General features: G+C 45.9%; 3 protein-coding genes across 12 annotated transcripts; 2 read left to right on the top strand and 1 right to left on the bottom strand.

Moving 5' to 3' along the window:
* Positions 1-79,201: 79,201 nt before the first annotated feature.
* rh50 (Rh50-like protein) lies at positions 79,202-81,434 on the bottom strand. The gene has a single exon (XM_086005425.1). It carries the CDS (start codon positions 81,308-81,310, stop codon positions 79,880-79,882), a length of 1,431 nt encoding a protein of 476 aa, XP_085861551.1. The 5' UTR covers positions 81,311-81,434; the 3' UTR covers positions 79,202-79,879.
* A 28,883-nt stretch (positions 81,435-110,317) lies between these two features.
* Positions 110,318-153,519, top strand: arfgap1 (ADP-ribosylation factor GTPase activating protein 1). 9 transcript variants are annotated; one of them, XM_086005417.1, is made up of 14 exons: positions 110,319-110,499; positions 118,396-118,460; positions 120,337-120,446; positions 123,858-124,026; positions 126,333-126,433; positions 140,196-140,282; positions 140,395-140,506; positions 143,147-143,203; positions 143,614-143,646; positions 144,019-144,048; positions 145,723-145,779; positions 149,295-149,354; positions 150,426-150,502; positions 151,702-153,519. In XM_086005417.1, the coding sequence occupies exons 2-14, from the start codon at positions 118,401-118,403 to the stop codon at positions 152,000-152,002; spliced, it is 1,254 nt and encodes a 417-aa protein (XP_085861543.1). In that variant the 5' UTR covers positions 110,319-110,499; positions 118,396-118,400; the 3' UTR covers positions 152,003-153,519. The 9 variants fall into 9 exon arrangements, with proteins under 9 accessions (XP_085861547.1, XP_085861543.1, XP_085861545.1 ...); XM_086005415.1 differs by having other exon boundaries at positions 110,321-110,499; positions 150,420-150,502; XM_086005421.1 differs by lacking the exon at positions 140,196-140,282 and having other exon boundaries at positions 110,318-110,499; positions 150,420-150,502.
* An 18,664-nt stretch (positions 153,520-172,183) lies between these two features.
* On the top strand, positions 172,184-261,348 carry LOC147108695 (DEP domain-containing mTOR-interacting protein-like). 2 transcript variants are annotated; one of them, XM_086005413.1, is made up of 10 exons: positions 172,201-173,339; positions 191,230-191,408; positions 208,382-208,505; positions 211,202-211,380; positions 212,937-213,119; positions 214,570-214,710; positions 218,322-218,392; positions 227,343-227,447; positions 250,721-250,851; positions 259,473-261,348. In XM_086005413.1, the coding sequence occupies exons 1-9, from the start codon at positions 173,254-173,256 to the stop codon at positions 250,844-250,846; spliced, it is 1,194 nt and encodes a 397-aa protein (XP_085861539.1). In that variant the 5' UTR covers positions 172,201-173,253; the 3' UTR covers positions 250,847-250,851; positions 259,473-261,348. The 2 variants fall into 2 exon arrangements, with proteins under 2 accessions (XP_085861540.1, XP_085861539.1); XM_086005414.1 differs by lacking the exons at positions 250,721-250,851; positions 259,473-261,348 and adding an exon at positions 231,851-232,021 and having other exon boundaries at positions 172,184-173,339.
* Positions 261,349-288,358: the final 27,010 nt, after the last annotated feature.

The raw sequence follows: 288,358 nt of genomic DNA, 5'->3' as shown, positions 1-288,358 counted from the left end.
TCCTCAGGTATAAATTGTCAGGTTTTCCATTATTGACCGCCTTATTTGGAGAACAATGCATACAGTGGGGTATCATGTAACAGAGGCAACCAGGTTAGGGTGAGAATGTAGTTGGTGGATATGTTTTGATATTATGGAATAATGATTTTCAATAAAACTTTATGGAGATGATGCCACACTTCAAAGCTCCACATGGGGAGCCGAACTTGCAGGGAGCACAGGTGGGAGATAGCTCTACAACACTGTAGCCCCAGTTCACCAGCCCATGCGCCCTGCAAGCATAGCTTGCTTCTGGGAATGCAGGATTGCAGAACTACCCCTTCCATTGTTTTACAATTGTTCTCAGTTACAACTGTAAGAATAAGCCATTTGCTGTAAATTTTGCTGTAACTTGACCAAACATAAAAGTTGACCAAATTTAATATACCAGCACGCTTTGAGAAGCTGAGAGGTTCCTCTGGTAACTTGTATGAAAACTGTTCACAGATAAAGAAGAGCTTGGACAGGAACAGAGATTTTCTGCTACGGTTGTAAGATGTGAAAGGCTGCCAGCTGCCTTTTATCAGATAAGGAAAACAGACTGAGGCCTAGAAATTCAGTTGGTTGCGCCAGCCGGTAACGCCATAAGAGGGGTATATTTCCAGCGCTAGGCACTTAGCGCCCGGGCGCAGACCGATCTGCGCCAACGCCCAAATTCAGTTGACATTTAGCGCCGGCGCAAAGTGTTTGCGCCCGCTCAGCTGCGCGCGCAGCTTATGACGTCATTTCGTCGTGCAACGCTGTTTGTGCGCCCCAAACCGGAAATTCAGTGGCGCCCGCCCAATGTGGGCGTGGCACTGCTAAGAACTGTGAAGTGGAACGCAACAGAGGCCCTGCGGGCCTCGGGGAGCGCTAATTAAAGGGCGCTTACACTGACCTATAAAGCCCAGCCATTTTGCTGCAATGACTTTACTGCTTTGGATTTCTGGACAGAGACTAAGGGACAGAGCTTACTGATTTGGGACAACATAGGAGAGGTATTTTTGGCTTCTGGCCAGTGCTTTGACATTTGATTCATTTGATTTCACTGTTTTCAACTTTATTATGGGGGCTGTATGGGGGTCCAACCCTCAGTTGCAGCATTATGTGCGAAGGGCTCGCAGACGCTGTGAGAGAGGGCCAGCCATGCCTAGACGCAGAGGGGCCATCAGGCGTCGGCAACGTAGGCCTTACCCACTCAGGCAATACCGGCAGCAGGTGTCCTATCTCACCATGACTGCGGCGCATTGTGTTAAGAGGCTGCGCTTCAGAAGGGAGGTGGTTGCAGAGATCTGCCAGCTGCTTCACAGAGATCTGCGTCCACAGCTGATGTGCAGGACGTCTCTCTCGGTGGAAGTGAAGGTCACGGTGGCTCTGAACTTTTATGCAAGCGGCTCCTTCCAAGCCGCTGCTGGGGACATAGCGAACATCTCCCAGTTCGCCGCGCATCGCTGCATCCGGCAGGTCACCGATGCACTTTTCACGAGGAGACACCAATTCATCTCCTTCCCCATGACCCGACAGAGGCAGGAGCAGCGTGCAGTCAGATTTGCCAGGATCGCGCGCTTCCCCATGGTGCAGGGCGCCATTGACTGCACGCATGTGGCTATGCGGGCACCTATCCACAATGCCGAGGATTACCGCAACCGGAAGGGCTACCACTCCCTAAATGTACAGCTGGTGTGTGACCACAGGCAGCGCATCCTAGCTGTCAATGCCCGCTTCCCAGGAAGCAGCCACGATGCATTTATCCTGCGCCAGACTACTGTGGCTGACATGTTCGAGGCACAGCCTCCACCAAGGGGATGGCTTATCGGGGACAGGGGCTACCCTTTGTGTACATGGCTCATGACCCCGCTCCGCGCGCCCAGGACCCCAGCGGAGGAGGCATACAACGAAAGCCATCAAGCCACAAGGAACATCATAGAGCAAACGATAGGCGTCCTCAAGCAACGGTTCCGCTGCCTGGATCGTTCCGGCGGATCTCTACAGTATTCGCCGGATAGAGTCTCCCAGTTCGTCGTCGTGTGCTGCATGCTGCACAACCTGGCTATCCGCAGGACTCAGGCACTGCCACCTGACATTGCACCACCACCTCAGGAGGACGAGCAGGAGGACCATGAGGAGGAGGAGGAGGAGGAGGAGTACCAGCCCAGGAGGGAGCCACAAGGTCCAAGGGCCGTCCGCCGGGGGCTTATTGATCGACACTTCTAGGCCCCCTGTCAGGGAATGGGCTGTGGCAATGAACGCACCTGAAGGCAGCCGCACCGCAAGCCCTCAGCCGGTTAACGCAACAACCACTTGAAACCTGAGACGTGGACATGCTGAATAAATAAAAAGCTTTATTTCACAAACTCAGGGCCCTTCCCACATGAAACAGAAAAACAGACAAGACCCCCAAAAAACAGTCAAAAACATCTGTCACTCCCAAAACCTGGGGAGGACTAACAAAACTTGCCCATCCAAATGGCCTTCATCATCGGCCTTACAAAAATAAGCCCCCCCCTCCACAACACAAACACCCCCATAAAAACAAAAAATGCCTTGATCCTCGGCCTTACCAAAATAATACCCCCCCAGAACACAAGCCCCCCAATATAAAAAAAACCGCTGTCACCACACTCTAATGGGTGTGCCGAGAGGGCGAGTCCTTAGACAGGCTTCTCTGGCCCCTGCCCGACCTGCTGCTCCGCCTCAACCTGGGCCCTGCGCGTGTGGCAAGGCTGGGGGAAGGCTCATGAAGGCCACAATGCGTGTCGGCAGATGCCCTTGGGGGTCGGCCTAGACGAGGCCCGGCCCGGGAGGGGCCGGCTGCTGACTGCTGCAGCTGTGGCTGGCCAGCATCAGTCTCAGCAGCAGCTCGTCGCACCTTGGCTGGGGGAGTGGCAGTGTCGGCTGCACCAATGGGGGCAAGCTGGCTGATGGCAGGCGCGCGCTGCTCGCCAGAGACACTGGCACTCGGTCGGGCTGGCAGTGCAGCAAGCGCAGCAATCTGGTGGAGGCCAGACCGCTGTGCTGCAGCAGGGCGGCGGGTGCCCTGGCGATGCTGCCGCACCACAGCGAGTGTGGCAGAAGTGAGTGCCCGAACTGCCCTGGTATGTGCCCACGTCAGCTCTGCCAGTGTCTGGACGGCATCACTCATCTCGCGAGTCGCGTCCTGGGCTGCCGCGAGTTGCTGGACACCCCTGTCGTGCGCTGCCGCGAGTTGTTCGACCCCCCTGGCCTGTGATTCCCCGAAAGCGACCACACTATGAGCCAGGGACTCAATGGCCTGAGGCATCTGTTGCACAACCCCCATGAACTCCTGGTGGCGCCGCTCAGACGCCGCCGACATCTCATCGAGGAGGCGCACCTCCTGGGCGAGGACCGTCTCCGGACTGGAGGGCGGACTCTCCCTCTGGGGAGAAGGCCGCCGAGCTGGCCGACCCTTCCCGCGTGCCTCGAGCCCACTGGACCCAGGATCTGCCCTCCCCTGCAACACCTCCCCCCTCTGGGGAGAAGGCCGGCGTGCTGCCGGACCCTTCCCGCGTGCCTTGAGCCCACTGGGCCCAGGATCTGCCCTCCCCTGCAACACTTCCCCCTGGCTCTCCTGCAGGCCAGACATCTCCCCTCCATTGCCATCCCCTGGCGCGGATGAGGGTTCCCCCGATGTGCCGCCTTCCTCCTGGTCCTCGTCGTCCTCCTCCTCCAAGGGCCTGGCACTCTGAGCTTCAGGGACCACCTCCTCCTCACCAGCTGAAAGCAGGAAGGCACAAGAGTAGCTTTAGAGTGAGGACAGGGCGTCAGCGAGGGAGGCCTGAGTGGTGGCATTATGCGCATTTGTCGGTCAGTGCGAAAGGATGTAGATCTGAAGCGCAAGGGCAATGACAGAGGTCCAACCGGTCATGTCCTTACCAGTGGGTCCCAGTACAGGGTCCGCATCTCCGATCGCAACAGGGCCAGTCACCCGGGCACGCATGAGTCGAGCCACGCTCTCCTCCAGCTCACTGAGCGGCTGGTACTGGGGACGGCCTCCCCCGGTGGCAGACTGGCTCCTCAAATTCCACGCCAGCTTGGCCTGCAAGAGAAAGGACGGCCTCTAAGTACAGTGTGGTGCCCTGTTGCTGTGTGCACTGCCTCCCATGGTCGAATAGCTTGGCCAGTGTGGTGCCCTGTTGCTGTGTGCACTGCCTCCCATGGTCGAATAGCTTGGCCAGTGTGGTGCCCTGTTGCTGTGTGCACTGCCTCCCATGGTCGAATAGCTTGGCCAGTGTGGTGCCCTGTTGCTGTGTGCACTGCCTCCCATGGTCGAATAGCTTGGCCAGTGTGGTAAGTGCAGAAAGTGCTATTGATGATCATGCCAGTGCCATTGCTGCAGGAGGAGGGCTGCCCATTAGTCCTTTGAGGTCCCTTTGCCCATAATGTGAGGTGCACATGCAAGGATGAGGAGGACACTGGAAAGGGTACTCACCTTCACCATCCGAGTGAGGTCGTTGTACTTCTTGCGGCATTGGTCCGCACTCCTGGGGACATCGCAGGTGGATGACACCCTGCGGGCGATTTTCCTCCAGGCTTTCCTGTACTGGCTCCTGGGAGCCTTCTTGCCACTGTCCGGGCACAAGATCTCTCTTTTGTTTTCGACACCATTAATCAGCACCCTCAGAGCATGCTCTGAGAAGCGCTGCGCTCGTTCACGGGCCCTCTCCATGGCTCCAGGCGCTATTTTGGCCCACCAGCAGTGTTGAGGCCTAGCTGCAGGGCTCCAGTATGCAGGGCGTGGCAGCAGTCAAAGTCGACCCTTCCCCCTTTAAGAGCTGGCCGGCGTCAGGGTGTCTGCTGTCAATCAAAACATGACCGCACCTGCGCTGCGCCCGGCCTCGGCGTTATCAGGCCGCATCGCCGGCTTTGCGCCTGAAGAGAGCATTGCAACGCCAGTTTCAGCGCTCGGCCAAACTCTTGGCCAACTCTACTGAATTTCGGCGATGTGGCCTACACTTTCCGGCGGGCGCTAACTTTAGCGAACGCCCGACTTTAGCGCCCCAAAAGTGTCCAGACTGAATTTCTAGGCCTGAGGGTTTTGTGGGAACAGACTATTGAACTGTGGAAACATCTTCAGACTTTGGAATGTAACTGGCCTTGAAGGCCCACGGATGCTTAATGGACTAGTGATAAGGGGGTCTGAGAAATAACTGCTGACCGTTACTAACATAATTTGGGACACATATGCAGTGGGAGGGATGCCAAATTTTAGGGTATAAGAGGTGCTGTTTCAAGAATCTCAGGTCTGTAGCCGGGCGAACTGGCCAGTTGCCAGAAATCATGGGCTGGATTTTCTCAATGAAGGCGCGTTGGGGGTTGCTGGTTGTCGGGTTTCAGTCCCGCTCCCAACGACGTCTGACCAACCCACGCTATTTTTCCTTGATTGATCTTGTTAAACCCGCCAATTAAGGGAAAGCCGATGACAGAGGACGTCAGCGTATGACAGTTCATCTGTTGAAAATTTTTGACAGATGAATTGTCAGCGTTTGACAGCTTTCTGTCATCTCTGCCGTTGAGATGAGGCATCTCCGGATCCCCAACGGTTGAAGCCTGCAGGAAGAAGCAATGGTAAGTAAACTTTTTCTAACACTTTACACTCACCTCTCATACTTACCTCTCCACACTTGCACCCATCACTCACCTCCACAGCGGACTTTTCGATCCCTCTCAGCCCCGCAGACCCACTGCTCGCCTCACTGACCCTGGCGAGCTTCGCAGCCAACGGGAAGCCTGCACTTGCAGGGGTAAAATGGGGTAAGCCTCAAAACTGCCTGTTAACTACCTGTTAACAGGCAGTTAATTGGCTGTAATCCCCTTCCTGCCTCGAGGAAATGGGTCCCTGCGCGAGTCGGGGACCCACCTCCCGGGAAGATGGCACGGAGGCGGGTTGGGAGAGGGTTTGGTCCCCTCTCCCAGTTTCTGCCATTTTCCCGGCAGTCCCACCTCCATACCTGCCTCCCCGGGGCTGGCAAAATTCCCCCCAAGACGTTTAGTCACTGCCGGATTGATCACTCGCTGGTGTTAGTACATATGTGGTGTTTTACTTGAGCCTAAAGTAAAGGGACAGCTCTGTGTATGCTGAGGTATAATTGGGAATTATTATACATTACATAACTGTCGGACGCTTACTTGTAATCTCTTGCTGATTTTTAAGTAAAAGAAGTTTCACAGATTCATTGGGCTCGGTTTTGTCAATGGGGAGCTTTTGGAGGTGGGACTCCCACTTTTTGGGTTGTAGTCCCACCTCCATCGACTTGTGGCCAACCCACGCTATTTTCCCTTGATTGACCTTGTTAAGCCCGCCCAGTGGGCTCAGCAGGCCAATTAAGGGACACCTGGCTACTGGTGACGTCGGCGATTGACATTTCATCTGTCAAGAGCTTTTGACAGATGAAAAATCAGTGTTTGACAGCTCTGTGAAGCTGTCAAACACGGACAATCTGTCTTCTAACTTGAGTCCTTCTACTCAGACTCAGTTAGAGAGCTCTCCAGACCACAAAGCAGAGGCTCCAGCTTTTGACAGTTCAGCGGCCATTCTGCTTTCTGTGCCAGTGAGCTGAGGGACTCCCGAGACCTGAAGGAAGGAAGCCTGCAGGAGAAAGTAAAGGTAAGTAAAACTTATTAAAACACTTTACACTTACCTCACACACTTACCTCTGCACACATGCACCCATCACTCACCTGCACAACAGACATCTCGACCCCTCCAACCCCTGCAGACCAACGGTCCGCCTCGCTAACTTGGCGTGGTTCGGAGCCATCGGACAGCCCACACTTCAGGGCTAAAAATAGGGATTAGGCAAAAAACTGCCGGTTAACTACCTGTTAACAAGCAGTTAATTGGCACTAATCCCCATCCCGCCTCGAGGAGGCGGCTCCCAGCACAGGTCGGGTACCTGCCTCCTGGGACATTGGCACGGAGGCGGGTTGGGGGCGGGATGGGTTCCTGCCCCCCGATTCTGCAATTTTCCTGCCTCCAAACCCGCCTCCTCGGGGCTTGGAAAATCGAGCCCATTGGGTTTTCTGTTGTCTGTTCGACGGGTCTGAACTGTGGAAACTGTTGGACGGGGTGAGTCATGGTTTCCGCATGTTTTACACAGCACAAAAGATACAGAGATTAGAAATGGGATGGGCAACTGTCTCCATTAAAATAACAGAGAGAGGAATGTCATACTAAGGTGTTAGTGTTTCCATCCACTAATACTACTAATGTTAATTTCTAGGATAATATTCTCAGTCACATTACTGCTGCTGCTTTCACTAATTCACAAGTCACATTGGGACTGACTTTTCACCTGTTGGTAACTTTGTTGACATTCTAATGACACCTGGAAATGGAAGTGCTACACAAAATAATTGTCTGGGATGGTTGGAGATTCCTGTTGTCAGACATGGATTTCTGACTTCAAAAAAGGCTTGCGAGGCTGTTGTGAAAACAGCAATTAAAGGGGTAATTTTAACCCCCAAAAACAGGTGGGTTTGGGTCGGGTGGGAAGTAAAAATGTTAAAAATTTCAAACATGACCCCAACCTGCCTCGAACCTGCCTATATCCGGTTTTAACGGAGGCGGGGCGAGGGGTAGCGACCAATCCGCTCTCAGGAGGCAGGTCAGTCATTAAAGTCTTTCAAGGAGGCTGTGTGGTACTATTTTAACAAGATTTCTATTTTTAACTACTGTCAGCGGAGTTTCTCTGGCCTCGGGAACCCAGCAGGTAAAAGGAGGCACAGGAACCCCTCATGCCTGCTCCACCATTCAATGAGATCATGGCTGATCTGCGACTTAACTTCAGATACCCGCCTTTGGCCCATATCCCTTAATACCTTTGGTTAACAAAAAGCTACCAATCTCAGATTTTAAATTAACAATTGATCTAGCATCAATTGCCATTTGTGGAAGAGAATTCTAAACTTCTACCACCCTTTGGGGGAGAAATTTGATTATGCCCCATTTGGGGACGGTAACCGAATTAGCGCCAGCCATTTTGCGCCCGGCGTGAGAGTACCGCCCTGGCCGCTAAATTGGTCTTACCACCCCGGCAAGGAAGCAGAGCGCTGTCTCAGGCGCTCCACTTCCTCTCGGGGTGGTGTCTGAGGCGCAAAGTACGGTAGCACCAGAGCGCTACGTGGCCGCTCCGAGTAGCGCTGATGCGTTTCATCACCCCTCCCCATCTGTTAAAGGGGAGGGCCGCTGCATACTCTGCAGGCCGTTTGATGGCCTCCACTAGCCCACCAGAGCGGCCTGGTACCGTGGCTGCAGCCCAGCACCGAGACGCAGTGTCGGGCTGCGCGATGGCGGCCATGGCCCACGCCAAGGGCTGCTACGAGGGGCCGAACTCCAGGTTGGCCAAAACAATGACATGGCGGTGCAGGGCGCAGCCGGGCTTCCCCTTTAATTATTGCCTCGGGAGCGGAGGTCGACCTGGTTTGCAACCCGCTGACATTGCCTGCAGCAGCTTCGCGGGATGCAGCCAAATTTCTGCCACAGGGCGGTAAGGAGCTGCGGCAGGGCGCTAAGGGGTCGCGTCGCTCACCGATGATGTCATCGCCGATGGCGCAGTGCCGTGCTACCGGCTACTGCCGCCTCTAACCTCTCGCTGAATTTTGCTCCCGGGGGCGCTAACGAGAGGCGCAAACCAACCCAATTTTTCCCCCTTTGTGTGTAGAAGTGTTTCCTAATTTCACTCCTGAAAGGTCTGGCTCTAATTTTTAGACTATGCCTCCTAGTCCTAGAATCTCCAACCAGCAGAAATAATTTCTCTCTATCTACCCTATCTGTTCCCCTTAATGTCTTGAAAACTTAGATCAGATCACCCCTTAACCGTCTAAATTCTAGGGAATACAACCCTAGTTTGTGTAATCTCTCCTCGTAACTTAACCCTTGAAGTCCAGGTATCATCCAGGTAAACCTACGTGGCACTCCCTCCAAGGCCAATATATCCTTCCTAAGATGTGGTGCCCAGAACTGCTCACAGTACTCCAGGTGTGGTCTAACCAGGGTTTTGTATGGCTGTAGCATAGCTTCTACCCCCTTGTATTCTAGTCATCTAGATATAAAGGCCAGCATTCCATTAGCCTTTTTGATTATTTTCTGTACCTGTTGATGACATTTTAATGATCTATGTACCCGGACCCTCAAGTCTCTTTGGACCGCCACTGTTTTTAGCCTTTCACTATTTAGAAAGTGCCCTGTCTATCCTTTTTAGGTTCAAAGTGGATGACCGCACATTTGCCTACATTGAAATTCATTTGCCACAGTTTTGCCCATTCACTTAATCTGTCGATATCCCTTTGTATTTTTATGCTTCCATCTATACTGCCTACAATTCCACCTATCTTTGTGTCATCAGCAAATTTGGATATATGACTTTCTATGCCATCATTTAAGTCATTAATAAACACTGTGAATAGTTGAGGCCCCAACACAGATCCCTGTGGGACACCACTAATCACCTCCTGCTAATTTGAGTACCTGCCCATTATCCCACCTGACTGTCTCCTGCCCCTCAAAAAAACACTTAGGCCCCGATATTTACTGGGGTGTGGATTAGGAGCGGGGCGGAGGGGGGAGGAGTTATGGGAATGCTGTGGAGTTTTGAAGTGAGAAGGGCTGGATCCATAAGGTAATTCCCTTTACAGCACTGCGTGTGGGCCAGGAGGAGCAGGAGTGCTTCCTCCAGGCCCAAAAAGCTAACCTGTAAATCTGGTAGACAGATTTTTGAAAAACAGGGGAATCGAGGGTTATGGGGAGCATGGAGTTGAGGCCAAGGTCAGGTCAGCCATGATCTTATTGGATGGCGGAGCAGGCTCAAGGGGCCAAATGGCCGACTCCTGCTCCTATTTCTTATGTTATTATGTTCTCCACCCCCCCTCCTCGCCCCATCCATGATCTACCCCCGCTATCATCGACCCCCCTCATCTCTTCCCACCCCCATGATTTGTCAGATTCCCCGACCCTCCACCGCGATCACCGACACTCCCCAACTACGCTCTACCAACCTCCCCCACCATGATCTCCCCCCACCACTAAAACTCCTCCTTGGCTGTGGCCTTGTGCTGCAGCGTTCCGCGTCCGTCAGGCAGCCAAGCTTGTCAATCAGGCTGGCTGTCAGCCGGGGAACCTATGAAAAAAATTCAAACACGCCCTGGAGTTAAAATTGCACGACATTCCCATAACTCCTCCCCCCCCCCCCCCCGCCCCGCTCTGAATCCACACCCCTGTAAATAGCGGGGCCTAAGTGTTTTTTAAAATATGGCCATGACGCACATTTCAAATGCCTAGAGGGCATTGAGAGTCGTTAAGAGGCTCAAGATGTTGCCATACAGGGTTCAATCTCTGGTGTATTTAGTACCTGAGATATCAAAAAACCTCTTGCTGAATCAGCTGATTAGCTCCTTTGCTTGTGTGGTGGATGATGCGCTATCAATTACTCATAAAAGACTGAGGCCTAGAAATTGAGGTTGCGCTGCGCCGGGGCTTAACGCCGGAAATTTAGCGCCGGTGCTAAGTCGCGCTGTGCGCGCCAAAAATTCAGTAGCGCCGCGCCCAAACGGCTGCCGGCGCTACTGAAGGCTGTTTGCGCCTGAAAACTGGCGCTACGCGCCGCATTGCGGCGCTATTCCGGTGCTGCGGCGCCCGATGCGGTGCGGCAGGCTCGGGAAGTGCAGGCCTCCTCCTTCAGTTAAGGAGGAGCTGCCTGCACCCGGCCGCGGCCCGCGCAAATCTCTGCAAAAATTAGCCCGGCACCTCGGACAAGTGCCGGGCTTACATCTGTTCCGGGGGGGGGGTGGGGGAAGAAGTCCGGGGAGGGAGCTGCGGGCAGGCGGCCGGCGGGAAAGCAGCCGGCCGCCGCGCCTCCTTAAAGCGCCGGCGCAGACTCCGGCAACACTCGTTTGCCGGAGTCTTAGTTGCGGCTGCCACTGGCGAGGCGGCCGCAACTGAATTTCGGCTTGGGGCCGGGTTACCACGGCAACCGGGACGCTGCGCACACCGATGACGTCATCGGTGCCGGCGCAGCGCTACCGGTCTACCGCGGCGGAAGGGCCCCAGGCAATTTCGGCGCCGGCGCCAATTGCAGCGCTAGGCCCTCTAGCGCCGCAAAATCGGCGCTAAGGGCACTCAATTTCTAGGCCTGAGAGTTAGACGAGTAACCAAAGGCTTTTATTAACAACAGAATGGAGGTCTGCCTCGCGTGGTCGACCGGTCCATGATACTAAGGGCTGGGGAGCAGTCACCTTTATACTAGGACCTGTGGGAGGAGTCAGCCGAGGCATGTCCAGGCATGTACACAGTGGAATACAAACAGGACAAACAGGAATACAAACAGTGGTTTACCACATTCACCCCTTGTTTAAAATTGAGTCCGGCGGGGTGAAGTGTATTAAAAGTTAGTGTATTGGAGTCTCTCCGGAGGTCTTGTCTGCCGCTGTGATCTGCGTGGCGACGGCAGGGGTAGTGAAGTTTCCGGCGTCGAGTCCAGCGTAGGCTGTGGCACAGGCGTGTCGTCCTCGTAGATGTCGAGCGGGTCGCGGGGCCCAGGCCTGCCGTCTGCTGGGGCTGGATATCGGATCGTGGGGGGGGGTGGTAGTGGGTAGTGGGTTACTGCGGCCCCCGAGGGTGCAAGGTCTCTTATGGAGACTGTGTCCTCCCGCCCGTCCGGGTATGCGATGTAAGCATACTGGGGGTTGGCGTGGAGGAGGTCGACCCTCTCGACCAGGGGGTCCGTTTTATGGGTCCTCACGTGTCTTCTCAGTAGGACCGGCCCTGGGGACGTCAGCCATGGCGGTAGCGATGTCCCCGATGTGGACTTCCTTGGGAAGACAAACATTTTCTCATGAGGGGTGGCGTTAGTGGCAGTGCAGAGCAGTGACCGAATAGAGTGGAGCGCATCGGGGAGCACATCCTGCCAGCGGGAGGTTGGAAGGCCCCTAGACTTTAAGGCTAGCAGGACGGCCTTCCAAACTGTCGCATTTTCTCTTTCCACCTGTCTGTTCCCCCGGGGGTTGTAACTGGTGGTCCTGCTTGTGGCAATACCCCTAGTTAGCAGGTACTGACGGAGTTCGTCGCTCATAAACGATGAGCCCCGGTCGCTATGGATATAGCTGGGGAAGCCGAACAGGGTGAAGAGGTTGTTCAGACATTTAATGACCGTGGCACTGGTCATGTCCGGGCAGGGGAAGGCGAACGGGAAACGGGAGTACTCATCAATAATATTGAGGAAGTACACATTGCGGTCGGAGGAGGGGAGAGGCCCTTTAAAATCGACGCTCAGGCGCTCGAAGGGGCGAGTGGCTTTTATCAGGTGGGCCCTGTCTGGTCTATAAAAGTGCGGTTTGCACTCAGCGCAGACTTGGCAGTTCCTGGTCATGGTCCTGACCTCCTCAATAGAGTAAGGCAGGTTGCGGGCCTTGATGAAGTGGAAGAACCTGGTGACCCCCGGGTGGCAGAGGTCATTGTGGAGGGCCCGCAGTCTATCGATCTGCGCGCTGGCGCAGGTGCCACGCGATAGCGCATCCGGGGGTTCATTTAGCTTCCCGGGCCGGTACAAGATCTCGTAGTTGTAGGTGGAAAGTTCGATTCTCCACCTCAAGATCTTGTCATTTTTGATTTTGCCCCTCTGCTTGTTGTTAAACATAAAAGCAACTGAACGCTGGTCAGTGAGCAGGGTAAATCGTTTTCCGGCCAGGTAGTGCCTCCAATGACGCACAGCCTCCACAATAGCCTGGGCCTCCTTCTCAACAGCGGAGTGTCTGGTCTCCGGGCCTTGGAGGGTTCGTGAAAAGAAGGCCACAGGTCTCCCCGCCTGATTGAGGGTAGCGGCCAGGGCAAAGTCAGACGCGTCGCTTTCCACCTGGAAGGGGATGGATTCGTCCACTGCGTGCATGGTGGCTTTGGCAATGTCCTCCTTGATACGGTGGAAGGCTAAGCGGGCCTCTGCCGTCAAGGGAAAAGAGGTGGACTTGATCAGCGGACGGGCCTTGTCCGCATAGTAGGGGACCCACTGGGCGTAATAGGAGAAAAACCCTAGGCACCTCTTCAGGGCCTTGAGGCAGTGGGGCAGTGGAAGTTCCATAAGGGGACGCATCCGGTCGGGGTCGGGGCCGATGACTCCGTGTTCCACAACACAGCCAAGGATGGCGAGGCGGTTTGTGCGGAATATGCACTTCTCCTTGTTATATGTCAGGTTTAGGAGTTGGGCGGTGCGGAGGAATTTTTCGAGGTTTGCGTCATGGTCCTGCAAGTCACGGCCGCAGATGGTCACATTGTCCAGATATGGGAAAGTGGCCTGCAACGCATTTTGATCTACCATCCGGTCCATCTCCCTTTGGAAGACGGAGACCCCGTTGATGACGCCAAAGGGAACCCTAAGGAAGTGATAGAGGCGGCCGTTTGCCTCAAAGGCAGTGTACTGGCGGTCCTCAGGGCGGATGGGGAGCTGGTGGTACGCTGATTTCAGGTCAATGGTCGAGAAGACGCGGTACTGCGCGATCTGGTTGACCATATCAGCTATACGGGGGAGTGGGTAGGCGTCCAGCAGGGTGTAGCGATTTATTGTCTGGCTGTAGTCGATGACCAGGCGCTGCTTCTCGCCGGTCTTAACGACCACAACCTGGGCTCGCCAGGGGCTGGTGCTGCCCTCAATAATCCCTTCTTTCAGGAGCCGCTCCACTTCGGTTTTAATGAAAACCCTGTCCCCGGCACTGTATCGCCTGCTCTTTGTGGCGATGGGCTTACAGTCGGGGGTGAGGTTAGCAAACAGTTGGGGGGGGGTGACTCTGAGTGTGGAGAGGTTGCACCTGGTGCGCGGCGGGCAGTTTGGAAGCTGCTGGCTGCGGACTGTGAGTGGGGGTAGGGGTCCACCGTACGCCATCGTAACACTTTTAAGGTGGCACTGAAAATCTAACCCCAGCAGGACGGCAGCGCAGAGGTCAGGCAGGACCAGAAGTTTAAAATGATCGTACACGGTCCCGTCTACTACGAGTGTCACCACGCAGTAGCCGCCGATGTCCGCCGACTGGGACTCGGAGGCCATAGAAATCCGCTGTTGCGCAGGCAGGACTGGGAGAGAGCAACGCCGCACTGTGTCGGGGTGGATGAAGCTCTCCGTGCTCCCAGAGTCAAAAAGGCAGATTGTATCGTGACCATTTACCTTAATGTCCATTGTGGAACTGGCCAGTTGGTGCGGTCTCGCTTGGTCCAGTGTAACGGATGCCAGCGTAGGGGTCGGTGTGTCGCTGCGGGTATCAGATGAGGCGGTGTCGGGGGCCTGCTGCGTCCCGGCTGTCGTCCAAGATGGCGGCGTCCATGATCCCCATGTGGCTGGAGGCGTCCAAAATGGCTGCTGTACCGGTGATTCGCACATGGCCGGGGAGGTCCAAGATGGCGGCCCGCATGGCCCACACGCGGCGCTGCTGGGGTTCGGGGTGGCTTTGGCCCTGCAGACGCTAGCGTAGTGTCCCTTCTTCCCGCAGCCCGAGCAGATCGCGTTTTTCGCCGGGCAGCGCGCTCTGGGGTGTTTTGCCTGGCCACAGAAGTAGCATTTCTGGCCTTGGGGCACTGCTGTCTGGCCTTGGGACACTGCTGCGGTAGTTGGGCCGTTGTTGGGGTGTGGCTGGGGTGGCACGGCGCTATGAGGCGGTCCTACCGTGTCCCAGGCTGTCATTCCCCGCGGCGTCCACGGTGCAGAGGAGTAGGCATCCATGCCCTGGTAGGCTGCATCCAACGATAGTGCGAGTTCAGAGGCCTTGTTGAGGTCGAGGTTACTCTGCTCCAACAGTCGCTGTCGGGTGTAATTGGATCTGTGGCCCGCTACAAAAGCGTCCCGGATAAGTTCCTCTGTGTACACGGCGGCCTTTACATCCTTACAACCACAGGCCCGGCCAAGCACAGACAGTGCCTGAAGGTATTCCACGGTCGATTCCCCAGGTTGTTGTTTACGACTCCCCAGGAGGTGCCTGGCGTACACTTCGTTCACTGGGCGCGTGTACTGGTCCTTGAGGAGCTTGATAGCGTCCGCGTACGAGGTCGCGTCTTGGATGACCGAGTACACTCGGTGGTTCACTTTGGAGGTCAGGACATCCAGTTTGTCCTCGTCCGATTTGATTGCTTCGGAGGCGGTCAGGAATTTTTCGAAACACTTAAGCCAGTGAGTAAACTTGGTGGATGAGTCCGCCTCCCGATGATCTAAGTCCAGGCATGCTGGTGTGAGGATCTTCTCCATTATAAAAATGTTGTTAATAAAATTGATGCGCTATCAATTACTCATAAAAGACTGAGAGTTAGAAGAGTAACCAAAGGCTTTTATTAACAACAGAATGGAGGTCTGCCTCGCGTGGTCGACCGGTCCATGATACTAAGGGCTGGGGAGCAGTCACCTTTATACTAGGACCTGTGGGAGGAGTCAGCCGAGGCATGTCCAGGCATGTACACAGTGGAATACAAACAGGACAAACAGGAATACAAACAGTGGTTTACCACAGTGGAATGTATCGTTCAATTTAGTTCCCATTAGAATGGGTGACAGAGTGGTAGAGGCAACGCCGTTGACCTCATCACCATTTGGCAAGGCAGGGGGAAAAATCAAACCCATTTCCAGTCCTGATCACCATCTTGGGATGCCACCTAGAAAATAAGAGGGTGTGAATGTTTGCTGAGGACCGGCTCAGGCTCAGCAGTGATCATCCTACAGCTGAATATGTTGCTGTCACTCACTGTCCAGGCTGGTAAATGAAGAATTTTAATTAGTATGAGGTACTGGAGTGCTGGCATCGCCTTTGGAACTATAGGAATCCTATTGTAAGGTTCTGCTCCCAGCATGCAGCTAAATGCGATTCTGGTTTACAGAATCAACTCTATAAAGTTCCAGCACTATCTGTGGCCGGTGTTCCATCTAGGGGGGCTGCAAAAATTCCCCAACACATATTTCAGCATGAATAATTCTGCGCCTTCGAAAAGAAAGACTTGCATTTATAAAGCACCTTTCATGACCTCTGGACGTCCCAAAGCACTTTACAGCCAATGAAGTACTTTTTTTTTGAAGAGTAGTAGTCCCTGTTGCAATATAGGAAACGCGGCAGCCAATTTGCACACAGCAAGCTTCCACAAACAGCAGTGTGATATTGACCAGATAATCTGTTTTTAGGTGTTGATTGAGGGATAAATATTGGCCAGGACCCCAGGGAGAACGCCCCAGCTCTTTTTCAAAATAATGCCATGGGATCTTTTACATCCACCTAAGAGGGCAGATTCATCTGAAAGATTTCACTGTGACAGTGCAGCCCTCCCTCAGTACTGGAGTATCAGCCTAGATTTTGTGCTCAGCTCTCTGGAGTGACATTTAAAACCACAAATTTCTGATTCATAGAGAGGAAAGTGCTACCAGCTGAACCATAGCTGACGAGCACCTCCTCTTCAGGTGAGGAGAATAAAAAAGCAGAGGTCAGTGGAAGGGAAAAAAAGAATGATGCTTCTGTGGTAGTGAAATAGGCCTTTATTGGCTGCTCTTTAAGAGATAGCTGTGAACTTTCTGATTAGCACATCTGGATTAGCAGACAATATATTTATTGTAAGGATCAAGAGGGGAATTTCCTGCTTGTTAAGGTGCTAAACTATGATTATTATGGCTTTGCTTGATTGGATAGGTCAAATTTCCCAACAGTTGGTATCACCATCCTGCTGATCGGAAAATGCAGGGTTCCTGCATCTTTATTTAATGCTCACGTTGCACAAATAAATACTTCATTAAAATCCCCAGTGCGTGTCACATAACAAACTGTCCCCCATGGTCATATGTACTGATATGGTTCTTCTACATTCGTAACATAGTTCTGGGGTTATTGCTTTCAGTTCCGCCCTTTCAACACAGAGCAGGGCCAAACAGATTAATCCAGTGTTTCTCTTGAAAAATAATCTTTTAACAGCTTTTCGACAGAGGACTGTAGTGAGGAAAAATACATCAACAACAACAACAACTTGCATTTATATAGTGCATTTGACGTAATTAAAAACATCCCAAGGCACTTCACAGGAGCGTTATCAGACAAAATTTGACACCGAGTCCCACAAAGAGATATTAGGACCAAAAGCTTGGTCAAAGAGGCAGGTTATAAGAAACGACTTAAGCGAGAGAGAGGTAAGAGAAACGGAAAGGTTTAGGGAGGCTAATTCCAGAGCTTAGGGCCTAGGCAGCTGAAGGCACGGCCAATAATGGTGGAGCAATAAAAATCGGCGATGCACAAGAGGCCAGAATTGGAGGAGCGCAGGGATCTTGGAGGGTTGTAAGGTTGGAGGAGGTTATAGCAATAGGGAGAGGCAAGGCCGTGGAGGGATTTGAACACAAGAATGAGAATTTTAAAATTGAGGCATTGCTGGACCGGGAGCCAATGTAGGTCAGCGGGCACAGTCTTTGCATTAGCATTCTAATTCAAAGAAACAGTTTTGGAACCAAAAATATTCATTTTATAATTGTTCTAAAAGATCAAAAAGAGGCTATTTGGCTCATCTAGCAACCCCCATCATAACAGCCTCTTGACTCACACCAGACTATTAACAGTCGTGATCCTATTAATCACTCTTTGTTTGCTCCCTTATGCCAAACTTGAACTTTTTACTAGCTTGCACCTAACCATCTTTGTCTTCCACCTGCGATTTAACTTGATATTGTGCTGAGGATTTAACTTTTCTATTCCAATAGGTTTCATATGCTCTATAATGTCCCTTCTCATTCACCTTTAAAGGTTGAAGAGACCAAATTTTTCTAACCTTTCAGAATATCAGATAAATAAAAGTTCTTACACTTGAAACCCATCATTTAAAATCTTGTTCCACTCTTTAAGACCCAACACTTTGTAAAAACCATACTTAAATATTGTGTAGTTCGAGAAAGTGTTCATCTATGTCTTGCATAAAAGGCTCCCTCATGCCAAACTTGAACTTTTTACTATATTAGGAAAAAGAGGAGCAATGTTGGCCCCTTAAAAACTGATACCGGTGATATTACCAATGATAATAAGGAAATGGCGGAATGTTGAATAATTACTTTGCGTCAGTATTTACAGTAGAAGAAGAGGATAGCATGCCGGAAATCCCAAGGAAACTAATATTGAATCGGGGACAGGGACTCAACACAATTAACGTAAGTAAAATAACAGTAATAAAGAAAATAATGGCACTAAAGAGTGACAAATCCCCAGGACCAGACGGTTTCCATCCCAGGGTTTTAAAGGAAGTAGGTGAGCACTTTGCAGATGCCCTAACTATAATTTTCCAAAGTTCTCTCAGTTCAGGAGCCATTCCTTCAGATTGGAAAACTGCGCATGTCACTCTGCTTTTTAAGAATGGCGAGAGAGGGTAACCAGGGAATTATGGACCAGTTAACCTAACATCTGTTGTGGGGAAATTGCTAGAGTCTATAATTAAGGATAGGGTGACTGAACACCTTGAAAATTTTCAGTTGATCAGAGAGAACCAGCATGGATTTGTGAAAGGTAAGTCATGCTTGACAAACCTGATTGAATTTTTTGAGGAGGTGACTAAACTAATGGACAGGGGAACGTCTATGGATGTTATTTATATGGACTTCCAGAAGGCACTTGATAAAGTCCCACATAAGAGACTGTTAACTAAGGTAGAAGCCCACGGAATTGAGGGCAAATTATTGACCTGGTTAGGAAATTGACTGAGCGGCAGGAGACAGGCAGTAGGGATAACGGGTAGGTACTGAAATTGGCAGGATGTGACTCGTGGTGTCCCACAGGGATCTGTGTTGGGGCCTCCACTATTCACAGTATTTATTAACAACTTAGATGATGGCATAGAAAGTCATATATCCAAATTTGCCAATGACACAAAGATAGGCGGCACTGTAGGCAGTATAGATGAAACGATAAAATTACAAAGAAATATTGACAGATTAAGTGAATAGGCAAAACTATGGCAAATGGATTTCAATGTGAGGTCATCCACTTTGGACCTAAAAAGGATAGAACAGGGTACTTTCTAAATGGCGAAAAGCTACAAACAGTGGAGGTTCAAAGAGACTTGGGGGCTAATCATTAAAATGTCATGAACAGGTACAGAAACCAATCAAAAAGGCTAATGGAATGCTGGCCTTTATATCTAGATGACTAGAATACAAGGGGGTAGAAGTTATGCTGCAACTTTACAGGAACCTGGTTAGACCACACCTGCAGTACTGTGAGCAGCTCTGGACACCACACCTTAGGAAGGATATATTGGCCTTGGAGGGAGTGCAGTGTAGGTTTACCAAAATGATACCTGGACTTCAAGGGTTAAATTACAAGGAAAGATTACACAAACTAGGGTTGTATTCCCTAGAATTTAGATGGTTATGTGGTGATCTGATCTAAGTTTTCAAGATATTAAGGGGAACAGATAGGGTCGATAGAGAGAAACTATTTCCGCTGGTTGGGGATTCTAGGACTAGGGGGCATAGTCTAAAAATTAGAGCCAGACCTTTCAGGAGTGAAATTAGGAAACACTTCTACACACAAAGGGTGGTAGAAGTTTGGAATTCTCTTCCGCAAATGGCAATTGATGCTAGATCAATTGTTAATTTTAAATCTGAGACTGATAGCTTTTTGTTAACCAAAGGTATTAAGGGATTTGGGCCAAAGTCGGGTATATGGAGTTAGGTCGCAGATCAGCCATGATCTCATTGAATGGCGGAACAGGCTCGAGTGGCTGAATGGCCTACTCCTGTTCCTATGTTCCGAAAAGGCTAGGACAGGGATCCTCACTAACCTTTGGTCAAAGCCAACAATGCCAAGCAGTGACTTGTTCGTGGTCTGCTGGTAGTCATCATGATTTTGGTAAAGATTAATGCTGGGTGTTTCCTGAGGTGGTGTGAGACCACCAGTGTGTACACAGGTCATTTTCAAACGGGGACATTTTAAGTATTTTATAGTGTTTCTTTCATGTAGATAAAACAGTAGTCAGTTCCCTATCCTCCATCTAAGTAATCTACTTTATTGATACTAGATTAGATGGTTGTAGCATGTTTAGATAAATATTCAATAGTAAGAAAAGAACATCGGGAAATAAATTATGTTAATGAAAAAGTCTAGTGCACAATGAAGTTCACAAACCCAAGAACAAAGAAGGTAAAACAAAAGAAGTTAGAAATAAGAATCTAAGAACAATGTGAAACTGATTAAATAAGGAATTAAACAAACCAAGATAAAAGGAAAATGAGGTTTTAAAAGAAAAGATGTTTTTAAAGAGAAAGTAAAAAGACTGGGAGCGGGGGTGGGAGAGATACATTAGAGGGGCAATTTAAGTCCCTCTGATCAGCAACAATGGAGCGGGAGAGCAGTTAAAATGGAATGGCTACATTTCCCGCTCTGTTCCTGCTGAGCTGTGATTTTAACACCGCTGGTTTTGGCAGCAGATGAGGCTTATTAATAAATGCAAATAAAGTCTTCTGGGCCTCACACTCCGGGAGGCCAGACAGATCGCCGCCCCCTTTGGCACCCGCAATCTCAATTCCCGTCCCCAAGTTAAAAGTGAATCCAAGGAAATCATCTGCAACTTTCACATCTGAACTAACACGCTGGTAAAGTACTGCTCGACATTAGTGGCTGCTCAGACCCCCCCTTCCCCCCACAATGATGCAGACACTGAAACAAGGCTCCCCCACATAGAGGCATTAATTGGATGTGGTTAGTCCTCCCACTCCACTGAGGCAGAATTTGACCCATTCCCCTGCAGCAGAAACCGGCAACCCACCTGTCCACACTGAGGCAGAAATCCGACCCTTCCAATTCCCCCGCCACTACTGAGGCAAGGAACAGCATGCAACCCTCACTGAGGCACAAATTGGATGCAGTCCTTTGCCCCCGCACCTCAACCCCCACGGGAGCAAAATTGGCACTAATACCCCCCCACACACATGTTAAGCCAAACTCCCCCTTGCACCTCCCCTTTACTCTTCATCTTTTTCCTCCCCTCCTCCTCTTCGTCTCACCTCTCCTCGTTCTCTACTGTACCCCTCGACCATCCTGGTAACCTCTTCCATATTCTTCATTCTTACCCTCCTCTCCCCAACTCGCTCTCTACCACTCCACTCTTCTCTCCACCTCTCCCTTTCTATTCCTTCAGCCCCCCTCCTTTTTTCCTCATTCTCTTTCCTGCTCCTTCTCTACAGTTCCCCTTTTTCTGCTTCTCTCTCCCTCCTTTCCTCTTCCCTTCCCTCCACTCTCCTCATTTTCTCCCCCACCCCTCTCTATCCTTTCCTTCTCCCCCTCCCTTCCTCTTCCCCCTTCCTCTTTACCCCCTTCCTCTTCCCCCTCCCTTCCTCTTTCCCCCCTTCCTCTTCCCCCTCCCTTCCTCTTTCCCCCTCCCTTCCTCTTCTCCCCGCCTCCCTTCCTCTTCTCCCCCTTCCTCTTCTCCACCTCACCTTCCTCTTCCCCCCTCCCTTCCTCATCCCCCCTCCCTTTTTCTTCTCCCCCTCCCTTCCTCTTCTCCCCCTCCCTTCCTCTTCTCTCCCCTCCCTTCCTCTTCTCCCCCCTCCCTTCCTCTTCTCCCCCTCCCTTCCTCTTCTCCCCCTCCCTTCCTCTTCTCCCCCTCCCTTCCTCTTCTCTCCCCTCCCTTCCTCTTCTCCCCCTCCCTTCCTCTTCTCCCCCTCCCTTCCTCTTCTCCCCCTCCCTTCCTCTTCTCCCACTTCCCTTCCTCTTCTCCCCCTCCCTTCCTCTTCTCCCCCTCCCTTCCTCTTCTCCCCCTCCCTTTTTCTTCTCCCCCTCCCTTCCTCTTCTCCCCCTCCCTTCCTCTTCTCTCCCCTCCCTTCCTCTTCTCCCCCCTCCCTTCCTCTTCTCTCCCCTCCCTTCCTCTTCTCCCCCTCCCTTCCTCTTCTCCCCCTCCCTTCCTCTTCTCCCCCCTCCCTTCCTCTTCTCTCCCCTCCCTTCCTCTTCCCCCCTCCCTTCCTCTTCTCCCCCTCCCTTCCTCTTCTCCCCCTCCCTTCCTCTTCTCTCCCCTCCCTTCCTCTTCTCCCCCTCCCTTCCTCTTCTCCCCCTCCCTTCCTCTTCTCCCACTTCCCTTCCTCTTCTCCCCCTCCTTTCCTCTTCTCTCCCCTTCCTTCCTCTTCTCCCCCTCCCTTCCTCTTCTCTCCCCTCCCTTCCTCTTCTCCCCCTCCCTTCCTCTTCTCCCCCTCCCTTCCTCTTCTCCCCCTCCCTTCCTCTTCTCCCCCTCCCTTTTTCTTCTCCCCCTCCCTTCCTCTTCTCCCCCTCCCTTCCTCTTCTCCCCCTCCCTTCCTCTTCTCCCCCTCCCTTCCTCTTCTCCCACTTCCCTTCCTCTTCTCCCCCTCCCTTCCTCTTCTCCCCCTCCCTTCCTCTTCTCCCCCTCCCTTCCTCTTCTCCCCCTCCCTTCCTCTTCTCTCCCCTCCCTTCCTCTTCTCCCCCTCCCTTCCTCTTCTCCCCCTCCCTTCCTCTTCTCCCACTTCCCTTCCTCTTCTCCCCCTCCCTTCCTCTTCTCCCCCCTCCCTTCCTCTTCTCTCCCCTCCCTTCCTCTTCTCCCCCTCCCTTCCTCTTCTCCCCCTCCCTTCCTCTTCTCCCCCTCCCTTCCTCTTCTCCCCCTCCCCTTCCTCTTCTCCCCCTCCCTTCCTCTTCTCTCCCCTCCCTTCCTCTTCTCCCCCTCCCTTCCTCTTCTCCCCCTCCCTTCCTCTTCTCCCCCCTCCCTTCCACTTCTCTCCCCCCTTCCTCTTCTCTCCCCCTCCCTTCCTCTTCTCTCCTCCTCCCTTCCTCTTCTCTCCCCCTCCCTTCCTCTTCTCTCCCCTCCCTTCCTCTTCTCTCCCCCTCCCTTCCTCTTCTCTCCCCTCCCTTCCTCTTCTACCTTATCTCCCCTGTCCTACCCATTCCTTCCTCTCCACTTCTGTCTCCTTCCCTCCCATCCTCCCCCTCCCCCCACTCTTCTCCTATCCCCACTTCCCCTCCCCTCATTTCCCTCCCCACCTCTCTTCTTCTCCTCTGTCCCTCCCCTTCTCTCCTCTCCCCCTCATTGTCCCCCTCAATTTCCCACCCTTTTCTGTCCCTCTCTTCTCCTTCACATACTCCCTCTCCCTCTGCTTCCTTTCCCTCTAATCTGCCTCCTCTCAACTCCCCAGTCTTGGTTCAATTATCTCCCTGCTCCCTAACTGTGCTTGGTACCTGTAAACTGTCCCTTGGTCTTGACTCCTGGGGGCAACTTTAATTTTGGGCAATAGTGTAAACTGGCAGATTTTGGATCAGGCGCCCGTTGTACACCTCTCCCGATTTTTCATTTCAATTCACTTCGATAAAAATTAAAATCGGGAGAGACGTAGAATAGGTGGCCAATCTGATATTGCCCATTTTACACTGTCATCAAAGGTTGAAATCACCCCCTCTCCTACCATGTGCAACACCATGGAATATCAGCAGGATTTCGGGAGCACCCATATTTGCTGAAGTCCAAGGCTCTCCAGATATTTGGCATCAGCCCTCAATATAATGGAGCCAGTGTCGTGCAACAGCCCGCTGGCGAAAGGTTTAAATGAGGGGTTGGGAGGAACAGTTACTTATCTTCTTTGTTGCAAATGATCTGTAGAGTTGGTTTCTCTGATTGCAGCCCACGTGGGCTAGCACAGGGCAAACGAGTCTTGGAGACAGGACATCAAAAAGATGTTATGCCACTTATTTGCATATGCAAAGAGTCTTACGGCTGCTTCAGGCGTGGGTAAAGGACGTTTCTTGTTTGTCCTTACCCAATATGGCGGGCGGTGCACATCTGCCTGACATTTTGGGAATTAATAGGCCGCTTAACGCCTGCAAAATAGGTGCAACGCGGCCCAATTTCTAGGCCATTGACTCCATATACAAGAGTACTGGAACTGTAGACAGGGGTTAACAGTAATAAATTTAATAGTCTACAAAGGGGCTAAGACTGTCATACCAAAAAGCTTGTGTAAGGAAATATTGCAAAAGATTCATGAAGGACATATTGGCAAAAAGAAATGTACAAACACGTGAGGTCAGATATTGGCCCAGAATCAGGGCATTGCTCACCTGGTAATAAATTACTCACTCTGCTTAAAACATAAACCGAACCAACAAGCAGAATCACTGAAACCACACGCAATACCACATTGACTGCACCACAAAGTTAGTACTGAATATGTTTAAACAGCAGGGGATGGACTGCTGGATAGTTACTGGCCACTACTAAACTGATTCAGGGGTGTGCACACTACACATACCATGAGAAAAATATTGAAAGATTGCATGAAGTTATTTCATGGAATAACTGATGTGTGCTTAGAAATGGGGTACTTTGAATATTAGCGTACAAATGTTTAATATGGTTCTCATGAAATGTCTTCATCTGCCTTAAACCTCCATTAATGGGTCACTGTTGCTAATGCATCAGTTCAGGCAGTTTGCCAAAGAATAAGATTTCATTCACACAAAATCAAGTTTGAACTACCCACAGTTGAATGGACTCGCAGAGAAGTCAGTACAAACAGTATAGATTTTCATGTGGAAGTCATAGAATAGTGGGATTGATAAATGTAAGGGGGAAAAATTTGGTTGCTTTGCGCTTCCCATTAGCGCCGGGGCGCAAAGCAACTAGCGCCCGGGTGCGGCGCTGCCAACGCCTCCTGAGAAATTCAGCAGGAGGTTAGCGACGGCGGTAACCGTTAGTGCCCCGCGCCGCCGCCGGTGATGACGTTATCGCCGTGCGCAGCACCCCACTCATGATCTTCGGTAGCGCCCCCTGACTTACCACTGGAAGCTATGTCCGACGGGGTCAGGGGGCCCTACCTGCGGCCGGGGCAGCGCTAATTAAAGGGAAGGTGCCAGGCGGCCATTTTTGTTGCTGGCCCCCGTTGCCATCCCCGGCCTCCTCTGCAGCCCCCCCCCCCCCCCATGGAGTGCCGGCTGCGCAACGTGAGCACGGCACTTCTTTTGAGTGCCGGGCTCTTTTGCTGGCACTCCGATCCCTGGTGTACCAGCTGGGCCCCGGGTTGCGCTGCGCAAGGCCCCTCCCCTTTAAGAAGGGGAGGAAGGCCTGCAGTACTGCAGCACAGCATGCGCTGCGGCACATAGCGCCGCGATATTCCCTCGCAACGCACCTCTTGGGGTGCTACCGATGAACTTCGGCCGCGGGGGCGCTAATTTTTTCGGGGTAGCGCCCTGGCGAAGTTAGCACCCAAAGGGAGCACGACTCAATTTTTCCCCCTAAGTGTCTCCAGTTTACTGTGGTGTCTCATTAAAGATTGTATGCAATTACTCATGGGAGGGAGAATAAGAACTAATATGTCTGTCAAGGATGCATTATTGAAGACAGGTAAGACACAGAAAAGAGTAATAAAAGCTCAAGAAAAATTATTATTTTGATAAGAGAACACATGATTTTCCAGCCCTCATATCTAGTGATAACGGCCTTGATTTGTATGGGAAGTGGCAGGAAGGGTGTGCACGAGCCAGGTAATGTGTGGTGCTCCCGACTGGTCAGGAGGCCCTGCCGATCTTAACAGCACAGCCTCATTTAAATTAAACATCCTGGACTCCCAGCCTGACACCTGGCCAGATTCATTACCTGGCCAGCGGGTGGGTGCAGAAAGTTGGCCACAGGAGGACACAGCCAGGGACCAACATCAGTCAGTGGGCTGGGGAATTCACTTAACAATTGTGTTAAGGATGTGGCGGGCTGGGGATTTCCTTTGCGAGATCGGATGGAGAGGGGAGGCCCAAGGACTCCTTGAGGGGCCTGGAGGAGCTCTCCTGCTCCTCCTGGCCCATAAGGAGTTCAAAGAGAAGGAAGTTTTTAAAATTTACCATGGCCCCTTATGACCAGTCGGCTCCTCATGTCATGTTACTGCTGCCGGGCAGCAGACAGCGTTGGACTCCCTGACTTGATATTGTGTCGCGCTGCCTGATACAAAATTTGCATCTTAAGTAGGCCCCCACCTGCTTTCATCAGGAGCCTTGTCCAGGGTCTAAATCTCCGTCGTTAATATTATGGCGACTGGGAACATGGTGGGACTTATAATTTCAGGATTTAACCTCTCACCCAACCCTTTGCTGTGTCTCAGAAATTACATCACAAACACATGCACAAAGAAAGGTACCATCAGGAGCAAATGTATTAAAGAGCTAACATGGTACAAACAGAATAGTGCGTATTACATAATCAATAGCACGTCAGAGACATAAATAAGGAATGGACTCCTGAATCATCTATTGAGGATGCAGCAACCAGAAAGTCTGACCCAGTTGTATCCTTTTCATCATCAACAGCGTAAAACCCAAGAGAGAAGGGGATCTGAGACCAAGTTTATTATCAAGCAACATGCCTGGGGTAAGAAAATGTAAACATGAGATTTAACATCTAGTAAGACTTATATAATGATAAATTCACTGATCCTGCACTCCCAGGGAGAGTGCACTGCTGATTCCCCAACCTGTGCTCCCTTTTAGCACTTTACAGCCTTTTGGACTCAACATTTAGTTCAACAATTTCAGACCATAACCTTTGCCCCTATTTTTTTTTCACTTGACATGCCATTCCCATTACACCTCATCTAGACTCATCTTTTGTTTCTTAACTTGTCCCATTACCATCTCCTTTTGCCTTGCACCATCATCCCTTTTGTCTTTTAATCTCGCCTGCCTTCCAGCCTATCACAGATTTCACTTTTGTTCTTTCCTCACCTCCCCCTATTTCCCTGTCCCTGCATTTGCTGAAAAACCAGTTCTGACAAAGGGTCATCGACCTGAAACATTGGGCTCGAATTTCCCAGGGCCGTGGAGGCGGGAATGGAGGCGTGTGGGGTGTTAAAATTGGAGAATCGGGGGGCACGAACCCTTCCCGCCCTCAACCCGTCTCCATGCCCGTTTCCCAGGAGGCGGGTACCCGACCTGTGCTGGGAGCCGCCTCCCCGAGGCGGGAAGAGGATTAGTGCCAAGTAACTGCCTGTTAACAGGTAGTTAACAGGCAGTTTTTGGCCTAATCCCTATTTTTAGCCCTAAAGTGTGGGCTGCCCGATGGCTCCAAACCACACCAAGTTAGCGAGGTGGACCGTCGGGCTGAAGGGCTTGGAGGGTTCGAGATGTCTGATGTTCAGGTGAGTGATGGGTGCATGAGTGCAGAGGTAAGTGTATTTGGTGTGTGTAAAGTGTTTAAATAAGTTTTACTTATCTTTACTTACTAATGCAGGCTTCCTTCCTTCAGGTCTCAGGAGTCCCTCAACTCACCGGCACAGAAAGCAGAATGGCCGCGAGCTGTCAAAAGTTGCAGCCTCTGCTTTCTGTTCTGGAGAGATTTCTAACTGAGTCTGTGGAGAAGGACTCAAGTTAGAAGACAGATTGTCAGTGTTTGACAGCTTCACAGAGCTGTCAAACGCTGATATTTCATCTGCCAAAAGCTATTAACACATGAAATGTCAACCCCTGACGTCACCTGTAACCAGGTGTCCCTTAATTGGCCTGCTGAGCCCGCTGGGTGGGCTCAACAAAGTCAATCAAGGGAGAATCGCGTGGGTTGGCCACAACTCGATGGAGGCGGGACTGCAACCCAAAAAGTGGGAGTCCCGCCTCCATCACGTTCCCATTGACAAAATCCAGCCCGTTAACTCTGTTTCTCTCTCCACAGATGCTGCCTGATCTGCTGAGCATGTCCAGCATTTTCTGTTTTTATTTCAGATTTCCAGCATTCGCACTATTTTGCTTTTGTTTCTGAGAAATCAAGTCACTGCAGTTCATGGGCAAGAGCGTGATCCTGGTTTAGGAGGGGGGAGGAGAGGGAGAACTTGGTGCAGAGTAAAGGTGGGTGGGGGTTGGGGGAGAAAGAACGTGAGCCAGGTCTAACAGAGTGGGGAGAACGTGATCCATCTTCCCATCTGAATCACATTCTCTCTCTCTCATCTGCCCTCCCTTTAGACCTAGGTCATGTTGTTCCCCCCCCACCGCTGCCACTTTTCTCTCCCCCACTCTGAAATCCTGTCCACCCTCCGCTCCCCTCTCACCCTCCCTCCGCTCCCCTCTCCCCCTCCCTCCGCTCTCCTCTCATCCTCCCTCCACTCTCATCTCCCCATGTATCCGCTCTCTTCTTCCCCCTCCGATCTCCTGTCTCTCCTCTCCCCCTCCCTCCGATCTCCTCTCCAGCATCCTCCAATCTCCTCTCCCCCTCCCTCCGATCTCCTCTCCAGCTCCCTCTGATTTCCTCTCCCCCTCCCTCCGATCTCCTCTCCAGCTCCCTCCGATCTCCTCTCCCCCTCCCTCCGATCTCCTCTCCCCCCCTTCGATCTCCGCTCCCCTCCCTCCGATCTCCTCTCCAGCACCCTCCGATCTCCTCTCCCCCTCCCTCCGATCCCCTCTCCCCCCCTCCGATCTCCTCTCCCCTCACTCCAATCTCCTCTCCCCGTCCAATCTGCTCTCCCTCCTCCGATCTCCTCTGCCCCTCCGATCTCCTCTCCCCCTCCCTCCAATCTCCTCTCCCACCTCCGCTATCATCTCCAACTCCCTCCAATCTCCTCGCCCCACTCCAATCTCCTCTCCCCCCTCCAATCTCCTCTCCCCCTCTGATCTCCTCTCCCCTGCCTCCGATCTCCTCTGCCCTTCCCTCCAATCTCCTCTCCCTCTCCGATCTCCTCTTGCCTTCCAGTCTCCTCTACCCGCCTTCGATCTCCTCTACCCTGCTCCGATCTCCTCTCCCCCTCAGATCTCTTCTCCCCCTCAGATCTCTTCTCACCATCAGACCACTTCTCCCCCTCCAATCTCCTCTCCCCTCCCTCCAATGTCCACTCCACCTCCATCTGATCTCCTCCCCACCTCCCGCCGATCTCCTCCCCTCCCTCCAATCTCCTCGCCCCCTCCCTCTGCTCTCCTCTCCCCCTCCCTCCGATCTACTCTCACCCTCCCTCCGATCTCCTCTCCCCCTCCCTCCGATCTCCTCTCCCCCTCCCTCCGATCTCCTCTCCCACCTCCACTATCATCTCCAACTCCCTCCAATCTCCTCCCCCTCCAATCTTCTCCCCCCTCCTCCGATCTCCTCTCCCCCTCCCTCCAGTCTCCTCCCCCCCTGCAATCTCCTCCCCCCTCTGATCTCTTCTGCCCCTCCCTCCAATCTCCTCTCCCCCTCCCTCCGCTCCCCTCTCCCCTCCTTCCAATCTCCTCTCCCCCTCCCTCTGATCTCCTCTCTCCTCTCCCCCTCCCTCCGATCTCCTCTCCCCCTCCCTCCGATCTCCTCTCGCCCTCCCTCCGATCTCCTCTCCTCCTCCCTCCGATCTCCTCTCCCCCTCCCTCCGATCTCACCTCCCCCTCCCTCCAATCTCCTCTCCCCCTCCCTCCAACCTCCTCTCCCTCTCCCTCCGACCTCCTCTCCCCCTCCCTCCGATCTCACCTCCCCTCCCTCCGATCTCCTCTCCCCTCTCTCCTCTCCCCTCTCACCGATCTGCTCGCCCCTCCCTCCGCTCTCCTCTCCCTTCCTTCCAATCTCCTCTCCCCCTCCCTCTGATCTCCTCTCTCCTCTCCCCCTCCCTCCGATCTCCTCTCCCCCTCCCACCGCTCTACTCTCCCCCTCCCTCCACTCTCCTCTCCGCACCCTCTGCTCTCCTCTCCCCCTCCACTCTCCTCCCCCTCCCCCCACTTTCCTCCCCCTCCCACCGCTCTCCTCCCCTCCCTCCAATCTCCTCCCCACTCCGCTCTCCTCTCCCCTCAGATCTCCTCCCCCTCCTCTCCACCTCCCTCCGATCTCCTCCCCTCCCTCCAATCTCCTCTCCCCTCCCTCCGATGTCCTCGGCCCCTCCCTCTGCTCTCCTCTCCCCCTCCCTCCACTCTCCTCTCCTCCTCCCTCCACTCTCCTCTCCCCCTCTCCACTTTCCTCTCCCCTCCCTCCGATCTCCTCTCCCCTCCCTCCGATTTCCTCTCCCCCTCCACCCAATCTCTCCCCCTCCTCCGCTCTCCTCGCCCCCCTCCACTCTCCTCCCCCTCCCTCCACTTTCCTCCCCCTCCCACCGCTCTCCTCCCCTCCCTCCAATCTCCTCCCCCCTCCGCTGCCCTCTCCCCTCATATCTCCTCACCCCCTCCAAACTCCTCTCACCGTTGGTCCAATGTCCTCGTTCACCTCCCTCCCTCCCTCCGATCTCCTCTCCCCCTCCATCCGATCTCCTCTCTCCCATCCCTCCGATCTCGTCTCCCATCTCTCCGCTCTCCTCTCGCCACCCTCCGCTCTGCTCTCCCCCTCCCTCCGCTCTCCTCTCCCCCCTCCATGCTACTCCCCCTCCCACCGCTCTCCTCCCCTCCCTCCAATCTCCTCCCCCCTCCGCTCTCCTCTCCCCTCAGATCTCCTCACCCTCCTCTCCACCTCCCTCCAATCTCCTCTCCATCTGCCTCTGATCTCCTCCCCTCCCTCCAATCTCCTCTCCCCCTCCCTCCGATCAACTCTCCCCCTCCCTCCAATCTCCTCTCCCACCTCCACTATCAACTCCAACTCCCTCCAAACTCCTATCCCCCGTCCAATCTCTTCTCCCTCCTCCGATCTCCTCTCCCCCTCCCTCCGATCTCCTCTCCACCTCCCTCTGATCTCCTCTCCCCCTCCCTCCGATTTCCTCTCCCCCTCCATCCGATCTCCTCTCTCCCATCCCTCTGATCTCCTCTCCCATCTCTCCGCTCTCCTCCCCCCTCCCTCTGCCCCCCGCGCCCCCTCCCGCCGCTCTATTCTCCCCCTCCCTCCGCTCTCCTCTCCCCACCCTCCGCTCTCCTCTACGCTCCCTCCGATCTCCTTTCCCCCTCCCTCCGCTCCTCTCGTCCCCTCCCTCCGCTCTCCTCGCCCCCTCCCTCTGCTCTCCCCTCCTTCCGCTCTCCTCTCCCATCCCTCCGATCTCCTCCCCTTCCCTCCAATCTCCTCTTGTCCTCCCTCCATTCTCCTCTCCCTCAGCCTCCGCTCTCCTCTCCCCTCCCTCCGATCTGCTCCCCCTCCCTCCGCTCTCCTCTCCCCTCCCAACGTTCTTCTCTCCTCACCCCTCTGCTCTACTCGCCCCCTCCAATCTCCTCTCCCCCGCCGATCTCTTCTCCCCCCTCCCTCCGCTTTCCTCTCCCCCTCACTCCGCTCTCATCTTCCCCCCTCCGATCTCCTGTCTCTCCTCTCCTCACTTTGATCTCTCCCCCTCGATCTGATCTCCTCTCCCCCTCGATCTGATCTCCTCTCCCCATCCCTCCAATCTCCTCTCCCCCCCACGACTCTTCTCTCCTCCCCCCTCAGATCTCCTCACGCCCTCCAATCTCTTCTCCCCCTCCCTCTGCTCTACGCTCCCCCTCCCTCCGCTCTCCTCTTCCCCCCTCCGATCTCCTGTCTCTCCTCTTCCCCCCTCCGATCTCCTGTCTCTCCTCTCCCTCCCTCCAATCTCCTCTCCCCCTCCCTCCGCTCTCCTCCCCCTCCCTCCGCTCTCCTCCCCCTCCCTCCGCTCTCTTTCCCCTCCCTCTACTCTGCTCCCCCTCCCTCCGATCTTCTCCCCTTCTCTCCAATCTTCTCTCCCCCTCCCTCCAATCTCCCCTCCCCATCCCTCCAATCTTCTCTCCCCCTCCCTCCAATCTCCCCTCCCCATCCCTCCAATCTCCTCTCCCCCTCCCTCCAATCTCCTCTCCCCCTCCATCCGCTCTCCTCTCCCCCTACTCCAGATCTCCTTTCGCCCTCCCTCCACTCTCTTCTATCCACTCCCTCCGATCTGCTCTCCCCCTCCCTCCGCTCTCCCCTCCCCCTCCCTCCAATCACACCCCCTCTATCTGATCTCCTCCCCCTCCCTCCGCACTCCTCTCCCCTCCCTCCGCACTCCTCCCCCTCCCTCCGCTCTCCTCCCCTTCCCTCTGATCTCCTCCCCTTCTCTCCAATCTTCTCTCCCCCTCCCTCCAATCTCCTCTCCCCCTCCCTCCAACCTCCTCTCCCTCTCCCTCCGACCTCCTCTCCCCCTCCCTCCGATCTCCTCTCCCCCTCCCTCCGATCTCCTCTCGCCCTCCCTCCGATCTCCTCTCCTCCTCCCTCCGATCTCCTCTCCCCCTCCCTCCGATCTCACCTCCCCCTCCCTCCAATCTCCTCTCCCCCTCCCTCCAACCTCCTCTCCCTCTCCCTCCGACCTCCTCTCCCCCTCCCTCCGATCTCACCTCCCCCTCCCTCCGATCTCCTCTCCCCTCTCTCCTCTCCCCTCTCACCGATCTGCTCGCCCCTCCCTCCGCTCTCCTCTCCCTTCCCACCGCACTTCTCTCCTCCCCCCTCAGATCTCCTCTCCCCACCGATCTCTTCTCCCCCTCCCTCCGCTCTCATCTTCCCCCCTCCGATCTCCTGTCTCTCCTCTCCCTCACTCTGATCTCCTCTCCCCCTCGATCTGATCTCCTCTCCCCCTACCTCCAATCTCCTCTCCCCATCCCTCCAATCTCCTCTCCCCATCCCTCCAATCTCCTCTCCCCCTCAGATCTCCTCTCCCCCTCAGATCCCCTGTCCCCCTCCCTCTGATCACCCCTCCCCCTCCGCTCTCCTCTCACCCTCCTCTCCCCCTCCGCTCTCCTCTCCCCTCCAACCGCTCTTCTCTTCTCCCCCCTCAGATCTCCTCACCCCCTCCAATCTCTCCTCCCCCTCCCCCTGCTCTACTCTCCCCCTCTCTCCGCTCTCCTCTCCCCCTCCCTCCACTTTTATATCCCCCTCCCTCCGCTCTCCTCCCCCTCCCTCCGCTCTCCGCCCCTCCCTCCAATCGCTTTCCCCTCCCTCTACTCTGCTCCCCCTCCCTCCAATCATCTACCCCCTCCCTCCGCTCCCCTCTCCCCTCAGATGTCCTCAACACTCCAAACTCCTCTCACCGTTGGTTCGATCTCCTGGCTCTCCTCCTCCCTCCCTCCAATCTCCTCTCCCCCTCCCTCCGATCTCCTCTCCCCCTCCCTCCGATCTCCTCTCGCCTTCCGCTCTCCTCTGCGCCCCTTCGATCTCCTCTACCCCCCTCAGATCTCCTCTCCCCCTCCCTCTGATCATCCCTCCCCCTCCGCTCTCCTCCCCTCCCTCCGCTCTCCTTCCCCTCCCTCCGCTCTGCTCCCCCTCCCTCCGCTCTGCTCCCCCTCCCTCCACTCTGCTGCCCCTCCCTCCAATCTCCTCCCCCTCCCTCTGCTCCCCTCTCCCCTCAGATCTCCTCACCCCCTCCAAACTCCTCTCACCGTTGGTTCGATCTCCTGGCTCTCCTCCTCCCTCCCTCCAATCTCCTCTCCCCCTCCCTCCGATCTCCTCACCCCCTCCCACCAATCTCCTCTCCCCCTCCCTCCAATCTCCTCTCCCCCTCCCTACGCTCTCCTCTCCTCTTCCCTCCGCTCTCCTCTCCCCCTCCCTCCGACCTCCTCTCCCTCCGATCTCCTTTCCCCCTCCATCCAATCTCCTTTCCCCCTCCCTCCAATCTCCTTTCCCCCTCCCTCCGATCTCCTCTCCCCCTCCATCCGATCTCCTCTCCCCCTCCATCCGATCTCCTCTCCCCCTCCCTACGATCTCCTCTCCCCCTCCCTCCGATCTCCTCTTCCCCTCCTTCCAATCTCCTCTATCCCTGTCGATCTCCTCTACCCCCCGTCGATCTCCTCTACCCCCCGTCGATCTCCTCTGCCCCCCGTCGATCTCCTCTACCCCCCGTTGATCTCCTCTACCCCCCTTCGATCTCCTCTACCCCCTTCGATCTCCTCTACCCCCTTCGATGTCCTCTACCCCATTCCGATCTCCTCTCCCCCTCAGATCTCCTCTCTCCCTCCGCTCTCGTCTCCCCCTCCCCCAGACCTCCTCTCCCTCTCCCTCCGATCTCCTTTCCCCCTCCCTCCGATCTCCTCTCCCCCTCCCTCCGATCTCCTCTCCCCCTCCCTCCGATCTCCTCTCCCCCTCCCTCCGATCTCCTCTCTCCTCCCTCCGATCTCCTCTCCCCCTCCCTCCGATCTCCTCTCTTCCTCCCTCCAATCTCCTCTCCCCCTCCCTCCGCTCTTCTCTCCCCTCCCTCCGCTCTCCTCCCCCTCACTCCGCTCTCCTCCCCCTCAGATCTCCTCACCCCTTCCAATCTATTCTCCCCCTCCCTCCACTCTCCTCTTCCCTCATATCTCCTCTCACCGCCCTCCGATCTCCTCACTCACCCTCCCTCTGCACTCCTCCTCATTACGCTCTACTCCCCCTCCAGCCTCCTCCCCCCACCGATCTCTTCTCCCCCTCCCTCCGCTCTCCTCTTCCACCCCGACCTCCTCTCCCACTCCCGCTATTATCTCCAACTCCCTCCGATCTCCGCTCCCCCTCCCTCCGATCTCCTCTCCCACCTCCACTATCATCTCCAACTCCCTCCAATCTCCTCCCCCCTCCAATCTCCTCCCCCCTCCTCCGATCTCCTCTCCCCCTCCCTCCAGTCTCCTCCCCCCCTGCAATCTCCTCCCCCCTCCAATCTATTCTCCCCCTCCCTCCAATCTCCTCTCCCCCTCCCTCCGCTCCCCTCTCCCCTCCTTCCAATCTCCTCTCCCCCTCCCTCTGATCTCCTCTCTCCTCTCCCCCTCCCTCCGATCTCCTCTCCCCCTCCCTCCGATCTCCTCTCGCCCTCCCTCCGATCTCCTCTCCTCCTCCCTCCGATCTCCTCTCCCCCTCCCTCCGATCTCACCTCCCCCTCCCTCCAATCTCCTCTCCCCCTCCCTCCAACCTCCTCTCCCTCTCCCTCCGACCTCCTCTCCCCCTCCCTCCGATCTCACCTCCCCTCCCTCCGATCTCCTCTCCCCTCTCTCCTCTCCCCTCTCACCGATCTGCTCGCCCCTCCCTCCGCTCTCCTCTCCCTTCCCACCGCTCTTCTCTCCTCCCCCCTCAGATCTCCTCTCCCCACCGATCTCTTCTCCCCCTCCCTCCGCTCTCATCTTCCCCCCTCCGATCTCCTGTCTCTCCTCTCCCTCACTCTGATCTCCTCTCCCCCTCGATCTGATCTCCTCTCCCCTACCTCCAATCTCCTCTCCCCATCCCTCCAATCTCCTCTCCCCATCCCTCCAATCTCCTCTCCCCCTCAGTTCTCCTCTCCCCCTCAGATCCCCTGTCCCCCTCCCTCTGATCACCCCTCCCCCTCCGCTCTCCTCTCACCCTCCTCTCCCCCTCCGCTCTCCTCTCCCCTCCAACCGCTCTTCTCTTCTCCCCCCTCAGATCTCCTCACCCCCTCCAATCTCTCCTCCCCCTCCCCCTGCTCTACTCTCCCCCTCTCTCCGCTCTCCTCTCCCCCTCCCTCCACTTTTATATCCCCCTCCCTCCGCTCTCCTCCCCCTCCCTCCGCTCTCCGCCCCCTCCCTCCAATCGCTTTCCCCTCCCTCTACTCTGCTCCCCCTCCCTCCAATCATCTACCCCCTCCCTCCGCTCCCCTCTCCCCTCAGATGTCCTCAACACTCCAAACTCCTCTCACCGTTGGTTCGATCTCCTGGCTCTCCTCCTCCCTCCCTCCAATCTCCTCTCCCCCTCCCTCCGATCTCCTCTCCCCCTCCCTCCGATCTCCTCTCGCCTTCCGCTCTCCTCTGCGCCCCTTCGATCTCCTCTACCCCCCTCAGATCTCCTCTCCCCCTCCCTCTGATCATCCCTCCCCCTCCGCTCTCCTCCCCTCCCTCCGCTCTCCTTCCCCTCCCTCCGCTCTGCTCCCCCTCCCTCCGCTCTGCTCCCCCTCCCTCCACTCTGCTGCCCCTCCCTCCAATCTCCTCCCCCTCCCTCTGCTCCCCTCTCCCCTCAGATCTCCTCACCCCCTCCAAACTCCTCTCACCGTTGGTTCGATCTCCTGGCTCTCCTCCTCCCTCCCTCCAATCTCCTCTCCCCCTCCCTCCGATCTCCTCACCCCCTCCCACCAATCTCCTCTCCCCCTCCCTCCAATCTCCTCTCCCCCTCCCTACGCTCTCCTCTCCTCTTCCCTCCGCTCTCCTCTCCCCCTCCCTCCGACCTCCTCTCCCTCCGATCTCCTTTCCCCCTCCATCCAATCTCCTTTCCCCCTCCCTCCGATCTCCTCTCCCCCTCCATCCGATCTCCTCTCCCCCTCCATCCGATCTCCTCTCCCCCTCCCTACGATCTCCTCTCCCCCTCCCTCCGATCTCCTCTTCCCCTCCTTCCAATCTCCTCTATCCCTGTCGATCTCCTCTACCCCCCGTCGATCTCCTCTACCCCCCGTCGATCTCCTCTACCCCCCGTCGATCTCCTCTACCCCCCTTCGATCTCCTCTACCCCCTTCGATCTCCTCTACCCCCTTCGATGTCCTCTACCCCATTCCGATCTCCTCTCCCCCTCAGATCTCCTCTCTCCCTCCGCTCTCGTCTCCCCCTCCCCCAGACCTCCTCTCCCTCTCCCTCCGATCTCCTCTCCCCCTCCCTCCGATCTCCTCTCCCCCTCCCTCCGATCTCCTCTCCCCCTCCCTCCGATCTCCTCTCCCCCTCCCTCCGATCTCCTCTCTCCTCCCTCCGATCTCCTCTCCCCCTCCCTCCGATCTCCTCTCTTCCTCCCTCCAATCTCTTCTCCCCCTCCCTCCGCTCTTCTCTCCCCCTCCCTCCACTCTCCTCCCCCTCACTCCGCTCTCCTCCCCCCTCAGATCTCCTCACCCCTTCCAATCTATTCTCCCCCTCCCTCCACTCTCCTCTTCCCTCATATCTCCTCTCACCGCCCTCCGATCTCCTCACTCACCCTCCCTCTGCACTCCTCCTCATTACGCTCTACTCCCCCTCCAGCCTCCTCCCCCCACCGATCTCTTCTCCCCCTCCCTCCGCTCTCCTCTTCCACCCCGACCTCCTCTCCCACCCCCGCTATTATCTCCAACTCCCTCCGATCTCCGCTCCCCCTCCCTCCGATCTCCACTGCCCCTCCCTCCGATCTCCTCTCCCCGTCCCTTCGATCTCCTCTCCCCCTCCCTCCGCTCTTCTCTCGTCCTCCCTCCGCTCTCCTCCCCCCTCATTCCGCTCTCCTACCCCCTCAGATCTCCTCACCCCCTCCAATCTATTCTCCCCCTCCCTCCACTCTCTTCTCCCCTCAGGTCTCCTCTCACCGCCCTCTGATCTCTTCTCCCCCTCCCTCCGATCCCCTCTCCACCTCCCTCCGATCTCCTCTCCCCCTCCCTCCGCTCTCCTCTCCCCCTCTCCGCTCTTCTCTCCCCCTCCCTCCGCTCACCTCCCCCTCACTCCGCTCTCCTGCCCCCTCAGATCTCCGCACCCCCTCCAATCTCTTTTCACCCTCCCTCCGATCTCCTCTCTCTCTCCCTCCGATCTCCTCTCCCCCTCCCTCCGCTATCCTCTCCCCCCCTCAGCTCTTCTCTCCCCCTCCCTTCGATCTCCTCGCTCATCCTCCATCCGCACTCCTCCACATTACGCTCTACTCTCCCGCTCCAATCTCCTCTCCCCCACCGATCTCTTCTCCCCCTCCCTCCGCTCTCCTCTTTCCCTCAATCTCCTGTCCCCCTCCCTCCAATCTCTTCTCCCACCCCCACTATTATCTCCAACTCCCTCCAATCTCCTCTCCCCCTCCAATCTCCTCTCCCACACCGATCTCCTCGCTCCCCCCTCCCTCCGATCTCCTCTCCCCCCAATCTCCTCCTCCAAATCCCTCCAATCTCCGCTCCTCCCTCCAATCTCCTCTCAATTCAAATTCAAATTCAAATCGCTTTATTGGCATGATAAGGTACATCTTATGTTGCCAAAGCATCAAAATACATTTATGGTTGAACACATAAACGCAGTTCTATTCATACAGTGTATAAACAGGTATATCCCTGAGTGTATAAATATACATTCGCATTGTTTATATATACTCTTTTCTTAGTTTACTGGTTGTCCCTCTGTTCATGGCAAGCTGTAACATAGTGTGCCGCCAGTGTTACACAGCTTCTCTCCTCCCCCAGTAGGAATGGGAGTTTTTGGTTGTCATTCAGATTTCTGAATTCAGGGCATATTTGTGAGAATTTTTGGTAGAAATTCTCCCTGATGCCCTGATATTTTCCACAGGCTGTGAGGAAGTGCATCTCTGTCTCCACTACTCCCTGACTGCAGTGAGAGCATATCCTGTCTTCTCTTGGCAGCCTGGTCTGCCTGTGTCTGCCTTTTTCGATCGCTAGGCTATGTTCGCTAAGTCTGTACCTTGTCAAGGTTCTTCTCAGTTTGTTATCCTTTACCATGGTCAGGTAATCAGCTATGTTGTATTGTCTGTTTAGGGCCAAGTAGCAATTGAGTTTGCTTTGGGTTTTTGTTGTTTCTGCCCAATATGTCAGGTATTTTTCCTTTTGCTTAGCGACGATTGTGTTGGGTCGAATTCTTTGTGTTACCCTGTCACTGTCCTGGGGCTGGTTATTGTTAGTATTGTTAATAGTTACTTCACTGAGTCCCAGGACTAGTTGACTGAGGGTATTCTTCTTTATGGTCAGTTCTTGGCATTTCAGGGCATCGTAGTGATAGCATTGGGGGTTGCTCATTTGTAGGTGATTCCAAAATTTGGTGGCTCTTTTTTGGATAGTGATTATTAATGGATATTGGCCTAGTTCCGCCCTGCATGCATTGTTTACTGTTTTCCTTTGAGTCCGGAGGATACTTTTACAGAATTCTGCATGTAGGATCTCAATTGGGTGTTTGTCCCATTTTGCAAATTCTTGTTGTGTTAGCGATCCCCATACCTCACTGCCATAGAGCGCAATTGGTTCAATTACTGATTTGAAAATTTTGAGCCAAATGCTAATTGGGATTTCTATTTGGATTGATTTTTTGATGGCATAGAAAGCCCTTCTTGCTTTCTCTTTCAGTTCATTCACAGCCAGTTTGAAGTTTCCCGTAGAACTGATTTTTAAGCCCAAGTATGTGTAGTTAGTGGTTTGTTCAATTTTGGTTGTTCCTACTGTGAAATTTATTTTGGGTCCCTGATGTTTGGATCTTTGCTGGAACACAAGGACTTTGGTTTTTTGGGGATTTATTGTCAGGGCCCAAGTCTGGCAGTACGACTCCAGCAGGTCCAGGTTCTGCTGTAGACCCTCCTTAGTTGGTGACAGCAGAACCAGGTCGTCTGCATAGAGGAGGAATTTAACCTTGGATTCATATAGGGTGAGGCCGGGTGCTGTAGATTGTTCAAGTAGTTTTGCCAATCCATTTATGTAAATATTAAAGAGTGTCGGTGAGATTGGCGAGCCCTGCGTCACCCCCCGCCCCTGTGGGAAGTATTTTGTTTGTTTGTCTCCAATTTTAACTGCACATTTGTTGTTTGTATACATTGATTTAATTACATCATATGTTTTCCCTCCTACCCCGCTTTCGATGAGTTTCAGGAATAAACCGTTATGCCAGATGGAGTCGAAAGCCTTCTGGAAATCTACAAAGCATGCGTAGATTTTGCTTTTGTTATGGTGAACGTGTTTGTCAATTAGGGTCTGTAGGGTGAAGATATGATCGGATGTTCTATAGTTTGGCAGGAATCCAATTTGGCTTTTACTCAAGACATTGTGCTCCTCAAGGAAGTTTATAAGTCTTTTGTTTATGATGCTACAGAATACCTTCCCCAGGTTACTGTTTACACAGATGCCTCGATAGTTGTTTGGGTCGATTTTGTCCCCACTTTTGTATATGGGCGTTATGAGTCCTTTGTTCCAGATATCAGGGAAATAACCGACACTCAGAACCAAGTTAAAGAGTTTTAGGATAGCCAGTTTCATTTTGTCGTCTGTGTGTTTAATCATCTTGTTTAGTATGCCGTCTGTCCCGCAAGCTTTTCCTGGTCGCAGGTCCTTGAGTTTTTCAAGAAGCTCTTTTTCTGTTATTATGGCGTCTAGCGGGTTTTGGTTATCTTTTATGGCCATTTCTAGCTTTTCCAGTTTTTTGCATATTTGGTGTTGCTCTGGTCTTAGTGTGTTTTTCTGGTATAATTTTTCAAAGTGGTTTACCCATGTGTCCCCATTTTGAATGGCCAAATCGTCGTGTTGTTTTTTGTGTAGTGTATTCAAGTTGTCCCAGAAACAATTGGAATCAATGGATTCCTCCATGGAGCTGAGCGTATTCTTAATATATTGCTCTTTTTTGGTTCTGAGTATGTTTCTGTATTGTGTTGGTGTCTGACAATAAGTAAGGCGTAATTCCTCGTTTTCTGGATGTCTGTGTTTTTGGTTTGATATTTTTCTAAGTTTTTTCCTCATGTTATGGCAATCTGGGTCAAACCATTTTTCATAGTTTTTTGTTTTGGGTTTGTTCTTGCGAGCTTTCAAGTTTGCACTTGTTGCCAAATTATCAAAAATATTGTTTAGGTTAATAACTGCCCGGTTTACACCTTCCTTATTGTGAGTGTATGTGTTATCCAGAAAGGTGTCTAAGAGAGCTTGAGTTGATGCATTGCTAATTGTTTTCTGGTATTTTTCCGTGTCGTTTTTGGCCCATCTGTACGATTTTTTGGTGTTGTACAGTTTACTGGGTTGTGTTTCTATGTTGTTTGTTTCTGTCTTTTTGAGATACATAGTAATTTGACTGTGATCTGACAGTGTTGTTTGTGGTTTGACTGTGAATGCTCTGAAAGAGGATGGGTCTAAATCTGTAATCATATAGTCTACTGTGCTGCAGCCAAGAGGTGAGCAATAGGTCGATCTTCCTAGGAGGTCTCCTATGAACCTACCATTGACAATGTACAGACCCAGGTTTCGACAGAGCTGTAGTAGCTGTTTTCCGTTGGTATTTGACTGCTTGTCGCAGTTATGCCTGTATGGAAGGGAAGGGATGTCAAAGTGGTTATTCCCGAATACGTAATTGTTTCCCTGATTATTGGTGGTCTCCTCTCCCTCTCCCTCCAATCTCCTCTCCCCCTCCGATCTCCTCTCCCCTTCCTTCCAACCTCCATTACCCCTCCCACCAATGTCCTCTACCTCTCCGATCTCCTCTCGCCTTCTGATCTCCTCTACCCACTTCGATTTCCTCTACCCGATCCGATCTCCTCTACCCCCCGTCGATCTCCTCTACCTCCCGTCGATCTCCTGTACCCACTGCGATCTCCTCTACCCCCTTCGATCTCCTTTCCCCCTCCCGCCGATCTCCTATCCCCCTCCCTCCGATCTCCTTTCCCCTCCCTCCGATCTCCTCTCCCCCTCCCTCCAATCTCCTCTCGCCCTCCCTCTGATCTCCACTTCCCCTCCCTCCGATCTCCTCTCCCCCTCCCTCTGATCGCCTCTCCCCCTCCCTCTGATGTCCTCTCCCCCTCCCTCCGATCTGCTCTCCCCCTCCCTCTGCTCTCCTCCCAACTCACTCCGCTCTCCTCCCCCTCAGATCTCCTCACCCCTCCAATCTATTCTCCCCCTCCCTCCACTCTCCTCTCCCCTCAGATCTCCTCACACCGCCCTCCGATCTCCTCGCTCACCCTCCCTCTGCACTCTTCCTCATTACGCTCTACTCTCCCGCTCCAACCTCCTCTCCCCCACCGATCTCTTCTCCCCCTCCCTCCGCTCTCGTCTTCCACCGCCGACCTCCTGTCCCCCTCCCTCCGATCCCCTCTCCACCTCCCTCCGATCTCCTCTCCCTCTCACTCTGATCTCCTCTCCCCTCCCTCCGATCTCCTCTCCCCCTCCCTCCGCTCTCCTCTAGCCCTCTCTCCGCTCTCCTCCCCCTCACTCCGCTCTCCTGCCCCCTCAGATTTCCTCACCCCCTCCAATCTCTCCTCCCCCTCTCTCCGCTCTTCTCTCCCCCTCCCTTCGATCTCCTCGCTCACCCTCCCTCTGCACTCCTCCACATTACGCTCTACTCTCCCCCGCCAATCTCCTCTCCCACACCGATCTCCTCTCCCCCTCCCTCCGATCTCCTCTCCCCCTTCCTCCAATCTCCTCTCCCCTCCCTCCAATCTCCTCCTCCAACTCCCTCCAATCTCCTCTCCTCCCTCCAGTCTCCTCTCCCTCTCCCTCCGCTCTCCTCTCCCCCTTCCACCGATCGCCTCTCTCCGTCCCTCCGCTCTCCTCTCCCCCTCCCTCCGCTCTCCTACCCCCTCATTACGCTCTACTCTCCCCTCCAATCTCCTCTCCCCCACCGATCTCTTCTCCCCCTCCCTCCGCTCTCCTCTTCCACCCCCGACCTCCTGTGCCCCTCCCTCCAATCTCCACTCCCACCCCCGCTATTATCTCCAACTCCCTCCAATCTCCTCTCCCCCCTCCAATCTCCTCTCCCAATCCAATCTCCTCCCTCCGCTCTCCTCCTCCCTCCGCGCCACTCTCCCCCTCCAACCTCCTCTCCCCCACCGATCGCTTCTCCCCCCTCCCTCCGCCCTCCTCTTCCCCCCTCCATCTCCTGTCTCTCCTCTCCCTCACTCTGATCTCTGCTCCCCCTCCCTCCAATCTCCTCTCTCACCTCCGCTATCATCTCCAACACCCTCCAATCTCCTCTCCCCCTTCGATCTCCTCTCCCCCTCTCTCCAATCTACTCTCCCCCTCCCACCAATCTCCTCTCCCCTCTCCAATCTCCTCCCCCTCCTCCGATCTCCGCTCCCCCCCTCCAATCTCCTCTCTCACCTCCGCTATCATCTCCAACTCCCTTCAATCTCCTCTCCTCCCTCCAATCTCCTCTCCCCCTCCCATCAATCTCCTCACACTCTCCGATCTCCTTTCGCTTTCCGATTTCCTCTACCCCCCTTCCATCTCCTCTACCCCCTTTCATCTCCTCTCTCCCTCCCTCTGCACTCCTCTCCCCCTCCCTCCGCTCTGCTTTTCCTCCCTCCTATCTCCTGTCTCTCCTCTCCCACCTCCGATCTCCTCTCCCCCTCCCACCAACTCCTCTCCCCTCCCTCCAATCTCCTCTCCCCCTCCCTCCAATCTCCTCTCCCCCTCCGATCTCCTCTCCCCCTCCCTCCGCTCTCTCTCCCCCTCCCTCTGAGCTCCTCTCCCCCTCCCTCCGCTCTCCTCCCCCACACTCCGCTCTCCTGCCCCCTCAGATCTCCTCACCCCCGCCAATCTCTTTTCCCCCTCCCTCCGATCTCCTCTCCCTCCGTTTTCCTCTCCCCCTCCCTCCGATCTCCTCGCTCACCCTCCCTCCACACTCCTCCACATTCCGCTCTACTCTCCCTCTCCAACCTCCTCTCCCCCATGATCTCTTCTCCCCCTCCCTCCGCTCTCCTCCCCTCCCTCCGATCTCCTCTCCCCCTCCCTCCCATCTCCTCTCCCCCTCCCTCCGATCTCCTCTCCCCCTCCCTCCGATCTCCTCTCTGTTGTGTATGTACCTTTAAGGGAATAACTGGTCTTAGACTGCAGTACCGGCAGTGACCACCCCTGTATAAAAGGCCCTAGCAGGCTTCTGTAGTCTCAGTTTCAAGCTGCCTCTTGTTCAGTAAAGTACCTGTTAAACTGTTCTCCCGAAGTCCGTGTATTATTGAGGCGCGGCCTTTACACTCTCCCCTCCCTCCAATCTCCTCCTCCAACTCCCTCCAATCTCCTCCTCCCTCCCATCTCCTCTCCCTCTCCCTCCAATCTCCTCTCCCCTTCCAATCTCCTCTCCCCCTCCATCCAACCTCCTTTCCCCCTCCCACCAATGTCCTCTCCCTCTCTGATCTCCTCTTGCCTTCCGATCTCCTCTACCCCCGTCGATCTCCTCTACCCCCCTTCGATCTCCTCTACCCCCTCCGATCTCCTCTACCCCCGTGTCGATCTCCTCTACTCCCCTCCGATCTCCTCTAACCCCCGTCGATCTCCTCTACACCCCGTCGATCTCCTCTACCCCCCTTCGATCTCCTCTACCCCCCTTCGCTCTCCTCTACCCCCTTTCGATCTCCTCTACCCCATTCCGATCTCCTCTCCACCTCCCTCAGATCTCCTCTCCCCCTCAGATCTCCTCTCCCCCTCCCTCTGATCATGCCTGCCCCGCCGTTCTCCTCTCCTGCTCCCTCTGCTCTCCAATTTTTTCAATTCAGTTCAATTTTATTTGTCACATATGCAGCAGACGTGTGTACTGCACAATGAAATGTTGATTTTTACGAGTCCTCCCAACATTGGAATAAATATGGCATAACAATGATAAAAATACTAATAGAAATACTAATAGAAAGACAGTAATAATAAATAAAACAACAGTAATAAATAATAATAAATTAATCGTTCATGAGTCTTATGGCCTGGGGGTAGAAGCTGTTTCGAAACCTGTTGGTACGAGACCGTATGCTTCGGTATCTCTTACTGGACGGGAGCAGGGCGAAGAGGTTGTGGCTGGGGTGACTCGTGTCTTTAATGATTCTCAGGGCCTTCCCCCGGCACCTCTCGGGGTAGATATCCTGCACAGCAGGTAGTTTAATTCCTATAGTGTGTTGTGCAGCTTTCACTACCATCTGTAGAGCCTTGCGGTCTGTGGCGGTGCAGTTGCCATACCAGGTAGTGATGCAGCCGGACAGGATACTCTCGATGGTGCACCGGTAAAAGTTGGTGAGAATCTGGGGGGCCATTCCAAATTTCTTCAGTCTCCTGAGGAAGAACAGGCGTTGGCATGCCTTCTTGGTTACAACGTCGATGTGATGGGACCACGTTAAGTCCTCCGTAATGAATACACCCAGGAATTTGAAGCTGCTGACCCTCTCCACCTCAGCCCCTTCGATGTAGATTGGGGTGTGTCCCTCCCCCTGCCGCTTCCTGTAATCCACGATCAGCTCCTTTGTTTTGCTGATGTTGAGGGAGAGGTTGTTGTACTTGCACCATTCTCCTAGGGCTCTTACCTCCTCCCTGTAGCCTGTCTCGTCGCCAACTGTGATCAGGCCTACAACGGTAGTGTCATCATCATCCTGTCCCTCTCCCTCTGCTCTCCTCACCCCCTCCATCTGCTCTTCTCTCCACCTCCCTCCGCTCTCCTCTTCCACCCCCCGCTATTACCTCCAACTCCCTCCAATCTCCTCTCCCCCCCCTCCAATCTCCTCTCCCACCCCCGCTATTATCTCCAACTCCCTCCAATCTCCTCTCCCCCCTCCAATCTCCTCTCCCAATCTGATCTCCTCGCTCCTCCTCCCTCCGCTCTCCTCCTCCCTCCGCTCCACTCTCCCCCTCCAACCTCCTCTCCCCCACCGATCTCTTCTCCCCCTCCCTCCGCTCTCCTCTTCCCCCCTCCGATCTCCTGTCCTCTCCTCTCCTTCACTCCAATCTCCGCTCCCCCTCCTCCAATCTCCTCTCTCACCTCCACTATCATCTCCAACACTCTCCAATCTCCTCTCCCCCTTCGATCTCCTCTCCCCCTCCCTCCAATCTCCTCCCCCCCTCCAATCTCCTCTCTCACCTCCGCTATCATCTCCAACTCCCTCCAATCTCCTCTCCTCCCTCCAATCTACTCTCCCCCCTCCCACCAATCTCCTCTCCCTCTCCGATCTCCTTTCTCTTTCCGATCTCCTCAACCCCCCCTTCCATCTCCTCTACCTCCTTCGATCTCCTCTACCCCCTCCGATCTCCTCTCCACCTCCCTCAGATCTCCTCTCCCCGTCCCTCTGCACTCCTCTCCCCCTCCCTCCATTCTGCTTTTTCCCCACTCCGATCTCCTGTCTCTCCTCTCCCCCCTCCGATCTCCTCTCCCCCTCCCACCAACTCCTCTCCCCCTCCCTCCAAACTCCTTTCACCCTCCCTCCAATCTCCTCTCCCCCTCCCTCCGCTCTCCTCTCCCCCCTCCGCTCTCCTCTCCCCCACCCCGACCTCCTCTCCCTCTCCCTCCGACCTCCTCTCCCTCTCCCCCTCCCTCCAATCTCCTCTCCCCCTCCCTCCGCTCTCCTCTCCTCCTCCCTCCTCAGATCTCCTCACCCTCTCCGCTCTCCTCTCCCCCTCCCTCCGCTCGCCTCTCCCCCCCCTCCGCTCTCCTCTCCCCCTCCCTCCGCTCTCCTCTCCCCCCCTCCGCTCTCCTCTCCCCTCCCTCCGCTCTCCTCCACCTTCCCTCCGATCTCCTCCCCCCTCCCTCCGATGTCCTCTCCCCCTCCCTCCGATATCCTCTCCCCCTCCCTCCGATCTCCTCTCCCCTTCCCCCTGATTTCCTCTCACCCTCCCTCTGATTTCCTCTCACCCTCCCTCCAATCTCCTCTCCCCTCCCTCCACTATCCTCCCCCTCCCTCCAATCTCCCCCCCTCCGATCTCCTCTCCCCGTCCTCCAATCTCCTCTCCCCCTCCCTCCGATATCCTCTTCCCCTCCCTCCGCTCGCCTCTCCCCCTCCCTTCGCTCCCTTCTCCCCCTCCCTCCGCTCTCTTCTCCCCCTCCCTCCGCTCTCCTCTCCCCTCCCTCCGCTCTCCTCCCCCTCTCTCCAATCTCCTCTCCCCCTCCCTCCGCTCTCCTCTCCCCCTCCCTCCGCTCTCCTCCCTCCCCTCTCCTCTCCCCTCCCTCCGCTCTCCTCTCCCCCCTCTGATTTCCTCTCCCCCTCCCTCCGATTTCCTCAACCCCTCCCTCCTCCCCCTCCCTCCGATCTGCTCTCCCCCCCTCTGATTTCCTCTCCACCTTCCTCCACTCTCCTCTCCCCCTCCCTCCGCTCTCCTCTCCACCTCCCTCCACTCTCCTCTCCTCCTCCGATCTCTCCCCCTCCTTCCAATCTCCTTTCCCCCTCCCACTTATCTCCTCTCCCTCTCCAATCTCCTCTCCTCCTCCTTCCAATCTCCTTTCCCTCCCTCCGCTCTCCTCTCCCCCTCCCTCCGCTCTCCTCTCCCCCTCCCTCCACTCTCATCTCCCCTCCCTCCGCTCTCCTGACATTCGCCAGACAAGCAGCAAGCTGTCAGAAAGCGGTTGGTAACCGGGAGGAAACGCGCTCCAGATCGCAGGTTCCTGCTCTGCGCATGCGCGGCTCGGCACCAGGCCAGCGGTCACAGAGTTAAATGAATTCTCCCATTAATTTGAATATACTTCAAGTTGCTTACACTAACAGATCTTTATCTTGGTGTTCTAATTTGGAATGTATCCACGAATGAGGGAGGAGTACTAAAAACACCCCTTTCTAAACCTCCAGGCCCAAAAATGTCAAACGGACGAGCCAGTGAATAAGAAATCTAAGCACAAATAGGTCAGAGTTGGTTCGGCCTGGATTGCCAGGGCTCGGGGGCTGCAGATTAGACACCGCTGTTCTCGAGGGGTTTGAGTGGTGCATATGAAAGAAAGAAGACTTGCATTTAAATAGCGCCTTTCACGACCACTGGACATTTCAAAGTGCTTTACAGCCAATGAAGTACTTTTAAAGTGGAGTCACTTGTAATGTGGAAAATTGTCTGCTGAGATTGGTGGTGAAATATTTGTTGTACTTTAACTATGTGCTAGTTTTATGTACTGGGTAACATAATGGGCTTTGAAATATACTGCAGAAGTTGTACTTTAACTATGTACTAGTTTTATGTGCGAAGTAACAAATTGAATCCATCATTCTAGATGTTTTTTCTGTATTACACGTTGTAAACAACTGTTTTTATAGAGAGTGAATTCTATATCAAACCATGATAAAACAAGGAGCTGCTTCTTGTTTTAAATATTGCTACAGAAATCAATAAAAGCAAATGCTTGCAGTTTTGAGGAAACATGTTTACATCACCCTGAGAGGCTTTTTTAGTATTTTGTTTTTGTAATGCCACAACCAATGTTCCCACGAAGCTGCACACCCGCGCAGTGGTCTGGAGGTCCCGCGCAGGCCGCTCACCGGCTTTTCAATGGGAATAACCAGATTTGAATGGACCACGCAGCCAGTTAAAGGGCTCACGTACCAAAGAGAAACAAGAGGGAACATTGGCCACAACTCTAATTTGCTGGATTAGAACACTGCTCTTTCACCACTGGGACCTAGGATTAAATTCAGCCCAAATTAATGATTGCCTGATGACTGACTGTAAGGGTCCTATGCGAAATCTTATTTGGACAACGTTTAACCACTTCCTAGACTGTACAAGAACATAGCACAAAACTTCACATACACTGGGTCAGAAATTGGTATGTGTTGCGTCCATTTTTTGTGCGTAAAATGGGGTGCAAAGCATACCAATGCAGTAGTGGAACAGCCTGCACCCAATCTGCTAAATTCATGCAGCCCACTTTTTAGGCGTTCCAGGCAGATGCCTAAAACAGGCATTAGAGTCCTTGAATATATCAATTAGGGGTTTAACGCCTGTTAAAGGACCCTTGGAAAAATGAGTTCCTGATGAGGATTCTTCAGCGGTCCCCGTGGCCGCCAATGAAAAGTGAGCATTTTTTACAAAAGCACCTTCCTGTGGAGCTAGGAGGGGCAGGATTGCTCCCCCGACTCCGCAGGCATCGCGATTGCCCCCCTCCCCTGTAGCCCGCTCCAACCCCTCTCCCGCTGCCGGCGGAGCAGATGTCCCAAAATTGATGTTTTCCCACAGGCAAGCCTGCCTATGCAGGCGCGACCAGCGCTGGCAGCTCGGCCCAATTATTCAGATAAAGCCCGAGGACCAGTTTCTAGTGATCCTCAGGCCCCTTGCTTCGGGCGCGTGCTGCCTCAGCAGTACCAAGTCTGGGACCGAAAACTGGTACAGATGAATTTTTACCCCACTATCGCTTTACCACCTGACACTAAATTCACCGCCGACTCAGACAACCTATTACATGGATTGATGTGGGAAAAGAAAATGTCATACAGGTACAGTAGAAAGTGCTGACCTGAAGTTGGGTTTACAAAAGAAAGGAATCTTGTATTTATATAGCGCCTTTCACAACCTCAGGACGTCCCAAAGCACTTTATAGCCAATGAAGTACTTTTTAAAAAAGTGTAGTCACTGTTGTAATGTAGGAAACGCAGCAGCTGATTTTCACACAAGCTTCCACAAACAGCAACGTGTTAATGACCAGATAATCTGTTTTTAGTGATGTTGATTGAGGGATAAATATTGGCTAGGACACCGGGGATAACTCCCCTGCTCTTTATGAAATAGTGCCATGGGATCTTTTATGTCCAATTGAGAGAGCAGACAGGGCCTCGGTTTTACCACTCATCCAAAAAGCAGCACCTCTGACAGTGCAGCACCCCCTCAGTACTGCACTGGAGTGTCAGCGTATATTTTGTGACCAAGTCTCTGGAGTGGGAGCTTGAGCCTACAACTTTCTGACTCAGAGGTGAGTGCGCTACCAACTGAGCCACAGCTGACACTGGGTAAACTGCTGGGGACTGTAGATCTACACCACCCTGTGCTATATATATGACCTGGGAATGTTTAACACCAACACTGGGTGAATTCCTCAGCCTGAACATCCCCACTTCAATAAGCTCAATAATGATTGGCAATTAAATCACTGATATTCTGGTATAATTTGATTTTCCAGCAGCTTGAGAAAAAGCAAGAAATCTATTAAAACTGAATGGAAAAACTGTAATTGAAGTTGATAATAAATTTTGCCATGGTAACGAATAACACAAAAATCTTGGGAAAGTTTAACCGATAAAAGATTTCCTGTCTGAATTAGTTAATATCTGGGATTTTTACCAATCATCGGTATGCGCACAGTGAGGTGTGGAAGAGGCAGCCCTGACCTTTACCCTCTCTTGTTATGCACTGATGCACGACTATCTAGTTATTTTTTATCTTTATCCTGAGATAGGGTAAAATAAACGAAGAGAATACAATTAACATGCTTTGAGTCACCATCCGTGCATGTAGAAATTTTCCACACTGTTAATACAAGTGTTAGAGTTTGCCATTGTTAATTATTGTTTTTTAGATGTGTGATAATGATAATCCCTCCTCCCCCACTTCCTCACATCAACCATTTGTATTTTGTGCATTATTGTACCGGTTACCAACCTAAAAGGTTTCCCCCCAGAAAAAAGCACCATTAATAATAGAAAGTGCTTGCTTCTGATTCCTCAATTCCTCTCTCTCTGTATTTCAACCTCTTCCAGGAAACCTTTCTGAAATATGCTGATATATGTACTATAATAATAACTATATGGTTACCTCCTGGTCTGCTTCTGCTCTCAAAGCCTGCATATTACAGTGTTAGTGACTTGTTACAATAGGGACATAGGAACATTAGATCTTGGCTGATCTGCACCTTGACTCAGTTTTCCTGCCTTTGCTCCACATCTCATGATAGCCTTGCCTGTCAAAAATCTATCGATCTCAGCCTCGAAAGTTCCAATTGTCTCAGCATACACAGCCTTTCGGGGACGAGAGGTAGCGAGTACATCACTTTGAACACAGTAAATAAGTTATTACATGGGGCTTAAGCTACTTTCATCAAACCACTGGAAACCCATATATGTTCAGATTTGGGCCAGTAATTCCTGTCCCAACGTGTGAGTACGGACGGGGTACTCACGCGTGGGCCCGGATGAATTGCCGGTTTTCAGCATGCACAGCGCATGCGGGGAAAACCGGCATTTCCTCTCCTCTGACCCAAGGGGTTAAGAGGCGGAACGCGTACGACGTATCAGGCAGCGCGTGCGCGCTGAACTTCCCTTTTTTTATTAGAGTTGCCCGTGGGGAAAAGACTCCGGTTTTTACGCGTGGAAAAAGCAGCCGTAAGTACTTACTTTTAACAAGTAAGTGGTCTATTAGGTTAAATTAGAAAATTTTTCCACAGGTTCTTTTTTTTTGAAGACTTTACAGTAAGGTAAGTGTATTTTTAGCCCCGATTTTTTATATAATAATTTTTTTCAAAATTTAAAATTATTATTTAAAATAGTTTTTTACAGTTATTTATAGTTTATTTAAGTAGTGCGATGTTTTTTTAAATTTTCTTTCAAGTTTAAGTAGTGTTTTGGGGCCAGGAGTTTTCATGAGTTTGACAGTTCTTACTATCAAACTCATGAATGAACTTTTGCAAACTCCCATTGGTTGCCCAGTGCTCACGTGATCCCAGCCGGCTCATCGCACTAAGTACGCCGCTGGGTCACGCACGCACAGCGCGGCAGGACCTGAAGCGGGCCAGTGACAGGAAATGCAATGCGGGCCAGGATTGAAATGTCAGCGCGCCGGGTAAGTGCACATCGGGGGCTTGCACGCGCGGCAAGCCCCCGAACCTAATTTCTGGCCCATTATGATTCTTAAGATCTCAGTTTCATGTTTTTGGTGAAATGCTTCCCCTAGCTTCCTGGTTTTGTGTGAAGAATAACAAAAGTTGCTAGGTGCCTTATGTCTGGAGCATGGTTATAATGTTATAATGTCACAAAACATATTTGAAAGTTCTCTATCTGAATGCACGTAGCATTCGTAACAAAATAGACGAGTTAATGGCACAAATAACTACATATGGGTATGATCTTGTGGCCATTACAGAAACATGGCTGCAGGGTGACAATGCCTGGGAATTAAACATACCAGGTTATTTAACGATCAGGAAGGACAGGCAGGAAGGAAGGGGAGGTGGGTGGCTATGTTAATAAAGGAAGGAATCACTGTAATACAGAGAAATGATATTGGGTCAAAAGATCAGGATAATGAAACAGTTTGGGTGGAGGTAAGGAATAATAAGGGGAAAAAAACACTAGTGGGCGTAGTCTATAGGCCTCCGAACAATGGCAACTCTGTTGGACGGAGTATCAATCAGGAAATAGTTGAGGCTTGTAATAAGGGAACATCTATAATTATGGGGGATTTTAACTATCATATTAATTGGACAAATCAAATTGGGCAGGGCTGCCTTGAGGATGAGTTCATTGAGTGTATTAGGGATGGGTTTCTTGAGCAGTATGTAACTGAACTGACCAGGGGGCAAGCAACCTTAGATCTGGTCCTGTGTAACGAGACAGGATTAATTAAAAATGTCCTAGTAAAGGATCCCCTTGGAATGAGTGACCATAACATGGTTGAATTCCATATTCAATTAGAGGGTGAAAAGGTTGGATCTCAAACAAGCGTGCTAAGCTTGAATAAAGGAGACTATGAAGGTATGAGAGCGGAATTGAGTAGAGTGGATTGGGAAAATAGATTAAAGGGTAAGACGATACATGATCAGTGGTGTACATTTAAGGAGTTATTTTACAACTTCCAAAAAATATATATTCCACTGAGAAGAAAAGGGTGTAAAAGAAAAGACAGCCATCCGTGGCTAAGTAAAGAAATTAAGGATAGTATTCGACTAAAAACAAGGGCATATAAGGTAGCCAAATCTAGTGGGAGGATAGAGGATTGGGGAAACTTTAAAAGACAGCAAAAAATAACAAAAAGATTGATTAAGAAAGGGAAGATAGATTATGAAAGTAAATTAGCAAAAAATATAAAAACAGATAGTAAGAGTTTTTACAGTTATATAAAAAGAAAAAGGGTGGCTAAAGTAAATGTTGGTCCCTTAGAGGATGAGACCGGGAAATTAATGGTGGGAAATATGGAGATGGCAAAAACACTGAATGAATATTTTATATCAGTCTTTACAGTAGAAGACACTAAGAATATCCCAACACTGGACAAACAGGGGGCTAAAGGGGGGGAGGAGCTAAACATGATCAAAATCACTAAGGAAGTGGTACTCGGTAAAATAATGGGACTCAAGGCGGATAAATCACCTGGACCTGATGGCTTACATCCTAGGATCTTGAGGGAAGTGGCGGTAGGGATTGTGGATGCATTGGTAATAATTTTCCAAAACTCCCTGGACTCAGCAGAGGTCCCGGCAGACTGGAAAACTGCTAATGTAACACCCTTATTTAAAAAGGGCAGTAGACAGAAGGCTGGAAACTATAGACCAGTTAGCCTAACATCTGTGGTAGGTAAAATTTTGGAGTCCATTATTAAGGAGACAGTAACAGGACATTTGGATAATCATAATTTAATAGGACAAAGTCAGCATGGTTTTATGAAGGGGAATGCATGTTTGACAAATTTGCTGGAGTTCTTTGAGGAAGTAACATATAGGGTGGATAAAGGGGAACCAGTGGATGTAGTGTATTTAGACTTCCAAAAGGCATTTGACAAGGTGCCACACAAAAGATTATTGCTTAAGATAAAAAATCACGGGATTGGGGGTAATATTCTGGCATGGATAGAGGATTGGCTATCTAACAGAAGGCAAAGAGTTGGGATAAATGGTTCATTCTCAGACTGGCAATCAGTAACTAGTGGTGTTCCGCAGGGGTCAGTGCTGGGTCCCCAACTCTTTACAATCTATATTAACGATTTGGAGGAGGGGACCGAGTGTAACATATCAAAGTTTGCAGATGATACTAAGATGGGAGGGAAAGTAGTGAGTGAGGAGGACATAAAAAACCTGCAAGGGGACATAGACAGGCTAAGTAAGTGGGCAGAGATTTGGCAGATGGAATACAATACTGGAAAGTGTGAGGTTATGCACTTTGGCAGGAAAAATCGTAGAGCAAGTTATTATCTTAATGGCAAGAAACTGGAAAGTACTGAAGTACAAAGGGATCTGGGGGTCCTGGTGCACGAAACTCAAAAGGTTAGTATGCAGGTGCAGCAAGTGATTAAGAAGGCCAATGGAATGTTGGCTTTCATTGCTAGGGGGATAGAATATAAAAATAGGGAGGTATTGCTTCAGTTGTACAAGGTATTGGTGAGACCGCACGTGGAATACTGCGTACAGTTTTGGTGTCCATACTTAAGAAAGGACATATTTGCTCTCGAGTCAGTACAAAGAAGGTTCACTCGGTTAATCCCGGGGATGAGGGGATGGACATATGAGGAGAGGTTGAGTAGATTGGGACTCTACTCATTGGAGTTCAGAAGAATGAGAGGCGATCTTATTGAAACATATAAGATTGTGAAGGGGTTGGATCGGGTGGATGCGGGGAGGATGTTCCCGATGATGGGTGAAACTAGAACTAGGGGGCATAGTCTTAGAATAAGGGGCTGCTCTTTCAAAACTGAGATGAGGAGGAACTACTTCACTCAGAGGGTGGTAGGTCCATGGAAATGCTGCCCCAAAAAGCTGTAGAAGCTACATTATTACATAAATTTAAAACAGAAATAGACAGTTTCCTAGAAGTAAAGGGAATTAAGGGTTACGGGGAGCGGGCAGGAATTTGGACATGAGTCTAGGTTCGGATCGGTCATGGCCCTGTGGGTAGCGGAGCGGGCCCAGGGGCCGTGTAGCCTGATCCTGCTCCTATTTTGTGTGTCTAATTCTGTTAGATTCAGGAGATGGTTCTGTGATAGTGGATTGGCGGTTAGGATCAGATCAGCCATGATCTTATTGAATGGCGGAGCAGGCTCGAGGGGCCGATTGGCCTACTCCTGCTCCTATTTCTTACGTTCTTATGTTTAGTTGTTATTCAGATCTGTCCCTTTAAAGCCGCTGCTCTTAAAAAACAAATCCAGGTATTAGTAACTGCTTAGAAACTGCTGAGGTCAATCAAAAGGGCAGTTGTAACCAGTTGTAATTTGCAGGCTCCATATCAATGACTGGCTTTCCATCTTTTTATTAAGATTGTTTTACATTTGTAACAAAGTGTGCTGTCTGGTGCATGCTAGGCGCAAAACTTTTACACCAGATTTCCGGCAGTGTTGCTCACAGTGAGTCATCTGCTTTATATTGAGTATTATACGATTATTATATAACACCTGTTCAGAATTCCGCCGCTACCATAGTTAGGCCAGAGACCTTCGTGTTTTTAGATCTGGCTCAGCATTTCCGTGATAGATGGAAATTGAAAGTCATGATAAGGCCACTGGCAATTTCCTCGATTTTTTTTTTCAGGAATTTTGGGAAATGAAATTACTCAAGCCTTTTTTTAAAGCCTGCATTCTTGAGACTGTCAGAAGTGCTTTATATTGGCCGAACACCTCTGCTCCAAATTTTCGTGTCCTTCTGTGTTGTAAATTTTTATGATTCTATGAAAATATGCTGAGATTCACCAAGGGCCGACTTCTAGGAAGTCCCATGTTTATCAGCACTTCCCAACTGCTGATCTTTGTAAATTCTAGCAAGTTTGCTTGCAAGGCGGCTATGCAGAACTGAGGCATCAGAAGCCAGTGCCAGATCCTGCCCCAATATAAAAACAACATAAGTGTTTCTCTTGGGGTACCTTGCGTTTCACAGGCACCAGCTACAGTCTGTCTGAGCAGTAGCTATTGATGAATATTCCTACCTTCCTGATTTGTAAACCGGTCTCGGAATTGCAGCATGTGTTCCTTTACTGACAGGAGGTGTAGTATTTTACACCAGGGGGGAGAAATTCGTTATAGCCCAGGAGTGGGCGCTAACTTCTGAAAAGTTTGAGATTTAGCGCCAGGCATGAATGAATCTCGCTGCATGCTAAATTAAGTGTTAGCACTCAAAGAAAGGACTGGAGCGCTAAATCAAGTGTAATGACCTAGCTCAGTGGCGTTGGACTCAAAGCGCTAAGCAATTTCAGCTGCAGTCTAATTGCTAGTCATCATTGCCACAGGCTCTTTCCTGTTCTTAAAGGAGAGGTTCAATCATGCTGCAGAACCTGCAATTATCACCCCATCAGTCTACTTTCAATCATCAGCAAAGTGATGGAAGGTGTCATCGACAGTGCTATCAAGCAGCACTTACTCACCAATAATCTGCTCACTGATGCCCAGATTGGGTTCCACCAGTACCACTCGGCGCCAGACCTCATTACAGCCTTGGTCCAAACATGGACAAAGGAGCTGAATTCCAGAGGTGAGGGTGAGTGTGACTGCCCTTGACATCAAGGCAGCATTTGAACAAGTGTGGCATCAAGGAGCCCTGGTAAAACTAAAGTCAATGGGAATCGGGGGGAAAACTCTCCACTGGCTGGAGTTATACCTAGCACAAAGGAAGATGGTTGTGGTGGTAGGAGGTCAATCATCTCAGCCCCAAGACATCGCTGCATGAGTTCCTCAGGGCAGTGTCCTAGGTCCAAACATCTCCAGCTGCTTCATCAATGTCCTTCCCTCCAACATAAGGTCAGAACTAGGAATGGTAGCATAGTGGTAATGTCACTGGGCTAGTAATCCAGAGGCCTGAGCTAGTAATCCAGAGGCCTGGACACTGTTGCCTCACAGCACCAGGGACCCGGGTTCGAATCCGGCCTCGGGCGACTGTCTGTGTGGAGTTTGCACATTCTCCCCGTGTTTGCGTGGGTTTCCTCCGGGTGCTCCGGTTTCCTCCCACAGTCCAAAGATGTGCGGGTTAGGTTGATTGGCTATGATAAATTGACCCTTAGTGTTAGGGGGATTAAATATGTGGGGTTACGGGGATAGGGTGGGATATGTGTTGGTGTAGGGGTTACGGGGATCGGGTGGGATATGTGTCGGTGCAGGCTCGATGGGCCGAAATGGCCTCTATCTGCACTGTGGGGTTTCTGTGATTTCTGTGAAACGTGAGTTCAAATCTCACAATAGCAGCTGAGGAATTTAAATTCAGTTAATTAAACAAATCTCAAATGAAAAGCCAATATTAGTAATGGTAACCATGAAAACTATTGGATTGTTGTAAAAACCCATCTGGTTCACTAATGTCATTTATGGAAGGAAATCTGCCATCCTTACCTGGTCTGGCCAAAATGTGACTCCACACCCACATGTGGTAGACTTTTAACTGCCCTCTGAAATGGCCTAGCAAGCCACTCAGTTGTAACAAACCGCTACGAAACACAATAATAAGAATGAAACCAGACGGACCACTCGGCACCGGCTATGGACACGGCACCGGCACACCCAGCCCAGTCGATCCTGCAAAGTCCTCCTCACCAACATCTGGGGATTGTGCTAAAATTGGGAGAGTTGTCCCACAGACTAGTCAAGCAACAGCCTGACACAGTCATACTCACAGAATCATACCTTTCAGCCAAACTCCTCCATCACCATCCCTGGGTCTGCCCGGCTGGTGGGTGGCGGCACAGTGGTATATAGTCGGGAGTCCTCAACATTGTCTCGTGGCTTCAGGTCAAGCACGGGCAAGGCAAACTCTTGCAGATTACCTCCTTCAGCTGATGAATCAGTACTCCTCCATGTTGAACACCACTTGGAAGAAGCACTGTGAGTAGCAAGGGCACAGAATGTACACTGGGTGGGGGACTTCAATCATCAAGAGTGTCCATCACCACTACTGGCTGAGTCCTGAAGGACATAGCTGCCAGTCTGGGCCTGCAACAGGTGGTGACAGAACCAACATGAGGTAAAAACCTACTTGAACTTGTCCTCACCAATCTACCTGTCACAGGTGCAGCTGTCCGTGACAGTATTGGTAGCAGTGACCACCGCACAGTCACTGTGGAGACGAAGTCCCGTCTTCATACTGAGGACACCCTCCATCATGCTGTGTGGCACTACCACTGTGCTAAATGGGATAGATTCAGAATAGATCTAGCAGCTCAAACCTGGGCATCCATCAGCAGCAGCAGAATTGTATTCCACCGCAATCTGTAACCTCGTGGCCCGGCATATCCCTCACTCTACCATTACCATCAAGCCAGGGGACCAACCCTGGTTCAATAAGGAGTGTAGAAGAGCATGCCAGGAGCAGCACCAGGCGCACCTAAAAATGAGGTGCCAACCTGGGGAACCTGCAACACAGGACTACATGCATGCTAAAAAGCAGAAGCAGAATGCTATAGACAGGGTTAAGTGATCCCACAATCAATGGATCAGCTCAAAGCTCTGCAATCCTGCCACATCCAGTCGTGAATGGTGGTGGACCATTAAACAACTAACGGGAGGAGGAGACTCCATGAATATCTCCATCCTCAATGATGGTGGAGCCCAGCATGTGAGTGCAAAAGACAAGGCTGAAGGGTTTGCAACCATCTTCAGCCAGAAGTGCCGAGTGGATGATCCATATCAGCCTAATCCTGAGGTCCCCACCATCACAGAAGCCAGTCTTCAGCCAATTTCATTCACTCCACGTGATATCAAGAAATGGCTAAGCGCACTGGATACAGCAAAGGCTATGGGCCCCGACAACATCCCGGCTATCGTGCTGAAGACTTGTGCTCCAGAACTAGCTGCGCCTCTAGCCAAGCTGTTCCAGTAAAGCTACAACACTGGCATCTATCCGACAATGTGGAAAACTGCCCAGGTATGTCCTGTCCACAGAAAGCAGGACAAATCCAATCCAGCCAATTACCGCCCCATCAGTCTACTCTCAATCATCAGCAAAGTGATGGAAGGTTTTATCAGCATTGTCCTAGGCCCAACCATCTTCAGCTGCTTCATCAATAACCTTCCCTCCAACATAAGGTCAGAAATGGGGATGTTCACTGATGACCGCACAGTGTTCAGCACCATTCCCAACTCCTCAGATAATGAAGCAGTTCCTGCCCGCATGCAACAAGACCTGGACGACGTTCAGGCTTGGACTGATAAGTGGCAGGTAACATTCGCGCCACAGAAGTGCCAGGCAATGACCATCTTCAACAAGCGAGAGTCTAACCACCTCCCCTTGACATTCAACGGTATTACCATCGCTGAATCACCCACCATCAACATCCTGGGGGCCATTGACCAGAAACTTAACTGGACCAGCCACATAAATACTGTGGCAACATGAGCAGGTCAGAGGCTAGGTATTCTGCGATGAGTGTCTCACCTCCTGACTCCCCAAAGCCTTTCCACCATCTACAAGGCACAAGTAAGGAGTGTGATGGAATACTCTTTACTTGCCTGGATGAGTGCAGCTCCAACAACACTCAAGAAGCTAGACACCATCCAGGACAAAGCAGCCCACTTGATTGGCACCCTATCCACCACCTTAAACATTCACTCCCTCCACCACTGGCATACCGTGGCTGCAATGTGTACCATCTACAAGATGCACTGCAGCAACTCGCCAAGGCTTCTTTGGCAGCACCTCCCAAACCCGCAACCTCTTCCACCTAGAAGGAAAAGGGCAGCAGGCGCATGGGAACACCACCATCTCCAAGTTCCCCTCCAAGTCACACACCATCCAGACTTGGAAGTATATCACCCCTCCTTCATTGTCGCTGGGTCAAAATCCTGGAACTCCCTCCCTGACAGCACTGTGCAAGTACCTTCACCACACGGACTGCAGCGGTTCAAGAAAGTGGCTTACCACCATCTTCTCAAGGGCAACTAGGGATGAGCAATGAATGCTGGCCTTGCCAGTGACGCCCACATCCCATGAATGAATTTTTAAAAAAATTCTCAGTATTGCTGGTTCTGCAGCTGTCTCAGCAAGCAACAGAAGGCCAAGGAGAAGGAATCGAACCACTGAAGGAGGTGTCATTATGGCAGATCAACGGCCCAGGGAAAGAGCTTGCAGATTCTGCCACCAAGCATTGGAGGCCTTGGTCCTCGCTGTGGAGAGATGGAGGGCAGTGCTGTACCCAGCAAGTGGCAGGAGGCCCTTGCCGCAAGTCTTCCGCGCCATGTGGAGGGAGGTAGCCCAGCAGGTCTCAGGCAGCACTGTGGTCCCCAGGACCCACACACAGTGCAGGAAGAAATTTAACGACATCACTCGGGTGGTCAGGGTGAGTCAATGTTTTAACAAATGCTACATATCACCATCTGAACCGCAGTCTGCACACACTGCCCAAAGCACCACACCCCCAGCACTCACCCACCAACAATCACCACCTACAACACTCACACCCACATCTCAAACCTTGCACACAATGACAGCTATTCGACTATGGCAGGCACATCTCCCAAACACATTGCTCCACACTCACTCACACACTTTCCTTTCTCCTGCAGGCCAAGGTTGCTCACAACAGAAGGGAGCAGGAGCGCACAGGCGGGGGACAACCTGACACCCAAAGAGTTTCTGAGCTGGAGGAAAGAGTGTTGCAAATCAGTGGGCACCATGGCCACCGGCGACGTTGACCCCCTTGGGGACAACAATGGTATGTTCATCCCTACTCCTTCTTCTCACATCCCACTTCCCCCTCACCCCACAAGCCTTTCCCACTTTCCAGCTAATCATGCTGTATGCATATCTTTCTTCCTGCCCCCCTCCCCTCACCTTAACCCGACTCTTGTGCCTTTATGCTTTCAGATAATGAGCAAGCAGCTGAGCAGCCTGTCCCTGAGGGCACCGTAGATGTCGTGTCCGCGTATCAATAACACACGGACTGCAGGAGAACGGTAATAACAGGTGGTTACTGAACAGAGGGTATGCTGGAACTGAAAGTACAGAAGCCTGCTACGGCTTTATATACAGGTATGGTCACTGCCTGTACTACAGTATAAAAGCAGTTCTCTCTTAAAGGTACACACACAACAATTCCTCCCCTTTTAGATAAACAGTACATAACACTCATTTAACAATTAAAGAATACCTAATTACAATTACAATTTTCTCTGTACTATATACATCAGCTGAAGTAATCATTTATAAATTCAGTCTTTGAGGAGGCTTCCTGATCCTGTCTGGATAGTGCCTTTCTCGAGTATCCTGTTCTTGCGGCGGAGTCAATTCTGGCTCATTGTCATTAGTTGGTTCGTCAGCTTCCAATACCACTGATTCTGAGGTAGATGCAATCTGTACTTTGGGTTCATCACCAGGTGCGCATGCTCGTGGTATGGGTTTGACTTGTTCCTGTGACTCTAGAATCTGGTCAGCATAGCGTCTCATGATGCTCTCTCCAACGTCCACTGTGTACATTAGTGGTCCCTGCTGTGTGCATATCATTCCTGGCTGCCATTTTTCTGTTCGGTAGTCGCGGGCCAAGACTGGTTGCCCTATCTTGAAGCTCCTGGTTGGCTTCTCATTTATGTGCTGGAACTGCTTATCCTCAACATCTCGTCTTATGTTTGGTTTGAGCAAATGCAGGCGACATCTTAACCTTCGGTTAAAGAACATTATGGCTGGAGCTTGGTTGGTGACTGCATGTGTCGCATTCCGGTAAGCAAACAAGAAATTATCCACCTTGTGTTGTAGTAGTATGTTGTCGTTATACATCGCCTTTATTACTTTTTTAAAGGTCTGAACAAACCTCTCAGCCAATCCATTTGTGGCTGGATGATATGGGGCAGATGTGTAATGCTTTACCCCATTATTCCTCAAAAACCTCCGGAAATCCTCGGACACAAACTGTGGTCCATTGTCGGAGCAAATCTGTTGTGGCAAGCCATTTCTGGCGAAGATGGTCCGTAGGACTGCAATAGTTTTCTCCGTGGTGGTGGAGGACATTTTGATGACCTCTGGCCATTTCGAATGTGCATCCACGGCGATTAAAAACATTGTCTCCGACCAGCTAGCCCCAAGCTTGATGTGGTGGCTGGAAGAGTGCTGGCACACCGGTCTGGCACAGGATGAAGGCATCATGGCTGCTGCCAGGATATCGGACATTCACATTGAAGATTCGCTGTCTGTGGTTGCACACCAGCTGCACATTAAGTAAGTGGCAGCCTTTGCGGTTACGGAAGACCTCAGGATTGTTATGCGGTGCCCGCAAAGTAACGTGGGTATAGTTAATGGCGCCCTGCACCATGGGGAATCCCGTTCTCCTGGCAAAACCACAGGCACGTTCGTCCTGCTTCTCTCTGGTGATGGGGAAGGAAATGTAATCCCTTCTCCTACTGTAGAGAGCCTCTGTGACCACCCGGATGCAACGATGGAGGACGAACTGCGAGATGTTTGCTTATCTCCTGTTGCAGACTAGAAAGAACTGCTGGCAAAGGAATTGAGGGTGACAGTGACCTTGACTGCCACTGAGAGAGCTGTGGTCGACCTGATCTGAGGCTCAAAGTCTGGTTGCAGGAGGTGGCAGAGATCGGTGACCACATTCTTGCGGAAGCGGAGCCTTCTAATGCACTGCTCCTCGCTTAATTGAAGGTAGAAGAAGTGCTCTCGGAATACCCTCGGAGCGTAAGACCTCCTGTTGAGAGCCCTGATGGCCCTCCTCTTCTCTCTGGCCACATCTTGCAACCTTTCTTGCTGCCTCCTCTCCCTCCGCAGTTAATCCTGGAGGGCGAGGTCAACTGCCTGTACAGCCCCCATTAATGTAATGATGTGTAGCACTTTGAAATTTTGTCAGAATAAATGTAACAAATTTTTAGTAGCCACAACACTCCTGATACTAAAGAACCTTTAAATGACTGAATTAAACTCTTGCACAATCGCAAACTGACAAGGAAGCAGTGAAACAGCACTAACCTGACAGCTGCGACTCATCCCTTTAAATATCGCCCTTGGAGCCGCCATCCGCCTGCTTCATGCCTCCTCTTCCTGTCGTTGTCGGAGCGAGGTGCTAAGGCAGGGAGTGATAATCAATTTGGCAGATCAGGCGCTCAGTGAAAGTCGCACGCTCACTGACATCACAGTCTGTCTGGCGCTAAAGCCCCAGGCGCTAACTGTTAACGGTGGCGCTAAGGGGCAACTGGACTTGACGTGCGACGCTGGATTCACCTCGTCCCAGCGCTACTTCATTAGCGCACCATTAGTGCCTCCACCAGGCACTAACGGCAAATGCTAACCAACTGAATTTCTCCCCCCAAATCGCTAACCTCTAGCTGTGCCTGGGGCACACTTAAAATTCACTGCAATACATTCTTTGGTGCTTCAGCAGTATTTATACTGTGTTCATTTCTACACATAAAGATCTTTCTGTAAGGAAAAGAAAAAGAGACAAAAACCTCACTCTAAAATTCACACTGAACAGAAACATCAGATAGAACTGGCACAGACTGTAGGATACTGTGTTATGAGCTGGGCTGCAGGAAATTGCACTTTATGTCTGTTCATGGCCTGTTGGCCACATTTGCTGATGAAGTGACTGGAATCTAATTCCCACTGTTAGTGGCAGGAAAACAAATTGGGTAAAAACTCACTAAAACATTAACATTAATCTGAGAGCACATTCTAAGTATTGTATATGCAAATTCAGGCACAATCCATGTAAATCTGACACTGTGAATAAATTCAAACAGATCAACCGAACAGGGTCACTGCCAGGCCAGAGAATTACCAAAAAACAATAGCACCACATGGAGGCAGAGATTAAAATATCTGGGGAGTTTTCAAATATACCTCATGGAGTATCACTGGAAAAACCTACTTTTGGAATACTTCAATTGGTTTATAATGATTTGTGTTTCCTTCAAACGTTAACTGTTAATTGATTCTCCAACATATATTACCCTTACAGTCTCACAAATATAAAATTAATGGATAATTCTGATTCTAAAAATATTACTGAGCAGCAGGTTAGTTCCCTGAGCGACTAAGGCAGAGGACAATCCAGACCTGAGTCAAGAAACAGGCTGGGCCCAGTCCATGGGAGACAATAGTAAGGAAGTAGACTGGAAGGTCAAGTATGAGCTGAGTAAATGAGAGGAAATCTTACAGTGTTAAGACTGGGCTGAAAGAGGAAGAAAGGCTCAGGGTGCAGTGGAGCAGTTCGACAGCAGGCAATGGAAAAATCAGGTAGCTGACCAGAAGGAAAAGAACACAAAAAAGTCAGTTTGGAGGCAGGATGTTTTGTCCCAAGGAAAGCACTCAGGGTAGGCCAGGAAGCTCCGTGGGGGGAAGAAGCACTTAAGATGGGCTAAGAAGCACTAAGGGCAGCAAGGAGCACTTAGGGCCAGGAAGCACTTGGGGCAGGATGCCAGGCCAGCAAAAAGTTGCCAGGGCACAAAACACTTGGGCAGATCTTCCGGCAAGTTGGGTAATAGAACCATGGATCAACAGGAGTTGAATAATTTTACAGATATGTTTGTTATGTTGTAAATTGCATCCCCCCCCCCACCCCCCCCACCGGTATAGTCAGCTAGCTAAAGAAACAAACAAAGTGGTTTTACAAAAATCTTTGAGAGATTTCATTGCTTATCCTGTGTTTTAACGGTAACTATTTTCTGACTGTTGAGTCTTGATTGGTTGTTTGTGTACATCTTTACTACCTCTAGATTGGTACTTTTTAGTCCCATTTGTTGCTGTTGACTGGTATGTTCCCTAACTGTTCAGTTGTGATTTGCTGGCATTTAATCAAATATATGTTTAAGCCAAATTCCCTACCTGTTTAGTTAATAATTTGTTGGAATTGAATGAAACAGATTTTTGAGCCAATCAGGTGAAAGTTTGAAATGTTGAAGTGTGACAGATGTGCACGAGATGCAATGCTATACATGTATATCCACACAAGTGAATCTCGTGTGGCATTGATCATGGTGAGATAAGGGATATGCTGTTTTATAACAAAAGTGTTATACTATCTAATACATGATGGGCCAGATCTTGCTGAAGCGGGACATCTCGCAGCATACGTTAGTTGGGCTTTGTCCTGCACCCTTCAGCGCGAACATTTTTTGCGCTGTAACTTGCTATTTGCACTTCAACGGATCATTACCGTTAATTATTAACCCCCCAGTAACCAAACTTCCTATTCTAAACTATACCATGCTTTGACTCCAACCCCCCCCAAAAAAATGCACTAGTTTTCAAATTGCTATGAATGAATTTAGTGTGTAGCTACACTGACTACCCTGAGCTTAGCTTCCTTCCCCACATTCATTTAATTGCCAAAGCTGCTTTCTTCCACTTCTACTACATTGCCGACCTCCACCCCATCCATCTCTTAACCGTTGAAACATTAAGGCTTGACTTCTCCAATATCCTTCTAGCTGGTCTTCCTGCATTAATCTTACACAAGCTTCAACTCATCCAAAACACTGCCGTCTGTGTCCTCATCCACACTTTCATCATCAACATCATCATCATTACTAGGTTCCAATGGCTCTCCTTTCCCCAGCATCTCAAATTCTAAATTTTAATCCTTGTTTTCAAATCTCTCCATGGCCTCACCATACTATCCCTTAGTAGTCTTACCTTGCCTTACATCCCTGCAGGAATCCTCTGCTCTTTTATACACCAGGCTTCTTCTCAGAATTCACTTCCTTTGCTCCACCATCAGCAGCCACTCTTCCAGACTATATCCTGCCTCTCTATCTACTTCCCTTCACTTTGATCTCTCGCACTGATTTCAAAAACTCTTCAAAACTCTCCTTTTGGACCATACCTTTGGTTCCCCATCCCAGTCTTTCTATCCCCTCCCCATTTTTACCTCACCTTTACTATTGTAAAGCACTTTGAGACATTTTCCTGCATGTGAGAAACACGATACAAATGCACTGGGCTTGAGCTAACACCATGGTGCAGAGCCATCTGTGCTGGCAATGCAGAGGGAAGGCCACATTAAATTTTGGAGTGGGAATTCCTCCCTCTAAAATGAATAGGCTACTGGCACATGAAGAGCTTGCCTACAGAGCTTTGACTGTAGCACACTTGGCTGACATGGAGGTTTAAAATCTGCTACGGCAACAGCTCTTAAAGGGCAATTAAAAGGAAAGTTGTACTGATGACAAAAAGGTGGATTAATTATTCACAGCGTCCTTCCAGTAAAACTCAGGTGCAAGCTGTGTGGAGGGAGGTTGCCAACTGAGTCAATTAAGTCACCAAGTCCCTCATACCTTGCTGCAAATGCAGAAGGCGTTTTCTGGTATCAGAAGAAAGGCAAAGGTAAATGTGTTCCTCACCTTTGCACACATTAGTTGTGGGGCAATGTGGCACTGATGTGGCAGGTGTCCCCTGCAGCAGCTGTCCCTGTTCTAGATGTTGTCTGCAGCTCAACCTGCAGTAGATGGTATGACTCTGTGACTTGTGGAGCAGAGGTGGCAAAGGTAGATCGCCTCTGACATGTCCAGATTATGTATACGGGTCTATAAATGCTGGTGTTTGGATAGTGACAGGTACAGGCAAAACATTGCATGTGTCATTGCACCTGCACCTCATGAATTCATCTTCTTCCTCTAAATCATGCAGCACCATGGGCATGAAATACCTGTCCTCATCACTTTGTTTGGGGCTATTTAACTGGCAACGGCAAAGAAAGAAATTCTTGGCTCAAAAGATGCAAAATGCACCACCCAGCAGAACCAAATAATACAAAGGGTAAAATGCAGGAAAATATAACTGCAAATGCAAAAAAAAAACACTTTTAACAGTAACTCAAACAATAATCTTCCTTTAAAAAAAAACCTACATGAGCAGGCCAAGTCCCTGGATTCCTGATGTGCCTATGTGATTTGCGCAAGTTGCATGTTGTGAGTGGAACCTTGCCTGCTGTCATGAAATTTGGCATGGGACCTAATTTTAATAAATATCATAAGAACAAAAGAAATAGGAGCAGGTGTAGGCCATACAGCCCCTCGAGCCTGCTCCGCCAATCAATAAGATCATGGCTGATCTTCTACCACTAATGAGGCTTCTGCTTGTCTGTAGCGCAGGCTCATTCTGCCATGTGAAAATGTGTATTGCAAAATGCAGCAAGCAGAGATTCAGGTATACTGCATTTCAGGCCCTGTTCATGCCACCACAGAGGCTCAGTGCACTGGCGAAACCTTGTAAAATTTACTTACTAATGCATTTCTACATTTTGTGCTAAACCAACTTCTATCTGTAATGCTGGAAAGTTAGTACCGCAGTTACAGAATAAGTTGTCTACACTGAATATTGTTTGTAAAATATTCACCATTGATTTTTAAAACCTAACCATTAAATGCCAGGCTGTTAACAACCTTTTGTTTACAACCAAGATTAAGATGAAGAAAATAAGTTCACTGATATATTTTAAGCCTCTGGGAGCCACTCTCCAACACTAATTCTGGAGGAATGAGATTCCACACTTGTAAAATTAAATTTTCAGGGCCAGAGAGATTGTTTGGCAGTAATTATGTCTGATCATGCGTTAAAAATTCACTTCCACCTGAATGCACCAACCCTAACATTTTCTGCCGTGTTTAGTGGGAAATTAGAGGGTAAGTACCGCAACTTCACGCCTTTACATTGATTTCAATGCCGAACCTATTGGCGAGGTACTGCTATAGTGCAGCATGTGGAAGAGGAGGGTAACTCGGACAGCAACTTCCGGATATCTGCATTTAACTGCGCGTGTGCTTACTTCGGAAGTTGTTGTCCGATTTACTCCATAATAATGGTAAGCACTGTTAGCCTCACCGTTATTCTCAATGTAAAATCCGGGCCAATATATTTCAATTAAGGATACTATCATCTGAATATAATTGCATTTTCTGACAGGTAAACAGTTATCATTGATGCATTATTCGTGTACAATATACTACGAGCCCTTATGAAATTAACACACACCTTTACACAAAGAACAAAATAAAGAAATAATAAACTTGTATACATATAACACCTTTCATGACCTCAGGACATCCCAAAGTGCTTCATAGCCAATAAACTCAATTTGAAGTGTAGTCATTGTTATAATGTAGGGAAATAGGGCAGCCAATTTGCACACAGCCAGATTCCACTAACAGCAATGAGAAAAAAAATGACCAGTTTTATGTGTTGATTGAGGGATAAATATTAACCAGGACACCGAGAGAATTCCCCTGCACTTCTTCTAATAGTGCCATGGGATCTTTAATGTCCACCTGAGAGGGCACATGGGGCCTCGCTTTAATGTCTCATCCGAAAGACAGCATCTCTGACAGTGCAGCACTCCCTCAGTGCACAAATAGGAAGAAGAGCTGGAAAGCTTAATTATCCAGAGTCTGCACCCCTATTTATCTATTATGGTATTTCTTCAATAAAGATAATGAGGCAAAAGAGTTTTACTTTTAACAGGTCAAATATAATAAATAAACTCTTGGTGGGTTGAGCAATAAGAAATTAATTAAAAAATTAAAAGAAAAGCTCAGACACAAACCACAACTATGGGCACAACTAACAACATTGGCTCAGATAACAATGATGGACAAAAATGACAAAATGGGCACAAACCACAATGATAGGCACAAAACACGATGAAAGGTGAAAACACAATTGGTACAAACCACAACATGGGCACAAACCTCAATAATGGGCACAAACTACAATGATAGGCACAAACCATAATGATAGGTGCAAACAAATATTTTGTATCGGTCTTCACGGTAGAAGACACTAAAAGCATCCCAATAATGGATAATCAAGGGGCTATTGGGGTGGGGGGGTGGAGGGAAACTTAAAACAACCACTATCACTAGAGAGAAAGTACTAGGCAAACTAATGGGACTAAAGGTGGACAAGTCCCCTGGACCCGATGGCATGCATCCTCGAGTCTTAAAAGAGGTGGCTGCAGAGATAGTGGGTGCATTGGTTGTAATCTACCAAAATTCCCTGGATTCTGGAGAGGTCCCAGCAGACTGGAAAACCGCAAATGTAACGCCCCTATTTAAGAAAGGAGGGAGACAGAAAGCAGGCAACTATCGACCAGTTAGCCTAACATCTGTCATTGGGAAAATTCTGGAGTCCATCATTAAGGAAGTGATAGCAGGACATTTAGAAAATCATAATATAGTCAAACAGAGTCAGCATGGTTTTATGAAAGGGAAATCATGTTTGACAAATTTGCTGGAGTTCTTTGAGGATGTAACGAGTAGGGTGGATAAAGGGGAACCAGTAGATGTTGTGTATTTGGATTTCCAGAAGGCATTCGATAAGGTGCCACATAAAAGGTTACTACACAAGATAAGAGCTCACGGCGTTGGGGTAATATATTAGCATGGATAGAGGATTGGCTAACTAACAGAAAACAGAGAGTCGGGATAAATGGATCATTTTCAGGTTGGCAAACTGTAACTAGTGGGGTGCCGCAGGGATCAGTGCTGGGGCCTCAACTATTTACAATCTATATTAATGACTTGGATGAAGGGACTTAGTGTAATGTAGCCAAATTTGCTGATGATACAAAGATAGGTGGGAAAGCAAATTGTGTGGAGGATGGAAAGAATCTCTAAAGGGATATAGATAGGCTAAGTGAGTGGGCAAAAATCTGGCAGATGGAGTTTAATGTGGGAAAATACGAGGTTATCCACTTTGGTAGGAAAAATAAAAAAAGCAAATTATTATTTAAATGGAGAGAGATTACAAAATGCTGAGGTACAGAGGGATCTGGGGGTCCTTGTGCATGAATCACAAAAAGTTAGCATGCATGTACAGCAAGTAATTAGGAAGGCAAATGGAGTGTTGGCTTTTATTGCAAAGGAAATGGAGTATAAAAGTAGGGAAGTCCTGTTACAACTGTACAGGGCATTGGTGAGACCACACCTGGAGTACTGCATACAGTTTTGGTCTCCTTATTTAAGGAAGGATATACTTGCATTGGAGGCAGTTCAGAGAAGGTTCACGAGGTTGATTCCAGAGATGAAGGGGTTGTCTTATGTAGAAAGGTTGAGCAGGCTGGGCCTATACTCATTGGAGTTTAGAAGAATGAGAGGGGATCTTATTGAAACATATAAGATTCTGAAGGGGCTTGACAGGGTAGATGCAGAGAGGATGTTTCCCCTCATGGGGGAATCTAGAACTAGGGGGCATAATTTCAGAATAAGGGGGCACCCTTTTAAATCGGAAATGAGGAATTTCTTCTCTCAGAGGGGCGTAAATCTTTGGAATTCTCTTCCCCAGAGAGCTGTGGAGACTGGGTCATTGAATATATTTAAGGTGGAGATAGACAGATTTTTGAACGATAAGGGAGTCAAGGGTTATGGGGAGTGGGCAGGGAAGTGGAGTCGAGGCCAAGATCAGATCAGCCATGACCTTATTGAATGGCAGAGCAGACTCGAGGGGCCAAATGACCTACTTCTGCTCCTACTGTCCAAAAGGCATTTGACAAGGTGCCACACAAAAGATTATTGCTTAAGATAAAAAATCACGGGATTGGGGGTAATATTCTGGCATGGATAGAGGATTGGCTAACAGAAGGCAGAGAGTTGGGATAAATGGTTCATTCTCAGACTGGCAATCAGTAACTAGTGGTGTTCCGCAGGGGTCAGTGCTGGGTCCCCAACTCTTTACAATCTATATTAACGATTTGGAGGAGGGGACCGAGTGTAACATATCAAAGTTTGCAGATGATACTAAGATGGGAGGGAAAGTAGTGAGTGAGGAGGACATAAAAAACCTGCAAGGGGACATAGACAGGCTAAGTAAGTGGGCAGAGATTTGGCAGATGGAATACAATACTGGAAAGTGTGAGGTTATGCACTTTGGCAGGAAAAATCGTAGAGCAAGTTATTATCTTAATGGCAAGAAACTGGAAAGTACTGAAGTACAAAGGGATCTGGGGGTCCTGGTGCACGAAACTCAAAAGGTTAGTATGCAGGTGCAGCAAGTGATTAAGAAGGCCAATGGAATGTTGGCTTTCATTGCTAGGGGGATAGAATATAAAAATAGGGAGGTATTGCTTCAGTTGTACAAGGTATTGGTGAGACCGCACCTGGAATACTGCGTACAGTTTTGGTGTCCATACTTAAGAAAGGACATACTTGCTCTCGAGTCAGTACAAAGAAGGTTCACTCGGTTAATCCCGGGGATGAGGGGATGGACATATGAGGAGAGGTTGAGTAGATTGGGACTCTACTCATTGGAGTTCAGAAGAATGAGAGGCGATCTTATTGAAACATATAAGATTGTGAAGGGGTTGGATCGGGTGGATGCGGGGAGGATGTTCCCGATGATGGGTGAAACTAGAACTAGGGGGCATAGTCTTAGAATAAGGGGCTGCTCTTTCAAAACTGAGATGAGGAGGAACTACTTCACTCAGAGGGTGGTAGGTCCATGGAATATGCTGCCCCAAAAAGCTGTAGAAGCTACATCATTACATAAATTTAAAACAGAAATAGACAGCTTCCTAGAAGTAAAGGGAATTAAGGGTTACGGGGAGCGGGCAGGAATTTGGACATGAGTCTAGGTTCGGATCGGTCATGGCCCTGTGGGTAGCGGAGCGGGCCCAGGGGCCGTGTAGCCTGATCCTGCTCCTATTTGGTGTGTCTAATTCTGTTAGATTCAGGAGATGGTTCTGTGATAGTGGATTGGCGGTTAGGATCAGATCAGCCATGATCTTATTGAATGGCAGAGCAGGCTCGAGGGGCCGATTGGCCTACTCCTGCTCCTATTTCTTATGTTCTTATTATGTTCTTATGTTCTTATGTAAACACAATTGGTACAAACTATAACATGGTCATAAACGACAACATGGGCACAAATTAGAACGATGGGCACAAATCTTAATGATAAGCACAAACCACAACAGTGGGCTCAAACCACAATGATAGGCACAAAACATGATGAACACTTCATTCCCATTCTGTATTTGTACATCTTCATTCATTGCATCATCATATAAATGTAGCAGTGTCAGTCTGCAAGCACCACCAGAAGCAGTTTGAATATTTGAAGTCACAAGGCAGAAAGTCCATTTGGGCAGTTCAGAGGTACAGCATTTCAACACTGTTATAGTGAATCAGGCTGCACTTACAGTGACAGTTCACTTTTTAAATTAAATTCTCCGGTACCTTTTATTGCACCTTATCCAAAGGCCAAGCACTGATGTGTGCTGCCACAGTAAAGTAGCACACTGAAACTCTGTGTGGGCCAATGGGGATAGTATTACTTTAAGTGGGTTGGAACAGCTTTTCTGGGTAAAATGTGTGCACGTATTATGCCGGAGAGTGGGCCCCGCAGTGACTTCCGTTCTTCGGCACAATTCGAAGGGCCCGGCTATTATAATATTACGGTCCGGAATTTCCTGTAAACTTGAGCAGAAACAGCAGTCTAAGTATGGTGTAATGCCGACTATTGGTACAAAAGATCAAGGAAATTCAGGTGTAAATAACTTACGCCTGTTTTCCTCAATCTTTTGCGCCGATTCAGTGAAACCTTTGTCAAACCCTCCTTTGCTTATTAACATAGCTCCGCCACATGCAAAAGACCAGAGAATGTGAGCTTGCTACATTTACCCCAAAAACTTTAGGCGCAGGAGGATCCCAAGTTGTTTTATGGTGATTTTTTTAAGCAACTTTTTTTAAATTCTCTTCACTGAGACCTACAATATATTTTGGGGAATTTGAATATATATTTACATCAGAATGAGTTATATTAAAAATTGAAAAGCTTTCACAATTGCATATTCTTAAACATGTGTGCCTAATGTGCATAAAGGATGGTTCGATGGCATTAAACTTTTAATTTTCATACATAAAAGAATATGGAGTAGGCTCTGCACTTACCTCAGACCCTGATTGTTTACACTGATTTCTACTTATTTTACGTTGGTTTTTATGTCCCAGCTAATGAGATTCTAAGGAAATTTCGGCATTAGCTATTAATGGCAAGATTGGTGTAAATTTTGCTGTAACCTGCTGGTTTACGCTGTTTAAGGAAACGCCGGGCCACTGAAACCTGGAACGGACTTTTGTTTGGGCTGAATTGATTTGTCCATCAAAACAGGTTTAACATTTTGCATTCCTCATAGTGCCTTAATATGGCATTTCAAGAAAAATATTGAAAGCAATATTGCAGACATATGTTGTTGTCTCACAGATCTTACTCACTGTACTGGGCCGACCGGGGTGACTGCCTGCTGGTCGGATTCGGCGAGATTTTCGGAATGAACCTCCCACACCCTCTGCAAGGGTTTATAACAAGATTCATTTTAGAAGCTCAGCCTCGTGCTAGAATACTACAGCAATACAGTTAAAGTATCTTTTATGTCATTAATAAATATGTGTGTGTATTTTATTAATTTTAGTGTTAAAAGTTTTACAAAGAGTAATATGAAAATACATTCCTATAAATACATGTCCATTGCCATCAGTGTATCACACAGCATTGACTAGACACCATTTGTTTTTTTGGGGGGCATCCAGCACTCTCGAAAAGACTGGAGTGGAGTGGAGTGGGGGAATAGAGCTGTAACTCGAGTGCAATGGCTGTACTGAATACCAGTCTTGTCTGTGAGGCAGAATCGATTAAATAAAATCTTTGACCCACTATTCACCTCACTAAGAAAACTGTTTGATTCTTTTGTCCAACAGTTCTCAACACTCCCCTTAAGTTGCACCACTCTCCATCGTGGAGAACATTCTATGCAGCAATCTAGTGATCTGTAGACTTTTCAGCCATGGCTCACTAGCAAGAAACTAATAGGATTTCTCGATGGGACTAGGCTGGATTTTCAAATATTTCAAGGGCAAGTGCAAAATGTATATACCTGTCCCATGCAGTCAAAATATCCCTCCAAAAAAGGGACACTCCACCTTCTTACATCTCTGTAACTCTCCAATATCTATTGTTTAATACTTCTATTGTGATGTAACATATTATGGACATTATGGGCTCTATTAAAAATGCTCTATAGGCCCTTCTGCAGATGCAGTCATCTACGCAAGCCTGAAAAAACCATTGTGGGATAGAGTCAGGAAAGCAGAGACAGATGGCAGACAAGTGGGGCAACTGAGCTTCTTGCCCAAGACACAATCCCATGCCACCGAAGTTAGTGCAAAACAACCTATCCACAATAATGGTTGCACTATGATATTATATTCTATCTGATTAATGTATGTTTATAAGTTTATTTATCCCAGCACTGTGATATCATAAATATTTGATGGTGTAAGCAGGCCAGTTTCTGCAAAGGACTATAGGTACTGATTATGGAAATAACAAATTACTAATGGTGGAGCACCTTGACCCTGGGAGTACATATTGGACTCTAATTACACCATCAGTAATGAGTATTCCCATAATAGATATTAATAATGCTTTCTAGAACTTGGCCCATTTACAGATGTTGCAATCAACTTACCAAACTATACACCAACACTAGGACTTTTTCTAGATGTGTCTGATTAAAAACATTTCAATGTCATAGAGTCATAGTCATAGAGTCAAAACGGCACAGAAGGAGGCCATTCAGCCCATCGAGTCTGTGGCAGCTCTCAGTAGAGCAATCCCATCAGTCCCATTCCCCTGCAGCCCCGTTTCCCTCAAGTGCCTATCCAGTCTCCCCTTGAAAACATTGCGTGTCTCCGCTTCCATCACTTCCATTGGCAGTGAATTCCAGGTCTTCAACACTCGCTGCGTAAAAAAGTTTTCCTCACGTCCCCCCTGTATCTCTTGCCCAAAATCTTAAATCTGTGTCCCCTAGTCTTTGTACCATCAACTAGTGGAAACAGCCTTTCCCCGTCTAGCCTATCCAAACCCGTCATAATCTTGCACACCTCTATCAAATCACCCCTCAACTTCTTTTGCTCTAATGAAAACAAATCCAGCTTCTCCAACCTGTAGCTAAGATTCCCCCATCCCTGGAACCATTCTGGTAAATCTCCTCTGCACCTTATCAAGGGCCTTCACATCCTTCCAAAAGTGTGGTGACCAGAACTAGACGCAATACTCCAGTTGTGGCCTAACCAGTGCTTTATAAAGGTTCAGCATAACTTCTCTACTTTTGTACTTACTACCTCTATTTATGAAGCCCAAGATCCCATATGTTTTCTTAACCACTCTCTCATTATGTCCTGCCACCTTCAGGGACCTATGCACATTAACTCCCAGGTCCCTCTGTCCCTGTACACTCTTTAAAATGATGCCATTAAGTGTATATTACCTCTTCCTGTTCCTTCTGCCAAAATGCATCACCTCACACTTCTCTGTATTAAATTCCATCTGCCACTTGTCTGCCCATTCTGCTAGCCTATCTATGTCCTGTTGCAGTCAATTGGTATCATCATCGCTGTATGCCACACCCCCAAGTTTGGTGTTATCGGCAAATGTAGAAATTCTACTCTGTATTACAATATCCAGGTCATTTATATATATATATAAAAAAAGCAGTGGCCCCAGCACTGACACTTGGGGAACACCACCGTCTACCATCCTCCAGTCTGAAAAACAGCCATTTACCACAACTCGCTGTTTTCTGTCATTAAGCCAATTTCTTATCCCACCTATTCTATGCGCCTCAATTTTGTTAACCAGCCTTCTATGTGGTACTTTGTCAAACGCTTTCCAAAAATCCATGTAGACAACATCCATTGCATTCCTTTCATCAATCCTCTCTGTTACTTCAACAAAAATTTTAATTAGATTAGTCAAACACTATCTGCCTTTTACAAATCTGTGTTGGCTCTCCTTAATTAGCTTAAACCTCTTCAAGTGCCCATTAATTTTTTCCTTGATTATTGTTTCTAAAACTTTACACACCACTGATGTTAAACTGACCGGCCTGTAGGATTTTCCTTACACCCTTTCTTGAACAATGGTGTCACATTTGCCACTTTCCAATCCTCAGGCATCTCCCCCTCCTCTGGGGAAGATTGGAAAATTATGGCAAGCCTTTCTGCTAAGAACAAATACTAAGATATTTTTATAGACACTGGTATATGTTGTAAAAACTCATTCATGGTGGAGTACAGATTAGGAGTTGCTTAATAGATTAACTTTAACTGGGCTTCTTCTGTCCAACGCCCATATTATCAAATAATTACAACTTGCTACATCATTAGTATTTCTCAAAGTTTGGATTCTGAGATCCTCCCAACCCCAAAGCACTGGATTCAATTTTTAAAAAATCTTTGAGAACACTTTCTTTGAAGACCACAGATCTTCTTTCATGTAAGGAAGTATCATCTGAAGTACAAAGTAATGGTATTTTAACTGATGAACAGTCTAAGAACAAATACTAAGATATTTTTTATAGACACTGGTATTTGTTGTAAACTCATTCAAGGTGGAGTACAGATTAGGAGTTGCTTAGTAGATTAACTTTAACTGGGCTTCTTCTGTGCAATGCCCATATTATCAAATAATTACAACTTGCTGCATTATTAGTATTTCCCTAAAACTTTTCTTTTTAATCATTTACAGTAAGTCAGTAGCTGAATGATTATTCTATGGTCTGTGGAAGCTTTGGCTCCCATCTCACTAAATCAACATCAGCAACTAAGTGATTTACCAAAGATCAATGTTACAATCCAAAAGGAAAAAGAGAAAGAATTGTTCTCCCATTTTAGAATTATTTTTGCTCAAGAATGTGCTAGTCTCAAAGCATGTCAAAGATGCCTTGTGATATGACTTGGAGAGGGAGTATCTGGAAGAGGAATGGCAACATGTGCTCTACAAATTTTAATGTTACAACCTGCAACAATAGATCAACAGAAAATGATCAATCAGATCTAGCTTATACCAGTGAGGCTTCACAAGTGGACTGTAGGAGTATTAGAGAACTGTTGGAGAAAATGTGGGGAGGTAAACACCTTTCCATGTCTAATAATGTAGGCTACTGTTAGAAATTGAATTGGAAATTGACTAAACGCATGGGGATAGAACTTTGTTTGAATCCTTGCCACTGTTTGTTCAAACTATGAAGTTCCCACTCAACCTACTAATGAATAGGCTGGTGGATCTTCTTCTGTTCCAATCCAACTGTATTCCATTGTTGTACTGTTAACTGGTATTACCTGCTACCACAACCTGAATCCACATAGTGTGGTGGATGGACCATCAGAGAGAATTACTGTAATATATTTACTTCTAATATGCACATACGTATAGCATAATCTTTTCACTAAACAATTTTGCATATAACACATATTTGCATATAAAAACGTAAAATAGGGCATGCTATACCCGAAAATCATTTCAATGTCCATTTATGTACAAAAATTTTGCATTTTATGTGTACTCAAACATAATACAATCTGAGTTTCATGTAAAATTGTGCTCATTATGGTATATATATATATTTGATTGGAGCAATAAAATTTCATATATGTTTGGGCCCCGTGAGGAATGTGGATTTGATTATGTTCATATATAATAGAGCCTATCATTTTTGACTTATAGCAAAACTATAAAGGGCACTATAATGCCATGGAAGTCTGATTAAACTGGGAGCCCATGATCCCTACCACATTCATTTCTGCATTCAGGCATCATGTTTGTAAATTGGATGTTAGCAGCTTAGCTTGAGCAAGAGTGGAGGTAAGATTTTGGTTTTGGTACAGGAGGAATAGGGCACAAAAAATGAACAGCCAAGTGATTTTAGTTCTAGGCAGCAGGTCTGATGGAGGATAGTGAGAAGAGGCAACAGAAAATGAAAGGTTGGCACAGAAAAGTCAAAACAGAAACTGAAAGAAGAACCAGAACTCCAATGATTTTTGGACTGGAAATGGAACAAAGAGGAGCCTGGAAGGGAATATAGAAAAGAGAGAGGTTTGGGTAGACATCCAAAGAAGAAAAGATTCATAAAATAAAGCAATAAGGCTTCATTGCTCAAAGGGTCTTTAATTGAAAGGCTCCTGGGACTGTGGAAAAGGTACAATATGGATGAATTAGGATGAGAAGATATAGTTATAAGGAGAGACTTGAAAACCTAGGGCTGGATTCATTGGAGCAGAGAAAATTAAGTGTTCAAAGTTTTGATAGCGTTAGAGAGGAGAAATAATAAATAATTATTTGAGTCAGTAACAAGGGTTATGATTAGAAGGATAGAAGTTAGAAGAATATTTTTTCGTGTGAAAGATTATTAGAATATGGAATACATTACCTCAAATCAGTAGTGAAGCTAAATCAATCATAGTATTCAAAAGGAATTAAATAAACTCATGAAGAAGAAAAAAATTATAGGGTATGGAATAAGAGAAATGGGATTAGATAGCTACAATATGGAGCTGACACTGCCTCAAATATAGGCACATGCACATGGGTTAAATGGCCTCCTTCAGTGCTGTAATATCGAGGTCTCTAGGATATATATACACCACATGGTGCGGACCATACAGAACAGGAAGGTCGTAGGTTCAATTCCCGATTTTGTTAAATTAACTGATCTCAGCTGGAGCAGTAGTGGGAGTGCTACAATTAGATCCAGTGTCCCTGAGCTAAGAAGATGAAAAATTAGCCAATGTTTCTGCTCCTGTTTGCTATTGAATGTGTCCTGCTGGAAAGTTTGAAGCATCAAAAGGACAGTATTAAGCTCAGGTCTTATAATTCAGTGAATAGCTGATCAACAACAACTTATATATTTATATAACGCCTTTAACGTAATAAAGCGCCCCAAGGTGCTTCACTGAAGCGTTATCAAAAAATGTTTTTGACACCGAGTCATATAAGGAGATGTTAGGGCAGATGACCAAAAGCTTGATCAAAGAGGTAGGTAGGTTTTAAGGAGAGTCTTAAAGGAGGAAAGAGAGGTGAAGAGATTTAGGGAGGGAATTCCAGAGCTTAGGACCCCAGCAGGTGAAGGCACGACTGCCAATGGTGCACATTTAAAATCAGAGATGTTCAAAAGGCCAGAATAGGCAGCGCGCAGAGGTTGAGGGGGATTATAGGACTGGCGGAGATTACAGAGCTTTAAATCAAGAGTGCTTAATTGGGTAAGGAACTGGAGAGCAGCTCCCTGTACCTCAGTATGAGTACTGCCTTCAGGAGAGGAAATGCAAGGGGAGAAGAATAAATTAAGCTCGCTGGTAAAGATGTAGAAGAACTGAAAAAAATTGAACTAGGACAAAAGCATAAAAATAATTAAGAAAACCCACACCTGAAAAGGAAAAGTTGAAACAAAGAACACTGCTCACTACTGAAAAACTTAAAGACTTAAGAAAATCATAAAATGGAAGTAGAGCAAGAAGAGTATAGAGATAGGGGATAAAAAGCAACTGAATCATGGGGGGAAATAAACTAAAGGAGAATGTGCCAAGTAAGAGAAAGTAATTTCAATAAATAGAAAAAGTCACAATAGAACAGCAAAGTATTGAGAGAGCTGGGAAAGGACAGTAAATGTGAGGACTGAAGCAGGAAAAATAGCTGACTTGAGTTTAAGTTAGTGACGCAGATCAAAGTGAAAGAAAATTGAGTTAACTGAAGAAATTGAAGAAGGAAAGAATGAAAGGTCAACCATAATCAGTAAGCAAATGAACTGACCTATACTTTAGACTTGTTTTGCTACAATTGTTGGTAACCTTCAGAGAGGAAGTAAAGGTCACAAAATAAGGGGCTGGAAGTAAAGAGCTTCAGGACTTAAAGGCAAACAAAGGCCAATGAAAAAGAGATAAAAAAGTGAAGGAAAGCTCCCTGTGATGATTCAGTTGGTAAAGGCAATGTAAACCTGATTTGTAAACACTAGAAGGCATCAGTTTTGATTCCAGTCTGTGCTGAGTTAACTGATGTCATTGGGGTTCTATGACTGGCCTAATCCATGGGCTAGGAAGAAAAATTGGGCAGTGTTCCTGCTTCTTAGCTATTCAGTGACTGGAAAATGTAATTGATTGGGGGGGGGGGGGGAACTGAGAGCTGAATGGTCTCACTTCAAGATTATGACAGGATCTGGCATGGATGTGAGCTCCCCTCCTCCCTACAATTGAATAACCTGCCAGCATTCATTATCTAAGCTCACACATTAAGAATGGTTATTTGTGGAATGTGATGGAAGGTCCCATAGAACTGCAGCTTTTGGGAGAGGGCGTGGGGGGGGGGGGGGGAGAGAACATTGGCAAAAGATACATCTTTGAATAAAAATCTGAAATGGAATTAGTAAAGTAAAAAAAAAGTTGCTGGAAACATTGTATCACAGGAAATTACTGAACACTCTGGATCATTGTGTTTGAACAACTTTATTTGAATTTCTTAAAACTATTCATTACCTTAACCATAGTAAATAAAATTATTTTAATTTTATTTCTTCTAAAAGTTTCCATTAAATTCGTATAGTGTGCAGTTTAAGAGCAATCAGTTACTGACTTAGAAAAAGGAAAAATGGAAACTCACTCTTACACAAGCACGGGCTGAATGGCTCATCTGTGTAGAGTTGACCTGGCTGGTAGCACTGAGACTGTAACTAATGATTAGCATGTCACTGTGTGTTAAAAGGCAGGTACCCCAGACTTGTGAATTTGTATCTCATTCGCCGTATGTTGCAGGTGGAAAAATACAGTAATCATTTTTAAACAAGTATGAGAAACATTTTCTGATTCACATTCCGAGTAATGTTTTATTGTAAAGCTCAGATAAGAAAATGCAGGAGTTGTGAATGATTTTGGAGGAGTGAGCTCATCCTGATTTTTCAATCAATCACTTATAAGATAGGGCGTTCTGCGATCCCAAAACAGTAATTGTCAACTCAATTCAGGTTAAAGGCTTCTCTTTAATAAGTATATCTGGTAAAGTATTGGACAATTAGCACAAAGTATGCTAACCACAAGATGTTTTTCTATTGCTGGTACGTCCTGAAAACTGCTGTAAGATTCTCTGGAATGCGAAAATGAAGTTAGAATCAAACAGGAAGTTTAAGGCGCTGGTTATTGTTCGCGTTGTTTTTATTGGTAAATTCAAATTCTTCCTTCTCTTCCGCCTCTGGTACTTCAAAGTAAGGATCGTCATTGAAACAATACTCGTCCTTAGGCTGAGCCAGAAAGGGTAGTTTTAATATGAAGCCAGTGACGGTTCCTCCTAGGACAGCGATGCCCAAACAGACCCCGATAGCTGCCGCCTGGTACTGTGCCTGATCCCAAGCGGTGCGGCCACCTCCAGCCTTCAGCTGCGGCAGCAACCGGACCAATTCGACCAGCTTCCTGTCCCCTTCCTTGGGGACCCTCTCTGGGAAGGTGTCATACAAGCCCTGGCCATATCTCTCGTCGGCTGTTAACAGGATAGTGGCAATGCCGGCAATCGCCCCTATAAAGCCGGGGATCCCGTGCAAGTTGTTGATGCCGCACACGTCTTGGATTTTGAGCTTTTTGGCCAGGAAAGGAGTCAAGTATTTAAATCCCACCGTGCACAGCACCGAGGCGATGCAGCCCAAGGTGAATGCCCCGGCTGGGGTGACCATCATGTCCGCTGCGGAGCCCACCGCCACCCCGCCTGCCAGGGCAGCGTTCTGGATGTGAGCGATGTTAATCTTGCCCCGTTTGTCCAGCAGGCTGGAGATGGCGAAGGTGGTGAGGGTACAAGAGCTGAGTCCGATGTAAGTGTGGATCACAGCCCTGTGCTGGCCGTCTCCAGTCGAGGCGAAGACGGAATTGAAACTTGGCCAGAAGACCCACAGCAACAAGGTCCCCAGCATGGCCAGCTTGTCTGAGTTATAGTCTGCCCCTTCGTCCTTGTGCCCGTCCCTTAAACCGGGTCTGTACAGCACCGTGGTGACACTTAGACCAAAATAACAAGCAAACAAGTGGATGGTTATAGAGCCCCCGACATCCTTGGTCTTCAGCAGCTCCATAATGACCCACTCGGTTGCAGTGAATATTGGGACTTCCAGCAGAGCTAGAATCAGGATCTGCACCGGGCTGGTTTTGCCGAGCACGGCCCCGAATGAGATCATGACAGTGGCGCAAGCCGTCTCAGCGGTCAGCAGGTTGTAAACGCCGATGTGAATCTTGCCGTGTTGGAAATGATAAAACCAGCCCTGCACCAGCAGAGCCCACTGAACGGAAAACACCGCGATCATAAAATTGAAGGCAATCCCTCCGTAACCGTACTTCTTTAGGAAGCCCATCAGAAGCCCAAAGCCCACAAAAATCATCACCTGGATGTCTTGAAAGATTGGGAAGATGGCATAGAGTTGGTTGTGGTTGTGTTCTGTTTCATTGTTCTGGGCTGCAGCATCAGAATGCTCGTCGTAAGTCACAAACAGTGCGATCAGCACAAGTAAAATCCCTTCCAGGAATAAGACAAGGAAGGGTAGCCGGCAGCGGATAGCGGACATCTCCCCCCTGAGTTACGCTGTCAAAACGCCACGGACTTGCAGCGTTTGAGCTGCTTCGCACTGGTCACTATGTACCAGATTGGCGTTGTCTGCCACTCGAGCGCTAACTGGCTAGAAAAAGCACCTGAAACTGGACTTTTATATATGGAAAGGAGCACGTGACTTGAACTTTGATCATTCACTGCATCCGCTTATCTTTTTATTAGGCAATAAGTATAAATAATAAATAATTGGCATTTCTGGTCAGGTCCTCTGGAAATTACTTTCTAAAGAGGGATCGCAGAAGTTAAGCCTTGTGCAATACTTTGCTCTAATGGACCCTCATTCACAAGCGGCTTTTCAAAACCGATCCGCTATTCCTTCTGCTCTGTTACATACCCGGGGCAGACTGTTTTCCCATTTCCAGGGCAGTCGGTTTCCAAAGGACGCAGCAGTGGCCTGAGCCTGATTGTGGAAGACCCGCGCTCATGGGGAGTCTGGTATGTTTGTGAAATTGCTGCGCAGTTGCTCCGAGTTAGTTTGTGTCCCGCCATTCTTTGTGGTCGCTTTTAAGCAATGGGACTCAAACAGCGGGAGAAGTCGAAGTGCGTGGTGCCTGGTGACAGCTAACATTGACTTATAATCAGGTCCGATGCCTCCGGAATTTGTCGCTGGTGATGACTTGGAGCGCGGCAAGAGTTGTTGAAATTGCAGTGGTGTATTAACAGACAGGTTTCCCATCACCTCACGCATGCGAGAAGTGACCTCAGGGCTCAAGGAAAAGAATGTCATGCGATAACGCTGATTGGGGGAGATTTCCTGAGGTGGTATATAAAACTCGGGCTTTGGTGTTTCTTGCAGACTTGCTGCACCGCTGTAGAATGCTGAGGTGTAGCGGCAGCTCGGATTCCAGCTTAAGTGCGAGCAGCTCTTGTGCTGCGCTGGTTAGATTCTTCTCGTGGACTGATAGACCAGCAATGCTCCAGGGCTGGGGCTGGGGGTGGGGGGAGGCCTCCTGCACGGAGCAGACGATTCTTATCAAGCCCACTGATTTTCAGGGCGTCACTGAGTCCAGAAATGAAAGGACTTGCATGTGTGTAACACCTTTCACAGTAATGCCAACCTCACCGTCTCATAAATCACCAGACATGAGATTTGGTAAGAAATCATGCGTTGCTATTTTTTGGTTTATAAACCTCATCAGTGGCTTTATTTAATCTATAATAGGACACAGCGCTTTACCAAAACTATATTACTGCATCTGGAAATGCTTTACAAAAAACTTACCAAAAATTCTACCTGGTATCACTACCAATGGACCACTCATGTTTTTTTTGGCTGCGTGGCCCCTTTAAGGGGCTGTGCGGCCCATTCACAGTTTCCCGCACACGCAAAACTTTACATTGGAAAGGCCGGTCCCGTGGCCGCACGGATGCGCAACTTAGGAGGAACGTTGATCACCACCCTTCACCTGGTGCCAAACACAACCACCACACAATGCAGTCCCTGCAGCTACCAATCAAAGGTAAGTTTTTTTTGGGGGGGAGGAAATCAAAAACACAGGAGTTATGATCACTCCCAGTGAACATTGATGTGATTGGTGATGTGAAAAGGTTTGTCTTCCCTTCAGCTGAAAGCTAACCCTACAGGTTCAGCAACATGCCTGTTGAATACTTTGCTGCACAACACCTCCCGGCTAATCCTGGAGTGGCATTAGGCTCGGTGGCTCCTGTCGGGAACACTGGCACCTTTTCAGGTGAAGCCCTCCGCCACCTGCCTACTCACTGCACAGCTGCTGAGTGTTTCAGGACTTTCCCCCTCTCCCCCTCTGCTGCTTTCCAGCCTGTCTGCACAGACCCTAGTTTGGGAACCACTGGATTATTCTTCCATTATCCAAATACGTGGGCGGGCTGCTGTCATATCCAGTTTGCAAATTACAATAACAAGAGTCTTCTGATTGACATGGGCAATGCTGCATTACCAGATATTTACATATAAAGTCACTTCTGTTAACTGGCGCGTGGGCTTACCTACAGGAATGACCTTTGTCACTGGACTCAAGAAAACCACCTGGTGCAGCCTAACATCTTGAACACCCTCCTCATTGCCCTCTTTCCTGTCACTCCCATCCATCTATTAGCCTCCTCCCTTCTCTTCTTTCCCCTCCACTCCTTCCTTTGTCTCTCTCCAATTTCTTTCTCCCCCTTGCCTCTGGTCTCGCTCCCCAACCCCTCTGGTTTCTCTCTTCTGCCCCCTCCTGCCATTCTCTCTCCCTCACATCTCTTTGTCAATCGCTCTCCCCTGTCTCTCTCAGTCTTTTCCCCACTACCTCTCAGTTTCTTTCCCTCATCTCTGTCTCCCCCCTTTCTCTTCTCCCTGTATTTCACTACCTCTTGCCCTCAGTGTCTACTCCTCTCTCTACCTGCCCAGTCTCAATCTCTTCCTCCCCCAATCTCTCCCACAATCCTCTCACCCCGGCCGCGTCAATCCCTCTCTCCCTCCCTCCACTGGTCTCGATCTCGTTCCTCCACCCCTGAGTTTCATCCTCTCTCCCTCTCTGTACCCCTCTCCCTATCTCTCCAATTCCTCTTTCAGTACCCCATCTCTCTCCCATTCCTTTCTGTACCCCCATCTCTCCCTATCTCTCACATTCCTCTTTCAGTACCCCATCTCTCTCCCATTCCTCTCTGTACCCCCATCTCTCCCTATCTCTCTCATTCCTCTTTCAGTACCCCATCTCTCTCTCTCCCATTCCGCTCTGTAGCCCCTTCTCTCTCTGCATTAATCTTGCTCCACCTCTTTCTCTGTACCTCCATCTCTCTCCCCGTCACTCTTCCGCATGACTCTCTACTCCCATCTCTCCCTTTCCTCTCCATACCCCCATCTCTCTCTCTCGCTCTCCCTGTCACTCTTCCCCATCGCTCTCTCTCTCTGTACCTCCATCTCTCTGCCTATCTCTCCCAACTCTCTCTGCGCCTCCATCTCTTTCTCCCTGTCACTTTTCCCCAACCTCTCTCTTGTTACCCCCATCTTTCTCCCATTCCTCTCTGTACCCCATCTGCTTGTCACTTTCCACCACCTCTCCACCCTCCCACCAAAGTTTCACCCTCACCAGATCACATTTGCTGACTCTGCCAATTTGTGTTTGTGAACAGCTGAATGGTGCAAAGCAGTGCATTGCGGCAAATGCAGTTCTCGCCGAGCTGGACTTGCGTGGCTCTGGACAGTGTTATGATGAGAATAGAACTACATCTCCCAGCTTTCCCAGTGATTTAGACTCCTCCGCATAGTGTGTGGCAGAGCACACATTTCCGGTTTGCTCAGCGTGTCAACAATATTGCAGATGAAGTTTAAAATCATGAGTTTTCTGAGGTGAATCGCGAGATTGCGAATTGGGCTGAATTTTCATTAAAAATCACGTGTCTTGCGATTCAATCGCGAGAGTTGGCATTACTGCTTTCATGACCTCAGGACTTCCCAAAGCGCGTCACAGCCAATGAAATACTTTTGAAGTGTAGTCAGAGTTGTAGTGTCAGGAAACCCGGCAACCAATTTAGGGGATTTTTCTTTTCTGCAGCCATCAGTTATAGGCTCTGTAGAATGCTGAGGATTGCAACAGGTTTGAGGATTCCTGCTCTACCAGCAGTTTTGCCAGCTTCATTCACCACACCAGCTCAGCGAAGATCAGCTGTGAGTACAAAGTCAACCTGCTGAGTATCTTAAGTAAAGAGAGCTTACTACTGGTTCTGAGCAAACACGTGCTTTCAATCTGTCTCTACTGAGTTACTGCCTTTTTTTGACCACTGGCATAAACATGGATGACTGGCATGCGTTCCCAGCACTCCGACTGCTGTGGTTTGGGCCTTACTTGATTTTTAGTACAGGAGTCACTCTGTACAAGTTGCTGTTATTAGTAAAGTGATAACCACTTTTCATAAAGTCCTGAAATTTACATTCTCTGTGATAGTCACATATGCAGCTCCACAGCTTTGAAGTACCACCAATTTTATCCTCTCTGTTCTTGGTCCAAAGGTGTTGACTTTTTATTGGGGTATGCCAGCAATGACTTACCCCCTGCCCCCATATGATCACCTTCAGAGTTCCTGATCCTTGGCCCCCTTCCTCTTTCTCATCGACTTCATACTCCTCAGTGATCCATAGACAAAGGGTCAGCTTCTATAGGTATGCTGACAACATCTAGCTGTATCTCTCCATCACTTTTCTAGATGCAACAATCATTTCTGTCCTGTTGGATTGCCTGACTGACATTAAGATATGGATGAGCCAGAATTTCCTTCAATTGAAGACCAGGAAAACTGCAGCTATGGTTTTCAGTCTCAACCAAAAACTCTCCTCCCTGCCATTAACTCTATTCCTCTACTTGGATACTCGCACAGGTAAACCAGACTATTGAAAGTTTCATCCTGCTCAACCTGGATATCAGTTTCAAACCCCACAAGGCTGATTTTCCAATTGCGCACTTCTCTACCCTTACTTAATCCCAACTGCTGTCAAAACTCTTACCCATACCTTCTTCACCTCTAGACTTGATTTCCCCTCATCAGCCTTGTGATCTCCACCTTCCACAAACTTCAACTTATTCAAAAGTCAGCAGCCCACATCTAATCCTGAACTAAGTTCTGCTTACTCATTACCTCCACGCTCGCTGACTTGCACTGGCTTCTGTCCTTCAAAACCTTGAATTTAAAATCCTCTCCAGATTTATGACTAGCTTTCTTTTCCCCCACTCCTCCTTCTGCTCGTATTGAGTTTTAGTTTGGCTCAGTTGGTGGCATTCTTGCTCTCAATCAGAAAGCTGTGGGTTCAAGATCCACTCCAGGCTTTAAATACATAAACTAAGATGATATTTAGTGCAGTACTGAGGGAGTGCTGCATTGTAGGAGGTGCTGTCCTTTGGATGAGATGTAAGACTTTGCTGTGCACAAATTGGCCATGTCATTTGTCTACAGAACAACAGTGACTGCACTTCAAAGTAGTTCATCAACTATGAAGTGCCTTTGGACAGTTTGAGGATGTGATAAGGTGTTATATAAATGCAATTAAATTTTTTCTTTTACTGTTGGTGACAGAGCCTTCAACTATCTCACAAACAGCAAATGAGGTGAACGACCAATTAATTTGTTTTTGATAATGATGAGTGAGGGGGGAAATGGTAGCCAGGGTATGGGGAGAACTCTACTTTTTTTTCCCGAATAGTGGCATGGCATCTTTCATCTGCATGGTGCTTTAATGTCTCTTCCAAAAGACAGCACCTCTTACAATGCAGCACTCTTTCGGCACTGCACTTGTACACACTACTTTCCAGAATTCCCTCCTTAAACCTTTCCATTTCTCTGTTTCTCTGTCTCTCTGCCTGCCTTTAAAAGCACCCTGAAAACTCAGCTCTTTGACCAAACCTTTGGTTACCATTTAGTTCTCCCATAAAAGGCTTGTTGTCTGTTCCTCTCTTCTTCTGTTAAGTGCCTTGGGACATACTTCTACATTAAAGACACTATATTAATGCAAGTTGCCATTATATGGTTCTCCAGTTCCTCATCCATGTGATCATTATGCTTGTGTGAGCTTTGACAACAGCAACCGACTATTTTACCATGGAGTCTTTACAGCCAAGCCCAACCCTGTCCCCATTCAATGTTCAGACATGCACACTTCCAGCAGAGGTCACTGGATAATGATCAAGATTGGAGAGCCTGGCAATTTCTCCTTCCCTAAACCAGGTTAGCTGAGGACTATTGTAACACCCTACTGTGTCCTAGCTAAGATCCATTAATTTAGTGCAGTTCCACACTGGATAAATTCACCAAGCCATCGATAGAGAAAGAACGAATTCCTAATGAAGTTGGATGCCGTTCTTTTTTACGAAATGTTGAAAATTATTGCTCTAACCCCAGACTGGGCATCAAAAGAATTACTCCTGGACTTTGAGTAGAAAGTGTCACAAGTCAACTGATTTGGTTTAAAGTCTGATGATGGTAAATTGTTATAACTGAGGCAATGGAACAACTTTTCATTCTCCATAGTTTCCTACAGCTTCAATATAATTGACAGTAAGAATACTGGTCTAAAGTTTACAGGGGTCTGATGCTGATCTTCCCTTATTTATTAAAAGAATGAATATTGCAAGGGTGCCACAAAAGTTAAGAGGGATGAAATATGGATCACTGCCCTGTATTCCATCCCCCTCCCTGGCCACTGTCTCAGGCTGAAGCAGACTGTTCGCAGCCTTGGCTTCCCATTTGACCCGGATCTGAGCTTCCGACCCATATCCTCTCCATCACAAAGACCAGCTACTTCCACCTCCATAATGTCGTCCGTCTCCACCCCTGCCTCAGATCATCTGTTGCTGAAACCCTCACCCATACTTTTGTTATCTCCAGACTTGACTATTCCAATGCTCTCCTGAGAGTCCTCTCCTCTTCCACCCTCCATAAACCTAAGCTCGTCCAAAACTCTGCTGCCCATATCCTAACTCGCACCAAATCCCATTCACCCATCACCCCTGTTCTTGTTGATCTACATTGGTTAACGGTCCAACATTGCCTTGATTTTAAAATTCTCATCCTTGCTCCATGGCCTCGCTCCTCCCTATCTTTGTAACCTCCTCCAACCCTATAACCCTCCGAGAACTCTGTGTTCCTCCAACTCTGACCTCTTGTGCAACCCACACTTCCTTCGCCCCACCATTGGCAGCTGTTCCTTCAGCTGCTTAGGTCTCAAGATCTGAAATTCCCTCCCTAAACCTCTCCGCCTCTCTCTCCTCCTTTTAAGACACTCCTGAAAAGTTACCTTGTCACCTGCCCTAATAGCTCCTTCTTTGGCTCAGTGTCACTTTTTGTCTGATTACACTCCTGTGAAGCACATCGGGTCATTTTACTACACTAATGGCGCTATATAAATGCAAGCTGTTGTTGTTGTAGTAATGATTGGATCTGTTTGACACTAATACAGAATTAAAGCAAACTTTCAAACACATTTATTCACAGATATCAGAATATTAGTATCAAAATGCAGTGGCATCACTACATGGGTTGTTATTGTCTAGTTGTGACAATTTATGCACACTTGATATGCTTTTTGATTTTGGAGCGAATTTACAAGCAGTGAAATTGTTGTAGATTGTTTCAGGTCATTCAGAATAGAATCAGAATCATCCTAAATTGCCTTCACTTTGAATCTGTATAATGATTGGATAATTCTCGGTCCTAATTCACATATAGATCATTTGGAAACATCTACTCTGTATGTGCACAGATCCACTTGGGCTTGCAATGAAGTAACTTGTCAACTAGTCATATATTTTTTTCATCATTGAACAATAGTGACCTTTGAGACCAAAGACTGCTCTGGTTCAATGGATGTGTTCAGATAGTTTAAATGATTAACCATTGACTGGGAATTCAATTGTTGAAATGGAAAGCTTCACAGTCGATAACAGAAACAATTTCAAATACCAGCAAGGTTGAGAACTTTTGCACCAACAGAAATAAAAAGAATCCATGAATAATAACACTGAAGGTAACTGCAGCATTTTGGATCATACTCAAGTTACTGTTTGATCTCTTGTCGTCCTTCCATATTTTCAGTAGTTTTTCTCTTGCAGCCGTGTGGTTAATTGGGTAAATATTAATGGGATCCAACAAGTTAAAATAATACAGTATATGTCATATTTGTTTAAGAAAACAATGACAGTATTATATTCTGAGACACATTGCCTTAGAAAAATGAAGAAGGTTATCATTTCCTCCTTAAGGTACATGGTTTTGACTGAAGGGCAACCATCTGTAAAAATACCAAATAGCAAATAATTGAAATAAGGTATTTTCCTGTTAAGTGAATAATCAATTACCAATTCTGTATTCATTTATCAGAAATACATAGTGAAATATTTATAAGGAATATATCTGTTGCACAATTTGTGCTCACTTGTAGTTGTAATGGAAACGTTTCAATGTGAAAACCGTTTCATTTAGTTTGATTTATACATTCTGCAGTTTTGTAGCTTGTGTAAATAATATGTCTGGCAAGATTCTACATTCAAAACCAAAACCTTTACAGATGGTGTTTAGTTCCAGCATTTTCTGTTTTTATTTAAATTACGGTAACCATCACAGTGAAGACACCTGTGTGTACTTAGACTTTTAAAAAAGGGGAAATTGTAATCTGGATGTACACATGTATCACAAATTTGGGATTTACACACAATTATTTGTTTAGTAAGAGTAAGCAGCATTTACTACTAAATTGATATTTATTTGGTTAATAAATACATACAACACAAAATATCAATGACAGTGAAATTCAAAGTAATATATCTGAATTAAGAAACTCTGATGGCATCATCAATAACAAGTAAAGCTTGAGCCATTTTCAATGTTAACAGAAGCCACAGTTTTAATTTCTGGCTTATAAACTGGACACTTAGCGAGTGAAATCACACTGTGCAATATGTAGTGCAGTATGGCCACTATTTTAGCAAACTTGTTTACCCATTTAAAAAATAGGTTAATCCTTTGTTACCATAAACAACAGAGGAGGTTCGTACTAATGCATTTGCATAACCATGTCACACAACACAACTTTATTCCATTGCTTCCTTTCTACACTTGAACCTTACATAAATACATTAGCAGCTTGTAAAAGGAAATACTAACATAGATCTAAAATGGTTCAAATGATGCGAAATTTGGCTCAATGTTAATTAGACTTAAATGAGTAATTTACATTATGAATCTTGCTTGGCTGTCATCTATATCTACCCTGACTATTATCTGTAAATTGACTAACAAGTCCAGCGCTCTTCAAGAAACCCACCAGGGCATCCTCATGGTCTGGAGTAAAAACAGAAAATACTGGAATTACTCAGCAGATCAGGCAGCATCTGTGAAGCAAGAAACAGAGTTAATGTTTCAGGTCATTGACCTGTTGTCAAGGTCAACAACCTGAAACGTTGGGCTTGATTTTCCAAGCCCCAAGGAGGCGGGCATGGAGGCGGGACAGCACATAAAATTGGAGAAATTGGGGGTGGGTGGCAAACCCACCCCCATCCCGCCTCCGTGCTGTTAGATCCGTGTATCTTGATGTTGTGTCCTTCAATAATTAGACAACCAGACTGCAGGGAATGATTCAACAGGTGTTTACTGAATGAGGATTACTCTAGAACTAACTTTACAGATCACTACTCAGAGTTTATATACAGGTGTGGTCACTGCCGGTACTACAGTATACAGGAGCTGTAAAAAGTAGTTCTCCCCTTAAAGGTACATACATTACAATTCCTCCCCTTTTAGATTAACAGTACCATAACACTCATTTAACAATTAAATATCAAACTAATTACAATTAACACTTTTAACATGCAACATTAACTGAAAATAGTCTATTTATAAATTCAGTCTTTGGGGAGGCTTCCTGATTCTTTCTGGATAACGCCGTTCCCGAGTGTCTCGCTCTTGGTGCGGAGGCGATTCTAACACCCTGTCATCAGTTGATTCATCAGCTTCCAATGCTATTGTTTCTGAGGTAGATGCGACCTGTACGTTGGGTTCCTCACCAGGTACGTATGGCCGAGACATGGGGTTGACTCGTTCCTGTGACTCTAGGATCTGGTCAGCATGGCGTCTCACAATGTTCTCCCCAACATCCACTGTGTACATTAGTGGCCCCTGCCGTGTGCATATTGTTCCTGGTTGCCATTTCTCTGTTCGGTAGTCGCGGGCCAAGACTGGTTGCCCTACATTGAAGCTCCTTGCCGGCTTCTCATTGATGTGCTGGAATTGCTTACTCTCAACATCTCTTCGTACATTTGGTCTGAGCAAATCCAGACGAGTTCTCAACCTTCGGTTAAAGAACATCATGGCCGGGGTCTGGTTGGTGACTGCATGTGTCGCATTCCGGTAGGCGAACAGGAAATTGTCCACCTTGTGCTGCAGCGGAATGTTGTCATTGTACATAGCCTTTATTGCCTTCTTAAAGGTTTGTACGAACCTCTCAGCCAATCCATTTGTGGCTGGATGATATGGGGCGGATGTGTAATGCCTTACCCCATTCCTTTTCATAAATCTTCGAAACTCTTTGGACACAAACTGTGGTCCGTTATCAGAGCAAATCTGCTCTGGCAAGCCGTTCCTGGCAAAAATGGTCCGTAGGACTGCAATAGTTTTCTCCATGGTGGTGGAGGACATTTTGATCACCTCAGGCCATTTCGAGTGCGCATCCACGGCTTTTAAAAACATTGAGTCCATGAATGGACCAGCAAAATCAATATGCACCCGTTGCCATGGAGATGAGGGCCACTCCCATGGGTGTAGAGGGGCATGTGGTGGTGCATTTTGGACCTTCTGGCATCCTGAGCAGCTCTTTGTCAGGTCCTCGATTTGCTGATCGATCCCCGGCCACCACACATAAGCCCTAGCAAGCATTTTCATTTTCACCCCTCCCAGATGACCTTTGTGAAGCTCATTGACCACTCTCTCCCTTAACTTGGATGGAATTACCACTCGGGATCCACACATCAAGGTCCCCTGGCATACTGACAGCTGTTTTCTTCTGGATGAGAATGTTGGCAACAGTGAGTCGCCATGTGCTGGCCATCCCTTCACCGTCAAATCATATACCCGAGACAGTGTCGGGTCATTTCGGGTCTCCTTCTCTATACCAGCGTTAGTTACTGGCAAGCATTCAATTATAGTCGAATGAAATATTTCGACAGGATCCACTGCTGGTGCTTCCTCCGCAGTAGGCAATGGCAGGCGTGATAGCCCATCAGCGTTTCCATGCTGTTTCGTGCCCTTATACTCGATTTCATATTGGTGCGCCCCTAGAAAAAGGGACCATCTTTGTAGCCGTTGCGCAGTCATCACCGGAACGCCCTTCTTTGGATTAAAGATGGAGACAAGTGGTTGGTGGTCAGTCAGCAAGTTGAACTTCTGCCCGTGCAGATAGTGATTGAACGTTTTCACTCCCCACAGTAGGCTGAGGGCCTCCCTGTCAATCTGGGCGTAGTTACGCTCGGCTGAGGTTAGTGACCGAGACGCAAAAGCTACTGGCCTCTCTGAGCCGTCCGGGAATTTGTGCGACAGCACCGCTCCAATGCCATAGGGTGATGCATCACACGCCAACCGAATTGGTAGTGCTGGGTTGAAATGAGCCAACACCTCTTTTGATGTGATCAATGCTTTGCTCTTCTGGAAAGCTCGTTTACATTCATCACTCCACTTCCATGGTACCCCCGTTTGCAGTAGGGTGTTCAGTGGGTGTAGTACGGTAGACGAATTGGGCAAGAACTTATGGTAGTAGTTCACCAGCCCGAGGAACGACCTCAGTTGTGACACATTTTCCAGTGCTGGAGCCTTGACTACTGCCTCAATCTTTTCAGGGGACTTATGTAACCCCTCTTTATCAATAATGTGGCCACAATACGAGATCTGCTTCTGGAAAAACTCGCATTTGTGGCGATTAGCTCGGAGCCCATATTCCTTCAATCTAGTGAGCACCTGCTCCAGGTTGGCGAGGTGATCACTGTCATTTTCGCCCGTGACCAGGATGTCGTCCAAATAACACTGGGTCCCTGGAATCCCTTGCAGGACTTGTTCCATTGCCCTTTGCCAAATAGCCGGAGCTGATGCTACCCCGAACACCAGCTGGTTGTATTGGTAGAGACCTTTCTGAGTGTTGATCGTGAGGTACTGTTTCGAGGCTTCTTCTACCTCCATTTGCAGGTACGCCTGGGCCAGATCAATCTTAGTGAAGCGTTTCCCTCCAGATAGCGAGGTGAAAATATCTTCAATCCGCGGAAGCGGATATTGTACAGTGTGAAGGACTGGGTTCACTGTCACCTTAAAGTCCCCACAGATGCGAACCTTCTTTGGTTCCCCAGGCGTATTACTCAACGACCTCTTCATTACAGGAACGATGGGTGTAGCCCACTCGCTCCAGTCCACTTTGGACAGTACTCCTGAATGTTCCAAACCTTCCAGCTCTGCTTCGACGGCTGGGCGGATCGCATAAGGTACCTGGCCTTAAAAAACTTTGGGCTTGCATTTTCCTCTATTTTGATCGTTGCTGTTATGCCTTTTAGTGTTCCGAGTCCCTGCTGGAACACTTCTTGTGCGTCAGTTAGCATTTTTGACAGTCGTCCAGGTGTGACGTCGTCATCCTTTTTGGCATCTACAGTCAGTGCTTGTATGGAATGCCAATCTAGCTGTATCTTCCGGATCCATTCACGTCCTAGTAGTGGTGGTCCTCCATCTGGCAATACATATAGGTCCATTTTTGGTGTTTCCTTGCCGTTATATATAACGTTCACCCTTATTTTTCCTTTGGGTTGACTTTTTGCCCCGTGTTCGTCTTCAAGACAATCTTTGTATCTCTCAAGGGTATATGTGAGAATAGCCGCTTGTCGTCCCTTTGGTTTATGACTGTTAGGGCTGATCCTGTGTCCAATTCCATTTTCACTTGGACTCCTATCATCTTGAGCGTGACCCAGATAGTTTGGTGATCCTCCGTTTTGATCACATTATGTAGTTTCAGACAACCCAGCTCCTTGCTTCCGGAGTCTGTATCACTTTTCTGTTCATCTGAACTACTCTCCGTCACCTTATGTACCTTCTTGTACTTCTCCTGTGGAGATTTCTTGCTGCTGGTTTTCTTTCCCAACCTGCAGACTCTTGCTAGGTGTCCTACTTTTCCACACTGTCTGCACACTTTGTCCTTGAACCAGCAATCATTATGGTCGTGTGTTGTTCTGCCGCAGTGATAGCACTTCACTGTTCCGTATGACATTTCATTTGTGCCATATTCTTGCGGTCTCCGTTGTATCTCTGCCGCGCCCCATGCTGCTGCTTCGTGTGATACTGCAATGCTGAAAGCCTTGTCCAGCGTAAGATCCTTTTCTGATAGAAGCCGTTTGTGGGTTCCTTCACTTTGAAGCCCACACGCAAACTTGTCCCTTAAAGTATCTGCTGGTCCCGTTCCAAACTGGCAGTGTTTCGATAGCTTGCACAATTCCGTTAAAGACTCAGCATTACTTTCATCTTTATGCTGGTTCCTTTTGTGAAACTTAAATCTTTCTGCTATCAGCAGCGGTTGGGGTTTAAGTGGTCCTGTAGGATTGACACTATGTTTTCAAAATCCTTTTCTACTGGCTTCTCTGGGGTTACTAGGTTTCGTAGTAAGCCATACGTTTTTGCACCCATTGAATTCAACAATACCAGCGCTTTCTTGTCATCTGGCACTTCATTCGCCTTGCAGTATACTTCTATGCGTTCGACATATGTCATCCAATCTTCGACTTCATTGTCGAACGCTGTGATACTGCCACTCTTCGGCATTTTTGGGTGTGGTTAGACTGGCTTAAAATGGCGTCTCCCGCGCTTTCCTTTCTTCCCCGCTGCGGCTTAAAATGGCATCTCCCGCGCTTTCCTTTCTTCCCCGCTACGGCTTAAAATGGCGTCTCCCGCGCTGCTGCCAATGCCGCTCTCGGCGGTCCTCGTGGCAAATGGCGATGCCCTGTGGGTTTCGTGCGCTGCTACTGCGCTGCTGCCAATGCCGCTCTCTGCGGTCCTCGTGGCAATGGCAGCGCCTCGCGTTTTCCTGCGCGCCTCTCTCCCCCATTGACGCTGCTCGGCCCTTGAACACTGGCTGCGCTCTGCGCATTTTCCTGCGCGCCTCTCTCCCCTGTTGACGCTGCTCGGCCCTTGAACACCGGCTGCGCTCTGCTCTCTCTCGCCTCTCTCCCCCGTTGACGCCGCTCAGTCCTGAACACCGGCTGCACCCTGTGCGCTCTACCCTCTCTCTCTCCCCCGTCGACGCTGCTCGGCCTTTTCTGTGCCGCTCGGTGGGCTCTAGCCGCCGCTGTCCGGGAAGGGTCTGCGCAGTACCTGTTGCCAGCCCATTTCGCTGGACCACCGTGACTGGAAAGCTAAGCCTGGCTCTCGACAGCCTCCCCTGTGATGCTCAAATCTCCGCTGGATGACTGGGCGGTTGCCCGTGGTCGACGCCCGTGCTTCTGGACTCGGCCTTCTTCCACTGTTCTCCAGCAGCGAATCCCTGGGAGGTGATGCAGAGTTGAAGGTAGGTTCGAATCTGCTCGTCGCCAATGTTAGATCCGTGTGTCTTAATGTTGTGTCCTTCAATAATTAGACAACAAGACTGCAGGGAACGATTCAACAGGTGTTTACTGAATGAGGGTTACTCTAGAACTAACTGTACAGATCACTACTCAGGGTTTATATACAGGTGTGGTCACTGCCGGTACTACAGTATACAGGAGCTGTAAAAAGTAGTTCTCCCCTTAAAGGTACATACATTACATGTGCCCTTTTGCCAGGAGGCGGGAAGATGTGCAGCTTCGGTCCTGTCTCCTGGAGGCGGGAAAGGCTTTTAATTCTTTTAACTGCTTGTTAACAGGTAGTTAACAGGCAGAAAAAAGGATTAGTGCCATTTTACCTTCACAGGTGAAGGCTTCCCAACCTCGGAGAATCTCGCCTGGTTGGAGGAGACGTGGAGCAGGTCTGCAGCGGTCGGAAGCAACTGGAGGTAAGGTGTAGAGGTGAGTGATGGGTGCAAGTGTGGAGTGGTAAGTATGCAAGGTGAGTGATAAGTTTAAAGTGTTCACTTACCTTTTTTTACTTCTATAGCCTTTAGCTGCGCTGGATCGGGAGAGCCGACATCCACCTTGTCAATTTCAAGTAATGGCTGATGGACCCTCCGATCCATCAGACATCTGAAATTTACTTTTTTACAATGTTTTTTCAGTCCTCACCACAAAAACTAATCAAACTCAAGAGAATGTCAGTGTTTGACAGCTTCACAGAGCTGTCAATTGCTGTCATTTCTTCTTTCAAGAAGTCTTGACAGATAGCACGTCTAACGTTGACGTGATCTGTCAGTGACTTCTTCCCTAATTGGCTTGCTGAGCCTGCAGGGTGGGCTTAACAAGCTCAATCAGGGGAAAATCCCTCTGAATTGTCAGGCGAGGATGGAGGCGGGACATTGACACGACAAGCAGCAGTCTCGCCTCCATTGTCAAAATCCAGCCCATTAACTCTGTTTCTCTCTCCACAGATGCTGCCTGACCCGCTGAGTATTTCCAGCATTTTCTGTTTATATTTCCATTTTCGATTCATGGGGCAGTGGCACCAGTACTGGGGAAAGAGGGAGTTGTTCCAATGGGACGGGCTTCACTTGAACCATGCTGGGACCAGTGTCCTGGTGAATCCAATAACTAGGGCTGTAGATAGGGCTTTAAATTAAATAGTGGGGGGAAGGGTTCAGGTAAGGGGAAACTTAGAAAGTTAAAGAGAAAGGACAAGGCAATAGTGCAGGGTAGCGATATGGGGTAATGATAACCAGAGTGTGACAGGAAGGGATAGAGCATACAAGCATAAGAGTGCACCAGCAAATAGGGTCAGAGTAAGGAAAAATGGTAAAAAGACAAAATTAAAGGCTCTTTATCTGAATGCATGCAGCATTCATAACAAGATAGATGAATTGACGGCACAAACAGAAATAAATGGGTATGATCTGATAGCCATTACAGAGACGTGGTTGCAAGCTGACCAAGGCTGGGAACTGAATATTATGTGGTATTTGACATTTCGGAAGGATAGGCAGAAAGGAAAAGGAGGTGGGGTAGCTCTGTTAATAAAGGATGAGATCAGTACAGTAGTGAGAAATGATATTGGCTTAGAAGATCAAGATGTAGAATCAGTTTGGGGGGAGATAAGAAACGATAAGGGAAAGAAGTCACTGCTGGGAGCAGTCTACAGCCCCCTAACAGTAGCTACACTGTAGGACAGAGTATAAATCAAGGAATAATGAGGGCTTGTAAGAAAGGTACTGCAATAATCATGGGTGATTTTAATCTTCATATCGATTGGACAAATCAAATTGGCAAAGGTAGCCTTGAGGACGAGATCATAGAGTGTATTCAGAACAGTTTCTTAGAACAATACATTGTGGAACCAACCAGTTAACAGGCTATTTTAGATCTGGTAATGTGTAATGAGACAGGATTAATTAATGATCTCATAGTAAAGGGTCCTCTAGGGAAGAGTGATCATAACATGATAGAATTTCACATTCCATTTGAGGGTGAGAAACTTGGGTCTGAAACTAATGTCTTAAACTAAAATAAAGGCAATTACAAGGATATGAAGACAGAGTTGGCTAAAGTGGACTGGGAAAATAGATTAAAAGGTAAGATGGTAGATAAGCAGCAGCAGAATTTTAAGGAGATATTTCATAACTCTCAACAAAGATATATTCCAGTGAGAAAGAAAGACTCTACGAGAAGGATGAACCATCCGTGGCTAACTAAGGAAGTTAAGGAGAGTATCAAATTGAAATAAAAGGCATAGGGGGAAAATTCGGTTGCTTTGCGCCTCCCGTTAGCGCCCTAATTATGGGGTGCAAAGCAACTAGCGCTGGGGCGTGGCGATGTTTGCACCGCTCGCGAAATTGACCAGACATTTTGCGGCAGTATTAAACACTACCGCAACGATCTCCTGCGCCCGCAGATCGTGACATCTGTCAAGTGTGCAACACCCAGGTAGCGCTGTGGACCAGATATTGAGTGGCACCCCCTGCCTTACCGCCTGCCTCTAGCAACGACAGGTTGAGGGGAGCATTTTGCAGTCAGGAAGGGACGGGGGAGGTCTATTTAAAGGTGACCACTTCCTGCCTTTTTTGTTGGTGACATTTTTGCACCACGCATTCTGAGGGAGAGAGAGAGACTTCTGGAGAGATTCAACACTGTGTGAAGGAGCTTTGGGTACTGAACAGCATTTTGCAGGTTAATTTTGATTTGACCTTCCTTGCATCGATTTAAAAGAGACTATGGGGGCTGCACTCTGAGCTCTTTCCTTGGGCCTCTCCATTGTTCTTTCCAGCAGATTTGATGTACAGGTCTCTCCAGGCCGAGATTCAAGGCTGCAATGAGCAGGGTGTGGATGGAGAGCAAGATCAACCCTCCCCTTTAAGAACTGGCTGGCGCCAGTGTGTCTGTGTTCCATTGCTGACTGACATCACATGAGCTTCGTCAGCGCTCTGAGGTAGTGCCTCGCTCCTCGGCATTAGCGCCTTAAGAGAGATGTGTAGCGCCTGATTTAGCGCTCCAATCACCTCCAGGGGCGATAAAAGCCAATTTTGCAGTCGGAGGCGATAATTAGCGCCAGGCGCTAAACTTTGCGCTCAGCCGATAATTGCGCCCCAGATGGGGCGATACCGAATTTCTCCCCCATACAATATTGCGAAAATTAGTGGTAGGCCAGAAGATTGCAACATTTTTAGAAACTTGCAAAGGATGACTAAAAAATAATAAAGAGGGAGAAAATTGATTGAGTGTAAACTAGCAAGAAATATAAAAACAGACAGTAAGAGCTTCTACAAGTATATAAAAAGGAAGAGTAGCTAAAGTAAACATTTGTCCCTTAGAGGATGAGACTGGGAAATTAATAATGGGAAACAAGGAAATGGCTGAGACTTTGAACAAATATTTTGTATCAGTCTTCATGGTAGAAAACACTAAAAGCATCTCAATAATAGTGGAAAATCAAGACACAAAAGGGAGGGAGGAACTTAAAACAATCACTATCACTAGAGAAAAAGTACTAGGCAAACTAATGGGACTAAAGGCTGACAAATCCCCTGGACCTGATGGCCTGCATCCTAGGGTCTTAAAAGAAGTGACTGCAGAGATAGTGGATGCAATGGTTGTAATATTCCAAAATTCCCTAGACTCTGGAAAGGTCCCAGCAGATTGGAAAACTGCAAATGTAACGCCCCTATTCAAGAAAGGAGGGAGACAGAAAGCAGGAAACTATAGGCCAGTTAGCCTAACATCTGTAATAATAACAGAACTATAGGCCAGTTAGCCTAACATCTGTCATTGGGAAGATGCTGGAACCATTATTAAGGAAGTAGTAGCAGGACATTTAGAAAATCATAATACAATCAAGCAGAGTCAACATGGTTTTATGAAAGGGAAATCATGTTTGACAAATTTATTAGAGTTCTTTGAGGATGTAAGGAGAAGGGTGGATAAAGGGGAACCAGTAGATGTCGTGTATTTGGATTTCCAGAAGGCATTCGATAAGGTGCCACATAAAAGGTTACTACACAAGATAAGAGCTCACGGGGTTGGGGGTAATATATTAGAATGGACAGAGGATTGGCTAACTAACAGAATAGAGGGTCGGGATAAATGGGTCATTTTCAGGTTGGCAAACTGTAACTAGTGGGGTGCCACAGGGATCAGTGCTGGGGCCTCAACTATTTACAATCTATATTAATGACTTAGATGAAGGGACCGAGTGTACTGTAGCCAAATTTGCTGATGATGCAAAGATAGGTGGGAAAGCAAGTTGTGAGGAGGACACAATCTGCAAAGAGATATAGATAGGTTAAGTGAGTAGGTAAAAATTTGGCAGATGGAGTATAATGTAGGAAAATGTGAGGTTATCCACTTTGGTAGGAAGAATAGTAAAGCAAAATATTATTTAAATTGAGAGACTACAGAACGCTACGGTACAAAGGGATCTGGGTGTCCTAGTACACAAAAAGTTAGCATGCAGGTACAGCAAGTAATTAGGAAGGCAAATGGAATGTTGGCCTTTATTGCAAGGGGGATGGAGTATAAAAGTAGGGAAGTCTTGCTACAACTGTACAGGGCGTTGGTGAGACCACACCTGGAGTACTGCGTACAGTTTTGTTCTCCTTATTTAAGGAGGGATATACTTGCATTGGAGGCAGTTCAAAGAAGGTTCACTAGATTGATTCCTGGGATGAAGGGGTTGTCTTATGAGGAAAGGTTGAACAGATTGGGCCTATACTCATTGGAGTTTAGAAGAATGAGAGGTGATCTTATTGAAACATAAGATTCTGAGGGGGATTGACAGGGTAGATGCTGAGAGGATGTTTCCCCTCGTGGGGGAATCTAGAACTAGGGGGCATAGTTTCAGAATAAGGGGTCGCCCATTTAAGACAGATATGAGGAGGAATTTCTTCTCTCGGAGGGTTGTGAATCTTTGGAATTCTCTACCCCAGAGAGCTGTGGAGGCTGAGTCATTGAATATATTCAAGGCTGAGATAGACAGATTTCTGAGCTACAGGGGAGTCAAGGGTTATGGGGAACAGGCAGAAAAGTGGAGTTGAGGCCAAGATCAGATCAGCCATGATCTTATTGAATGGCGGAGCAGGCTCGAGGGGCTGAATGGCCTACTCCTGTTCCTATTTCTTATGTTCTTATTGGCCCAGAAATTCGGGTCTCCACGGGTGAGTACGCACGGGGTACTCACCCGTAGGCCCAATGGAAGTGCCGGTTTCCTGCATGCACTGCGCATGCATGGGAAACCGACACTTCCGTTCCTCTGAACGAAGGGGTTCAGAGGTCGAACGCGTGCGCAGGAGAGGCTGCGCGTGCGCAACGAACTTCGTTTTTTTTTTACAGGTTTTCCTGGGAAGGTAAGTCTCCAGAAGTTAGAAATGTAAAAAGCAGGCGTAAGGCCTGCTTTTTACAAGGTAAGTGGTGAATTAATTTAAATTAAAACTTTTCCACAGGTTTATTATTTTTAAATACTTTAAAGCAAGGTAAGTTTATTTTTAGCCCTGTTAGAAAATAAAACTATTTTTTTCAAAAATTTAAATTATTGTTTAAAATAGTTATTTCATGTAATTTATAGTTTATTTAAAAAATGTGATTTAAAAAAAGAATTATTTGAAGATTTAGTGCTGTTTTGGGGCCGTAGTATTTATAAGTCTTGACAGCACTTACTGTCAGACTTATGAATGGAGCATTCCCTGCTCTGATTGGCTCCCCATGGCCCACGTGATCCCAGGGGACACATCGAACTAACTGCGCCCCTGTGATACACAAGCACTGCGCACTGGCAGCTGGACCAGGCCCCAGATCGGAATTCCACAGGGGCCCACAGCTCAACGGCCGGCGCGCAAGGTAAGTGCAGATCGGGGGCTTGCACCCGCGGGAAGCCCCCGACCTGAATTTCTGGGCCATTATGTTTTTCAGCATCCGCAATATTGTCATTTTGCCCATGGTCTGGAGATAACATTACACAGAGTCGGCATCTGAGCCACAAGCCATAGTGAAGGGCTATGTATATTCAGGTTGAAAAAGCTGGCGGCCTTAATGAACCACTTCAGTGGGAGCATTCTGCATCATCTGGCTAATAGTGGGGCAGCAGGCACGGACCGTATTCATGCTAAGTTCCTAAAAGCAGCTCTAGTTGAATGTGGGAAGGATAGTAGTGATATTGGACATCAGCACCCAGAACTGGCAAATTGTCTGGGAGATGTCCTTCTGAGGCTGAGCAATAAGATTCTGTTTGACACAAACGTACCATCGGTGTTCTAGACTGCAATTGTGGGGACCACAAATCTACATCATTGTTGGGAAGATAGGGATGTATTGCAGGTTCATCCCAATTTTGAATGTCATTTTAAGGGGGGACTCGTTTCTGTTAGGTTTACGTCCCATTTTCATTCCAGTGAAATTTCTGGTGTGGGTGGAAATTTTTTCTGCTGCTCTTATGACAGTATGGGGGAAAAATTCAGTTGGTTTGCGCCTCCTGTTAGCGCCTTAAGAGGGTGCTAATGGGGCGCAAAGCAACTAGCACCCGGGCACGGCGATGTTTGCGCCGCTCGTGAAATTAACTAGACATTTTGCGGCGGTGCTAAACATTCACAGAATCACAGAATCACAGAAACCCCACAGTGCAGATAGAGGCCATGATCTCCTGCGCCAGCAGATCGTGACGTCAGTTGAATGCGCAACGCCCCGTTAGCGCCCCGGACCGGATGTTGAGTGACGCCCCCTGCCTTACCGCCTGCCGCTAGTAATGACAGGTTGAGGGGAGCGTTTTGCAGTCAGAAAGGGACTGGGGAAGCGCTATTTAAAGGCGACCACTTCCTGCCTTTTTTTGTTGGTGACACTTTTGCACCACGCATTCTGAGAGAGAGAGAGACTTCTGGAGAGATTCAACACTGTGTGAAGGAGTTTTGGGTACTGAGCAGCACTTTGCAAGTTCATTTTGATTTGCCCTTGTATCGATTTAGAAGAGACTGTGGGGGCTACACTCTGAGCTCTTTCCCTGGGTCCCTCCATTGTTCTTTCCAGTAGATTTGATGTACAGGTCTCTTCAGGCCGAGATTCAAGGCTGCAATGAGCAGGATGTGGATGGAGAGCAAAATCAACCCTCCTCTTTAAGATAAAAACAGAAAATGCTGGAGAAACTCAGCAGGTGAAGAGAGAAACAGAGTTAACATTTCAGGTCGATGACCTTTCGTCAGAACGCCCCTTTAAAAACTGGCCGGCGCCAGTGTGTCTGTGTTCCATTGCTGACTGACATCACATGAGCTTCGCCAGCGCTCTGAGGTAGCGCCTCGCTCCTCGGCCTTTGTGCCTTAAGACAGGTGTGAAGCGCCTGATTTAGCGCTCCAATCACCTCCAGGGGCGATAAAAGCCAAGTTTGCCATCGGAGGCGATAATTAGCGCCAGGCGCTAAACTTTGCGCACGGCCGATAATGGTGCCCCAAACGGGGTGATGCTGAATTTTTCCCCCTATGAGTTATAAATTCTCCATGGATTAAAGTTGTACTCTTTGAAACTTTACAGTGTTATATAGCCCCAGCCTTCCTGCCAACTGAAATAATTCCACACCTAAACATGTCTTCTGGACCACCGTTAACAAAAATATATTGCCCCAGGTAGACCTCATGATACCTTGTGCCTCATCTACACTGGTGACAGTCTGAGTTGGTGTGTGGTGAGGGGATGAAATTGACAGAAAGGGAAGGGGTTCTAGAGGTTAATGGAGTGAGATGGTCATCAGCAGCAGCGAAGAAGGATATTGGAGAGGAGATAAGTCCTAAATTGGTTAAAAGGCAGATGAAAGATATAATAAATAAAAAGGAATGAATGAGAAATTAATTATGCTAAAGGAGGACAAAATATGGAACCTGAGGAAAATGGTGGAAGAAATAGTAGAGGCCCTAGAAATTATATTTCAGAGCCCTGTTGAGAGTGGATGTGTGCTGGGGGACTTGAGAAGGCTGATGTAATACCCACTATCAAAAAAGGAGACAGCTAACCCGAGTAATTAAACTAAGGTCACTTAGTTTAGCATCTGTGGGTAGGGAAAATTTTGTAATCTTTAAAATGACTAAATATCTAGATGAAGAGAACATAATTGGAAGCAGCCAGCACAGGTTTCACAAAGAAAAACTGTGCTTGACAAACCTGATAAGAGTTCTTTGAAGAAGTGACTAAGTAGGTGGATGGGGAATATGTGGTGTACATGGCCTTTCAGATACTTTTGACAAGGCACCACACAGAATACAATTGGAAAAGATTAAGGGGTATGGAACTAAGGGTAAAAAATTGGATCAAAACTGCTCAGAAGAGAAGAAACGGAAAGTAGGAGTTAAGGGCAGTTTCTCAGAGTGGCTGGAAGTGAGTAGTGGTGTCCCACAGGATTCTGTCTGAGACCACTGACACATCAATAATTTGGTTATAGGAGGGATGTTGAGGCAATAGAGAGGGTATAGTGCAAATTCACTAGAATGCTTGTGGTATCAAGAAATACAAATTAAAAGAAAGACTTGAGAAACTGTTGCTATTTTCATTAAACAGGAGAGATTATGGTGTGATTTTATAGAGATGTTTTAATTATAAAGAGGCTGAATTCACTACTGAAGTTAGCAGCACATAAGGAGAGTATTTGATCCAGTAAGCCTGCACCGGCTGCCTGATACAACTATCTACTTGATTCCATTTCTCCACACCTTTTCCCCCCAAATATTTATCCATTTCCCTTTTAAAAGCTATAATGGATTCTGCTTCAACCACTGTTTCGGATAGTGTCTCCCATATGCTAACAACCCTCCACCCCCCAAAAAATCTTCTAACCTCTCTTTATTTTCCTGATGATAATTTAAATGTATGCCCTCTAGTTACTGGATCACTGATTAGTGGAAATAGTTTTTCCTATTTACCTTGTCAAAACTTCTCATAATTTTGATCACTTCTGTTAGAGCTCTTCTTAAAATGTTTCAGTTCTAGCGAAAAACCCCATTATCTCTAGTCTCTCATCATAACTGAAGCCTCACATCCTTATCATGTAAATCCTAGTAAATCTGTTCTGTACCCTCTCTATGGCCTTGACATCTTTCCCAAAGTAGAATACCCAAAACTGGACACAACATTCTAACTACCGTCTAACCAATGATATGTCTAGTTTAGCATTACCTTTGTTTTCGTACCTTGTCCTCTATTTATAAAATTGAGTATCTCATGTTTTTTTTACAGCTTTATTCCTATCCTCCCACTTACAAATATTTGTGCATTTGAACCCCTAAGTCTCTCTGCTCTTTTACTCCATATCAGGCAAACAAAACTCTACCTGTATGGATTTGTCAATAGCTTGGTTTGGAGTCCCTTCATGGGTTTTGTGTGAGACAGCAAACTGACCAAGGAAAAAGTCAAAACCAGATTGAACAGTGGACATTACATAAAATAATAAACTTAGCATGGTGCAAACTGCTATGTTGAATTGAATACACTTAAATTACATTATCATTAACAGCAGACTGATAGCAGGCACGACACAGAATTGCAGATTTAACAAAGTAGAAAATGTCCTGATTAATTTAATGCAGCTAAATCATTTACAATTGTGTCAATTGTTGATTCATTAAAATTGATTTACTGAAATAGACCTTCCACTGATTGGAGACTTGACAAGGTTAATCGATTTAACTGGAAAAGAAAACTTTTGGTAACCAGTTTAAAGCTGAAAAACAATGGAAAATACACTGGGGGATAATCTCTGTGAGGTTCTCCTGATCTCCCACCACAAGTTCAGTGGACGTCCTGGAGAACAGCATAAACGGTTGTTTTTAGCCATTTCTCCAGGGATTCCGCTGATCTCTCACTGGACAACCCCTGCAGAAATTCCCGGTGATTGTAAATTTGGAAGCCAAATATAATAGTTTTGTATCAGAAACAGAGCTGTAAAAAGGCACATGATATTGATGGACATAGGAACATAGGATCAGGAATAGGCCATCCAGCCCCTCGAGCCTGTTCCCCCATACAATGAGAACATGACGGATCTGTATCCTAATTCCATCCACCCGCCTTGGTTCATATCTCTTAATACCCTTGGCTAGCAAAAATCTATCGATCTCCGATTTAAAACTATTAATTGAGCTAGCCGCTACTGCTTTTTGTGGGAGAGAGTTCCACACTTCTACCACCCTTTGCGTGAAGAAGTGTTTCCTAACTTCTCTCCTGAATGGCCTGGCTCTGATTTTAAGGTTATGTCCCCTTGTCCTAGACTCGCCCAGCAGCTGAAAAAGTTTCTCTCTAACTACCCCATCAATTCCTTTCAAAATCCTAAAAACCTCAATCAAATCACCCCTTAACCTTCTATATTCCAGGGACTACAAGCCTAGTTTATGCAATCTTGTTTCATAATTTAACCCTTGGAGCCCTGGTTACATTCTGGTGAATCTGCACTCCAAGGCCAATATATCCTTTCTAAGGTGCAGTACCCAGAACTGTACACAGTACTACAGACGTGTCTAATGAAGGCTTTGTATAGCTGTAATGTTTCCTACATTACATTAGTGGCTACACTTCAAAAAATACTTCTTTGGCTGCAAAAGGATTTGGAACGTCTCGAGGTCGTGAAAGGCGCTATAGAAATGCAAGTCTTTATTTCTTTCTGTAGGAAAGCTTCCTCTCCTGTATATTCTAGCCCTCTAGTTATAAAGGTTAACATTCCATTAGCCATTTTTTTTGTAATAAAAACAGAAAATGCTGTAAGTACTCAGCAGGTCAGGCAACATCTGTGGAGAGAGAAACAGAGTTAACGTTTCAGGTCAATCAGTGACCTGAAACGTGATCAATCTGAAACATTAACTCTGTTTCTCTCTCCACAGATGCTGCCTGACCTGCTGAGTATTTCCAGCATTTTCTGTTTCTATTTCAGATTTCCAGTATCCGCAGTATTTTGCTTTTGATTTTTTTGGGGGGGCCGTGTGACACATTCACAGGTCCGCTAATGCGCGAACTTTAACATAGCAGCTTATAGGGAACATTGCTCTCGACCCCTCCATTGCCTCTGTGTTGTCAGACTGCTTGTCTAGCATCAAGTCTTAGATGAACCACAATTCCTTCCCCAGTTAAACATTGGGAACACTGAAGCCATCACCTTCGGCTCCCATCACAAACTCCGTACCCGTGCTATCTGTTCGACCCCGAGCTGAGCTTCCAACCCCACATCCTTTCCATCACAAAGGTCGCCTACTTCTACCACTGTAATATCGCATGCTTCTGCCTCTACCTACCCACCTACTGTTGAAACCCTCATCCATGCCTGTTTCACCTCTAGACAACAGTTCCCCACACTCTCCTGTCTGACCTCCCGTCCTCCACTCTCTATAAATTTCAGTTCATCCAAAACTCTTGTATTCCATCTTGCACAAAGTCCCACTCATCCACCACTCCTGTGCTCACTCACTTACATTGACTCCTCTCCCTCAACGCCTCCAATTTAAAATTCTCATCCTTGTGTTTAAACTCCTTCGTGGCTTTGCCCCTCCCTCTCTCTCTAACCTCCTCCAACCTTACAACCCTCTCTCAAACTCTCCCTTCCTCTGACTCTGGCCTCTTCTGCCTCCCCCACTCGCTTTGCCCTACCAATGCAGCCACCTGGTCTCCAATGTTCTGAAATTCCCTCTCTAAGCCCCACTGCCTCTTCACCTCCTGCTCCTCAAAGGGCCCTCCTTAAACCACCTCTTTTACCAAGCGTTTGGTCATTCCTCCTAATATCTCCTTTGTTTCAGTGTCCATTTTTGATTATGCCTCTATGAAGTGCCTTGGGACATTTTTCTATGTTAAAGGTGCTATATAAATGCAAGTTGTTGTAATACATAATACAGTTAACAACAGCAGCTTTATTACATTTTGCAGCAGTCATTGTTCATTTTTTGATGGTTTCGAACTAGATCATAAATAAAAATTGTGCATGTAACAGAAGATGTTTGTGAAATAGATCTTCAAAAATTTTTTTACAGTCATACAGACAGCTAAATAAAGTCATTGTATGTTCTTAGTCTATTTTAATCAGTAAGGCAAACATATAGACATGTTTAGATTTTGCACTAAAGGGACTAGATCTCCTCTTTGATTTTGCAATAGTTCCATTTTGCATTATTGCATACCCAGAACAGTACTGGACCATAGAAAATATTAGTCTACAAAACCCAGCAAATTCTAGACAGATCATAGGGTATCTTTGACCAAATTGACAGCTTTCCACCAACAGTTACATTTTGTCTCGGAGTGTGTTCTGGGAAACAGACCATAGAGCGTAGCCCCCTGTTAAGGAGATACTTCAATAACCAATTAATTTGTATCCAACTTTCTTTGCAAACTCAATTTCTGAAATCCATACTGTGACACGTTTCCATGCTGTGTTAACGACTTTCCAGCTGTGTGTAAATGATCAGGCTGGAAGGTCCCTCCCTCATCACCATCCAAAAGTCACTAAAGATGAGACACTCTGCCATCTCAGCTGTCCTCTGAGGGAACTTTCTAACATGTTCCAGTGCCTCCTCCTTTTGGAGAGCCATTGACGATGTTCCATATTGAGTCATTTTTCTGTAAGAATGTTTCCATGAAGGATAGATAATACAACATGTTCCATATGACAGGATTCATTACTCTTAAAACAGAAAGCATATCTTACACACATACACACACAGAGATTTGCACACAAATCCACCCAGCACATATTCCCAGATACTTTTATACATATCCACACAGAGGTCCACATCCATGGATATTTTCTGTACACATCCACTCAACAGCACACCCTCCAGATACCTTGTACACATATCCACCCAGTAGCACACATCCCAGATATCTTGTACACATAGCCACCCAGCAGAACACCTCATTGGATATCTTGAGCACCATCCACCTAGCAGCACTCCTCCATGAATACTTTGCACATATCATCACTGGGTACCTTCAGTGCAGTAATGAGAAAGGGCTGCATTGCTGGAGGTGCCGTCTTTCCAATGAGATATTAAATCGAGATCCCATGTGCCTTTTGAGGTGGATGTGAAAGATCCCATAGCAATACTTTAAGCAGTGCAGGAAGTTATGTTCCTTATTTATTTTTCATAATTTCTATCTCTCTTTTTCCTGTCTCTCACTTCTGTTAATCTGTCTCCCTTTTTCGTTCTCTCTTCTCTTGCTCTCCCTTTCTGGTTCTCTGTTTGGTCCTCGTTTGGTTCACTCTTTCTGGTTCACTTTCTTTCTCCCCTTTTCTGGTTCACTCACACTCTCCTCTCTGCTGCCTCTTTCTTTCCACTCTATCTCCTCCCTCTATGTTTCTTCCTCTCTTTCCTCCTCTCTCTTTCTCTGCTGTTTAACTCTTCAAGGGGAGATTGCAGCATGGGAAGAAAGCTGGCTCACAAACCAGAAAAAAAAACCCTGAATAGACCAAGTCTGGGCCACTGACCAAGAAGGCCAGTGAAATTTAAACTGTTCAGTCACATTCCGGCATGTAGTAAATTCTTTTTAGAGATATTTAAAATTTCAATTTTTAATTTCCCCCCTTTTCCTTTCTGTTTCTTTTAATCCAGTCTTCTTTCCCTCCCTTTATTTATCCTTCTGCGCCTGATTTGACTCTAATTCACGCTCCTTCTCCATTGTACCTGTTTCTTTTCCAATCTTTAAATCGACCGAAGCTATTGTCTTCGGTCCCTGCCACAAACTCCGTTCCCTGGCCACTGTCTGAGGCTGAACCAAACCATTCGCAACCTTGGTGTCCTATTTGACCGAGATTACCTCATATCCGCTCCATCACCAAGACCGCCTACTTCCACCATGGTAATATCGCCCGTTTCTGGCCCTGCCTCAGCTCAGCTGCTGCAGAAACCCTTGACTTTGTTACAATTCCAATGGTCACCTGGCTGGCCTCCCACCTTGCACTCTCCATAAACTTGAGCTCATCCAAAACTTTGCTGCCTGTATCCTAACTCGCACCAAGTCTCATTCACCCCTCACCCCAGTGCTCGCTGACCTATGCTGGCTCCCGGTCCAGAATGGCTCGATTTGAAAATTCTCATCTTTGTTTTCCAATCCCTCCATGGCCTCACCCCTGCCTATCTCTGTAACTTCCTCCAGCCCTACAACTTTCCAAGATCTCTGTGCTCCTCCAATTCTGCCTCTCTTGCACATCCCCGATTTTAATCGCTCCACCATTGGTGGCCGTGCCTTCAGATGCCGAGGCCCTAAGCTCTGGAATTCCCTTGCTAAGGATGCTCCTTAAAACCTACCTCTTCGTCAAAATTTTTTGTCACTTGCCCTAATATCTCCTTGCGTGGCTTGGTGTCAAATTTTGTTTGAAAACGCTCCTGTGAAGCGCCTTGGTACGTTTTAGCCACGTTAAAGGTGCTATATAAATGCAAATTGTTGTTTTTGTTAAAGAGATAGACTACGGTTATCTGCTCGCACTTCCAGCATTTTTCGAGCTGAAGGGTGTCGGAAAAGTCTAACGGCATACACCGCGAGATGCCCGGTTCCAGCAAGAATTGGTCCGTTATTAACTTGTCTGTTCTTGCCATGGATGCTGACCGACATTGCGGAATGTTTTCAGCAATTTCTGTTTTTGTTTCAGATTTCCAGATTCTTGATTTTTATTCATATCAAATTTAACTGGCTTATTTGTAAGTATCCCCTGACCACAGTTGCAATTTTAAAGTAACAACAAAAAATACAAATTACCAACAGGATGCCCATCCAAGCAGTGAGGGATTTATTCAATAACATTTTGAATTTAATGGGTTGGGGAAGCTAATGTAGATATTAATAATAATAATGTGTATATAATTGGATATCTTGTACACTCATCATTGATACCTCATACACACACCTCCACCCAACCCTTACACATCATCACTGAGCCCTTTACAGAGGATGCCACTTTACCCAAGAGCCCCTGTAAATGCAACGTCGTCAAAGATGGCGGCCGCCTGCTGCTGAGGGAGCCTGTGTCCGAGCCGCTCGACTGATCAGCGGGTTTCAGTCGCACTTCCCATTCCGATAAGACACGTTCTTGACGAAACCCGGTGCCGTGGGAAGCGGTGGCTTTTGAGAGGTGAATAGGCGGCTTTTCGTGCTTGTGAATGTTTCTGTCTGTCAAGCGGGGTTGGAAAACGCCGGTGAGCGAGTAACTCAACCCAACGCGATGGCGGCAGTGTCCCGCCCCCTCCCGGACAGCTGATTGGCGGAAGAGGGGCAGTGGCGTTTGTGATTGGTTCATGGTGCCTGTCAATCGGGGTGACGGCTGTAAGTTAGGATGTGGCGGCCGGTTTTGTGCTGGGTAGTGGCTGCTGGCTGAGGCCTTGTCCCGGTGTTTCTACACCCGGGAGGAAGAGGCGGCTGAGGCTGGGCAGCTGTGGCGTTCAGCCATGTCCTGATCTTTGTTATTTCATTTTACAATTGGCTCCAGTAGTTAGGCTTGTGCAGCTACACAAACCTGCACAAAGTGGAGCCCATTGCTTCTGTCACTCAGACAGCACTTCCACATATACGCAGTCAGATACCATAATTGTGCTGCTGCCACGTTTGCATCAAAGCAGATTTCAAATGTATTTTTAAAAAAAACTGTTGGAAATCGGAGTTATGAAATGTGTAGCAGCTCCAGGAGCATTTGTAAATAGAAATGACAGGTTCACAATTTTGGTTTGGGCTCTTTGTTAGACTGGTCTTCACCTGAAATGCTAGCAGCTTTAAAGAGAAGTGATGTTAATGTTGAGGTGAGGAGAGGTACAATAAATTGAGGCATTTAGGGATTGAGTTCCAGAATGTGGGGATGTGACAAATATGACTGTCACCAATTGAGAAGGTGGGAGAGGAAGGAATTTGGGTAGGTGGGAGGAGGATGTAGCGAGGCCATTTCCTGGCGGGATGTGTCAAACGTATGTGAGGGTATCGGTGTTGCGGGAATTAGGTAAAGACAAAAGTGTTAATAGATAGGATATGGAGTTTGAAATTAGGTTCAGGCTCAAACAATACACTGATGTTTCAAACTGTCGAGTTCAACATGAGCAAGCAGCCAGGGAGAGGAATGGAATCTAGGGTTAGGTGTGGAGTTTCTAATCGAGTGAGTAGGTTGGTTTCAGTCTTGTCATTGTTAGGTTGGAAAAACTTAAATGTGTCAAGCAAGCAGGCATTTAGCACAATAATTATGCTGCGAGGTGGCTTGAGATGGCATATGTAGAGTTCAGCGCCCAGATAATGTCTTGAGGGGCAGCATGTAGACAAAGTATGGAGGGGCAAGGATTGAACCTCTGGCATGGGTAAGACATAAGTTTTCAACCTGGAACCCTGAGATGTTAGAGGGTCTGTGTGAGGCCCATAGGGGGTCCCTCCAGTCATCAGATTTTTGTACTTCCCCCACTTCTTCTTAGGCAGTCCCTCGGAACCGAGGATGACTTGCTTCCACATTAAAAATGAGTTCGCAGGTGACTGATGAGTCCAATGCAGGACCTACAGACTCTGTCACAGGTGGGGCAGATGGCGGTTGAACGGGTGGGTGGGTGGGGTGCTTGGGTTGACGTGCGCTGCCTGCGCTTGGCTTCCGCTTGCTCCCAGCAAAGAGACTCGAGGTGTTCGGTGCCTTCCCTGATGCTTCTCCTCCACTTTGTGCGGTCTTGGGCCAGGGATTCCCAGGTGTCGGTGGGGATGTTACACTTTTTCAAGGAGTCTTTGAGGGTGTCCTTGAAGCGTTTCCTCTGCCCACCTGGGGCTCTTTTCCCACTATTGACATACTAGCATACTATTTTGTCAAGCTGCCTTTGTCGACTGGCACCCTCACCACACTGGTAGCATATAAATGAGGTCGGCCGACCAATTTGCCGTGGTCCTGACACCAGCCATTTTAGTCACGTGCAGTGTGCACTGTCTCACTTTGGACATGATCCAATTTCTAGGCCCATGGGTCTAAGTTGACTAGCTACTGGTGGAATAACTATTGTGGTGGTGTCCTAGCAGCATTAAAATAGGTAACTGTGGAACCATGAGAGGATGGTTCCAGGAAAATGAACTAGATGACGTTATCAGTCGTGCCAAAAAGCTATTTACAGGTCAGGGAGGCAAGGAAGGATAACTTCCTACAATTGTAGTCACAAAGGATGCTGCTAACAACTTTGTCAAAGGCCTTTTTAATGCTGTGAGTAGAACAGAAAACAGCTGAAGGGTTTTTGAACAGGAAATGGTGGGAGAACTGTATGTGGAGCTGATGCATTTTAGGTCCATACAGAGGAACAGGCGGTGTGCAAGGGGGTACAAGTTGAAGAAAGAGAGAGCTGGATTGGGGATGTATAGAAAGTGCTGATGTGGCACGGGTTTTGTGTCCCTATATCAGTAGCATCCATATAACTGAGTATCTCCTTCCCCAGCCACTTGTTTAGACTGAACCAGGCAGGACTCTCTCTTTGACCTTGAGCTGAAGTTCAAATCCTACATTTAATCCATCTCTCAGCCTGACTATTTTACATGCGCAGCATTGCCTACCTCAGCCTTTGTGCCACTGACGTCCTCTTCTGTGCCTTTGTCACTTCTAGACTCAAATATTCCAATACTTTTTTTTTTCTGGCCACCATCCACAAACTCCAAAATTCAGCTGCTTTTATCCGGCCCTGCTCTCCCATAACTCTCAGTTTACGGAATGGCAGAAAAGCAATACAGCTCATGTTGGTGTGGTATGCGGAGACAAGTGGATCCACTTTAATCTGAAACACCAGGTACAATGCTGGAATCAGCGAGGTTCACAGAAACTGCTTGAAAGGGCTAACGTGACAGGATGGATAAAATAACAGATTACTGGTTCAACAAGGCATCAAAGGAAGCTGGATATCCTGAAATTGACTGGGGAAGTTGATTCAGAGAAAACAGTTATTGACAAGCTTCAGAATGTGGCAGTTCTGTTAAGTTGCGGCCATCAAAGATACTGCATTAAGAATTGATTGCAAATGATCAAATTCATCACATTGCCTTTTACAGTCGTGTTTAATAATTCAATAAGTATCGTTACTTAACTAACCATACAGTTAATTTCACTGTTTGTTGATCATGTAGATTTAGTGGATTGATTGTGGCAGTCAGTGATGGTATTGTATCAACTGACTAAACAATTAATTATTTCTTAATTATTTGTTAAACTCGGGTAAAAAATGTTAGAAGTTCAAGTACGCTTACTTATACTTTGAGAGCTGTTTAATATTTCAACTGAATAAAATGTGAGCTATTTAAGCAGAGAGTTGGGAAAGTGAGTCCAGAAAAGCTAACATGACAGCAGAAGTTTAGGTATTTTCACTTTTATTGATTTTTGTTAAAAGTACAGTATTAAAAATCAATAGATAAAATAAATTCAAAAACAGACCAACGGCGAGTCAGATTAGATTATTGATTCAGAATAGATTATTGGTCCAGAAATTACTGGAGCGGTACATCGCCACAAATTGGATTTTTCCCCTCGTCCTTCACCTCATATTATTTTTGCGCCATGAATTGCTGGAAATGCGAATTTATAATGACGTGATGAGGCATCTGGGACCTCATGAACATCTGTCTCCTTAACCAATGAAATTGAAGGCTAGCGAAAGAAACAGAGTGAACAACAAAGAAATAAATAGGGTGAATTAGAGTCAAATTAGATACAGAAAGGGAAACAAAGAGAGGGAAAGAAACACTGGATAAAGCGACAGAAAGGAAAAGTAAGAAAATCATTTAAGAAATCTAAAATTTAAAAATCCTCTAGGGAAAAATTTACTACTTGCAGGAGTGAGACTTCACAGTTTCAGTTGTTCCCTTTCTGGGCCTCTGAGGTTGAGTGGCAATGCTTAAGCATAACTCTCGTAATAAAGGGTCCATGCGTTGTGAAATAGCCGCCCTAAATATCTGCAGCGAGATTAATTTGTATTTGCGACGCAAAACCAGCAATTTCCTGACACTCATGGGGAGGTTGACAGCGAGCTAAAGCTTGTGTGAGGCTAACAGCAGATCATCTGGCGATTCATAACTCGTGCCATATCTCTTCCTTACCACAAATTGTTGGATTTTTTACGTATTAACAATGGAGAGCACCGTGACCATTATTTTCCCAGCAATTTCTGGGCCAATATTTGACTGTTAATCCAGTAATGAGGTGTATATGTTTTCACCCACCCCAATTAAGATGTCTATTGTCCTATGAGGACAGATTGAGTAGACTAAGCCCATATTCCCTAGAATTTAGAAGAATGAGAGGTGATCTCATTGAGATGTATAAAATTCTTAAAGGGCTTGACAAGTTAGCTGCTGGGAGGATGTTTCCCCTGGCTGGGGAGCAGGGTACTAGGGGTCTCCGAATAAGGGGTCGGTCATTTAGGACTGAGGAGAAATTTCTTCACTCAGAGGGTGGTGAATCTTTGGAATTCGCCACCCCAGAGAGCTGTAGATGCTCAGTTGTTGACTATATTCAAGACAGAGATTGATGGATTTTTGGATACTAAGGGAACCACGGGATATGGGGAGAGTGCGGGAAGGTGGAGTTGAGGTCGATGATCAGCCACGATCTTATTGAATGGTGGAGTGAGCTCGAAGGGCCGAATAGCCTACTCCTCCTATTTCTTATGTTATTGCTAGGATTCTGTGTATGAAGCGATCTCTGTCTAAGGAAAGCTGATGATGCCACTTTATTGGGGTACATTAAGTCTTAAAATTCAAAATTTGATTAAAAAATCTTGTGTTGAAAATTTTACTTTCCTGGATTTATTATTTTCTCCTCTCCTGAAGTTGTTGACTCCTTGCTGGGGTACAGTTCCAACGGTTGCTGTTAGCTCCTTCATATCTTGACCAAGTGGCCATTATTTATGTTTGAACCTTGACAGTGAGTGTTGGCAGGCCATGGGGGAGGATGTGTGTATCATGGCCAAGCCTGATTTTCCCCTTTAACCCAGGGCTTCTGAGATTAATCGTAGTGACCCAGCTGCTGCCTTGGGTGAGACCCTCAAACTCCGCACAGATTTGGGATCAAATCTGGGATCTTCCTGGTCTCTGTGGATCAGTTATTCCAGGGACCTTCCTGATCTGTGTGACTTAGCTTGAACTTGCATAACCTTTGGGGGAAGAGTAGTTTGTTGGGTATGATTTTTGTCTATGGAAAGATTGTTAAGGTGTAGTAATATAGGCTCATCTGTGCACTTTGAAACATGCTGATTATGCTCCTCCAACATGGCAAAATCACAATGTAAGCAAGTCAGTCTGCACAATCCAATGCCAAAGATAGACTTAAAACCTCTGCTTTACATTTACTGCAGGGACTGTCTAAGCATAACATTGAAGAGCAGAAATGGTGAGGTTCTGTGCACAAGCAGCGCCACACTATTTCTGCCTTTGCTACAAACTTCAGGAAAAGGTACAGAATGGACCTTCCCTTGTGTTTAGAGGTATAGTATAACTTTTCCTGTGATACACTAAACTGTAATTCCTTCACAAGGAATGTTTCAAAAGGAATTAAAAACTTTGGCGGAAAAATTGGGTTGCTTTGCACCTCCCGTTAGCACCCCTAACTGGGCGCAAAGCCCCTAGTGCCTGGGAGCGGCGCCGCTAACACCTCCCGCGAAATTCAGCAGGAGGTTAGCGGCGGTGGTAGCCGTTAGCACCCTGTGGTGCTTCGCCGCTGGCGTTGATGTTGACGTCATTGCCGTGCACAGCGCACCGCTCGCGCAAACTTCAGTTGTGCCCCCTGACCTATCGCCGGACGATATGACCGACAGGGTCAGGGTGACATTTTTGCAGCCGCGGCGGCATAAGTTAAAGGGCAGGTGTCGGGCGGCCATTTCTTTTTGGCCGCCTGCCAGCACCTGCCCCCTTTTTTTATTCGGGGTGCCGGCCGCAATCGCTCAGTCCGGCACTCCTCGAGTGCTGGGCTGCTTTCCCGGCACCCCGCTCCCCGGTGGTCCAGCAGGGCCCCAGTGCGCGCAGCGCTAGGCCCCTCCCCTTTAATCAGGGGAGGGAGGCCTGCAATACCGCGGCGCTATGTGCTGACACGCGTGACGTAGTTGCACATAGTGCCGCGATATTCACTTGTAGCGCCCCAGGAAGGAGGGGGAGTGCATCCAGTAGTGCTTGGGCCACTGCCACTGAATGTAGGGTGCAGGGATGCTAACTTCAGGGCGCAAAAAGTAGCGAAGTTAGCGCCTCAAAGGGGGCGCCACCGAATTTTTCCCCCTTTGCATTTTCATAGCACCCTATCACATTCTCAGGTTGTCCCAAAACGACTTACAACCAATGAGTTACTGTTTGAAATACAGTCACTGTTATTGCAAGAAAACTTGGCAGCTAATTTGTGCACAGCAAGGTCCCAAAACAGCAATGACATGAATGACCAGTTGATCTGTTTTTTGCGTGGTGTTGATTGAGGGAGGTACAGTACGTTGGTTTGGACAGCAGGATAACTCTGTTTCTCTTCGAATCGTGCCGTGGAATCTTTTTCATCCACCTGAGCAGGCAGACGATTTAATGTCTCATCTGGCACCTCAGACAATGCAGCACTCTCTCAGTACTGCATTGAAGTGTCAGATTAGATTACGTGCACAAATCGTGGAGATGGGCTTGATTGCACAACCTGACTCGGAGTGCTACCAACTAAGTTAAACTGTACTTAGCCAAAAATAGAGAGAAAATAGTGGAAATACACAACAGGTGAGTCAGCATTTGTAAAGAGAAAAGATGGGTTATAACATATCTCTTCTGACAGATGCTGACAGACTTTGCTATGTATTTCCAGCATTTTCTGTATTTATTTTAGATTTTTAGCATTTGCTATTTTTTTATTTTTACACAGCCAAGCTGTACTCAACCACGTAGTTGTTTGGGACACAAGTTGACTTAGGTAATTTCAGTAAGTTATGAATGAAAATTCATTTGATCAACTGCAGAAAATTGTTGAGTGTAATACTCAACTGCAGACTTCCATATTGTTCAAAGCAAAAGCTAATGGGGGAGGGAAAAAAGTAAGTGTCTCATCATAAAAAAAAAACTTGTTGCCAATCTTTTTTCCTGGGTACTCTGCAGTCCTCTGGTTTGAACATTGACATTAGTAACTTCACACCATAGCTATATCCCCAATTTCTTTACAACAGGAATTGCTTGTAACGTGGGTGTGCCAGGAGAGGAAGTAGGTTGATGTCAAAGTCATCAGAACGCAGTGCTGCTAGGAGTCTGAGCCTGTCTTGTTGACCTGTTCCTCATTCTCTTATTGAGAATGGTGGACCTATTATTTTGTCAGCATTTTCTGTTTTAATTTCAGATCTGCTGTATTTGCAGCCTTTCCATCTTTTGTTCACTTTCCCCTATTTCTTACCTCTTCCATTTTGTTTGTGTGGACCTCTCCCATGTTTTTTCATCCTCCTTGCTATGTGCTCTCTCTCTCGTTTTTTTTTTTAATAGCTCCATCTTTTATATCATCTTAACAGTTTTCAATAAAGCAGTTTTCACATCATTCAATCCATTAAGGCTCTCGCTGTCATTGATGTTGATTCTCGATCTTCACTCCTTTCTCTCTCCAACCTTACTCAATTGCTTACTTACCTTTTTAGGCTTCAATTCTGATGAAAAGTACACACCCGACACATCAAAACCTGCCTCTTTACAGAAGCTGAAAGCTGACTGACCAGCTCTATTTATCCAACATTTTATGTTTTTATTTCAGATTTGCAATTTTTCTTATAACAATTCATTCCAAATTGTTGTGAATTCTTAAATAACAACAGAAAATGCTGGAAACACTCTGCAGGTCAGGCAGTATCCGTGAATTCTTGCTGCGTTATGAATATACTTGTTCTTTTATTGATACGAAGAATGTAAATGGTGAGACTGACCCGCACCATTTCAGGCACTGCCACGTTTCACTTTTTCTAAAGTGATGTCTGCTGCAAGGATCGAAAAGTAACTACCCAACAGTGGTGTACTGGGTTGTAATTTTTTTTTCTTTGTTTGCTTTTAGACACCATGGCAAGTCCAAGGACAAGGCGAGTTCTTAAAGAAGTGAGGACTCAAGATGAAAACAATGTATGTAACCATAAGAAAATGCTAATACAACCTAATGCATACCTAGTGATAAATGCAGTTTGAATTCACTGAAAAGTGAATGTTCCACAAGTCTATAGAGAGTTGAGCACTTTATCTTGCATTTATGCATCAAAACTAAGACTTAGTGAAAAGGGATTAAAAAAATTGCAATATTTCGAAACCAGTAATTTTATAACTTATTTTGTTGATTGACAATGGGTGCAGCTTGGGCACAGTTTTACAATCTGGTATGTTTTCTATTGAATAATTATTTTATGCAACTTAATAAAATTATTACTGAATAAACTTGCTTTGTTAGAGACAAGTGTCTATTTTGGGACATTATTTCCAATTTTGCAACATTTTACTATAGTACCATAATTGAAAAGAAAATGTAAACATGAAAGCTTTTTGTCTATTATAGTTGAAAAGCTGCAATTAATACATTAATATATACTTTTCACGGTGGCATAGTGGTTAGCACTGTTGCCTCACAGCGCCAGGGACCCGGGTTCAATATCCGGCCTCGGGTGACTGTCTGTGTGGAGTTTGCACATTCTCCCCGTGTTTGCGTGGGTTTCCTCCGGGTGCTCCGGTTTCCTCCCACGGTCCAAAGATGTGCGGGTTAGGTTGATTGGCCATGATAAAAAATTGGCCCTTAGTGTTAGGGGGGATTAAATATGTGGGGTTACGGGGTTACTGGGATAGGGCTTGGGTGGGATGGCTGTCGGTGTAGGGACCGGGTGCTAGGGTTTGGATGATCAGCCATGATCTCGTTGAATGGCGGAGTAGGCTCGAATGGCCGAATGGCCTACTCCTGCTCCTATCTTCTATGTTTATAGACATGAGTCAGTTTATCATCATTTATTCAAGATAACCCTTTGCAAATGTCAATGAGTTGGTTGCATTAACCTGCAGTGCAGTTCTATGTAATATTAGATGGGGTAAATAACTTCTTATTCATGTACTGTACATGGAAATAAAAGGCTGGAATAATGTTTGGGGGGCTGTAGGACACTTGGAAGGTATTTTAAAATCCAAGTGAAGCTTGAATATTTAGTCATTCAAACTGTGTTCGAACTTTGAGCAAACCTCATGTTTTTGTTTCCTTGTTATTGAAGTATAGTTTAATCCCGTTTACCTTTTTGTTGTTTTACTGTCGGAGTTTGGCTTCGCTATTTGTTACCTCCGAGCACCTAGATTGAGCTTTACGTGACGAGAGGTTTATTAGAAATTCTGGTGCTTGGCCAGAATCATAATTGCTGCAGTTATCAGAAAGAGGGATTTACTGAGAAATAATATTTCCCAGAATGATAGTGCTGCTGTATGCGTTTGTGTGTGTACTGTATGCATCTATCATTGAATAAAGTCTACAATTCCTGGCAAAAGCCGATACATTGGGGAATTCATTCTGAATTTTTAAACCATTGGCGTAAATGAGCAGAATTAGAAATGACAAATTCCAATTTTTTGACAGCCAGTGGGTTCTTTCGTTAATTAGCTTCCCCCCATTCTAATGCACGATCTGCTGTTATTTAAATTCAGGGTCATTATTAGGGCAACCGAGTAAGTCAGATTCCATTTTTTTAATTACATAGGATTTTTACCAATGTTTTGGTGATTCCATTCTTTTATTCTATTAGTTTATAATTTGCACTGTTGGTTTATGGTGATTGAACAAGTTACAGTAAATTGAATTTTTGTTAATATAGGAATCTGGGATTTTTGCCCCATTTCCATGAAAACCACAAATGAATGGCTTTGATTACTGTAAATGCCTTTAAGAAAGCAACGTGACAGTCTTTGTTGGAGAGTGACACTATATTTCTACTTGTGTGTTATGTTTTGTACAACGTCTATATTTTCTTTTTTCTAGATTTGCTTTGAATGTGGAGCTTTCAATCCACAGTGGGTCAGTGTAACCTACGGAATATGGATTTGTCTTGAGTGCTCAGGAAAGCACAGAGGTCTAGGAGTCCACCTCAGGTATATGCATGGGTTAAAACAGAAGGAAAGCTAGCTGCAAAATAGAAGTTAGAGATTGGTTCCTCAGTTGATTTGTGCAATGAATTGCTGAGCCACACAGACCATTGTAACCCTGCCTGAGATCAGCTGAAAAATAGGCCCCGGTTCCAGTACCGATACCTGTCCAGTTTTTTTTTTCTGAATATAGAGACGGATGAATGTTAACTGAGGACAGGATTGACATTGTGATGCCTGCCATAGTTGAAAGGCCTGCCGCTATGTCGAGACTTGAGACTCCTATGACAGTGGCCACTTGGAAGAAACACCAACATGTGACTGAACTGTACCCTAGCAAGCATTTGAAGCATTCAGAACAGGAGAGGACACTTATAATAGATACAGTATTAAGAAATTTTAATATTGTAAGGGTTAGATTTGGTGAAGCAAGTTTTTATTTTTTTCTCTGTAAATAAAATTAAGGATGTTGCTATTAGGGAATGTAACTTCTTATTTCAGGGTCCCAGTGTGAACATCAAGTACTCCAGGTCAGGTATAGCATAGCCATAAACTCAACAACATGCCTTGGCCCCAACTTCAGAAGAGCATCCCCTTCTGCAGTAGTGTGACATTTTTTCCACTTGCAACACAGCTATCCTGTGGTCACTCTGAGTGAGATTGCCAAATAGTACAGAATGACAATTTTTGACAGTAGGCCCATGTTCACTAGGAAATGGATTAGGACTGCCCAAACTCATTTTGTATAGGACCTTATGGTAGAGCGGGCCTTGCATCCCATCAGCTAGTGCTGATTTGAACCTGGCTATCAGAGGTGAAAGGCCAATGTCTCCGTGTCTAACCCACTCTGCAGGACTGTCCTGCAGCTGTTTATTAGGGAATTGGCTCTAGATGTTTTTGTAGGCTGATTTTAAAATTAAAAAAAGCTAGTATCATAACATAAGAAATAGGAGCAGGAGTAGGCCAATCGGCCCCTCGAGCCTGCTCCACCATTCAATAAGATCATGGCTGATCTGATCCTAACCTCAAATCTTCTATCACTCTCCATCCCACCCGAACCCATGTGATCTCCCGGGAGAGGCGAAAAACCAGATAAAAAACCCAATGCCAATTTGGGAGGAAAAAATCTGGGAAATTCCTCTCCGACCCATCTAGGCGATCGAAACTCGTCCAGGAGATCACTCTGTCCCTATATTTTCTACAGTACTTACCTTCTGTAAAGGTGATCTCCACCCCAGCCAGGAACAGGAATAAAACCATCTCCTGAAATCTAACACAGAATTAGAACACAAGAAGTAGGAGCAGAACCAGGCTACACGGCCCCTGGGCCCGCTCCACTACCCACAGGGCCATGACCATTCCGAACCTAGACTCATGTCCAATTTCCTGCCCGCTTCCTGTAACCCTTAATTCCTTTTACTTCTAGGAAACTATCTATTTCTATTTTAAATTTATTTAATGATGTAGCTTCCACAGCTTTCTGGGGCAGCAAATTCCACAAACCTACCACCCTCTGAGTGAAGAAGTTTCTCCTCATCTCAGTTTTGAAAGAGCAGCCCCTTATTCTAAGATTATGCCCCCTAGTTCTAGTTTCACCCATCATTGGGAACATCCTCACCGCATCCACCCGATCAAGCCCCTTCACAATCTTATATGTTTCAATAAGATCGCCTCTCATTCTTCTGAACTCCAATGAGTAGAGTACCAATCTACTCAACCTCTCCTCATATGACCACCCCCTCATCCCCGGGATTAACCGAGTGAACCTTCTTTGTACTGACTCGAGAACAAGTATGTCTTTTAAGTATGGACACCAAAACTGTATGCAGTATTCCAGGTGCGGTCTCACCAATACCTTGTATAACTGCAGCAATACCTCCCTGTTTTTATATTCTATCCCCCTAGCAATAAAAGCCAACATTCCATTGGCCTTCTTGATCACTTGCTGCACCTGCATACTAACTTTTTGAGTTTCGTGCACCAGGACCCCCAGATCCCTTTGTACTACAGTACTTTCCAGTTTCTTGCCATTACGATAATAACTTGCTCTATGATTTTTCCTGCCAAAGTGCATAACCTCACACTTTCCAGTATTGTATTCCATCTGCCAAATCTCTGCCCACTTACTTAGCCTGTCTATGTCACTTTGCAGGTTTTTTATGTCCTCCTCACTCACTACTTTCCCTCCCATCTTTGTATCATCTGCAAACTTTGATATGTTACACTCGGTCCCCTCCTCCAAATCGTTAATATAGATTGTAAAGAGTTGGGGACCCAGCACTGACCCCTGCGAAACACCACTAGTTACTGATTGCCAGTCTGAGAACGAACCATTTATCCCAACTCTCTGCTTTCTGTTAGAGAGCCAATCCTCCACCCACGCCAGAATATTACCCCCAATCCTGTGATTTTTTTTTTATCTTGAGCAATAATCTTTTGTGTGGCACCTTGTCAAATGCCTTTTGGAAGTCTAAATACACTACGTCCACTGGTTCTCCATCATCCACCCTGTATGTTACTTCCTCAAAGAACTCGAGCAAATTTGTCAAACATGACTTCCCCTTCATGAAACCATGCTGAGTTTGTCCTATTAAATTATGTTTATCCAAATGTCCCGTTACTGTCTCCTTAATAATGGACTCTAACATCAATGATGGTGACCATGAAACTACCGGATTGTCATAAAAACCCATCTGGTTCACTAGTGTCCTTTTAGGGAAGGAAATCTGCCGTCCTTACCCGGTCTGGCCTATATGTGACTCCAGACCCACAGCAATGTGGTTGACTCTTAATTGCCCTCTGAGAGGGCCTAGCAAGCCACTCAGTTATATTCAAGAAGGCAGCTCACTACCACCTATCGCCAGCGACATCCACATCCCATGAATGAATAAAACAAATGTTGTTTCTTTATCCTCCCTGAGGATGCTGATACCAATTGTAGTGCTCTCGCCAACTGTGCTTAGCTGACTTGTCTGGGGGCTTCAATGCCACATCATGCATTGCATTTCTCCACTAAGTTGTTGGAGTAGCATATATTTGGAAGATATATTCTTTATGCTTGAAATGAGAATTAATGTAGTCGGCCAAATTGACCTAATTTGCATACATTAATCGCTTCATTGGAAAACAGACTGTATTAATCTCTCTTTTTTTAAAAAAAAAGCCTTTTTGATTTATTTGGTCTCATGGCTCAATGTTTCTGATTGAAATAATGTAGCGTAAAATTCACAGCTGCCTTTTGTATTTTAATGTCCCAATTATTGAGACTGCACAAAGTTACTGTTCTTTTGTCGTTGATCTCACAGCAAATGTCAGTGTTTTGATCAATACATAGAGCAAGTCTTGTTGCTCAAACTTTGAGAATCTAATGTACATTTAATAGGTAAAATAAAAAACTTGTTTTCTACTGTCCTATAGCTTTGTACGGTCTGTCACCATGGATAAATGGAAAGATCTAGAGTTGGAGAAGATGAAAGTTGGAGGCAATGCAAAATTCCGCCAATTTCTGGAGTCGCAGGATTATGATCCATGTTGGTCACTGCAAGAGAAATATAATAGTCGTGCTGCAGCTTTTCACAGAGACAAGGTACTATAATAGTTACTATAATGTGGTTTAGTGGGTCATTCACTACGGAGATAATCAGACATTGAGGCTTTTTGTTAAAATAAATTTTGCTGCTTTAGCCACAACTTCCATAGATTTAAATAAATATACAATCTTTTTAAGCGAAACTGTAACTAAGCTTTAGGCTTCATTCGTTTATCACTGCTTTGATACTAATAACGTCCAACTCAAACTCTTATTGTGTTTCCTTAGCCTGATCCTAGCTTCCACTGGTTGCAGGATATTTCTAAAATGTCAAAGTCGTCAAAAGAGTAGGTTTGTTATACCTCTCCTCTTGAGATACATTTGGGCATCTTTAGTTTATTGCCTAGTTGCCATACAGCAAGTGATCATAATACCTATAGTAGATAAGTATGATGTATCACATGCCCCAATATTTGTACTAAAATATGTTTAAAAGCATAAATTGTCCTTCATTATATTTGTCCCGAGTTAATGATGATTGTCCATAACAAGATTTCGTATACTGTCATCCATTGTTTCACTGCACAGATGCATGTTAATAAGCTGTTTACTTTCTGAAAAGTACATGTACTGCATTTTTATACCTTTTTTCTAAAAATTAAAAAAACTATTTAAGTTAAACATTTAAGTATCAGCATGGCTCAGATGGGAGAAGTCTTGTCTTTGAGTCAGAACATTTTGGGTCCAAACCCCATTCATGGATGTGAGAGAGTGCTGTTTTGCAAGAAGTGTTGTCCATCGGATTAAACATTAAACCAAGGTCACATCTTCCTGTCCAGTGTTTCAGGTGGATGTTCAAGGTCCCATGGCACTATTTGAAAAAGAGTAATTGTCACTGTGTTGTTTATTATCTGTGAAATGCTTTGGGAGATATGGTTAAGCGCTTTTTTTCCCCTATGCCGACATAGATTAATCTATTCAGAGCTTCACAAACCATGTATCGCTGTCAATTGAGGCTGGGGTGGTCTGATTTTAACTTGATTATAAGAAAGATGTTCATCTATTTTTGATAACCTATTGACAAGAAGAAAACAAACTTTAAGGATGTGCATATTTTCAGAGTTCAAAATTAATCACCAAATATCTTAAGAAATGCACAAACAGTATTCGCAATTTACTTGCCAGTGCTGCTCTCTACAGGACAATCAAATTGTATCTTTTTCCACCAATTTCCCCTCCCCCCCCCCCCCCCCCCCCCCCATTGGTTTCCTGAAGATGTTGATTCCTTCCTAGAGTAAAGTTTCATGGGTATTGTTACCCTTATGGAACCTTGTCCAAGTAGCTTCTACCATGTGTGAATAGTGTGTTGGCTACCTATTTGATTGGTTGCTGATTTTGTCCGTCACTCCTGTCAACATGTACACACCAACAGGGGCCACCGCATTGTGTTCAGGAGTGGGAGGCCTTCCCAATTCTTTTCATTCCCCTACCTAGGAGTGATGGTTTCGTTTTATAGGAGGTCATTAAAGTGTAGAAAATTGTAAGTCTATGAGGTAGTTGTGATTAATTGCATACTGCTGTATTTCATAATGGAAGAACAATACCAACTTGCAATTATATAGCACCTTTAAAGGTAGTAAAACATCCCAAGGTGCTTCACAGGAGCATAATCAGATGAAAAACAGAGGCAGTAATTGGGATCAGTAAATGTCTATGTCTGTGCATGTGTATTAAACTTAAGCATTTGCTTATCTATTTCTGGTAGTTCCTAAGATGGTGTGTTTACGTGTGTCTTCCTTCAGCATGTTATCAGTGACATATTAAGGAATATCAAAGATGTGTAAATCCTTAAGAAAATAATTAATATTGTGCACCTTCAGTGGTAATAGTTACAGAGATGCAAAATGATCCACAACTTGAGTCCCGATGAGCACCTCACTGACCCCCTCATTAATAATTAGCAACCAAACAAGAAATCATGTGAGCCAATTCAGAAAACAGCTGCAACTATGACTTCCCCACAGTGCCGTGTAAAGAACAATAGGAAACTTTTTTGGAAATGTTTAAAAACACAATGTTTTTGCATCATTTTTGTTGTATCATCTTATGTATGTTCTGTTGCTTTGTGCAAATAGTGAAGGTTGGGGTTCAGCATGCATTTTCACCTTGTTTCTTGGCAACCGCCTTAACAGCCTAGTTTCTGCATCATTAACAATGTACACATTCATATTAATGCAGTTTTTTCAAAAAAATCTCTGGATCCATAATATGTTATGAAATTATGAGTAAAAAATTGCAAGCTGACTCATCTGTCACTCTGAGAGACAACACTACATGCACTTATTTTTCTTGTTGATTTTCAGATTGCTGCCTTAGCTGATGGTAGAGAATGGTCTATTGAAACATCAGAAGCTCGGAATTGGACCCCACCACAGCCTAAAGTATCTATTTCTTCAGCTCATCGGTATTTAGTCATCACTTTTTTTTTTAATTACCCAGACCTAGTATTCCACAGTTGCAAATAATGTATAGTTAAAACCTGATGAAATCATATAGGTTCCAGCAGGATGTATAACCTTTTTGTCCACTTAGTTACATACCATGGAGATGAGCCACTTATAAACAACGGTGACATCATACGTCAGTGATTTGACATCAAAATTCAAATAAACATCACGATTTTGTTAAAAGCAAAGCCACATTAAACCCAAAGGAAATTAAAACAATGAAATTTGACTTGTATAGCTCACATAGCACTGTCCGCAGACACAGATCTCTAATGAATCCCAGTAACCAGATTGAACTTAGCCAGCATTACGTGCAACCCTCAGGTGCTGAACCCTGATCAACCTGCTTTCTTCATGTCGTCATTTTTGGGGGTTTTTTGTTCTTGGGCTCAGCGTCACCAATCATGCCGTTAAGCGGATCTATCATTCTCTACAAACAGGAGTACATCTTTTTCTGCTCAATGTTTCATTAAACAACAGATTGTAACAGAGAACCGTTGCTCCGTATATTGGATACTGAAATGCATCATGTCTTGCCACACACATTCTCTCTTTACAACAGACGGATTAAAAAGCTCTCTTGTCAAGTTGAGACACAACTTCAAACCAACAGATATTTATTTTACATAAAATATATGAATGAACAGTACAGTTTTCACCGTGAGAAAAGTCAATTTTCCTATGCTCCGTGGATATGAACACTAATAAAGACACACATTATAAACTCACTAAACCTGGGTTCACCAGTTCCCTAGCTAAGCTTTTCAAAGTCATGCAGGTTCAGACTGTTAAAATATAGTCAGCTGTCAATGAATGACCGCATCTGCAGTATTTTGCTTTTGTAAAAATGTAGACAGCTTCTTGTTGCTCTTGTATAACCACAGCTTACCCTTTATGTTTTTCATGTAAAAGAGAGAGAGCTTTTTTCAATTCAATTCAATTTTATTTGTCATATATGCAGCAGACGTGTGTACTGCACAATGAAATGTTGATTTTTACGAGTCCTCCCAACATTGGAATAAATATGGCATAACAATGATAAATTGTTTTAAAAAAAAATTTCTACCCACCTTAAGTCTGTATATAGACAATATATCTCATGATTTAATTAACCCACAGTGGCTATTTCACCAACATTGGCTTGGAATTTGCGGCCGGGATGACTGCAAACGGGCAGCGTTTGCCGTCATTCTGCTTTTGAAACTGACCGCAACTTCGGATTTTGCATGCGGAAATCCTGAATCTGCGGTCAGTCATTAACAACTCTGAAACAGGCTGCGCTGTGCACCCGCCCCCCCCCCTCCGCCCCGACCCCACAGAGCCGACAATCTGTGTAATTAGCCAAATCATTGAAACTGATGAAAACTTCGGCTCTTCCGCAGTGATTACGCTGTTAAATTCCCCACTAAAAGATAGACCCAAAGGGATTAGGTACAACTGGGGTTTTGACAGCAGTTATTACTACTAAACAAATGTTAAGGGCCTGGAAAACTAATTTTAATTTTGTGTAGTGTGAAATTTGTCCATTTTAATAAAAAATAAAAATTTTTAAGAAACTTTTCAAAAATGTATTAAGTTTTTCCATCTTTATTTTAGGTTTGCCTTTTCCCCATGCGAGAGCCCCAATCCTTCTGTTGCTCTCTAACTATTTAAAAAAGTTAGAATTTTAAGAGCTTACTCACTTCCTTGTTTGCTGTCTGTGAGAATTCTGACTTTTGATTGGCTGCTTAGACAGCCTGTTCACGTCACAGCAGTTCGAACAAGGGGATCCCCATTAAGTTACCTTGAATTGAAGGTCGGAAAACCCAAAGTTCTCAACACAGGGATTACGAGATCCTTATGCGTAGCGTACTTTGGGGCCAACAGCGAACGCCTTCGCTTCGCTGCTGACTGCAAATTCCGGGCCGTTAATTGAAAGCAAAGATGACCATCTTCATTGGCTTAAGATTCTTATCAAAGGCATGACCATTTAGCTAATGGGGTCTTTCCATTGTTTCAAAGCTACAGCAGTTGTTGCTTTCACATCTGGGATGGGCTGCTATGCCCTCTCCCCTGGAAAAACTTGCGTGACCTTTTTGAGCTGATGCTAGCAGTACAAAAAATATTTAAGTTACAAAGTCAAGCTCAGGCGATCAATAAAATCCAATTTGCCACACCTCAACATTATAATGTGATTCTTGGACTCGTATCTCTGACTACATATAGATCAGTATCATTACTTAACACCAACTTAATGATCATTAAATACATTGTTACCAAGGTCAAGATAAATGGTTGTGAGCACATCATGGTCAACCTCCTAATAATATCCAAGTTTGTTCCTGCTTCAAACACAATCATACTGCTTAAACAAATGAATATTTGAGACAGTAAGTTAACAGATTTAAAAGTGGAAGTAGAAAGAAATGGAAGGAAACAGGATTGTCCCTTGAATGTTTGTTTGTTTTTTTGTCTGCTTATATTTGTGTGCTTTTTGTATATGACCAAATTGATTTGACAACATGTAGGATACTTACTTCTCAATCAGTATGTTGTGTTGGTTCAGATTCTGTGGAGGACTTTATTTGGGCTCACGTTTGCTGTCCTTCCCCTTATGACCTGAGATTCAGGATGTGATGAAATATTCCATTCATCACTCATCAGTATTTCTCTGCCTGTGACTGTGGTTGGTTTCAGTTTCATTTCCATTGTATTGTACTGTGTGTAGGGCTCCGCCCATACCTGGCTCCTATGTAAGCTGGCCCAGCCTGCAGCACATCCAGTACGGCAGACCTCTGGATGGAAGGTACATTCTCCTCTGTGTGTTACCTTCTAAGTCAATAAAAGCCTTGTTTTGTTTTGCTAACATCGAGTCTCGGATTTATTGAGGCACATCAATTTTATTGACTTAATTTTCAACACAATGGATCAACTCTTGAAACCAGAACGTTTGGATTTGGACCAGCATGCTTCGGACGCATCGGCACGCTTCGGACACTGGTTTATGTGTATGGAATTCTTCCTGGACAATTCCGCAGCCGTCAAAGACGCTACGGACGCTGCGAGTATGAAACTCGGAATTCTGCAGAATTGGGTAAGCCGCCGGGTTTACCCCCTCATCCAAGACGCCGACACGTACCCGGCCGCCTGCGACATCTTAAAGGCGCATTACCAGCAGCCTACGAATGAGGTGTATGCTAGGCATCTGCTCGCTACTTGCGCACAGCGACCTGGGGAATCGGTGGAGGAGTTCCTAGGCACCCTGAAAACGCTTGGCAAAGACTGCAAGTGCCAAGATGTAAAAGCCGCAGTGTACACTGACGAGCTTGTTCGCGATGCCTTTATCACAGGCCTCAGCTCCACTTACATCCGGCAGAGACTGCTGGAAAAAACGGGATTGGACCTGAAACAGGCTGCGGACACAGCACGATCCCTGGATGTGGCCCAGAGAAACTCGGACGCCTACTCTTCAGCCCACGCCGCCACGTGTGCACCAAGGGCGCCGCCATCTTGGAAGGCATCTTCCCCGCCCGGCAGCCCGACACCGTCGGGGCCCCGCTCTCCCCCCCAGAAGCCCTACGACAGCCGCGACGCGTCGGGGACCCAACTGCTACTTCTGCGGGCAGCCGAAGCACACCAGAAACCTGTGCCCGGCGAAAGGCACCACCTGCTTTAAGTGCGGTCAGAAGGGGCACTTCGGGAAGGTGTGCAGAGGGAACCCCGGCGGAAAACCCGCCACCCGCCGCGTGTGCGCCGTGGGAGCGGCCATCTTGGACGCCATCTTGCCCGACCTCGTGGGGTCCGCCATCTTGTGAGCAGACAGCGTGGACGCCATCTTGTCTCGATCAGGGCCCTACAGTGGCATCGGTCACAGTGGACCAGACCAGGCCGCACCCGCTATCCAAATCAATGGTGGACATCGAGGTAAACGGGTGCAGGGTTAAATGTTTAATTGACAATGGAAGCACGGAGAGTTTTATCCACCCTGAACTGGTACAACAACTCTCCCTAAAGGTGGTCCCTACTCGGGGTACCATCTCTATGGCTGATAAAACCCAGACATCGACCATTATGGGTTACTGCACGATACAATTGTCCGTTAACGGAACTGTATACGATAATTTTAAAGTATTAATCATGAAGAATCTATGTGCGAGTGTGATCTTGGGCCTGGATTTCCAGTGCTACCACCAAAGCATCGCGCTCAATTACGGTGGGTCCCAGCCGCCCCTCACAGTGTGCGGTCTGGCTACCCTGAAGGTAAAGCCGCCTTCGCTATTCGCGAACCTTACCCCTAACTGCCGGCCAATAATGACCAAAAGCAGGAGGTACAGCTGGGAGGACAGGCGGTTTATCGCGACCGAGGTAGACAGGCTCCTGAAAGAATGCATTATTGAACGCAGCAATAGCCCGTGGCGCGCCCAAGTGGTGGTGGTAAGGGGTAGCGAGAAGAAACGGATGGTGATCGACTATAGCCAAACGATCAACAGGTACACCCAACTAGACGCCTACCCGCTACCCCGCATATCAGAAATGGTGAACCAAATCATCATAGAAAGAAATCATCATAGAAACCCCACAGTGCAGATAGAGGCCATTTCGGCCCATCGAGCCTGCACCGACACATATGCCACCCGATCCCCGTAACCCCACGTATTTAATCCCCCTAACACTAAGGGTCAATTTTTATCATAGCCAATCAACCTAACCCGCACATCTTTGGACTGTGGGAGGAAACCGGAGCACCCGGAGGAAACCCACGCAAACACGGGGAGAATGTGCAAACTCCACACAGACAGTCGCCCGAGGCCAGATTCGAACCCGGGTCCCTGGCGCTGTGAGGCAACAGTGCTAACCACTATGCCACCGTGCTATACCCATGCCCAATACCGGGTGTTCTCCACCATCAACCTCAAGTCAGCGTACCACCAGCTCCCTATCAGACCAGAGGACCGCCCGTACACCGCCTTCGAGGCGAACGGACGCCTCTACCAATTCCTCAGAGTCCCCTTTGGGGTGACGAATGGGGTCTCGGTCTTCCAGAGGGAGATGGACCGCATGGTCGATGACCACCACTTGCAGGCAACCTTCCCCTACCTCGACAACGTCACCATCTGCGGTCACAACCAGCAGGATCACGACTCGACCCTCGAGAGGTTCCTGAAAACCGCACAAAAACTCAACCTCACCTACAACGAGGACAAGTGCGTTTACAACACCACGCGCCTCTGCATACTAGGCAGCGTGGTGGAGAATGGGGAAATTGGACCAGACCCCGACCGATTGCGCCCCCTACGGGAGCTGCCCCTGCCCAACACTCCCAAAGCCCTGAAAAGGTGCCTGGGGTTATTTTCTTATTATTCCCAATGGGTCCCCAACTACTCCGACAAAGCCCGCCCCCTCTTGAAAGCATCCTCTTTTCCGCTCTCTGCTGAGGCCCAGGCCGCCTTCAAAAGCATTAAGCAGGATATTGAGCGGGCCACGCTACAGGCAGTGGACGAGAACACTCCCTTTCAAGTGGAAAGTGATGCGTCTGACTTTGCCTTGGCGGCCACCCTCAACCAGGCGGGGCGGCCCGTAGCTTTCTTCTCGAGGACCCTCCAAGGGCCCGAGATCAGACACTCCTCCGTAGAAAAGGAGGCCCAAGCCATCGTGGAGGCAGTGCGCCACTGGCGCCACTACCTAGCCGGCAAACGCTTCACCCTACTTACCGACCAGCGGTCGGTAGCGTTTATGTTCAATAATAAACAGAGGGGGAAGATTAAAAATGATAAGATTCTTAGGTGGCGGATCGAGCTCTCCACCTTCGATTATGACATCATTTACCGGCCAGGGGCCCTTAACGAATCCCCCGACGCCCTCTCACGAGGGATGTGTGCCAGCGCCACCGGGGATCGGCTACAGACCCTCCACAATGACCTCTGCCACCCAGGGGTCACGCGGCTGTTCCACTTCATAAAGTCCCGCAACTTACCCTACTCGATTGAGGAAGTTCGGTCCCTGACCAGGAACTGTCGCACTTGCGCTGAGTGCAAGCCTCGGTTCTACCGCCCAGATAGAGCCCACTTAATCAAAGCTACACGGCCCTTTGAGCGGCTCAGCTTAGATTTCAAGGGCCCCCTCCCGTCCGTCGACCGCAATGTTTACTTCCTGAACATTGTGGACGAATACTCTCGTTTCCCATTCGCCTTCCCCTGCCCAGACATGACCAGCGCCACGGTCATTAAATGCTTCAACAGCCTGTTCTGCCTGTTCGGTATGCCGAGCTACATCCATACGGATAGGGGGGCGTCCTTCATGAGTGAAGAGCTACGCCAGTACATGCTGTCCAGGGGGATCGCCACGAGCCGTACCACCAGCTACAACCCCCGGGGTAACGGTCAAGTGGAGCGAGAGAACGGGACAGTATGGAAAGCAGTCACTCTAGCTCTAAGGACCAAAGGCCTCCCTATCTCCCGCTGGCAGGAAGTCCTCCCAGATGTGCTCCATTCGATACGGTCGCTATTGTGTACTGCCACTAATGCCACGCCTCACGAGCGAATGTTTGTCTTTCCCCGGAAATCCACCTCGGGCGTATCCATGCCGTCATGGCTCTCCACCCCAGGTCCGGTATTCGTGCGAAGGCATGTGAGGGGCCACAAGACGGACCCTCTCGTGGAGTCAGTGCACCTACTCCACGCCAACCCCCAATACGCGTATGTCCGGCACGCCGACGGAAGGGAGGACACCGTGTCCATAAAAGACGTCGCCCCAGCCGGTAACGACAACAACCACGACAACAGCAGCAACAACGACCACAGCAACTCTTACCCACCCACTACTCTTTCATCACCCCCGGAAGAACATCGACCAACGGTACCCCCACCAACTACCCCTTCAACAACCCTGGCGGCACCCCCGGCAGAGACCCAGGAGGCCACCGGGGACACCCAGCCGACACCCGCGGCACCACAACAGCCACGTCGGTCGCAGAGGACTATCAAACCCCCGAACAGACTAAATCTATAGAAGGGGTGAATGTGATGAAATATTCCATTCATCACTCATCAGTATTTCTCTGCCTGTGACTGTGGTTGGTTTCAGTTTCATTTCCATTGTATTGTACTGTGTGTAGGGCTCCGCTCATACCTGGCTCCTATGTAAGCTGGCCCAGCCTGCAGCACATCCAGTACGGCAGACCTCTGGATGGAAGATACATTCTCCTCTGTGTGTTACCTTCTAAGTCAATAAAAGCCTTGTTTTGTTTCGCTAACATCGAGTCTCGGATTTATTGAGGCACATCACAGGAAGCTTAACATGTAGAAGTAATCTGATTAGCTCTCCCATTTGGGCTTTGGTTGATTACGTTCTCTGCGCCTATTCGTCTTTACAGCTGCACCATCGTTTTAGACCCTTTTTCTGACAAATCTAAGAATTTAATTGTATCTGCTCAATTATACTTGCCTACACTTCAAAGTAATTAATTGTATTTGAAGAACTTTCCGACATTTCTGAGAGACAGTGATAAAGTGTTATATAAATACATTATGGCAAATGGAAGGTTCATAATACAGTAGAGAACCAAGGTGAATATAAAAAAGAGGAGATCTAAAAAAGGGAATGAGGTAAAAGAGCGAGTATGGGAATAGATTAGTGGCTAACATAAAAGGGAACCCAAACAGAGAGATAGTGAAAGGGTAGTCAAAGGAAGGGTGGGGCAGATCGGGGACCAAAAAGATCATTTTGTGAAAGCAGAGGGCATTGCTGAGGTACTAAATGAGTACTTTGCATCTACCTTCACTAGAGAAGAGGACGCTGCCAATGTAGCAGTAAAGGAGGAGGCAGTGGCAATATTGGATAGGATAAAAATAGGTAAAGAGGAGGTGCTTAAAAGGTTGGCAGTCCTCTAGTTCGGTTGGCATGCATCCTAGGTTACTGAGGGAAGTAATGGTGGAAGTTGTAGAGGCTTTGGCCATAATCTTCCAATCCTTCTTGGATATGGGGGTGGTGCCAGAGGACTGGCGGATTGCAAATGGTACACCCCTGTTTTTAAAAAAGGGGAACGGGATAAACCTGACAACTGCAAGCCAGTTAGCCTAACGTCGGTGGTGGGGAAACTTTTATAGAGATAATAATCTGGGTCAAAATTAATTGGCATTTGGAAAAGTATGGGCTAATAAATGAAAGTCAGCACGGATTTGTTAAAGGTAAATCATGTTTGACTAACTTGATTGAGTTCTTTGAAGTAACGGAGAGGGTTGATGAGGGCAGTGTGGTTGATTTTGTGTATATGGACTTTCAAAAGGCGTTTGACAAAGCACCACATCATAGACTGGTTTGCAAAATTGAAGCCCATGGGATTAAAGGGATAGTGGCAGCATGGATACAAAATTGGCTAAGGGACAGAAAGCAGAGAATAGTGGTGAACAGTTGTTTTTTCAGACTGAAGGGAAGTATACGGTGGTGCTCCCCACAGGTCGGTATTAGGACCACTGCTCATTTTACAATGTATCACATAGGAACAGGAGTAGGCCATTCAGCCACTTGAGCCTGTTCCGTCATTCAATGAGATCATGGCTGATCTGCAAACTAACTCCATATACCCACCTTTGGCCCATATCCCTTAATACCTTTGGTTAGCAAAAAGCTATCAATCTCCGATTTAAAATTAACAATTGATCTAGCATCAATTGCTGTTTGCGGAAGACGACTCCAAACTCTACCACCCTTTGTGTGTAGAAGTGTTTCCTAATTTCACTCCTGAAAGGTCTGGCTCTAATTTTTAGACTATGCCCCCTAGTCCTAGAATCCCCAACCAGCACAAATAGCTTCTCTCTATCGACCCTATCTGTTCCCCTTAATATCTCGAAAACTTAGATCAGATCACCCCTTAACCTTCTAAATTCTAGGGAATGCCACCCTAATTTCTGTAATCTCTCCTCATAACTTAACCCTTGAAGTCCAGGTATTTACAGCACAGAAACAGGCCATTCAGCCCAACAGGTCCATGCCGGTGTTTATGCTCCACACAAGCCTCCTCCCACCTTTCGTCATCTCACCACATCAACATATCCTTCTATTCCTTTCTCCCTCATGCGCTTATCTAGCTTCCCCTTAAATATATCTGTTATTTGCCTCAACTACTCCTTGTGGTAGCGAGTTCCACATTCTAACCACTCTCTGGGTAAAGAAGTTTCTCCTGAATTCCCTATTGGATTTATTAGTGACTATCTTACATTTATGGCCCCTAGTTCTGGTCTCCCCTTCAAGTGGAAACATCTTCTCTATGTCTACCCGATCAAACTCTTTCATAATAAAGACCTCTATCAGGTCGCCCCTCAATTTTCTCTTTTCTAGAGAAAAGAGCCTCAGCCTGTTCATCCTTTTCAAATAGGTATAACCTCTCATTTCTGATATGATTCTAGTAAATCTTTTTTGCACCTTCTCCAGTGCCTCTATATATCCTTTTTATAATATGGAGACCAGAACTGTTCACAGAACTCCCAAGTGTGATCTAACCAAGGTTCGATACAAATTTATCATTTCTCTGCTTTTCAATTCGATCCCTCTAGAAATGAACCCCAGTGCTTTGTTTCCTTTTTCTATGACCCTGTTAACATGCATCACTACTTTAAGTGATTTGTGTATTTGTATCCCCGGATCCCACTGCTCCTCTACCCCATTTAGACACTTATTTTCCAAGGAGCATGTGGCCTCCTTATTCATCCTACAAAAATGTACCACGTCACACTTATCTATATTTTGATATATATTAATGACCTGGACTTTGGTATACAGCGCATAATTTCAAAGATAATATGAAACTCAGAAATGTAATAAACAATGATTAGGATAGTAACAGACTTCAGGAGGACATAGACAGACTGGTGAAATGGGCAGACACATGACAGATGCAATTTAATGCAGATAATGTGAAATGATACATTTTGGTAGGAAGAAATGAGGAGCGGCAATATAAACTAAATGGTACAATTTTAAAGGGGATGCAGGAACAGAGAGACCTGGGGATGTATGTACACAAATCTTTGAAGGTGGCAGGACATTTTGAGAAGGCTGTTAAAAAAGCATATCGGACTCTTGGCTTTATTATTAGAGGCATAGATTACAAAAGCAAGGAAGTTATGCTAAACCTTTATAAACCACTGGTTAGGCCTTAGCTGGAGTATTGTGTTCAGTTCTGGGCACCACACTTTAGGAAGGATGTTAAGGCATTAGCAAGGGTGCAGAAGAGATTTACTAGAATGGAACCAGGGATGAGGGACTTCAGTTATGTGGAGAAGCTGGAGTTGTTCTCCTTAGAGAATGTTAAGCAGAGATTTGATAGAGGTGTTCAAAACTCATGAATGGTTTTGATAGAGTAAATAAGGAGAAACTGTTTCCAGTGACACAAGGTCGGTAACCAGAGGACGCAGATTTAAGATGAATGGCAAACGAACCAGAAGCGACATGAGGAAACAATATTTTACACAGCGATTTGTTATGATCTGGAATACACTACCTGAAAAGGGTAGTGGAAGCAGATTCAGCAGAAACATTAAAAAGAGAATTGGATAAATACTTGAAGGAAAAACATTTACAGGGCTATGGGAAAACGGCAGGGGAGAGGGACTAATGATAGCTCTATCAAAGATCTGGCACAGGCATGATGGGTTGAATGGCCTCCTGTGCTGTATCATTCTATCTCCTGTCTGGGCATGCTTCCCCCAGAGCACCTTTTCTTCTCTTTGGTTATGTATTAATTACAACATATTTTCGTCTTTGCAGGTTTCAACAGAGCGACTAATTTATCCAAGGGCTGTCTCTTCGTTTCCATTTCTATTTAACTTTATATTTTTTGCTGCACGGTTTGCTTGTCTGATATTGGTAGGTTTTGTAGTTTGGAAAGCTCTGTTCTCGGTGCTACTTCATTGTTGGTGGATGCATTTTAAATCCACCAATGAGGGAGCAGCACGAGAACAGACTTTTTAAAAATGCCAGGCCTGCCAGATTGAAAAGAGCATAAAAATCGGAAATAAAAATGGAGCAGTCTGCTGGGTGGTGAGTTGCTGGGACTTCACGGGCTGGATTGCCAGGGTATCATAGACTCACAGGCCATAGTTTTTTTTATTGTAAAATCAAGGTAAAGGGCCAAGATCCATAGTTTGGTGCATTGTTTAAAGTTGAAAAGAATAAAAGAGTGTTCGAGAGATGGTAGATGAGCCTCTTCAGATATGAGAATATTATTCACATCTTGGATGGACTTGAGCTTTACTGCAACAACAACTACTTGCATTTATATGGGGTTAGAAGCTCAGCTTAGGTTACAATAGGATGCCGACGCTGCGGACAGTCTGGTTCAGCTTGAGACATTGGCCAGGGAGAGGGATGGAATCAGTTAGCATGGGGGTCAGAAAAGGGAGTTGGGTGGTCAGCAATTTAGTGGGAATAGGGTCAAGAAAGCAGGTGGTAGGTTTCGTGGATAAGATGAGCTTGGAGAGGGCGTGGGGGGAGATCGGTGTGAAACTGGGGAAAATTGAGAGCTCCGGGCTAGGGCAGGCAAGAATCTTGGGAGGGATGTGGCAGAGGCAGAAGTCTATGAGTTGCTTGCACATTTAGGAGGTGAGAGTGGAGGGAGCAGGGAAGAGGGGTTTAAGGAGACAGTTGGTAGTAGAGAAAAGAAGCCACGGGTTAGTTTTGTATTACAAGATGATCCTGGAGTATTGAGCAGTTTTGGCAGAGGAGGGCAGGACCCGATCGTGCATGATGTGGCTCAGCCAGATCTGGCAATAAAAGGCTAAGCCAGTTGTATGCCATAAACATTCACATCTACGTCCCTTCGACTTAAGGGAGTAAAGGTGACTAAGATAGAGAATTGAGTTGTTGAGAGGTGAAGTGTTTGGCACAAAGGAGGAGGCAGATTTAGCAAGGAAGGAGATTTGGGAGTTCCATTTGAGGTCAGAGGAGACAGCGAGGCCAAAACATTGATAGATGAAAGACTAGGGTTATGCCATCAAATGCAAGAGGCAGTAGCTGTTGTTTAGACTTGAATGGGACAAAGAAATTGGGCCATAATTTGCGACCCCTATAGGTGCGGACGAGGTGCGCACGCGCCCGTAGGGGCCATGCAAGTTCCAAGTTTAGGCATGCGAAGCGCATGTGCTAAAACCTGGAACTCGCGATCTGTCAAGAATCTTCCTGACAAATCGCACGCATCCCCAGGACAAGAGCCTCCGCGGGCAGAGAGTTGCGCTATTTGCCCAACGAATGCCAGTGAAATTCTTACACCTGGTAAATGCAGGCATAAGAGTTTTAAAAAACATAAAAATAAAATGTTTTCATTTATTTAAACATTAAAACACATGTACAATAAGGTAAGTTTATTTTCAGACCATTTAAAATATGTAAATTTATTTTTCAAAAAAATAAATGTTTTAAATGTTGTATTTTAATTAATTGAAAAAAATATGAATTTATTTTTAATGTCATCCCCATTCGTGCTTATGGAGGTTCCGTACAAACAGAACCTCCATAAGTATGAATGGGGATTCCCCTTTCTTCGATTGGTTGGGCCAGTTTCCAGGGATGCTTGCGAACCGCATGCGCCCCTGGGATACTTGGGTCTCTATGCAGGCCTACACATAGAGGCTCAGGAGTGCAAGTGTCTGAACCTCCAGGACCATCAGGTAAGTTCGTAGATTTTCTACTCGCCAGAGGCATCCGTCTGCGGGAAGCGTCCGACCGCAAATTCATCCCCATTGTAATTTACTACTTCTAGTACAATTTTCCATCAAATATTAATGTCAAAAAGAAATATTTGGGGGCAGTAAAAATTCAATAAAACTAGTGGTATAGCACACAGTGCAGATGAAAGAAAAATTAAGGATTCTGAAGATACGGTCAGCTGAGCAAGCAGCTGAGAATAGGTAACTGTTGTGGACTAAAGACAACTAAATTTGAGTATCTGTCAAGACTATCAGCACAACTTTGATTGGACTTTCTGAATGAGAGCTTTGTATTACTTATTTCCTTTATACTGCAAATACAACATTTCTACTGTGACAGCTGATGCTTCCCTACTATAATAGGAAAACTCGAAACTGAGTAGGTATTATAATAACCGGTTCCATATGGGTACTAATTGCATGCGGCCCTCTTTTGGTTGAAAATTCTATTTACACTAACAAATCTCCTGTGGCGCTACTTCCAGGTGTCTGGAGGATGATTGCAATGTTTAGCTGTTAACCTGGCCTGTCTTTTTACTGCCACTGCTCGGGTGTTCCCTGCAGGAATGTGGTCTACATCGGCTCCCTGATCAGTTAAAGCCTAATTGTTGTTGGAAGCTTCTCTCAATTGGCAGCTTCTTCACTCCTCTTCTGGTTCATTGAAAATTGGGGGGGCGGGGGGGAACAACAGCTTTTTTGCAAATTATATTTTTTAAGATTGTTCAGTTTTAGTTTGTTGGAATTTTATTTGAAGTGCGATGCATGGAGTGAGACAGTCATTCTCAATCTTTATTATATAAATAGATTAAAACATGAATACACTTACTACTACAACCGTGGTATAAAATATATATAGTCTCATCATATATTATCTATTTAACCTGTACCTTAGCAAGGAACCTATTCCTGAGACTCAAGCTAAAGAATCAATTGAGAATTTTTCATGTGCAGCATGGTTGTATCTGTATGTCATTATTAAGGTTATATGTATTTTATGCATTTTTATATATATATATTATATATATATATATATTTTCAGTGGTAGATCGGGACCGAACCAAGCCTCTGGATTACCCTCTGATAAAATGTTTGAGGACTGGCTGAATGATGATAACTCTTATCAAAGGTAAAATGACATAATTTCACTAATGTCAAGATGTATATGATGTTTGTTATTCCTCTTGCTGTGCTGTTTTCAATTGAAGGAGTGATGCTTAATGTCCTTTCATTATTTAAAGTGGTGGCGGATATGGTAGTCAGGATAATCGTTACGTTGGATTTGGAAACACTGTATCTCCTCAGAAAAAGGAAGATGATTTTCTCAACAATGCCATGACTTCTCTTTATTCGGTATGAAAATATCTTGGTTTTGTTGCAGTTATAGTTTTGTTTCAGAATAGTGGAAGATTTCTTTGGGCTGCTAGTTAATACCTAATTTTAATTATGCATGACCACTAAGTGACACAGTTTTCATATAAACTTTACCTTTTAGTGTGATAACCTTGTATCTGTAATCTTGTATCTGTAATCTAAACTTTGTACTCAGTGTAAATGAGTTAAGTCTGTTTATTGAAGAAAATTGATTTTATGGTGGCTTTAACAACCTGCCTTCAGACTTGAAATTTTTGTGCTGTTGATTGATTTTCAAATAAAGTGTTGCAATGTTCTACAAATAATAGATTAAGATGAAAACACTGATATGTTGGTAGCATTATTCGACACTCAGATGTTTCTTGTTGTTTATGAACGTAATTTGGCAATTTCTGAAAGTTAGCTACACTAGAAATTGTAGCAATACTATATAGCTACAGGAAACTCTCTTTATCTGGCATCGACGGGACCGCCATGGTGCCGGTTTATCAAAAAGTCCGGATTACAGAGAGGTATAGTTAAAAGTTACGAGAGCTCCGTACACAGCAACAAATCCAGGCTTCCCTGTTGCTTAGCAACAGGTGCAAGAACCCTGGCTACAGACCAAGCTTCCCTGTTGCTTAGCAACAAGTGCAGGAACCCCGATTACATGGCCACTAATGTGAAGTAAAACTTACCTGAACCTACTCCTGAATTTTGCCGGTTAACAGAGATTTCTGGTTATTTAGGTGCTGGTAAATCGAGAGTTTCCTGTATTATAGTTTTAAGAACATAGGAATGCAGAGGGCCAATTGATCAATTCAATTCCAACCTTACCCAGTGCTTCCTTACAGCAGTTAAATTTTCTTGCCTTAAAGCGATATAGCTTCATGATAGCAGAATAATACATTCTGCTTTATATGGTATAATAATATGGTTCTTATTGGTACAGTAGTAAGCAATGTCATGGGAAAGAAAGATTGAACTTACATGTATATAGTGCCTTTCACTTACTCAGGATATCCCAAAATGCTTTACAGCAAATGAATTATAGTCATCATTGTTTTGTAGGCAAATGCAGCAGCCAATTTGTGCACAGCAAGGTCCCACAAAAAGCAAGGAGATGAATGACCAGTTAATCTGTTTTTAATGGCGTTGGTTGAGCGATAAACACTGGGAGAGCTCCTTTGCTATTCTTGTAGTATCATGAAATCTATTATATATACCTGAGCTGGCAGATGGGGCCTCAATTTAATGTCTCATCCAAAAGATAGCGGGGGAGAAATTCAGTAGGTTGCGCCACCCGTTAGCGCCTTAAGAGGGCGCTAAGTGGGTCGCAAGCCAACTGGCGTCCGGGCACGGCACTGCCCACGCCTCCCGCTAAATTCCGCGGGACGTTAGCGTTGCGCCGCTGCCAATGACGTCATCGGTGTGCGCAGCGCCCCGCTGACACCCTGGCCGCGATATTTGGCAGCGCCCCCTGATTTACTGCCGGACGCTATGTCTGACCGGTTCCGGGGGGCCTACCTGCGGCCGGTGAGGCGCAAATTAAAGGCGAGGTGCGGGGCGGCCATTTTTGTTGTTGGCTGCCTGCCAGCACCTGCCTGCGTTCCCGTCCCCGGCCTCCTTGAATTTCCCCCCCCCCCCCCCCACCCCCCGCGGAGTGCCGGCTGCGCTCCAATAGCCCGGCACTTCTCCTCGGTGCCGGGCTCTTTTGCCTGCAGTCCCGATCCTCGGGGGCCCAGCTGGGCCCCAGATCGCGCTACACAAGGCCCCTCCCCTTTAAGAAGGGGAGGAAGGCCTGCAATACCGCAGCGCGACGTGCCACAGCGTGTGCGCCACGATACTCACTCGCAGCGCCCCAAGAGGGATGCGGGGCGCCTCCAGGAGCGCCGTGCTTCCCTTTGGGGCGCAACAACTCAATTTCCGGTGCGGGGGCGCGAATGTTTCCGGGGCGCCACTTTTAGCGCCCTGGTGAGGCTGGCGCCCCAAATGGGGCTATACTCAATTTCTCCCCCAGCATCTCTGACAATGCAGCACTCTCTCAGTATTGCACTGAAGTGTCAGCCTGGATTTTATGCTCAAGTCTTGAAAACGGGCTTAAACCAACAACCTTCTGACTTGTGAATTTACTACCGCTGAGTCAAAGCTGATGTAGGGAGATCTCCTATTATGTATACAATATCCCGAGATGAAGTCCTGGGCTATGCTGGTCATAACCATCTTCAATAATATAAAGTTCTCACTTTTGGCTACCTTGTTTTGAAGCATAAAAAAAACTCCAAACAGTAACTTGGATTTCTACTCATGTACATATATGTATATAACATTTAAATCTTTAATGGGAGCTCAATGCTCAAAACTTTGAACTGTCATGCAAATATAGAACACCTTCCTAATTGACCTGTGGACTGCTTGTTTGGAGCATATGGGGAGGGAGGAGAATTATACTCGGCATGATTGAATATCTGAGTTGTTGAAAGCTTCACATGACTGACAATTTCTGAAATATTGTCTAGTATTGCACTTGGAATTATAAACCTATATTACAGAAATGGAAAACGAATTATTACTTACTATAAATGAGCAATGATGAATGACATTGAGTCAGTTCATTAAGATATATTCAATGTTTTTCAGGGCTGGAGCAGTTTTACTGTTGGGGCCACCAAGTTTGCATCAGCAGCAAAAGAAGGCGTAAGTAGCACACTCTCAGTTTCTGATTTTATTAAGATACAGAAACAGACTTCCAAATGGATAAATGTAGTGACATAGCATTTTTGTGAACATTTGAGTTTGCTGTACCTTCCCTGTTAATTTAGTAGTTGATCTTCAGGAGAGATTCAAAGGCCTAAGCACTTATTTTTAAAATACACAGGTGGATATATATCTATGTTTTAGCAAACAAAGGTGTAAAAATTCGAAGTGTCAGGTATAAAAACATTCTTTGTTTTGTATTCAATTAAGCAGGTTTTTTTCCATTGCCATTTTTCTCCATCGTGACAAGTTTGCTTATTAAGACAGGACTAATGTTGAAGCAAGACTAATTCAGTCTTGAGAAGAATGAACATATGTGGGTGAAATTAATCATTTTTTTCTTCAAACAGGCAGCGAAACTTGGAAGTCAGGCAACGCAAAAGGTACTGTTCTTTTATTCTGTGTTGCTCCATATTCTGTATGTTAGGAATTTCCAGGTGTGGCTAAGATGGTTTAGTACCAAAGTTAAAGGGCTCTACCAGAACAAATGATGGAATCTAGATTTCTGCTTCAAATTAAACAGCATCTCAAGTGTGATCATGATCCATGTTACAGCACTGAATGTTTTTTAAAAAGCTTTCAATTATTGTTTTCTTTTGGAAAAAAGCTTACCATGTTCTCTAACTGTCAATAGTTCTGCATTTAGTGGCGCATTTGCCATCAATAATGTGAAGTAAATGGTCTTGTTGAGGGGGGAAATGATGAATTGCTAAAAAGTGCTTGTTCTGTCCTTGCTGCTTTCTTGCTGGATAAAGGTCTGGGGCTACAAGCAGCAGCCAGAGCCGGTAACGTGCCTACTTTCTGTGCATGTCAAATTCTTCATCAGCAACTGTATTCATTAATGGTGTGGCATTAATATCCTCCCTTCATTTGGTCAACTTGATTTCATAATTCTCATGTAATTAGTCATTTTTCAGGAACTTATTTTGAACCAGAAGTTAGTCTGTGCAATTAATGCATGTTTACCAGGTGTTTGAGGATATGGTAGGAACCTTTTATTGCTGAGCAGTGGTCCATAACTTCCGTTTTGCAGTCTGGCGACTTACAGAAGATGACCACTAGTATTAGCAGTGTAATGGCATCTGTCACAGTATAAAGGTCCCCACTACTTTTCTCACTTCCCTCCCTCGGTTTCCTATATTGTATTCCAGCTTCATTTTATTAAGTAATAGTTGCATCCAATATATGTGAAAGTTGACAGAAATAAGAAAAGGTGTTGGACCAAATTCAGGTATTGTTTTATTTATTTTTCTTCCTTGCCACTTTCTCTCCTGAAGGCAGTGACTGACGCTTGGGTAGAGTTCTGGGTAACAGTCCAAGTAACCATTCTTTGTGTCGGTCAGGACACTGAGTTTTGGCATGCTATTTGACCTGGTCAGTCATCAAATCCTTTTCTCACCGTGACCATACACGTGTACTACCAGCAGGGTCTCTGAATATCACTTATGATTGTTAGTAATCCTGTCTGTTTAAAGTGAGAATTATTGAGCGATAACTTTCTGCTTGTTTAGACACTTCTAACTGCCCACCAATAAATCCTTTTTAAAATTAAAAACTGAGCAATATTTATGTAACAAAAGTATATTAGCTTTTTCTGACACAAACAATCTTCCCTACCTTTGTGGAAGACCTTTTATAGCTCTATTACAGTTTTATTACTGATTTAGATAGAAAGCTTCAAAGGTCATAGTGTCTGAGTAATTGCAAAAGTTAATGGCTTACAAATGTGATTACGTACTAGTACAGAAATTCTCTTCAACAGTGGAAGTTTAGCTAACTGGTCAACAATTTTTGCTAAATGTGGTTGCAGATTATCCAGTAAAATTTTATTTTGAGCCCTTGGGGTAAAATTCTAATTCGGCAGGGGTGCAAAATAGACAGCAGTGGATCGGCCATCTCGCTCCGCCCGATTTTTTTTTCGGCAGTGCATATAACAGGCAGCCAACCTGCTACCACCTGTTTTGCATCCCCATCGAAGTTGAATTTACCCCATTATACTAAGGTATTACTGTACTGAAAATGAAACTTTGAGGTTAGGGAATAAATGTCTTATGAACCTCTTAAGATTTTTAAAAACTTTTACAATGGAACATAGACCTTTTATAGTGTTACTTGGGAGAGACCTTTAGAATTCATACTCTGCTGAAATAAAAAGTTAGACTGTATGCCTGGCTGTGAATAAAAAACTGCTGTGTGCCCTGCTTGCCTTTCATGCATTGGGTAGAATTCACAATGTAGCAAAATAGATGCCTGGCTGAAGCTCTGCGCTGTGTGTCCTGCGAGCCTGTTGTATTGACATTGCCTTTGTGTCCTGTCTGCGTGTATTGTGGCAACGTGCTCGTGGCTCATGCTGAAGCTGAGGCAATTATATTCTTGAGCTATTTGTTTCCTGCACATTTGACATAATCCAAGATGTACACTATTCAGTACTGATAAACTCTTTTCTTGCTTTTAAATAGGCTACAGAGTTAGGTCATACAATTAGTGAGAATGTGATCAAACCTGCTCAGGACAAGGTAACATAGTCCTGCTTAAGGAGCTCAAACTGATGATCAAAACACTAATTACTTGAAATCATGATTATACAGTGTCATAATTTTAGAAAGCATTTGTAATATACTCGATAATAATGCAAGCCAATGTATCATAGAATCATGTAATAAATAATCCATTGGGCCAGATTTTGCTGTAGCAGGGCATCTTGGACTTGCCCCTGCACCCTTTAGCTCACAAGATTTTTGCCTACTAAGTTGCTGAAAGTACGAGTTGATAACAGCACAGCAAGGGAAACAGGGTATCTGGGACCTGAGTGAACAGGGCAACCAACAGGGTATCTACTTAACCAATCAAATTTAAAGATTGGGAAATGATCAGCGGAACGACTGAGAAAGAGGGTGAATTAAAGGTGGTGAATTTAACGTCAAATCAGGTACAGAAAGAGAAACTGAGGGAAAGAAAGATTGGATTAAGAGAGTGAGAAAAAGAGGCAGAAAGGAAAAGTAAGAATTAAAAAATAATTTTACATTTTATAAATCTAAAACGATTCACAACCTGAAGGAATGAGACTCCACACTTTTATAATAGCTAATTTTCAGTGCCAGAGAGGTTGATTGGCAGTAATTAACACCTAAAAGTGTACTTATGCTTGTAATTACTAGCCCTAAATATCTGGGGCGGGTTTAGTTCGTATCTACTGTGCAAACACAGCAACTTCAGTGAGGAGATAGTAAAATGCCGCGAAGCTAACGGCAACTCGGAAAGCAACTTTTGGATATTTGCATTTAACCACACATCTGCCCTTTACCTGAAGTGGCTGTACCATTTACCCATAAATAATGGTGATATTTTGATAGCAAAATCTGGCCCATTGTCTGCATTGATATGGTGCAAATTGTTAATCTGTACATTTTATAATTTATTAGCTATAAAAAATGCTATTTCCCATTTCATTTTATGGTTGAAGTATTAGATTTTGGAGTATCTTCAAAAATTAAAGTACCTATTCAACTCTTCCAGATGAATTTGTATGATTTTACTGTCTCTTAATTGTATATCCTGTCATCTTATTCCCTTGGCAGATTGCACTAATATACACTTTGTCATTTACTATTCCATTTATATTAGAATGTACAGCAGAGACACAGGCCATTTGGCCCATTTGTTGGTGCTTTTCTCTAAGTGAGCCACCTAGGCTAATCCCACTCTTTTTTGCTTGGTCCCATACAGTTTAATATTGTTTTTAAACAGCTGTCTAATTCCCCTTTTTAAAGGAATTTTTGGAGCCTGCTTCAGAAATAGTAAGTGGCAGAGAATACCATTTCTAGCCACCCTTTGTGCAAAGACATTTTACTAACCTCCCCTTCAATGTATTGTGCTCCCTTGTTGCTGCCTGGCCAACCAGTAGAAATAACCTATCACTATTTGCCTTATAACCCCATACAATCTTGAAGACTCCCATTGGATCATCCCTTAACTTTCTCAGCTTTAGTTAAAAAATAATCCTAACTTCTCAAGTCTCTTAATAAAAGTAAACACTCATCTTTTGTAACATCCTGGTGGATCTATGCTGCGTATTTTCCATTACTTTTATATCCTGCCTATAATGGGGTGTCAAAAGCTGCACACACTAAAGTCTTCTTCAAGTTCAACATTACTTCCTTGCTTTTGTATTCTATGCCTCTAGATACAAAAAAATATAGTTTTATTGACTTACTTATTTGCATTTCCACCTGGAATAATCTGTGTATCTGTACATGAAGCTTTCTCTGCTCCTCTACATTTAAAATCTTCCCATTTAAAGTGTATTTCTTTTCACTGTTCTTCCAAAATGTATTAATTTCGATTTTTCTACACTGAACTGCATCTGCCACTTATCTGCTCACTCTGCTAGCCTATCTATGCACTCTTGCAGTCTTCGATAATCTTTTTCACAATTTGCCATCCTCTCCAGACACATTCGGTATGAACAATTTTCAATGTTCCTTCAATTCTTAAATCCTGATCATTTATTTATATAGTAAATATAACCGCAGCCTCAACACTGATCCCTGTAGAACACCATTCAGCATACCTTTCCATTCCAAAGAACTTCCTTTTACCATTATTCTTTTCTATCTGCCCTCCAAGAATATCTCTCTTCATGTGGCTACATTCCCCTTAATTCCACGTGCCATTATCTTTGCCGTAAGTCTTTTATGTGGTACCTTATCAAGTGCTATTGTAAATTGCTTCCAGTCCCACGGTATCACCTAGTATCACCTGTCTGCCAAAATTGTCCCAGTGTGTAGCCTGGCAGCATGAAAATCACATTGCTGGCCTATACAGTTAACCCAATAGCTTAGTTTTCCAGCAGCTAGAAAAAAATCTGTGGCCCAACAGCATGCAGCATCCTTGGTGGCCAGTCACCTTTGCTATCAGTGGAGTGTTGCCCCTGGAGGCAGGAAACAAAACCACATTCAGAGGTGGTGCTCCTCTTCTGGAGATGTGTATCCCAGCTGAAGGCTGCCTCCAGAGGTAGCATTATATAAATGGAGTGGGGGGGAAGTCTCTGGTGTTTTCAGTCTGACACTAGCACTATTTGCAACATCTGATATAGCTAACAGTTTCCTAACAAGTTGTTCACAATTTTGCCCTTTTTGTGTTTTGTGTAGCAGATTATATCACTTCAATATTTTAGTGTGTTTTCCTTCAAAAGGGAAGAAAGAGTGTTGTTATTGAAAGTTGCCCTCTTTCTATCTGTTTTATTTTTTAATTTTCTGCATTTTTTTGCCTGACGGCACTGACTTATGCTGGGATACTGTTCCACAGCTAATCATGGCTTTCTAGTATCTTGCCCAAGTGATCATTCTTTATGTCTCAATTGAGACAGTTAGTGTCAACAGACTATTCAACTGTGGAAGCTGAACAGAGCCTGATCCTTCCTGACCTCCGCCACCACCATGTCCACATTCGTACATGTCGCACTTCTTTGAAAGTTTTAAATCTTTGACTATTAAAGATGTATTTAAAAACTGATATACATATCCTCTAATGGCAGATTTATGTCGTCTGCCTCTGGCCTTTTGTCATCACTCCACCATTAGCGGCCATTCCCTCAGCCACCTAGGCCCCATGCTCTGGAATTCCCTACCTAACATTCTCTGCCTTTTCACCTCCCTCTACTCCTTAGAACCCATCTCTATGATCAAGCTTTTGTCACGCCTCCTAATATCTCCTCCTTTGGCTCAGTGTCCATTTATTTCTGGTTATGCCTCTGAACTGCCGTGGAACATTTATCTTTGTAAAAAACGCTATATAAATGCGTTGTTGTATTCCTGCTTATAAACAAAAGAAGTTTACCATGTTACAGAGAAGGACTGTAAATGTAACCTCTTTCCATATAAAATTTTTTTTTTTTTTTACCAAGTCTTTTATTTCTGCCTATTTTTACATTGATAAGGTATTTCAATCATTGGTTCAGTAAACTGATGAATACAGCTTTGCAAATGGGACTTTTTTTCTTAATTAATTGAAGGCATTTTTACATATACAGGTGAAAGATGGAAAAATTTTAGATGATGTTTCCAGTGGTATGTCACAGATGGCTAACAAGGTATGCAGAAGAATACAACTGGTCATGTCTCAAAGTCAGCCTTCATATTCTGTGCAACTGCTGCTAGAAGCTCAGCAGTAAACTTAAATTAAAGGTCATTTTCTTGAAATTGGTTGAATGCCTTACCGAAGCAGTATAAAAGTAAATTGTGTAGTAGGGCAATAAATTCCCCAAGTTCCAGAAATCACTGCTATTAGTTGGGCTTAGTAGCTTACTAACTGAATAGTAACTAAAAAGATTTCATATGAAACTTGTTAGGTTGCATTTATACCACAGTTGTAGTGTGTATATGAACCTGTTGTGCAAATGTAGAGTGGGGGCCCAGCCTAACTCCAGAGTGAAGTGGATTGAGACTCCCTCCTGACTCTGGATTGGCACTGCAACTTTAGCATAAGTGCTAAGCAAAACCACTTCACGTTGCAGTTTACATCAGAGTTGTCATGTAAATGCCGCCTTGGGTGCATAGTTGCCAAATATGGAGACTGGCTTATTGTGGCCACACAAACCTTTTTTGATTCCGTGCTAATTTGTTTTTTCCCTTTTTTTGCTATCATTGTTAATTGATGATGTGGTGAGTGTCTATGTTGAGAATTGATTTGTCAATCAAAATTGTAGAGGGAACCAATACATTTTTGATTCATTCTCTCTCTCTCATATAACCAATAATTAAAGTTGGAGCTATCCTTAAAATACATGTGGTAATGGAATTTTAAATGTAATATTTAATCAAAAGTGTACTGAGATTTAAACAACAAAGCCTAAATATTAGTAAACAAATTCTCAACGCATTGGAATGTTGTATGACCTTCCCCATCTGTTGTTTCAGGAGAGGGGTTACCTCATTTAGAATGAACAGGTTTAAGCCTGAATCCTATTGGTTTACATGGAGTATCAAGTGATCATGTTGAGGGTTTATTTGTTAATGTTGGCAACAGTATTTTCTAGGCTTAAGTGTTAAACTAATTACTAATAGTGTAATTTTTCTGATGTATGTATATTATTGTAATAGACTTGGATTTCTGCTACTGTGAAAGGTTTATTCAGTCTTTTTGTTAATATTCATAGGTACAGGGAGTGAGCATGAAAGGGTGGCAAGATGTCAGTTCTTTCTTTACCAATAAAGAATGTGAAACAGCTGCCTCAGAAAGGTAAGGCACCAAACCTAAATACACTATCACATTTCTATAACTCAGTGCTTTAATGAATCACTATACAGGAAACTTTGTGCTATCCGGAAATTGAATGTCCAGCAACTTTGATCTAACGGCAGAAATCAGCAGCCGTTTTGGTTAGGTTTTTTTTCTGCTTTTCACAGGCAGGCTCTGGAAAGCGTCTTTGTCGCTTAGCAACAGCTTCAGAGACGCTTCCAAGCTACTGGGCCGAGTGTTTACAAGCTGTTGCTGAGCAACAGTGTTTGTGGTCGGACACTGCAGGCTCTAGAAAGCGTCTCTGTATCTTAGCAACAGCTTCAGAGACGCTTCCAAGCCACAGGCCGAGTGTTTACAAGCTGTTGCTGAGCAACAGTGTTTGTGGTCAGATACTGCGATGAAAAGCTCCTATCTGATAACATTGACGCTGGTCTATCCGGAGCGTTTAAAAAAACGGCAGTAGCTCGGTCCCATGGGTGCCGGATAGCACAAAGTTTCCTGTATATCAAAAAAATGAAAAGTTTGTATGTAGCAGAGTTATGTTTTCTGTCATTCTCTGGATGGTTATTCCCATGTTCCAGATAATAACTACTAAACTATTCTAAGGCATTCCCAACATTGCAGTGCTTCCTCCTCCCTCCTGCTTTAAAAAAATCAGTGGAACTCTTACAGATTCTGACCTTTACAATATTCTTCATGCATAAAATTTAGGTATGCTACTGTGAAGTTGTGTGCATTCAAAGTCAATGTTAATAAATTAGCTTTTTTTGTGTGCTCCCAGTTGAGGATCATTTTGAAAAAAACATGCAAGGAGTTTGCCATGTCAGTGTCATGAGAAAAAGGTGTTATGGTTTGTACTTCTATATTGGCACTTCGTATCAATTGACTCCGATTATCTCATGTTTTTTGTAATCAATCCTAAAACCATCCTCTTCCGTGTCTGAGGCAAGGTTATGGGACCAATGTAATACACTTGACTCTGAATTAGGTTAATTGGTTGAATTGTTGCAGAACTTACCACTCTCTAACAGGATGTTTGTGTGTAGCATTCTATAATGTAATAAAAATACAATTTTAGTGCACACTTACATTGTATCATGAATGCATTGGAAATCTTCCATTATAAGGTGCAGCTTGTATTACAAATTCTTACATTGCAGTTCATTTTTCAAATACCTGGTATATTCTCTATACTACAGACACCCAGTTGGAGAAAGCTACCAGAACAGTGGATTTGAAGATGGCTTCTGGGAAAATTTTGGTCTGGCTGAGAATTCTAAAATGGAGGTGCCCCCAAGTACAGGTGTTTGGGGCTCAGGTGAAAAGAACGATGATGTCTGGGGCACAGAGGACAACACGAGAAAGCAAACCAACCATAGCGATGCCTGGGATAACTGGGACGAGAACTGGGCTGCAGGCGGGGAAAGCAAGAATAAAAAGTCACCGAAAAAAGAAAGCAAAGGAACTGTGGATGATGGATGGGACAACCAAAATTGGTAGCTTGGGAAAGTGCCTCAAATTAAAAGGACCTGCAATTCACTTTGCTTTACTTTGCTTCGTTGCTGTCGTAAACCGATTTGTATTCCTGTCTATAAAGAATCAATGTTTCAGAAATCTATTTTTCTTTCTAGAGACTGGCTACGTGCATATTTCACCAACAAAAGAAGTCTTCATGATGAACAAGTCAGTATTGTAACCAGAACATTGTCCCTTTACAGTATGTAGTTTGAGTTCAACTGTACCATTTTTACACAATGCATTGACACATACATTTTTCTATTTAAGGGATATAGTTTTTCCATTAATTCACCACAGATTTGTTTTTTTTTGTGTACATAAATACTCATTAGAAATCTGCAGGGTATCATGGAGAAAAACGTAAAGTTAAATAGTGCAGTGATTAATTTTAGCTCAGGTTTTCTTTCAAAAACTCAACAAACGTAGCATTTACTGCATGTGCTATACAGTGTTTGTCTTCAGCTTTATGATGTGTAATTGTACAGGGCAAGTAGTGCTTGCGAATTCATACTTGGTGTTCTCTGTGATTATTATAGGTTTGGTACCTAGCTGATTGAAATAAAACTGTGGATTATTAATTTAACATTAATCTATTCCAATCATAATTGTTTTCTACCTTTACTCCTTTTTCATTTTACATGCCTTACTAATCAATCTATAAGCTTGAAGTTGCTGTTGCCGGTATTAGCAAACAAATGCTCATTACATTTGTATAACATTCCTTCGTCTACTATCTTCACACAGCCATTAACTTGTTAACACTAATTGGTTAAAACTTCTGCTAAAATAGTAGATAAAGGAATATATAAATGTATGAAATATTCATCTGCTAATGCTGGCAATATTCATTTCCAGGTTTGTCTATTTTTTAATTTTTTTATTTGGATAATTTTATTGGCCATTGGCATCAAACTAGGACAGATGTGTTCTCTTCTTGCCCTTTAAATGTATGACGTGACATATATAAATACCCTTTTTACTTGTTTAATGTTCAGAGGTGAAATGCATTCTCTGATCTGTCAGATTTAATTTTCAAAAATATGTTGCTGTGTAAGTGTGTTGGCATTTCTTGTGTCTGGTCTGTTCCTGCCTTCAAAACCTACCCCAAACATTCCAGTTGCATATAGTGTGAATGTGGGTATAGTATGAATGATTGATCTTTCAGTATTGGATCTATGACAAAATCTGTGCAATATTTTTGAGCATGAGCAACAGACTAATGTGTTCTCATTTCTGTATCTTGGGGATGATTGAGCTTTTATGCTGTAAAAGCTGACGTGGAAGTTTTTGCTGACATGAATGGACATCTACAAATATAGCAACTTGTATGTTGCTAATTACGTTGCACCCATTTTTATGTGTGGTTGCTTATATGATATTATGACAATAAAGCAGATGAAAAAGAATAGGAATTTTTTTGCTTAATTGCATAGAAAGTGTTCTTAACTTCCCAGTTTACTTTAAAATGTCATTCTACAATTAAACATTACATTTTGACATCCTGAAGCATTTTTTTGAAGAACATTGTCAGCACACAAGTGTTGAACGCCGTAGAAAAGTTAATTCAAAAGGTGACCCTGACGGGATCGAACAACTTTCAAAACTATTTGAAGCTCTTGTTTCACAGTTGAAACCCATTATCTCTCTTCCCTTCCACCCCTTTTTTGGTTTGTTTAGTTGCATTAAAGGTCTCACTTCCAGTTCTAATGCAAGGCCTATGCCCAAAACTTTAACCATTTATTTTTACAGATGCTGACATACCAACAATATGTAATTTATTCTTAAGTGAAGAGATGGACATTTTGTCAGTACGAGTGAGATCTTGGCCTTTCTCATAAGTAGGTATTATGTACATTATCCATAACATGTTCTTTTCTGTACTTTGCTAAAAATGACCCCTGTGCCGCTTTAGGGTCACTCTGCTGCATGATATACTTTAACTTGGAGAACCTGCTTCCAGTCCTCTGCCATTGTCGCTCTTTAATCAGTCAGTAGGTGGTGCACTTTTTCCAAATCACTTTCTTCATTTCAGAGAAGTGAAATTACCTGTGAGGAAGCTGGGCTCTGCTTAATGGCTTTTGGTAGGGCTAAAATTGAAATCCAATTGTGTGAAGATTCTTCAAAATGACTGTGTCCTGTCATTCTATAGTACAAAGTGTTGGGAGCTCTTTGTTAGTCTGCTGTGCCATCTTACATTACAGATAGACATTTATATGTATTACATTGTTTGATTGTAAATATGGCGCTTGACTTTATATACTCTGGGATATTGAAAGTGATCTTTGCCCAGCCCACTAAGTCCCAAACCCAAGTCCCTTCCTAATCCTTTAATGGCCTCAATAATTAACAACTGGGCAACCTTTTTCCTCCTGAGAGTGAGTAGGGAGGTTGCTAGGCAGTGCTTATTAGACTTATCAACTCCATCATCATTAGACTTAATTTTCCAAAACTATTTGCTCATGAGATTCCCTAAACCTCCAGGGGATTTGTGAGGGAAATGTTTTTTTCAAAATGGCAGTGACTGCTGTCCTTAAGATTCACAGAAAATCTGGTGTTTTATGGTGTCTTGAGTAACTAGCAGCCTATGTAACACTGGAAGCCTGTACTGCACAGCATTGGATGCTGACTCTGGCAGCTGTGTGTCATGAGGTAGTGATGGATGCTGATACGTGACACAAAGATGAACAGCAGATTCTTGAAGAGCAGCAGTTTGGAGGAAAAGTGAGAGGATACCAATAGTGGAAACAAAAACTGGGAAAAGACTGAAGAACTAAAGTAGCGGGTGCAGAGAAATCTTGAAGTAAAGAGAAACAGTAAGTGAATGCTGCTTTTATGTATACAAGTGAGTTTTGTTTGGATTATTTATTTTATGTTGCTGTTCTCTATCACATAATTTTCCTTTATCGTGCACATAGAGTCCTGCACAAAGCACCTGGTCTCCACGACTTTCCACTGATGCTTCAAAGTGGAAACTCATTATGTGAGGCATCACATGTGTGAATCTATGTCTTACCACTTCATAGTGCAGTGCCACTCTGCTTCCTTGTAGTAGTTGATTCTCTGTGATGTTGCTCATGGACAAAAAATTCTCAATTATCTCTTGCTGTAACTGCCTCCTGCTTATCATCCTCTCTAATTCTATGTTTTACTCTTTCCTCATTCTCCCTGCCTTTCTCCCCATTTTGCAATTTCACTGTCCCTCTCACTGTGTCTGCCTCTCTCTTTCGCACACCTTATTTGGCATTTCAGTGTCTCCATTTGTTGCTGGCTATTTTTTGTGCTTTTATTGGGGGCTGCTATTTTGTCTTCAATTTTTAGGTTTCTATTAGCTGTTCTTCCCTCTTGCATATGTGTGTTTTTGTTTGCATTTGTTCAGTTGGAGAGGGTGAGCGAGAAGTAATTTTGTTTGATTAGAGGAGCAATATCAAATGGTGGTGAGGAAGAGTAAATTAGTAGAGCGTGAACTGTACATGAAAAAAAATTGTAAGTTTATAGAGGCTATAGGCCTGGACTTGTAATGAGGCTGAGATTGGGCCCCAGGAGTGGGGGGACATGTAGCAAGAAAGATGTTGGAGGCCGTAGGTAGGGAGATTGTGGGCAGGGTGAAGAAGATACTGGTGATGTTCAAGCTATGTTCTGTTGAAGGGACTACACCTGAAACTTTAACCTGCCTTTCTCTCTTAAGATGTTGATGGATTTGCTGTGTATTTCCAGCATTTGCAGTTTGTGTTTCATCATGGATTTATTTACCACTAGATGGCACTTCAATCAGTGTGAGTAATACTTCCCAAGAATTGCAAATTCACCTTCACCTCTGATTTAGTTGCGACACACATATTGAAAGGGCATTACTTTTATTTTCCTAAGCAACATATGTTGTGCAGGAGACAATATATATGGAGCAAAATGCAAAAGAGCTGTAATTTATATAAAAAATTATTTCTAGTTGTTTCTTGGATTAGAAACATAGAAGATAGGAGCAGGAGTAGGCCATTCGGCCCTTCGAGCCTGCTCCGCCATTCAGTGAGATCATGGCTGATCATCCAAATTCAGTACCCTGTCCCTGCCTTCTCCCCATATCCCTTGATCCCTTTAGCCTTAAGAAATATATCCAACTCTTTCTTGAATATATTTAATGAACTGGCCTCCACCGCCCTCTGTTGCAGAGAATTCCACAGGTTCACCACAATCTATATTCTACATTATTTTAAGTAGCAATAATGCTTGTAGTTGTCAGCTGTACAGTACAGGCATTTAAAATGCTGGTTATAGGGAAGGGAGTGTATATGCCATACATGAATCTAATAATACATGAGGTTCATGGTCTTTAATTTTTATCATCACTTTACACTCCAAAGTTGTATGTCCCGCACATGTAGGGCTACTTTATATTGTGGATTTGGAATTATTTATTTGGACTGGTTTCTCATTTATGGACATGGAAGCAAGATTTTACTATTTCTTTAATTGTCCAGTCTCATTTGTAAATCCAGCCCAGTTTGTTTGTGGCCATGTTGTCTTGTGTCTGAACTGTTTGGTGCGACAGAATTTCCAAAACCATTTCTTAACCATTTCTGCAGAATAGAACTTGCTTTATATCCTAAATGACCTGATAAATGCCATGATGACAATTAACCCAATTAGAATCCAAAATTGCTCCAAATCCTCATCACGCCTAGCTTTTCTGTGAATACTCTAGTCGTAATTGTTAGGAAGACAGAGATGTTGAGGCTTCTTCTTTGAGATCCTTTCAGAGTGGGCTTTTTACATATCAAAATGGGTAAAATGTTCCTTTCAAATAATGGCAGAATTTATTTTGAGGTTCAATGATACACCTGTTGTCCAATATGTTAACCACCAGGCATGTGGCTAATTGGGAATCTAGATGTGGATAATTGAACTTCTGGTTAGAAAAAATAAAAAAAGTCATTGGGCATGTGATCTCAATTCTCAGTCACATATTGTATGCATGCTGTTTTATTTAATGTTGAAGGCTTCAACAAGTAATATTTCATAAAAAGCCCACTATTGCTGATTTAAAAAAAAATAGGAGTACTTTACTTCCTTAGTTACTGAATGGGGGTAGATGTCTGTTATAAGTAAATATACATGTGACATACACTTATTTGTATTGTGTGTGTATGTAAGTGTTTTCTACTTTTTGTGCATGTGGCTAAAACTGTCAGCATCGACACACCTGTGGCTAGTCAGCAATTTCTATTGGGCAACACTGCTATAGGTAAAATTGGATAAATATATACAATCACTTAATATTTCAGAAAACAGGAGTTCATTGTTGTAGTCAGTATTGCAAACCTTGAACCTTGATTTGAATAGGATGAAAGGCTTCCCTCTGCTGGCTATAAGGGCCATGTGTGAAATGATTTTGCTCAGTCTCGGCCTAGTTCCTAGTGTATTCACAGCACAAAACCACAATTTGGAAAATTCACTTGGATAACAGAAAGATAGCTACTGTGGAAAATGAAATGGCAACATTTCACTACTGTAGAAGGTGGTGCTCTTCTGAAGGTGGGACTAAAGGCATCTTGTGTAAGTTGGAGGATGCTTTAGTCTGCATTTCCCTGTACCTGACTGGCCATAGCCACAAGCTCTGTTATGATTTTAAAATTGCTGCAGGTTGCTGCTTGATGGTTTTATTTAATGTTGAAGGCTTCAACAAGCAATATTTCATAAAAAGACCACTGTATTGCTGATTTAAAAATATCAAACAGCAGCAATTTCAAAACAATTAGCTGGACCACTGAAAAACTGGCAAGGTAGCGACCCTAGAATAGATCTGTAAATGCTTGACATTGGTACTGACATTCTTTATCTTCAGGGGCATTAATTTTTAAAAATTAAATATTGGAAAAACCTTAATTATGTTTTCACATTTTTGGGATGTGGGCATCACTGGCAAGGCTGGCATTTATTGCCCTTCCCTAGTTTAACTTGAGAAGGTATTGGTGGACAGCCTTCTTGAATTGATGCAATGTGGTGAAGGTGCGCCCACAATGCTGTTAGGCAGGGCGTTCCAGGACTTTGACCCAGTGAGAATGAAGGAAAAACAATACATGCTCAAATCAGGATGGTGTGTGATTAGGATGGGAACCTGGCAGTGATGGTGTGCTCGTGCACTTGCTAACCTTGTCCTTCTAGGGAGGTGCTGCTGAAGAATCCTTGGCAGTGCCTCCTGTAGCTAGTACACGCTGCAGCCACGATACGGCGATATGGAGGGGGTGGACAGAGCGAAGACGGAACTTGGCCTCCATGAGGACTAGGCAGTAATCACTCCTACCAATGCAGTCATGGACAGATGCATCTGCGACAGGTAGATGGGTGAGGACGAGTTAAGTAGGTTATTCCCTCGTATTGGTGTTCTCACCACTTTCTGCAAGCCCAGTCTGGCAGCTATCATAAAATGGTTATAGCACAGGAGGCCATTCGGCCCGTCGAGCCCGTGCCAGCTCTCTGCAAGAGCACCTCAGCTAGTCCCACTCCCCTGCCTTTTCCCCATAGTCCTGCAAATGTTTTTCTCTCGGGTACATATCCAATTCACTTTTGAAAGCCGTGATTGAGTCTGCCTCCACCACCCTTTCAGGCAGTGCATTCTAGATCCCAACCACATGCTGAGTAAAAAAAAGTTTTTCCTCATGTCACCTTTGCCAATCACCGTAACTCTGGATTCTCTGGTTCTTGACCCTTCTGCCAATGGGAACAGTTTCTCTCTCTTTATTCTGTCCAGACCCCTCATGACTTTGAACACCTCTATCAGTGGGGTTCCGCAGGGCTCAGTACTAGGTCCCTTGCTTTTTGTGGTATATATCAATGATCTAGACTTGAATATAGGGGGTATGATTAAGAAGTTTGCAGATGATACTAAAATCGGCTGTGTGGTTGATACTGAAGAAGGACGCTGTAGACTGCAGGAAGATATCAATAAATTGGTCAGGTGGGCAGAACAGTGGCAAATGGAATTCAATTCGGAGAAGTGTGAGGTAATGCATTTGGGGAGGGCTAACAAGGAAAGGGAATACACATTAAATGGTAGGACACTGAGCAGCGTAGAGGAACAAAGGGACCTTGGAGTGCATGTCCACAGATCCCTGAAGGCAGCAGGCCAGGTAGATAAGGTGGTTAAGAAGGCATACGGAATGCTTGCCTTTATTAGCCATGGCATAGAATACAAGACCTGGGGGGTTATGCTTCAACTGTATAAAACTGTATATAGTTAGACCTCAGATAGAGCACTACGTGCAGTTCTGGTCACCACATTACAGGAAAGATGTGATTGCACTAGAGAGGGTACAGAGGAGATTTACAAGGATGCTGCCGGGAGTAGAGAATCTTAGCTATGAGGAAAGACTGGATAGGCTGAGTCTGTTTTCCTTGGAACAGAGGAGGCTGAGGGGAGACCTTATTGAGGTGTATAAAATTATGAGGGGCATAGATAAAGTGGATAGAAAGGACTTATTTCCCTTAGCAGAGGGGTCAAAAACCAGGGGGCACAGATTTAAAGTAATTGGGGAAAGGTTTAGAGGGAATTTAAGGGGAAATTTCTTCACCCAGAGGGTTGTGGGGGTCTGGAACTCACTGCCTGAAAAGGTGGTAGAGGCACGAACCCTAACCACATTTAAAAAGTACTTGGATGTGCACTTGGGATGCTCAAACCTGCAGGGCTACGGACCAAGAGCTGGGAAGTGGGATTAGGCTGGATAGCTCTTTGTTGGCCGACGTGGACATGATGGGCCGAAATGGCCTCCTTCTGTGCTGTAACTTTCTATGATTCTATCAAATCTCCTCTCCGCCTTCTCTGCTCGAAGGAGAACAACCCCAGCTTCTCCAGTCTATCCACTTAACTGAAGTCCCTCACCCCTGGAATCATTCTCGTAAATCTTTTCTGCACCCTCTCTAAGGCCTTCACATCCTTCCTAAAGTGTAGTGCCCAGTTGAGGCCAAACCAGTGTTTTATACAGGTTCATCATAAGTTCCACGCTTTTGTACTCTATACCTCTATATATGAAGCCCAGGATTCCGTAAGCTTTTTTAACTACTTTCTCAATCTGCCCTGCCACTTTCAACTATTTGTGCACATATACACCCAGGTCTCTCTGTTCGTGTACCTCATTTAGGATTGTACCCTTTAGTTTATATTTCCTCTCCTCGTTCTTCTACCAAAATGTGTCACTTCACACTTTTCTGCATTAAATTTCATCTGCCATGTGTCCGCCCATTCCACCAGCCTGTATATGTTGTCTTGAAGTCTATCACTATCCTCACTGTTCACTATACTTCCAAGTTTTGTGTCATCTGCAGACTTTGAAATTGTGCCCTGTATACCCACGCCCAAGTCATTAATATATATCAAGAAAAGCAGTGGTCCTAGTACCGACCCCTGGGGAACACCATTGTATACCTTCCTCCAGTCTGAAAAACAACCGTTCGCCAGTACTCTCTGTTTCCTGTTACTTAGCCAATTTCGTATCCATGTTGCTACTGTCCCTTTTATTCCATGGGCTTCAACTTTGCTGGCAAGCCTATTATGTGGCACTCTGTCGAACGCCTTTTGGAAATCCATGTACACCACGTCAGCCGCATTGCCCTCATCAACCTGCTCTGTTACCTCATCAAAAAACTCAATCAAGTTGGTTAAACATGATTTGCCTTTAACAAATCCATGCTGGCTTTCCTTAATTAATCCACACTTGTCCAAGTGACTATTCATTTTGTCCCTGATTATTATTTCTAAAAGCTCCCCCACTACCGAAGTTAAACTGACCGGCCTATACAGTTATGTCCTTCAGGACTCGGCCAGCTCGGTCAGTGTTGGTACTACTAAGTAACTCTCAGTGATGGACATTGAAGGCCCCATCTAGAGTGCATTCTGAACCCTTGCTACCCTCAGTGCTTCCTCCAAGTGGTCCTCATTATGGTAGAGTACTGATTCATCAGCTGAGGGAGGGCAGTAGGTAGTAATCAGTAGTAGGTTTCATTGCCCTTGTTTGACCTGAAGCCGTAAGACATCATGGGATCCAGAGTCAATATTGAGAACTCCCAGGGCCACCTCTACCACCCCCCCCCCACTCCTGATTGTATATCACTATGCCCCTACCTCTGGTCACTGTCATGCCTGAGTTTTGTCACCAATATCCAATTTTAAAGAAATCAATACTAATACTCCGTGTTCTTCCTATTCTTTTTGTTACCATTGCATTGTTGCTATTTTTGGTTGTGTTGTTGAGTACATCTTTATCCAGTCTCTTATTTGGATGATTTATTCAGAGGTGCAGCTGAGGATTACCCTTTACTCCACACAGTCTCGGAACCAACGTATAATAATTTAACACGCCTAGGCTGGATTTCTACTGACACTGTAAATATAAGTTTTACTGTCAAGATTTGGGAAGGAATTGAAAGTGGGGGAGCATCTTCGTAGTACTACTGGTTAGCAGTAAAGCTGTGTGCCGATACTGATAACTTATTTATATATTCATTTAATATTTAGAGTGCTGAAAGTCTCTGTGACAAGCCATTTAAATAGGCCCTATAACAAGTTGCTAATATATGGGCTATACTTATCCATAATTTTTAACTTTAATTCTCATGATTAGGATTTTCAAGATAGTTGAAATGTTCTGCAGGATACTTTACATTTTAGCATGACTTCCACATTAACACTTAACACTAAACAAAAATAAAATCTTGATTGTTTCCTTTTCATAAGTTTTCTTTTCTTTTCCTATGTTCCTATTGGAGCTGCGAGCTGACAAGTCCCCGGGTCATCCTAGGGTCTTAAAAGAAGTGGCCAGTGAGATAGTTGATGCGTTGGTTTTAATTTTCCAAAATTCCCTAGATTCGGGGAAGGTTCCATTAGATTGGAAAATAGCGAATGTAACTCCTTTATTCAAAAAGGGAGACAGAAAGCAGGAAACTACAGGCCAGTTAGCTTAACATCTGTCATAGGGAAGATGTTAGAAGCTATTAGTAAAGACATTATAGCAGGGCATTTAAAAAAGTTCAAAGTAATCAGGCAGAGTCAACATGGTTTTGTGCAAGGGAAATCATGTTTAACCAATTTATTGGAGTTCTTTGAGGAAGTAACGTGCTGTGGATAAAGGGGAACCAGTGGATGTATTGTACTTAGATTTCCAGAAGGCATTTGATAAGGTGTCACATCAAAGGTTATTGCGGAAAATAAAAGCTCATGGTGTAGGGGGTAACATATTGGCATGGATAGAAGATTGGCTAGCTAACAGGAAACGGAGAGTAGGCATAAATGGGTAATTTTCTGATTAGCAAGATGTAACGAGTGGTGTGCCACAGGGATCAGTGCTGGGGCCTCAACTTTTTACAATTTATATAAATGACTTGGATGAAGGGACCGAAGGTATGGTTGCTAAATTTGCTGATGACACAAAGATAGGTAGGAAAGCCAATTGTGAAGAGGACACAAGGAGGCTACAAAGGGATATAGATAGGTTAAGTGAGTGGGCAAAGATCTGGCAAATGGAGTATAATGTGGGAAAATGTGAAGTTGTCCATTTTGGCAGGAAGAATAACAAAGAAGCATATTATCTAAATGGTGAGAGATTGCAGAGCTCTGAGATGCAGAGGGATCTGGGTGTCCTAGTGCATGAATCGCAAAAGGTTACTATGCAGGTACATCAAGTAATTAGGAAAGCTAATAGAATGTTATCGTTTATTACGAGGGGAATTGAATACAAAAGTAGGGAGGTTATGCTTCAGTTATACAGGGCATTGGTGAGACCACGTCTGGAGTACTGTGTACAGTATTGGTCTCCTTATTTAAGGAAGGATGCAAATGTGTTGGAAGCAATTCAGAGAAGGTTTACTAGACATACGTGGAATGGGCGGGTTGTCTTATGAGGAAAGGTTGGACAGGCTGGGCTTGTATCTGCTGGAGTTTAGAAGAATAAAAGGTGACTCGATTGAAACATATAAGATCCTGAGGGGTCTGGACAGGGTGGATGTGGAGAGGATGTTTCCTCTTGTGGGAGAATCTAGAACTAGGGGTCACTGTTGGGGTCGCCCATTTAAGACAGAGATGAGAAATTTTTCCTCACAGAGGGTTGTGAGTCTTTGGAACTCTTCCTCAGAGGGCGGTGGAAGCAGAGTCTTTGAATATTTTTTAAGGCAGAGGTAGATAGATTCTTGGTAAGCAAGGGGGTGAAAAGTTATCGGGGGTAGGCGGGAATGTGGAGTAATCAGATCAGCCATGATATTGAATGGCGGAGCAGGCTTGAAGGGCCGAGTGGCCTACTCCTGCTCCTAATTCGTATGTTCCCATCACATTTTTGTGGTGTAACTAAATACTTGATGGTAAGCTGTTGGATATGGAACTTGGGTCCTACATTTGTGGGTTACTTGATGTTCCCCTCTCCCCTCGAGAACTATTCCATATGTAGCTTTCCATCAAGTGTGCTCTATTTAAACAGTGGCAGCTTATGGCATCAGGAGAACCAATGTGGAAGATTTACTGAGCTCAACAGCATTACCACCAATAAATATCACTGTTAACACAAGAGGGCCAATTTTCTAGTCTAATGTGCCTGGGAAACTCTCAGTTCCTAGCCGTAGTGGAGTGGAAAGGGGATAGAGACACATGTCAACAGGTCTCCAGCCGCTTTATGACGCTGAAGGATTTCTAGGATTGCTCCAGGGTTAGTGTGTTTGTGCTTGCAGCAGATGTAAGCAAACGGGAGACATGATAATGAGGGAGTGTCATTGACCTTCCATCTCATTTTCTTCCAACATTGAAAGAGAACTCATAGAGAGGCTTCCAAAAAAATGGGCCTTTAGCCCTTCTTCAATCAGAGGACCAAAAAAGATAAATCCCTTTTTCTTTCAGGTGCAGTAGATTAGGGGTCAGAGGTGGAGGTCCTCTGGTCACTATTTTTGGACAACAGCCAGAAGGCACCAAAGTTGGTGGCCATTACCGCTCCGGTCTGCAGCAACGGTTGCATTTCCACACCCAATGCCAAGAGCAAGGCTATGGGACCGTCCTGCATCTGAAGTGTGTTGGGCTGAGTCTAATGACCTGAACCCCCAATTTAAGTCAGATCAGACGAGTGCACTTTGGATGTGTTCAATATGGCTAGTGGCCAGGAACAGTGGAGGGCATGTGGTGGACGGGGAAAGAGGATTAGCTCTAAGCTGTTTTGGCTACATTTGTTATTTCTACTCTCGGATTAACCCTTCAAGCACTTTTGATGAGATTGATAAAATCTAGAAGGTACAAAAATTTAGGGTGCAACCGTGTCAATCTTCTGGAATTCTGGCTTTCAAATAACTGAAAAATGTGCCTTGAAGATTGGTTTCAGCAACTGAATTTTAAAACAAAATTTGATCCAAGATTCAAAAAGTATGGTGGGAATCAGGAGAAAGGAGGAGACTAGAAGTTTCAATTTTTTTTCCTCCCTATCTTTTTTTTTTCCCACAGGCGTTGAAGATGTTAACTTCTTCCTGGCTCCACAGTTGACTTTCAGTGCCTCACCCAAGTGGCCATAGTTCATGTGTGGACCCAGAGGGTGAAAACTGGCAGATCATTTGACTGCGGGCTGGCATCACAACTGAGCTTGATGCTCGTCAGCCACGATCACTTCCAGCAGGCATCGCTGATAGCAACTGAGTGGGAGCCTTGCCTGACTTTTATTTTCCTTCCTCTCCAAAATCAGGGATGATAAAAGACAATTGGACCCCCTACAGCTGTACTGGTTGAGACCAGTAACTTCAGCTGTTGCTGCTTTGAAAAGAAACACCCATAGTTTATTGGGAAACAGCTGATTGCAGAAGTGTCAAGGGCCATAATTCCATTCCTATTAAATGTGACTTATGGACTTAGGAGCAGTTTAATGATTTGGAATAAGCAGCACTATTTTCAGTACATTATAAAGCATTCTTATCGAAATAGGATTCAAGTTTGTACTAGAAATGCAGGTCGTATTCCAGACGGCACACCTTGTACTTCTGTTCGTCAAATGGCAATCTAAACTTTTCTGTAATAATTATCTAATTTTGGTAGATGGTATTTAGTATATTTAGGTAGTAGAGGTATTTTTTCCCTCTTATTTACCCACAGATAGTCTGACTCATGAATTCTTCTGTGACTGGTATTAGTGCTACTGTATGTTTGACAAGAAATTGCAATGACAATTTTGGCATCTTTCTTGTGAAAGTAACCCAATATAAAATGTTTGGCTTCATCTATCAACCTGGCCAACACTTATGCAACAGTAGCAGGGATCTGTTATGCTAAGAGACAGATTTTGGGAACTAGTTCTCTTCACACATGCTGCCTGACCTGCTGAGTTCCTCCAGCATTTTCTGTTTTTATACCATGACCATTTACTTTGGGTGTGGTAGCACTCTCTCTACAATGCCAATATTTTCCCCCAGTGCATAGGTTATACAGCTATTTTTAGTGTGTGTGAGTGTGAACCCCTTTGTTCAGACAAGCCCAAATGGAATCTGAAATCATCTTGTCACGTGAGGTTTGTCAGTTACCCTTCCACCCCCGATTTAGCTCTGTGTTTCACAGATAATACATGACTGAATATTAACCCTATTCTATAAATCAGTGGGAAAGAGTCATTGCCTAGTCTAGTTCTTCCAAAACTGGCACAGATTACTTCAGTAACCATTGTTTTCAAAATGATGTAGTCAATTGCTTATACATGTTATTAATGATTACTTATTAGAGGTGTACATATTCTTTTATTGTTGGTTGCATTAAATATTTGGGGAGATTTATTGGAAACTTGTGATAACAGAAAGGGGATTCATTAACAACAATTTGCTTTTATATATCACCTTAATGTAGTAAAATGCCCCAAGGTGCTTCACAGAGGCCAAATCTAAATCTAAAATTAAAACAAGTAAATAACATTTTTGATTTTTTTACCATTTTTTTGCTAAGCACTGAAACTATTTTCATATACATGTGAGTTCACTATTAAATGGATTTAAAAAAAAAGTTTCAGGCTAGATTATCAACTTTCTATGCCTTAAATGGTTAACCTTTTTTATTCTGCACAGATTAGATTGTTGACCTTCATATTCTTATCACAAATTGCTATAGCAGCACAGAAACCGTGACTAATAGCTGAAAAGTAAATAGACCACTAATAGAAACAACTGACTGTAATAGATGAGGTTGTTCACTGGTGGAAAATTGAACGACCTATATGTTTGCAGCAGGGTTCTTTGTGCTAAAAATCTGTTATTAGATACAGCAACCACATCTGTAACCCGAGAGATGTGTTGTGCACAGTGGATGGCAGCAGATGCATGTCAGCACAAATGTGGGTTGAAAACTCTATAATGAGCAAGTAGCAAGCCACATTAATCTTTATTCTTAATGGTGGACTACAGTAATCTTAACAGACAGCATATGACACTATTGGAGGAAAAACACTGGTCAATAACATGAATCAAAACCTCTTAACTCAGCCAGAGACTGCACAGTTACTGTAGTAACTCAAGACTTCACAGCACACTGCTCGTGTGAAACATTTTCAGCTTCAAACAACCAGCAGAAATCAGTGTACAAATAATAAAGGTGATTTCAGTATGTTGGCTACGTTCCATTTCTATATGTCTTTCAATTGCCTGAAAATTATCCTCCTCTCTGTTTCCTCTTCCTATGCCATGCACCATTTCTTAACTTTGATAAGGAAGCAGCTTGACTCCAAGCTTTTGCAATTCCACATTGTAAGTAAGTGTGGAAGAGTTGCCCTGGGTTGACACAAGCTCCTGGCTTGTCCTCTCTGCTAGCTGGGAAGTGTCCTTCTTCCATTTAGTACTTTATATAGCAAATATATAGATCAGTTCGCTGTAGTGCAAGTCTATTTTAAGCAATTTACATCTGGGTGACCATTACCTGGAGTATAGCCCCCCTATGCAAATTCCTCCTTCATCACTTACCCTTGAGAAAAGATTGGCAGGAATCTGGAAACGCCAGCGGCTTAGAGAGAAGGCTGCACCTTTAAACAACTCTGGATGCATCACTCCTCCCAATCTAGTGCAATGGAGGACTCGCAGGAAAAGCTTACTGTGCATAGAATCAAAACCAAGTATGAGAAGGGCAAGCAAACTCTTCCACAGATCATGATTGACTATTAAACAAATTCATCTTGCTGCTCAATTGTTTTCACTACCTCTAAGAACTAGTGAAACGCCAATGCAAACTGATCCCTTTACAACTGACTTAATCCCCAGCCTACGTACCATTGTGTCAGCAACAACAACATTTACAATGGGTGCTGTCAAATAATAATGGAATAAAAACTATAATGACAGACTTTCGTGTCTTCTGCACCAACAGCATGAAAGAAGGTCTACTTGACATCACAAACCAAATGTACTGCAGCTGTACAAACTTCATTCCTTCTGGATTGATGAATTCTGGTGGAGTTGTGGCTAGAAGTACATGCTCTACATACATTTTGGACATAGCCCACCCACATTTATCTGTTCCGACAGCCCACCCACATTTATCTGTTCCGACAGCAATTAATAAGGCCAAAATTACCATGACTTTCCTCAACATTTTATTATCCAGCTGCATGCTCAATAGAGAATGCAGCAAGAAGTGCAGCTCTGCTGTGGCAAAACACGGCCGTTTCCACAGAAAATGTGTGGCATGTATGACACTCGACAAAATTAATCTACTGGAGAAGTATCGGGCTACTTTGGAACCTTTTCTATCTTTCCATGCTCCCCCTCCCCCACCATGCACACCTTGGTGCATTAGCACAAAAGAAGGCAGACCTGCACAATTGGGCAGGGAGAAGATAGCAACACTCAACTCATTGGCAGTCTTTAACAAAGCTGAAGGAGGAAAGAAGTATCAAGTAAAAATGAAGTGAAAGCAAACTCAAAGTGGAGGCATAATACAGTCTAAAAGCACAGCACCCATGGCTGGTGAAGTGAGTGTTATGGTGTATGAGGTGGATGCAAGGAGTTTTGTTCTCTTTGTTACTCCAGGGTACCTTCCCCTGGAGCAATAATACAACATATCTGCGATAAGCTTGAAGCATAAAAGGTAAGAGCTTTCGTGTCCTTCAGAGCTATTGTCAGTGCTGTGTCTGTGGTAGAACTTGGCTTCAAACCAGCACAACTTTCACAGCCTCCCTGGGAGTGGCACCCTACCCACATAGAATTCCTTGGATAAATCTTGGTAAATGTGTCTCTGCCAGTTGTTTGTGGGCGGGAAGGTAATGGCAAGTGAGCACAGTCCTCCTATGGTGCAACCTCATCTGCTTTGTATCCTTCTCCAGATCGTCCTCTGGAAAACATAAAACTTGTTTGATACCCATAGAGAAAACCACTACCCACATTTTAAGGCATAAGCAAAAATGGCAGTGCCAGAACCTATGAAGAAGAAGGTATAAAGTCTTCTCAATAGTAGAAGAAAACATACAAAAGTATTTGCAAAGCGCTCTTCACAACCAGTAATTTATCTTTTGACCCTTGAAATGCACACTTCCACGTCCAATTGCTGTCTTGTAACCCTGGAAACCACATTGTGCATGGGTATATTGATGGTGATGTCTCTATGATGACCTCCAACCTTTAATTATGTAATGAATCTCCCGTCTCTGGATTCTTGTGCCTTTGATTTTGTTTGAATTATACATTTAATAGGTGGAGATCAGGTATAACCAAAAGCATTATTAAATATCCTGAGCTCGAACTGAGAAGATGAAAAAGTAATTGAAGCTTTGTAGTGACTGAATAAATCAAATTCTATTTTTATTATTTGAGATTATGGGTTTAGACCAATATTTTGGGGATTGTAATCTGTAATTTTATTGTTCAATAAGGCAGTCACTTCGTTCAGCCAGTTCATTATTTTTGCACCATCTCTGAGCCAGCTGGAGTGGTAGTGATCCTATCCCATCTGTCACTAAGATGCACTGCTTAGGAGATTGGGTCAGACTGTAAGTGTGTGAGGATGTACAATGGAGTCAACTCATCATACCCAATGCATCACGAATACGATTTTGCATTTTTTTTTGAAATTATAAAGCGGTAGTTTCCGCTTTTGGGTGCAATTGGTGATCTGGGTGCAAATTGTGCTCAAAATTGCACTCCTTTTGAGACCTTTTCCTTCCAGTTTCCGCTCAAACTCATTTGCATATCGTTGATTGTAAAATCTGCCATGATCCAGCGCAATTGGGCAACATTTTAGAATAATTTTTAATTAAAATGTTGCTTTAAAAAAAATTCTGTGATAATATTTAAGAGCGATAACTTGGTGCAGATTAATTAATACAGCTGAAAATGGGTTTATCACAAAAAATAAGCATTTTTAATCAGTCTCTGGTCCACCACCTGTGAGTAATCTGATTTTAAATGACTGAAAATTACTTTAAAAATATGCAGAGCCATTTGCTGGTTATATTACTGTACAGTATAGATTCTTAGCAAATTTAAAAAAAATTATATTTAAAAGCTTTTAAAATGTGCCTCCTCAAAGGCCTACAAAAGGGCGCAAATTAACGGAAACACGTCATAGTGATTAATTTGATCTGAGGGCATAGCCAGCTTTCAGCGCGATGTTTTTTAAACTAGCGCAAAAGATCATGGAAACTCGATTTGTGCTGGATGTAATTTGTGCTTGAAATTCCATGATCCTTTGCGCTGGTTTGGCCCATTTCGGGGGAATTGCACTGAAAAAACAGCGCAACCTAACGGAAACTCCACACGATAAAAAGGCCCAGATTTTGCAGTGGTAATGACAACAAAACTGTCAGCATTTGCTGTCATTACCCCTCAAACTGACAGCAATTGCAGGATTTTAGTGCATGCGCAGATAAACGTGGAAATCCAAAAGTTGTGGTTAATCATTCCCTGCTCCACCACAGGTTGCGCTGTGGAACTCCCCAGATTGACGATCAATTAAAATCACACTGAAGGATGAAAACTTCCCATATTATGCTGGAATATTGCTGTATTCTGGCCCTGAAAAACTAATTTTATATTTGTGGAATGTCAAATTTTTGAATTAATATGATCAAGAATTACATGGCTTTCAAAAAATGTTTTTATAGTTTGTTTGATATTTCAGCTTCTACCTTAATCTTATGTGTATGTCCCAATCTTAATTTTAATTTTACAGAGAGCAAAATAAATAAAAAGCAAATTAGAATCTGCATTTTACTTCCTGGTTTGCTGTCTGAGAATTCTTCAATGTGATTGGCTGCTTATCCTGCTTCATCACTGTTGCTGGACGCTGGAGATTCGCTTGATTTGGCACCAGATTCAAACGAAGGTCGGGAGAGCTGAAATTCACACCACAGAGATCACTAGATTTTTGTGAGCTGCTTTCTTCGAGGTCACTGGCGAGCACTGTCGCTTTGCTGCTGACTGCAAATTCTGGGCCTTTGTCTTTCTACACTGTTTCAATGACGCTCAACAGAAGCTTGAGGAACAGCACCATAACATTTTCTTGGGCACCCTGCAGCCCTCTGGCCTTAACATTGATCTTAATAACTTCAGACCTTAACTACAGCCTCCACTTTCTTTGTGATGCTTCTGATGATTTGCGACAGTGTGTTTGTGGCGGGGTTGGGGGGAGTAGGAGATTGGTTGGTGCTTGGGATGGAGACCCTCTACTGTATTTTGCTGCTGGTAAATGTTTGTGTCCTTTTTGCCTGCCTGCTTTTCTTCTATTCAGACTGCTAGGTCCTGCCAACTTCTCCTCCTATTTCCATCTCGGATCTGATTTGCCCCCATCACGTCAGCTATTCACATGTTCTTTATCTCTCTCATAACTTTAATTTCTATTATTATTATGCATCCCATTATTTTATGTAAATATAATCTTTGCCATATCTGTTCTTTAAAGCACATTCCATTTTACCCATATATCCTCGTGTGTTTTATTTTCTTTCCCCCTCCCTCACTTCCCTTTGTTCTGATCCTATTTAAATGCTGCTCAATTTTTATTTTTCCTATTCTGATGAACAGTTACACCTAAAACATTAACTTGTTTGTTCTCTGCACACATGCTGCCTGACCTGCTGAGTGTTTCCAGAATTTTCTGTTTTTGTTTCAGATATCCAACATTTACAGTGTTTTTTTGCTTTTTACTTTCTGAATTAAGGTTGCTGGACCATATATTAAGGTAAGCAATGGAAAACTTGTGATTTGTCTATCAATAGTTCAGTACAATTTCTCCAAAAAGCCAGTAATACTACATGGTTTTGCAGCGATGTGAAGCAGTATTGGATGCACATTGGGTACAAAAACAATAACTGAGTTCAACACAGAGGAAGAAAAGCAAAGACAGTGGGAGGGAGTAACAGAAAAGCACAGAAAGAGGGAAAACAAGACTGCCACAAGAGGGGGTGTTGAATTTGCTTCCTGTGGAAGGAAGCACCATTTTGGACTCTTGACCACAGGTTTACTAAAATTTCTGAAAATAGGAATTTCAACTCCAGGGAGAGAGTAACACAAAAATACAGATAAGGGGGAAGAATAACAGACATAAGGACAGCGTAAAAGAGTGATCTTCCTATTACATTTATGGAAATCATTGGGGGAGAGGGGTTAACTGGGTGATGCAGTGGGTTACATACAGGCTGAACCTCTGGGACTTGGGTTCAAATCCAGTACAGCCCGATGGGATGAAAGTCTCTGCTGATTAAGCGTCTTAGGTGAAATGAGTTTGGGCAGTCTCACTCCAGTTCCTGATGGTGTGGAGATGCCGGAGTTGGACTGGGGTGGACAAATGTAAGAAGTCACAACACCAGGTTATAGTCCAACAGCTTTATTTGAAATCACAAGCTTTCGGAGTGCTGCTCCCTCGTCAGGTGAAGTGGAGAAATGCATAAAGACACAGCTTATATAGTCAGAGAATCATGTCAGATGTTTACAGGTAATGTTTCCAACTGCCATTTATCACACCTAGGCAGAGAGATAATCACAGCAATCAAAGATGTGAATGGTGTCCAAACTGACCTGTTTGGACACCATTCACACCTTTGATTGCTGTGATTATCTCTCTGCCGAGGTGTGATAAATGGCAGTTGGAAACATTACCTGTAAACATCTGACATGATTCTCTGACTATATAAGCTGTGTCTTTATGCATTTCTCCACTTCACCTGAGAAGGAGCAGCACTCCGAAAGCTTGTGATTTCAAATAAAGCTGTTGGACTATAACCTGGTGTTGTGACTTCTTACAGTTCCTGATGGGAATGGGTCGGCAGCACAAAACTGTCCCTAAATTTGGTACAACTTGTCAGCGTCACTCAGAGAGATGGCTGGTATGGAAAAGGGGAAAAGTGCCACAGTTGTCTTTCTGAGATTGGGACTGAGGCACGTTGTTGGTGCAGAGTAGAGGGAGCTTTACACTGCATCTGGCTGTCTCATCTCTGACCTGGAAGTGCTTGATTTTGATACTGGATGCCTGAAACGGAAAATGTTCTAACACGTAGCACTAACGTTCCTCACCTTCAAATGCACTTTTAAAAAAAAGAGTGGGGTAGTATTCCACCTGTCAATGAGATTGACGAATGAGGTAAATGGACCTCGTCAGGATATTTTTGAAATGCCCTATCTTATGGGTTGTAGGTTGCACCTGAATACAGAAAATAAGGAAATGTACCAGATTGTAGCTCTTGCTGTAAATGTCTGGATTGTTATGGAGTGTGTGCCCCCACACCCTAGAATAACATCGTTCACTGCTTGACGACCACAATGTGAAGAATAAGCGAGTCCCGAAACTTCTTGAGCTGACCCTGCCTATCCTTGTGGATTCGTTTATTTATTATGCATCCAGAGACGTGCCGGTGTATTCAGCCAATGTAAACATATATACACTTTCTACATAAATCTGAGAGGTGGTGTAAAATGTACTGATTTATATGCAAATTTGGACCTAGCTCACAACATATGCCACTGTTTGCTATTAATCTCGTCCTTTACTGATAACAGATCAGATTACAGTATGTATTCAATTAGCGGCAGTCTGTTTAATTCCCAGATACAAAACAGACCGAGAGAGGGCAGAATCCGAGAAAGCTAAAGTTGAATAGAGGGACACTGGCGGGGAAGTGTCAAGATTGAGCAACCGTTCAGCAGGCTGTGAAATTGGCCACAGGAAGCCGGGATTCCAGGGCTCTTGGTTCTGACCACAACCAGCAGGTGCAGACAGCACAGAGCTCAGGCAGGCGGCCAACTTGCACGGGATTTCTATTCAAAAAATGGAAAGTCTTCAGAACAGCGTGAAAAAGAAAGCGACTGAAAGGCATTACAAGGCTGAAGTACTAATTACAGGCGAGCAATTAAGGTATGGAGACAGCATGTTCCATATAGAGGACAGCGGGGCGTGTATTGCTGCACGACTATTCTGTGCGGAAAATCCCGAAACACATATGAATTTACAAAGTATGGGAAATGCAAAACCATCAAGTTAAGTTTGCAACTATTTACCAATCGGGCAATGGTTAGCTTTTAGACGCAAATGAAGCGTCCCGTCCGGTTGATACCGGATAAAAATGTTTTCCCACAATAAAACTTACAAATTAAGATCAATTCCGGGTTGTTTAAAAACGCCGTTTAGGTTTATGCAAAAAGCAATGCGCTGTTTAATTATTTCTGTAACTAGATGCACTGAAGTACAGGTACAGAAAAGGCTGCTTAGCAGGACAAGTAATACACGCTCTCCCAGCGACAAGACTCCATTCTATTGTACATTACTGTCTAATCACAACAGATTTTCGTTTTTTCTCCCATTAAAATGATTTCTTGACGAATTTCCATGTTGGTTAAGGTAAGCAGTGAGTCGGTTTTGTAATTTGAAAATGTTAGCATCTTTATTTAGAAAGGTATAGTTTTAATGGGTCTGTGTTGTCTTGCAAAAGTACGACCAGCAACCTTAGGGCTAAATACAGGTATCTAATATAGTAGTGATCATTGAATCTCTCGTAACCTTAGAAAGGTATACAGTACCCAATACTGAGGCTATTCAGAAGCATCATTATAATTACAGTGGACTAGAAGACCTCTCATGCTGGATAACACTGTTTTAGTCCTGTGATTATTGATACTATTGTGAGAGGAGATGATGTAGCCCTTGTCATCACCCTATCATCTCCCACCAGCTAGTTTGATCTCCTGTGGCATTGCTCATGGTAAATCAGGAGTCCCCCAAGGATCTATCCTTGGCCCCCTCCTATTTCTCATCTGCATGCTGCCGGTTGGGACCCTGCTGCAACGCATCTTTCCCACAGGCGCGTGAGTGATCTCTGATCCGACCCAACCTGCAGAGATGGGTGACCCAATTAAATCAATTATTGGGTTGTTGACAGACCCTTAATGCTTTTAACCTTACCTTTTAACTTTAATTGCTCACCCACAGGGTCCATGCTGCTTGGGGACCACGTCTGTGAACCTGAGGTGGGAGTTGAATGGACATTACTCCAGCTGATTAGTTGACAGATTCAAATGTAGAGTAAAAGCTCCCACCTGACAACATCACTTTCCTCAGCCACAAGCTGTTTCTCATCCATTTCCAGCACAGATTCTACAGGCTTTCCACTCTTACCTCATTGGAAGAACTCTCACCATTGACAGAATGCTTCTGTCATCCCTACTTCACCTGCCATCTATTCCATCAACATGGGTGCCCTTTATACTGTCTCACCTTGGTCCTCAGAATCCAACCATGATCAGCCGCAACACCAGCAGCACCAACAACAATACCAACCTGCTGCTGCACAGGACACGGCATCAGCACCCAAGCATTTTGCGCCCGGGAGGCCAGGGATGGCCTCACCATGGCCAGATTTACTTCACTTGATGCTGTACACCCTGGCTGCCACATGATGCGGCAGGTCCCACACAAACACCATCATAAAGCAACCCTACAATGCCCAAGCCATTCCTTTCACACTCGCCACCATTGCGGGGGCTTCCGTTATGTCTCACCATTCACTGCAACTCACTAAGCCACTTCCAAAGGTGCACACAAATCTGTCCAAGACTGGAAAGTGTTGAAAATAAAGGTTTCAATGATTGACAGCACATGAACTGAAATTTTACATGAACATTGGATAAAACACCCGTGGCTACCCTTGTGTGTTAGTTGGTATAATTGCACTAGGCTGAGGGTGTGTGTGAGAGGTGTCTAGTGAGATGGGGAAGTGATAATGTAGATAAAGAGGGATGGGTGGAGGTGCAAGGTAAGTTGGTGTGAGTAAGGATGTTTAGGAGTAGGGTAGGGACGACAGAATGATGGGGATGTAATGAGAGGCACAGCTGGATGAGGTTGCGTGTGGCTTTGTATTAAAGTTTCGTGATCTAATGAGATCATTGAAAAGTTTGCACCACTGCACCCAGGTCCTCCTGACCACATCCTTGCTGTTTCTTCCTGTGCAATGTGCAACCAGGCTGTATTGTTCTCCTGGGGAGGTCTCCTTCCGCCCATTGGAAGGGATGAGAACCCCCCTGCATGCTGTGACTCCCTCCATAAGCATATGAAGGGAGTCTGGGAGTACCTGAGTGCAGCCCTGTACACCTCTGTAGTGATTCAGTGTTTGCAGCACCTCAATGCTGTAGAACATGGACCGCACAAATGTCAAAATAAAGTTGGACATGGTCGCTTTAAGGAAACCGGCTGATGACACATCATGAATGATGTCACCAGACCTTCCTCTAATTGGGCTGGGAAATGCGCTGGGTGGGCTTAACAAGCCCCATCAACGTAAATTAATTTTCCAGAGCAGGATGGAGTCCGCAGCGGGGCTGCGACCCACCACTGACATCGCCTGCCCTGGACTCGCAGAGGTAAGGAAATTCCCTGCCATTGTCTTTGTTCCCCGCTACAAACTCTGTTCCCTAGCCACTGACTTCATCCCTCTTCCTGGCAACTGTTTGAGGCTGAACCAGACCGTTCGCAAACATGGTGTTGTATTTGACCCCGAGATGAGCTTCTGACCACACATCCACTCCATTACAAGACCGCCTACTTCCAGCTCCGTAACATTCCCTGATTCTGCCCCTGCTTCAGCTCATCTGCTGCTGAAACACTCATCCATGCCTTTGTTACCTCTGGACTTGACTATTCCAATGCTCTCCTGGCCAGCCTCTCCTCTTCCACCCTCCATAAACTTGAGCTCATCCAAAACTCTACTGCGTGCATCCTAACTAGCATCCCTGTACTCGCTGACCTACATTGGCTCTCGGTCCAGCAATGCTTCAGTTTTCAAATTCTCATCCTTGTTTTCAAATTCCTCCATGGCCTCGCCCCTCCCTCCCTATCTCTGTAACCTCCTACAGCCCTACAACCTTCCAAGAACACTCCACTCCTCCAATTCTGGCCTCTTGTGCATCTCCAATTTTAATTGTTCCACCATTGGTGGCCGTGCCTTAAGCTGCCCATGCCCCAAGCTCTGGAATTCCCTCCCTAAACCTCTCTGCCTCTCTACTTCTCCTCCTTTAAGACATTCCTTAAAACCTACTTCTTTGACCAAGCTTTTGGTCATCTGTCCTAATATCTCCTTATGTGGCTCGGTGTCAAATTTTGTTTGATAATGCTCCTGTGAAACACCTTGGGACATTTTACTGTGTTAAAGGTGCTATATAAATGCAAGTTGTTGTTGATGCACTGTTTTGTAAAGATAGGAGCATTAAGCTAAGGTGCAATGTATTATTCTGCTGCCATGGTACAGCTGTGTGTAACCTAACTAGTCCCATTGAAGCATAGCTTAATTGCTGCAACTTGGCACATCCTGAGGTCACTTAGAGGCTAATTGTTCCACTAGCAGCGGGAACTGGCTGGCTGGCTTTTTTAAAAGATTGTTTTGCATCTAGAACAAAGTGTCTAAATGTACTGGACCCAAATATATGCATGGTAATTTTGCATGGTGCCGGGCGGAGCCTTGCTTGCTGTGAACACGAGTGGGAGATTTGGGCTATAACGTTGTAGCCCCTATTTTACATCTGATGCTTATCGCTAGAAGACATCACACTGATGACAAAACCTTGCAAACTTAACCCCATAATGTTTGGAAGAGCTCAACTTGTTTCTAACGGCATCCAGGTAGTGAACACTGCTAGCCAGGAGGAGAAGCAGGCACGCATCTGGCCGTTGGAAATGCCGGCGTTCAGCATGAACAGCGCATGCGGGGAACGCCGGCATTTCCAGACCTCGAGCGCGTGCGACTGCACAGGCAGCGCTTGCGCAGTGAACTTCGTAGATTTCATTCATGAAATCCGTGAGGGTAAGTCCTCAGAAGTTACACTTGAAAAAAGCAAGTGTAAAGTGGTTCATTGGCTGCGGAGGAAGAAACATTTTATCGTGGAGCTTCTGAAATGCAATATTTTTGTTTGGGAAAGGGAGGGAAGTTATTTTAAGAAATTTTAAGTAAGTTTTAAAGTAAAAATTTTTTTTAAAATTTTTTTTTTTATAAAAGGGTTTTCAGAACGGTAGGTAGAAGGAGCAATTGTGGCTGTGTGAATGGAATGTGAGAATGAGTTATGTATGTATGTCCACATATATTCCTTTACGTATATGTATGTATGTTTTATATTCCTTTACTAATGTGTATGAATGTATGTTTTTAATTATGATTTTCAAATAAGTTACTTTCTCCGAAAGTCATAACTAAATAATACATTCATACACATAAGTAAAGGAATATATACATAACACGCAAAGGAATATATACAGACATACATACTTTCAGAAGCTCCACGATAAGAAATATCTTCCTCCGCAGCCTCTGGAGCAACTGTACCCATGCTTTTTTCATGTGTAAGTTGTAAGGACTTGACCTCACTGAAAGCAGTAATGAAAGCGGCGAATTATACTGCGCACGCGCTGCCTGTGCAGTCGCACGCGTTCTGCCTCTGAACCCCTTCGTTCAGAGGACAGGAAATGCCGGTTTTCCCCAAAAGCACTGTGCATGCTGAAAACCAGCATTTCATCCGGCCAGATGCGTAAGTACCCCGACCGTACTCGCGCAGTTGGAAGGGAATTACTGGGCCAACATTTTACATGTCAATAAAATGAAAAATTTAACAATTGCACGACTTGCCCCCTCGCATCTGCGACTGAGGGTCCAAGGAGGTGCATTGCGCAAGAGGTCATCATCGTACGTATCCTCACACTGTTCCCTTTGGGGAACTGTATGAAGTGGTGGAAGGATTTATGGCCGTGATTAACGCTCATTCCGTGACCGTAACCATCTTTGAACCAGCCATTAGGGTGGTTAGTCCTATGGCGGGAGGGTTTTACGGGCTCCCACAACCCATCTGAGGGGGGGGGGGGGCCACCAACACCCACGGACGCAAGTATCCCGCTGGATGTCCACCCAGAATTTAAAGTTGAAACTCCGACTCCACTTGCCGGGACTGTCTGGAGTGGGGTTCAAAACCCTACTCCTTCTGGCCCAGCGGCGGGGATGCTTACTGCTACGCAAAAGGCGCACTCCGCACAAAAGGTGACACCCATACGTTTCCTGCGCCTTTTCCCTCCCCGTGACTGGAGCCCTATGCTGCCATTTCACGTTGCTAATCGGATTGGGCCTTTGTCATAGCGGTAGGATCCCCGCCGCTGGGCCAGATCAGGGTAGGGTTTCGAACCCCGCTCCAGACAGTCCCGGCAAGTGGAGTCGGAGCTCCGGCTCTAAATTCTGGGTTGACATCCAGTGGGGTATTTGCGTCCGTGGGTGTGGGTGGCCCCCCCCCTCCTTGTATAGCTTGTGGGAGCCCGTAAAACCCTCCCGCCATAGGACTAACCGCCCTAATGGCTGGTTCAAAGATGGTTACGGTCACGGAATGAGCGTTAATCACGGCCATAAATCCTTCCACCACTTCATACAGTTCCCCAAAGGGAACAGTGTGAAGACACGTATGACGACGACATTGCTAAATAAATAAATGGAATTTAAAAAATTCTTTTAGGGCTTTTAAAAGTCTTTAAATTGCTTTAATTCTCTTTAAAACTACTTCAGATTACTCAAAATAATGTAAACATTTTTAAAAGTTTATAGAAGTTACCAAAATCTTCAAAAAACTTCCAAAAACCTATTTAAACTGCTGCTTTGCATGTAAAAATCCTTAGCAGCTTGACAGAAACATTGGGGGCGTGTCCAGTGAAACTGAGACCTCAAGGGGCGTGTCTCACTTACACTGCACGCTCCTGGCTTCGCGCTGGCTGCACTCCTGGGCGGCGTGATGTTATACGCTGCCCGGGATTCTTCTTTTTCATTCACCAAGTCCAGGCGTCCCTGGAGCTGATTGTCAGTAGCGCAGGGTAAGTGTAAATACGGGGCTTGCACGCGCTGCAAGCCCCGTTCTGGAATTTCTGGGCCGTTCTGTAGTGCTGCTTGTTTGCTTGCCATTTATTGATACAGGAGGTTTTTATTTAAAAAAAAAGACATGTTGCGTAATTATACCAGAACAAGTGGATCCATAAAATTATATAAAGATTAGACTGTAGCAGCTCAAAGTAGATGTGAAATTTTGAATAATTGCTTTTTAATCCGTATTTACAAGAGAGTATCGTAAGAATAATGCAACACCTACGACCAACATTTGTGGGACCTTTGTACTGTTTGACAGGTGTAAACATTTTACAAATCGATTATAATTTGGAATACTTAAGGTGAGTAAGATACCAGACTAGGAGGGTGAGGAAAGGCTATTCAGCCCATAAGTCCACTCTACCCATCTGACTACTCCATGTAGAGTCTATATATAAATATTCCATCTTGGACTTCCCTTCTACATCATCTACTTATCCCCTCCTCTAGCAACTGTCATTTCTGGCACAATTCATTCCACAGGGTACCACATGCCTAGAAAAGGCTGAAACACGACCCTAAGATTTAGGTGATGCGCCATCAATTACTCAAAAGACTGAGGTTGAGCGAGTAACAATCAGGCTTTTATTAACTAAAGAATGAAGGTCTTGTCTCGAGTGGTCGACCCGTCCAGAATACTAAGGGACTGGGAGGTAGTCACTTATATACCTGGAATAGTGGGAGGAGTCAGCCGAGGCATGTCCAGACCTGTACCTAGTGGAATACACATACAGACACAGACAGGTATAACAGTGGTTTACCACGTTCACCCCTTGTTTAAAAATGAGTCCGGCGGGGTGAAGTGTATTTAAAAGCTCGTGTATTGGAGTCTCTCCGGAGGTCTTGTCTGCCGCTGTGATCTGCGTGGCGACGGCAGGGGTGGTGGAGCTTCTGGCGTCGCGTCCCGTGTAGGCTGGGGCCCTGGAGTGTAGTCCTCGTGGGTGACGGTCCAAGGCGAGCCGGCTGCTGGGGTTGGATATCGGGTCGTGGGGGGGGGGGGTGGTAGTGGGTTACAGCGGTCCCCGAGGGTGCGAGGTCTCGTATGGAGACTGTGTCCTCCTGCCCGTCCGGGTACGCAATGTAAGCGTACTGGGGGTTGGCGTGGAGGAGGTCGACCCTCTCGACCAGGGGGTCCGTTTTATTGGCCCTCACGTGTCTTCTCAGTAGTACCGGCCCTGGGGACGTCAGCCATGGCGGTAACGATGTCCCCGATGTGGACTTCCTTGGGAAGACAAACATTTTCTCGTGAGGGGTGGCATTGGTGGCAGTGCAGAGCAGTGACCGAATCGAGTGGAGCGCATCGGGGAGCACCTCCTGCCAGCGGGAGGTCGGAAGGCCCCTAGACTTTAAGGCTAGTAGGGCGGCCTTCCAAACTGTTGCATTCTCTCTTTCCACCTGTCCGTTCCCCCAGGGGTTGTAACTGGTGGTCCTGCTTGTGGCTATACCCCTAGTGAGCAGGTACTGGCAGAGTTCGTCGCTCATAAACGATGAGCCCCGGTCGCTATGGATATAGCTGGGGAAACCGAACAGGGTGAAGAGGCTGTTCAGAGATTTAATGACCGTGGCACTGGTCATGTCCGGGCAGGGGATAGCGAACGGGAACCGGGAGTACTCGTCAATGATGTTGAGGAAGTACACATTGCGGTTGGAGGAGGGGAGAGGCCCTTTGAAATCGACGCTCAGGCGTTCGAAAGGGCGAGTGGCTTTTATCAGGTGGGCTCTGTCTGGTCTATAAAAGTGCGGTTTGCACTCAGCGCAGACTTGGCAGTTCTTGGTCATGGTCCTGACCTCGATGGAGTAAGGCAGGTTGCAGGCCTTGATGAAGTGGAAGAACCTGGTGACCCCCGGGTGGCAGAGGTCATTGTGGAGGGCCCTCAGCCTATCGATCTGCGCGCTGGCGCAGGTGCCACGCGATAGGGCATCTGGGGGTTCATTGAGCTTCCCAGGCCGGTACAAGATCTCGTAATTGTAGGTGGAAAGTTCGATTCTCCACCTCAAGATCTTGTCATTTTTGATTTTGCCCCTCTGCTTGTTGTTGAACATAAAAGCAACTGAACGCTGGTCAGTGAGCAGGGTAAATCGTTTTCCGGCCAGGTAGTGCCTCCAATGACGCACAGCCTCCACGATAGCCTGGGCCTCCTTCTCGACCGCAGAGTGTCTGGTCTCCGGGCCCTGGAGGGTTCGTGAGAAGAATGCCACAGGTCTCCCTGCCTGATTAAGGGTGGCGGCCAGAGCGAAGTCGGACGCATCGCTTTCCACCTGGAAGGGGATGGATTCGTCCACTGTGTGCATGGTGGCTTTGGCAATGTCTTCCTTGATACGGTGGAAGGCTAAGCGGGCCTCTGCCGTCACGGGAAAAGAGGTGGACTTGATCAGCGGACGGGCTTTGTCTGCATAGTAGGGGACCCACTGAGCGTAGTAGGAAAAAAACCCTAGGCACCTCTTCAGAGCTTTGGGGCAGTGGGAGTTCCATAAGGGGACGCATCCGGTCCGGGTCGGGACCGATGACCCTGTGTTCCACAACACAGCCAAGGATGGCGAGGCGGTCTGTGCGGAATATGCTCTTCTCCTTGTTATATGTCAGGTTCAGGAGTTGGGCGGTGCGGAGGAATTTCTCGAGGTTTGCGTCATGGTCCTGCAAGTCATGGCCGCAGATGGTCACATTATCTAGGTAAGGGAAAGTGGCCTGCAGCTCATTTTGATCGACCATCCGGTCCATCTCCCTTTGGAAGACGGAGACCCCGTTGGTAACGCCGAAGGGAACCCTAAGGAAGTGATAGAGGCGGCCGTTTGCCTCAAAAGCAGTATACTGGCGGTCTTCAGGGCTGATGGGGAGCTGGTGGTACGCTGATTTCAGGTCAATGGTCGAAAAGACGCGGTACTGCGCGATCTGGTTGACCATGTCAGCTATGCGGGGGAGTGGGTAGGCGTCCAGCAGGGTGTAGCGGTTTATTGTTTGGCTGTAGTCGATGACCAGGCGTTGTTTCTCGCCGGTCTTAACGACCACAACCTGGGCTCGCCAGGGGCTGGAGCTGCCCTCAATAATCCCCTCCTTCAGGAGCCGTTCCACCTCGGTTTTGATGAAAACCCTGTCCCCGGCACTGTATCGCCTGCTCTTTGTGGCGATGGGCTTACAGTCGGGGGTGAGGTTAGCAAACAGTGGGGGGGGGGTGGGACTCTGAGTGTGGAGAGGTTGCATCTGGTGCGCGGCGGGCAATTTGGAGGCTGCTGGCTGCGGACTGTGAGTGGGGGGAGGGGGCCACCGTACGCCATCGTAACGCTTTTGAGGTGGCACTGGAAATCCAACCCCAGTAGAACGGCAGCGCAGAGGTCGGGCAGGACCAAGAGTTTAAAATTATTGAACACAGTCCCGTCTACTACTAGTGTCACCACGCAGTAGCCGCCAATGTCCGCTGACTGGGACTCGGAGGCCATAGAAATCCGCTGGTGCGCAGGCAGGACTGGGAGAGAGCAACGCCGCACCGTGTCGGGGTGGATGAAGCTCTCTGTGCTCCCGGAGTCAAAAAGGCAGTTTATTGCATGGCTGTTTACGTTAACGTCCATTTTGGACCGAGCTAGCTGGTGCGGTCTCGTTTGGTCCAGCGTCACAGAGGCCAGCGTAGGGGTCGGTGTGTCGCTGCGAGTATCAGATGGGGGGGGGGTTGGCGGTCTGCTGCGTCCCGGCTGGTGTCCAAGATGGCGGCGTCCATGATTCCCATGTGGCTGGAGTCGTCCAAGATAGCTGCTGCTGCGGTGGTTCGCACATGGCTGGGGAGGCCCAAGATGACGGCCCACACGCGGCGCTGTTGGGGGCCCAAGATGGCGGCTCGCACGGCCCACACGCGGCGCTGCTGGCATTCGGGGTGGCTTTGGCCTTGCAGACGCTGGCGTAGTGTCCCTTTTTCCCGCAGCCCGAGCAAGTCGCATTCTTCGCCAGGCAGCGCGCTCTGGGGTGTTTGGCCTGGCCACAGAAGTAGCATTTCTGGCCTTGGGATACTGCTGTCTGGCTTTGGGACACTGCTGCGGTAGTTGGGCCGTTGTTGGGCTGTGGCTGGGGTGGCACGGTGCTATGGGGCTGTCCTACTGTGTCCCAGGTTGTCGTTCCCCGTGGCGTCCACGGTACAGAGGAGTAGGCATCCATGCCCTGGAAGGCTGCGTCCAGCGTTAGTGCGATGTCGGAGGCTTTGTCGAGGGTGAGGTCACTCTGCTCCAGCAGTCGCTGTCGGGTGTAGTTGGACCTGTGGCCTGCTACGAAGGCATCCCGGATCAGTTCCTCCGTGTACTTAGTGGGCGTTACCGCCTTACACCCACAGGCCCGGCCAAGCACGGACAGTACTTGGAGGTATTCCTCAGTCGATTCCCCAGGTTGTTGCTTGCGACTCCCCAGAAGGTGCCTAGCGTATACTTCGTTCACAGGGCGCGTGTACTGGGTCTTGAGGAGCTGGAGGGCGGCTGTGTACGAGGTCGCGTCCCGGATGACTGAGTACACTCGGTGGTTCACCTTGGAGAACAGGACAGACAGTTTGTCCACATCCGTTTCGACCGCAGTGGAGGCAGTCAGGAATGTCTCGAAGCACGTGAGCCAGTGAGCAAACTTGGTGGTAGCGTCCGCTTCCCGACTGTCCAGGTCCAGGCATGCTGGTGTGAGGATCTTCTCCATTATAAAAAATTTAGTTAATAAAATTGATGCGCCATCAATTACTCAAAAGACTGAGGTTGAGCGAGTAACAATCAGGCTTTTATTAACTAAAGAATGAAGGTCTTGTCTCGAGTGGTCGACCCGTCCAGAATACTAAGGGACTGGGAGGTAGTCACTTATATACCTGGAATAGTGCGAGGAGTCAGCCGAGGCATGTCCAGACCTGTACCTAGTGGAATACACATACAGACACAGACAGGTATAACAGTGGTTTACCACATTAGGTCTGTTCGAATTTTATTCTATTTGTTCTTGGGATGTGGATGATGCCGGCAAGGCTGCATTTATTACTCATCCGCAGTTGCCTTGAGAAACATAGAAACATAGAAGATAGGAGCAGGAGTAGGCCATTCGGCCCCTTGAGCCTGCTCCGCCATTCAATGCGATCATGGCTGATCATCCAAATTCAGTACCCTGTCCCTGCTTTCTTCCCATATCCCTTGATCCCCTTAGCCTTAAGAAATATATCTAACTCCTTCTTGAATATATTTAATGAATTGGCCTCAACTGTCGTCTGTGGTAGAGAATTCCACAGGTTCACCACTCTCTGGGTGAAGAAATTCCTCCTCATCTCAGTCCTAAATGGCTTACCCCTTATCCTTAGACTATGACCCCTGGTTCTGGACTCCCCTGCCATCGGGAACAGCCTTCCTGCATCTAGTCTGTCTAGTCCTGTTAGAATTTTATATGTTTCAATGAGATCCCCTCTCATTCTTCTAAACTCTAGCGAATATAAGCCTAATCGACCCAATCTCTCCTCATACGTCATTCCTGCCATCCCAGGTATCAGTCTGATGAATCTTCGCTGCACTCCCTCCATGGCAAGAACATCCTTCCTCAGACAAGGCGACCAAAACTGCACACAATTCTCAAGGTGTGGTCTCACCAAGGCCCTGTACAACTGCAGCAAAACATCCTTGCTCCTGTACTCGAATCCTCTCGCTATGAAGGCCAGCATACCATTTGCCTTCTTAACCGCCTGCTGCACCTGCATGCTTACCTTCAGCGACTGGTGCACAAGGACACCCAGGTCTCGTTGCACTTCCCCTTTTCCCAATCTATTGCCGTTCAGATAATAATCTGCCTTCCTGTTTTTGCCACCAAAGTGGATAACCTCGCATTTATCCACATTATACTGCATCTGCCATGCATCTGCCCAATCACCCAACCTGTCCAAATCATCCTGGAGTTTCTCTGCATCCTCCTCACAGCACGCACGCCCACCCAGCTTTGTGTCATCTGCAAACTTGGAGATATTACATCTAGTTCCCTCGTCTAGATCATTAATATATATTGTGAATAACTGGGGTCCTAGCACCGATCCCTGTGGTACCCCACTAGTCCCTGCCTTCCACTCGGAAAAAGACCCGTTTATTCCAACTCTTTGCTTCCTGTTTGCCAACCAGTTTCTATCCAAGTCAGTACCTTACCCCCAATCCCATGTGCTTTAACTTTTACGTTACTTCCTCAAAAAATTCCAGTAGATTAGTCGAGCATGATTCACCTTTTGTAAGAAGGTGGTAATAAGTCTAGTTGAACTGCTGCAGTTAAACAAAAGCAATATGGACTATTATGGCAGATGCTGATATTAACCAACCACCTTCTTAGGCAGTCCCTCGGAACCGAGGATGACTTGCTTCCACATTAAAAATGAGTTCTCAGGTGACTGATGAGTCCAATGTGGGACCTACAGTCCTTGTCACAGGTGGGGCAGACGGTGGTTGAAGGGGTGGGTGGGTGGGGTGCTTGGGTTGATGTGCGCTGCTTGCGCTTGGCTTCCACTTGCTCCCAGCGAAGAGACTCGAGGTGTTCGGTGCCTTCCCGGATGCTTCTCCTCCACTTTGTGCAGTCTTGGGCCAGGGATTCCCAGGTGTGGGTGGGGATGTTGCACTTTTTCAAGGAGGCTTTGAGAGTGTCCTTGAAGTGTTTCCTCTGCCCACCTGGGGCTCTTGCCGTGTTGGAGCTTCGAGTAGAGCGCTTGTTTTGGGAGTCTCGTATCGGGCATGCGGACGATGTGACCCATCCATCGGAGCTGATCGAGCGTGGTCAAAGCTATTAACCAACCATTGTGTAGATGAAAGCATCAAGCTTTAATCTGCCTTTTATCTAGTGAAAGTAATAAAGATGTGGATGAGTTGACACATAGTTAAAATTTCCTAGACTTTGAAGTGAAAGGAATAGTGTTGCTATGGTAAAGTTCATTGAAAGCTCTGTTTATACATGGGAAGATACAATGATGAGAGCAGTGATAGCATAGAAATTTCAGCACTGAAGGAGATCATTTGGCTCATTTTATTTGTGCAAGTGCTGCCTTCACATTTGAGTCATTTACTTTAATTGCATTTTCCTACTTTTTTTCCCTCGTAACTTTTAATATTTTTCTTCTTTAAATGTTTATTTAGATCCCCTTAAATTTCCTGATTGATTTGGGTTCAGTAGCTACTTGTGTTAATGCATTCTGTACTCTAATCAACCTTTGTGTGGAGAAAAACATTATTCTTACCCCCTCTCCATGCTTCTAGTACTAATCCTCTATTTATTATTACTGATTCATTGAGCTGTGGAAATAATCTTTCACTAATTACCCTCTCAACCATTTTCAAAATTTTGAACACTTCTATGAGATTTCCGTTGACCTTCTCTGAATACAGCCCTAGTTTTTCAAACCTTTCATCATAACTATATCTTGCGTCTCTAGTATTTTTTAGAATAGAGTGTGCAGAACTAAACAGTACTTCAAACAGTGTGCTAATCAAAGTCTTGTATAAATTACTCATGCCTCCCTGCTTTTGTAATCCCCTATACATAAAACCTGAATCCCTTTTCCCTTTCTATGGCTCTCCACATCTGTAGTTCTGCTTTTAAAGATCTGTATATCTGTACCACTTGATCGCTCAATTGTTCCACTTTATTGAGAATTTTGCCATTTACAATATATTTCCATTCTGTTCTTTTTCCTAAGCTACTACTTTACACAACTCTCCGACACCACCTCCTACCTCCACCTAGACCATGACCATGACCCCACTACCGAACATCAAGCCACCGTTTCCAAGACTGTCACTGACCTCATCTCCTCTGGAGATCTTCCCCCCCCCCCCCCACGGCCTCCAACCTCATAGTTCCCCAACCCCGCACAGCCCGCTTCTACCTCCTTCCCAAGATCCACAAACAGGACTGCACTGGTAGATCCATCGATTCAGCCTGTTCTTGCCCCACGGAACTTAGCTCTTCCTAGCTCGACTCTATTTTTTCTCCCCTTGTCCAGTCTCTTCCCACCTACATCTGTGACTCTTCCAACGCCTTCCGCCACTTTAACAGTTTCCAGTTTCCCGGCTCCAACCGCCTCCTTTTCACTAGGGACGTACAATCCCTCTACACCTCCATCCCCCACCAGGATGGCCTGGGGGCACTCTGCTTCTTCCTTGAACAGAGGCCCAACCAGTCCCCATCCACCACCACCACCCTCCACCTGGCTGAACTTGTTCTCACATTGAACAACTTCTCCTTTGACTCCACTCATTTCCTCCAAATCAAAAGTGTTGCTATCGGTACCCACATGGGTCCTAGCTATGCCTGCCTTTTCGTGGGATATGTGGAACACTCTTTGTTCCAGTCCTACTCGGGTCCCCTCCCTCACCTCTTTTTCCGGTACATTGATGACTGTATCGGTGCCGTCTCCTGCTCTCGCCCTGAACTAAAACATTTTGTTCACTTTGCTTCCAATTTCCACCCTTCCCTCACCTTCACATGGTCCATCTCCAACTCTTCCCTTCCCTTCCTCGACTTCTCCGTCTCCATCACTGGGGATAGCTTATTGACGATCATTCACTACAAGCCCACTGACTCCCACAGCTACCTGGACTACACTTCCTCCCATCCTGCCTCCTGTAAGGACTCTATTCCATTCTCCCAGTTTCTCCATCTCCGCCGCATCTGCTCCGATGATGCCACCTTCCACACCAGTGCTTCCGACATGTCTTCCTTTTTCCTCAACCGAGGATTCCCCTCTACTGTGGTTGACACGACCCTCTACCGTGGTTGACACGGCCCTCGACCGTATCCGTTCTATCTCCCGCACTTCTGCCCTCACCTCTGCCCCTCCCTCCTGGAACCACGATAGGGTTCCCCTTGTCCTCACCTTTCACCCCACCAGCCTCCACATTCAACGGATTATCCTCCACCATTTCCGCCACCTCCAGTGTGATCCCACCATCAAACGCGTCTTCCCCTCACCTCCCGTTTCAGCATTCCGTAGGAAACGCTCCCTCTGCGACACCCTAGTCTACTCCTCTACCACCCCCAGCACCCCTTCCCCTTCGCCTGACACCTTCCCATGCAAGCGCAGGAGATACAGCACATGCCCTTATACATCCTCCCTTCCCACTGTCCAGGGCCCCAAACACCCCTTCCAGGTGAAACAGCGATTTACTTGTACTTCTTGCAATTTAGTATACTGTATTCACTGCTCACGATGTGGTCTCCTCTACATTGGGGAGACCAAACGCAGATTGGGTGACCGCTTTGCGAAACACCTCCGTTCAGTTCGTAAGTGGGACCCCGAGCTCCCGGTGGCCTGTCACTTTAATTCACTGCCCCATTCCCACTCAGACCTCACCGTCCTCGGCCTCTTGCATTGTTCCATGGAAGCTCAGCGTAAGCTCGAGGAACAACACCTCATCTTTCGATTAGGCACTCTACAGCCCTCTGGACTCAACATAGAGTTCAACAATTTCAGATCATAACCTCGGCCCCTATCACATATATATATATATATTTTTTTTATCCACACTTTTTGGCCCCTTTTTTTCTTCCCTCCCACATGGCAGCTGTCCTTCATTCTGCCTGTGCAATTCACACCTCATCTAGAGCCATCCTTTGTTCCTTAACCTGTCCCATTACCATCTCCTCTTGCCTTGAATATCTCTTAATGTCTCTTAATCTCTCCTGCTTTCTATCCTATCACTGACCTTCCCTTTTGTTCTTTCATCCCCGCCCCCTTCCCAGCCCCTAAACTCGCTTTCCATTTCCTGCTTTTTTCCAGTTCTGACGAAGGGTCATCAACCTGAAACATTAACTCTGTTTCTCTCTCCACGGATGCTGCCTGGCCTGCTGAGTTTTTCCAGCATTTTCTGTTGTTATTTCGGATTTCCAGCATCTGCAGTATTTTGCTATCGTACTACTTTACACACATCTATATTGAACTGCATTTGTTAGTGCTCCTGCTATTTAATTACTAACCTCCTTCAGTATTCTGGAATATAGACTATCCAGACCTAGTGACTTATCAACTTTAAATCCCATTGACCCTTTTAATGCTACTTTAACATTTTGATCTATTATTTGTTCCTCTGCATCCTCCTATGTTACCCCTGCCATCCTTCCTTCACCCTCTTTGTAAATGCAGAAGTAAAATACTAGTTAAATATTTCTGCCGTTCTTTTATTCTTTACTATCAGACTGCCTTCTTTGTCCTTCAGTGGTCTTATCTTTTCTTTGACTATTTCATGCCTGTGATGTGTTTCATATAGACAGCTATTCTTTTTTCATACTGTCTTCTTGATCTTTCCAATTTCCCTATTTGTTTCTTTCTCATCTTTTGATATTGCTCCTGTTTTTTTTTCTTTTTAGCCTTTGTTTTACTGTTGGCCACCTTCGTAAACTTTATAGTTGCCCTAATCATCATCATCATCCATGGAACTCTGGCCATTGCCGCAACTTCTTTATTCTTGGTTTGAATGTTTTTAGGCTGTACCATCTGATCTGCTGTTTCATCTGCCACCTTTTCTGTCCAATTAATCTAGACTATGTCCAAATACTGTAGAATGAAAAGGATGCAGGATATTTAAAATCCAGATTAAGTATATATTGCACAGGATATTGCCAGTCTACAATGGTTGTACCTCGGTTCCAGTTTCATTACTATTGTGTAAAACAACATTACAGTATGTTGTCTATGCTAGGATAAGCCTGTTTATACAAGTCTGTTCTGACCAGTTACATGAGCAGCCTTTACGGACTTTTCTGTCTACCCTTTCATACGTTGTTGACAATAAACACAGAAAATGCTGGAAATACACAGCGGGTGCATCTGTATAGAGAAAGGGAAGGTTAAAGTTTTGGGTCTACACCTTTCATTAGAACATTGTTTGATTAGTTAATTATCTGGTGTTCCACAATAAGTGCAGGTCTGGGCTAAAGAGATTACTTTTTTTCCAATGTATTTGAAACCTGTGCCATGTTCACTGATTGTTCTGTATAATAATTATGTGAAATAAACATCTGATGATGATAAATGCTTTGGCAGAGGCTTAATGCCATCAAACAGTTGCATGCTAGGCCATTTCATCACTTGTCTGTAAACTCATGCAAGCCCACTGGGTTTCCTTTCACTTCATTTTTGCCTGTCACTTCTTAATCCCCTCTCCCTCCAGCCTTGGCAGATAGATTGAGAAGCCTTTTGAGCCTTTTCAAAAGCTGCAAGGAGTTTGTCCTCTGCTCTGCCACTTCTCTCTTAATTGTCCACATCACTTTAAATTTCACCGACTCACAACTTTCTGCTCCCATCACTCGCTTGTTCTCTGGACATATCCAAATCTGCACCTGGAGCTATGGACAATTATGATAAGCCGACCACGGATATTGTGTGCAATCAGCACACTTCACTTTGGGTGAACTTTGCACCTTGAAACTGCACAGTATTGGAAAATCTATCCTATTAACTTTTCCAAGTCATTACCCCATCAGTGTTCACTGTTTAAATACAACTGTTCAAAAAATTGACAGAACGAAACAAAATCTTGAAGCTTTCCACCAATGATAGATTTACATTGGCTGTTTTAGAGTGGCAGGATTCTTTTGGTTATTTGTAAGCTGATTCTGAGATTTGACACATTTGAAAATACATTTTTCCCTCTGAATTTTTTTTTACAATTCAATCCAAGCAGCTTATTTTTTCTTCTTTTTTATGAAACTACAACAGTTATTCTAATTATTTATGATAACTTTGACCTGCTAAGCGCAGAAAGATCATGACTGGTTTGAGTTTGAATTAAAATGTTGATCAGAATTTGACTGACAGTTTGGAAAAGGAGCTGTTGCAATGTTAGTTGTTTAGCAAAGAAACATTTTTGTCGATGAAAATTGTAATATGGCTTTGTTTTATTTATCAGGCTTCGTCTGCATGATGGAAAATTAATCAAAGACCGTCGCTATAATCTGCGAACCTATCCAAACTGCTTTGTTGCTAAAGAGCTAACTGATTGGTTGATAGACCATAAAGAGGCACCTGACAGGGAGACAGCCATAAAACTAATGCAAAAGTTAATGGATCATAACATCATTCATCATGGTATGTTACTATCACAGTCCATTAACAGTTTTACACCATATGTCTTTAATGCCATAATGAAAACGGACTAAATCCTTTCTCAGCTGTATTATTAAGACCAATAAGTCTAATGGAGGGTGGGTGATTTGGGCTGAATGTCATTTGATAACTTGCCTCCTGCCTAGCATGCTTCCTAATCACTGGCACAGTGGAAGGAATAATGGAAAACTGTGACTCAAGTGGGCAAGGATTTCAATTGAAGAAATTTAAGTATAATGGTACAGCAGAATTAACAGTGAAATAAAAAGCTGAACATTGATCTTGTGGTGCTTTGTGTATGTTGCTTTCATATAAAATGCTAGGAGATATTAACATAGTAAAATAGTAACAGTCTTATCAGGAGAAGCCCTTCATGCATTTTTAATAATCCTGAATCCCATTTCTTGATGAGAACCTATTTAGTTCCTTCTTGAAACCTATTAAGGTTCCTTGGTTCACCACCCGTGCCAGTAATCTGTTCCACATAGTTACTATTCTTTTAGTAAAAAGGTTCCTCCTGTATTTCAACAACAGTAACAACAACTTGTATTTATATAGTGCCTTTAACATAGTAAAATGTCCCAAGGCGCTTCACAGGAGTATTATAAAACAAAATTTGACACCGAGCCTCATGAGATATTAGGGCAGATGACCAAAAGCTTGGTCAAAGAGGTAGGTTTTAAGGAGCCTCTTAAAGGAGGAAAGAGTGGTAGAGAAGCGGAGAGGTTTAGGGAGGGAATTCCAGAGCTTAGGACCTAGGCAGCTGAAGGCTCGGCCACCACTGGTTGAGCGATTTACAATAGGGATGCCCAAGAGACCAGAATTAGAAGAGCGCAGATATATTCGGGGGGTGGGGGGGGTGTGGTTGTGGGATTGGAGGAAATTGCAGAGATAGGTAAGGGCGAGGCCAAGGAGGGATTTGAAAACAAGGATGAGAATTTTAAAATCGATGTGCTACTTAACTGGGAGCCAATGTAGGTCAGCGAGCACAGGGATGATGGGTGAACAGGACTTGGTGAGAGTTGTCCTTAATTTGTAAATATGCCCCCTTGTACTTAAATTCTGCACATGGAAGAAAAGCTTACTTGGATCCAATTTGTCCAAAATGTTCATAATTTTAAATACTTCTATTATATCCCCTTTCAGTCTTTTTTTCAGGAAAGAAAAGACCCAGGATAGTTAATATTTCCTCTTGCATCATTCCCATAAGTTCTGGGATAAACTGTGTGATAAAAATAATAACTTCCGGGAAGTTATGTCATCACTTCCTGTGAACTGTGAACTATGAACTGTGTACATACCTCACTTCCTGTCATGTGTCACTTCCTGTTGGACTGGTATAAATACTGGTCTGTTCAGTATTGTAAGAGGCTTCTACCAGAGGCATGGTAAAGACCTCTCTTGTATATAGTGTGTTTATAAGTTACTTAAAGCTTACTTTAAAGTTACTTGATGGTAAGCCTCCTTTTTCTTACATCAATTTAAGTAACTTAGTATTTACACTCACGAATACTAGACCTTCGGACAAACTCGGAATTAAGGATCCAGGGAACCACCCATCATGGAGAAAATCCTTAGACCTATTCGTCTGGACTTGGACCCGAATGCACCAGCAGCTAGCAGGGTATGGAAGCATTGGTACCGTACTTTTGAGAATTTTCTGGATGAATGTGAAGCGGATGCTCCTGCTAGATTGAAGATACTTATCAATTATGTGACCCCAAAAGTGTTCGAATATGTTGATGAATGGGATAATTACGATGAGGTGATTCGGGCACTTAAGAAACTGTATGCCAAGACCCCAAATGAGGTCTATGCTAGACATCTACTGGCCACAGCCCGACAAGGGCCAGGGGAATCAATTGACGAATTCCTGCAAGAACTTCGCAGGCTCAGCGTAGATTGTAACTTTCAGGCAGCCTCAGCTGAGCTGTACCGCCAAGAAATGATTCGTGATGCTTTCATCTGCGGGATTGCCTCTCCATTTATACGCCAGCGTCTACTAGAAAGTAAAACACTTGAGCTACAAAAAGCTTTTGACCTAGCTTGTTCACTGGATTTGGCAAAGAGAAATGCAGACCTCTATCAGCTGCCCAGATCTCGATCTGCTGCTGTAGCTGCAACCAGACAATTCAAGCGGTCTCAGGTGAACCCTATCATGGGGGAATCTAATTCTGATAATTCTGATGAAGAGGAGGACGACCCCACTTTAGCAGCCTCTTGGCAATCTAGGAAGGAATGCTTCTTTTGTGGAGATGCTTTTCACCCTAGGAAAACCTGCCCTGCTCGCAATGCAATCTGCAGTTATTGCGGGAAAAAAGGACACTTTGCTAAAGTTTGCCTATCAAGGGCCTCTACGAGGGCCAATCCAGCTAAGGCCTACCGAACTGCCCCAATTAGGGCCTATCAAGATGCTCCAGCTAGGACCTATCAAGCTTCCTCTCGAGCTCTCTCCCGAAGAAGCACACCAAGAGTTTTAGCCACTCTCTGTGCAACGACACCAATTACAGCTGCTTGCCCACAGAACCTGTCTCATGCTGCCACAAAAATTTCAATTAAAGGGCATACCTTAGATGCCTTAATTGACTCAGGAAGTACTGATAGTTTCATTAAGGAACAGATTGTTGCGAAATTGAAACTACATGTCTTCCCATCGGACCAGGCAATTGCGATGGCCCAGTCATCACTTAATACCAGAATCTCCGGCTTTTGTGTTGTTGATATGACACTTCATGGTCGTATGTATCCCTCCACCCGACTTTCGGTGCTCAAGGACTTATGTAGTGATCTCCTCTTAGGACTGGACTTCCAAAAACAGCATAAGAAACTCACCATTGAGTTTGGTGGATCCAAACCCGGACTTACTATTTCTAATATACCGTCTAAATTACCATTTTGTGCATTATCAGCAGCTTCACTTGATGAACCCTCATTATTTGCCAGTATTCCGCCTCAATGCCAACCGATAATAACGAAATTGCGGCGCTTTAATCAGGAAGACCAATCTTTTATTGCGGCTGAAATCTCTCGACTTCTAGCAGAGGATATCATTGAACCATGTTCGTCGCCCTGGCGGGCTCAAGTCGTCATTGTCAAGAACCCTCTAAAACCTCACAAACAGCGACTATGCATCGATTATTCGCAAACCATCAATCAATATACCGACTTGGACGCCTACCCATTGCCATGCATTGATGATATGGTTAATAAACTGGCCGAATACAAAGTGTTCTCAACTTACGATTTAAAAAGTGCCTATCATCAGTTACCCTTGAAGGTCTCAGATAAGCAGTACACAGCCTTTGAGGCTAATGGACGGCTGTACCAATTTCGTCGCCTCCCATTCGGGGTTACTAATGGAGTGGCTGTCTTTCAACGGGCAATGGATGGCCTGGTTAAGCAGGAAAACCTAAGGGACACTTTTCCCTATCTTGATAACATTACCATTGCAGGTCACGATCAACAGGAACACGACTCCAACCTCCAAAAATTTCGGGATGCCCTCCATCGCCGTAATTTGACCCTGAATGAATCCAAATCTGTCGAGTCGCAACTGACCATCAACATCCTTGGCTACTGCGTAGGCAATGGTATCATTAAGCCAGACCCAGAAAGACTTCGCCCGCTCCAAGAGCTCCCGTCACCTAAGAATCCGGCTTCTTTACGTCGGGCTCTCGGTCTGTTTGCATACTACGCTAAATGGATTCCTCATTTTTCGGACAAAATCCAACCCTTGCTGCATGCTAGATCATTTCCACTGGGAACAGCGGCTGTTGCAGCCTTTAACCTTCTCAAAAAACAGTTGGAGAAAGCGGCTCTTCACTCCATTGATGAGAATCTCCCTTTCGTGGTTGAATGTGATGCCTCGGAGGTGGCGATCTCGGCTACTCTGAATCAGGAAGGTCGTCCTGTAGCATTTATGTCCAGGACCTTACAAGGTGCCGAGCTACATTATCCTCCGGTTGAGAAAGAAGCCACAGCCATCATAGAGGCAGTACGGAAGTGGAACCATTTTCTAGCTCGCCAGCACTTTACATTGATCACGGACCAATGATCAGTCGCCTTCATGCTCGATAATCGAAAACGAACCAAAATTAAGAATAATAAAATACAACTTTGGAGGATGGAACTGGCCTCTTTTGGTTATACCATTTTCTATCGGCCTGGCAAGGAGAATGTGGCCCCGGACACCCTCACACGGGCATTCTGCTCCACTATGTCATCCTCCACCCTCATGGATGTCCACAATGGTTTGTGCCATCCTGGCGTTACGCGCATGCTACATTTCGTACGATCACGGAATCTCCCTTTTTCCACTGGAGATGTAAAGAAAATATGCTCAGAATGCCGGCTTTGTGCGGAATTAAAACCTCAGTTCTTCCGCCCCTCAGATGGTATACTCATACATGCAACCCAACCGATGCAACGACTTAGCATCGATTTTAAGGGCCCAGTGCCCTCTTCAACTCGGAACACATATTTGCTCGCCATGATCGACGAATATTCACGTTTTCCATTTGCCTTCCCCTGCTCCAATATGCTGGCGTCCACAGTAATCTGCTGCCTTGAGCAGGTATTTTCTCTCTGTGGCATGCCGGCTTATATTCACTCAGATCGGGGTCCATCCTTTATGTCGAGGGAACTCAAGGACTACCTCTCAGAACGGGGAATTGCTACAAGCAAAACAACACCATACCATCCCATCGGAAATGGGCAGGTAGAGAGGTATAACGGTATCATCTGGAATTCCGTACGTCTCGCTTTAAGATCTCGGGGCCTACCAGACCAGCAATGGGAAACAGTGCTTCCGGATGCATTGCACTCTATACGGTCCCTGCTTTCTACAGCCACAAATACTACACCTCATGAGCGGTTCTTTGGATTCCAGCGTCGCTCATCTCATGGGACATCACTCCCGTCATGGCTAACTACTCCTGGACCTGTATTACTCCGAAGATACGTTCGGACGTCTAAAAATGACCCTCTTGTAGACGAGGTCGAACTAACCGATGCCAACCCCACCTATGCAAACATACGATATTCCGACGGCCGAGAATCTACCGTATCATTACGGGATCTGGCTCCCTGCCCACCAGGACCTAGTGGGACATCGGGTGATGGCATTTCACCAGGAAACTCTTGGGACCTATCGGGTACCCCTCTCCAGGATCCTGATCGGACACCAACTAGCTTGGTGCCGGTAGAACCCCGTGCTCAAGGTTGCGACCCTCCCAGTACCACGCATGAAAGTACTGGTCTGCCACAGACCAGCTCTGCACCTCCCTCTGAACAGAGGCAGTCTGACTTTGAACCTATTGGGGCTCGTACTCGAAGCCATGATCTCCCCGACCCTTCACAGGGCAATCCAGGCCACACGGACTCTGGCCAATGGCCAACCGCATGTAAGCGGACCAGCGACCCTCTACGACGGGAATCCAAACGGGTGCGACTCTTCCTTGTTCGGCGGCTGCGGACCAAAAGGTAGACCACAGCCTCCTAAACCTGCAGGAGGGAAGAATGTGATAAAAATAATAACTTCCGGGAAGTTATGTCATCACTTCCTGTGAACTGTGAACTATGAACTATGAACTGTGTACATACCTCACTTCCTGTCATGTGTCACTTCCTGTTGGACTGGTATAAATACTGGTCTGTTCAGTATTGTAAGAGGCTTCTACCAGAGGCATGGTAAAGACCTCTCTTGTGTATATAGTGTGTTTATAAGTTACTTAAAGCTTACTTTAAAGTTACTTGATGGTAAGCCTCCTTTTTCTTACATCAAACTGTGTAGCCCTTCTCTGTATCCTCTCAATGAACTGAATATTCTTTGTGAAATAGGGAGACGAAAACTGCTCTAACAAATAATGCCACAATTTATAATTTGTTCTTCAGTTCTCAAGAGTGAAAATACTACTTAATGGTTCATGGGGTTAATAATGGATGTGCATTTTCATCTGTATTTATTATTAATAATTTTAAAAATAGGATTAGAACTAGCTGCTAAATAATGGAGTGTTTTAATTTAGTTGCAATTATTGTATTTAAGTGCAATTTTGCTAACCCATTATATTAAAAAATATAAATTTATTTAAAACTTTTGAAATAAGTGCAATCAAGATGAAAATATCATGTCTCTCAAAAATGAAATTAAAGCAATGAATTATAATATCCTTTTGTTCTTCTATACTTTTTTTTCCTTTCTTGAAGATAGTGAGATGTATTTCCCTGATGCTGGTGGCCCATGTTACCTTGCCTGAGTCGTCATTCTTCACATGTGAGCCTAGGCAGTAATTTGTCAGCGTATTCAAACCTGATTTCCCAGCGCGGATCACTGGATAGTGATCAGGAGCAGAAACCCTTTTCTAGCCTGTGGATGCTGACAGCAATTCTAGGACCCCTCTTTCCCCACCCAACTCCCCAACTTCACAGCATATACCAGGTACTGACCACACTTTCTGGTCCGAATGGCTCCTTAACCATAACAACTAGTTCACTGACTCGCTGAGACATCAGAGGAGCCTCATCCTTTTCAATAGATTTGTTTAATCTGTAATCACTGGGGTAGTGTTTTGGAAAGGTTACCAACCTAAAAATTGCCCTCTGGGATACTAAGGTACAAAATAAAGGGTTAACACTTCCTCTAAAAAGCAGTGCAGAGAATTTCTTTCAATGATTATAGTGTCCCATTGTGTCATTTCAAGACTGCTTAAAGGAGCTGAATTGTCATATACTGGTAATGCTAAAGCTCTCATGAGTCAATGATTATTTCTGCTGATGTTAATTCAATTCCCTCACATGGTTGGTCTCGGTTGTTCTTTCAAACTCAATATTTAAACAAGATCAATGGACAAGGATAGCATGAAACCAAAATTCTTACTAACCAACTGATTTTTAAGAGGGGACCAGATGGTGAGATTTCCCTTTTGACATGCACCATATAATATAATGTAGATGCAGGACAGGTAGCTTATTGCAGTCCTTAATTCTTTGATTTAGTTGTATGTCTGATTGTGTGAATACACTTAGTTATTCTCCACTTCAAATAAATTTACTATCTGATAATTGCACCCAAGGATTAGAAGCCTGGTAGTGACTCTTGAAGATGTTTGTTATATACACTCATAAATTCTCTCTTTGTCAGCTCAGCTTTTTCATATGAAAATTTCCTGAGTTATACCTTTTCCATCTCATTCCCAGCTCAACTACATCTAAATCCTAGAACAGAGAAATGCCACAGCATAATCATATGGACAAGTGTTGGAAGCTTATCTGTTGCTATATATATTGGAGTTTCCGCTGTTTTTTTTCAGCACAATTTGTCCAAAATCAGCAAACGATCGCAGAATTGCAAGCGCAAATTACGTCCAGCGCAAATCAAGTTTCCATGATCTTTTGCACTGATTTTTAAAAAATCATGCTAGAAGCTGACCGTGCCTACAAAACTGGCCATGCCTTTGTGTCGAATTAATCACCATTGCGAGTTTACGCTAATTGCATCCGTTTGCGGGCCTTCGAGGAGGCTCTTAAAATTAAGCCTTTTTTTTAGGTGCAAGAACACCTTTTAAAAGCTTTTGAATATTTTTTTTAATATCCTAAGAAACTGACTACTGTACACCAATATAACTAGCAAATGGCTCTGTATAGTTTTTTAAAGTCATTTTCAGTTATTTAAAATCAGGTTACTCACAGGTGATGGACTAGACACTCTAATTAAAAAATGCTTATTTTTCGTGATAAACCCATTTTCAGCTGTATTGATAAAACTGTTACCACTCTTAAATATATCAAGGAATATTTTTTAATACAAAATTTAAAAAAAAAAAAATTACATTCTAAAATGCTGCCCGATTGCGCTGGTTCAGGACAGAGTTTACAGTCGACAATATGCAAATGAGTTTGAGTGGAAACTTGAGGGGAAAAAAAACTTCTCAAAATTGGCACAATTTGCACCTGGATCGCCGATTGTGCTCAAAGCGGAAATTCCAGGCCATTATGTTTAATTCTTGAAGTAAAAGTTTAAAAAGGATGTAAATTTACCAAAACGCTTGAAAGAAGCTTACTTAATAAAATAAAAAATCCTTTTGGGCTCCACTGATAGCTCAGCTGGTTAAGCCTGGGAGCAACCGAACTGTGCAGAGCAGGAAGGCCCTAGGTTCTATCCTTTCTATCCTGAGTTAGCTGACCTCGGGTGGGGTGGTGGTAGGAGCACTACAATTGACCTCATCACCCCTGGGAGGGACAAATTGGTTAATTTCCTGTTCAAATCTGGATACTGATTCATGTTTGAAATGTTTCTGTGTGGATCTCAGCTGAGGAGCAGATTGAACTTGGCTGTGATGCTCGCTGTGGTCAAATAGACTACTGCTGCATGCTATCTTGGTTCATAAGTAAATAATGGAAACCTGGGTAAAGTATGGGAGGGTGACTGGCACCCATTGAATTGTTCAGGGATAATATTCAATGTCTTCAGGAGAGGAGAAAATTTGTAAAGGGAAAGGAAGAAGGTAAAAAAAAACTTCCGTATAAAAAATAAATAAAGTAACCTACTACCAATTGTATGCAATCTTGAAGTGCTTACAGCACTGTATGGTGAACTGGATAGTTAATGGTTCATTGCATTGCACAAACCGTAGTACAATTCCACACTTGCTCATAACAAGGCAGTGTCTTTCATTTACAACTTATTTAATCTTTAACACCATGGAACCTGTATTGACATCTCGCTGACTCTTGCTAGTGTTTGCTAGTGCTCTGGGGGAGGGTTTAAACTAAAATGGCAGGGGGTTGGGAACCTGAGCAGGGAGACAGAGGAAAAGGAAACAAGGATAAAAGCAAAAGACAGGAAGGAGAAAAACAAAAGTGGCAGTCAGAGAAATCAACAGTTTAAATCAAACATGGCCACAGTAAATAATATTTCTAAAAGGTCTAAGAGCATTAAAAAAAAAGCCTGAAGGCTTTGTGTCTTAATGCAAGGAGCATTCGTAATAAGTTGGATGAATTAACTGCGCAAATAGGGGTAAACGAATATGATATGATTGGGATTACGGAAAAGTGGCTCCAGGGCCTCCAAAGGTGAGCACTTTGGTGACAGTGACCATAATATGGTGAGATTTAAGGTGGTCATGGAAAAGGACAGGGATGGGCCGGAAATAAAGGTTCTAAATTGGGGGAAGGCCGATTTTAATAGGATAAGGCAGGATCTGGCCAAAGTGGACTGGGATCAGCTACTTGTAGGAAAATCCGCATCGGAGCAATGGGAGGCTTTCAGAAGGGAGATTGAGATCATGCAATGGCAAGATGTTCCCGTAAAGGTCAAGGGTGGTTCCAAAAGCCACAGGGAACCTTGGATGTCGGGATATACGAGAATGGATTAGGAAAAAAAGGAGGGCTTTTGGCAGATACAAAAGGCTAAAGACGGAGGAAGCCCTAGAGGAGTACAAAAAGTGCAGGGGGATACTTAAAAAAGAAATTAGGAGATCAAGGAGGGGCCATGAAATAACACTGGCGAGCAAAATAAAGGAAAATCCGAAGATGTTTTATAAGTATATTAAGGGTAAGAGGATAACTAGGGAAAAAATAGGGCCCATTAGGGACAAAAGTGGCAATCTGTGTGTGGAGCCGGAAGATGTAGGAGGGGTTCTAAATGAATTTTTTGCATCTGTTTTCACTATGGAGGAGGACGATGTAGACATAGAAATAGGGCAGGGGGACTGTGATATGCTCGAACATATTAACATCGAGAGGGAGGAGGTATTGGTGGTTTTAGCAGGCCTAAAAATGGATAAATCCCCAGGCCCGGATGAAATGTAAACCAGGCTGCTGTGTGAGGCAAAGGAAGAGATTGCGGGGGCTCTAACACATATATTCAGGACCTCTCTGGCCACAGGGGATGTGCCAGAGGACTGGAGAACCGCTAATGTAGTACCATTATTCAAGAAGGGAAGTAGGGAAAAACCGGGGAACTACAGGCCAGTGAGCCTAACATCAGTGGTAGGAAAATTATTGGAAAAAATTCTGAGGGACAAAATTAGTCTCCACTTGGAGAGACAAGGATTAATCAGGGATAGTCAACATGGCTTTGTCAAGGGAAGATCATGTCTGACTAATTTGATTGAATTTTTTGAGGGGGTGACTAGGTGTGTGGATGAGGGTAACGCAGTGGATGTGCTATACATGGATTTCAGTAAGGCCTTCGATAAAGTCCCGCACAGGAGACTGGTCAAGAAGGTAAGAGCCCATGGAATCCAGGGTGCCTTGGCACATTGGATACAAAACTGGCTTAGTGGCAGAAGGCAGAAGGTGATGGTCGAAGGTTGTTTTTGTGACTGGAAGCCTGTGGCCAGTGGGGTGCCACAGGGATCGGTGCTGGGTCCCTTGCTGTTTGTGGTCTACATTAATGACTTGGATATGAATGTAAAAGGTATGATCAGTAAGTTCGCGGATGATACAAAAATCGGTAGGGTGGTAAATAGCGAGGAGGGTAGCCTCAGTCTGCAGGACGATATAGATGGGTTGGTCAGATGGGCAGAACAGTGGCAAATGGAATTTAACCCGGAAAAGTGCGAGGTGATGCACTTTGGGGGGACTAACAAGGCAAGGGAATACACAATGAATGGTAAGACCCTAGGCAAGACGGAGGTGCAGAGGGATCTGGGGGTGCAAGTACACAGATCCCTGAAGGCGGCGGAACAGGTGGATAAGGTGGTAAAAAAGGCATATGGGATACTTGCCTTCATTAGCCGAGGCATAGAATATAAGAGCAAGGAGGTTATGATGGAGCTGTATAAAACACTGGTTAGGCCACAGCTGGAATACTGTGTGCAGTTCTGGTCGCCACACTACAGGAAGGATGTGATCGCTTTGGAGAGGGTGCAGAGGAGATTCACCAGGATGTTACCAGGGCTGGAGCGCTTCAGCTATGAAGAAAGACTGGGCAGATTGGGTTTGTTTTCCTTGGAGCAGAGGAGGCTGAGGGGGGACATGATTGAGGTGTACAAAATTATGAGGGGCATAGATAGGATGGATACTGAGGAGCTTTTTCCCTTAGTAGAAGGGTCAATAACTAGGGGGCATAGATTCAAGGTAAAGGGCGGGAGGTTTAGAGGGGATTTGAGAAAGAACTTTTTCACCCAGAGGGTGGTTGGAGTCTGGAACTCACTGCCTGAAAGGGTTGTGGAGGCAGGAACCCTCACAACATTGAAGAAGCATTTGGATGAGCACTTGAAATGCCATAACATACAAGGCTACGGACCAAATGCTGGAATATGGGATTAGATTAGACAGGGCTTGATGGCCGGCACGGACACGAAGGGCCTCTATCCGTGCTGTATAACTCTATGACTGTATGAGGGTGGCCAAGGCTGGGAACACAACATCCAGGGGTATTCAATATTCAGGAAAGATAGGCAAAAAGGAAAAGGAGGTGGGGTAGCATTGCTGGTTAAAGAGGGGATTAACACAATTGTAAGGAAGGATATTAGCTCTGATGATGTGGAATCTGTATGGGTAGAACTGAGAAATACCAAGGGGCAGAAAACGTTAGTGGGAGTGGTACATAGACCTCCAAACAGTAATGCGAAGGTTGGGGATGGCATTAAACGGGAAATTAGAGAAGCGTGCAATAAGGGCACAGCAGTTATCATGGGTGACTTTAATCTACATATAGATTAGGCTAACCAAATTAGTAACAATACTGTGGAGGAGGAACTCCTGGAGTGTATACGGGATGGTTTCCTGGACCAATATGTCGAGGAACCAACTAGAGATCAGGCCATCTTAGACTGGGTATTATGTAATGAGAAAGGATTAATTAGCAATCTTGTTGTACGAGGCCCCTTGGGTTGGAGCGATCATAATGTGATGGAATTCTTCATTAAGATGGAGAGTGAAGTAGTTGACTCAGAGACTAGGGTCCTGAATTTAAATAAAGGAAACTACGATGGTATGAGGCGCGAGTTGGGTAGGATTGATTGGGGAATGTCACTCAAAGGGTTGACGGTGGATAGGCAATGGCAAACATTCAAAGACCGCATGGATGAACTACAGAATTTGTTCATCCCAGCTTGGCATAAAAATAAAACAAAAAAGGTGACTCAACCGTGGCTAACAAGGGAAATTAGGGATAGCATAAGATCCAAGGAGAGGACATATAAATTGGCCAGAAAAAGCAGTAAACCTGAGGATTGGGAGCAGTTTAGGATTCAGCAAAGGAGGACAAAGGGATTAATTAAGAAAGGGAAAGTAGAATATGAGAGTAAGCTTGCAGGGAACATAAAAACTGACTGTAAAAGCTTTTATAGATATGTGAAGAGAAAAAGATTGGTGAAGTCAAGCGTAGGTCCCTTGCAGTCAGAATCACGGGAATTTATAATGGGGAACAAAGAAATGGCAGACCAATTAAATACATACTTTGGTTCTGTCTTCACAAAGGAGGACACAAATAACCTCCCAGAGATGTCGGGGAACATAGGGTCTGATGAAAGGGAGGAACTGAAAGAAATCAGTATTTGTAGGGAAATGGTGTTGGGGAAATTGACAGGATTGAAGGCCGATAAATCCCCAGGGCCTGATAATCTACATTCTAGGGTACTTAAGGAAGTGGCCCTAGAAATAGTAGATGCATTGCTGGTCATCTTCCAACATTCGATAGACTCTGGAACAGTACCCATGGATTAGAGGCTAGCTAATGTTACCCCACTATTCAAAAAAGGTGGTAGAGAGAAAACGGGGAATTACAGACCGGTAAGCCTGACATCGGTAGTGGGGAAAATGATAAAAGATGTAATAGCAGAGCGCTTGGAAAACAGTGATGAATCGGACAAAGTCAACATGGATTTACAAAAGGTAAATCGTGCTTGACCAATCTACTGGAATTTTTTGAGGATGTAACTGGTAAAATAGATAAGGGAGAACCAGTGGATGTGGTGTATTTGGACTTTCAAAAGGCTTTCGATAATGTCCCGCATAAGAGATTAGCGTGTAAAGTTAAGGCACATGGGATTGGAGGCAAGGTATTGACTTGGATAGAGAACTGGTTGGCAGACCGAAAGCAAAGAGTTGGAATAAACGGGTGTTTTTCCGAGTGGCAGGCAGTGACTAGTGGGGTACCGCAGGGATCGGTCCTTGGACCCCAGCTATTCACAATATATATTAATGATCTAGACGAGGGAACTAGATGTAATATCTCCAAGTTTGCAGATGACACAAAGCTGGGTGAGCGTGTGTGCTGTGAGGAGGATGCCGAGAAACTCCAGTATGATTTGGCAGGTTGGGTCATTGGGCAGAAGCATGGCAGATGCAATATAATGTGGATAAATGCGAGGTTATCCACTTTGGTGTCAAAAACAGGAAGGCAGATTATTATCTGAATGGCAATAGATTGGGAGAAGGGGAAGTGCAATGAGACCTGGGTGTCCTTGTGCACCAGTCGCTGAAGGTAAGCATGCAGGTGCAGCAGGCGGTTAAGAAGGCAAATGGTATGTTGGCCTTCGTAGCGAGAGGGTTTGAGTACAGGAACAAGGATGTCTTGCTGCAGCTGTACAGGGCCTTGGTGAGACCACATCTTGCGTATTGTGTGCAGTTTTGGTCGCCTTATCTGAGGAAGGATGTTCTTGTCATGGGGGAAGTGCAGCGAAGATTCACCAGGCTGATACCTGGGATGGCAGGAATGACGTATGAGGAGAGATTGGGTCGATTGGGCTTATACTCGCTGGAGTTTAGAAGAATGAGAGGGGATCTCATTGAAACTTATAAAATTCTAACAGGACTAGACAGACTAGATGCAGGAAGGATGTTCCCAATGGTCGGGGAGTCCAAAACCAGGGGTCACAGTCTAAGGATAAGGGGTAAGCCATTTAGGACAGAGATGAGGAGGAATTTCTTCACCCAGAGAGTGGTGAACCTGTGGAATTCTCTACCACAGAAGGCAGTAGAGGCCAATTCATTAAATATATTCAAGAAGGAGTTGGATATATTTCTTAAGGCTAAAGGGATGAAGGGATATGGGGAGAAAGCAGGGACAGGGTACTGAATTTGGATGATCAGCCATGATCTCATTGAATGGCGGAGCAGGCTCGAAGGGCCGAATGGCCTACTCCTGCTCCTACTCCTATTTTCTATGTTTCTATGGAGATTATTTTGACAAAAATTACCAATACTGCATCGACAGATTGCAGCACGCAGTTGGTACTTTCCCAGATTTACAGCTAACAGCTTGGTTTTCTTCGGCAAAGTTCAGTTTGAAATTAAATTCTCTTGTGCTCAATTGCTCTCTGTTCAGTGTGTGTGTGTGATATTTGCTTGTATGAAGATTGCAATAGTGACTTTTGGTGCTGGACTAAACAGTACTGTACATAAAATGTCTGAATATTGACATATATCTTGTAGAAAACTTTAATAGTTTAAAGCACCACATATAATTATTGAACACGATTTCAATATTCTGCACTAGCAGGAGTACTTACTTTTTACAGCATGTTAGTTAATAAGGTTGCAATTGAATGTTGCCTTACACAAAGGTTTATGGGGCATGTCTGTACTGGAGGTTCCTCTGCAATACTCAAGAAATGTAAGAATAAAGGGGTAGATTTTACAATTTGGTGCCACCAACATAGCTTTGCACAACAGGAGTACACGTTGAGAATTTAAAAGTGGAGGCCATTGTGCCTGATTCAAGTCCTGCATGATGTTCTGTCTTTTAAAATTAATGGATGAAAAATGATGCGAGCTGCGAATTGGCTGTTCTAACCTCTGCAGCCAAATTCCTCATTGCAAGTTCCATTTGTGTGAAGCTTTGCACTGGGAGAGCTAAATTGTGAAATTTACTTTGTAGGTTATCTTAAGGGAATATTAATACTTACTGTAAGTTGTTATTTAGAGGCATTTTTAACCTCAGCCCAACACTCCCCTAGATTTCACTGTGCAGTCTTTCTTTACTGCAAGGTGTAAGCTTTTAATTGTGATAAGCTTTCAGTAAAGAGGAAAGGTTTTTTTTTAGTTATTGCACTAAGCAGCAAAGTTACTGTTACAAATTATAGTGATAATGAAATGGAAAATGTGACAGGAGACCTCAGTAAACATTGGTTTAAAATGTGCACTGGCTTATACCTTCCATACATCATCTATACAGTATATAACACTAATAATACAGTTCATGATTTCTTTGTTAATCTTTTCATCTTGTGAAATGAGAATATTGCATGCTAATATGATGGTAGAAAAAAAGTAACCATTGTATTTTATTTTATCTTATCTTATGCCTACATGTACAGCAGCAGTACTTATTCTCCAGTTAAACATTAATCTTGTGTGTATTCAATTATCCAAATGTAAAAGGGTGAGGCCATTTGCCGAATAACCTGTGCTGCAATGTAACATCATTAAACCCAGAAGGATAATGATGGTTTCTGAATTAGAAAAATACATCTTAGCTGGGGTGGCTCAATGGCCAAGGTTCAATGCAGAGTGTCCTGTCTTAAGTACATGGTTATTTTAAGATCTTTATTCGACTCCACACTTTATTCAATCTTTTTCTCTTAAGGACTTACAAAGATGTAGCCTTTAACGACAAGAGTTTTCCTATAATGTTCTCTCTCATGAAGAAGCTGACTCGGGTACAGGACAATTCCACTAGCTGCAGCACCCCCTCCACAACCTTATTCATGTGGTGCTTCTTAGCCAAGATAGTGACTATGGGGACACCACAGCTGAATTTGACCCTGTCCACATGCGCATACGTTTCCAGCAATAATCCCTGAATAATGATCAGGAGAGCAAGTACTGTTTGACCTTTTCTTTCCTCTCCCCAGTTTAGACCAATTGTAGCAGCCTTCCTGTCACTCTTGAGACCAGCTAAATCCTCACAGACCAGGGATTGAACCTGGGACCTTCTTGGTCTGTAAATTTCTGTATCCCTCGGAGTGCTGCATTTATTCACTAAACCATTACTGGAAACCTTCCTCTACCTTCTACATTCCAAGAACTTACAGAAATTCCTGGAGGCCACTTTAGGGTTATCCAACATGACGGTGCTCATTATTTCCTCCATCGCTTTGTAATAATTATATTTAGAAAAATTTCAAAGAAACAATGCAGATCAAATGTTTGAATAAAACTAAAGTTAGGAAACTGCCAAATGGGATCAATGTGGTTGAAAGAGCAATATGCAAATGTGTTGTTTGCAAATGCAGTTTAAAAGAGCCTCTTTCTATTTTGGGAATTGGTTTAAAGGGCCTATTTATTTCAGAATAAGCCAGTTTTCTTATAAAGTGGGTGATGTTTGAATGATACAAAACCAGATCCTCTTCCACAATGAATAACACCTGTGCCTCCATGCAGATATTTTTACTTTCATAGGATATACAGCACAGAAACAGGCCATTTGGCCCAACCAGTCCATGCCAGAGTTTCTGTCCAATCGAGCCTCTTCCCATCCTTCCTCATCTAACTCTGCCAGCATAACCCTCTTCCCTTCTCTCTCATATGCTTATCTAGCTTCCCCTTAAATGCATCTATACTATTCACCTCAACTACTCCCTGTGGTAGCGCGTTTCACATTCTCACTATTGCAAGATTACTTCTGCAGACACTTTCTTTGATCTCAAGTGAAATTTACTTTTTTTTTAAACTGCTGGAGATTCATTCCACATGGAAATTAAGAAGTTCTTGGATGTTTGATATCATATTAAAGTTTCATCTGCTTGAGAGCCCCATTTTCCATTTTTCCCCTACATTATAACAGTGACTACACTTAAAAAAAAAAAAAAAAAAGTACTTCATTGACTGTAAAGCGCTTTGGGACGTTCTGAGGTCGTGAAAGGTGCTATATAAATGTAAGACTTTCTTTCTAGTCAATGCATTATTATAATAAATTTTGCCTCATTGGAAGATTATTAATTGCATTGGAATTACACTGTTATAAAATGAAATTAATCAATAGAATTTTTTTTAAATTTTAGTTTGTGATGGACATTCAGAGTTCAAGGATGCAAAACTTCTGTACAGATTCCGAAAAGATGATGGAACATTCCCATTAAATAAGGAAGTGAAGGTGTTCATGAGAGGTCAAAGTTTATATGAAAAGTGAGTTGCTTATAAAGTCATTGGATCTCTCTCTCTGCAAGCTGTGATCTGTCTGTCTATCTCATTCTGACATCCTTTAGTCTCAAGTCAATGAGGTTTACAATTCTAATAATTATTTTGCACAGTAGAGGCTGAATCCCAATTCTAACTAGAAGAGACAAACTGATCCCAGACGGACCAGTCCAGTCTAATATCTTTTTATGCGTTCTAATTTGAACACTAGAGTGGAAGAATGTTCAATTTTTAAATTCAGGTATCACAATTCATGAAAAAATATCAACTTTACCTGAAAACATTACAAAGTAACTTTTTGCTCTCACCTCTTGATGTTTATTAAATAAAAATGTTATAACAAACTTTCCTTTAACTCTAAACACCCTCACGTGTATATGCTCTATGCATAAAAAGGTATTTTAAACAATATATTTAATAATAAATAAAAAGAAAAATTTCAAATGCTTGAGATCTGAAATTAAAACTGAAAGTACTGGAAATGCACAGTAGGTCCATTAGCACCTGCACAAAGAAAAGACAGATTAACATTTCCTCAGAACCTTCATCAGAACTGAAAGAAAAGTAGTTGCCTCGCTGGGTATCAGCCTTGGCTCAGAAGTAGCACTCTGTCTTTTGTATGAGACATTAAACCGAGGCCTTGTCTGCCCTCTCGTGCACTTAAAATATCCCGCAGCACTATTCAAAGAAGAACAGGGGAGTTCTCCTGGTGTCCAATATTTATCCCTCAACCAATATTGCTAAAACAGAATGGCCCAGTAATTCCTGTCACAACGCGTGAGTACGGACGGGGTACTCACGTGTGTGCCCGGAGGAATTGCCGGTTTTCAGCATGCACCGCGCATGCGCTGAAAACCGGCATTTCCTGTCCTCTGACCCAAGGGGTTAAGAGGCAGAATGCATGTGACTGCACAGGCAGCGCGTGCGCAGTGAAATTCCTTTTTTTTTCCAGAGTTGCCCGAGTGTAAAGGCCTCCGGTTTTTACGCGTGGAAAAACCAGACGTAAGTACTTAGTTTTACAGGTAAGTGGGCTTTTAGTACAATTTAGAATTTTTTTTTCCACAGGTTTATTATTTTTAAAGAATTTACAGTAAGGTAAGTTTAGTTTTAGACCCTATTTTTAAAAATTTTTATTTTTTCAAAAAATTGATTAATTGTTTAAAACATTTTTAAAAACTTATTTATAGTTAATATAATCAGTGGGATATTTTTTAAAATTTTATTTAAAGTTTAAGTAGTGTTTTGGCAGCCCATACTTTTCATGAGTTTGACAGTTCTTACTCTCAAACTCATGAATGAGTTTCCCCTCCCCTGATTGGCTGCACAGTGCTCACCTGATCCCAGCCGGCACATTGCACTAACTACGCCGCTGGATCAGGTAAGCACATCGTGCCGACATCTGAACCGGGCCTGTGACAGGAAATGCAAGCAGGCCCGGGCTTCAGATGTCGGCGCGCCGGGTGAGTGCACATCGGGGGCTTGCACGCGCGGCAAGCTCCCGATCCTAATTTCAAGGCCATTATCTGGTCATTATCTCATTACTATTTTGTGGGACCTTGCTGTGCACAAATTGGCTGCTGTATTTCACTACATTACAACAGTGACTACATTTCAAAGTTATTTCATTGGCTGTAAAGCGCTTTGGGACATCCTGAGGTGGTGAAAGATTCTGTATAAATGCAAGTTTTTTTTTCTTAATTAAGGGAAAGGAAGGGCATCCAAAGCTACAGCTCCCTGGATGACTAAAGATATAGAGGTTAAAATGAGACAGAAATTGGAGGCTTATGACAATTGCAAGGTTAATAATATAGCAGAGAACCAAGCTGAATATAAGAAAGAAAGAAGCATTTATATAGTGCCTTTCATGATCACCAGATGTCTCAAAGTGCTTTACACGCAATGAAGTACTTCTGGAATATAGTCACTGTTGTAATGTAGGAAACGCGGCAGCGCATAGCAAGGTCCCACAAACAGCAGTGTGATGACCAGATAATCTGTTTTTGTTCTGTTAATTGAGGGATAAATATTGACCAGGACACCGGGGATATTTCCCCTGCTCTTCTTTGAAATAGTGCCATGGGATCTTTTATGTCCACCTGATAAATACTTGAAGGGAAAAGAATTACAGAACCATGGGGAAAAAGCAGGGATTATTTGGATAGCTCTAACAAAGATCTGCCACGGGTACGATGGGCCGAATGGCCTCCTACTGTGCTGTATCATTCTATGATTCTAACTATCAAGTGATGAAGGCAGCACTTTGCAGGCTTGGAAAATCACAGTAAATACTGGTGCTATATCCATTTGTTTCTTTATTTGGAGATGTTTATGATTGTGTAAAGGGTAATTAATGGTGTTCCTTCAACTTTTATGTAATACAGATAGACGGGAACTGGCTCAAACTGATGTATGTTTTTTTTATGGGCACACACTTTCCAGATTGTAGAAGGCTGCTCAACTTGTTTTGGGCTTGGTGCCTCAAAGTGTTGTTTGAATCCCAGCCAGAAGAGCAAAGATACATGTCCAAGTCGTGCCCGCCTATTGTACTTGTTTGAATCATGCCTTCTATCAAGTTAGAACAAGGTGTTTTTGATGCCCATTAGGAGAGTGGTTTAGACTGTCCTAGCTTCCCAAACCATGTTCATTTTGGGATTTATACATCTGTACAATTCTACAATTGACAGGCTTATAAGTTCTGAGAACACAATCATGAAATTACAAGAAGAAAATGGAGTGAAGTACCAGCGTGCTGTTTTTGGCTGTGAAATGATTGACTGGCTAATAAAAGAGGGGGAGGCCTCATCGAGGAAGGATGCGGTGGAGCTGTGCCACAGAGAGCTCGAACATGGAATCATTCAACACGGTGAGGAAAGTCTGGCAATGACTGCTTATTCATTAGATCTATCTTTTTTATAGGTCCTTTACTGATATAATTTATATTTATAAATGCAGCCACCCATATCCTGTTCCACACTAAGTCCTACACTTCCATCATTCCCCATCCTCACAGACCTATCCCTGTCCTCCAATGTGTTAAGTTTAAACATTGCATCTTCAAAACTTGCTTTTACTCTACCCTATCTCTACAGCCTCCTCCAGCCTTCTATCCCCCGCCTGCCACCACCATCATTTGGTCATTTAACTTTGACCTTTCATGTGTTCCCTCCCCTTCTTCACCCCACCATGAGTGGCACAGTTTTCAGCCACCTTGGCTCCACTCTGGAGCACCCACCCTGAACCCCTGGGGCTCTCCACTTCTCCATCCTTTTTAAAAACTGGCAACATTAATGTGTTTCTGTTTGAGCTAGAATTTTGTTTTGGGTTCAGTTCTCCATAACATGCAATTGCACTCCATGACAAGTTTGAACATATATAATTTGCAGGCTGAGGGCCAAGGCTATTTAAGTATTTGACAAACTAGTTCGATAAATTAATATGACGTGGTGCTGTCAACTTTCCAGAATTCTGGTACAAAGAGGCTTAAAGGCTGAAGTTCAATTAGAACAAATATTAAAATCCTTGAAAGTAAACCTTTTGAAGACATCACTAGCTTTTCTGATCCTATATAAGAAATGTACAGTTTATGCAGAAGTTATGGCCCCGATATTAGCCTGGAGGCAGGTAGGGAACGGGGTGGAGGGAGGGGGTGGGGGGGTGGTGGTGCTGTTTCGCGGTCAGGAAACACAGAAGAGCAGGCTTCAGGAAGAATGGATATTCCTTGGGTCCTGCCGAATTTAACGCTTGGTTACCAGTCGCCTCCCCCAACCCCCCCCCCCCCCCCCCCACCCCGGCCACTTCCGTTAAAACTGGAACTGGGTGAGTTTGAGGCGGGTCGGGTTTGAGATTTTTATCATTTTAATATCCCACCCAACCCAAACCCACCTGTTTTGGGGGGGTTAAAATTCCTCTTCTATATTTCCCTCCATTTAGTGCTAGTGAAAAAGCTGTTGTAAATATTAAATGCCGAGTAGTTAAATAGGAGTACAAAGCAGAGGGAAATATACTTGCCAGTGTTAAACACTTCCAGGTCAGGCATAGCACAATTAGATGTAGAATAAGGCACCAGTGTGACATTTTTTGTTTTCTACACCAGTGATCGTATGGCTTCTCTGAGTAAAATTGTCAAGTTTGTGCCAAATTAGGGGTAGTTTTGTGCTCTGAGCCCGTATCCACTAGGAACTCAAACCCAAACTGAGTTTAGATATGATCCTTAGAGACACTAAACCAATGAGACTTGCATTTCATTGGTCTGGATTGGATTGCAATCTAGGTTTCGGAGGTGAAAGACAAATGAGTACCCCACTGTGCTAGCCAATGCTCCAGCATCTCCAATTGTCGAATACAAATATAATTCTGGAAATGGAAGAGCCTAAACTAACACGACGGCATTGATTGAGCAAATGGTTTGTTGTTTTGCAGTCTCCAACCGTCACCACTTTTTTGACAGTAACTTGCTGTACCAGTTCCGCATAAACTTTCGCCGAAGACGACGACTCACTGAGCTGTTGAATGAAAACTCATGGACAGCACAGGAATCCCATGACAGCCCATTCTGCCTGCGAAAGCTGAATCCAGAACAGGGTGGCTCTAGTTTTCTCTCAGGTAGAAAGGTTTCCGAGTGGTATATACTGGTATAACATGTACCTGGGCGTTGGTTTATATTTCTACAAAGCATGTTGTTTGTTTCATTGCTCAAATGTGAATACACAGCATTTTTCAGAATCAATTTTCTGGAAACCTTTTCAATTTATACAGTTTGTAAACAAAGTTGTGAAATCTCTTTGTTCTGATGTTGATTAATTAATTTACCATATGATTCTTTAATTTCTTATTGCTACAAATTCAAAATTTTCCAATGTTTTCAGTGAAGTATCAGCAACTCATTTTGATCTGGTTTGTAGAAATATAGGGGGGAAAATTGGCTCGTGCTCCCTTTGGGGCGCTAACTTCACCGGGGTGCTACTTTTAGCGCCCCGAAAAAGTTGGCACCCCCACACTCGAAATTGAATGGTAGCGCCCCAAGCAGGAGCCGGGGCACTACTGGAAGCGCTCCCTCTCCCTCTTGGGGTGCTCCCATTGAATATTGTGGCGCTACGTGCAGCAGCGCCAAGCGCATCTGCATGTAGCGCTGCAGTACTGCAGGCCTCCCTCCCCTGATTAAAGGGGAGGGGCCTAGCGGGGCCCTGCTGGACCACCGGGGAGCGGGGTGCCGAGTGCTGGGCTGACCGATCGCGGCTGGCACCCTGCAGAGGAGGCCAGAGGGGGCAGATGCTGGCAGGCGGCCCAAAAAGAAAGGCCACCTGGTCCCTGCCCTTTAATTTGCGCTGCCCTGGCCGCAAACACGGCACCCTGACCCTGACCCTCGGGGCGCTAACTGGAGGTGCAAAGCAACCGAATTTTTCCCCCATAGAATTCATGTTAGCAGCCCATTGGTTAAAGTGTTCACCCAATAATCGGAATCACAATATGGGTTCCACTGGTCGGTGAGTTGGTAACTCGAGGGGATGAATTTAAGATCATCAGCAAAAGAATTAGAAGCGAGGTTAGGAGAATTTTTGCACAGAGGGTGGTTGGGACATGCAATGCCCTCCTAGAGACACTTGTGTAAGTGGAGTCCATATTAGTGTTTAAAAAGGAAGTGGATAAATATTTGGGGAAAAAAACTGTAAAAGGGTTTGGGAAAAGAGCAGAGCAATGGGACTAGCTGGAGAGCTCCCAGAGCAGGTACAGTACAAAGGATCAAATTCTATGATTCTTTGGTTGAGGAAGGTCCTTTGGCCCATTTGATCTCAGAATACTAACCCTACCCTCTGAAGCATTAGTGTGGACTGTGAAAGCCTGAGAACAATGGGGATGAGCTAGTAAGGGGTACATGCACAGGCATTCTTCATCCTTTCAAAAACATTTTCTGCCTCGATGGACCAGCTGTCTTCCTCGGTTTTATCTTCCAGATTTAATGTTTTGGCTATCTTACTATTGATGGGAATGAATCTGTGATAATTGGCGGCCCATGCGAGAAAAGCCTAACTTGTTTCCTGTTCCTTATTTCTAGTGCAAACCAACAAAGAGATAAAGGTGGTGTCGGCTGTGCGCCGGAGCAGCATTACCTCTGCTGTCACAGGAAGCACAGCCTTTTTCAACACAACCCCCAGCCTTACCTGCTTGCCTTCAGTGGAGTGTAACCCTAAATCAGGTCAGAGCAGTGCAATCTAAATAAGCTCCTATCTCTCTGTTATCTTGTGTGCACATTCTGACATTGCTCCAGACCTGAGCTCCTCTCCCCCATTATTAGCTGTTTCCTGGCCCACTCTACCTCTCCTTCATCCCCTGTCTCCTCTAGCCTCTTGGTACTCATTCTCCCCCATTTGCCTCACCCTTTTTCTCCTGCAACTTGCCCTTAACAGTTTCCTGCCCCACTTGATGATTCTCCACTGCCCTGCTTCTTTCGTATTGTTGCTCCAGGCTCATGTCCACAGCTTCCCGCTCTCGATTCTAGACATTTCCATCATGCCCCTGCAGAACCCATCACTCTCTCTCCCAGATTAGCGGCCTCAACTGCCCATCCCCCCTCCCATCACCATCTATCTGATTGTCCTACTGGGTCTCCACTAGATCACTGGGTCATCCATATCATCTTTGCAAACAAGACCTCCTTCCACATTCACAAGATTACAAGATAATTATGGATAAGGAACGGCATTCGGTTCATAGTTTATCCAGAAAAATCCTACTGTTCTCCACAACCTTATTTTGGATGAGTCTATCAAAAGCCTGGCCTGGCCAAGGACAGTGACTCCTTCCCCCTCCACAAAGAAAACCTTGTCTGGTTATGTGCTCCACTATGTTCGATGCCCAAATTATTATGTTGGTCATAAAGCTCTCATTATTTAAGAGGTTAATTTTCTGCTTGATCAAATCCTAATCTGTGAAAATCATTGCTGTGCTGTGATAATTCAAAGCCCTTTTACTAAACTTAATGAATGATGGAAATGCTGACAGGAAACTTTGGTGTTCCAACAACTTTATAAATTCATGGGCCCCGATAGTTACGGGAAGGGGGGGTGGAGATTATGCGGGGAGTTCGAAAATGACCAAAGAGCCCGGCAAGGCTGAATTTTACGGCAGGACCTCATTAACATTTTTTAGTTCCATTTCCCGTCCGGCCCTCGGCCAAATGGACAGCCTGGTCAGCTGGGAGGGAACATCAGCAGCAGGAGGCTGCAGTTGGGGATGCTCCCTGGCAATTGGGACAGGGGAGAGAGACCGCAATTGGGAGAAGGGAAGAGAACCCGTGATCGGGGTGGGAGGGGGGTAGCGGGAAAGAGAGGTTGCGTTCGGGTGGGGAGGGGACTGATGATCAGGGCTGGGAGAGGCCGAAGGCTTCCTTGAGGGGCCATGGGGGAGCACTCCTACTCCTCCTGGCCAACAAATAGTGCCAAAGGCACTTACATTGTCGAGCCGGCAGCTCCTGCCTCCCTTTCACTTCCGGGTTTCCTGACCCCTGGGAAACCCCTACAGCAAGTCAATTTTAAATTGGGTGCCCAATTACACTGTGGGAGCCTGATTTAAATATGTTAATTAAGTGTCCCGCCTCACCACGACAGGACACTCGAGTCGCCCTGATATCCACCACTGTAAAACAGGCAGCATGCGCGGTGTGTTGGGATCGCGTTCCCCATATTTAACTCTTTAAATCCCTCTCCCACCCATTGTGGGAGGATTAATATCAAAGCCATTGTTTGAAAAATACATTTGCGATTAGAGAGCCAAGATTTAAGTAGAATTTTTCTCCTCTTATCATCATTATGTAAAAGTAGTTACAGCAAAGCTTTGCACATTTGAAGATTTTTCTTGTTTAGGCATGAACCTTTGTGATCATTTCTAATCTCAGAGGTCAGTGTCATTTATTTTGCATCCAGATAGCCTGCTCTTACAGGCCCGTATTAATCTAGTCTGAGCTGTGTGCGCTGTCAAAATAGTGTTATTCCCTCACTCTTTGTTTAGACCATCCATTGTTGCGAAATGTTTCACGGGTATTAATTAACCACACGGTTTCAAAAACTTTCTATTTTGTATAAAAACAAAGTTGCAACCAGTTATGTTTTACTCATTAATGAGGCTCTGTATGCTGTTCTGGGAGCAGTGTAGTTGGCTATTGCCATAAATAGTTAATTATTAGACAGCCCTGTCCTTGTTCCTGTTCTCCCACCTGCAGGCTCTGCTTGGCATGCTGCAAGTTGTAATCTGATCACAGGTCTTTGAGATTTAGTATGTATAATAAAACTACATCTTTACTGGGGCGTAAAGCCTGTTAAATAACAAAGATTCTGAGTTAAATTGATTTAATGTAATACAAAGGCAATTAACAAAAAGAGTCAATTTAAATACTTCAGAGATACTGAGGTATTTTTTGTAATTGTTTTGGAAGAGACTTGTTTTAATAGATAACAGAAAAAAGAGCATTTAAATCTTTTGGGGGAAAACTAAAACATACAGGTAACTCATCCATGCAAGGTGGATAAAGCTAGTCTTTGTTACTTTAGCATTGTAAATCTCACGATGTAAGAAAGTTTGTTCAATTTATATCTGGACACTGAAACTCAAGGATTTTTCAGTGGGGAACTTGTGCTGCCAAAAGCTAATCAGGAGCAAGTAAGTATGCTAAATCAGAGAAACTAGGTCATGAACTGGTTTTATCAAAGAAAGCGTTAGGCTAGGACAAAGCTCATCACTAAGTTTTTGGCACTCCTGCCTCTAAGTCAGAAAGCTGTGGGTTCAAGCCCCACTCCCAAGATACGTGTACATGCTCCAGGCTGACACTCCATTACAGTAGTGAGGGAGTAATGCATTGTTGGAGTTACTATCCTTTAAATCAAATGTTAAACCAAGATGCTGGTGGTAATTTTTAACTTGGGCCCAAAATGGGTGCATAGTCAGCGGTGTGTCTGCGGCGCCTACACAAAGCCACCATTGTCATGTTCAGGCCTCATCTCAATTTAACCGACGAGCTGCAGGCACCAAACGGGCATTTCATTACTGAGGGTGAGGGAATAACACTATTTTGACAGTTTTGGAAAGCTGAAAATTGGCCAGCTTCAGCATGGACCCAGCTGGCAGGTTGGGCCTGTTTGAGCGGGGGCGGGAAAGAGAGTCCATCCTGCTCCTCCGGGTCCCACAAAAATTCCCTCCCAAAAATTACCCAGGCCGTTTACGGAGTGGTCTCCAGCGGTCCCTTAAAGGACTGCTGGTTAGGCTGCTCAATGTCTGGTACGACTGAGTCTAGTGTGCATGGTGCACGCGCCGCCCGTTTTACATTAAAATGGCCATCGGTGCCCTGTAGCTGGTGTAGGACCCCTGATTGCATATTTAAACAACTCCCTGCCTGTTTTGGGCAGGCGTGCTGAGCACCCATTTAAAGGCCTGTCTGAAAGTTGAATCAGGCAGGCCTTGGGCATCAAAGGGGTCTCTACGGTTTACTTCTGCCAGTCGCCTGTTTTTCAGGCGAGAAACAGGCAAATTGAAAATCACGCCCCCCCTCCTCGTTTAGTTGTGGAATTTGTCCAAATAAGTCACAGCATTTCAAAATAATTAATTGTGTTAAGAACTTTGAAATGCTACGACAGATATGAAAAAGCACCTTATAAATACAAGTCTTTCTTTTAACTAACTATAGTAAAATAAAATGATTCCATCCTACCATCCATCCATCCTAGGGCTTGGTGGGTTTCTCATGTAAAGTCATTTTATTGGTTTTAAAATGTTAACATACTGTGTGCAAACACTTACTGGTGCTTAATGTTGTAGTGTTGAAGAAACCAGTAACTAATGAAGAACTCCTGTCACCTGGAGCACCTTACTTAAAGAAAACATTAACAGTAAGTGTGCATTCCTCGAAGCTTTAATCAGTTACTGCAGTGGAGCTGTGGTACAGTCTAAATGGAAATTTTAAACTGAAATACTGCCACAGGAGAGTTAAGCATGCTTTTCTCAAATTGTATGAAATTTTGTGTAAGATCCAATGTTATCATTGTGCAGAAGCATATCTGTTAACTGTAGTGTAAATCACTGGGCCTGAAATCCCGACACTCTAGCTTAGGTCCTGCCTGCTGGTGATCTGTGCCGTTTGAGTATGTGGGGTCAGGAGGTCACCTAATTCGAATTCCACCCCTCACAAGTATCTTCAACACTAGGTGTGCATCTTGGGTACTCGCTTTCTCCCAAAGGCCAGGAAAATTACCCGTCTGGTGTCAGTCCTTTGGGGGTGGGGGGGAGGGGTTGGGCACCAGGTTCCCCTCCCCATTCTGGAAAAAGTTGACATCCATTTTGTAAAGGGGCCATGAAAAAGTGATTAGATTCACAATCTTCGGGGTTCAGGCTGCATCCCAGACCTGGATCCATAAGGCCCGTTTCCGCCACTTGAGCAGCTGGCATACCAGCTGCTGAACCTGTCTGTGTCAACTGAGAGGTTGTGAATGTGAGAACTCCTGACATTGGGAATCTCTGCCCTGGCCCACCCCTCTGATGCTAGGAGCCTTGTAATGGGTAGGTGGAGCCTCTGACCTATGAGGCCCCAATGTCAGGGGGGACCTGACGTATTTTCCAGCTCTTCTGCCTCACTCCTGTTGTGGCAGGAGTGCACCAAAAGTGCCAAGAATTTTCTTGGAAAATCGCAGGCATTCAGCTGGGAGTGGGGAATCTCAGAAGCACCCTATAAAGAAAACATGAAAGTTGTAGTGTATGTGCCTTTAAGTCAGAACTACTTTTACAGCTCCTGTATACTGTAGTACCGGCAGTGACCACACCTGTATATAAGCTTTGCGCATGCCTCTGTACCCCCAGTCTTGAGACTACCCTCCTCCAGTAAAGACCTGTTTATTGTTAATGTACGGCATCCGTGTGATTATTTAATAACAGCATATCCACTGAACCACGGATCCAACAGTGGCGACGAGTGTCGATTCGAATCTACCTGCAACATAAAAAAAAAAATAGTCGAGGCCAGGAACACGGGCGTCGACCACGAGCAACCGCCCAACAGTCAGGCAGAGATTGAACTTTGCAGGGGAGGCTGTGGAGAGCCAGGCTTGGTTCCCCAGCCACGACGAGCAGCAAGAGACCGACGACAGGTCCAGCGCAGACCCTTCCCGAGCAGCGGCGGCTGGAGCCGACCGGCGGCGGAGAGAAAGCCGAGCAGTGTTGATGGGGTAAGACAGAGGGTGAAGAGCGCAGGGCGCAGCCGGGGGTTGAACACCGAGCGGCGTTGAGAAAAAGAAAACAAACCGGAGAGAGAGAGGGTAAAGAAACAGCCGGGTTCTAGACTGAGCGGCGTTGAAAAATATAAAAAGAATGCGCAGAGCATAGCCAGGACTCACGGGCTTAACAGGGTCCGCGGGGCGAAGAAAGGGGAGCGCGGGAGACGCCATTGAGCCGCGGAGAAGAAGAAAGAGCACGGGAGACGCCATTTTTAGAAGCCGCAGCGGAGAAGAAGGGCGAGCGCGGGAAGGAAGGAAAGCGCGAGAGACGCCATTTTGTGCCAGCGGAAAAGAAGGGGAAGCGCGGGAGGCGCCATTTTTGACAGTTAACTCACACCCAAGGATGCCGAAGAGTGGCAGTATCTCTACGTTCGACAATGAAGTCGAAGATTGGGCGACATATGTGGAACGTATTGAGGTGTACTGCAGGGCGAATGAAGTGCCAGATGCTAATAAAGCACTGGTTCTGTTAAATTCCATGGGTGCAAAAACTTATGGGTTACTGCGAAATCTAATAACCCCAGAGAAGCCGGTAAACAAGAATTTTGAAAGCATAGTAGAAATCCTACAGGACCACTTAAACCCCACACCGCTGCTGATAGCAGAACGATTTAAGTTCCATAAAAGGAACCAACACAAAGACGAAAGCAATGCTGAGTACCTAACGGAATTGTGCAAGCTATCGAAACACTGCCAGTTTGGAGCGGGACTAGCAGATACGTTAAGGGACAAGTTTGTGTGTGGGCTACAAAGTGAAGGAACCCAGAAACGGCTTCTATCAGAAAAGGACCTTACGCTGGACAAAGCTTTCAGTATGGCAGTATCACACGAAGCAGCCGCAAGGGGCGCTGCAGAGATACAACGGAGACCGCAAGAATATGGCACCAATGAAATGTCCTATGGAACAGGGAAGTGCTATCGCTGCAGCAGAACAACACATGACCAGAAAGATTGTTGGTTCAAGGACCAAGTGTGCAGACAGTGTGGGAAAGCAGGACACATAGCAAGAGTCTGCAGGTCTGGGAAGAAAACCAACAGTAAGAAATCTCTACAGGAGCAGCACAAAAAGGTACACCAGGTGATGGACAGTGGTTCAGACGAACAGAAAAGTGACAATCAAGGAGCTGGGTTGTCTGAAACTACATAAGGTAACAGAAATGGAGGATCACCAGACTATCTGGGTTACACTCAAGATAGACGGAGTCCAAGTGAAAATGGAATTGGACACAGGGTCAGCTCTAACAGTCATAAATCAAAGAGACTACAAGCGGCTGTTTTCACACATACCCTTGAAAGCTACAGAGATTGTCTTGAAGATGTATACGGGGCAAAAAGTCTACCCCAAAGGAAAAATAAGGCTGTAAGTGACATATAAAGGCCAGGAAATACCTAAAATGGATATATATGTATTGCCAGATGGAGGACCACCACTGCTAGGACGTGAATGGATCCAGAAGATACAATTAGATTGGCATTCCATACATGCACTGAAGGTTGAGGCCAAAAAGGATGATGACGTCACACCTGGACGACTGTCAAAAATGCTAACTGACGCAAAAGAAGTGTTCCAGGAGGGACTCTGAACACTAAAAGGCATAACAGCAACGATTAAAATAGAGGAAAATGCAAACCCAAAGTTTCTGAAGGCCAGACCAGTGCCTTATGCGATCAGACCAGCTGTTAAAGCAGAGCTGGAAGGGTTGGAACGTTCAGGAGTACTGTCCAAAGTGGACTGGAGCGAGTGGGCTACACCCATCGTTCCTGTAATGAAGAGGTCGTTGAGTAATACGCCTGGGGAACCAAAGAAGGTCCGCATCTGTGGGGATTTTAAGGTGACAGTGAACCCAGTCCTTCACACGGTGCAATATCCGCTTCCACGAATTGAGGATATTTTTGCCTTGCTATCTGGAGGTAAACGCTTCACCAAAATTGATCTAGCCCAGGCGTACTTGCAAATGGAGGTAGAAGAAGCTTTGGAACAATACCTTACGATCAACACTCATAAAGGTCTCTATCAATACAACCGGCTGGTGTTTGGAGTAGCCTCGGCTCCGGCTATCTGGCAAAGGGCGATGGATCAGGTCCTGCAAGGGATTCCAGGGACCCAGTGTTATTTGGACGACATCTTGGTCACGGGCGAAAATGACGGTGATCACCTCGCCAACTTGGAGAAGGTGCTCACCAGATTAAAGGAGTATGGGCTACGAGCTAATCGCCAGAAGTGCGAGTTTTTCCAGAAACAGATCTTGTATTGTGCCCACGTCATCGATGAAGAGGGGTTACATAAGTCCCCTGACAAGATTGAGGCAGTAGTCAAGGCTCCAGCACCGGAAAATGTGTCACAACTGATGTCGTTCCTCGGGCTGGTAAACTACTACCACAAGTTGTTACCAAATTTGTCTACGGTATTACACCCACTGAACACCCTACTGCAAACAGGGGTACCATGGAAGTGGGATGACGAACGTAGACGAGCTTTCCAGAAGTGTAAAGAATTGATCACATCAAAAGAGGTGTTGGCCCATTTCAACCCAGCACTGCCAATTCGTTTGGCATGTGATGCATCACCCTATGGTATTGGAGCGGTGCTGTCGCACAAATTCCCAGACTGGTTGGAGAGGCCAGTAGCCTTTGCATCTCGGTCACTAACCTCAGCCGAGCGCAACTACGCCCAGATTGATAGGGAGGCCCTCAGCCTAGTATGGGGAGTAAAAAAATTCAACCACTATCTGCATGGGCAGAAGTTCACCTTGCTGACTGACCACCAACCACTTGTCTCCATCTTTAAACCTAAGAAGGGCGTTCCAGTGATGACTGCACAGCGGTTACAAAGATGGTCCCTGTTTCTAGGGGCGAATCAATATGAAATAGAATATAAAGGCACGAAACAGCATGGGAACGCTGATGGGCTATCCCGCCTGCCACTGCCTACTGTGGAGGAAGCACCAGCAGTGGACCCTATCGAGATATTTTATTCGTCAATAATTGAACGATTGCCAGTAACGAACCCGGATATAGAGAAGGAGACCCGCAATGATCCGACGCTGTCTCGGGTATATGAATTGACGGTGAGGGGATGGCCAACTCATGGCGACTCACTGTTGCCAGCATTCTCATCCAGAAGAGAACAGCTGTCAGTATGCCAGGGGACAGTGATGTGTGGATCCAGAGTGATGATTCCACCCAAGTTAAGGGAGAGAGTGCTAAATGAGCTACATGAAGGTCATCTGGGGGGAGTGAAAATGAAAAGCCTTGCTAGGGCTTACGTGTGGTGGCCGGGAATCGATCAACAAATCGAAGACCTAACTAAGAGCTGCTTAGGATGCCAGAAGGTCCAAAATGCACCACCACATGCCCCTCTACACCCATGGGAGTGGCCCTCCTCTCCATGGCAACAGGTGCATATTGATTTCGCTGGTCCATTCATGGGCTCAATGTTCTTAATAGCAGTGGATGCTCATTCAAAGTGGCCTGAGGTGATAAAAATGTCTTCAACCACTACAGAGAAAACGATTGCAGTCCTACGGACCATATTTGCCAGAAATGGTTTGCCAGAGCAGATTTGCTCTGATAATGGACCACAGTTTGTGTCCGACGAGTTCCAAAAATTTATGAAAAGGAATGGGGTAAGGCATTACACATCCGCCCCGTATCATCCAGCCACAAATGGATTGGCTGAGAGGTTCGTACAAACCTTTAAGAAGGCGATAAAGGCCATGTGCGACGATGAAATCCCACTACAGCATAAGATGGACAATTTCTTATTAGCCTACCGAAACGCGACACATGCAGTTACCAACCAGACCCCGGCCATGATGTTCTTTAACCGAAGGTTGAGATCTCGTCTGGACTTGCTCAGACCAAATGTGCGAAGAAATGTTGAGGACAAACAATTCCAGCACATCAATGAGAAGCCGACAAGGAGCTTCAATGTAGGGCAACCAGTCTTGGCCCGTGACTATCGAACAGAGAAATGGCAACCCGGAACGATATGTACAAGGCAGGGGCCATTAATGTACACAGTGGATGTCGGGGAGAACATTGTGAGATGCCACGTCGATCAGATCTTCGCGTCACAGGAACGCGTCAACCCCATGTCTCGAGTACCTGGGGATGAACCCGACATACCGGTAGCATCTACCTCAGACCCAGTAGCAGTGGAACCCGATGAACTACCTGATGAAAAGGGGTCAGAATCGCCTCTGCACCAAGAACAAGAACCTCCGGAAAGGCGCTATCCCGAAAGGGTCAGGAAGCCGCCCCAAAGACTGAATCTATAAATGGACTTTTGTTGTTTAATGTACATGTTGAAATGTTAATTGTTATTTGAATATTAGGGGTACTACTAATCTAAAAGGGGAGGAATTGTAGTGTATGTGCCTTTAAGTCAGAACTACTTTTACAGCTCCTGTATACTGTAGTACCGGCAGTGACCACACCTGTATATAAGCTTTGCGCATGCCTCTGTACCCCCAGTCTTGAGACTACCTTCCTCCAGTAAAGACCTGTTTATTGTTAATGTACAGCATCCGTGTGATTATTTAATAACAGCGTATCCACTGAACCACGGATCCAACAAAAGTCTTTTGTTAAACTGTAATTGGATTCTGTGGTAGTGGCTAAGTGTTTTAGGGTGTTTTTACAACTTGTCATTTATATTATTTCGCAGAAAATAAAGTTTACATTATTCAGGCCACATGGTGGCACTGAAAGAGGAAGATACTTTGATTTAGTCAAATAAAACACAACAGCCCTGTAATAAGGACATGGGATAATAGTGTACAAATGCTTAACATGGGTATCTAAAATTTCCCTCGCTGATAATTTAGTGGAAGCATTAACCTGCTTAAAATAAATTAATTAATAGCTCTGGTGAAATAGCGAAGAGAGGAATTTCAGAGATATGTGTTAAGTGTTCGTACATTAGTATCCCACAGCATAATTTCAGAGGCAAATTTCAAATTTTTAGACCAGAGTTTTAGTCCATGGTAATTTTAACAAGTTCAGGGAAATTGCTGCATCCCTGGGACAAACAGCTTCAGTGGTTTTCAGCTCGGGCACTTCAACACTGAAATAAACACTAATATTATAGTGATAAAGATTCTCATCCATTGATAACAGCTTTAGCACTGTAATATTAACACTATGCAATAAAAATAGAGCCTACAACACAATTTTACATAGAAATGGGTGAAGGGTTAATTTTTTGTCAGGTGACCCCCTCTTTTTAGCTCCAATTCTCTTTTTCCTCTTCGCTCCTAACTTTTTTTAAACTTTAACTTGGATTTTTTAATAAACTTTACACCAACACAATCTTTCTATTTTCCTAAATTTCAAATCTCTTACTTACCTGTTTTTTTTTTTTGCCTCCCTCTGCCCTTTTGGGCTCTAATGGTCATGTTGTCCACTCAGTCTAAAGGCAAAAGCCTAAAGATCAACAGGGTTATGTTGCTGCTACATTTTTCATCAAAAGGGAAGCTTGCAGCTACAGTGTAACAGTGCCTGACTGAGCAAGAAGGGGTTGAGTTCAAGTTACATTTATGTACTTCTATATAAGACGAACCCCCTACTCGTGGCTAGCAGTGATCAATGAGATTGCTAGAAAGGCCACCACACCATGAGAGCCAACCGATTCTCTAGAAAAGGCTACTGTGTATTCAGTTTTTTACCAACATAAATTAGCGAACCAGCAGTACAAAATTTTAGAAAGGAAGTTCGAGCCCAAGTTTTTTTTTTATTGTTGACCATTATGCCAAATTCTTTTTAATATTCAATTCTACTTGACGTCAACTATTTTTCTTAAGAATGAGCAAAACCCTGCAACTGAACTGTCTGGTTGTGTTGCAGTTCAGCTGAACAGAGTGGTCAAACCAAACATTTGCACATTGGTAAGCTCACTCGTCTCTACTTTTCCTGCAGCAAATAAAAGATTGCTCTGAAGAGGTCTTCATTGTGTATTTAAAAAATACTTTTGTAGCGGCAGCATTGCCCGGTTGAGCTTTAGGTATTTGAATAGTCAGCATCAAATGTAGTGCAGATTATACTGTTCAAAAGGTTTTATGTATTTTATCTGGTTCTGTTACATTTTGGGGCAAATCCTCTGCTAAAAATATTAATCTTATTTCTTTTAACTTATAAAGTCGTCAAAAAGTTATGACTCGAAGAAAGAGCCATGTGTTAAAAGTTGGTGTACCTGACTTCCTTCGGCTAAGTGGAGGAAGCTGTGAGCCAAATACCTTGTGTGAGCTGTGCTAATATTGACAAAGGTTTTTTAATATGAATTACATCGATCAATCAAAAAATCAAAACAATATAAAGCCATTTTACTGGCACCAACATTTCAATCTGAGCTTTGAGTCAAAAGTACTTTGGACTGCAATTGTAAAAATAAAGACATTTTGCTCATTCGTAAATGTTTTTGTTTTACCTGCTCAGTTCTGTCTGACTTGTATAATTGCTGAATAGGTAGTGTGCTTTTGGTAGTTAAATGTTGTGACGTTGGTGTGACCTTCAAGCTTCTAGTCTGAAAGCTGAGTCTTTACCAATAATGCTCCAACTCTTAACTACACTCAGTACCTTATCATTACAATCTTTGACCTACTCTGCTTTCACATTCTTTCTGCATTCCTGGATCACTGAGACGTCTAATATCTTTCAACTGTGATTTTCTTTTGCTGTACTGCTGTACAGTCAGCTGAAAATATTGGCATAGCTCCCTCTATCCCTACCATGCATATTTCAGCAAGTGGAATTTTCCATTACACGCTTTTCCAATTGTCGTACAGCATCTGCACAGATTTATTTGTCATCAAATCTTATTAATACATTTCAACAGCTCTCAATATTTTACACTTGATGTCAGGAGCATTTCTTATCTGGCACCCAATCTTTGACCTGGACAACAAAAAAGCATTTTGTTAGACAAGCGCCCTGTTAGCATCTGTAATAATTAGGGTTTAAATCTCTCCTCGGCATATATTTATTTTAATACATATAAGGGCAGACTTTGCAAGGTCCTGCCACTGACAGGGAGGCCTAGAAATTGGGTCGTGTGGCGCCCATTTTTCAGGTGCTACGCAGCCTCCTAATTCCTCAAAATGGTGGGCATGAAGCTCTGGATCCCCCACCGCCCGAGACTATCATTTACCTTTGAGATAGCTGCGGTCCTAACTTTCTGCACTTACCTTGGAGCTCCTCCCGCAGCACCATCGGTATGGCAATGAGGTACGAGGCAAAATATCCAGGGCTCATCGGACCTCACCATTTGTGCGCAGGTTATACTCACTGCGTGGTGGGGGGGTGGGGGTAGCACGCAAAAATGGGAGCTCCCAAATTCCTAGCCGGGAGTCTCGATAAACATGAGTGTGGAGCACAGAACTGGGGCTACAACACTGCAGCCCTATCTTTGATCCATGCTCACACTGAGTGAGGCTCCATGCCAGTAGCAAGGCCTTTCACATTCTACCCAATATTATGTGCAAGGTATTGTAGAAAATAAGCACCTGCTCCTTAAATGAAGATAAAACAGTTCTGATAAAGCAAAGTTATTTTTGTATATTTCGCTTTATTCCAGATAGTTGGTGATGCAGTGGGTTGGGGTTTCGTGGTGCGAGGAGGAAGACCATGTTACGTCCAGGCAGTGGACCCAGGTGGACCAGCTGCAGCAGCTGGAATAAAGGTAATGTTTTAGATTGAAGAAATCTGCTGTAAAAAAAAAAAAACACTTGAATTTTGACTCCTAAGGAACTGGGTGGTGCAGTGGGTTCAGTGGGTTAAAATCCAGCCCACATTAATGGGATGAGATTATCTGTCTGATGACTGTAATGGTCCTATGCAAAATGAATTTGGGCAGTTTCAATCCAGGCCCTAGAGGGCATGGGCCTACTTCATAAGGCTGTCCCTAATCAAAGGCCACAGGATGTGTGAGAAATTGAGAAAATATCAAACTGGTGCAGTAGAGAGTGTCTCTTTTTTGAGGTTGGGACTGAGGCTTCTTCTTGGAGCACAGTAGAGGAAGTTTTGCTCTGAACCTAGCTGTGATATAACTGACCTGGGTCCTGCAGGCTGCTTCAAAACCAGGTAAGTTTCCCATTTTCACAGATTTTTGTGGGGCTAGCCTGCTGCCGACCTGTCCACCCGTTTTCCCCCCTCCTCCCTGCCCGTGCAGTTGCCTTCCCCCTATTAACATTAAACTTCCAGCTTGGATCCTGGAGGAAACCCTAGATTTCCCAACACCGACCATTTTGTTGCTGCCACCCTATCTAAAAGCCCATTCAATGCCATTTTTATAATGTAGATAAGAAGATAGTTAGACATACAGGCCTAGATTGCCCACTCGGCTGTAATGCCAACAGAAGTGCGTCATGACATGGATGTACCCTGACCTGACATTGTTTCCGGGGTCAAGATAGTTTAAATAACATTAGCGGGCATCCACCAAGGAGCCCATCTGAGAGTGGCTGAAGAATGGCTGCGCCAGGCCTTGGAGACCACCCACAGCGTAGAATTTCCGATGGCTTCTAGGGCACCTGAAAAGGGACAGCAATCTTTCCAATCAGGACTGAAAAGTTTAACTAATTGCCCCACCACCCACAGCAGAGGTGTCCCTTGCACCAGCATTGTTAAGACACAAATGGCGGGAGCTGCTCGAGCTGTGCCTGGAAGCTGGTGTAACTGGAGCGGAATATCTTGGCCGTATTATCTATTTCCCATAGCATTGCTAACAGTGAGTCAGAGGTTATGCTGCTGCTGTGGGTGGGTGGGAGGGGGTTGGGGGAGCTGGTGGGTGACAGGGGTGGTGCTGGTGGTGGAGGTTGAATGGGATGCACAACTCTACTGAGAATTTGAAAAGAAGTTTATGAACATTTCTCAGAGATTGTGAAGTGAGTTGTTTTTGATTGATTCCTGAAAAATAGTGAAAGCTGCAAGGTTGATCATTAGTGTCAGAGAATTGAATTATGAGGACAGGTTAGAAAACCTTCACTCTTCAGCCTTGAAGAGACAAATGAGACTTATAACACACTAAATCTCAACTGCTGACACTAGGACATGGGTACAAACCAGTAAAAGGCAAGCTCAGGACTGATGTTAGGAAGCATCTTTTCACACAAAATGATTAACACGTGGAATGATCTATCGGATAAGGTAGTGGAGGAAACAACTCTGGGGTTATTCATAACCCAGTAGGTGTTGTTATGTTGAGGGGGACATAAGTTTCTAGGGAGGTGCTGAGCTAGAATCATAGAATGGTTACAGCACGGAAGAAGGCCATTCGGCCCGTCGAGCAGGTGCCGACTCTCAGCTAGTCCCACTCTCCTGCCCTTTTTCCGTAGCCCTGCAAATTTTTTTTCCTTCAGATACTTATCCAACTCCCTTTTGAAAGATAAGATTGAGTCTGCCTCCACCACCCTTTCAGGCAGTGCATTCCAAATCTTAACCACTCGCTGCGTAAAAAAGTTTTTTCTTATGTCACCTTTAGTTCTTTTGCCAATCGCCTTAAATCTAAGTCCTCTGGTTCTCAACCTTTCTGCCAATGGGAAGAGTTTCTCTCTATCTACTCTGTCCAGACCCCTCATGCTTTTGAACACCTCTATCAAATCTCCTCTCAACCTTCTCTGCTCCAAAGAGAACAACCCCAGCTTCTCCAGTCTATCCACGTAACTGGAATCCCTCATTCCTGGAATCATTCTCGTAAATCTTTTCTGCACCTTCTCTAAGGTCTTCACATCCTTCCTAAAATGTGGTGCCCAGAATTGGACACAATACTCCAGTTGGGGCAAACCAGTGTTTTATACAGGTTCATACTTTATATTCTTCATATTTATACTTGAGCACATAAAGCTAGGCTGATACTCCAGTGCAGTGCTGAGGGAGTGCTGCACTGTCGGAGGTGCCGTCTTTCGGATGAAATGTTAAACTGACGTCTGCTCTCTCAGGTGGATGTAAAAGATCCCATGGCACTATTTCGAAGACGAGTAGGGGAATTATCCCCAGTGTCCCAGCCAATATTTATCCCTCAACCAACATAACAAAAACAGATTATCTGGTCATTATCACATTGCTGTTTGTGGGAGCTTGCTGTGCGCAAATTGTCTGCCGCGTTTCCCACATTACAACAGTGACAACACTTCAAAAGTACTTCATTGGCTGTAAAGCGCTTTGAGACATCCAGTGGTCATGAAAGGCGCTATATAAATGCAAGTCTTTCTTTCATAATTTCCACACTTTTGTACTTCTATTTATAAAGTCCAGAATCCCGTAAGCCTTTTTAACCGCTTTCTCAATCTGCTCTGCCACCTTCAATGATTTGTGCACACACACCCCCAGGTCTCTCTGTTCGTGCACCCCCTTCAGGATTGTACCATTTAGTTTATATGTCCTCTCATTCATTCTTTCTACCAAAATGTATCACTTCACACTTTTCTGCATTAAATTTCATCTGCCAGGTGTCCGCCCATTTCACCAGCCTGTTTATGGCATCCTGAAGTCTATCACTCACCTCCTCACTGTTCACTACACTTCCAAGTTTTGTGTCATCTGCAGATTTTGAAATTGTGCCCTGTACACCCACGTCCAAGTCATTAATATATATCAAGTGGTCCTAGAACCGACCCCTGGGGAACACCACTGTGTACATTCCTCCAGTCCAAAAAACAACCATTCACCACTACTCTCTGTTTCCTATCACTTAGCCAATTCTGTTTCCATGCTGCCACTGTCTAAGCTAGATGGGCTAATGGCCCAATTCATTTGTACTTATCTTTCTAACATTTTCTGTATCTTCTTATTCAGAGATCGATTTTGCTTAACATGAGTTATTCAGTGATATATTGAGGTGCCTTTAATTACTCTAGTGCACCAGACTCTGCAATTTTAATGATTTGTGTTTGCTCTGTGAATTGTTTTGTGTTGAAGAACACATAGGGGTCATTTTCAACTTTGTTGGGTGGCAAACTGGCAGTATCAGAGCTGAAGTTGAAAGTTACCCCCATAGAGCTTGACATAGCAATTTGTAACACAACACAAGGAACACTTTTATATTCCAAAAATAATTTGAATGTTGACAAAATATATATAATGGAAATGAATTAAACATGGCAATCAAAATAGGAGATTCTCTATTGTGGTTTGCGGACCAACCATGTACAAAAAGATAAAACAAATTGGTAAGAGAGATCTTGTAATTGATCTGTGATTATTTGGGTTATTGTTTGTTTGTATTTGTTTGGAATGTTATGAAGATGGTTACAAAAAAACATATGTTGGTGAGAGAAATTATAATCCGATGACACTGGTGATTGGTTTGAACTTCTTAAGATGATTATAACTATATTACTAGCTGTTTGGCAAACTTCAAAGCAAATGGAATACTCTTTAATGAGCGCTCTAATGAATGACATGTAGTCTCAGATCTTTTTCTTCACCGTAAGACCTTCCACACTATTTGTTTTCCTGCCAAAGGCTTAGTGGGGAGGAGTAATGGAATGCCCAAATCAACATCACTGCTCCTCTGGTTGCTAGGAGACACACAACAGGAGCTCCACATCTACTTTCCCTCTTCCAGTAGAGAAATGCCTGCCCTCCATGTGAGGCCTCTCTACACTGTGCGACTCAAATGAGGAACTGAGCAGAATGTAAGAAATTTCAGCCAAGTCCTCTCACTCTTTGGCACAGTATATCAGTTCTCTAAAATGCCACTAAACATTGCCTCTTTCACTATTATTTTGGAAACAGTTGGAAGACTTGAGCCTTTTCTGTATTAATGAGAGCCCACGCATACAGAGCCCTGACGTCTGGCTTCTTACTGTTAGTATCCTTTGAAATTATAATTCCTTGTCAGTTGATTCCAATTTAAAATCTTAATTTGTGACTGATTTAGCTTGAAGTTGTAATGCTTCACCAATATATTTGAAGGTTTAAGCTGTTAGATTCTGATTCTCTTTCACCAGAATGCACTTGCATAGTTTCAGATACCTCCTGCTCTTTTATTAAACTTGTTTTCTGTCTTTTATTTCTCCATCTTTCTTATTTCAGCAAAGTTGTCAACATTGATTAACATATTTTCGCTTTTGATTTCTCAAGTTTTGTGCCCTAGCCTCTCCTCACCTGAAGATGTCGAGTTCCTCCTGGGCTATGATTGTCCTCCGATGTCTCACCCAAGTAATTATTCTTCATGCATGAGCCTCAACAGTAATTATCTTCAAGCTGTTGGACTTGCAAGGTAGCAGAGCTTACGTCCATGCACATGCACTTCCAGCAGGGAGTCACTAGGTAGTGATCAGGGGTATGAACCTTATGATCTATACAAACGGGGACATTCTCTGCTTCAATCTCAAAGCTGTGCTGTTAGCTGATCTCAGCCGGGTTGGAATTTTCCACGCCGGCAAAATTGCAGATGGAAATGTGGCCGGGTGTGATTCATACCCAGCTGACGAGGTGTGCTTATCCCGGTGCAGGTTCCTGAGTCTGTCTAATTTTAAAATGCTATTGCTGAGCTCCCAGTGTTAAGAGTGCCACTCATTGGGAGCTCGGTACTTGGGGTGGGAATCTAGTGTGCTGCTGTTTGATTTAAAAGCCTACAGCAGGTTAATGGGGATGCCACACTTCAAAAAATTATTTTTAGAAGCAAGACAAAATGTTTTTCACTTAAAGAATGTCGGTCAGTCCTGCAGGAGTGCAGAGAATCTGTGGAAGTGCTTCTACATGAAGGCAGGAATGATGTAAGCCCCCAAGGAATGCAAAACAGCTGCAGTGGCAGGAGGTGTCCAGGGCAGTGAGCACAATGATCACCCATGCATGGTAACTCCTTATCACAAAATGTTTTAATGACCTTGCAAGGCAAGGCAAGTGGAATCTGCCACACCTTCTAAGAATGAACTGTACTAAGCATATCTGCCACTTACAGTATTCCCCCACCCCCAATCCCTTAATGCGTTTGAATTGCTCACCATGAATGCCCAGGAAGTAGCATAGTGCTTTTTACATCCCCTGGAAGTGTTCTTTTGTTTACAACCTTACATGGAACCACACTACTAAAAGCCTTGCATGGAATCTAGTTGCTTGGTGCATCCACCTGTGATCTTCTCCATTGTGGGCTGCAGGGTAACATCTGGGTTTCACTGCATCCGATGGTAATGGATGTAATTCTTACTTTTAGCATTTTGATTCAACATAACAGCCAAGAGAGATTGACGACAGGTGCATGGGCCTCTAAACTTGAGACCTCTCACCTGCTATGAAGAGGAAACTTTGTAGATCCTTTGGATGGAAACTGTAGAGGATGAAGATGGGGAAGTAAGAGTGCAAATAGGTTGGTGATGACATTCTGCTCCTCCAATTCTACTGTACCCCACTTTACCAGTCATCAAACTATTCATGAAACCCTCATGGCACTCCTTGCACTCAGTCACGTGAATCCTTTCTTCTCAGCATGGTATTCTAATTTCTGTTCCTACTCAAGAGGCTCCCAAAGAGAAACCACCACCTTCCCACTGCACCTGGTCTGACCACTTCACAGCACACCCCATCACTCACTATCCCTCCCAAGCATCAGCTCAGAGACATCTACTCCAGGGAAGCGAGTCAGAAAACCGTACACTGGGTGATGTGCAGAGCACAAGTAAGTGGGACGGTGTAAATATAAGGAGGAAGATAATACTGAACATAGGGTCAGGCGAAATCACCATCTGGCTGAAGAGCCTGGAAATCTAGATCTTGCATGGCTGCTTTTAAAATAAGAATGCTTGCACAGCCTCAAGCATATTTCAGGTGGGAGGAGGGTGGAAATGTGCCAGACAATGTGCTGCAGATGGTGGGGATTAATACCGAAGTGTGGTACTGTGATGGATGGCTTTGCTGAAGTGCGGTCCACCCTAGAGTGCATGACTGCTCCAGAGACACCTGCAGTGGAAGCCTCCACCACAGAGAACTTAACGGCTGTCTGCACTTCCTCCATGGATGCTCACACTGCTCCCATAGAGGCCGGAGGTGCCAGATTAGAGGAAGCTGTCTCTTCCAGCCTCCAAACAATTGGAGTTGACTTGCAGATAAGTAGCTCACAGGGTTTCAATAATCTCAATAGTACCATTGGGTATCTGCTTTCCATGAAGAGACAATGCCCAGTACTATTTGCATGACAGGAATGGGCATGGATGCTGCTCTCTCTCAGAATGGCGGCAAATCAAATCAAATCAACTTTAATTGTCATTGTTAGTGCACAAGTGCAGTACAACGAAATGTAGGCTTGCGGCTCCCGAGAGTGTACATTTGGATTAAGACATTTAAACATTCAACATACATTTGGCTTGTAGTATATTAACATAAACATAACCATAATAAAGTGCATTGGCAGATGTGCAGGCTTTAGAGTTTATTTGTGGAGTTCAGTAGGATGACAGCCCTGGGAAAGAAGCTGTTCATAAATCTGGTCGTACGGGTGCGAATGCATCTGTAGCGTCTCCCAGATGGCAGGAGGGCGAACAGACTGTGGCTGGGGTGGGTAGGGTCTTTGATGATGGACCGTGACCTCCGTAGACAGCGTTTCTGGTATATGTGCTCTATGGTCGGTAGCCGGGTGCCGGTAATGCATTGGGCAGTTTTGACTACCCGCTGCAGGGCTTTCCGGTCATAGTAGCTACAGCTGCCATACCATACTGTGATACAGTTTGTCAGGATGCTCTCTATAGTGCAGCGGTAAAAGTTGGAGAGGATCAGGGGTGACAGGTTACATCCCTTCAGCCTCCTTAGGAAATATAGGCGCTGCTGGGCCTTCTTCACCAGAGAGGAGGTGTTGAGGGACCAGGAGAGGTCTTCCGTGATGTGGACTCCTAGGAACTTAAAGCTGTCCACCCTTTCCACCACAGCCCCATTGATGTGGATGGGGGTGTGACTTCCGCCTTTGGACTTCCTGAAGTCCACAATGATTTCTTTGGTTTTCTTGATGTTAAGGGCCAGGTTGTTATCGGCGCACCACTTCACGAGATGCTAGACCTCCTCCCTGTAGGCTGACTCATCGTTGTTGGTGATCTGGCTTACTACCGTGGTGTCATCCGCAAACTTGATGATGGTGTTGGAACCATTAACAGCCACACAGTCGTGGGTGAAGAGGGAGTAGAGGAGGGGGCTCAGCATGTGGACCATACCACCAGTCCCCTCCACTGCCTGCACAGGTGACTGAAATAATGCAGGCCCATGCAGCTGCACAAGAGGTACAGCATGTAAAAGGTCTACCTTAGTCCCAAGAGGCTTCTACAGCAAGACAGTAGCCAGCTCATGTAATACTACCAGTAGCACTGAGGAGAAGCAATAGATTTGGCTTAACAGTTCATACATCATTTGGTAAGTGCCAGAGAAGTGAGCCACTTGCATGACAGTATCATTGCAAAAGAGCTGCACATTGAGAGAGTGTTGATGTATGTTTCCAGGGATGAGGGATTACAGTTACACCAGGGACAAGGGATTACAGTTGTGTAGATAGACTGGAGAAAATGTGGTTGTTCTCCTTAGAGCAGAGAAGGCTAGGAGGAGATTTGATAGAGATGTTTAAAATCATGAAGGGTTTAGATAGAGTAAATAAAGAGAAACTGTTTCCAATGGTTGAAGGGTTGACAACCAGAGGGCACAGATTTAAGGAGGCGACATGAGGAAAAACTTCTTTACGCAACGAATGGTTAGGATTTAGATTGCAGGGATTATGGGGAAAGAGCGGGGGAGTGGGACTGACTGGATTGCTCTTCACAAGAGCTGACGCAGACTTGATTGGCCGAATGGCCTCCTTTTGTGCTGTACTATTCTATGATTCTATGTGCTGGTATTAATCAAAGGAATACATAGATTGAACCAACATGGCCATGTGACTCCTTGGCCCTTGGAGAAACCCGCCACTCAGTAAAGGTAGCAGTTAGAAAATCCGCTTGATACTGGTGTGATTCTGATTCAGCATAAATGAGGTGGAAATTATATCACCATGTCTTAACACCAAAGAATGGGCAATACTTTTGCTAGCTCTTTTATTTAAAAAAAAAAAAAAAAAAAAAAAAAAAAAAAATTAGAGCCAGGCCTTTCAGGAGTGAAGTTAGGAAACACTTCTACATGCAAAGAGTGGTAGAAGTTTGGAACTCTCTGCAACCGGTAATTGATGCTAGATCAATTGTTAATTTTAAATCTGAGATTGATAGATTTTTGTTAACCAAAGGTATTAAGGGATATAGGGCAAAGGCCCATATGGAGTTAGGTCACCGATCAGCTATGATCTCATTGAATGGGGGAACAGGCTTGAGGGGCTAAATGGCCTTCTCCTGTTCCTATCTTCTTATGTTCCTGCCTGAAATGACAAGGGAAATGATGACACAAAATGGGAATCTGAAAAAGTGAGTAGGGATCAGACATAACAGTAACCTGTCCTTGCTCATGTGATTCCTGCTACAAAACTGTGGGTGGATGGTAGTGGAAATTGGGCTTTAGTGTCCTTGGGTCAGGAAGTTGAAAATGAGATAAAATGCCTGTTACAAATTTCAGGTCTAACTTGGATATTCTCTTGGGTTCAGTGATGCCAGTTACTCCCATTAGCTGTCATTACATCCAGGAGTGTACCCATACTGCCCAATATCTGAGCTTGATATTGTGTCTTTCACGATAGCAAAATACTGCAGATGCTGGAAATCCGAAATAACAACAGAAAATGCTGGAAAAACTCAGCAGGCCAGGCAACATCCGTGGAGAGAAAATAGAGTCAACGTTTCGGGTCGAACCCTTTGTCAAGATTGGAAAAGCACAGGAAATGAAATAGATTAAGAGGCCAGGCTGGGAGAGAACAAAAGAGAAGTGAAGAGACATTAAGAGGTATTCAAAACGAGATAAGATGGTGATAGGACTAGTGGAGACAAGAGCCGTCTTTTGTCTCCACTAGTCCTATCACCATCTCGTCTCGTTTTGAATACCTCTTAATGTCTCTTCACTTCTCTTTTGTTCTCTCCCAGCCTGGCCTCTTAATCTATTTCATTTCCTGTGCTTTTCCAGTCTTGACAAAGGGTTTGACCCGAAACGTTGACTCTATTTTCTCTCCACGGATGTTGCCTGGCCGGCTGAGTTTTTCCAGCATTTTCTGTTGTTATTTTGTGTCTTTCACATGTGTCCTCACATGCGATCTCCAATCTTCCAGTATATGCGGACCGAGAACACTTTATTGAGAAACACCAGATATGAATCATTCAGCTGTTTTATTTTACAGTCGGCAAGCGAACATACTGAGTGACAGTAATAATCAAAAACTCACTTCGTTTATCTTCAAACCTTTCCTTGTAAATAAGAACAATAATAAACCAGGACACACAATCCCATTTTCGCGGGATAATTTAACACTTCTTGGTCAGCCTTCTGGTTTTGAAGAGCCCTGGCCTTAAAGTAAGTGAGTTATCCCACACTTGGCCGGGCTCCCTTCCCAGATCTAACTAGACCAACTTGCTGGGTTCAAATGATTAGATCATCCCAATGATAATAGATGCAGATGTTTATAGGAAACCTGAGATGAGATACTGAATTACCTATTGACCCCAGTTGTTATGTAAACACATCTTCCATGTCTGGCTCATTAACACACAAACTTCTCTTTGTCTCAGCCTTTAGAGCATTGGCTGTAAGGAGACTTCTAAACCTGTGAAAACCAACTTCAATTTAAAATGCACCACTTAAAATGTAATTCATTTCCAAATACTTTCTATGGAAAAATGGTCAAAAATTACAGAAACGTATCCATTCCTCATCTTTACCAAGTGACCACTGCTGGAAGTGCACTTTTGAGGACAAGATTGGGTTTGGCTGTGATGTCCCTTGTGGCTGAACAGCCCCCAAAAAGTCACTGTTTAGGTTCATACATAAATAATGACTTCTTGGATGAGGAATCAGAGAACAGCAAGAGTCACTATCTTCAGTAGGAGAGAAAAGCCAAAGGAGAAAATAAGATGAACTATCACCATTTTCCAATGGACTAATCAGATGGAACTGTTTTATGTCCACTTCATTCATGGAGTGCCAAATCTGATTTGAATAAATTGCAGCAAAGAGGTAGCCATGCAGACCAGAAATAGGTTTATGGTACCAGGTAATCATTTGTGCCAGTTTTATGTTTACGGGCACTCCTCTCATTTTGCAGTCAATGGCGAAGGAAGGTTGCTCACGTTCATTATGCTGTCATCGGGCATCTGATCCAGCACAGCGCCATCTACAGGGGATCAGTGGCATGTGTGAGCAGAGCAAGGAACAGCGTGACTCTTCAACCAATTAGATTGAAGAATCCTCACTGAGACACGCAGTCTAAATCAGGAAATACAAATTAGAATTTTTTTAAATTCGTTCCTGGGATGTGGGTGTCGCTGGCAAGGCCAGCATTTATCACCCATCCCTAATTGCCTTTGAGAAGGTGGTGATGAGCCACCTTCTTGAACCGCTGCAGTCCGTTTGATGAGGGTACTTCCACAGTGCTCTTAGGGAGAGAGTTTCAAGATTTTGAAGGATCGGCGATATACTTCTAAGTCAGGATGGTGTGTGACTTGGAGGGGAACTTGGAGGTGGTGGTGTTCCCATGTGCCTGCTGCCCTTGTCCTTCTAGGTGGTAGAGGTCGCGGGTTTGGGAGGTGCTGCCGAAGAAGCCTTGGCGTGTTGCTGCAGTGCATCTTGTGGATGGTACACACTACAGCCACGGTACGCCGGTGGTAGAGGGAGTGAATGTTTAAGGTGGTGGATGGGGTGCCAATCAAGCGGGCTGCTTTATCCTGAATGGTGTCGAGCTTCTTGAGTGTTGTTGGAGCTGCACTCATCCAGGCAAGTGGAGAGTATTCCATCACACTCCTTACTTGTGTCTTGTAGATGGTGGAAAGGCTTTGCGGAGTCAGGAAGTGAGACACTCACCGCAGAATACCTAGCCTCTGACCTGCTCTTGTTGCCACAGTATTTTTGTGGCTGGTCCAGTTAAGTTTCTGGTCAATGGTGACCCCCAGGATGTTGATGATGTGGGATTCGGCGATGGTAATGCCATTGAATGTCAAGGGTCAATGGTTAGACTCTCGCTTGTTGGAGATAGTCATTGCCTGGCACTTGTGTGGCGCGAATGTTACCTGCCACTTATCAGCCCAAGCCTGAATGTCATCTAGGTCTTGTTGCATGCAGGCATGGACTGCTTCATTATCTAAGGAGTTGCGAATGGCACTGAACACTGCAGTCATCAGTGAACATCCCTATTTCTGTAATTCATGTAAAATCATGTACAGAAAGCGAAATAAAGTGTGGGAAGGAAAGATGGGATTAAGAGAGAGAGACAAAAGAGACAAAGAAAAAAAAATATTTTAATCATTAATTTTTTTTAAATCTCCAACGGAATGAGACTCCACATTTGTAAAATTAAATTTTCAGTGCCAGAGAGGTTGTTTGGCAGTAATTAAGACTTATCACACCATTGAAAATTCACTTACACCTGAATGCACCAGCCCTAACTTTTTCTGACGTGTTTAGTGGATAACTAACAGGTAACTAACTTACATGAATTTTAATGCCGAATCTATTGGTGAAGTACCAGTGTAGCACAGTTTGTGGAGGAGCAGGGCAAATTGGACAGCAAACTCCGGATTTCTGTGTTTCACTGCGCATGTGCGGACTTCAGAAGTTGCTGTCCGATTTACTCCATAATAACGTTGAGCGCAGATAGCCTCACTGTTATTCTTAACGCAATTCTGAGCCATTAAACCTTTTAACTATAACATTCAAATCAGGATATGAAAGGACAGAGATCATTTTAACCAGTCTGATAGCATTGTTTATTGAAGATAAAACTAATGGCCTTACATTTAAAACAAGCATATAATTCCTAGAAGTCATGAAATATTTCAGAAGCTGTACTTGCTATTGCTTTTCCTCCCTGGTTCTTTGATTGATGTACTGACAGAATAGTGCCAGAGGTGAGGTATGGCTCTGATTCAGTCGAGTATTATCCAGAGCGAGCCAGACTCGCGTCTCAAACAGTAACAAATGTATTGTAACCATTATTTTACTGTCAGGCTTAAGCATTGAACTTTAAAGAAGGCAAAAGCTTGTATTCTGGCTTTATCTACTATTGGTCAAATAGGAAATTATCTTTTTGTATATGTTTTATTGTATTGCAGTTAAATCAAAATTAACCAACTTTTTATAAAATCTACAGGAAACTTTCGATTTACCGGCACCTAAATAACTGGAAATCTCGGTTAACCGGCAAAATTCAGGAGTAGGTTTTACTTCATATTGACTTGCGTTCCTCCATCTGTTGCTGTGCAAGGGTGTGGCTGCAGCTGTTGCTAAGCTACAGAGACGCTTGCAACTTGTGGCCATTGTTCTGAACTAAGCAACAGGGTTTGTTGCTTTATACGGAGCTGTCAGCTCTCCGTATCTTTTACTATAGCGTTCGGTTATCCAGAAGTTTTGATGAACCGGCACCACGTCGGTCCCGTCCGTGCCGGATAATTTTTTTTCCTGTACTTCTATTTGTTACACATGTAATGTTCTCCTTCGCCTCGATCAGCTGTTCAAAGTCCAGGACTTTAAGTGTAAGACTAAAGATTTATTTAAAAACAACCCAAATGATATAATAATGGAAATATCTAACTAATATTTTGATTACTGTATACCTTTCTATATGTCCATGAATTGCAGCTCCAGTTAGTTCACATTGTGTAACCAAACTACACAGAACCACTGATATCGACATTGAATGTTGAAATATTGACGACAGGTAGCTTTCCATTTTCATTGGATTAACTGTTGTCTCTTTTTGCCAGATCAGATTCTAGCAAAGGTTATGTAAAAAGCACCGAATCATTTGTGAACCAGATTCCTATGTGCCAATAGAGTTGTGAAATTGTCATCGTGTGTTCTTGTTGCAATTGAGGCTTTCCTCCAGAAGGGATTGTGAGACTTAAGTGGAATTGGAGACTCAGCAGGGCCTAAATTCAACTGTTGTGCCCGTTTTGTGGGCCTGAAACGGGTGCAATGATAACCAATTTAGGAGGGCAGAGACCTGCGACCGATCCAGATGGGCATTTTGGGTCACTGCTAAACTGATTGGAACCTTTTTTATTGGCGGCCCTGATGGGCCTCATTTCAATAGAGCTTGTCATCTAAGGAAATACCGGGAATCATGACTCAAATACGGATACCGCAAGGATAAAGCAACCCCCTCTCTTGTAACGAGGTTTGCAGTTCCATCATTTTGACATACTTTAGAATAGCTGTTGAATTTATAAAATGGCCGATTTCTTCGAGAAATGTGAGAATCTTCAGAGTTTTTTTTGGCTAACAGTCATTGCGAGTGATGCAAGACGGAGAAATATAAAATGCGATTTAAAGGAAAAGTAACAAGCGGTAAATTAAAAATATTAGAAACTTAGGTCAATACTGTCCTGAATACAGACCAACAAATAGAGGCACAGCTTTATAGGAAAATACAAAGGAAAGTCAACAATAAAGTACACGAGGGAAGAAATATATTCCTGTAAACTAGAAAAAAAATGAGTTTATCATTTTGTGAATTCATAGAAATGTCAACACAAAAGGAGGCTAATTGGGCATGATGCCAATGCTCGTTGCCCATCATAGCTATCTACTCTTAACCCATGTCTTTCCCCCTACCCTTTAATAATTTTTTTTCAAATTTTCATCTAATTCCCTGTTAAATGTTGTGCTTAACTTGGCTTCAATAGTTACTTATGATGATGCATTTCATATTCTTATAACCCACTGTGTGAAAATTCATTTACGGGCAAACCAAGGTAATCTGTCATATTGAGAATATTGTGTTTTATTCTACAAGTACAGTAATATTCTGTTGCAGAACCCGTCCCTGATCTTCACATATCTTCCAACGAAACTTCGGTTGATTTATGATCTGCTTGGTATGCATTTCTGCATCTGTGTTTCTCTGTTGCTCCACCTGCTGTGTGAACTGTGTTACTGCTGGTATCAGTTATTTTATATACTATATAGTTTGCATTCGGGATTCAATTATTATTCATATTTTCACATGTTTATAAATTGCAACTTCAGGGTTTCTTGAGTATGACATTAACATGTCAAGCCTCCAGGAGAGCATATCTGTAGGTGACATCAGGGGGGGGGAGGCTTTTATTGGGGCAGCTGCACTGTGCCGTGGATCTCGCATCACTGACCAGCAGAATGACACTAGACTTTTTAACATAGGCACCAAATTTCCTGAAAACCTATGGCATACAGCATTATTATGGTGCAGAGATTCCAGGAAATCATGGCGTGAGTGACTTATACCATTACTTACTCTACGCCATAATTTCCTGGGACGTTTGCACTGCTCCACCGAGACCCTCGCTGAAGAGGTTATAGTTCCCACCCCCCCACCCCACCCCAATCAAAATCAATGACGATCTTGAGTTTCCTGGATTAATGCTACTTTGATTGCTGCTGCCACATAAACCATTACAGGATGGCGCTGTTGGGTTACAGGATGGCGCTGGTGGGCTCAGAATCAGTAAAGTATTCAATCGCTCAGCAGGATGTCTATTGACGTAATAAAACTCACTACGCACTTGGTTTGAGCATAAAGCAAGGCTTTAATCAACTTGTTTCAGAACATGGAAGTCTAGTTGTATTTCACTAGCTCCTTGTCTTACAAAATGTCCCTGGCAAGCTGGGGCCCACGCCTGAGTATTTATACTCCTTGGACGGCGCCACCAGCTGGCCGTCCAGCGTTATTTCATAAGTAGTTTCTTGATGAGATTTATAACATTTATATCAAAGATAACTAACATATCGATATCTTGATCATAATCTTAAGCAGGCACAGATGTCTGTCACTACACTCTGAGGAATGGCTTCATTTTATAATAAATTTAATGTTTAATGTCTCTAATTTAAAGGAACCCTTGAGGGTATAATTTTTACTGCAGTTCTAGGAACTTCCATTTTAATCTTATACCTCAATAAAGAAATAAAATAAGTGTTTTGACAGCCAGGCATTTTACAATGACTGATATTATCTTTACATTAATATTTATTAAACTTGTGTGCTAAGCATGGATTACAACTGGTAATGAAATATGACAGTTCAGTCGACAACCCTATTACACAGGACCCGATTTATATATTTCTAAAATGCAGCCCTGTGTTTGTTTTTCTTCGTTAATGAATAAACAATTTAACTTGAAAGTATAGCTCCAATATGGTATTCTAAAGTGTTGCAATGCTGGAATGAAAGTACAAGACAGAACGCATTAAATTTGAGGTTCATCCCAAAACAAAGCACAACATAAATCAGTAAAATTCCAATTTAAATCAGTCGAAGAAATGCCTCCTGGAGCTCCTACCGCAAGTTTGGCAAGTAAGAATCAGAGGTCATGGCAATGCCGAATTAATAGGCACAATATAGAAGACTGTAGAAATGGCAAGAAACGACCCATGGTAGTTTTGAACTTTTTGTAAATTTATACAAAATTTATTGGGCAGTCTTTTCAATCCATAGTAACATATAGATATGTGACTAGAATTGCTACAATATAAAGTCGTGATTATAGACAACTGCTGTCGCTCTGTAGACCATTTCTAAAATTCACTCAGGTATCTAAATCTTAAATCAAAAGCATCCTATTGCGCTTCAGGAAACTGAAGATTTGACAGGCGGTGGTTATTTATCTATCATTTGGTGAAATTAGCAATGTTCATTTCTATAATGATTTTACAGCCGGTGGGCATTTTCTAATCTGTTTGTTCACTTCGCTTTGAAAGTGGCAGGAGTTTAACTAATACAGTAATGGTATTTATTCATTTGTTAGCAATCCATTTTCTATTATAATGTTTCTATTATACAAAAAATTACCAAAATATTCAGGGTTAAAAATAGTTAAGACAACTGTTGTTGAAATGTTAAATAATCTGTTGGGCCGGATTTTGCCCTCAGTGGTGAATGCGCTGTTCATTACACATGCACTTGCCCACAGACTTTCTATGAGATTTTGCACTGGAACTTGCTGTGATTAGAGAGCCAAAATGACTTGGCACCCTCTACAGGGAATCTGGGACCTGTGTGAACAGGGCAAGCAACTGTCGAAGGGTTTCGACCTGAAACGTTGACTCTATTTCTCTCTCCACGGATGTTGCCTGGCCTGCTGAGTTTTTCCAGCATTTTCTGTTGTTATTTCGGATTTCCAGCATCCGCAGTATTTTGCTGTCGTACAAGCAACTGTGTATCTCCTTAACCAATCAGATTGAAGAATTGTTGATGAGCAGCGCAGAGTCTGAACCAGAAAGTGTCAGTTAGAATTGTGAATTCAACAAAAAGCAAAATAAAGAGCGTTCTGCAGAGAGTGGGATTAAACAGAGTGGACTTGAATCGAGTGTTTTATTTGGGAATTTGGAGAAGAGGGGGAAGGAGTTGCTGCTTTTTGCCTACACTACTTGTAGTGCTTTGTGTTATAGGTAGATATTTAATTTCAGTACCCTTAACTTAATCTAGATCAAGTAAGTGGTCACGAAATTATACTGTAAACTAAGTTACCTAATTACAAATTTAATTTAATTTAATTTAATTTGTGAAGAGTATTGTGATCCCGGACAACCATGTTTGCAGTAAGTCCCTGCATCTTGAGGAACTTCAGCTCAGAGTTTTTGAGCTGGAGTCTGAGGTGCAGACACTGCGGGGCATCAGGGATGGAGAGAGTTACCTGGACACTTTGATCCAGGAGGCAGTCACACCCCTTAGGTTAGGTAGTGGTACAGGTCTGGTTAGTGGTCAGGGACAGGAGGGTGTGACTGCAACTCAGGCAGGTAAGGGGACCCCAGGTGCAGTGCTGGAGGAGCCTCAGCCTTTGCCCTTGTCCAACAGGTATGAGGCTCTTGCTGCATGTGTGGATGAGGGAAAAGCCTGCAGGATGCATGAGCAAGCTGACCATTGCACCATGGTGCAGGAGGTCATTCAAGTGGGGGGAGTGAAAGGGAATGTAGTTGTGGTAGGGGACAGTATAGTTAGGGGGATAGATACTGTTCTCTGCAGCCGTGACCGAGAGTTCTGAAGGTTGTGTTGCCTGCCTGCTGCCAGGGTTAAAGACATCTCCTCGCAGCTGGAGAAGAACTTGGAGTGGGCGGGGGAGGATCCAGTTGTCGTGGTCCATGTAGGAACCAATGACATAGGTTGAACTAGGAATGAGGTTCTGCTGAGGGAGTTTGGGGAGCTAGGATCCAAATTAAAAAGCAGAACCTCAAAGGTAATTGACATGAATCTTGTCATTCCTGTGAAAATGACTTATGTAATAATACTGGGCGGCCTGCTGGTGGTGCTGTCCAGGGAGAGTATAAATTCTCGGGCATGGGCCCAGCTTGTGCAGGACATTCTTTAACAGGAACTAGTGAAGGACACAACTAGATCTCTATGTTGAAAAACAGTTGATTAAAGCCTTGTTTAATACTCAGACCAAGTGCCTAGTAGTTTTCTTACGTCAGTAATAATCTCTGGATTGTTACCTGAGCCACGCGCAAGTTGGCATAGGGACAAATAGATTAGAGGTTTAAATGTGGGGCTCAAAGAGTGGTGTGGGAGGAAGGGATTGCAGTTCATGGGGCACTGGCACCAGTAGTGGCGAAAAGAGGGAGCTGTTCCATTGGGACGGGCTCCACTTAAACTGGGCTGGGACCAGTGTCCTGGTGAACCGAATAACTAGGGCAGTAGGCAGAGCTTTAAACTAATGAAAGGGGGGTGGGAGGATTCAGGAAAGAGTAAATTTAAAAGCAGCGAGAGAAATGTCAAGGCTGTAGAGCAGAGTAGAGTTTTGGGTAAAAATAAGCAGAGTAGGTCAGAAAGGGACAGAGAGAGTAACAAAGGTAATAAGGCATCAGAAACCAAGGTGACATCAGGGAAAAATAGAAATAAGTCAAAGTTAAAGGCACTATATCTGTGCACGAAGCATTCACAACAAAATAGATGAATTAATAGCGCAGGTAGAAATGGACAGGTTTGATCTAATAACCATAACGGAGACATGGTTGCAAAGTTGCCAAGGTTGGCAACTAAATATTCCAGGATACTTAACTTTTATAAGAGATAGGCAAAATGGTAAAGGAGGAGGGGTAGCCCTGATAATAAAGGATGGGATAAAGACAGTAGTGAGAAAGGATCTTTGCTCCAAAAATCAAGAAATAGAATCTGTTTGGGTGGAGCTAAGAAACAGCAAGGGGCAGAAAACATTTGGGGGGAGTTGTTTATAGGCCCCCCAAATAGTAGTTGTAATGTAGGGCAGAGTATAAATCAGGAAATTAGAGGTGCAGGTAACAAGGGTAATACAGTAATCATGGGGGACTTTAATCTAAATATAGACTGGGCAAAGAAAATTTGCAGTAATAGTGTGGAGGACGAATTCATTGAATGTATGCAAGATAGCTTTCTAGATCAGTATGTTGAAGAACCAACTAGGGAACAGGCTATTTTAGATCTAGTGTTGTGCAATGAGAAAGGGTTAATTGTAGTAAAGAGGCCTTTAGGGAAGAGTGACCATAATATGATAGAATTTTATATTGAGTTTGAAAGTGATTTAGTTAAATCCGAAACTAGGGTCTTAAATCTAAACAAAGCAAACTACCTAGTTATGAGGGGCGAGTTGGCTAAGGTAGATTGGGAAACTACATTAAAAGATATGACAGTAGACAAGCAATGGCTAGCATTTAAAGAATTAATACATCATTTACAACATATGCACATTCTTTTAAGACACAAAACCCCACAGGAAAAGTGGTCCAACCGAGGCTAATAAGAGAAGTTAAAGATATTATTAGATCAAAGGAAGAGGCTTATAATGTTGCCAAAAAGAGTAGTAAGCCTGAGGATTGGGAGGATTTGAGAATTCAGCAAAGGAGGGCCAAGAAATTGATAAAGAAAGGGAAAATAGAATATGAGAGTAAACTAGTGAGAGACATAAAAATAGACTGTAAAAGTTTCTCTAGGTATGTAAAAAGGAAAAGATTAGTGAAAATAAATGTGGGTCCCGTACAGGCTGAGACAGCAGAAATTATAATGGGGAATAAGGAAATGGCAGAGAAATTAAACAAATACTTTGTGTCTGTCTTCATGGAAGAAGGTGCAAAATACTTCCCGGAAATAGTGGAGAACCAAGGGTCTAGTGAGAATGAGGAACTGAAAGAAATTAGTATTAGTAAAAAAAAGTACTGGAGTAATTAATGGGACTGAAAGCCAATAAATCACCTGGATCTGATGGCCTACATCCTAGGGTTTTGAAAGAGGTGGCTATAGAGATAGTGGATGCATTGGTTGTCATTTCCCCAAATTCCATAGATTCTTGAATTGTTCCCACGGATTGGAAGGTAGCAAATGTAACCCCACTATATAAGAAAGGAGGGATAGAGAAAACGGGGAACTACAGACCAGTTAGCCTGACATCAGTAGTAGGGAAAATGCTATAATCTATTATTAAGTTTGTGGTAACAGGGCACTTAGAAAATAATAATAGGATTGGGCAGAGTCAACATGGATTTATGAAAGGGAAATAGTGTTTGAAAAATCTGTTGGAGTTTTTTGAAGTTGTAACTAGCAGAATAGATAAGGGGGAACCAATGGATGTGGTGCATTTGGATTTTCAGAAGGCATTCGATAAAGTGCCACACAAGAGGTTATTAAACAAAATTACGGCTCATGGGACTAAGGATAATATATTAGCACAGATTGAGGATTGGTTAATGAACAGAAAACGGAGAGTAGGAATAAACAGGCCATTTTCGGGTTGGCAGACTGTAACTAGTGGGGTACCGCAAGGATCAGTGCTTGAGCCTCAGCTATTCACAATCTACATCAATGATTTGGATGAGGGGACCAAATGTAATATATCCAAGTTTGCTGATGATAAAAAACTGGGTGGGAATGTAAGTTGTGAGGAGGATGCAAGGAGGCTTCATCAAGGGGATATAGACAGGCTACGTGAGTTGGCAAGAACATGGCAAATGGAATATAATGTAAAGTTATCCACTTTGGTAGGAAAAATAGAAAAGCAGAGTATTTTTTAAATGGTGAGAGATTGGGAAATGTTGGTGTTTAGAGGGACCTGGGTGTCCTTATACACTAATCACTGAAAGTTAACATTCAGGTACAGCAAGCAATTAGGAAAGCAAATGATATGTTGGCCTTTATTACAAGAGGATTTGAGTACAAGAGTAAAGATGTCTTACTGCAATTATATAGGGCCCTGGTGAGACCACACCTGGAGCATTGTGTGCAGTTTTGGTCTCCTTACCCAAGGAAGGCTATACTTGCCATAGAGGGAGTGCAACGAAGGTTCACCAGACTGGTTCCTGGGATGGGGTGATTGTCTTATGAGGAGATATTGAGTAGACTAGGCCTATATTCTCTAGCGTTTAGAAGAATGAGAGGTGATCTAATTGAAACATATAACATTCTTAAAGGGCTTGACAGGGTAGATGCAGGGAAGATGTTTCCCCTGGCTGGGGAGTCTAGAACCAGGGGTCACAGCCTCAGAATAAGGGGTCGGCCATTTAGGACTGAGATGAGGAGAAATTTCTTCACTCAGAGGGTGGTGAATCTTTGGAATTCTATACCCCAGAGGGCTGTGGAGGCTCAGTCATTGAGTATATTCAAGACAGAGATTGATGGATTTTTGAATATTAAGGGAATCAAGGGATATGGGGATAGTGCAGGAAAGTGGAGATGAGGTAGAAGATGATCCATGGTCTTATTTAATGGCAGAGCAGGCTCGAAGGGCCAAATGGCCTACTCCTGCTCCTCATTTCTTATGTTCTAATATGGGATTGAGAGAGAGAGATAAAAGAGACAACAAAAAAGTAAAAAAGTTTTATTTTTTATTTTTTATTTTTTAAACCTGAAGGAATTTAAAATTAAAAGAAACTAAGACCATGCATTTCCACCTTTGTAATATCGCCCGTCTCCAACCTTACCTCAACTTTTCTGCTGCTGAAACCCTCATCCATGCCTTTATCACTGGTCTTGACTATTCCAACGCACTACTGGCTGACCTCCCTCGTTCTACCCTCTATAAACTTGAGGTCATCCAAAACTCTGCCGCCCATGTGCTAACTTGCACCAAGTCCCACTCACCCATCTTCCCCATGCTTGCTGACCTACATTGACTCCCAGTTAAGCAACGCCTCGATTTAAAAATTCTCATTCACGTTTTGAAATCCCTCCAAGGTCTCGCCCCATCTTATCTCTGTAATCTCCTCCAGCCCTATAATCCCCCTAGACCTCTGCGCTCCACCTATTCTGGTCTTTTGAACGTCCCTGATTTTAAATGCTCCACCATTGCCGGTCATACCATCAGCTGCTGAGGTCCTAAGCTCTGGAAGTTCTTCCCTAAACCTCTCCACTTCTCTTTCCTCCTTTAAGACGCTCCTTAAAACCTACCTCTTTGACCAGGCTTTTGATCATCTGCCCTAACATCTTATATGGCTGAGTGTCAAACTTTGTTTTTTTTTGATAACGCTGCTGTGAAGTGCCTTGGGATGTTTTATTACGTTAAAGGAGCTATATAAGTTGTTGTTGAATGAAAATCCACACTTATAAAAGTTAATTTTCAGTGCCAGAGAGGCTGTTTGACTTATCACACTGTTAAAAATTCATTTACACTGGAATGGACAAACCCTAACTTTTTCTGGCGAGTTTAGTGGATATATATTACGTAAGTACTGTAACTTCACACTGTTCCATGTGCTTCAATGCTGAGTGTCTCAGCGAGATACTGTTATAGCGCAGCTTCTAGAGCAGCAGGGCAACTCGGACAGCAACATTCCGATTTCCTCGTTTAACTGCGGCAGCCAGAAGCTGCTGCCTGATTTACCCTTTAATAACGCTGTTAGCCTCACCGTTACTTCTACAGCAAAATCCAGCCTGTTGTTCCATCCTGTGCTCGGCCCCAACAGTTTGAATGTGTTGCTTCTGACTCACTGCTATGCTTGCTTCTGCGTATTCTAATCAAATCTACAGAAAATGTTGGTGTACATTTGTCACTAAAGGGTCGGGGAGCACAATGGTCTAACTTATGGTGTTCAGCGCCAAAGGCACTGTTCCAAGAAATTCAGGGCTATAGTTTCAATAGTAAAATAATAGCCAAAAATTGCTGTCAAAATAATGGTGAGCTAATGGCGCTCACCGTTATTTATGTGCAAATGCCACAGCAACTTCAGGAGAGGACAGATGTGCGATTAAATGTGGAAATCCAACAGTTGCTGTCTGAGATGCGCTGCTCTGCCGTTAGCTTCGCTAAAATGGCATCTCACTCTCTGCCTCACCCTTCAAATGCATCGAGCCGTGTGAAGTTACTATACTTGCACGGTAGATATAAATTAGTTAGGGCTTGTCTATTTCAGTCTAAGAACCATTTTAACAGTGTGATAAGTGTTAATTACTGCCAGTCAACCTTTCTGGCACTGAAAATTAACTATTACAAGTGTGGAGTCTCATTCCTTCAGGTTTGAATTGTTGGAGATTTTTTAAATTTAAAATGACTTTTTTCCCTCCCTTTTGATCCAGTCTTTCATTCCCTCTCTTTATTTCTCTTTCTGTACCTGGTTTGGCATTGAATTCACCATTCTAACTTACACTTCCTTGTTCAGACCTTGCCCTGTTCATTGCACAATTCTTCAATCTGATTGGTTAAGGAGATACACAGTTGCTTGTCCTGTTCACTCAGATCCCAGATCCCCTGTAGAGGGTGCTGCACCATTTCCATCTCCCACTTCCAGTAACTTGCAGGCACCATTCGTTGGCCAGCCATAGCAATTGTTAGGCCAATGTGTGGGTTCAATTGCCAGTAGTTTGAGTGAGGAAGGGATTGGGAATAGCCCAGTACTGCAGTATGAATGTTGTCCTGTAGTGTATATATTGCATTTATGCGTGCACACTTTTAAAATGTATTTTCTGTTTTATATCAGGTCAGACAGTTTGTTCTTTCTGTGAACAGCATGAATGTAATGCACTTGGAGTATAAAACAGTCAGCAACATTATCATGACTGGACCCCGTACACTTGTGATCGAAGTTATGGAAGCAATTGAATGATGAAGGTGATGTTTGATTGATCAAAAAGCTGGTTGATTTCCACATCTATTCTCAGAAATCAAAATGGTTTCAAATACTCTAGCCTAGAAATCATTTATGACGATTTAGCAGATAAAAGCTTAAGCATTTGCATGAATGTCATAAAAATGTGTTACATATTTGTCCACTAATAATGCTAATATTCTACTGCTGAAAAACATGTTCACGCACACACATCTGTTTTTATTGTATATTTATAATGTTTTTATTACCTTTTCTAACCTTAAGACAAACATGGGTTATACTGACATCTATTGTTCATAGGGCTTGCCAACTTGTTTCAAATCTATCAAATGGTGAGGAACTAGATTTTTACAGATCCAATTAAGCCTCTTTGTATAACTTATGCTATTTTAAAAGTCCACACTGTAATCTTAGTTGGAATGTGACACTTGCAAGAAATAAAATGACCACCCACTGAAAGGAAGCTGGAGCCAGGCCAGATCGGAAGCACTAAGGTCACCATTCCCTACTAAAATGAAAAGCTGGCTCTGGTCCAAGTTTCCAGGTCACCACTGAAAACAATCCATGCTTATCTGAACATGGAACTGGCAGAATTTGGTTTTAACCAGTTTCTTCCAAAACCAGTGGTAGTTCTTTCTCCTCCCTTCACAGAGCACTCTGTACCACATCATTGTTCCTATCTCCCATCTCAACAATCCTGAAAAAGAAAAAGTAATTCCCCTCTGTTATAAAGGCATGATGTCTGTACTGGTGCTTCTCCGTTTTCCTGTTTAATGATATAAAACTACTGGTCAGAGGCAGCTTATATGTTTTCTATAAAATCTTGTCTTCACTGACATAAAAATTCTGCTCCAGCGCCCTGGGTCGCATCCCAATTCATGATGTCATTAGAAAATAACTTCATGGTGTCACCAAAGACATTTCACACAATACGAGTGCTCTCAGGCTATTTTTGTTCAGCAATTTTAAAGTGCAGGTGTAAAGGAAGACTGACTGAAGGTGGTAAGTTCATTTATAATATTTTAGGATTAGGCAATAATGTAACCAATCATTTCCTCCTTAATGAGTGAGATTGGTGCCAAATTATGGGCCGGCTTTGTGCTGTGTGCTGTGTGCTACATGAGACTGCCCAAACTCTTGGAACCCTTAACAGCTATTGGAGAAAGGAGATTTTCAACTCATAAATCTAGGCTATATTCAAACTAGGTTATCGAGGAGAAAATGTAAAGGGAAATATTTCAATCCAGTCTATGCCTGTTATAAAAGTAGAAACTGATGGAAACATATAACAGGTCAGGCAGAAATAGAGTTAACGTTTCAGGTCGATGACCTTTCTGATAAAAGGTCATCGACCTGAAACATTAACTCCATGGGTGCCAGCCCTGGGGAGGCTGGTACAGAGGTGGGACTGCTGGGAAAATGGCAGAATTTGGGGGTGGGTGTCACCTTGCCAGGAGGCGGGTAGCTGTCCCGCGCCAGGTCCCGTCTCCTTGGAGGCGGGAAGGGATTACAGCCACTTAACTGCCTGTTAACAGATAGTTAACAGGCACAAAATAGGCTTATCACCATTTTTCCCACACAAGTGTGGTCTTCCTGAAGGTGCCGAACCCCGCCAGGGTCACCGAGGCGAGTAGTGGGTCTGCGGGGGTCGGAGGGGTGCAAAAGTGAAGGTAAGTGATGGGTGTAAGTGTGGAGAGGTGAGTATCTGAGGTAACTGGAAAGTGTTAGAAAAAGTGTACTTACCTTTGTTTCTTCCTGCAGGCTTCAGTCGGTGGGTATGCGGAGAATTTCGCACCTCCGCAGTAGAGATGACAGATGGCCTGCAAAAGAAAGAGGTTTGATGAGGTCTTGAATTCAAGACCTCATCAAACTACAGAGAATGTCACTGTTTGACAGCTTCACAGAGCTGTCAAACGATGACAATTCATCTGTCAATAATTTTTGACAGATGAAACGTCATACGTTGACGTTCTCTGCAACGGGCTTTCCCTTAATTGGCCTGCTAAGCCCGCTGGGTGTGTTTAACAAGGTCAGTCAAGGGAAAATAGCGTGGGTTGGCCAGAAGTTGATGGAGGTGGGACTAAAACCTGACAAGTGGGAGTCCCGCCTCCAAAAGCTCCCCATTAGCAAAATCATCCCCCTTGTCTCTCTCCACAGATGCTGCCTGATCTGCTGAGTGTTTCCAGTATTTTCTGTTTTTATTTCAGATTTCCAGCATCCGCAGTATTTTGCTTTTGTTTGCGGTTATAAAGGTATTCCTTTTCATTAAATTAATAAACTAATAAGTGAAGACAAGAGCCCAGAAATGACTGGTGATATGAGTAGCTGAACCTGTAACACATTTATATTCATGTGCCTGCTATTTTATTGGAGATGTTAATCCATGTAAAATAGATGCCTCCACTGAAATAGTGGACAGAGGAATGTATTAAACGTCCATTCATTAACATCACCAACAGTAATTTCTGGGCTAAGGTAAATCAGACAGGTCTGCAGTCATGCAACAAGACCTGGATGACGTACAGGCTTGGGCTGATAAGTGGCAGGTAACATTTGCGCCACACAAGTGCCAGGCGATGACTATCTCCAACAAGTGAGAGTCTAACCACCACCCCTTGACATTCAACAGCATTACCATCGCCAAATCCCCCACCATCAAAACCTGGGGGTCACCATTGACCAGAAACTTAACTGGACCAGCCACATAAATACTGTGTCACAAGAGCAGGTCAGAGTCTGGGTATTCTGTGGCGAGTGTCTCACCTCCTGACTCCCCAAAGCCTTTCCACCATCTACAAGGTACAAGTAAGGAGTGTGATGGAATACTCTCCACTTGCCTGGATGAGTGCAGCTCCAACAACACTCGAGAAGCTCAACACCATCCAGGACAAAGCAGCCCGCTTGATTGGCACCCCATCCACCACCTTAAATATTCACTCCCTCCACCACCGGTGTACCGTGGCTGCAGTGTGTACCATCTACAAGATGCACTGCAGCAACTCGCCAAGGCTTCTTCGGCAGCACCTCCTGAACCCACGACTCTTCCATCTAGAAGGACAAGGGCAGCAGGTGCATGGGAACACCACCACCTCCAACTTCCCCTCCAAGTCACACACCATCCTGAGTTGGAAGTATATCGCCATTCCTTCATCGTTGCTGGGTCAAAATCCTGGAACTCCCTCCCTAACAGCACTGTGGGAGTACCTTTGAAGGGATAATTACTAGTCCTAGTCCTTTTCGGGCTACCCCAGATCAGGCGTATTCCCCAGACGTTCACCTTCAACTAAAGTTAAAGATAGCCGAATTCTATAAGACGCTTAATTGGGTCTAAAGTTTCAGACTATCTCTCCCTAAAGGAAAGGAATGACGTGAAGATGTTTGATATACCTATCAATTCGTCCAATAAAAGGCGACGAGTTAGGAACGTAACTAAAGGTTTTTATTGACTAAATAACAGAGCCCACCCTCGTGGGTGATCGGGTCCAACAAGGAGGAATACCAGCCAGTCGACTACCTTTATACCTGGGCAGGTAGGTGGAGCCATGGGCGGAGTCGGAGGTGGTCAGCCCAGGTATAACAGCGCGACAAGAGGCGACCTCGTATCGTGATACAACGGTGATAACAATACAACAGTGATAACTATAGTGTAACGATAAAGTGGTTTACCACATTCACCCCTTGTTTAGATTTGAGTCCGGCGGGGTGAAGTGTACTACCAGTTCTGGTATGTCAGTCTGTCCGGAGGCCTCGTAAGCCTCTCCGATCGTCGCAGCGGCGGTGCTGCATTATCCGGTGTTAGTGCTGGTGTCTGCGTGGTCGGCGAAGGCTCGTGGGGTTCCGGCATGCCGTCTACCTGGGCTGGAATTGGGGGGGTGGTGGGGGGGGGTAAAGGTGGTGTCTCCGGAGTGCCCGAGGGTGCGAGGTCTCGTAAGGAGACAGTGTCCTCCCGCCCGTCTGGGTAAGCCACGTAGGCGTACTGGGGGTTGGCGTGCAGGAGGTTCACCCTTTCGACCAGGGGGTCTGTTTTATGGGCCCTCACGTGCTTTCGCAGCAAGACGGGCCCCGGAGAGGTCAGCCAGGTTGGTAGAGTGGTTCCCGTAGTCGACTTCCTGGGGAAAACAAACATTCGTTCATGGGGGGTGGCGTTAACGGCAGTGCAAAGTAGTGACCGGATGGAGTGCAGCGCTGTCGGGAGGACTTCCTGCCAGCGGGAGGTTGGGAGGCCCTTAGACTTTAAGGCTAAGAGGACGGCCTTCCATACCGTCGCGTTCTCTCTTTCCACCTGGCCGTTCCCTTGGGGGTTGTAGCTGGTGGTCCTACTTGCTGCAATACCTCTCGCTAGTAGGAACTGACGGAGTTCCTCGCTCATGAAAGAGGAGCCCCGGTCACTATGTATATAGTTTGGGAACCCGAACAAGGCGAAGAGGTCGTTCAGGCATTTAATGACCGTGGTACTGGTCATGTCTGGGCAGGGGAAGGCAAAGGGGAAACGGGAGTACTCATCAACAATGTTGAGGAAGTACACATTACGGTCAGAGGACGGGAGGGGCCCCTTAAAGTCGATGCTCAGGCGCTCGAAGGGGCGGGTGGCCTTGATCAGGCTTGCTCTGTCCGGCCTAAAGAAGTGCGGTTTGCACTCGGCGCAGGTCTGGCAGTTCCTGGTTATGGTCCTGACCTCCTCGATGGAGTAGGGCAGGTTGCGGGCCTTAATGAAGTGGTAAAGTCTGGTGACCCCGGGGTGGCAGAGGTCGTTGTGGAGGGTCTGAAGTCTATCACTTTGCGCGCTGGCGCATGTAATTCGTGACAGAGCATCGGGGGGTTCGTTCAGCTTACCTGGCCGGTACAAGATATCATAATCGTAGGTGGAGAGCTCGATTCTCCACCTCAAGATCTTGTCATTCTTGATTTTGCCCCTCAGCTTGTTATTAAACATAAAAGCGACCGAACGTTGGTCGGTAAGGAGGGTAAATCGTTTGCCTGCCAGGTAGTGCCTCCAGCGTCGTACCGCCTCCACAATCGCCTGGGCCTCCTTCTCGACCGACGAGTGTCGGATCTCAGGGCCCTGTAGGGTCCTTGAGAAGAAGGCCACCGGTCTCCCCTCCTGGTTAAGGGTGGCGGCTAGGGCGAAGTCGGATGCATCGCTCTCGACTTGGAAGGGGATGGACTCATCCACTGCGTGCATAGTGGCCTTGGCAATGTCTCCCTTAATGAGGGAGAAGGCTGCGCACGCTTCCTCCGTAAGGGGGAAGGATGTGGACTTCATGAGGGGTCTGGCTTTGTCCGCATAATTGGGCACCCATTGGGCATAGTAGGCGAAGAGCCCCAGGGTTCTCTTAAGTGCCTTAGGGCAGTGGGGGAGGGGTAGCTCCATGAGGGGGCGCATTCTTTCGGGGTCGGGGCCGATGAGTCCGTTCTCTACTACACAGCCAAGGATGGCAAGGCGCGAGGTGTTAAACACACATTTCTCCTTATTGTAGGTGAGGTTCAGCCGTTGGGCTGTACGGAGGAATTTCTCCAGATTCACGTCGTGGTCCTGCCGGTCGCGGCCGCAGATGGTGACGTTATCTAGGTAGGGGAATGTGGCCTGCAGTCCGTTCTGGTCAACCATCCGGTCCATCTCCCTTTGGAAGACCGAGACCCCGTTGGTGACACCGAAGGGGACCCTAAGGAAGTGGTATAGGCGCCCATTCGCCTCGAAGGCGGTGTACTGGCGGTCCTCGGGGTGGATAGGGAGTTGGTGGTAGGCCGACTTAAGGTCGATGGTCGAGAATATGCGGTATTGTGCAATCTGATTGACCATGTCAGATATGCGGGGAAGGGGGTATGCGTCCAGCTGGGTGTATCTGTTTATGGTCTGGCTGTAGTCGATGACCAGGCGATTTTTATCGCCGGTCTTAACGACCACGACCTGGGCACGCCAGGGGCTGTTGCTCCCCTCGATGATGCCCTCCTTCAGGAGACGCTGCACCTCAGAGCAAATGAAAGCTCTGTCCCCAGCGCTGTACCGCCTGCTCTTGGTAGCGACGGGTTTGCAGTCGGGGGTGAGGTTAGCGAACAGGGAAGGTGGCGGCACCTTGAGGGTGGATAGGCTGCAGGTGTTACGCGGTGGGCGGTTTAACCTTCGCTGGTTGTCGACTGTGAGTGGGGGGAGGGGTCCACCGTATGCTAGGGTTACACTTTGGAGGTGGGATTGGAAGTCCAGCCCTAGTAGGACGGCAGCGCAGAGCTGGGGGAGGACGAGGAGTTTAAAGTTTTTATACTCTGTACCCTTAACCGACAAGGTCACAGCACAGTAGCCGCTAATGTCCGTGGCGTGGGACCTCGATGCCATCGAGATTCGGTTGCGCGTTGGCAGGACAGGGAGGGAGTAGTGGCTCACCGTGTCTGGGTGGATGAAGCTCTCCGTGCTTCCGCTGTCGAACAGGCAGGTCGTGGCGTGGCCGTTTACTTTGATGTCCATCATCGACTTGGACAGGTGGTGTGGGCGGGCTTGATCCAGAGTGACGGAGGCTAGCGTGTAGGTAAGCGAGTCGTTGTCGTCTGCGGGCGAGGCGGTCGTCGGGTCCGGGGGCCCGGTGGCAGTCGGGCGTGGTGGGTAAAATGGCGTCTCCCACGAGGTAGGACAAAATGGCGGAGAAGATGGCTGCCCCCATAACTCACATGAGGCACTATTGGGGTCGGTTGCCTTGATCAAAGATGGCCGCCCCCATGACTCACGTGTGGGGATACTGGCCTCAGTTGCCGTGAAAGAAGATGGCCGCCCCCACAGTTCGCATGAGGCACTGCTGGCCTCTGAAGATCCGCTCCTGCAGGCCTTAGAGAAATGGCCTTTCTTCCTGCAGGTTGTGCAGGTAGAGTTCCTGGCTGGGCAGCGCGACCTCGGGTGCTTCTGGCCGCAAAAGAAGCAGCCGGCGGCCCGATCGCGGGTGCCCGATGTCGGAGCCGGTACCGGGGGTGGCGGGCCCGGTCGGGTCCGGGACGCCGACGCTGAGGTAGGTCCCGGGGGCGGCGCTGCGAAGGGTATTGCGGTAGGGGTCGGGCCCGAGTCCCAGGGTCGTGAGCAGTACCTGGAAAACGCCTCCTGGTCCTGATGGGCCACCTCCAGGGAGAGAGCGAGGGCTTCAGCTTTGTCCAGGTCGAGGTCTTTAGCTTCAAGCAGTCTTTGCCGTGAGTAGTCGGACCGTAGGCCTTTCACAAAGGCATCGCGGATATTATCTTCCGTATTTTCAACAGCCGTCACCGCTTTAAAGTCACAGTTCCTGCCGAGTGCTCTTAGCGCCCGTAAAAATTCAGCTACAGACTCTCCTGGCTGTTGCGGGCGGGATCTTAGGAGGTGCCTGGTGTACATGTAATTTACCGGGCTGCGGTACTGCTGTTTCAGTAGGTTGATAGCGGCCTCGTACGTAGTCGTGTCCTGTATGAGTGCGTATACTCTCGGGCTCGCTTGGGCGTTCAGAAGTCTTAGTTTGGATCTCTGCGGGGCGCCGGATTCTTCCAGGTAGGATTCGAAGCAGTCCAGCCAGTGTTTGAAGTTGAGGGCTGCGTTTGCTGCCTGTGGGTTTAGATCCAGGTACGGTGGTTTGAGGGCTTGCAGCCAAGCCGGCTGGTGTGGCTGTGCTTCTGGGAGGGCTTCTGGCTGGCCAGTAGTAGACATCTTTAAAATTTAGTCAATAAAATTGATATACCTATCAATTCGTCCAATAAAAGGCGACGAGTTAGGAACGTAACTAAAGGTTTTTATTGACTAAATAACAGAGCCCACCCTCGTGGGTGATCGGGTCCAACAAGGAGGAATACCAGCCAGTCGACTACCTTTATACCTGGGCAGGTAGGTGGAGCCATGGGCGGAGTCGGAGGTGGTCAGCCCAGGTATAACAGCGCGACAAGAGGCGACCTCGTATCGTGATACAACGGTGATAATAATACAACAGTGATAACTATAGTGTAACGATAAAGTGGTTTACCACAATGTTACCATCCTCCAGATAGCACTTTAATAAGTTTAACTAGACTGTAACCTTCCGGATATTATGAGGGTCTGGAATACCCCCCAGAATTCTGCAACTCCTTACAAAAGAGTGTACAGAAATTAAGTTTGCGAGTTTGATACATAAATACTACTTGAAACAATTCTAAAAAAATATAGATTTATTTAAGAGCCGACATACAGTTAACAGCTTGTGAGTCAATTGCAACTTTAACAGTTCAAAAACAAATAGCTTACATTTCTTATCCTCAGAGATTCTTATTCTCAAATCTTAACTTCGTACATTTTTACATTTCTTATTCTTAATTCTAATCCAGAATATCCGCCAAAATCAAATTAAAAGTACCTTGATCCCTGAGACTCAGATTAAAAAACTTACAGAGCGTGCCTCTGAAGTTGAGAGAATCGCTTTGCCTCTTTCCAGCGACTTCTGACTGTCTATCTGAAAAGCTCTATTTTTATACCTTTTTTTTGTGGTTTTTCCTTTGAAGTTTTCTGCTGATGTAAGCTAATTATCTCTAGTCATCTTCCTGTTGACTTTTTTCTATTCTTACAGTCAATTTAGCTGCTGCATGTATAATTATGTCTCTACCTTTAGGTGTTCCAAAAACTTATCATATAAAATTGTTATTACAGATTTATCTCTGATGCCACTCTTATCGAAGGACTTCCATTCAATTCTAAAACCACCTTAACAGGTTACAACCACAGACTCCTGTCTCCGTGGTGTTCCAAGTTCAATAAAAACACCATGTGATTGCTTGGTGTCATCTATTGAAGTCATATCTCTAAAATGTTCTGTTGGTATCATATTAACAACATGTAAATTAAAGACACTTCAACTAGGGTGTTTGTTTTCCTAGCCATCTTAGTTGATTATATTATAATCGTGTTTCCTGTTTCATTTGCTGTTACTTTTACAAAGGCACATGGTTTTTTAATATTCTGTGTTCCTGTTCGAAGTGTCAGTTTTTAACATTTTACTTGGGTCATTCCATTGTGTTTCTCCCAAATTCCAGACCTTCTGGAAGCACCAAACTGCTATTTCAATAGGGCCATTATTTTAGTATTTTTAACCAATTCCCATTTCAAAAGCTTGTGGTGTTTACAACTTTTGTGTTATCAAACCATCCCATCTCAGAAGCCTGTTTGCGCAGCTTGTGTCGTTGAGACTTTAGATTTTTAAACCTAGTACAGGAAACTTTCGATTAACCGGCCCCTAAATAACCGGAACGCTCTATCCACCGGCAAAATTCAGGAGTCGGTTCAGGTAACTTTTTTTACTTTTAGTTACTTTTTTTACTCCATTTGTTGCTGTGCAAGGGTGTAGCGGAAGCTGTTGCTAAGTTACAGAGACGCTTGCAACTTGTGCCGATTGTTTTGAAGAACAGGGTTTGTTGCTTTACTATAGCGTTCGGTTATCTGGAATTGTTGATGAACCGGCAACACGTCGGTCCTGTCCGTGCCGGATACCAGAAAGTTTCCTGTATATCATGTATTAAAATCAGAATTCTGTTCATATGATGGTGTATTTTTCTGAAATATGGCTTATTCCTTCACACCTTCACCACACGGACTACAGCGGTTCAAGAAGGCAGCTCACCACCACCTTCTCGAGGGCAATTAGGGATGGGCAATAAATGCTGACCTTGCCAGCGATGCCCACATCCCATGAAAGGATTTTTAAAAACTACCAAGTGCTAACATGGGTATCCAGAAAATAATTGGTTACAGTCGAGAGTTTTCTTGATGTATATCAATAGTAGAAGTTTGAATTGTGACTATATAGATTATACACCAAATGCAGTTTTAATATTGGCACTGAATTAAACTTGACTTTTTGTTTTTCAAAAATGTCTCAGGTTGTTAGATGGTAAAAAGTTATACAAAAGCCCCATAATATATCATAGAATGACAACTAATCGGTCTCGGGCTGCATTTATATCATAGAATATTGGTCTGAGACAGGGAACTACAGAGCGCAAAGCTAGACTGAGTTACACTGTGGGCTGCGACTTATAATTTGCCCACCACAAGAGAGCTCTGCTCCTCCAATGGCTACATTTCTGATAGGAGAGCATGGAGGGAAAACCTGCTTTTTCATAATATTAAAAAAGACTCAAAACTCTGTTTATAAAGGGCTGTGGAAATCTATGGATATACCTGAATTTTCCTGTTATGAATCCCAAGTAGTGAGAGATGGTCTCCTGGTGAGGGTCTCGCACCGCTTGCTGTAGTGCACGTGAGGACCTGACATTTGAGCTACAAAGCCAGTTTTGTATCGACATACACCTGAAATCACCATTCACTGATGCAAAAATGGCGATGTAGCCACAACAATTTTCAGACCTATATAATCATTGTTTTTACTGAGTGAAATGTTAATCCTTTAATTACTGAATCAACTCTGCAACACTGGAATTACTGAAATGATTCTATATTGAAATGTTTGAAAATGAGGTGTAACTTTGTAGCACTGAACATTTTAAATAAAATGGAATCTGACAAAGGACTGCAACTGGAGAGCACATCTTCATTTTCAGTATGTTTTACTTTGGTGCAAAAATAGTGTACCGATTATTGACAGAGTTTCATTATAACTTTTGTATAGTTAATGCAACTAGTTTATCAGAGAAACAATTATATTTATAGCACAAAGTAAGAAAGGCTTCTGTCAGCAAATGAGAAATGGTCACTTGTCATGGCAGCGGGTGGAGGCGGAGCTGAGCGGCAGAGCGACTACAAGAGGCCCCAGAGGCTCAGGTAGGCCCCAGTGCGGCATCGGCAGCGGGTGGAGGCAGAGCTGAGCGGCAGAGCGACTACAAGAGGCCCCAGAGGCTCAGGTAGGCCCCAGTGCGGCATCGGCAGCGGGTGGAGGCGGAGCTGAGCGGCAGAGCGACTACAAGAGGCCCCAGAGGCTCGGGTAGGCCCCAGTGCGGCATCGGCAGCGGGTGGAGGCGGAGCTGAGCGGCAGAGCGACTACAAGAGGCCCCAGAGGCTCAGGTAGGCCCCAGTGCGGCATCGGCAGCGGGTGGAGGCGGAGCTGAGCGGCAGAGCGACTACAAGAGGCCCCAGAGGCTCAGGTAGGCCCCAGTGCGGCATCGGCAGCGGGTGGAGGCGGAGCTGAGCGGCAGAGCGACTACAAGAGGCCCCAGAGGCTCAGGTAGGCCCCAGTGCGGCATCGGCAGCGGGTGGAGGCGGAGCTGAGCGGCAGAGCGACTACAAGAGGCCCCAGAGGCTCAGGTAGGCCCCAGTGCGGCATCGGCAGCGGGTGGAGGCGGAGTCGGGACCAGCGGGAGCAGCGAGGAGGAGCTCGGGAGAAAACCCGGCGACCAGCGAGGCCCGAGACCAGTCGGGAGCAGTGAGTCGGAGCCCGGTATAAAAACCGGAGAGAGGCGAGGCCCGAGACCACAGCTGGGGCAGTCGGGAGAGCAGGAGGCCAGTAACTGCTGGGGCAGTCGGGAGAGCAGGAGGCCAGTAACTGGTGAGTTTAAAAGCTCACCTTTCGCGGGCTTTTTCTTTCACAGCTGGTGCAGTCGGGAGAGCAGGAGGCCAGTAACTCTTATATAGGTGGAGCTGTTGCTAAACCCGAAACACTACAGTGTAGTGTCTCCCACCTCCTCTAACCTTTTAGGGGTTAGGGGAAGTTGAAAAGGTAGGTTCAATTTATTTTATTTCAGGAGCCTAACCTAGGTGGAAAAGGTTCCAGGACAGGAGGCGGCAGTGAAAATACAACACCAGAAAACAGGTAGGTGACTGGTTGGTGAGTACTTTCACAAACTTATTCTAAGTAGAATTCAATAATTAAGCTAAATCGTAGTAAATAAAAGGGTATTGTAAGGGTTAAGTCATGGAAGGGCAGCTCGGACCCGTGTCATGCTTCTCCTGTGCCATGTGGGAAATCAGGGGCACTGTCCCTGACAACTATGTGTGCAGGAAGTGTGTCCAGCTGCAGCTCCTAGCAGACCGCATGGCGGCGCTGGAGCTGCGAATGGACTCACTCTGGAGCATACGCGATGCTGAGGATGTTGTGGATAGCACATTCAGTGAGTTGGTCACACCGCAGGTAAAGGCTAGCTCAGACAGTAAATGGGTGACCAAAAGGCAGGGTAAAGGCAGGAAGGTAGTGCAGGAGTCACCTGCGGTCATCTCCCTCCAAAACAGGTTTACCGTTTTGGGTACTGTTGGGGGAGATGACTTATCAGGGGAAGGCACCAGCAGCCAGGTTCAGGGCACCATGACTGGCTCTGCTGCACAGAAGGGCGGGAAAAAGAGGGATAGGGCTATAGTGATAGGGGATTCAATTGTAAGGGGGATAGATAGGAGTTTCTGTGGCCGAGACCGAGACTCCAAGATGGTATGTTGCCTCCCTGGTGCAAGGGTCAAGGATGTCTCGGAGCGGGTGCAGAGCATTCTGAAGGGGGAGGGGGATCAGCCAGTTGTCGTGGTACATGTAGGTACCAACGATGTAGGTAAAAAGAGGGAGGAGGTCCTACAAGCTGAATTTAGGGAGTTAGGAGCTAAATTGAAAAGTAGGACCTCAAAGGTAGTAATCTCTGGATTGCTACCAGTGCCACGAGCTAATAAGTTTAGAGGGAGTAAGATAGATAAGCTAAATACTTGGCTTGAGCAGTGGTGCAAGGGAGAGGGATTTAAATTCTTGAGGCATTGGAACCAGTTCTTGGGGAGGAGTGACCTGTACCAAGGGGACGGTCTACACCTGAACTGTGAGGGAGCCGATGTCCTCGGGGTAATATTTTCTAGGGCGGTTCGGGAGGATTTAAACTAATTTGGCAGGGGGATGGGAACCTAGGTAGTGGAAAAGAGGGAAGTCATATGAAGTTAGAAATAGATGGTAGAAAGGTGAGAAGCAATAAGCAAAGGAGAGAAACACAAAGGGCCAAACTAATTCATAATGAGAGTGTGAAAAAAGCAAGCCTGAAGGCTTTGTATCTTAATGCTAGAAGCATTAGGAACAAGGTGGATGAATTAGTTGTGGAAATAGAGGTAAACAAGTATGATTTGATTGGGATTACAGAAACGTGGCTGCAGGGTGGGCAAGGCTGGGAACTTAACATCCAGGGATATACAATATTTAGGAAGGATCGGCAAAAAGGTAGGGGAGGTGGGGTAGCATTGCTGGTAAAGGAGGGGATTAATGCAATGGAAAGGAAGGATATTAACTCGGATGAAACGGAATCTGTATGGGTAGAAATGAGAAATAGCAAGGGGAGGAAAACGTTAGTGGGTGTGATATATAGGCCTCCAAATAGTAATATGGAGGTGAGGGAAGGCATAAAAAGGGAAATTAGAGAAGCGTGCGATAAGAGCACAGCTGTCATCATGGGTGACTTTAATTTACATATTGATTGGACTACCCAAATTAGTTAAAATTCTGAGGAGGAGGAATTCCTGGAATGTTTTCGGGACGGTTATCTGGACCAATATGTCGAGGAGCCGACTCGAGATCAGGCCGTTTTAGACTGGGTATTGTGCAATGAGAAGGGACTTATCAGCAATCTTCTTGTACGAGGCCCCTTGGGTCAGAGCGATCATAATATGATCGAGCTCTCAGTCGAGATGGAGAGTGAGGAAATTGAATCAGAGACTAAGGTCCAGAACTTAAATAAAGGGAATTACGAGGGTATGAGACGGGAATTGGGTAAGATTGATTGGGTGGTGTTTCTGGGGGGATTGACAGTGGATAGACAATGGCAAGCATTCAAAGATAGAATGGAAGAATTCCAGAACATGTTTATACCGGTTTGGCATAAAAATAAACCTAAAAAGGTGACTCAACCGTGGATAACGAGGGAAATTAGGGACAGCATAAAATCAAAAAAAAGGGCATATCAACTGGCAAAAAAAAGCACCAGACCGGAAGATTGGGGGCAGTACAGGATACAGCAAAAGAGGACAAAGGGATTAATCAGGAAGGGGAAAATAGAATACGAAAGTAAACTTGCAGCAAACATAAAGACAGACTGCAAAAGCTTTTATCGGTATATCAGGAGGAAAAGACTGGTAAAATCCCAAGTCGGTCCCTTGCAGTCCGATTCGGGAGAATATATAATGGAGAATAAGGAAATGGCAGACCAATTAAACTCATACTTTGGTTCTGTATTCACAAAGGAGGACACAAATAACCTCCCAGGAATATCGACAAACATAGGGACTAATGAGAGGGAGGAGCTGACAGAAATTAGTATCTCTAGGGATATGGTGTTGGGTAAGTTGAGGGGACTGAAGGCCGACAAATCCCCGGGGCCTGATAAACTACATCCTAGGGTACTTAAGGAGGTGGCCCTGGAGATAGCAGATGCTCTAAGGATCATCTTCCGGAACTCCATTGACTCGGGAACAGTACCCGTGGATTGGAGGGTAGCTAATGTTACCCCAATATTTAAAAAGGGGGGTAGAGAGAAAGCAGGGAATTATAGACCAGTAAGCCTTACATCGGTTGTGGGCAAAATGCTAGAGTCCATTATTAAGGATAAAATAGCGGAGCACTTGACAAATGGGGAAAGGATCGGACAGAGTCAACATGGATTTACAAAGGGTAAATCGTGTTTGACTAATCTGCTGGAATTTTTTGAGGAAGTAACTGGTAAAATAGATGGGGGAGAGCCAGTGGATGTGGTGTACCTTGACTTCCAGAAAGCCTTCGATAAGGTTCCACACAAAAGATTATCATGCAAAATTAAGGCTCATGGGATTGGGGGCAAAGTATTAACGTGGATAGAGAACTGGCTGGCGGATAGAAAACAGAGAGTTGGAATAAACGGCTCGTTTTCGGAGTGGCAGGCAGTGACCAGCGGGGTGCCGCAAGGATCTGTCCTGGGACCCCAGCTGTTCACAATATATATAAATGATCTGGATCAGGGAATTGGATGCAATATTTCCAAATTCGCTGACGACACTAAACTAGGAGGAGGGGTGGGCTCTGATGAGGATGTCAGGAGGCTACAGTGCGATTTGGACAGGTTGGGGGAATGGGCGGATACGTGGCAGATGCACTATAATGTGGATAAATGCGAGGTTATCCACTTTGGGGGTAAAAACAGGAGGGTGGATTATTATCTAAATGGCAATAGATTGGGAGATGGGGAAGTGCAGAGGGACCTGGGTGTTCTTGTGCACCAGTCACTGAAGGAGAGCATGCAGGTGCAACAGGCGATTAAGAAGGCAAATGGTATGTTGGCCTTCATATCAAGGGGGTTCGAGTATAGGAATAGGGATACCTTACTACAGCTGTACAAGGTGCTGGTGAGACCGCATCTGGAGTATTGTGTACAGTTTTGGTCGCCCCATCTGCGGAAGGATGTTCTTGCCAGGGAAAGAGTGCAACGGCGATTCACCAGGCTGATACCTGGAATGGCGGGAATGACCTACGAAGAGAGATTAAATAGTTTGGGCTTGTACTCACTGGAGTTTAGAAGATTGAGAGGGGATCTCATCGAAACATATAAAATTATGGCAGGCCTGGACAGGCTGAATTCAGAGAGAATGTTTCCAATGGCCAGGGAGCACAGAACCAGGGGCCACAGTCTAAAAATAGCGGGCAAATCATTTAAAACAGAGATGAGGAAGAATTTCTTCACTCAAAGAGTGGTGAGCCTGTGGAATTCCCTGCCACAGAGGGCTGTGAAGGCTAATTCAATAAATATTTTCAAGAGAGAATTGGATATATTTCTGAAGGCTAAGGGGATTAAGGGTTACGGAGAAAAGGCGGGGACGGGGTACTGAACTGGTAAGATCAGCTATGATCTCAGACGAAGATCAGCCATGATCTCATTGAATGGCGGAGCAGGCTCGAAGGGCCGAATGGCCTACTCCTGTTCCTATCTCTCTATGCTCTATGCTCTATGGCAAACCCCATCATAATGGGCTGTGTACAATTTACAGTATTGTAGGCTCCTCCTCAATTCATCTGATCACTTAAGGATAGTAAATAACCACAAGTGATCCCTACAAGAAGAGTTTAGGGGGTGGATTTTCCTCTGTTATCCCACCTGAAATCGAGTGGGATAACAGTAGAAAAGAGGGGGGGGGAGGAAACTGGGCAATAAGGCCTACCAGCACCCCACCACCCTGACCAGAATTTCCCTCCCTCTAAGGGTCAGCTGGCCACTCTTTCCCCACCTGCTGCATGCAAACCCAACTCCATCTGTTGAATTCTGTTTCTGCTGCTCCCTGGGGCCACCCTGTTAGTCCATTGACACATTTGGCCCATCATGCTTGTGCCTGTACTGGAACATAGGGACAGGAGTCGGACATTCAGCCCCTCGAGCCTGTTCCGCCATTCAATTAGATCATGGCTGATCTGTATCTTAACTCCATCTACCCGCCTTAGGTACGTAACCCTTAATATCCTTGCCTAACAAAAATCTATCAGTCTGTTTTGAAATTTTCAGTTGACCTAGCCTCAACAGCTTTACTAACTCTTCAACTGGAGCTCTCTATTTTAATCTCATTTCCCTGCCCTTGCACCATATCCTTTTGTATTTTTCCTTTACAAATAGTTATTCAAATCCCTTTTAAATTGCATTATTTCTGCCTCAATAGCAACTTGTGGTAAAGCGTTCCATGTCCTAATCACGCTGTGTGTGAAAAACATTCCCCTAACTTTCCTTTCTTCTAGTGAAAATCCTGAGTTTATGCCCCTAGTTACTGATTCACCAACCAATGGAAACAACCGTTCACGATTTACCCTCTCAAAACCTTTGATAATCTTAAACACCTCTTTTAGATTCCCTCTTAAACTCTCTGTTCCAATGCGGGGGGGGGGGGGGCAATTTTTTGAGCCTTCATAACCATAACATTTATTTCTGGTATTCTAGTGAATTTGGGTCTAATATCTTTCCTATAATGGAGTGCCCAGAACTGTGTGCTATATATCACCTGTGGCCTAATCAATTACTTTTATAATTGTAGCCACTTCCTTGCATTTAGTTTTTTATGGCCTATTCTCCCTGCACCTTCAAAGATCTATATATCTGCACCTCCGTTCTTCTACACTGTTAAGAGTCTTACCATTTAGTGTATATTTAATAGATATTTTTAAGCTGTTTGGAAGACCTATAATGCAACCTAATGTAGGTTCTGTTGGGCCTCTCCGGAGGCAGATTGGGTGAGACTTCCTGGGGAAGCCTGGGAAATAGCTTTGTTATATCCCCTTTGTAGTGTCCAAGTATAAATAATACACGGACTGCAGGAGAACAATAATAACAGGTATTTACTGAACAGAGGGTAACTTAAGACTGACGTACAGAAGCCTGCTATGTCCTGTTACTGTCTCCTTAATAATGGACTCCAAAATTTTACCTACCACAGATGTTAGGCTAACTGGTCTATAGTTTCCAGCCTTCTGTCTACTGCCGGGACCTTTGCTGAGTCCAGGGAGTTTTGGAAAATTATTACCAATGCATCCACAATCCCTACCGCCACTTCCCTCAAGACCCTAGGATGTAAGCCATCAGGTCCAGGTGATTTATCCGTCTTGAGTCCCATTATTTTACCGAGTACCACTTCCTTAGCGATTTTGATCGTGTTTAGCTCCTCTCCCCCTATAGCCCCCTGTTTGTCCAGTGTTGGGATATTCTTAGTATCCTCTACTGTAAAGACTGATACAAAATATTCATTCAGTGTTTTTGCCATCTCCATATTTCCCACCATTAATTTCCCGGTCTCATCCTCTAAGGGACCAACATTTACTTAGCCACCCTTTTTCTTTTTATATAACGATGAGAACTCTTACTATCTGTTTTTATATTTTTTGCTAATTTACTTTCATAATCTATCTTCCCTTTCTTAATCAATCTTTTTGTTATTTTTTGCTGTCTTTTAAAGTTTTCCCAATCCTCTATCCTCCCACTAGATTTGGCTACCTTATATGCCCTTGTTTTTAGTCGAATACTATCCTTAATTTCTTTACTTAGCCACGGATGGTTGTCTTTTCTTTTACACCCTTTTCTTCTCAGTGGAATAAATATTTTTTGGAAGTTGTAAAATAACTCCTTAAATGTACACCACTGATCATGTATCGTCTTACCCTTTAATCTATTTTCCCAATCCACTCTACTCAATTCCGCTCTCATACCTTCATAGTCTCCTTTATTCAAGCTTAGCACGCTTGTTTGAGATCCAACCTTCTCACCCTCTAATTGAATATGGAATTCAACCATGTTATGGTCACTCATTCCAAGGGGATCCTTTACTAGGACATTTTTTGTTGTCTCCGTGTGTTAATGAAGACACGGAATGCAGGAGTTGCTTTACAGGTGTTTACTGGACAAAGTCTGGAGGTGAACTAACAGATACAAGACAATATACAGGCTTATATAGCCCGAGTGGCCATTACCGGCATTACAGTACACAGGGGGCTCTTAAAGGCACATACACCACAATTCCTCCCCTTTTAGACAACCAGTACATAATATTTTAAGTAATCATTAATTAACATGTTACAAGAACAATAATCTACACATTGCTGCAGTTAATCAATTATAAGTCAGTCTCTCTGGAGGCTTCCTGACTCAGTCCGGACAACGCCTCGGTGGTGTAATAGTTTCTGGTGGTGTAGTAGGTTCTTTTGGCAAGGCTGATTCGGCTTGAATGCCAGTGTCGGGTTCATCTGGTTCCAGTATCACCGGATCAGAGGTAGATACTATGGGTATCTCTACTTCATCATTAGGTGTATACAGTTGTGGTGTAGGTTGTCCCTTTTCGGACGACTCTATGATCTGGTCAGCACGGCGCCTTATTATGCTTTCTCCAATGTCCACGGTATACATCAGCGGTCCTAGTCGTGTGCAAATAGTTCCAGGCTGCCATTTCTCGGTATGGTAGTCCCGGGCCAAAACTTGTTGACCTATCTGGAAGGTTCTAGTTGGCCTTTCATTCATGCCTTGAAATTGCCGGTTCTCCACGTCCCTTCTGATGTTTGGCTTGATCAAATCCAGCCGGCATCTTAGGCTTCTATTGAAGAACATTATGGCGGGAGTTTGGTTTGCAACCACATGTGTTGCATTCCTGTATGCAAACAAGAAGTTATCTACCTTATGCTGAAGTTTTATGTCTTCATTACCCATGGCCTTTATGGCCTCTTGAAGGTCTGGACAAACCTTTCAGCCAATCCATTGGTGGCGGGATGGTATGGGGCGGACGTGTAGTGCTTAACCCCATTGTTTTTTAAGAACTTCCTGAATTCTTCGGACACAAATTGCGGTCCATTATCAGAACAGATCTGTTCAGGCAGCCCATTCCTGGCAAATATGGTCCTTAATACTGTGATGGTTTTTTCCGTGGTGGTGGAGGACATCTTTATTACCTCCGGCCACTTGGAGTGTGCATCAACCGCAATTAAGAACATTGAGTCCATAAATGGACCAGCAAAGTCAATGTGTACCCTTTGCCATGGAGATGAGGGCCACTCCCATGGATGTAGAGGGGCTTGTGGTGGGGCGTTTTGGACCTTCTGGCATCCTAGGCAGCTCTTGGTCATTTATTCGATGTCTCCATTGATACCTGGCCACCACTCAAATGCTCTGGCTAGGTTCTTCATTTTCACTCCACCCAGATGCCCCTCGTGAAGCTCCTTTAGCACTTTATCCTGGAGTTTGGGTGGAATCACCACTCTGGATCCACACATCAAGGTTCCTCGGCACACTGACAGCTGTTCTCTTCTTTGCGAGAATGCTGGCAACAGTGGTTCGCCATGTGCTGGCCATCCCTTCACCGTTAAATCGTAGACTCGTGAGAGAGTCGGGTCATTTCTCGTTTCCTTTTCAATGGCAGAATTTGTTACTGGTAGACATTCCACTATGGTTGAGTGGAACATCTCCACTGGGTCTACTGTAGGTGCCTCTTCTACCATTGGCAACGGTAGGCGCGATAAACCGTCAGCATTCCCATGCTGTTTTGATCCTTTGTATTCTATGTCATATTGGTGTGCCCCTAGGAAAAGGGACCACTTCTGTAGCCTTTGCACTGTCATAATGGGAACACCCTTTTTAGGGTTGAATATGGAGACGAGGGGTTGATGGTCAGTCAACAAGGTAAATTTTTGTCCGTGTAGGTAATGGTTGAATTTCTTCACTCACCATACCAGGCTGAGTGCTTCCCTGTTGATCTGGGCATAGTTACGCTCAGCTGAGTTCAATGAGCGTGATGCAAAAGCTATCGGCCGTTCTGAGCCATCAGGGAATCTATGTGATAATACCGCTCCTACGCCGTAAGGGGATGCATCGCATGCCAGTCTGATTGGCGGTGATGGGTTGTAATGAGCCAAAACTTCCTTGGATGTGATCAAGCCTTTACATTTATGGAAGGCACGTTTACAGTCCTCGCTCCATTCCCAAATTACTCCCGTTTGTAGCAGTTCGTTAAGAGGGTGCAGAACAGGTGACAAGTTCGGTAAAAATTTATGATAGTACTTTATCAATCCCAGGAACGACCTTAATTGTGAGACATTTTCAGGTGCTGGTGCTTTTATGACCACTTCAATTTTCTCAGGGGACTTATGCAACCCTTCTTCATTAATTATGTGGCCACAATATGATATTTGTTTCTGGAAAAATTCGCACTTGGGGCGGTCTGCTCGTAGGCCCCGTTCTCTCAGCCTAGTGAGCACCTTCTCCAAATTGGCAAGGTGTTCGTTGTCATTTTCTCCTGTTACAAGGATGTCGTCTAGGTAGCATTGCGTCCCAGGAATCCCTTGCAGGATTTGTTCCATAGCTCTTTGCCAGATAGCTGGAGCTGATGCTATTCCGAAAACCAGTCGATTGTACTGGTACAGGCCTTTGTGTGTGTTTATTGTGAGATACTTTTTAGAGGCCTCCTCAACTTCCATCTGTAGATATGCCTGTGCCAAGTCAATTTTTGTGAAACGTTTCCCTCCGGATAGTGAGGCAAAAATATCTTCTATCCTCAGAAGAGGATACTGTACCGTGTGAAGGACTGAGTTTACAGTCACCTTGAAGACTCCACAGATGCAAATTTTTCTCTTCTTCAGATTTATCATTATTTAATGTTTTCTTCATGACCGGGACGATGGGTGTTGCCCATTGCTCCAATGTATCTTGGATAACACGCCTGTCTTTTCCAAATTCTCCAGCTCCGCCTCGACTGCTGGACGAATTGCGTATGGCACCGGCCTTGCCTTAAAAAACTTGGGAATTGCCGCATCTTCCACCTTTATTGAGGCGGTGACGCCTTTCAAGGTTCCTAGTTCCTGTTGGAACACTTCTTTGGCGTTGGCCAAGATGTCTTTTAATCGTTCAGGTATGATGTCATCATCATTTTTTTTCTTACTGTTCACCGTCAGTGCCTGAATGGAGTGCCAGTCCAAACGTATCTTCCTGATCCATTCACGTCCCAACAACGGTGGACCACCATCTTGCAGAACGTATAAATACAACTTTTGTATTTCCTTGCCGTTGTATACAACAGGCACCTTTATTTTCCCTTTGGGGTATACTTTCTGCCCCGTATATGTTTTCAAGATAATGGATGTGTCTTTTAAAGGTATATGCGGAAATAGCCGCTCGTAATCCCGTCGATTTATGACAGTCAGAGCTGATCCTGTATCTAGCTCCATTTTAACTGGGGACCCTGCTATCGTGAGGGTAACCCAAATGGTCTGGTAATCTTCTTTGGCAATTACATTATGTAATTTGAGAGAGCTTAGTCTCTTGTTTCCGGAGTCGCTATCGCTCTTCTGGTCTTTGGAGCTACTGTCCGTCATCATTTGTACCTTTCTGTACTTTTCCTTATTGATTTTTTTTCTGTCAGTGGATTTTTTGTTTCCAGATCGGCATACACGTGTAATGTGTCCCATCTTTCCGCATTGCCTGCATGCTTTGTCCTTGAACCAGCAGTCCCTCTGGTCATGGGTGGATCTGCCGCAGCGATAACATCTCTCTCAACCCCGTGTCATTTCATGGGTGCCGAAGTCTTGTGGCTTTTGCTGTATCTCTGCAGCTGCTCTTGCTGCTGCTTCGTATGATACAGCTACACTGAAAGCCTTGTCCAGTGTCAAATCTTTCTCAGGAAGTAGCCTTTTTTGTGTTCCTTCACTTAGGAGACCGCAGACAAATTTGTCTCGTAGAGAATCTGCCAGTCCTGCCCCGAATTGGCAATGTAGGGTATCAACAATCTCCTTAAAATTCTTGTCCATCGGTTTGGCTGGAGTGATTAAGTTTCGTAACAGCCTGTATGTTCTTGCGCCCATTAGATTTAGAAGTACCGATGCCTTTTTATCATCATTTATTTCATTCGCTGTGCAATATACTTCCACTCTTTCCACATATGTGGCCCAATCCTCTACAACTCTATCGAAAGTAGTAATGTTGCCAGTCTTAGGCATCCTAAAAAAAAATGGCGCCTCCCGCGCTTTACTTTCTTCCTTGCTGAAAAAAAAGTGGTGCCTCCCGCGCTTTCCTGCCGCTGTTGCTGCTGACAACGCTGTTCTCCGCGGTTTTTATTTATACAAATATTTTTAATAGTCGGAGACTTGTTCCCGCCGGACTCTCTGGGACTTTCCCCACCCTCTGCGTGGTCCGAACGCCGACCTGCTTTGCAGAGCTGGTCGTCTCCCGAGTGCTCCACCCTTTGTATTTGTTTGCCTGCGCCTTCACTGCTTGGCCCCGCTGTAGAGCCAGCTGATCAAGCCCCAGCCCGCCGCCCAGGAAGGATTATTGCAGTACCTGCCACCAGCCTGGCTAGCTGGTGAAACCACTGTTTTTTTTCATTTTTTTTCTTCTTCCTTCGTCTGAGGAATCGATCTCCTTGAGGTGCTGCCGAATTGCAGGTAAGTCCGTTTCCAATTCGTCGCCACTGTTGTATCCGTGTGTTAATGAAGACACGGAATGCAGGAATTGCTTTACAGGTGTTTACTGGACAAAGTCTGGAGGTGAACTAACAGATACAAGACAATATACAGGCTTATATAGCCCGAGTGGCCATTACCGGCATTACAGTACACAGGGGTCTCTTAAAGGCACATACACAACATTTTTAATTAATCCTGTCTCATTACACAGGACCAGATCTAAGGTTGCTTGCCCCCTGGTCGGTTCAGTTACATACTGCTCAAGAAACCCATCCCTAATACACTCAATGAACTCATCCTCAAGGCAGCCCTGCCCAATTTGATTTGTCCAATTAATATGATAGTTAAAATCCCCCATAATTATAGATGTTCCTTTATTACAAGCCTCAACTGTTTCCTGATTGATACTCCATCCAACAGAGTTGCAACTGTTCGGAGGCCTATAGACTACGCCCACTAGTGTTTTTTTCCCCTTATTATTCCTTACCTCCACCCAAACTGTTTCATTATCCTGATCTTTTGACCCAATATCATTTCTCTTTATTACAGTGATTCCTTCCTTTATTAACATAGCCACCCCACCTCCCCTTCCTTCCTGCCTGTCCTTCCTGATCGTTAAATAACCTGGTATGTTTAATTCCCAGGCATTGTCACTCTGCAGCCATGTTTCTGTAATGGCCACAAGATCATACCCATATGTAGTTATTTGTGCCATTAACTCGTCTATTTTGTTACGAATGCTACGTGCATTCAGATAGAGAACTTTCAAATATGTTTTGTGACACTTAGTTCCTGCTTTTGCCCTTTTTATTACTTTACCTTTTACTCCATACCTTCTGCCCCTTCCTGACACGCTCTGGTTTTTCATTTCCCCACTGCAACCTAAGTCTATGACCTTCTCTGTTGTCATTTTTATTATTTGCTCTCTAGGAACCTCCCCTCCCCCCCCCTCCCCCCCCACCCCTCCCCCCTCCCCCCCCTCCCCCCCCACCCCTCCCCCCTCCCCCCCCCTCCCCCCCCACCCCTCCCCCACCCCTCCCCCCTCCCCCCTCCCCCCCCCTCCCCCCCCACCCCTCCCCCCTCCCCCCCACCTCCCACCCCTCCCCCCTCCCCCCCCCTCCCCCCCCACCCCTCCCCCCTCCCCCCCACCTCCCACCCCCCCCCTCCCCCCCCCACCCCCCTCCCCCCCACCCCTCCCCCCTCCCCCCCTCCCCCTCCCCCCTCCCCCCCACCCCTCCCCCCCACCCCTCCCCCCCACCCCTCCCCCCCACCCCCTCCCCCCTCCCCCCTCCCTCCCCACCCCTCCCCCCTCCCACCCCCCCTCCCCCCTCCCCCCCCACCCCTCCCCCCTCCCTCCCCCCCCACCTCCCCTCCCCCCACTAGTTAGTTTAAAGCACTCTCTACAGCCCTAGTTATATGATCCGCCAGGACTCTAGTCCCAGCACTGGCCAAGTGAAGCCCGTCCCAACGGAACAGCTCCCTCCTGCCCCAGTACTGGTACCAGTGTCCCAGGAAGCAAAACCCATTTCTCCCACACCAGTCTTTGAGCCACGCATTTAACTCTCTAATTTTATTTGTCCTAGCCAAATTCGCTCGTGGCTCAGGTAATTATTACCCTTGAGGTTCTGTTTTTTAATTTGACCCCTAGCTGCTCATACTCCTTTAACAGAATCAGCTTCCTAGTCCTATCTACGTCGTTTGTACCAACATGGACCACGACAACTGGATCCACCCCCTCCCACTGCAAGTTTCTTTCCAGCCCAGAGGAGATGTCCTTAACCCTGGCACCGGGTAGGCAACACAGCCTTCAGGACTCTCGCTCTCGGCTGCAGAGAACTCTATCTATCCCCCTAATAATACTATCCCCTACCACTACAACATTTCTATTTACTCCCCCCTCTTGAATGGCCCCCCATTCCACGGTGCTGTGGCCAGGTTGCTCATCCTCCCTGCAGTCCCTGCTCCTGTCCCCACAGGGAGTAAGAACCTCAAACCTGTTGGACAAGAACAAGGGCTGCGGCTCCTCCAGCTCTACCTCCTGGATCCCCGTACCTGCCTCACTCGTAGTCACACCGTCCTGTCCCTGACTATGGGCTACATCTGAATTACTTAACTTCATAGGTGTGACCACCTCCTGATACACAGAGTCCAGGTACTTCTCCCCTTCCCTGATGTGTCGCAGTGTCTGAAGCTCAGACTCCAGCTCATCAACACGGAGCTGGAGTTCCTGTAGCAGCAGACACTTGTCACAGACATAATCACCGTGAGCCTCAATGGGGTTCACCGGCTCCCACATCTCGCAACAGTAACACATCACCTGCTCCATTTTATGTAATTAATTAAATTTTTTATTGTTAGTTATGGACACCCTCTGCCCGATTTTAGATGCTAGTATCCCCTTTAATTAATTGGATTTAAATTAAATCAATCCCTCTAGTTACACCAGTTAAATAGTTTACCAACAGTCACTCTGCACCAGAAAGGCCTTATTAACTACAACCCACAGAGTTAAAGTTTGAAAAGAGCACCTAACACCCCACTTACCCTATCTCACACTTACCCAAACTCAGAGCACTCTTTGATGACTCGCACTCAGTGCTTGCTCGCACTAGGACTGGTCTTTTTATACTGTTTGTTTGTTTACAGCCAAATGAGTCACCCCTGCTGATTGGTTAGAAAACTGGTTTCCACTGCCTGCTGTGCCAATTTACTCCTACTGCAGTGTAACCTTGTTTTACTCTTCTTAAACCAACAGAATCACAAATATTTAACTTTTCCCCTTTACTTAAACTGCTTAAGTAATCTTATCAAGAATGATTTAAAAAGAAATAACAATTAAAGAACTCTCACACTTACCCAAACTCAGAGCACTCTTTGATGACTCACACTCAGTGCTTGCTCGTACTAGGACAAAGTCAGCATGGTTTTATGAAGGGGAAGTCATGTTTGACAAATTTGCTGGAGTTCTTTGAGGAAGTAACATATAGGGTGGATAAAGGGGAACCAGTGGACGTAGTGTATTTAGACTTCCAAAAGGCATTTGACAAGGTGCCACACAAAAGATTATTGCTTAAGATAAAAAATCATGGGATTGGGGGTAATATTCTGGCATGGATAGAGGATTGGCTAACAGAAGGCAGAGAGTTGGGATAAATGGTTCATTCTCAGACTGGCAATCAGTAACTAGTGGTGTTCCGCAGGGGTCAGTGCTGGGTCCCCAACTCTTTACAATCTATATTAACGATTTGGAGGAGGGGACCGAGTGTAACATATCAAAGTTTGCAGATGATACTAAGATGGGAGGGAAAGTAGTGAGTGAGGAGGACATAAAAAACCTGCAAGGGGACATAGACAGGCTAAGTAAGTGGGCAGAGATTTGGCAGATGGAATACAATACTGGAAAGTGTGAGGTTATGCACTTTGGCAGGAAAAATCGTAGAGCAAGTTATCATCTTAATGGCAAGAAACTGGAAAGTACTGAAGTACAAAGGGATCTGGGGGTCCTGGTGCACGAAACTCAAAAGGTTAGTATGCAGGTGCAGCAAGTGATTAAGAAGGTCAATGGAATGTTGGCTTTCATTGCTAGGGGGATAGAATATAAAAATAGGGAGGTATTGCTTCAGTTGTACAAGGTATTGGTGAGACCGCACCTGGAATACTGCGTACAGTTTTGGTGTCCATACTTAAGAAAAGACATACTTGCTCTCGAGTCAGTACAAAGAAGGTTCACTCGGTTAATCCCGGGGATGAGGGGATGGACATATGAGGAGAGGTTGAGTAGATTGGGACTCTACTCATTGGAGTTCAGAAGAATGAGAGGCAATCTTATTGAAACATATAAGATTGTGAAGGGGCTGGATCAGGTGGATGCGGGGAGGATGTTCCCGATGATGGGTGAAACTAGAACTAGGGGGCATAGTCTTAGAATAAGGGGCTGCTCTTTCAAAACTGAGATGAGGAGGAACTACTTCACTCAGAGGGTGGTAGGTCCATGGAATATGCTGCCCCGAAAAGCTGTAGAAGCTACATCATTACATAAATTTAAAACAGAAATAGACAGTTTCCTAGAAGTAAAGGGAATTAAGGGTTACGGGGAGCGGGCAGGAATTTGGACATGAGTCCAGGTTCGGATCGGACATGGCCCTGTGGGTAGTGGAACGGGCCCAGGGGCCGTGTAGCCTGATCCTGCTGCTATTTCGTGTGTCTAATTCTTTTAGATTCAGGAGATGGTTCTGTGATAGTAGATTGGCGGTTAGGATCAGATCAGCCATGATCTTATTGAATGGCGGAGCAGGGTCGAGGGGCCGATTGGCCTACTCCTGCTCCTATTTCTTATGTTCTTTATATACAGGGGTGGTCACTGCCGGTACTGCAGTATAGAATCAGTTCTTCTCTTAAAGGTACATACACAACAATTCCTCCCCTTTTAGATAAACAGTACATAACATTCATTTAACAACTAAATAATAACTAATTACAATTACAATTTTCTCTGTACTATATACATCAACTGAAATAATCATTTATAAGTTCAGTCTTTGAGGAGGCTTCCTGATCCTGACTGGATAGCGCCTTTCTCGAGTATCCTGTTCTTGCGGCGGAGTTGATTCTGGTTCATTGTCATTGGTTGGTTTGTCAGCTTCCAATACCACTGCTTCTGAGATAGACGCAATCTGTACTTCGGGTTGATTACCAGGTGCACCTGCTCGTGGTATGGGTTTGGCTTGTTCCTGTGACTCTAGAATCTGGTCAGCATGGCGTCTCACGATGCTCTCTCCAACGTCCACTGTGTACATTAGTGGTCCCTGCTGTGTGCATATCGTTCCTGGCTGCCATTTTTCTGTTCGGTAGTCGCTGGCCAAGACTGGTTGCCCTATCTTGAAGCTCCTGGTTGGCTTCTCATTTATGTGCTGGAATTGCTTATCCTCAACATCTCGTCTTATGTTTGGTTTGAGCAAATCCAGGCGACATCTTAGCCTTCGGTTGAAGACCATTATGGCTGGAGCTTGGTTGGTGACTGCATGTGTCGCATTCCGGTAAGCAAACAAGAGATTATCCACCTTGTGTTGTAGTGGTATATCGTCATTATTCATTGCCTTTATTGCCTTTTTAAAGGTCTGAACAAACCTCTCAGCAAATCCATTTGTGGCTGGATGATATGGGGCAGATGTGTAATGCTTCACCCCATTATTCCTCAGAAACCTCTGGAAATCCTCAGACACAAACTGTGGCCCATTGTCGGAGCAAATCTGTTCTGGCAAGCCATTCTTGGCGAAGATGGTCCGTAGGACTGCAATAGTTTTCTCCGTGGTGGTGGAGGACATTTTGATGACCTCTGGCCATTTCGAATGGGCGTCCACAGCGATTAGGAACATTGAGTCCATAAATGGACCAGCAAAATCAATGTGTACCCGTTGCCATGGAGATGAGGGCCACTCCCATGGATGTAGCGGGGCCTGTGGTGGAGCGTTTTGGACCTTCTGGCATCCTGTGCATCGCTTGGTCATATCCTCGATTTCTTTATTGATTCCTGGCCACCACACAAACGCCCTGGCTAGGCTCTTCATTTTTACCCCTCCCAGATGACCCTCATGAAGCTCATTGAGCACTCTATCTCTCAACTTGGGTGGAATTACCACTCGGGCTCCACACGTCAAAGTCCCCCGGCACACTGACAGCTGTTCTCTCCTTGGCGAGAATGCTGGCAACAGTGAGTCGCTATGTGCTGGCCATCCCTTCACCGTCAAATCATAGACCCGAGAGAGTGTCGGGTCATTTCGGGTTTCCTTCTCTATACTTGAGTTTGCAACAGGTAGACATTCGACTATGGTCGCATGGAATATCTCAACAGGGTCCACTGCAGGTGCTTCCTCTACCGTAGGCAACGGTAGGCGCGACAGCCCATCAGCGTTTCCATGCTGTTTCGCACCCTTGTACTCTATGTCGTACTGATGTGCCCCTAGAAAAAGTGACCATCTTTGCAGCCGTTGCGCCGTCATCACCGGAACGCCCTTCTTTGGGTTAAAAATGGAGACCAGGGGCTGATGATCAGTCAGTAGGGTGAATTTCTGCCCGTGCAGATAGTGATTGAACTTCTTCACCCCCCACACCAGGCTGAGGGCCTCCCTGTCAATCTGGGCGTAGTTACGCTCAGCTGAGGTGAACGAGCGCGACGCAAAGGCTATTGGCCTCTCTGAACCGTCAAGGAATTTGTGTGACAGCACCGCTCCGATGCCATAGGGAGACGCATCACATGCTAACCGAATCGGTAGCGTTGGATTGTCGTGGGCCAATACTTCTTTTGAAGTGATTAGGCATTTACATTTCTGAAAGGCACGCTTACACTCATCACTCCATTTCCATGTTACTCCAGTTTGCAGTAGGGCGTTCAGTGGGTGCAGAATTGTAGATAAATTCGGCAAGAACTTATGGTAGTAGTTCACCAACCCGAGGAACGACCTCGGTTGCGACACATTTTCCGGAGCTAGAGCCTTGACTACAACCTCAATCTTGTCCGGCGACTTATGCAACCTTTCCTCATTAATCATGTGGCCACAGTACGAGATTTGTCTCCTGAAGAACTCGCATTTGGGGCGGTTGGCTCGTAGCCCATATTCCTGTAATCTCGTGAGCACCTGCTCCAGGTTGGCAAGGTGTTCACTGTCATTTTCGCCCGTAACCAGGATGTCGTCCAAATAACACTGGATCCCCGGGATCCCTTGCAGGACTTGTTCCATCGCCCTCTGCCAAATAGCCGGGGCTGATGCTACCCCAAATACCAGTCGATTGTACTGGTAAAGGCCTTTGTGAGTGTTTATCGTGAGGTATTTCCTAGATGCTTCTTCCACCTCCATTTGTAGATACGCTTGGGCCAGATCAATCTTTGTAAAGCGTTTCCCTCCAGATAGTGAGGCGAAAATATCTTCTATCTGTGGAAGTGGATATTGTACTATGTGCAGGATTGGGTTCACAGCTACCTTGAAGTCCCCACAGATGCGAACCTTCTTCGGTTCCCCAGGCGTGCTGCTCAATGATTTCTTCATTACAGGAACGATGGGTGTGGCTCACTCGCTCCAGTCCACCTTGGACAGCACACCCGAATGCTCCAGACTCTCCAGCTCTGCTTCAACGGCTGGGCGGATCGCGTAAGGTACCGGTCTGGCCTTAAAACATTTTGGGTTTGCGTTATCTTCGATTTTTATTGTTGCCGTTACTCCTTTTAGAGTCCCAAGTCCTTGTTGGAACACCTCTTTTGCGTCAGTTAGAATCTTTGACAGTCGTCCAGGTGTGACGTCATCATCCTTTTTATCAGTCACAGTTAGCGCCTGAATGGAATGCCAATCCAATTGTATTTTTCAGATCCATTCATGTCCCAATAATGGTGGTCCCCCATCTGGTAGTATATATAGATACAGTTTCTGTGTTTCCTTGCCGTTGTATTCAACTGGCACCCTTATTCTTCCTCTGGGGTAGACCTTTTGCCCCGTGTATGTCTTCAAGACAATGGACGTGTCCTTCAAGGGTATGTGTGGGAATAGCCGCTCATAGTCTCGTCAATTCATGACAGTTAGGGCTGATCCTGTGTCCAATTCCATCTTTACTGGGGACCCTGCTATCATGAGGGTGACCCAAATGTTTCAGTGATCCTCCTTTGCAATCACGTTGTGTAACTTTAGACAACTTAGTCTCCTGTTCCCGAAGTCCTTATCACTCTCCTGATCTTCCGAACTACTGTCTGTCAATTTCTTTACTTTCTTGTACTTTTCCTTAGTAGTTCTTGTAGTGTTGGTTTTCTTTCCCGACCTGCAGACTCTTGCTATGTATCCCATTTTCCCACATTGCCTGCATACTTTGTCCTTAAACCAGCAGTTCTTCTGATCATAGGTTGTTCTGCCGCAGCGATAGCACTTTTCTGCTCCATACGTCATTTCATTAGTGCTGTATTCTTGTGGTTTCTGTTGTATTTCCGCAGCTCCCCGTGCTGCTGCTTCGTAGGATACTGCCACGCTGAAAGCCTGTTCTAGCGTCAGGTCCTTTTCCGAAAGTAGTCGTTTCTGGGTTCCTTCACTCTGGAGCCCGCAGACAAACTTATCCCGTAAGGTGTCTGCCAGTCCTGCTCCGAACTGGCAGTGCTTCGATAACTTGCGTAGTTCCGTAAGATAGTCAGCATTGCTCTCATCTTTGTGCTGGTTTCTTTTATGGAACTTGAATCTTTCTGCTCTCAGCAGCGGTGTAGGGTTTAGGTGTTCCTGTAAGTTATTAACAATCTCTTCAAAACTTTTCTCCATTGGTTTAGCTGAGGTAATTAAATTCCGCAATAGGCCGTACGTTCTTGCGCCCATCAAATTTAATAATACCGACACCTTCTTTCCATCGGCCACCTCATTTGCCTTGCAGTACACTTCAATTCTTTCCACATACGTGGTCCAGTCTTCTACCTCATTGTCGAAAGCAGCGATACTGCCACTTTTCAGCATCTTGGGTGATTTAAAATGGCGCCTCCCGTGCATTTCCTTCTTCCCCAATGGAATAAAATGGTGCCTCCTTCGCTTTTCCTTCTTCCCCTTGCTGCCACGCTGCTCCTAGCGTTCTGCAGGGTAATGGCGGCGACCCGCGGCTTCGGCACGTCTCACTTTTCCTTCCCCTTGTTTTATTTTCGCTACGCTGCCCGGTTCTTGAGCACCGACCGTGCCCTGTGCGCTCCACCCTCTCTCTCTCTCTTTTCCTCCCGACGACGCTGCACGGCCCCTTTGCAGAGCCGCTCGATCGAGCTCGAGCCCGCCGCAGTCCGGAAGGGTCAGCGCACTACCTGCTACCAGCACGATTTGCTGGAACACCTTGACTGGGGAGCCAAGCCCAGCTCTCCACAGCCTCTCCTGCAACTCTCCGAACTCCGATGGATCCTTGGGCGGTTGCCCGCGGTCGACGCCTGTTGTTCTGACTTCGACCTCCAAAAGCTTCTTCTCAGGGAAAGATCCCCGTGAGGTGATGCTGTACTGCAGGTGAGTTCGAACCTGTTCGTCGCCAATGTAGTGTCCGAGTATAAATAATACACGGACTGCAGGAGAACAATAATAACAGGTATTTACTGAACAGAGGGTACTCTTTTATTTCTGAACAGAGGGTACTCTTTTATTTGGACCCAAAAAAAAAAACCAATTCGACTGTAAATAAACAAAAGTTCAACTAAAGCTTAACAAATCAAATTAAAATTTGGTTTTCCATGTTGATGATGCACTCCAGTCCCCGCGGCGCCCACCGGTCGCGGAAATACTCAAGCGCACCGACGGACACCGCGTGCTCCATCTCCAGGGCCACCCGGGCGCGAACATGGCCGCGGAAGAGATGCAGGCAATCCGGCTGGACGACCCCCTCGACCGCCCGCTGCCTGGACCAATTGATGGCTCTTTTAGCCAGGCCCAGGAGCAGGCCCACAAGGAGGTCCTCCAACCTGTCCGCTCCCCTCCGCACCGGGTGACCGTAGATCAAGAGCGTGGGACTGAAGTGCAACCAAAAATCGAGGAGCAGCCCCTTCAAGTAGCGAAAGAGGGGCTGCAATCTCTCACAATCCATATAAACGTGAAACACGGACTCCTCCAGGCCGCAAAAAATGCAGGCGGCCTGGGAGTCCGTGAACCTACTTAAAACCTTATTGCACGGGACCGCTCCGTGCAACACCCTCCAGGCCAAGTCCCCGATGGAACAAGGGAGGACTCCCGCATAGAGAGCCCTCCATTGGGGACCTCCGCTACCGCCGGTCGGCAAAACGCCACGCCAAGGCGTGTCCGGACGGTAGACGAAGATGGCAAAGTGGAGAGTGTGCAGGAGCAGCCCGTACAGGAAACCCCTCCGCGCGGAATGAAAAGGCACGGAGGGTATTTCCTCGAGACGGCTCAAGTTGTGAGGCGCCGGTTCCCGAGGGGAGTTTCGGGGCCGGGCGCCGATGAGGAATTCCGTCCGAACGGGGGTAAGCTCGGACGGGATCGCCCCACATGCTTGAGCCGCCTCGATACATCTAGTGGAGTCGGGGCCCAGTGCCGCTTTTACCGATTTGATGGTTTCGACCGCGAGCTGGACGTTGGCCCAGGACAGGCGCCGCGCCAGCTCCTCCGGCGCCATCCAGCCCGCTCCTCCGCCATCGAGCAGGTCCCCGACTCTGGTCACCTTGCCAGCCACAGCCCTACCCTCCGCCAGCCGCCCGAACCCGTGTTCGTGGAGGTGCGGATTCCTGAGCAGCGGCTCCCGAAGGAGAGCCGCCGCTCCTGACGGGGGAGAGCTCCGCCTGGAAGCGACGTAGTTCCAAACCCATAGTAGTTCCTGGTAGAAGACAGGCAGCTCCCGCAGGCCGGCACGCCTGCTGCCCACTTTCGCAAACAGGAGCTGCGTGTCGTAATTGAGGCCATGCGGCTGGCGGAAGAAAAACGTCGCCAGCGCACACCATCTCGGAGGATTCTCGACGTACAGGTATCTCTGCAGCGTCTGAAGATGGAAAGTCGCAGCCTGGGTGCGAAGGCACACCAGCGCCTGACCGCCCTCCCTAAGCGGGAGACACAGAACTGCGGCAGAGACCCAGTGCTTCCTTTTGTCCCAGAAGAAGTCGATGAGCTTCTTCTGAATCTTGGCGACAAACGCAGGGGGAGGGATCAAAGTGACCAACCGGTACCACAACATGGCGGCCACCAGCTGGTTTATGACCAGCGCTCGACCCCTGTAGGACAACACTCGGAGCAGTCCTGTCCAGCGTCCTAGGCGAGCGGTGACTTTGGCCTCCAGCTCTTGCCAGTTCGCCGGCCAAGCGTCCTCGGCAGGGCTAAGGTAGACTCCCAAATAGAGGAGGTGCGTGGTGCTCCAGGCGAAAGGCCTGAACTCCTCCGGCAGGGAGTCCACCCGCCACTGACCCACCAGGAGTCCGGAACATTTCTCCCAGTTGATCTTGGCGGAGGATGCGTCCGAGTAAATCTGCTGGCATTCCCGCATCCTCCGCAAGTCAGCGGGATCCGTGACCGTGAGGAGCACGTCATCGGCGTAAGCCGAGAGGACCACCTCCACGCCCGGCCCTTGCAGAGCCAGTCCCGTCAACCTCTTCCGCAAGAGGCGCAGGAAAGACTCCACGCAAATGGCATATAACTGACCGGACATGGGGCATCCCTGACGCACCCCCCTCCCGAAGCGAAGGGGCGCCGTCAAGGACCCGTTAACTTTAATCAGACACTCTGCGGCGGCGTACAGAAGTCGGATCCGGGCGACGAAATGCGTCCCGAACCCGAATGCGCGCAGAGTCCCGAAGAGATACTCGTGATCCACCCTGTCGAACGCCTTCTCCTGATCCAGGGAAAGGAAGGCGACCGACAGACCAGCCCTCTGGGAGTGGTGGACCCGGTCCCGGACCAGATGGATGTTATCGTGGATGGTCCGGCCCGGGACCGTGTAGGACTGGTCGGGGTGGATCATGTGGGCCAGCACGGTGCCAAGGCGAGCAGACATGGCCCTGGCAAAGATTTTATAGTCCGTGCTGAGGAGGGAGACCGGGCGCCAGTTCTTAAGGAGGCGGAGATCGCCCTTCTTAGGCAGCAGGACAATGACCGCCCTGCGCCAAGAGAGGGGCATCTCCCCGGTCGCCAAACTTTCCCCCAGGACCCGCGCGTAGTCGCCCCCCAAGACGTCCCAGAACGCCCTGTGGAACTCCACGGTCAGCCCGTCCAGCCCTGGGGACTTTCCCCTAGAGAGCTGGCGGAGGGCGCCGGTCAGCTCCGCCAGACTTAGCGGAGCGTCCAATTTTTCGGCGCCCTCCGGGCCAACCTTCGTCAGGTCCTCCCACAAAACTCTGCGCGCATCCTCGCTGGACGGATCCGGAGAGAACAGAGCCCCGTAATAGGCGCGGGTCTCCGCGCTGATTCCCTCCGGATCCGAGACCAGAGATCCGTCATCGGCCAGCAGCCCCAAGAGCTGCTTACGGACCCCCCGTCTTTTTTCCAGCGAGTAGAAGAAGGGGGAGCCGCGGTCCAGGTCCCGCAGGAGCTGGATCCGCGACCTCACGTACGCGCCTCGGGACCCGACGAGCTGCAGGTCCTTCAGCGCGCCCTTCTTCTCTTCGTACACCTTCCGCAGGGCCGGGTCCTCGACGACCTGACCGAGACGGGACTCCAGGTCGAGCACCTCCTTCTCCAACCGCCCGACCCGGGCCTCCCGCCTCCTGGTCGACCCCTTCGCGTACTCCTGACAGAAGAGACGGATGTGAGCCTTGCCCACATCCCACCATAGCCTCAAGGAGGGGAAGCCCCCCTGCTTCCTTCTCCAGTCGGCCCAGAATCGACGAAACGAATCCCGGAACCATGCGTCCTCCAGCAGCAGGTTGTTAAAATGCCAGTACACGGACCCCCCCCGCACGCGCAGTGGAGCGAGCTCCGCCCACACCAGGTGGTGGTCCGTGCACAGCACCGGCCGCATGGAAGCTGCCGGAACGCAGGAGACGTACGCCCTGGAAATGTAGAGGCGGTCGATTCTGGACCTTCCTCCCCCAGACCTCACGCTAGTGAAGGCGCTGGAGTCGGGGTGGAGATTTCGCCAGACGTCCACCAAGTCGAAGGACCCAACCAGGTCCCTCAACTTCTCCATCGCCGCCGGGCTTCGCGGGGGACCCGAACGGTCCCTCGCCTCAAGGGTGCAGTTAAAATCCCCCCCGAGGATGACGCACTCGCCCACATCGATGGAGCCCAAGAGAGCGGACACTTCTTCGAAGAAGCGCACTTGCTGCGCACTGGTCTGAGGGGCGTACACGTTCACTAGATGGAGCGGCACGCCCCCCAGGCGAACAGTGACCTGGAGCAAGCGGCCCGGCACGTGCTCCTTGACCCCCAAGATCTCCGGCTGAAAATGCGGGGCCAGCAAGATAGCCACCCCGCTGGAATTGTTGGAGAGGTGACTCATGCTGACCCCTCCTTGCCACTCCAGGAGCCACGTGGCTTCGTCTCCCGGAACGGTGTGGGTTTCTTGCAGGAAGCACACCGCATACTTCCCGTCCCGAAGGACCGAGAAGTTATTGAATCTGCGGCGCGCCTCCCTGCTGCCGTTGATGTTGAGGCTGGCTATGGTTATCTTCATGTCAGAAGCATAGTGCAACCTCTACCTACACCTAACGGGGGGAGGAAGCGCAGCCGCTGGTCCGCCGCCACTTCCTCAGCAGCCCAGTGAGAAACGTTGTGAGCCGACGCAGCTCGAGCGGGTTCACACCCTCGTCCGCGCCCAAGATCTTAACGGCGGCGCGGACGGAATCGATGAGCAGCGCCAGCTCCGACCACCTGTCGAGGGCCAGCCGGACCTTATTGCGCTGACCCAGGCACGTGGCCATAAAATCCCGGAGTTCCCTTACGGAAATGAGGGGAGACTCGGCAAGGGGCACGAGGTCATCCATCGCCATGTCGGCGCTGGAGTCCGAATCGTCCTCCGTGCCCATCACCGAGTCCCCATCCTCCTCCAGGGGGTCGTCACCAGCGGCCGACCCGTCCGCCGCGCAGTGCGAAGCGAACGACTCGGCCACGCCAGCCAGCCCCGCCTCCGCCCGGATCCCACCCCCAGGATCGGCGGCAGAGGATTTCTCCCTGGGCTCCTCTAGGGGTGCCGGGCCAGAAGACGGCGGCGGTTCAGAGCTCCCCTCCGCCTCAGACGCCGGAACGACCGGAGAAACCGGGGAGAGAACAATTTCCAGCTCCTCCAGTACGTCCGGCACCAGAGACGCAGCCAGGGGGCCATCCTCCTCCCCGCCACCAACCTCCGACCCAGCGGACGGGGGGTTTTGAATTAAAAGCTCTACCAGGACGAGCATCCCCTGGGAGACGTCCGGGTCGCATTGGGTGAGCTCATTAACCTCGAGCTCGCCCGACCCAGCCTCCAGGCTGCCCGACCCGGCGAGGGGTAACGACACCGATAAAAGGTCAACTTCAATTACTGCCGCGGGTTGTTCCGCAACCCCCCCCATGGGCAGGGTCTCATCCCCATCCCCAGGAGGCATGTGCTGGACAGACACATCTGCCTCAGCCTCCCGAGGGACAGGCGACCCCTGCCGATCGCTGGTGATGACGACAGCGCTGGGGGGGCGGGGGGGCGCAGTACCCGCGGCGGGCGACGACTCCCCCTGCTCGGAGGGACCTTCCTCCTCCCGGTCCTCCTCCTCATCCAGGGGGTCGCGCCTTCTTTTTAGCACGGAGGGAGCGAGGGAGACCTCCATGTCTGCAAAGGCCTCCTCCTCGACTCCCTCCGGCGGAGCAGGTTTGTCGGGTTCCTCGGGCCCGAGCCCGGCCGCAGGTATTGGCATTACCGCTGCGGCGGTTGCGGCCACAGGCTCGGGCACGGGGCCCCTCCCGCTCACATCTGCCCTGATCAACTCCGCGAGGAGCGCGGGTGTAAGGGGCTCAAGGGGCAAGGGCTCACCATCCACGGGGGGACCTGCCCTAAGGTGCTTCTTTTTTCCCCGCGCCTTCTTTCCGGCCGGACACGCTCCCTCCCCCCCGCCGGAGGCCTTGGTGGCATCGGCCCCCGACGTCAACCGCGCATCAGACGTACTTGACGCGCGGGCAGATCCGGGGGGAAGGGCGGCGGCGGCGGCGCCAGCCTCGGCCGCACGAGATGATCCGGCGGCCTTGGAGGCAGGGCAGTTCCTCCTGATGTGCCCCACCTCCCTGCAGGCATGGCACCT

The sequence above is a fragment of the Somniosus microcephalus genome, chromosome 13, assembly GCF_052327205.1.
Source record: "Somniosus microcephalus isolate GS21.2 chromosome 13, FLI_Smic_1.0, whole genome shotgun sequence".
Lineage (NCBI taxonomy): Eukaryota > Metazoa > Chordata > Chondrichthyes > Squaliformes > Somniosidae > Somniosus > Somniosus microcephalus.
Note: the sequence above shows the minus strand (reverse complement) of the source record. Positions and strands in the feature narration are given on the sequence as shown.

Coding starts and splice junctions, on each gene's coding strand:
- rh50 (XM_086005425.1), bottom strand. CDS start 81,310: ATGTCCGCTATCCGCTGCCGGCTACCCTTCCTTGTCTTATTCCTGGAA.
- arfgap1 (XM_086005415.1), top strand. CDS start 118,401: ATGGCAAGTCCAAGGACAAGGCGAGTTCTTAAAGAAGTGAGGACTCAA. Junction 120,447..123,857: donor GGTCTAGGAGTCCACCTCAG/GTATATGCATGG, acceptor ACTGTCCTATAG/CTTTGTACGGTCTGTCACCA. Junction 140,283..140,394: donor GATGATAACTCTTATCAAAG/GTAAAATGACAT, acceptor CATTATTTAAAG/TGGTGGCGGATATGGTAGTC.
- LOC147108695 (XM_086005413.1), top strand. CDS start 173,254: ATGGAAAGTCTTCAGAACAGCGTGAAAAAGAAAGCGACTGAAAGGCAT. Junction 173,340..191,229: donor ATTACAGGCGAGCAATTAAG/GTATGGAGACAG, acceptor TTTATTTATCAG/GCTTCGTCTGCATGATGGAA. Junction 211,381..212,936: donor ACATGGAATCATTCAACACG/GTGAGGAAAGTC, acceptor GTTGTTTTGCAG/TCTCCAACCGTCACCACTTT.